Here is a 286,732-nt window from a genome sequence, read left to right as displayed (position 1 = left end):
CTCCCACCCCTAGCTGGAATTCCAGAAAAGACACTGTTTCTCTCTCCCCGTGAAAATGGGCCAAACTCCGAAGGGCTTACCATTTTGGTCTGTAAGCAGAAGGAAAGTAGAGTGGAGAGGCGAAAATACAACTGGCCAAAGCAAAACAGGGACTTAGAAGAATCAAAGGCAAAGGAGAAAATCATTAAGATACTGTGAGGGAGCAGGAAGCAAAGAGCAAGAAGCAAGTTGAGAGGAGTGATGAAGCTGCCCTCCACCCAGCACACTTAGTGGTGGGGAAGAAGCCCACAGACCCCCTTCTGTCTCTTCTTCTGGGCTGTGTGAACCAGGGAAAGGCAACCACCAGGGCTAACTTAGATGACAGAAGCATCTGGACTGGGGGGCAACTTAGATGGAGCTATTCCCTCATGGGACTCTCGTCCACCTTGATTGGCTTTCATCTCCTTTGTATTGGCTTTAGCTGGATTAATCAGGTTCGTATTGACATCAACTGGTTTGAACTGGCTTGAACTGGTCTGTACTAGTCAAATTGGTTGTGCCAGTACCAGTAGCTGCTCTAGGCCCTTCAGTACAGCAATCAAACACTAATCCCTAGAAAGCATCTAGTCCAACGCCTCCAGGAGGTAGCCAAGGCCCCGACAATGAAAGTAACTTGCCTGGGACACAGTCAGGAAGTGCCAGAGAGGGCTGCAAAGCTCAGCCTCTTCTACCACACGCCTTGCTGGCTCCTTCCTCCTCAACTTTGCCTCAGAAACTCTCCTTCCCTCTCCCTCTCTATTGGCTCAGTCTTTTTTTATGTGTGGAAGCTACGCCATGAAGCCTTTCCTGTGCAGCCCGCTGACCTTTTGCTCCCCTTATTTCAACTCCAGATGCTTCTTGTCAGGACAACTCATCCATTCCTTCTTACTGGGCTGCACGGATTTAACACATATTTATTGAATGCCCACTATGTGTATCACACAATGGGATACATCACAGAGAAAAACAAGCAAATTCTCTGCTCACATAAACCCTGTGTTCTAGAGGGATGAGATATGTAGTAACAGATACATGGTTCGTGTGTGTCATGTACTTATACAAAGAAAATATGGTTGTGAGAATGTGACAGTGCTTTGGAGAAAAATCAGAGACAGGGTTAGGACATGGGAGAGGGTTGCAAATTTAAGTAAGATGGCCAGGGCAGGCCTTGCAGTGATCATGCTCTGCAGAACATGAAGGGAACCAGCAGATAACTCAGGAAAGAAGATTTTTGGCAGAGGGAACAGCAAGTGCAATGCTCTGGGGGCAGGAGTTAAGGAAAAGCAAGGCTTTCACTCACTATTCAAGAAAGTAGAACATGTGTGGTCTCTATTTTCTGGATGGAAAAAAAAAAAAAGAATTCGTCAGGCCTGACAGCTAGTCAGTGTGAGATAACCACAAGAAAGGAACTTGACTAAGAACCTAATGTCTTACTAAGTTAAATTATAGGAGAGACAACCACACAACAAGAATAAAAATGAATACTCTTTGTTGAGAAAGAAAACAGTACCTTACAGCAGGAATGCAGAGACTAGGGTGTGAAATACACTCAGGAAATAAGATATTAAGGGGGAAAAGTGTATGTTGTATGACCCCATGTTTGTATAAACACGTGTGTGTGCACACATATATACAAGGCACAGAAAAATGTTGCTAGTGGTTATGTTCAAGTAGGAGAATTATAGATTGTTTTTCTTTTTTTATTTTAACTATCTACATTTTGCATAGCGAACTCAATAGAAAAGTACCATAAATATGCATGTGTAGTCCACTGTCCAGAATTAACAACTAATATGTTGTCATATTTTCTTGTGAAAATTTTCTTTTTAAAGAAATAAAACTAGACTCCAGATGAATGAAACATAAATGGAAAGAAACACTAATGTCACAGAAAAAATAAAGGGGACTCTCTTTGCTTCCTAGTGGTGGGGACGGACTTCTTAAAACCTCAAAAGTGCAAACCATATGTTGAAACACTGATGGGTCTGATTATATTGAAAGGAAAGACGTCTGTTCCATAAAGGTCACCAGGAACAAGTCAATAGATGATAGATCAGGAGAAATATCTGCAATATTTAAAACTGACAAGGGACTGCTGTTTAAAATATACAAGAAGCTCCTGCAAATGAGCAAGGAAAATACAGGAACACAATAGGAAAATGGGCAAAGGATATGAACAGGCAATGCATTGAAACAGAAGCCTAAATGCACAGTAAGCATATAAAGAGATGGTCAAACTCATTAGTAACTGGAGAAATGCAAATTAAGGTGACTAGATACCAATTTTTACCCATCAGATTGGCAAAAATTAGAAAATGGATAATGCCATGTACTGGCAGGCATGCAGAGGGTACAGGAGCCCCCATGCACTGGTGGTGGGAGTGTTGGCTGGGCAGCCATACTGGAGAATGACCTGCAGGGCTTAATAAGCTGAAACGTACATCAAACCACCAAAACCAAACCCACTGCCATCAAGGTGATTCCGATTCATAGTTACCCTATAGGACAGTAGAACTACCCCTAGAGTTTTCAAGGCTGTAAATCTTTAAGGAAGCAGAATGCCATACCTTTCTCCCATGGAGTGGGTGGTGGGTTCGAACTGCTAACCTTTAACCACTGCACCACCAGGGCTTCTCACCCTGTGTAGTGGGTTGAACTGTGTCCTCTGAAAAGATGCTGAAGTCCTAATGTCAGAATCTGTGAATGTGAGGTTGTTTGGAAATAGGGTCCTTGCAGATCAATCAAATTAACATGAGGTCGTACTTGGTTAGGATGGGCCCTAAATCCAATGACTGGTGTCCTTAGAGGGAGATTCAGACACACACATAGAAGATGGCCATGTGAAGATGGAGGCAGAGATTGAAGTGATGTTATCTACAAGCCAAGGAATGTCAAGGATTGCCATCAATACCCAAAACTAAGAGACAGGCATGGAACACATTCTCCCCTAGAACATTCAGAAAGAGCACTGCCCTGCGACATCTTGATTTCAGACTTCTAGCCTCCAGAACAGTGAGAGAATAAACTTCTGTTGTTGTAGGCCACCCAGTTAGTGGTAATTTGTTACAGAAGCCTCAGGAAATTTATACGTCCTGTGACTTCACAATCCTACTCCTAGATGTATGTCCCAAAGTCCATTCACACACGTCTGAAGAGGACATGAACAGGACCTTCCTCCCAACATTGCCAGGGCTAGTGGCAATTGGAGGCAATGGAGGTGACCACCATCAGGGGCAAACTGGAATAGCTGCACACTGTGGAACCCACTGCAGTGGTCACAAACAGTGGACTAGACACATCCAGCAACAGGATAGAAACAAAAGGTCACATAAGTTATCATGCAAGCCGCATACTCCGAGAGGCAAAAGGGGCCCTGTTAATAATTATGTGGGACAACAGGTGTAAGCTGGATTGACCCAGACAAACCACAATATATGTTTCCATAATATCATTTAGGTCAATGAAAAAACACACCCAAACAATACTACATGGTTTATAAGGAGACTTAAACTAGAAAGATCACACCAAACATACAATATGGTTGCCTATGGTGGGGGGAGGGGGAGGATCATAGGCTGTCTATGTAGATAGACCTAAAGATCCCCAGGATCCTTCTCAGCCCTCTACCCTAACCCTAACCACTGCCAGGAGGTTAGTGTAGTTTCCCAGCCCATTTCACATATGAGCAGGTATCCATCCATAGACAATGTACAGTCCTGTTTTTGTGTTTTAAATATCCCTAGAGAGTATCACAGTGTATATACCACTCTGTACCATGTTCTTTTCACTCCACATCATGTTTTCAGATCCAGCCCCTTGATATTTTTGGATTTAATCCATTCCTTTTATCAGGTGTAGTATACTCCAGAATAAGGACAGACTAAATTTTATTTACTCCTTCTCTTCCTGATGAACTTTTAGATTGTTTTCCTGTTCTTCACTATTATAAACAATACTGCAGTGAACGTCTGCATGTCTTCTTGGGCACTGTGCAATAATTTCTCAAGGGCGTTACCCAGAAGTAGAAATTCAGTCACAGAGATGACACATTATCAATTGTAGATAACAAAAGTATTTTTATAATAAATGTTTAATATATTAATAATTGCATTATGTTTTAATATTTCTTATTAAAACATAAAAGTATACTGTATGTACAAACAACATACTTATATATCATATGGATATCTTCATATAGCATATAAATAAATCGAGGCCAATTTATTTGTGTATCATTTAAATAAATACGACGGCAGTTTACTTATAACTCCGTAAATTCAAAATAGTTAGTGAAGAATAAAACACCAGATTTAAATCAAGGCGGAGGAGCAACACTCTCAAACTTTACTACTTTCCCATTGTTTTGGAACTAAAAATAATTTCTCAAAATTAATAACTTCTTGTCACTTGAAAAAAAAAAGTGATTCTATTTTACAATGCCTTAGCCCATGGGTGTGGAGTAAAATGATGATAGGGGTTAAGGATGGAACATTACAAATTGAGTTACTTCCCCAAAGGGGACCATATGTGGCTAAGGGAGGAAACAAAGGTGAGAGGGTGAGACAGACCTGGCCTCAAATCCTGCTCAGCAGCTAGAGCTGAGCAAATTCCATAGCTTTCTCCTTAAACCAAATTCCTCAGCTTCTCTAAGCCTCCATGTTGCCTGCTATGAGATAGGAGTAACAATAACCACCTGGCAGGGCCATTGTGAGAACTGGAGATGGTGTATTTGCAGCTCCCGGCACTTGCGGAGGCAGGCACTTGTGGAGGCAGTCGGGAAATAAAGCCTATTGTTTCTAGTAGCGATGGTGATGTGAAATCCTGCTTCAATTACCCCCAAGGAATTTATGAGATTAGTGAGGGCTGTGGGGAGGTAGCTCTAGGAGTAGAGACCAGAGTCTAGGGCAGTGCTGGTCAGGCCTGTACAAGCGCTGGGGCTGGGTAGGGTGGGTCCATCCCTGTCCCTCGCCACTGAGACCTTACAATGCTCCAGGCCCCAATCACAACACACTTGCCAGGTAGCTCAGTCTCACTGCACCTGCACACCAGACCCTGTGATACTCCCAGTGAAGACCAGGGCTCTAGGTTTTACACATCCACCCCAGAGTGGGGCTCATGTGGGCCCACCCCTGAGAGATGGGCCAATTTCCCTGGCAAGGCTGAAGGCCACAACCCAGGCCCTGGACATTGGCCGTAGGTTCAGAATGTCCACCTTACGCAGCTTCTGGAGTTTAGCAGTGGGCCCTCCAGGCCTCACCTGGCTGGCCAATAGCCCCCAAGCAGCAGGAGGGATTGCCTACCTGTCGGCTCCCTCTCTGTCCTGCAGAAAGTCTCTTCTGAGGCAGCTCTGCTGGCCTCATTTGCTGAGTCAGGGAGATCTGTTGAGAGGAGAAACATGGCCTCTTTAAATTCCCTTTTCCGCTGCTGCAGACTGCACTGTGCATTGAAAATGCTGCTTAGGTTCCTTGGAGTTTTTAATTGAACTATAACTTACATACAATAATAGTTAAAGTGCACGGTTCAATGTGTTCTGATCGATACATACGGTCGTATAACTGCCACCACAACCAAACTGAAGAACTTTATGTCACCCCACTAATCTCCCCTGTGCCCTTTTCTCTACCCCCAAGCCCAAGTTTGTTTTCAGTCTCTATAGTTTTACCTTTTCCAGGATGCCATATAAATGGAATCATACACCTTGTTGAGACTGGCTTCTTGCACTCAGCACAAGGCTTTTGAGGGTCCTCCATGTCGGTGCACGTAATTGTTCCTTTTTATTGCTGAGTGGGATTCCACTGCAGGCATCTTCCCCAATTTATCAATTCACTAGCTCAAGGGTCAGCAAACTTTTTCTATAAAGAGCCAGTATTATAGGTTGAATTGAGTTAAAAAAAAAAAAAAAAAAAAGATGTGTTGAAGTCCTCCCCTGTACCTGTGAATGTGATCTTATTTGGGAACCAGGTCTTCGAAGATGTTATCAGTTAACACGAGGTCATACTGGAGTGGGGTGGGTCCTAATCCAATCTGACAGATACCCTTATAAAAGAGAAAAGATACAAGGAAAACACAGAGGGAAGATAGCCATGTAACCATGGAGGCAGAGGCTGTAGTGATGAGGCCATAAGACAAGGAATGCCAAGAGCCTCTAAAAGCTAGGAGAGACAGGGAAGGGTCCTCCTTGTCTCAGTTCTCTAGAGGAACAAAACCAGGGAAGCGTATATACGTAGAGAGAGAGATAGACACTTCAAGGAAATGACTCATGCATTTGTAGGGGTTGGCAAGTCCCAAATCTGCAGGTCATGTGGCAGGCTGGAGACCTCCGCAGGCTTATATCCCAAGCACCAGAGGTCAGGCGAGGAGAAGAGTGCGGGATCGAGAGTGCAAGCTTTGCCAGAACATCCATTTATATACTGGAGGCAGGCTACGCCTCTGAGGAAACTCTCCTTTCACCTGATTGGCTGATCACATCAGACTGTATGATGGAAAGTGATTACTTATATTACATTATGGAACAGCACCCAGTCTGGTGTCTGCCAAACCACTGAGGATCATAGCCTAGCCAAGCTGATACACAACATTAACCATGACACTCTTCTAGAAGATTCAGAGAGAGCATGATCCTGCTGACACCTTAATTTCACACTTCCAGCCGCCAGAACCGTGAAACAATACATTTTTATTGTTTTACACCACGGAGTTTGTGGTATTTATTACGGCAGCCCCAGAAACTAATACAGCCAGATAGTAAGTGTTTTAGGCTTTGTGAGCCATATTCTCTTTGTCACAAATGCTCAACTCTACTGTTGTGGCTTGAAAGCAGCCAAAAACAATACATAACAGAATGAGCATGGCTGTGTTCCAATACAACTTTATCTACAAAAATGGGCAGCTGGCTGGACCAGCCTGTGGGCCATAGTGTGCTGACTCCGCATTAGTTGATGGACATTTGGGTTATTTCCAGTTAGGGGCTATTATGACTAAAACCTCCATAAACTGTCCCGTACAGGCCCTTGTGTGGCCACTTCTCTTAGGTGTAGTTCTCTGGTTTTATTATTTATTCTCCACTTTTCTCTGAAGAACCGTTTGATACATAAACTTGGTTTTTCATTTCATCTTTTTTTTAAGTAGAGCATTAACTTTGATGCTGTTAAAACCTTGAATTAGATCTGCCGTTTAAACATCCAGAACTGTTTTGGAGGAAGATTCTGACAGGCGCCTGGGGTAACTCTGTACCAGGGCCCTGCCTGGCTTTCTGAGAGGAGGGACACTCGGGAACTAAGCCCTGCCCCTCAGGAAGTACTGGACTCGATCCCTTCTCTGTCACAGAGACAGTACAGCCGTGCTTCAGGCCTCAGTCTGTGGAGGGACAAGAAGAAGAAGCAGGTGGGAGGGCCTGGGGGCTCCCCCGGGAAGCCCCACCCTGAAAACAGAGCCTGAGCTTGTGATCCCTGGGCAGGGGAATCTGACAACTCAAACAGTCTGGGGTCTCCTCACTTCCAAGGAGGGTGCTGGTAACTACATACTCCCAAAGTGTCTGTCCTGGAGGTACTTCCTCATCTCCCAATGCTCCTGGGCAGTCTGGAGCAGCTGTGGTCATTGTTGTTTCAGTGCTAGGGAAACTGAGGCAGAAGCCACACCAGCAGCCAGGCTGGCAACCCCACAGGCTGATGCAGCAGGCTGTGGCCAGCTCACTGCAGGATCCAGGGCAGCAGACACTTGCTTTACGGAGGTTCCAGGAGGCAGTGGTAGTTTCTCTCCGTGAACTCATACCTCTGATTTGGCAAGCAGAGTCAACCGTTGGGTTGTAAACAGAACCTGACTCCTGAGTGAGGCGTAAAAAAGCCTAAGTAAGAAACCCAAACCGAAGGCTCTGCACATCTAGATTAGGATAGCCATGTGAAGACCAAATGTCAGGGCCAGCAGAACCAGGTGAAGGAAAATTACCCAGACAGAGCACCACCTCCGGGACTCAAGAAATCCATTTCTCTTGAGGACAGAGTTTGGCTTCTCTAAGGACTGGTTCTCCTTCCTGTTTGCTTCCGGTTCCTCCTTTGGGCAGGGGCACCTACAGCGGAAACCCTGGTGCTGCTTCAGCCATTGTATCTGCGGCTGCAAGGGCAGGTCCTGTGTGGTCCCACGGCACGTGAATCCACGTGTGTGGAGCACTATGACAATTCTGCCTGTGGCCAGCTTTCCATGCTTTCGGACCAGATTCCAAGTAATGATCACAATGTCTACCACTTACATGGCGCTTATAGGTGCTAAGTGCTTTCCATGCATTCCCTCATTCAATCCTCACAACTCTGAGAAATCAGTGCTATTCGTGTTCCCATTTTACAGAGGAGGAAACAGAGACATAAAGGGCTGAAATGAACTGTTCAAGGTCTCATGGTAATAAACAGCAGGCCGAACTGGCTCTAGAACCGCGTCTGTAACCGTATATCAGATCCCGTCTTTAAGACTTGGAAGCAACCCTCTGCCATGAGACCAGAAGAGCTGGAGGGTGCCCAGAAGAATCCTGATCAAAAGTGGGGAAATGCTGAACAAAATTTTAAATCCTCATGGAATCCAGGTCTTCTGGAGCCATGGAGGTTGATGAACCCCCAAAACTATTGCCCTGAGATAATCTGTAAACCTTACACCTTAAACCAAAAATATCCCCTGAAGTCTTCTTTAAACCAAATAGTTTAGCTAAACTAGTAAAGAATGTCTGCCTTGAGCATTACTCTCTTTTAAAATTTATCTATATCGGATCTAACTGACAACAGCAACTCAAAAGGCCAGACAGGAAACTTAGGGGGCAGTGGGTTTATGTTAAGGGGGAGAAACAATTGGAAAAAAGGAGGATGAGAATGGTTGCACGACTCGAAGAATGTAATCAATGTCACTGAATTGTACATATAGAATTGTTGGACTGGTGTATGTTCTGCTGTGTATAGTCTCCACAACAACAAAAATAAAACACGTTAATAAAAAAAAAGGCTTGGAGGCAAACTAGTCACCTGATGTCTCTAGACAGTTGCACATTAGTCCACGCTGATTCTGGAGAATCCAGAAATCCACAGGTAAATGCAGCCACTACCGGCAAGGGCTTCTGTCCGGTTTGCTCCCTCCCTGAAGAGCAGTCAGGCGAGCTGCTGGCAGACACTCTGGAGCACAGACCAGTTCTCACTGTTACGAGGCACGTGAGAACCTGGACTGGCAGCTGCAGAGGCAGAGGCTGCCAGCTACTGTGGAGTTATTTCACCCTCTATGGGTTGAGTTGTGTCCCCCAATAAGATATGTTGAAGTCCTAACCCCGGTACCTGTGAATCTGACCTTGTTTGGAAATAGGGTCTTTGAAGGTGTTATCAGTTAGGTTAACATGAGGTCACACTGGAGTAGTTGTTGTCATTGGGTGCTGTCGAGTTGATTTCCACTCACAACAGAATGAAACACTGCCCAGTCCTGTACCAGGGTGGGTCCTAATTCCATCCTGAGTGGTGTCCTCATAAGAGAGAAGAAGACACAGAGACACGCAGGGAAGATGGCCACGTAAAGACAGAGGCAGAGACTGGAGTAATCTACAAGCCAAGGAACCCAAAGGAATACCTGGAGCTACCAGAAGCTGGGAGAGAAGCCCTTAACAGATTCTCCCTCAAGGCCTCAGAAGGGATCCACACAGTTGACACCTTGATTTCGGACTCTGAGCCACTAGAGTGGTGAGAGAATAATTTCCATTCTTAGAAGTTACCTGGAGCCTTTGTGTCACAGTGGTTAAGAGCTACAGCTGCTAACCAAAAGGTCAGCAGTTTGAATCCACCAGCCACTCTTTGGAAACTCTGCGGGGCAGTTCTACTCTGTCCTATAGGGTCACTATGAGTCAGAATCAACTCAATGGCAACAGGTTTTTTTGGTTTTATAAGTCCCCCAGGTTGTAGTGCTTTGTTACCCCTAAAAACCAATACAAACACTTTCTCTTTTCTCCTCAAACATCCAGCATCTCTCCCACCCTCACCTATTGACCATGCTTCCTTATTTCACTGAAAAAAAAAAGAAGCATTGGAAAGGGAACTACCACAGACTCCCAGTGCCTCATGTGCCCATTCCAGCATGCGAGCCTGAGACCCTGGCTTCTCTCCCTCACTCTGGACAAACTATCCTACTTCTGAGGCCGCTCTCCGCCACGCTCTAGGCCCACCTCCTCTTACCTACCCACAGGCACACCTCCAGCAAGTCTACCCTTTTGTTCCTGCATCATCCTCTCCGTGGGTTCATTCCCACTGGCATAAAGGCATGGTGCTATGTCTCCCAAGGAGCCCTGGTGGCACAATGCTTAAGCACTTGGCTGCTAACCAAAAGGTTGGGAGTTGGAACCCACCCAGCAGCTCCATGGGAGAAAGACCTGGTAAGCTGCTCCTGTGAAGATTACAACCTAAAAACCCTACGGGACAGTTCTGTTCTGTTGCATGGGGTTGCTGTGAGTTGGAATTGACTTGATAATACCTAACAACACGTCTCCCAACTTAAAATACTAAAACCAAAAACCCACTGCTGTTGAGTCGATTCCAATTCATAGCTAAAATACATATACCCAAAAAACCCACTGCCGTCGAGTAAATTCCAACTCATAGCGACCACCAAAAGCCCTCCTTGATGATGTCTGCCACACAGGCAGACACTCCTGTATTTAGAAATTTCTATTTCAGTTCTCTCAACACTGCAAGACCAATCTGTATCATGTACGAAACTGTTTACTGGGGAAAAACAAACCCTCCTTGATTGCATATAGGGTGATGAAAAAGTTCTGGAACTAGATAGAGGTGATGGGTGCACAACATGGTGAACATACCTAATGCCACTGAATCGTACACCTAAATATGGCTAAAATGGCAAATTTTTAAAAAATAATTTTTATTGTGCTTTAAGTGAAAGTTTACAAATCAAGTCAGTCTGTCACATGTAAGCTTATATACACCTTACTACATACTCCCATTTACTCTCCCCCTAATGAGTCAGCCTGCTCCCTTCTTCCAGTCTCTCCTTTCGTGACCGTTTTGCCAGTTTCTAACCCTCTCTACCCTCCTATCTCCCCTCCAGACAGGAGATGCCAATACAGTCTCAAACGTCCACCTGATACAAGTAGCTCACTCTTTATCAGCATCTCTCTCCAACCCATTGTCCAGTCCCTTCCATGTCTGATGAATTGTCTTCGGGAATGGTTCCTGTCCTGGGCCAACAGAAGGTTTGGGGACCATGGCCACCGGGATTCTTCTAGTCTCAGTCAGACCATTAAGTTTGGTCTTTTTATAAGTAAAACGGCAAATTTTGCTATGTGGATTTTACCACAATAAAAAGTGCAAACAACACAGAAAAATATAATGAAGATGAAACGTATCGCGTGATCCCAGCTCCAGTGACGAAGAACGTTAGCAGTGTGGTGAGAGCTGCTTCCCCTACCATCACCCACATAATAAACCAAAACCAAATCTGTTGCTGTGAGTTGGACTCGTGGTGACTCCATGTGTTACACAGTAGGACTTACTCATAGGGTTTTCTTGGCTGTGATCTTTATGGAAGCAGATCGCCAAGCCTTACTTCCGTAGTGTCACTGGCTAGGTTTGAACCACCAACCTTCCGACGGGTAGTCGAGCGCAAACTATTTGCAACACCTAGAGACCTCCCTATATTAACAGGATTACACTTTCAACTGGCTCTTTGCATTTAACGTTATACATGAAACTTCCACCTGTGGCAGTACATACAGATTGCTTCATCCTTTTTAATGGATTGTGTAGCATTTCGTTATATGGTTACACTGTAGGTTGTTTGGCAACCTTGCTGATAGACACCTTGGTCCCCCCAACACTTCAAAAAACAAAAAAACCTCCTTGACCCCAAATCTTCCTCTACATCCTTCCTCACTTGCCTGCTCCTCATGTCAGCAAAACTCTGTGAAAGAAGTCTATACTCCATCTCTACCTAGTCTCCTCTTGTTCTCTTGAACCTACCCTTACCACATCACCAAGATAACCCTGCCAAGGCCCCCCAGCACTCAGTTCTCAGGCCCCTCTTACTTGATCCACCATTGGCTTCTGGCCCACTGAACACACTCCCCCCGACACCCTTTCCATTCACCTCCTGGGGCACCATCTCTCGAAGTTCTCAGTCCTGTCCTGAGGCTCCTTCTCAGTCTTCCTTCCTGGCTCCTCCCCACCCCTCAACCTTGAGACCTTGAAGAGCCTCATCCTTGGACATCTTCTCTCTGCTGCATGGTCATCACTTCCAATACTATCCACAAGCTGATGACTCCCAAATTCACTTTGCTGATGGGAGCCAACCCTGAACCCCAGACCCAATGTCCCACTGCCACGCACCCTCTCTTCTTGGCAATCTAGTGGACATCTCCAGTTTAACATACCAGAAACAGAATTCCTGGTCTTAGCCCAAGCCTGCTCCTCCCCTAGTTGGCCTTGGGTCAGCAAAAGGCTGCCTGTTCCTTCTAGTTCCTCAGGCCAAACACCTCAGAGAGATTCCTGGCTCCTCCCTCTGTCTCACGCCCACCAGGTATCACTGTGGCTCTGTCTTTAAAATGGATCCAGAATCAGAGTGCTTCTTACCACCTCGTCTGCTGCTGCCCTGCTCCACGCCACCACCAGTTCTTGCTGGGTTTCTATAACTGCCCCAGCTGGCCTCCCTGCCTCCTCCGTGGCCTGGGGCTCTTCTCACCAGGGAACGGGGTGAGCCTTTTACTGTCCAAGGCAGATCACATCAGGCCTTTGCTCAAACCTGTTCAGAGGGCATAGAGCAGGTTTGAACATAGTGGCTGGGAGGGCGAGAATGACCATGTGTTTGGGGCAGGAGCAATGTGGTGCCAGGGAGGCTCTGGGCCCAAGTCCTGGAAGAACTGGGTGAAATTCGTGGTGGGCAGCCTGGGAGCGTGCTGCAGGAACAGCCTCAGACAAGGCTGCGGGGTCCAGGGAGGCCGCATCTCTGGGGCAAAGCTGCTGAGGGCAGGTCATGAGCAGAGCTTTAAACGAAAGAGAGCTGCCCACTGAGGGAATCAAGGGGCTGGAGAGGAAAGAGATGCCACTGTAGCAACGGCTCGGAAGCTTTTCTGATTTGTCCATTTCACAGGAAATATATATTTATTGTAGAAAAAAATGGGGGGAAAAACCTCAGCATAAAGGGAAAAGCCTAACCAAACTTTAAAACACCACTATAAAAAAAATAGCGACCCATAAAAAAGAATCACTGTGCATATTTTGAAGTATTATCTAACAGATGTCTTTAAAAAAGACAAAAAAATGGAAACACAGTGTATATTTTGTTTTGTGACCTGTCTTTTTCATTGTCTGAATAAATGTGCCTCATGACTTCTCATCATGTCTACAAAGGTACCTTAGTGAACGCCCTGAAGTTATCTGTAGTCCATCTCTGTTAAAAACAGTGCTGGAGAAACATTCTTGAACACTCACCTTTGCCCTCTTGTCCTATTATTTCCTTAGGACAAATTCCCGGAAGTGGAATTGCTGGCTCACAGTGAAGGCGTACTTTTATGGCTTTTGATGCAGGCTGCCCGTATGTCCTCTAGAAAGGCTATTGAGGGGGGAGGAAACCCAAGTCTTCTTGAAAACAAACACTGAACAAGGGCAGAGTTTCTCAAGCTGCCTGAGGGCCTCCCCTGAGGCTGCAAGCTCTCTGTTGGTTGGGACCTTGTTTGTTTTTCGGTGGGACCCTGGTGATGCGATGATTAAAACGTTTGTCTGCTAACCAGAGGAAGGTCGGCAGTTCAAATCCACCAGCCACTTCAGCCGCTCCATGGAAGCAGCTGTTCCTATAGGGTCGCTATGAGTCAGAATTGACTTGATGGGAGTGGGTTTTTTTGGGGTCTATTTTTGATACCACAGAAGTGACTCGTATGTGAGCATGACTTGGTGGTTTCAGGGACTGAGCATTGGCCCAAAATTGGGAATGGTGTGGGAGAACCAAGCCTGTCACAGGAGCCAGCCCCAGGCTCAAGTCATCAGCAGCCCTTCAGTGCCAACAGGGCAATGGTGTCAGTCTCACCCAAGCAAGAGTGTAGATTTGAATAGTATTTGCTTGCCAGTTTGGTAATATTTATTTTGTAGATGTGACTGGGTTTTATAGCTGCATGTGAGCCAAAAGCACAAGGACTTTATACTTAGTTTTATGATTGTATGTATTTAAGTAGCTTTATAATTATGCTGGGTCCAACACCACAGGTGTCTGTGAAGGTGATCTGTCATATGAAGGTGGTCCCTATATTATTGGAACATGAGAAAGATGGGACCAGGGGAATCCTGGCGAGGTCTACGGGACTTTGACGAGAAATCCTGGAGAGGCATGGATCCCAGTTTTCCATGAGGCTTGCTGCTCTTAGCTTTGTATTTTCAACAGGATCTTTCAGATTCTAACATTCCAGGCCCCTCTGAGGCTGGGCTGGGTCACTCCATTTTACAGTTCAGATGTTCATCAGGGTTGTATCCTTTCACAATACTTATTCAATCTGTATGCTGAGCAAATAATCCGAGAAGCTGGACTATATGAAGAGAACAGGGCATCAGAATTGGAGGAAGACTCAGTAACAACCTGTGATGTGCAGATGACACAACCTGGCTTGCTGAAAGTGGAGAGGACTTGAAGTGCTTACTGATAAAGATCAAAGACTACAGCCTTTAGTATGGATTACACTTCAACATAAAAAAAATAAAAGTCCTCACAACTGGACCAATAAGCAACATCATGATAAACAGAAAAAATACGGAAGTTGTCAAGGATTTCATCTTACTTGGATTGACAATCAACGCCCATAGAAGCAGCAGTCAAAAAAATCAAACGACACATATCTCATTGGGCAAATCTCCTGCAAAAGACCTCTTAAAAGTGTTAAAAAGCAAAGATGTCACTTTAAGGACTAAGGTGTGCCTGACCTAAGCCAGGGCATTTTCAATCACCTCACATGCATGCGAAAGCTGAACAATGAATAAGGAACACCTATGGACATCTTTGAATTACCGTGTTTTCGAAGAATATTGAATATACCACGGACTGCCAGACAAACAAACAAATCTGTCTTAGAAGGAGTACAGCCAGAATGCTCCTTTGAAGCGAGGATGGCAAGACTTCCTCTCACATACTTTGGACACGTTATCAGGAGGGACCAGTCCCTGGAGTAGCACATCATGTTTGGTACAGTCTGGTTATCAAAACAGAGGAAGACCTTCAATGAGATGGATTGACACAATGGCTGCAATAATGGGCTCAAACATAGCAATGATGGGGGGATGGCACAGCAGTGTTTCATCCTGTTGTACATAGGGTCACTCTGAGTTAAAACTAACTCAGCGGCACCTAACAACAATCTATTTATGTGTGTGCCTCTAACTGTTGTTAAAATGAGTTATTTTTGGTGATAACTGGACCCTGTTGGCCTTAGTATTGTAATTGTTCTCATTTTCATTATGTGAACTCTTAGAAATCACGGTCACAATACTCACAGTGTTAAAAATCAAACTAGCACTATCTCAACAGAAAGCACAAGAGTGAACCCACAGGCAAAAATCAAAGATGGCTGTTAATGTTCACCATTACAACACACTTGAATTGCAACGCAAGTGATGCAACAATAAATGATCCATTGCCATGAATCCCAAGTCATGGTTACAACATTAGAGATCAGGGAAAAAATCAGCAACAGTGACCACAGGAGGCAGATGATCTATGCCATAGGCACTGGATACTGAAAACTGTGTTGCTTTCAGTCCCTAGTTTTTGAGCCACGACATGGGTTTTGTATTTTTTCTCTAAGCTTCCTCACCCATCGTTGAAAACCAGGACTTTTTGCATCCTGGGATGGTGCAGTGCAATAGGTTTCTCTTTTTATATGGCCTTTCTGGCGATGGCCTTGTAACTCCCACAAAATAATTGGGTGGGACTATGCAAATAAGGTGCCTGTAGCCCACCAAGGGGATGGGTCAGTTTTGACATCCCGTTAGGCTTAAAAAGAGCCAATCCCAAAAGTTGAAGGGGGACCTCAATACCATCAAGAAGAAAAGCCAGGAGTGGAACATGTCCTTTGGACACTAGGTCCCTGCACTAAGGGTCTCCCTCCTAGACCCAGGAGACAGGGAGCTGTAACACAGGAGATGGCACTAGATGGCAGCAGCATGGGACCAGCAGATAGCTGTGAGTTCGCTGACCCAAAGAGCGAAGGAGACAGCTGAGCACCTTCAGGCAGGAGGCTTCCTGGCCTAGTGGGCTGCCTCCAGGCACTTATCTGGGCACTTATCTGTGAGACAAAGAGCTGTAACACTTCCCCAAGCAGGACAGAGGGAGGCCTGGTGGTAGAGACCTACCTTGGGGCATGGCCGAGAGGAAGCTGTCCTGATCAAAGAATCTTATCCTAAGTTATTCCTGTTACTTACAAGTTGGTTCTGATCCTGAATTGTAACCTGTTACTTCCCTAATAAACTGCGTAATTGTGATTTGTGGGTTCTGTGTGGCCACTGCAATGAATTGTCGAGCCCAGCAGAGAGTGCCGTGGGAGTGATGGCTTGGGTTAGAATTGGTAAACAGGTTGGAGAGAGGAGGTGTGTAGGATCTTCACCTCATAGGAATCAGTTCTGGGCTGATGTTGACGGTGATTCTACTCCCCCTCCCTGAAGTTAGAGGACCTCTGATGCCGCCATTTTACAGACGGGTTCCCTGGGAAGCAGGATTTTCAGCCCTGAAGCTGACGTGGTCCCAGGTTGATAGCCCCGCCACACGTGTAAAATGCATACCTGATTTCGAAGACTTAGTGTGAAGGAAAGAATGTAAGATATCACATTACTTTTTATACTGATTACACAGTGCAATTATTTTTTGATATACTGGATTAAATAAAACACATTCTTAAAATTAATTCACCTGTTTTGCTATAGCCATTAGAAAATTTCAGTTACCTAGGTGGCTCATATTATATCTCTAGTGGACAGTGCTGCACTCGACTCTAAGTTCCCCAAGGGCAGGGACGGGTCGGTTTAGTCATCACTGTCCTCCCATTGCCCACCACAGAGCCTGGTCCACAGTAGGTATTTCATATACTTTGTAGAAGGAGCGGACTTTAGGCCTATTAGTTTGCAGGGGCACCCAGCCCTCTGAAAATGTTAGGAAAAAAATAAGCTAATAAGAAGTTTTACGTCAGTGTTTGTTAGTTTTTCATTCCACTCTGATGTGAACAGCAAGGGGGCTGCAAGCACAGCTGCTCCACTTTGAGCCGTGTTACGCTCTCTCATCAGTCTTTCATGTCATCTACTGACATTTCTGATAGGACAAGCGTTATGCTATCCAGACAAAACCTGCATTTTAACCCTCTGCAAGAATTGCGACGGACAGGAATTGGCTCCTGACAGATCAGGTACAGATCTCTGGCTGGGTGGAACACGGTTGTGTTGAGCTCTTCTACTCACATTTTAAGTACCTGAATGATTATATGGGGGCAGTGGTGATTTATGGGTAGAATTCTCACCTTCCATGCAGGAGACCTGGGTTTGATTCCCAGCCAATGCGCCTCACGTGCGGCTACCAATCGTCTATCAGAGGAGGCTTGCATGTGGCTGATACCAAACAGGTTTCAGTGGAGCTTCCAGACTACGATGGACTAGGAGGAAAAGCCTGGTGATCTACTTCCAAAAATCGGCCAATGAAAACTCTATGGATCATAACTGTCCAGTCTGCAGACAATCATGGGGAAGCCGTGTGACTGGGCAGCATTTTATTTTGTTGTGCATGGGGTTGCCATGAGTCGGGCCCACTCAAAGGCAGCTAAGAAGAGTGATTATATGAACTACCTGAGACACACTGGGTATATGTCCCTAGCATAGAGAACTGATGGGTCATTCTGGAACAGCCTCAATAGGCAATTGGCCCAGGTAGCCAAGCAATGTCAGAATGAAACACTTAATGCTCACAGTTCTCAAATCGAAATCATTATCTTTGGCAGACATTCTCTAGAGCCCGAATGACTCCTCTCACTTTTCTGACAGCAACCTTTTGCAGTTAATTCACCCCGGCAGGTGCCCAGGAAAGTTACTTGCTCCAAGCTTGATGATCTAGAGTGTTTACTGTTTGCTTTTTTTATTTTTAAAAGTAATAGATCAATAGTAGCCAACACTAATCTAGTACTTCCTGTTGTCTGCCTGGCACTCTGCTACGTTTTTGGCGCGTGCAATCTTATTTAATCCTCGCAACAGCTTTTACAGATGAGGGCATCGAAGCTTACAGAGATGACATGCCCCAGTTCACTCTGCTAATAAGTGGCAGGTGTAACACTCAAAAATCCAGAGCTGTCTCCAGAGCCTGGGCTGTGACCCCTACACAATACTGCCACGTTCTTAACACGAGTTTTTAGAAAACACACGAAACTATTTTTAAAATTAAAAAAATATAGATCACTTTAATCCCATCATCCAGAGATAATGTCTATAGACATTTTTTGTCTATTCTGTCATTCTATGTACATGGGCATATATATGTGTGTATATATATATTTTATTTGCTCGTGGCTAATTTTTTTATTCTTTTAAAATATGGATAACACATGCATACATTTTTCAAAAAGTGGATACTATATATACTGTTCTATAAGATGCTTTTTCTACTTAACGACACATGTGGGCTCCTTCCATGTCCAAAGATCAAAATCAAGATCTCAGTTCAGGAGCAAGAACTGAGCACAGGCAATTTCTATTCTCACTTCCTTAAGCCCTTATTGAAATGACTAGTGGAGAAGAATACAAAAGAAGCTAGGTGGAGAGGGGGAGGAAAAGGGATCAGTAGATGAGAGATGTCAACAAGTCCCAGGAAGTCGGAAAGCAGGAGCATGTGTGTGGGTGGATGGAGTGGAGGAAGTACATCCCAGAATAGGCACTCCAGGGGGCTGAGTGGAGGTGGGAGCTTATGTTTCCAGTGGTCTTTTTTTGAGGCTCAGAGTGGCAGGTCTGGGGGTGGAGATGGCAACAAGGGGATTAACTAAAGCTCTAAGCATGGAACACTGCCCCAGGTGGCACCCTGCTCCCTCCCATACCCAAGCCAAGGAGCAGCTGGCAGATTGCACCCCTTTTTAGTCAAAAAGCCAGACATCCTTTCTCCAAAGGAACTAGGCAAAAACCTCTTTGCAGTTCTTTCAGAGTGGGTATTGGCTTCCCAAGTAATTCCTTCCTCAGCCTGGTACCTGGTAGTGAGCTTCTCCAACAGCTCCTTCCTGTCCGTACCCACAAAACGGAACAGACACCTGGTAAATCTGCCCTTGGACAGGAAGTTCCCCACCAACTCTTCTATTTAGGAGAGAGGCCTATCAAGGAAACTGAGTTACCTGGAATAATCACACAAGTTCTCTGTTCTTCAAAGGCAGAGCCCAGAAAAACCAGTAATGCCAAAGAGGAAGACCAGGACAAATGGGATGACCACTTGCAGAGAAGCGATTAGGAAACAAAGGAGAACTTTCACAACATTCTAATTAGAATCCTCAGAGAGATTTGAGAAATGTTCTAGGGTAAAATCACCACAAAGTTATAGTAAAGCAAAAAGAAAGGTTTTAGTTGGCATACGTTCAAAGAGGCAAAAGGAGGAAATGGGCAAGCGTGCTGCCAAAGCCATGTCTGCCTGAGTCCAAGGAATTTACAGAATGATCAGTATAAATGTTACAAATGGGAAAAAATCATTGAAAGCTTCACCTTTTCACAGATTGGATAAAAACTGCTAAATCATCATGATTCTACTTTTTAAGTCATCTTTCTTAATAATCATTGGTACAGGTTTCAGGAAGACAGGAGGGTCTTCACTGGTCCAACAAACCTTACTATTTACTAAATGTAATAGAAAAAGATAAGCGCTCTGTTCGTGATTTGTTTATGTGAAAGTATCCCTAAAAGATGTTTTCCAAGATTGTTGTAGCTATTGTTTTTGTATCTTGGGGTCCAGTTGCTGTGTCTTTGTGAGTCCTTGTGAGTCTAGCTCCAGCTGGGTCACATTCTAGGACTGGGGATAATGGCTCCCATATTATCTCCTAAACCAGAAAATATGATAGCATAAAACAAAAAAAGAAAGCTGTGAAAAAGGAACGATCAGATGTTAAGAAAGAACTTTTGAAATACAAAACTTTAATAGGCACGGACCATGAAAGAAAAAAATTGATAAACTTGACTTCACCAAAATAAAAAAAACTGATTAAGAAAACAAATAGGCAAGAGCACAGCTTGACCAAAGTAAATGATGCCACTGAGAAGCGCACAAGAGAAAAGGATATTTGTGCTAAAGAATATGACATACATAATTAGGCAACAACACCAACCATAACCAAGAGTGTGTGGTCACATACACATATGTCTAGGCATGTAAGTATACAGGTAGGTATAAATGTGTACATATGTGTGCACAGATCAAAGTATCTATATGTACATGTACGTACAGGTATGCATGTACAGGTGACACCGTTACAGATATTTCTCAGACATAACCAAACACCTTGAGAGACTGGTTTTCTGAGTTTGTAGGTTTAGGACCTAGGTCTCGTGGGACAATTCAGTCAATTGGTATAACATAGTTCACAAAGTTCATGTTCTGCATCCTAGTGAGGTGTATAGCATCTGGGGTCTTAAAAGCTTGCAAGCAGCCAGCTGAGATACAACTACTGGTCTCTCCTTGGCAGGAAGAAAAAACAAAGGAAAGAAACTAGTCAACAGGGCTAACAGCCTACACGATTCATAGCCTCATCTGCCCTGAGACCAGAAGAACTAGATGATGCCTGGCTACCACTACTGACCGTCTGATCAGGGCCACAAGATGGGCCCTGACAGAGTGAGAGAAAAATGCAGAACAGAGCTCAAATTCTTAAAAAGTCCAGACTTACTACACCAGTAGAGACTAAAGGACTCCCTGAGACTATCGCCCTAAGATACTCTTTAAGCCTTGAACTAATACTATCCCAAGGTCAACTTTTAGTTAACAGATCGGCACACACAAAAGAGGATATTTCCTGTGAGTACAGTGCTCCATTAAAAAACCATCAATATGAGACCAAAAGGTCAACAATTACTCTAAAGCAAAAATGAGAAGATAAGGGGACAGGAAAACTACAGCACTGGAAACAGGACAACCAAAACGCAATTAAACAGAATGTTGACTCACTGTGAAAAAATGTAACTAACGTCACTGAACAATTGTATAGAGATTGTCAAATGGGAAACCTAATTTGTTGTGTGAACTTTCACTTAAAACACTGCTTAAAGAAAATGAATAGGCAAGTCAAAGACTGGTAGGATATATTCTCAATACATGTATCTCAAATAACTTGTATCCAGAATAAATACAGAACTCTTACAATAATAAGACAACACAATTTAAAAATAGGTAAAAGATCTGAATAGACTTTCACCAAAAATATATGAATAACTAATAAACACAGAACAGATACTAAACATCATCAGTGAGGAGAGAAATACAAATTAAAGGCATGACGACGTCCCACTGTACACACATTAGAATCCTGAAAAAGTGAAAAAGATTGACCATGCTGTGTTGAAGTGGGGGATGTTTTGTTGTACATATTTTTTACACCAAAAAAAGAAAGAACACCATCAAAAAAAAAAAGACTGAACATATCAAGTTTGAGGAAAGATCCAGGGCGACTGGAACTGGGGCTCTCACAGGTTTCTGGTAAGAACGTCAAATGGCAGTTTATGACGTAGTTAATCATACACTTACCACGTGTAGGGGGTTGCACAGTGTCCCCCCCCCAAATTCATGTCCACCTGGAACCTCAGAACGTGACGTTATTTGGCAACAGGGTCTTTGCAGGTAGAATTAGTTAAGATGAGGCCATAGGGGATTAAGATAGACCCTAATCCAATGATTGCTGTCTTTATAAAGGAGAGGACTCACTGAGACACACACAGGGAAAAAAGGCAGGTGAAGATACAGGCAGAAATTGGAGTGAAGCGGCTAGAAATCAAGGAATGCCAAGGATTGCTGGGAGCCAAATGAAGCTAGGAAGAGGCAAGGAAGAATTCTTCCCCAGAGCCTTCAGAGGGAGTACGGCCCTGCAGAACCTTGATTTTGGACTTCTGGCCTCCAGGGCGGTGACAGAGTAAGTTTCTATTGTTCCAAGTCACCAAGTTTGTGGTAATTTATCAACAGCAGCCCTAGGAAACCAATATTCACGCAATCCAGAAATTCCATTCCTACGTATTTGTTCAAGAGAAATGAAAACATATGTCCCCACAAAGATTAGTACAAGAATGTTCATAAAGCTTTATTCATAATTGACCTGGAAAAGCCCAAATGTCTATCAACTGATGAATGGATGAAAAATTGGGGTATATCCATATAATGGATACTACTCGGCCATAAGTGGAATGCATTACTGACATAAACAATTCTGGATTTTGGATAAATCTCAAAAACTGTGTTGAACAAAAGAAGTAAGATACAAAAGGTCACACTGTATGATTCCACTTATATGACACTCTAGGGGAAAAAAATCTCATCTGCAGAGACAAAAAGCAGATTAGTGGTTGCCTGGGGCTAGGGTAGGGAGGTGGTGTTTGATTGGAAAGGGGCCCAGGAAACCTTTTGGGTGTAATGGAAATGTCCTATATCTTGATTGTGTTGGTGATTCCACAACTGTATATTTTGTTAAAACTCATCAAAATGTAAGTTAAATCTCAATAAGGTGGATTTAAAGGAAAAGAGACTTTAAAAAGGTAAATGGCATAAATAATAAAGGTCAATAGAAGGGCTGGAAACTAAAGCCAAATAACCCTCTCAGGACATACAAAAAATGAGAAGGATGAAGGAAAGACGTGAAGAGAGGGATGCGAAGGAGGGAGACAAGGAGGAGGAGGAGAAAAACTGTATATTAATGCTATACAGGTACCCAAGAAGAACCCAGAATAATAAAATGAGAGAGGGAAAAGGAGAAGAGAAGAGGATCAATCCATGACGTTCAACATCAGACACACAGAAGTTCCAGAGAGACCAGAGAAAAACAATAGAAATTCTAGGAAACAAAACAAAAACTACAGGTTGTTACGGATTGAATTATGTTCTCCAAAAATATGTGTTGCAAATCCTAACCTCTATGCCTGTGGTTATAATTCCATTTGGGAATAGGTTGTCTTTGTTATGTTAGTGGGGCAGGACAAGTGTAGGGCATATCTTGAGTCAATCTATTTGAGATATAAAGGGGATTAAACAAGTGAGCAGAGGACAGATGGGGTAAGATAGATGCCAAGACACATGGAGATCTCCAAGGAACCAGAAGCCGAAGAGTAAAGGACCTTCCCCCAGAGCCAACAGAAAAAGCAAGACTTCTCCTCAAACCAGTGCTCTGAGCTTGGACTTCCAGCCTCCTAAACTGAGAAAATAAATTTGTTAAAGCCATCCACTTACGGTATTTCTGTTATAGCAGCACTAGATAACTAAGACAAAGGTGAACGGTCCCATGAAGCACAGGGCAGGGTGAATGGTGAAAGATCCCCATCTAGACTCATTCTTGTGAAATTTCAAAACATCAAGGGTAAGGGAATCTTAAATCAAATGATGTATTTCATTGGGCAAATCTGCCCCAAAAGACCTCTTTAAAGTGTTAAAAAGTAAAGATGTCACTTTAAGGACCAAGGTGCACTTGACCGAAGCCATGGTGTTTTCATTCGCGTGCGAAAGCTGGACGATGAATAGGGAAGACTGAAGACTTGACACCTGTGAATTACGGTGTTGGCAAAGGATACTGAATATACCACGGACTGCCAGAAGAATGAAAAAATCTGTCTTGGAAGAAGTACAGCTAGAATGCTCCTTAGAATCAAGGATGGTGAGAGTTCGTCTCACACACTTTAGACGTATTATCAGGAGGGACCCGTCCCTGGAGAAGGACATCATGTTTGGTAATGCAGAGGGTCAGTAAAAGGAGGAAGACCCTCAATGAGATGGATTGATACAGTGGCTGCAACGACGGGCTCAAGCATAACAATGATTAAGAGGATGGCACTGGACCAGGCGGCGTTTCATTCTGTTGTACATGGTGGGGTCGGTATGAGTAGGAACTAACTCGACATCACCTAACACCAACAAAGGTATCTGGAGATAAAACTCGTGACTCCTACAAAGGAATGACCATCAAACTGCCAACAGCAAGACAACAGAACAGATCTGTGCCTTCAAAATTCTGAGGAAAAATTTTGAATCTAGAAATCTATGCCCAGTTATGAGGGTATGCCTGGGTAATCGTCCCCAACTGACTGTTGTCACATGAAGTGCACCCCCATTTCCTGTAAGGCCGGGAACTAGGTTTCTTGGAATCCCCTTCCCTTAGGGTCTAGGTTAGAGTCTGCAGATGAGAGGAAGGAACTCACTTAAGATTTCGAAGGTGGAAGTGAAGTGGAAGCCTAGTTCTTGAGGTCCTGCTGGTCAGAGGCTGTGGTCTCACAGACCCACCCCTGAGGTCGCCCTGATGGCTATGACAAAGGCAGGGTGGCTTTGCGGATTTACCTGAGGGCTTCTCCTCCACCTATTCCAGGCTTTTGAATAAAGGCATTGGTGTGCTTTCCCCTGCAGCCCCTCCCTCCATCCCTCCATTAGCCCCTTGCCATCTTGCTAACTTCGCGTTTTAGTATGTTCTCCTGATAGAACGCAGCTTGGTCATGGAGGTAGAAAGGGCACTTAGCAAAGGGGCTCGTAGATCGAGGGGCCCCCAGATGCCGAGGCCCCATGGCTAGGAGCATTTCCCAGGCACTCAGAGCGACCATCGCTGCGTGCCATCCATGCCCTCTGGGCCACAGCAGCCTCTTTAGGGCCCGGACATGGTGGCGTCACCACCCGTCACCTGCCAGAACGGAACGGGCAGCTACGCTTGCGCAGCATGGGCGGAGTCACTGAGGATGGTGTGCTCATTGACCGAGTCTGGGTCACGTCCCCTTGCCGTGCTGCAAGGGAGGCTGGGAAAGCGGCTCCTGGACCTTCTATGTTCCCCGACTCCGGATGCCAGGCTCTGGGTGTCAGTGGCCACGTTTGCGTCTGTCCATGGAGGCACCATCCTTCCCGGCACCCAAGAGCATGGTGAGCATGGCCTGTTGCTGCCAGCCAGATTGGACCTGGGCCTCTGAGAGCCCCGAGTTTGTACCCTGGGCTGGAGCAGTGAAGAATGTTCTGGAATGTGGGCACCTGATGAGAGGTGCCTGGCAGGCCAGCCAGCAGCAGGCAGGTGCTCGCCTTCCCCCCACTTGAGGACAATCTCGGGCAAACCCACGTCACAGACCCCTAACAGCTGATCTGTGGCTTTTAAAAGCAGGTGGGTGCCAGTACTGGCAACAGATGGCAGAACCATACCAGCAGGCAGAGGGCTCATGAAGGTCACCAAGTCAATAGCCTGCACTGATACTCAAACTCTTTTGACTTTTGCGGTTGCACTTTTTACTTTTTAATGTGACAGAAGTAGAGCATCTGTTGAACATACACAAAGAAGCCAAACACTGGGAAGACTGGGCAAGAAGGGCAGTAGCTGTCTGTCTGGTGTCTACTTGGCAGGGACCAGTGGCCGTGCCCTATGGAGGGCACAGAAATCCCTCAGCTGCCCAGAAACAAACATCACCAAGAGTCTTGTGTGCCTCATTTCATGAGACCAAGTTGCTAAATGATAAGGGAAGGGCCCCTGGGGCATCTGTACTGGGGGAGAGAAGTCCCGTCACCAAGTTATAAGAAGATATCGTATTATCCTGATACTAATACCATATCTTCCTACAACTCAGTGACTTGGAATGACTAGGAATCTTAGTGAGTAGGAATTTTATACACCAAAATAGTGACTCCTAATCTTGGTTTTGTCATTAAATGTTATCAAGTGTTTTAAGCTGTATGTGAAACATGCAGAGTGCCTTCCAGAACAAATTAATTTTGCTTCATTAATTAGGGAAAGAAGCACATACGAAAGGACTTTGATGAGAAGTGTTAGTTGCTAAAGCCGTCACCCTAAGACAAAGGCCAAGGCCACTTCTCAAAGGCAAGTGAAGTCCCAGAACAACCATTTCCAATAGGTTGTAGGCATTGTTTACACAGCCTTTGTCACCCACAGTTGCAGGGTCAGCAGGACTCGTGTATTTATATTAAAACTGAAATACCCTGGCATAGACATAGCACTCGAAAGAATTGGACTCAAGGAGGAAAACCTCACTTCTAAAGCCTATCATTTGGAGTATCCAAAAAAGTGCCAACCTTTTGCACAAGGCCTAGTTCCTCTACACTAATTTAAAAGGCCATTGTCCTGTCCCGCATTTTACATTTTGTCGTCATTATCACCTCTTTACCTTCTATCTTAGCTGAAACTGTCAACTCACTTTCTGAAGAACAGAAATACAAGGAAACTAACACATGGCCCTAAAGGATAAAAGTGCCTGCAATTAGGCCAGGAGGAGAACACCCAGAATTCTAAACAGATTCTTCTGTCTAAAGTTACCATTTGTTTTCAGCCAAGAACCAGCAACTGCCTTGTCTCTTCAAATTACACTTTCTAAGTCATTAAGAAAACCCTTGAGTGGAAGCCTGAGAACAAATGAACAAGTGCGTTTGCCCTGGCCTTCGCGTCCAAGCTGGCTCCTGGCACCATCATTTTCTTACAGGAAAAGTCACAGGAAAGAGTCAGACTCTGGGAGTGCAAGGGCCAAGGACATGCTTAAGTCAAAGGAGACTGACAGGGTACCCTCTGTGGTAACAAGAGCTATCCACAACAGCACTGCCCATGGCCTCTTAAGATGTTTTTAAAATGATCAATGATTCAAAGTCTGGAGGACAACAATGGAAAGCCCGTCACCCTACGTAACATCCAGTGATGTCCTTCTCTTATGTCTGATATCCCACGGGCAGTGCCTCTAAGTCTGGACAACACTAGCTCTTTAGAGAATCCTGGAAAATGGAAAAAGTGAAAAAGAGAAGCTCCCAGGCTGGTTGGGAGGTTAGTGGAAAGACAAGCCTTTGATCAAGGGTACGCCATGCTTCCTGCTCCTATCTGGAGGAGCCAGCCTCCCCGAGTGCTCAATTTTAGCCTCTGCATTCCAAGGTCAGCCAGATGGTGTTTTTTGAACGTTTTTAATACTTCTCATTATGAAACATTTCGCACACACACACACAAAGAGAAAAGCATAATAAGCTTCTATATACCCATCGTTGATTCCATAAGAGAGATGTAGAACGGCTTTGCCTGTTACAGAATACCATTTGAACCATACAGCACGCACTCTCGTCTGTCTGTCTTGATTCAGCATAATGTCTGAGAGCCATCCACGTTGCCGCGTGTATCAGTCAGTTGTTCTTTTTTATTGCAATGTAGTGTTCCGTTGTATGGGTATACTACAGTCTACCCATTTGCAACTTGATAAGCATTTGGATCGCTTCCAGTTTGGGACTAGAATAAGGCTGCTGTGAACACTTGCATACAGATCTCTGTGTTTTCATTTCTCAACAAGACAAACTTTTAAAAAAAATTTTTATTGTGCTTTAAGTGAAAGTTTACAAATCAAGTCAGTCTCTCACATAAAAACTTATACACACCTTGCTACATACTCCCAATTACTCTCCCCCTAATGAGACAGCCCACTGTCTCTCCACTCTTTTCGTGTCCATTTCTACAGCTTCTAACCCCCTCCACCCTCTCATCTCCCCTCCAGGCAGGAGATGCCAACATAGTCTCAAGTGTCCACCTGATCCAAGAAGCTCACTCCTCACCAGCATTCCTCTCCAACCCATTGTCCAGTCCAATCCATGTCTGAAGAGTTGGCTTTGGGAATGGTTCCTGTCCCGGGTCAATAGAAGGTCTGGGGGCCATGACCACCAGGGTCCTCCCAGTCTCAGTCAGACCATTAAGTCTGGAGCAAGACAAACTTTTGACAAACCTTTTGCTTTGACATCCTGAACAGGCTTCTCTATGCAGGAGAAACAGGTGTGCTGGCCTTTGAGCCAAGAATATCACCCCGTGTCAATTCGGTTTCTGATTTACAAATCAGAACTCTTTGGGTTGAAGGAAGTGTTCTAAAACTGGATCGCGGTAGTGGTTGCACAACTCTGTAAATTTACTAAAACTCACCCTTAGAACAAGTCAGTTTTGTGGTATGTACATTATACCTCAGGAAAGCAGTAAGCTTCAGGGGCTGCATTTTATTTGTCCTGCTTCCCCACCACCTGCCATGGGATTGCCAGGGGCTCCGTAAATATTTGCTGCCTGAGTTGAATGAGAAGTTGACAAGAATCTCAAAGCATTTAGTGAAGTGGAGAGGGATGGACATGGTGCTTCTCAGTTTAGATTAACCCTCTGTAGACTGAAATTGTGTTTTTCTCTGAACATGTGTAACCTGTTAACATTGTGCGAAGTCACACGGATTCACCGTACTGCTGTCTCCGAGTATTTCTCTTTAAAAATGTACAATGCACTGCTAATACGTCTTTACACATTTTGCCACTCGCAGACTATGTCAGCCAGCCTGGTGGCCAGGCTGGACAGCCACACCGTTGGCATACCAACTCACCCCTGTTCTCACAAGGCAGGCCCACTGCTGACCAGGAGTTGAGTGTGTACTTCAGCTCGTGTTGTCCTCTCAGCCAAGCTCTCTGCCATTTAGTTTTGGTTCTTGTGACACCTAATGGCTGACTAAAGACAGAAGAGAGAGCTGGATAGTCCAATGCTTGGTGCTCAGGCAGAGACTCTCACACACCAGAATCACCTGGAGGGCTGAGTGCTGGGGCCTGCCCTAGAGGGACAAGGTAGTCTGGGCTGAGGGCCACAGACTCCAGCTCTTAAGGAACCTTCAAGAAAATGGCAGAGAAAGAAGGCAAAGGGAAACTTAGGAATTGGTGGAAGAGCGTATTTAACGGGCATTCTAAACCCCTGTGGCCATCAATTATGGAAACTGGGCTCAGAAACCAGTTTTGAAGAGGACAACTTCAGAGACTTTGATGGGAACAGAAGGGTGATGCCAACATGCAGCGCAAGGGATGTAGCTCCACGAGGCCTGGGCTGCAAGGACCTGAGTCCATGGTGTAGATTCAGATCCCCTCCTCTCCCCTGGCCTTATTCCCCCCTAGTCCCACTCAAGGTAAGACCTGAGGGCAGCCTTAGGATGCCCTAGTGGAGTCCTGACTGCTTTGGCACTCCTGCCACCTGGTGTCCAGAGAGGACACTACACCGAGTAGAGACTCCGCAGCTCTCCCAGCCCAGGAGCTCAGAACTCTTCAGACTGGATCATGTTGAGGTTACTCTAGGGAAAAAATTAGCTGTTTCTAAAAATGCTGATTAATTACCAAGCCCACAAAAAAAGTATAAATAGTTTTAATTAAAATTTCAAACACCAAAACATAAATGTTAATATTCGATTGTTGGAAAATACACAGCATTTTTTGCCCTTATGTTAAGGTAAATACTGGCTTATAGAAAAAATACTCACTTGAAACTAATCTTTTAGGCACTTGGGTGTAGAAAGTGCTAGAGTTAGATGCAATTTTACTTTACTGCTAGTTAAAAGAGAGCAACCAAAATGATATCTGATTCTATTTTCAACACTATAAGCCAGTATGAGCATTACTGGCTACACCAAAAATATTGTATCCAGGTAACACTTGAAATTCCAGTATATTTAAAATGAGAAATTTCATGGATGACAGTTCTTAAGATTTCGAATTCCTTTTGGTCTGCTCACCTAGATAATAAGTTTCAGGAGATAGAACCCAAAGAAAAATGAAAAATCTTTGTATTTCTTTGGCTTTTTAAAAATGGTCAAGAATATTCTTACTGGGCATTTCAGCAGGCAGAACCAGGACCCCAGCAGTGCACTTGCGCCTAAAAAAGGAAGTAACAGTAGAGCTGATCTAGCTGCCAGGATGGCTAGTTGCCATTTAGCTCTAACTTCAAATTATCGTAGGTCATCGGCAGACCTCTCAATGAACAGTATGAATAGACAGAAAAATAGAGACCCCACTGGTGAGCACTGTTTCGGGAAGGGGCGGGCTAGAACACTTGTCCCAGGAGACACATTGCGTGGGGACTACATTCTTCTTGCTGTCATAGTCTCACTTGTGAGAGCCCTCGCTGTTGACGAAGAGATGCCCTGTTTCAGATGTTTGAAGGCTCAAATTCCAGTCCAGATAAGGACGAAGGCTGGCACTGGCTCCCAACGCTGGACTGAGGTGCTCTGAGAACCCGTTAGCACGCGGCTGCCAGGGCCTGCACGTGCTGCAGGAGCTGCTGGCAGAGGGCGGGGGAGCGGTGCTTGTGAAGGACGGCCTCTGTTTCCTGCACCAGGATCTCGGGGAATAGGATGCTACCCTCTTTGAGCACCTCTGGGAAACAGCAAAATACTGTGAGAATGCCAGAAATAAATATCAAACCAGTCTTAACTCTTTGTTTGTGGTTCCCAAATACAATATGCTGATATGCTTCATATTAAAGCTAAAATATCTATAAGAGCGTTTTACAATAGTCACAATGTGGGCAAAAAGAACTTAAAAACAACCAGAGTCCAACTTCTTGGCATTGTTGGCAGATTATGAAATAGAGGCACCTCTCAAATACCCTCTAGGACGTTTGGATGGCATTTTTTTGCCTAAGAAGTAGGTTTTGCTTCATTGAAGGGGGCAGTTCCCAGAGTGTGCTGAAACAGGGTCCCAAGACCGTCCAAGGGTCTGTGAGTCCAAATGTTTCCATTACAGCACAAGGGCCTCATGTGCCTTGCACTGGGCTGGTGTTCAAACTGCTGGCGCAAAAGCAACGGTGGGTAAAACCGCTGTCAGCGTGAGCCGTGTGGGGTACCCAGGGGTACAGCAGCCTCACATTCCTCATCACCACAGACTCACTGTTAAAAATTTTAAGTTTCCCCCAAGAGTATGGCCCCTGGGCTCCCTTTTACCTCAGTGTCGAAGTCACTCCCGAGGTTCACCCTTCAGCCAAAGATTAGACAGGCCCACAAAACAAAACGAGACTAAAGGGGCAAATCGGCACAGGGGCAAGGATGAGCAGGCAGGAAGGGACAGGAAAGCTGGTAACGGGGAACCCACGGTTGAGAAGGGGAGAGTGTTGACGTGTCGTGGGGTTGGCAACTAGTGCCACAAAACAGTAGGTGTATTTAATAAGGAACTAATTTGCTCTGTAAACCTTCATCTAAAGGACAATAAAAAGAAAAAAAAAAAAAAGTTTCACTTAAGAACGCCCTCAGTAAAACAGGGGAAGTTAATTCCCTGAAATCTCAGTCCTTGCATGCAGACCTCTGGGACACCCCGTGCGACGGGTATGATACTACGACAGCTCCCAGCACGAGACAAGCACCAGCTCCGGTAGCAGGGCTCAGAGTCCGTGATGCAACAAGCCCTTAGGGAGCCCTCTTGGGTGCGGTTCTGGGGCAGTGGCAAAGGGGAACGCCCACAATTATCTGAGGAGGCCATTGAAAACTCCTCTCTTTTCCAGCCACATACCTGCTTGAGGCCAGATTTTTTCCATTAAAATAAACAAACAAACACTTGCTGTCCAGTCAACTGTGACTCAGGACAACCCCATGTGTGTCAGAGCAGAACTATACTCCACAGGGTGTTCAGGGGCTGATTTTTCAGACCGGTTTGCTAGGCCTTTCTTCCGAGGCACCTCTGGTGGATTCAAACCTCCAGCCTTTCAGTTGGCAGCCAAGCCCTTAACCATTTGCACCACCAGGGACCCCTTTGCCACATACTCTGGTCAGAACAACATTCGCAACCAACTCAGTGGAGAGTAGATAAGAAAATCCAGTTGTCTTCTACTAAGTCAGACGTTAGAAATTTGCAAAACTGTAAAATCACGCCACTCTTCTTGCTAATGATTTTGTTTTGGAAAGTACATTTTTCAAAAACGTATGACATTTATGTTAATACATAATGGGCTTATTGTTATTTTAAAGACATGAATTTTCTCAATTTCAATTTTTAATATGGCAAATATCAGTAGACATGACCCACACATGCAAATGCTCTCTGGGATCTCCAATAACAAGAGCAGCAAGGGGTCCCAAGCCAGCTGACTCGGGGTGTCCGCTGTGTCCCAGGGCCGCTGCCCTGAGGTGTGGTTCTAATGCTCTCAGAGACAGCAGAGGGCCAAGAACATCGTTATGAGCTCACCTAAGACTGCGTCCTGGACGGCTGGCTCTGCGTCGTCAAGGTACACGAGCAGCTCCTTGTACAGATACTGGATGTTACTCTGATAGTAGGACTTGCCATCGTCATTGGGGATACACTTCAGCCAGGTGATTAAGGTGGTGGCAGCCGCTATCCTCACTTCATTGGAAACATCGTTGAGGCGTTTTAAGAGTTCTGGAAGGAGTGGCCAGGACAGATGGTATGAGGTAGAGACGTGTTCTGTCAGAGGTAATTCACACAGTGGAGCCCTCACCCTCGGGGCCACAGGGAACCCCAGCCTGTGGGGAGAGTTCTGTGCCTGGAGCCCACACACAGGAACTGAGGGGGTGGCTCCCACTGTCCTGTGTGGCCAGAGGGAGGGTGTGGACACCCGGCTCTGGCGTGGCTCCTCTAAGGACTCACTGTGTAGGCCTGGCAGAGCTGGACCTGTCTCACCTGTGAAATGCCACCTCCCCACCTTTGGCCCCTGAGAAGACCCAAAGCCCGTTACCCACAGGCAGTACAACCTGGCCGCCCCACTCCCAAGACCACAGTGCCAGAGAGGCAGGCTGTGGGATGAAGCCTCCACCCGTCCCTGTACAGGACGGAGCCAAGGGCCCAGTGGGACAGCTACCACGAGCTGGGGTGTCTTGTTCCTGACGAACCCCATGACCAGACCTCCCTGCTGTTAAAAACAGAATAGTGACGATCTTTCCATTGGGCAGAAACTCTTAAAATGAATAGATACAGTTTAATCAAGTTTATACTTTTCTTATACATTTTTGGTAAGATTTTGGCACATGCTACTAGGTAATTTTTGGAGACTCAGCAGACAATCAAACAGAACATGTATAGTAAGTAGGTTGGGGGCGGGAGATGGCAGCTAAGGAGGAGCTCTCGGCTCAGCAGGAAGGTGTCTCCCCAGCGCTCGAGCTCACAGCTGTGTGTGGACCCCTGGACCCCGCACCAGGGGCAGGTTCCATGGCAACACTGTCTTGGTTTACTCAAATAAACAGAAGCACCCATGTTCTAGGAGGCCAACATGGGGCAGATTTCCAGGTGAGGGGGCCAGCGTTGGGCCCTGGCAGGTGGAGGGGAGTTGGTGAAGCTCCCAAGCTTCCAAGTCGTGGACCGAGCAGAGGACAGACAGCCCGCCACACGGCATTCCCTTCTTTATGCTGGAACAACTGACGAGGCAGCGTTGTTCTTGGCGACACCTTCAGGATGAGGGCACTGAGCCAGGTACACAATGTGACTTGTCCACGGTTTGTGGATGACAATGTGTGAGGGACATGGCACTTCTGCTGGCTCAGGCCAACGCTGGATAATTCCCGTATTCTCACATACTTGATGGCGACTCCTCACTCCAGAGGAGTACCCAGTTACTGTAAGGTTGCCTGTACGTTCACTTCTGTGATGGCTTCAGGCCACCTTCACGCACGCCCACTAACTCACGCAGGCAGGACGCATTAGCTTGCGCTCAGTGAGTTTGCACGTATGAACGCTTGCCACGGGAAGGCCTTAGAGGCCTCTACGCATGGCTCAGGAGTCCCGCCCTTTCCAGCCAAGTGGGTGATAGTTCTTCAAGCATACCGCCCAATAAGCACAGAACTGGGACTGCAATAAAAGGGCCCAGGAGGAATCCTTTTATAACAAAAGCAACCAAACGCTAACGTACCGTAAACTGTAAGACAAACGCCCAGATACATACAGTCTCTTCACCAGTTCAAAGTCTCCAATTTCCTTTGTTTTAAAAAGTGAGCGAAACCCCACCCAATCCTGGTAGTCAAAAAATCACCCTGGTTGAATCTGTTCAGCAACAGCGTCACGAAGACTGCCGGCAGGAAAGCAATGCCTGCTGCTACCTAAACAACAAACTTGAAAGTGTAGGGAGGCCCTGCTCTCAGTACCGGTTACTAGTTCTCTGATTGGCACTCAGTGTGCACTTCCAGTCTGAAAATTCAGGTCCGTCTTCACTTCTGGAAACTTCCGAGTCATTACCGTTTCCAATATTATAACCCTCCACCATTCCTCTGTTTTCTTCTGGAACTCAGAAAAATGCTGGATCTTCTCAGCTTATACTCCATGGCTCAACTTCCCTATTTTCTTTCTCTCTACTATGTTCTGAGTAAATCCCAGATTAACAAAAAAAACCAAACCCAGTGCTGTCGAGTCGGTTCTGACTCATAGCAACCCTACAGGACAGAGTAGAACTGCCCTATAGAGTTTCCAAGGAGCGCCTGGCGGATTTGAACTGCCGACCCTTTGGTTAGCAGCCGTAGCACTTAACCACTACACCACCAGGGTTTCCAATTCCAGATTACTATCTTTGAATTCACCAGTTCTGTCTTCAGTAATGTTCGATCTAGAGTTTATCTAATATAGAGAGTTTTAAATTTCAATGACTGTATTTTTCAATTTCCAAGAATTCTTAAAACTCACCTTTTAAATACTACCAAATATTTCTGACATATAACAACGAAAACCTCCACAGTCACTACACAGCTCAAGAAATAAAATGTAACGAATACACGTGAAGGCTTGGGGTATCCTGCCTCACCTGGCCTTTCCTGAAACCAGGGTGCACCACTCCCATGCATTTTCTAGAATTTCGGGCTGACTGTTCTTCATACCCATCTGTTCTTTATTCCTGTCTGCCTATTTGTTTCTCAACTTATTTTTTAATGGCTGTTATTCTTTTAGTTTTTTGAGGATCCTAAACACACTCTGAAAAGCTAACTCTGAGACGGTTCTATTACGATTTCTTCCCTACCGTTGGGTCTGTTGGCGTCCTCCTTAACCTTTTCTGTGTGTCTTTAGGCACCTTTCTGTGCAGGCTCACCTCGGGTGATGGGACTATTCCTCTGCTCTTTCCATTGTTCTTTGTTTTGGTGACTTCTATCTGACTACCCTGCCCTCACCCATTCCCCAAACCCAACCCCAGTCCAGGGGTCTGCCTGGCAGCTGGGGCTCCCAACAGGAAGAGGCCCTGGGACGGCAATGTGTCTGGGCCAGGCTACAGTGGCACAGCATGGGCCCCTCTCCATGGCTGTCTCTGCCCATCCTGGGATCCTCAGCTTAGCGGTGGTCCATTCTGCAGCCCACCTTCCACAGGTAGGACCTCACCCCATACCTAGTTTTCCTGTGGCCCCCGTGGCCCTGCCCTCCTGGCAGGCTAAGCCCCAGCCCTGCCTCTACAGTGCCCCCACTTCTGACCCACAAGACACTCACTCATCCTTCTTTCTGCATGGCTGTGTCACTCACTCAGTGACATTTTATCTGTCACTGCCATGGTGGACTCAGAAAACCAACCTGAGCAGCAGTCAGAAGGTAGAAAGAGCTGTCAGACTTAAAGACACATACATGCTCTGAGACACAGAGATGCCTACCCGGGTAGGTCTTGAGGAGCTTCTCTGGCTCACGTGTGTCACCAGAGGTCTGTAAAAACAGATTTATGATGCGGCAGGAGATCAGCCGGGTCATCTGGGAGTCCTCCTCCAGGGTGGTCACCATCTGCGGCATCAGCACCCCCTGTACCTCCAGGATCTGCAATGGAAAGCAGAGAGAGGCGGCGCTCACCTGCGGAGTCACGGTTAGACGACCCCCAGGACGGAGACCACCCTCACTCACTGCATGTGCGCTCCTGCCTGCAAAGAAGATGTGGCTTTGGGGGTGGATACAATGGAATTTGGAATGCCATTTTGGAATTTCTACCCAAGAAGTAAACGTGATTTTGACTTAAAGTTTAGATAATTTGAACAATTGCTGTTTAACTTGACCGGCTGATTAAAAAAAATCATTTACAAATCCTTAATGAGGCACAGATCTTACGCGACATACTACTTGTAAGCGCAATTGCGTACCGGGTCCACTTAAATCTCTGGAAGATTTTAACTGAAATAACAATCCTCCAGCATACCAGGAGGTGGTGCTCATACCACGTAAGCAGCTTGCAAGGCGGCTGCTGACACACACATCCATGTGATGCCTCAGCCCAAGGCAACGCATGCACGGCAGTGTCTCGGCAACACTGCTGTCCTGTTCTGATTTCGTGTTAACTGGAGAGGTCAGTGAAAATAAGGCAGAGGGCCCAGGCACGCGCCCTCTTCACTGTGAAGCCCAGTGGATAAATTCTTGGTCTTGCGAACAGCAACCTTCAGTGTTGCTGACCAGCCAAGCAGACCAAACCCCTGCCAAATCCCTGACTGTTGCAGGGTAGGAAATACATTGAAAGCAAATCTGGGAGACCACTGCTCTGCCCATTGCTGCATCCCCGCTCCCCTCCCCATTCACTGAGTACCCTCAGCTCCCTTCTCTGCCCACTGATGCCCCCAGCTCCCTTCCCTGCCCATTGCTGTGTTCCTCTTCCTGTCCACCATCTGCCTTAGAAAGCATTCTGCCTCGTGAACTGAGTTGTGGGACGAACAGTGAACTGGTCTAGAGCTCAGGACTCAAAGGCTGCAGGTGAGAAGCCAGTGCCCGGTCTGCCCACCGCCCCCCACCAAGCCCCCTGTGAGGAGAATGAACCATGCAGACGTATCAGCTGCCTGAGCCTTCTGAGCAAATCTCCGTGTTCCCACATTTCCACACTGCAGAGACTTGCTGGGATATCTGTGGAGCCCCTTAGGAGTCACGCTGGCCTGTGGGTAACTGGACACCCCTCCCAGTCCAGCCCCCACTGTGCATGGCCTGGGCACCCCTGTACTGACCTGGCCCCACTGTGCATGGCCTGGGTGCCCCCTCCCAGCCCCACCTCACACAGCATGGGCGCCCCATACCTGGTCGGTGGATGGGGTCCCGGAGCTGATGAGCGCCCAGAGGCAAGACACAGCAGCTGTGCGGACGGCTGCAGCAGTCCTTCCAGCATGCCACTGCAGGTTGGGGACCAGGATGTCTGTCACCAGTGTCTTGAAATGGCTGTGGAACTGCCTGCAGCCAGAGCACAGGGAGCAGTGAGAAGGCTGCAGCCTCTGACAGAACCTCATCCGGGGTGATCTGTGTGCTGGGATGGTCAGACAAAGAACAAGTGGAAGTAAAGCTGGACACTAGCACCAGAGCCAGAGCCCTCTGCTCCCTGGACGGAGGGCTGTGGATGGAGACCCTGCGCTCCCAGTGAAGGTAAGAGAGCACACTGAGTCAGGGCGATGCACGTGGATCCAGTTGAGTTTCCCAGCGTGCTTTTCTCTTTAAGCAAGGAGCTGTCATTGCCTGCACAGAGATTTAAAAGAAGGATGTCTGGAATGGCCTAAACCCTGCGTCTCTGTCTCCAGGGTGGTCCACTGAAGTGCCCAGAGAGCCCATGGGCTGGCAGCCCCCTGCCTGGGGTACTGGCCAGGAGGGGCCGTCCGAAGGGGCCAGATTAAGCACCTAGTGAACCAGAACCTGCTGACCTGAACCCCTAAAATGTGGGGGGCATAAGAGAAGCATGCTACTTTCAAACACTCGGTTCCCTGTGTGCACCGGTGTACCCCTGTCCAGAGGACCCTGGTTCAAGGAGACCCAAACCAGCTCCTATAAAACTTCCCTTGGCGGGGGGTGGACCCTGCTCCGTCAAAGAGACCAGACCAAACTGGTGAGCTGTTTATTAAAACTGCTCATATCACCTTTACTGAAGAGTGATTTTTAAATAAAAATTGTTTTGATTTCCCAGTCCTCGAACCAATGCCAACTGCAGATGACTCTGGCACTCCAGGTCTTCCCAGCCCCTCCAAGGGGGTCTGGCAACAGCAGATGGCTGGTAAGGAGAAAGGCGGGCATGTGGAGGCACCCCTCACTGCATGACCACAGAAAACAGGGCAGCCTTGGCGGGGAGGGAAGCCCACCACTGACGTGGCAGCTTGGCTGGCAGGGCCTGGGAAGGAGGCCCAGCAGAGGGACCGGATGCAGGGGGTGGCACGCAAGGCTTCTTACTTATAAAGGGTATAATTACCCACTTAAGGGGGCTCAGGACTCCCTGGGGGGCACAAACAGTTAACACACCTGGCTGCTTACTGAAAGGCTGTCGGTTCAAGCCTACCCGGAGGTGCCTCAGAACAAAGACCTGGTGATCTACTTCTGAAAAATCTGCCATTGCAAACCCAACGGAGCACAGTTCTACTGTGACACATGTGGGGTTGCCACGAGTCAGGCTGACTCAGCGACAACTGGACCGGGGAGGGCTTAACAGGGCATCGCCTTACGGTGGATACGCCTCAAACTAAGGAGCCCCCACTCTCACGAGCTGTTCCTTGGGAACCTTTCTGACTATCTGTGCATCCAAAATGGTAACCCAGCTCCAAAAGCTGGCCGCTCTGGTACTCCCGTTCTCCCTCCTGCCTCCCATAATGTGGCTCCCAAATGCAGCTAAGTGCTCAATAATTGCCCGTTGACAGATGAAAGAATATATTCTGGACAGATGGTGCCAGCAATGGGGCTCTTCCAGTCATTTCTATCTCAACAGAGTCAATGATCCATTTTATGATTCTACCATTTTGGAATCCTAAAATTCAATACCACATAGATCTTTTTTTTTTTTTAATTGTGCTTTAAGTGAAAGTTTACAAATCAAGTCAGTCTCTCAGAAAAACTTATACACATACCTTGCTGTGTACTCCTAGCTGCTCTCCCCCTACGGAGAGAGCACACTCCTCCTCTCCACCCTGTATTCCCTGTGACCATTCAACCAGCTCCTGTCTCCCTCTGCCTTCTTGTCTCCCCTCCAGACAGGAGCCACCCACAGTCTCGTGTGTCTACTTGAGCCAAGAAGCTCACTCCTCACCAGTATCACTTTCTGTCTTATAGTCCAGTCCAATCCCTGTTTGAAGAGTTGGCTTTGGGAATGGTTCCAATACATGGATCCTTTTTTCACCATCTTTCTTGTCTGTGAACGTAGCTAAAAATTTTACTAAAACAGTAGTAATTTGAGCAACTCACTTCTCCTGATACCAATTCCTTTCTATGAGAAACCTTTAGTGCCATTTTCTTTGGAACTTACCCCTAACCTGAAATTGGAATTTCACGGGGCTAACTCTGTTCTCAGGTAGGAGTTCTAATGTTTTACCGTTCCCAGCAGAAGTGCGGCTGAGCGCGGGATAAGGGGCCAGAGAACATGGGTGCTGTCAGCACAGTCTCGGTCCTGAGGACCCTCCTGGCACCAAGGGTGCGTCGCTGACATAAACGCCTGCTTCTGAGAGGTGGCTGCCCAGGTGCCATGCTCGTCTTTCTATGGTTTCTCCTAAGCCCCAAAGCTTTTGCCAACAATCACATTACAGTCAGAGTGAACGTTTGAGTGACCAGACTGTTTCTATTTGAAGCCTTTCAACATGTCACTCACAAAGAAGCGCTCCTTTCTTGATGGGTTGGCTTTCTTGGAGCCCACTCAGCTCACAGCATGCCCTTCTGCTGGGCCACAGAAGAGACTGATGGTTGTGATGGGACCCAGGGGCTGGGGGGATGGAGGTCAGGCTGGGACCCAGGGGGTAGGAGGTCAGGCTGGGACCCACGAGCTGGGGGGTTGGAGGTCAGGCTGGGACCCACAGGCTGGGGGAATGGAGGTCAGGCTGGGACCCACGGGCTGAGGGGATGGAGGTCAGGATGGGACCCACGGGCTGGGGGGATGGAGGTCAGGATGTGACCCATGGGCTCGGGGGATGGAGGTCAGGATGGGACCCACTGGTGAAGAGAGGTCAGGACAAGGCCAGGGGATAAAGATCAGGAAGGGACCTGAAGGCCAGGGGATGGAGACTTACTCTAAGTGCTTTGCTGATTTAACAGAAAAATACCAGGTCCCTAGAGTGGCCGTGCAGTCAGGACCACCCAGGGCACTGTCTCCACAGTGGCTCCAGATCCTTCTAACATCCTGTTGTGGGATCTGCTCATGTGTCCTGGAGCTGCTGTTGGGGGACTCCCCAGGATGCACAGCCTTGGGGGGCACAGGGCTGCACCCCAGGTCCCTAGACTCGTCAGCACACACACCAGAACTGTTGGCCCCTTCCCCTGGTTCGGTCACTTCAAAGCTATGACGTGGAGGCCCTCAGTGTTCTGTTCTTATGCTACCTACAAACTCTTCTAGACAACAGAAGGGTATTTTTAACACCCCAGCCATTAGTAGCGATTCAATCAATTCTTTGTTAGCTTTGAAAGGTACCAACAGGCTTTGAAAATGGAGCCCAGCTAATATATAAACCATTCATAGTTAATGTCCCCTGAAACTTTTTCACTCAGTGGAATTTTAATGACCCACCAAGATGACTTTGATTTAGTGCCTCTCTGGCCATCTTAATTGCAGTGCAATCACCACAGGGGACAGCACTCACTGTTGGGGCGACTGTTTGCCCAGCTGGCCTCTGAGAAGACCACCAACCATCCCTCACAGCCCCACCTCGGCCCTGGAGGACTGGGTGGGGGCTCTCCAGTTGAGTTCGCTGAGTGGTCAAACGAGGCAGAGGCCACACCTACCCTTTCGAGTCCACCGTCTCCCTGGCTCTCAGCAGTACTTTCGACAGGAGGGAGAAAAGCTTCAGGCGCATCTGGGGGTCCCTGGTGGGCTGCAGGCAGCTCCTGAGGGTAGGGATCAGGTACTGAAGGGCCTCTCCCACGGCGGGGCCTGGAAAACAAACACGGGTGATGGGGGTCCCCTGGGCCGAGTCACAGTGGCTCCTCGCAGGATGTCTACACCTGAAGGGTCTCGGGTGAACGTGTCACCTACAGACAGACCTACAGAGGCAGGAGAGGTATGTTTCCACCACCAACACGTGAGGAGCAATCAGGCCCTGGGAGAGGGGGCCCCGGCAGAGCGTGCACTATCTGTGGCCAGCCTTTCACATCATGATCCCCCTTTCTGGATCACTGAGGAGGCGGTCAAAGAAAAGCAACTGAGAAAACTTGAACCCACCTCCAGGCACTCTTACTGTTCACCACGTGAACGTTCTACTTGCCCACATTCTTAGGAAAATCAAAGTAGAAAAAAAAAGTCAAGCCACATTTCAAATATCGATCAAAACCAATTATTCAAAATATGTAAGTTGTTTAAGCTTTGCCCCTGACCTTTGAAGCCACCATCCTTTCTCAAGCTTAATGTTAGTCAAAAAATGGATGCGATTTCTCCATGCTGTAACGAGGCTGTAAACGCAGGCGATGGTGGGTCCTCTCTGAAAACTCACTGGAATGAAGTGAGTCTCTGGTGTAAGACCTGAACGTGGTCCACAGGACACTGGCCGCCCAACACCTCCCACTTGCTCCTGGGCAGCAAGCAAGACTTTATATTGTAGAACCAAGGTGGGCCACACAAACCAGCTTAGTTTGGTGACATGTTTGCCTAATTCTGTATAAGCTAGGGAATAGGCAAAGTGACTTAGACCTTTCCTCCTTAAGACACAGGGTCTCGAGGCACCAGAGTCAGATTCCTGCAGAGAAAAGTGAGGCCCAGGGAGGGAAAGAAAAAACAACAAAAAACAAGAAGAGCCGCACCACAGTAGTGCAACCAGGAGCCACCAGAGCTGACGAGCATGTGAGTGCGAGTGTTGGCTCAGGCCCTTCGTGATGTGTTTTCTTTCAACGTTGCACAAAAGATAAATGTCTATAAACTTCTCAATCGGGGGAAGAGGGTGAGGGCGTTCCAGAAAACCAGCCTCCCAGGACTGTTTGAGGAGTTTCATTCACAAAGGAAAACAGAGAAAACACAGGAACAGGCGGAAGGCGCGAGGGTCAGCGGCAGCCAGGGCGCCCTGCCGCAAGGACCTGGCTCCACCTGAACGCCTCACCAGCCGTTCTTCACAGACTTGGCGCCAAAAGTCACTGTTCATATTTAAAGTCTGTGTCAATCGAACAGTCCCTAGAAAAATAAAGAGAATAAAGAATAAAGGATGTAGGGTGTTTATCATTATCTTACGGCATAAAAACGAGTTCCTGTCAAGTCAACTGACTCGTGGCGACCCCACGTATGTCGCGGTAGAACTGTGCCCCACGGGGTTTTCAGTGGCTGGGATTCTGGAATTAGATCACCAGGCCTTTCTTCTGAGGCACTTGGGGGTGGACTTGAACCTCCAACCTTTCTGTAAGGAACCCAAAGCTTAAACCTTTGCACCTCCTCAGAGGGAAGGCAGCCAGCGGAAGACCAGTGACTGCAGGTAAAGGGCTTAAACACTCAGCATCTAAACTGGAGGAAGTAAAAGCCTCTCAGGAAATTAGAGGATACATGCAAGGCTGTGCACCGATACTTCCCAGGGCTGCTTCCTCCCTCACGCGTGGGCTCCCCTCACAGGGCGTGGGGTGAGGGAGGGGGCGGGGACATTACCGACACAACTAGGTTTTGAAGGAAGACCAAAGAAGGGGCTGTTGCCAATATAGTCAGTCTTTTTTTCTTTCTTAATTAATCACTTGAAATATGTTAAACGACACCAAATACCAAGCTGGTTTGGAGCTAACAGAGCACTGGGAAGCAGTCTTTGGCTACCACTGTCTAAGTTGGGTAGAAACCTGACATTCTGAGAATCATGTTTTTGTCTTTCTAGGATCATCTTTCAAACTGAAACATGTACAGTGAAACATTTTCCACAGACAAGTTCAAGTTTAGAATTTTTTGAAGATAAGGGTGAAGACCAGGGGTGGTTAGGTATGCCATGGCCGTGCCCTGCTATGGGATGGACACACAACTGATTCCTGGAGTCCCTGCCGTGAGGACGTGGAGACATCAGCTTGCGTGCTACTCCTGAGCCCACGGAGCCATGCTGCCATCTCAGCTCATGAAAGGGACTGGCCTGGGGGTCAAGAGGAACTGGGCCCCTGCTGCTGAGAGCCTGGGCAGTTCCTTCCATCAGAGACTCAACCAACAGGGTCATCTGTGAAGCTCAGAGAAGCACAAAGACAAAAGACAAGAGGACCAGGAATGGTTTCCACAAATGGTAACACGAGCTCCCCATGGCTCACAAAGCCCTAGGAGGGGGCCTCCCTGTTTATGGGAGGCAGGCATCGTGCGGGGAGCGCTGGTATTGAAGCAAGTGTGGACAGAGAAGTCGGAGTCTTCCCACCACCCAAAGGCTCCTTCCTGGCTTGCCTTCCCCACGCTGACACAAACCATGTCTCCCTCACAGACACGTCCTGGCGTCTGAGCTTTCTGGAGGCCCGGCATCTTGGGCCCCATCCTGCTAAATGCACCCCACTGAACCCATAGGGCTGAATCCCCCTCCCTGCCACCACTGTCAGTGTTGCCAGCTCAGGCGCTCAATGCTGTGGCTTCTGAAGTGGCTACTGGGTGTGAAGGATGTAAAACCCCCCAACCCAAAACTCAACCCCAGGATCCCCACCTTTGTCCCTCCCCAGTACTATCTTTCATACTTGTAACATATGTACAATTCTGCCTTCAGTTTTCTTTTTTCGTTTCGCATTACACCGCGCATTTTCTAGGTTGCTATCAAGGATTAAGATCATTGTTTTTAGTGGTTGCTGGGGCATTACTTGTATGGGAATGTCATTATGTATCTAACTTCCTGTTTGATATTTGGACCACTTCCAAGTTCTGCTACTAAATAATGCCCTGTTGAACAGTTCTGGGCATACAGCTTGCTCCATAATTAGGATTATTTCCTTAGGATACATTCCCATAAATTTAATTGCTGGGTAAAAGGGTAGGAATGCATTAATAATTCCAGAAACATAATGTCAAATTGCTTTCCAAAAGAACTGTGCTCACTTAAAGTGCTGCCAGCAATGTCCAGCTTCTAGCTTGATCACACTGATGACAGACTTATTTTTTGGCTTAATTTGGAGATGAAAAAATCGTACCCACGGTTTTAAATTCTACTTTTTTATTATTAGAAAGGCTGGATATTTCCTATTCTGTTTATTTACTAGTTGTATTTACTCCTGTTTCTACAGGTGAGATTTTTTGTCTATTTGTTGAGGCGCTAAAGCTTTCATCTTCATACGACGAAGATCTCAGCACTGCTGTATTTACTTTGAATTTTCCTAAGTCTCCTTCCCTTTGGTTTCTAACATCTACAAAGCCGAATCTACTTCCTGCCTTTGTAGTTTTCCCCTCCGTCTTTCCAAAGTTTAGGAAGTCATTCCTTTCCGTATGTTGGAAATATTTTATAATCAAATTTAAAAGGTTATCTTGCTGCAGAAATTTTGTAAATAAGGAATTAAAAATTACCTAGTTAAGAAATTATTTTAATACTTTCGTTTTCTCTGCTTATTATAGTACAGCTCATTATAGAAAACTTGGAAAATACAGAAAACCAGAGAATAAATTGGAAGGCAAAAGCCATGCATGCTCCCAGGACACTGTACTGGAAATATCGTGTGTACCTCCCCTTTGAGGTTTTTACACACATGCACCCACATACACACACATGGAAGCGGCTGTGGGAACACACGGCCAGGATCATGAATCAGTTTTATAACCAGCTCTCAAGGCTCAGCATCATGTTGCCAACACCTTCCTGCTTTGTTGAGTGATATGAGACGTAGGCCCAAATAAAGGTGTTTCCCAAGTTGCCCATCAAGTTATGCCAACACCACACGAACTACCTTTAACAACTGCAAGTAGGAATCCCGAGTCTTAGGGGAGCTACCTCAGCTGCCGCTCGTCTGTGTGAGGCTGGTCTCGAGGGCCTGCTTGCCCAGCTTCCTGGTCTACAGGGTAGAGCTAGGGTCACGTGGCTTGTGAAACTCTTATGAATATGATGGGCCTTCCTGAGGGGACAAGGGGCAGCTCTGAAGTGGCTGCCTGCTCAGGCTTCAGTCTACCACCTGTGTGACCTGGATGAGTCACTGAATCTCTCTGTGCCCTCAGTTTTCTCATCTACAAAATGAGGCTGCTGGTTCCTGCCAGATGGGATAGCTACGAGGCTGTGATGCGCTGCTGTTCGTGCCACAGCTCGAACAGTGTCTGGCACCAGATACTTAATAAGCTGGCAATCATTAGTGCTATTCTAATTTGGAAACACAGTTTTGCACACAACTGACAAAGAACAGTTATGGAGTTTTCCCTGGGTTGCCAAGGTGAACCACTCCACAGTCCTCGGTATTGTCCAACGAGGACTGCTCATGTGATACACAGAAAGGACGCAGCAGTGTCCTTCAAACCAAGAGCACAGTGACAGCACTTGGTGCAGCCAGGGAGGGGTAAGCAGGCAGGAGGAAGAAGTCCTGTGAAGTCTGAAGCTTAGAGGACACAGAATTTTTTAAATTCAAATGAAGAAAGAATTAAGGAATGACTTGTCTCAAGTTCCCCAAGTGGCTAGTGGAAAACTTCAAAATAAGAGTTATATTTTTGAAAGTCCCACCTGGGGACTCTTTGTACTTAACAGTTATTGTCCTCCTTGAATAAATAAGTTTAACATTCTCAGCAAGGACTTTTTTTTTTTTCCATTGTGCTTTAAGTGAAAGTTTACAATTCAAGTCAGCTTCTCATACAAAAACTTATACACACATCGTTATGTGACCCTAGTTGCTCTCCCTACAATGTGACAGCACACTCCTTCTCTCTACCCTATATTCCTCGTGTCCATTCAACCAGTTCCTGTCCCCCTCTGCCTTCTCATCTCGCTTCCAGACAGGGACTGTCCACATAGTCTCATGTGTCTACTTGAGCTAAGAAGCACACTCCTTGCCAGTATCATTTTATGTCTTACAGTCCAGTCTAATCTTTGTCTGAAGAGCTGGCTTCAGGAACGGTTTCAGTTTTGGGTTAACATAGATTCTGGGGGCCATGACCTCTGGGCTTCCTCCGGTCTCAGACCATTAAGCCTGGTCTTTTTACTAGAATTTGAGGTCTGCATCCCACTTTTCTCCTGCTCCATCAGGGGTTCTCTGTTGTGTTCCCTGTCAGGGCAGTGATTGGTGGTAGCTGGGCACCATCTAGTTCTTCTAGTCTCAGGCTGATGGAGTCTCTGGTTTATGTGGTCCTTTCTTTCTCTTGGGCTCATATTTTCCTTCTGTCTTTGGTGTTCTTCATTTTCCTTTGCTCCAGGGGGGTTGAGACCAATTGATGCATCTTAGATGGCCGCTCATCAGCTTTTTAGACCCCAGACACCACTCACCAAAGTGGGATGCAGAACATTTTCATAATAAACTTTGTTATGCCAATTGACCAAGAAGTTCCCCTGAAACCATGGTCTCCAGGCCCCCGCCCCTCAGCAAGGATTTTTAATGTTCTCTAGCAACCTTGATTTCTAAGTAGATAAAGTATCTTCATTTATTTATCGAGTTGCTGTATTAACAAGTTGTCTGCCAATGACAAAACTGAAAAAATATTTGAAGGACATGTAGATGTAAGGATGGAGCATGTTCCTTGCGGTGGTGGAGCTGTGTGCACCCCTCATCCAGCTTCACTGTTCTCTATGTCCCAGTCCTCATCTGACAGTGTATTTTCATGTATCTTCTGTCTCCAGGACCTCTGCACAGCAAACTCTGTGAGAGGAGTGACTTTGCTGTGTCTTCTTCGACTCTGTAACCGGGGGTACTGTGGGATTTATGTTTGAAGAGGATTTAAAGAGACTTGGGATGGAAAGAACAATATATGCCAAGTATCCAAATAACCTGTTACCGGGGTTCAGGCCTCCTTTATTATACCAGAAATATTCTGTATTTCTTTAATTTACATAACTGGCACTGTGGGTCACATAGCGTTCTATATGTAATTTTTTTTCGACATTATTTTTTTGGGATGTGTCCTTTAAGCAAATATATATATATATATATATATATATATATAGTTTTAATTCAGGTTCTCAGCCAGGTTGATTTTGTCCACGAAGGGACATTCCATAATGTCTGGAGTTATTCTGAGTCAACACCTGGGGGTGGGAGGATACTGGCCATCTAGCAGTCAGAGTCCAGGGATGCTGCTGCAGCGCCATGAATTGTTTAATATGGCCCTTCTAGCCCCGGTCTTTGTGACTCACCCATAATGACTGGGTGGAACCATGCAAATAAGTATATGGAACCCTGGCAAAGGGATTGGTCACTTTTCCCATCTTGCTGGGCTTAAAATGAGCCACCCCAGAGACAGGAGGAGAGGGTCTCACCACCACCAAGAAAGAAGAGTCAGGAATGGTGCATGTCTTTTGGACCTGGGATCCCTGCACTGAGAAGCTCCTGGAACCAGGAGACCGAGAGAAAGACAGAGAGAGAGAGAGCTTTAATACTGAAGGCGGTGAGATGCAGTGGCAGAGTAATGGTGGCAGCAGAACCAGGAGACCGTTAGAAGACTGCCTGGCCCGCAGAGCAAGAAAGCTGAGCACCTTCAGGCTGAGGCTTACTGGTGGAGTGGGGTGCCTCTGGGCACTTATCAGCAGAGCTAAAAGAGCTTTGTAACACTTGCCAGAGCAGGGCAGAGGCCGAGGGGCCAGAGAGAGGTCTGCCTGCGGGTATCGCTGAAAAGAGGCTGTCCAAATCAAAGAACTGTATCCTGAGTGTACGTGAACTTGAATTGTAACCTGTAACTTCCCTAATAAACCCCATAATCGTGATTATTGTCTGTGAGTTCTGTGTGGCCATTTCAATGAGTTATAGAACCCAGCAGGGAAGCAGAGAGCGCCGTGGGAGGGACGGTTGGTGTCAGAATTGGTAAAGATGGTGGAGAGAGGAGGCATGTCTGACCTCAGCCTCATAGGTTATCAGCCTTGGGCTGGTGATCTTGATTCTCCTCCCCTTTGTGAAGTTAGAGGAGGTCAGTCACCTCTGCTGCACCATTTTTACAGTTACTAAAATCCTACAAGGCACGAGACAGCCTCGAAAAATAAACAATTATCTGGCCCAACACATAAATAACGTCAAGGTTGAGAAAACCTTCTGTAAAAAATATGATGTGTCTCTGAAAGAAATTGACAATCTCTATGATAATAAAGCTGCCTCTTTAAAGCAACAAAAAAGAATTAACCTGCTTGACAAATTTATAGCACGCCCTAGAAAGCACAGGGCATATGTAACCGATCACGGTAATTTCTTTCATGAAAACCTCACTAAAGTTTTGAAGCAGGTGCTCTACAGCTGAAGGCAAAGCGTTATAAAGCAGCACATGCACTTCAGGGCCATGCGTGGGTTTGGAGGCTGGTGGAAGATGGGTAAATGCAGCGAAGAGCCAGAGGGCCCGGGTCATAAGAGCACTCCACAGTCACACCTAGCATGGCTGGACACGCTACGTTCCGTAGCAACGTTTAGATGTGTTTGGAGAGTACAGACTACAGAAAAGGCCATGAAAAATCACATCTTCAAGGTTTAATATGAGGATGTGCGCTTGGCCAGACTTCAGAGAGCTGCTTTATATGACGTCATCAATGTGATGGTTCTGACACTTTCTGTTCCTTAAATGCTTGTCACTGCTTTGGCATAGCAAGAGTTACAGTAACTTTTGCTTTTTAAACACACCTCAGTTACGGAGTGTCTGAGTGGTGCAAATGGTTACGTGCTTGGCTGCTAACTGAAACGCTGGAAGTTTGAGTCCACCCAGAGGCACCTCAGGAGAAAGGCCTGGCAATCTACTTCCAAAAGATCAGCCCATGAAAACCCTACGGAGCACATTTATTCTCTGACACACCTAGGGTCTCCATGAGTCAAAGCTGACTCGGCGGCAACTGTTTTTTTTGTTTGTCTCAGGTAGTGACAGCTCAGTATTCCCTATCGATGCCTGTGATGAAGATGCCATGTCCTCCCACACACCAGTACCTGGAGCGCCTGGCCAGCAGGGACAGCACATGCTGGTGACCTGTGGCCGTTGCCAGCCTACCTGCCTGAGTGATGAGCACACCAAACTGCGCGAGCTCCGCGGAGTACACGGTCCAGTCACCATGCGAGGCCGTCACCCACTCCATCAGTGCACCCATGTGCTTCTGGTAGACGTCCTGGGGCCCATGAGAGCCCTCTGCCACGGCCAGCGAGCCCACTGTCTCCTGCACCTTGGGGGAAAGTGGAGGGCTCAGAGTCCCTGACTGCAGACCCATGCATGTCAGTAGGGGCTCAGGACCACCCACTCAATGTGGATGTTAGAGAGGGCACTGCTGTGGGCAGGGGGCACCACTGGGGGCACTCTGAGCACTGACTGCAGAGCCGAAACTCTAATTCACATGTGCCCACGCCCCTCATACAACAAACGACAAAGCAGAAAGACAAGTGTGTGTCCACTTAAAAACTCAGCTGCCAGTCCTCTGGTTTTATGTGAATCCAGACTGCAGTACCTTGTGGAAGAGCACCAAAACTCCTACCAAGGAGCTGCCCCTGAAGCTGCTTCTGTACCCCACTATGCAGACAGAAGAGAACCAGGGTGCTAGCAGGGTCATCCAGGGAAGCAAGAGAGTGACCAGTGCTCTGGAGAGTCAGACTGCACAGTTTAACCCCGTTCACAGGCACCCGGAGTCCCCTTGCCTCCCACTGACCTCCAGGGGAAGCCACAAGGAGGCTGTGTGTGAACGGGGAACAAAGGGTCGGATGACTCAGTGCTACAGCGGCCCTTCACTTTCTGCTAGAGGCATCTGTGCCCTTCCCCTCAGGGTTTGACAATATTCAGAAGCACTTGAGAGGCCCTGCGGTGACTTTCCCGGTGGCTGGGGTCAGCCCTGCAGAGTGGTCTGTCATCTGCCGGCCGCTCAGCTTCCTTCTCCACAGCCCCAGGCTCCACATGTTTCCAGCACTGGCTGTATTTATGGCCCTACCAGTAACGAGCTGTCTCCCAAGACAGATGCCCTTTGGAATGGATATTCTTAAAGAGAGAAGTAAAAAAAAGTTTAAACAGGCTCTGAGAAGGGAGGGAGAAGTGAGATTCCTTCAGGGAAAGTCCCATGGGGGGCACGGCAGACTTCAGACATCTCACAGAAATGCCTCCCCCGTCCCTCTTGACACGGATGGTCAGGTTACAGAGAGGGCTGGTGGGGACTTGACAAGAAAGAGAACCAGAAAGAAGGCCCTGCTCTGAGTTCCAGAAAACAGGTGAGGAAGCCCCAGCTCTGGATGGTCCTAGGAGCCCAGAGGGAACCTCAGGTTAGAAGATGTTGAAGCATAAACAGAGCACCAACGGGACAGAAATAATCTTGTAAAACCAGGCTACAACAGTAAAGACAGGGAAATTACGGTAAGATTTCCCCCCAGACTGTCAGCCCCAAGCGCTAGCTCCTGGTAAATTACACTTAAAGGCACAGACTTAAGGCTTACGCTGGTCTTGTTTCTTTGTTTGCTTCTTTTGCAGTAGACTCCAGGATTAAATAGTTGTCTCAACTCTGTGATATAAAACGAATCAGCAGCTGGACGGAGTCTAAGAGTTTGTGCACCCCCCCAGGCCACATCAGATTGACTCATCAAACATCTAAACTCTTTCATCCCCCCCCGTGAGCTTCAGCAGGCGTGCCAGAGGTTGGGAAACCAAGAGTGATGATTTACAGGGATAGGCACGCTACACTCAGAGGCTCAACCGCCTCGCCGTCAGGCCAAGCAGCCAAGGAGACGCACTGCCAACCCGTCTCACCTTCTCATCCAGGTCTGCGGCGCCGGAGGCAGCCAGGATGGCCACCAGCACTTGCATGAGCTGCAGGCTGCATGCAGAGCAGTCCTCCCGACACGCGGTGATCAGGGTTTGCACGCAGAGCAGCAGGTGCTCCAGGTAACGCTTCTGCAGAGGGGACAAGAGGCAGAGTCAGCGCTCTCTGTGGGCCCCCACTTCTGCACGCACAAGGGGTCAGACCACAGACCCCATGATGCTGTATTTCCACTGCCCACACTGCAGACTAGAAACATAAAGCAGCTGAACGCAGGGAGTGCCTGGATGCTGACTCGGACCATCAACCATGAACAGGGAGGCAACAGGGGGAAACTGAGCAGGGATCGGGTGTTAAGGAATTAATGTCACCTTTGTTAAATGCTTACTGGTATTTCAGTTATGTTAAAAAAAAAAAAAAAAGTCCTACCTTTTAAAGATGGAGACTTCAGTATTTATAAGAGAAATGACATCACTTGGATTTGCTTTAAAGCACCCCAGCTCCCCACCCTGCACACACACGAAGTCAAAAACATGCATAAAAAAAAAGTGGAGCTTAAAAAACCATCTATATGAAACCAAAAGGTCACCAATTACTCTAAAGCAAAGATGAGAAGATAAGGAGGCTGGGAAACTAGAGTACTGGAAATGAAACCACCAGAATGAAAATAACAAAAATGTCGTGAAAAATGTAACTAATGTCACCGAAGAATCTGTATAGAAATTGTCAAATGGGGACCTAATTCACTGTGTAAACCTTCACCAAAAACATAATAAAATGTTATTACCAAAAAAAGAAAAAGTGGAGCAAGATAGATAAAACAAGAGCTCAAAAGCGTTGATCTGAGTTGAAGCTCGTGATGGGTACCCGGGGGTTCACTCTGCTATTCTCTCTACTCTTGTGAATTTTTGAATATTTCTGTGACATTAAGTTTTAACAAAAATAAATAAAATTCTGCAGTTTAAAACGTGCTTCCTAATTGGTGGGGGGAGGGCAACAATGGGTGCCTCAGCTCTGCCACCAAAATGGTTCTGTTTGTCCAACTGTTGGGAGTGCCTGGGTGGTACAAACAGTGAACATGCTTGGCTGCTGACCAAAAGGCTGGGGGTTTGAGTTCACAGAGGGGTGCCTTAGAAGAAAGACCTGGCAATCTATTTCCAAAAATTCTGCCACTGAAAACCCTATGGAACGCAGTTCTACTCTGCCACACACGGTGGCGTCATGAGCTGGAGCTGAGCAGGGGGCGGCTGGCAGTGGTGGTGTGGTCCGACTGCTCAGCCTTATCAACTACAAAATGGGGCTGACAGCGGGGGCTGCGTGTAGGGCATGGAAGAAAAATTTACTAGAACATTTACTTAAATTTACTTCCTATCACGTCCTCTAACTCACCGATTTTATATGTGCGTTTCCTAAGGTGTAGAACAAGGCGGGAGAGTGGTCATGTATGTGATTTACAAATATGGTAAGTAAACAGACACATTGGAGGCACATGTTTAAATGTCTTTAGTAATGGGGAGGTGAGTTCACAGGACTTTGGCGATTCTTTGGCGAGACAACGAACGGTTCTAAAGCTACAACAAGGAGCCCAGATGATGCAATGGTTAAGCGCTCAGCAGCAACCAAAAAGTCAGTAGTTTGGACCCACCCAGTGGCTCTGTAGGAGAAAGACCTGGTGATCTGCTCCTGTAAAGACTACAGCCTAGGAAACCCTATGGGACAGCTCTACTCTGTCACATGGGGTCACTGTTAGTTGGAATTGACGCACAACAACAACAACAACGAGAAAGTGGCATCAGTCCCAAAATCCCACACCTCATCCACAGAGACGGAAACTACGGAAGTCTGAACTAAACATTCATACTGGGTCACGGAGGAGAAGGCCCCACATTCCCCGACAGGGACCCCAAACCACAAGGACCCTCCCTGGCAGAGCCAGCTGTGAGGACTTGGTGTTCCAACTCCTGGGAGAAGTCATGGGTTTGCGTTTTTATCCAACCCTTAGTTTTCCCGCAGCCCATTTCTTTTAGATCTGGGTTGATTGATTTTTGAGGACATGATCTCAGCTAATTTCTAGAAAGACCTATAATATATACTGAAGGAGCCATCATTTTTCCAAATTACAATAAAAATAAATTTACTTTTAAAAGGTGCAAGCCACTATGAGCCTCTCCTGTGTTATGTCATTGCACGCCCAAGCACTGGGACTGATGGAGTGGGTGTCCCTTCCAAGTGAGCATCACCCTGTCACTATGCATATGCCAATGTTTCTTTGAGGAAATAACAAGACCTTAACATTTCTAGATTCCTCTACAGGCAAAGAGAAGCTCAATCAGAAATTTTTCAATATCTACCCCTCTTCCCCCGACACACAAAGAAAAAAAGACCCAGCAGGAAATGATACTCAAGACTTTTTGCTTCTGAAACAAACAATCTGTTATCTGAAATTGCAAAAACTTTAATTCACTAGATCAAGTGCTAGAGACTTTTACATTTTAGAAATGGCAAAGACACCCCTGAACCACTGTTTTCCTTTAGTTATACATGAATAGCTGAGTTCGCCTTATGTTATCAAACAATTTCTATATTCCAGTTACCTGTCACTAAGCAAACACATTTCAAAGAAGAGGATCAGGTTCCCCTCGGCTTAGCGCCAGGTGCAACACTCAGCTCAGGACACCTGGGAAAGTAACTTTCATGGACAACAAAGAAGCGTTTCAGTTCGGAGCCTCAGCTGAAGGCACGTCTGCACGAGTTTCCGTGTCTTGCCTAACATCTGATTTTCTCAAATCTCAGTTCGTCCTTGGAAGACATTCTTCACCTTTTCTTACAGCTTAATGAGTTAACAATTGCAGGAATCATAAACTACTTCCTAAATGGCATTACACAAACACACGTGTGTCACCCTAGACAAGAAGACAGGGGCACGTTCACTTCGGAAACAGAAATGCCTTTGACAAAGATCTTAATGTGCCCACCTCTTCTTGCTCAACAAAGGAGTACAAGAGTGTGTTGGGCTTTTACTCTGATGGCTTCTTGGCCTGGTCAGGGGTTAGAAGGCGTGTACACTGGAATGGTGAAGCGCTGGCTTCAAGGAGAGAAGCCCGCGGGGATCTGACGTTGTTGGAAAGGTATTCCTATGTTTAAAAAATCATCGAGTGAATTTATAGCTGATAAAACTGGAAGATGAGGAGCCAGACACAGAACCTGAGCTTGATGGATTAGGTAATTAAATCTATCTATGACCAACATTAAGATATCAAAATATCAAAATTCTGGTTTCCTGGCTCTAAGGTTCGTAAGCTAACTATTAAACACCTCTCCAAAGTTTCAGCTTATACCGCACTAGGAAAAAAAAAAATGCATTTGACTTGCAAATTTGCATGGTAGAATCAAAATCAGTGTCAAAGCCACTTGTGAGTAAAAATGCAGAACTTCTGTAGACGCGATGATGAAGTTAAAAGTCAGTTTTGAACAAGTTGAAATGGGGTTGAAAACACCAAGGTCGACGGCCTTTCCCCACGCCCTTCTTGAGAGCTCAGTCTAGGTCTCTCTGTCTGTGTTTGAAACAGGCTCCCTAAAACTTGTTACAAACACAATTGCTCGCTGCACCCCATGCTCACAAAGTCAGAGACTGGACAAAGCACCACAAATACACAGGAAAGTGGACTTCCCAGCACCCAGTCTGGGGCCTGCATTCACAGAAAATCCCTTCACTCTTGTCCAGTCTTACAGCCACAATATGGGCCTTAACATATCAGGCTGGTGTTAAAAAGCTGACCACAGAACTACCAGAACCAAAACCAAATCCAACCCACCTGCTGTGGAGCCAGTTTTGACTCCCCTAGGTGGTGCGAATGATTCACGCTCAACTACTAACTAAAGCTTGGTGCTTGAACCTACTCTGTAGTGCCACGGAAAAAAGGCCTGGCGATCTGCTTCCGTAAAGACTATAACAAAGAAAACCCCTATGGAGCTTAGTTCTACTCTGTAACACACGGAGTCGCCATGAGAGCTACCATGTGACTCAGCAATTCCACCCCTGGGTATGTACTCAAAAGACTTGAAAGCAGGGATGCAAACACATACTGGACACCAATGTTCACTGCAGCACTTTTCACAACTCCCAAAAGGTAGAAACAACCCAAGTGTCCGTCAACGGATGATGGATAAACACAATGTGAAATACACATACAATGGAGTATTAACCATAAAGAGAAACGGAGTCCTGATATATGGCACAACATGGATGAACCCTGAAGACATTACACTGACTGAAATAAGTCAGACATAAAAGGACACATACTGTAGGATCTAATATGAAACGTGGAGAACAGGTGAAAATCACAGAGGCAGGCAGTAGATTAGTGGTTGCCAGGGGCTTGGGGGGAGATGGGGGAACGGGAAGTTATTGTTTAATGGACGCAGAGTTTCTGTTTGGGGGGATGAATAACTTTTGGAAATAGACTGTGGTGACGGTTGGAAACCCTAGTGGCATAATGGTTAAGGACTACCGCTGCTAACCAAAGGGTGGGCAGTTCGAATCCACCAGGCGCTCCTTGGAAACTCTACGGGACAGTTCTACTCTGTCCTACAGGGTTGCTATGAGTCGGAATTGACTCAACGGCAACTGGTTTGGTTTTGGCTTTGGATGGCTGTACAACATGGTGAAAGTAATTAATGTCACTGAATTACATACTTTAAAATGGTTAAAATGGCAGAACTTTCGTTATATATATTTCATCACAATAAAATTAAAAACAAACAAAAATATCAGGCTAGTGCAACAGCAGCGTCTCCTGGCACACTGAGGGCCCACAGTCCATCGAATAAACTTACAGGCTTTAAGCTTATCAAGACCAAAGAAAAACAAAGCAATTATTTTTTTCTTCAACAGAAAACAATTATAAATTATTCCAAGTAGTTAAGTCTCACCACCTAGGCTGTTTCAGCTTTGGGTGTGACGGATTTATGGCTCAATTTAAAATGAAACAGAGTTTTAATCGCTAACACAGACTGCGACGCTGGTGCCGCATCAGCAGGCTGCTTCTCCGAAGCACACCGTGAGAATGCCAAGTGAAGCAGACAAGGCATGATCTCGTAGCAATGATGTCAAAGGTGCTTTCCGCACTGGAACGCTGAGGGCTGATGTGGGCAATGGCCAGCCTCACCCGTGGGAGGAGACGGGCCTCCACCACGACCCTGCTGCTGACCTGTGACCCTGCGGACAATGCTGAACTGTTAGGCCTGATCTCGCCTGTAGGGTGCGGCTCGAAAGGCTTCTACAGTGAAGGAATGTTCTAGACCTGCACTCTCATGTGGCTACTGAATAACTGAAATGTGGTTAGTATGATCGCAGAGCTAAATTTTAATTAATTTGAACTTAAATGGCAAACTGGGGCAGGTGGCTCCTACACTGGACAGGACAGAAGGAAGCAGGATACACGTGGCCTCACAGCAGATGGGTGCACCCGGCCCCACCACCATCACTATCTCGTGACAGCTGGCCTAGCAGGGGTGGGTTCTTGTGCCGAGATTCATCGAGAATTATCAATCACTCTACAGCAGGGAGAACCCTGTCTCTATCACATCACTGTTTAACTTCATAGCATTTTTTTTGATCCCCCTCCCCAGTCTTACGTTCTCGGACGCCTGGCAGATGTGGGCCTGGGCCAGCTCTGTGGCAATGGCCTTCAGGTGGGGCTGCAGGGCTTCTCGAGGGCAGCCCCGGAGGACCGAGGCCAGGACCAGCAGGCTGGAGGCAGAGGGTGACTTCTTCAATGGCGACAAGATTAACTTCAGAAACACTTCCGGGTTGACAAAGGTTCCGATGAACTCTGCCGACTTAGTGGACTGTGAAAGGAAAGCGGAGATGGCTGAGGTGCTGTTCTCAGCACTCCGGCGGTCCCCCACGGCCCCCGCCCTGTGGCCCAGTTATGCTTCTTCCTCTCCCCTGTCTACACCCTGCTGCCTACCACCTTCCAGGCCTTTCCACCTGCCAGGAACAGTCTGCACTAAAGGTTTTCTGGTGTGTGCTCAAAACACTTATGAAAAACATACAAGTCCTCACGCTCTCTCAGAACTTCCCTGAGAAGAACGTTAACAAGTTGCTGATGTGTACGGCCAAGCAGGTCGAGCTCAAGTGAGGCTGTCCCAGTGGGTTTCTCACCTTGCCCCCTTGTCTGATACCAGAGATCTAACCGTCTATTAATAAATGGTTAGACACTCTGTAGTACTGCCACACCATGGAGAGCTGCTCAGCAATAAAAAGGAGCAAGCTACTGATGCACACAATCTGGATGGATCTCCAGGGCATTGTGCTGAGTGAAAAGACATGATTTTATTGATATGGCATTCTCGCAACGACAGAAGTACAGACATGGAGAAGAGGTTAGTGGTCGCCAGGGTTAGGGATGCTGGCGTAAGGCGCCGGGGGAAGCGCTTACTCAGATCACAGCTGCAGTGGCCGTTGGGAATTACGCTTAGAACCACTGGTGACTGTGAAGTCTCCTGGCATGAAGGTTTTTGTCATTTTTTTAGTGAAATGCTCCGAAAAATCTAACTGAAACTATGGGTTGTTTCCACAAAAAAACTCAAACGCCCACAGTTTGTACATAATTTCAGGAGGTTCAGATCTGCCCTAACACCCAGCTACGGACCCCAGCAAAGCCCTGTGCTCAGGGACCCTGTGTTAGGAATTGTGGTGTTGTCCACAGTGGAGCGAATGTCTTGGGCATTAGAAAGTATCCTCTCTCCAAAAATTAGCCCACGTGGCTAAAAGCTTTTTACATTTCCATTAAACCCAGTCAATTTAACGGAACATTTGTTTGATGCTTATTACCACTTCATCGTCTCATCCTTCGTAAAATCAGACTGGGACCTATCAAATTAAATCACTGTGTAACATGAACTTTTTCAGCGGGGAAAACAGAAGTTCAAAAGTTCCATATGAGATGATAATGACTTATTAAAAAAAAAAAAAACCTCATAGAAAGAGTAGCTAATTCAGTTAATGCTGCATTTCCTAAAAAAAAGGGTCGTCCACAACAGTTTTAAGTTGGTGGTGGTTTTCGAAAAGCAGCAGCTCATCACCACTGTAAATAACGGGTTTAAAGTGACTTGTTTTTGAGATATGGACCTGAACCATTTACTTTAAATCAGTAACGATGACTTAGAAGAGTAAAAAAAATCAATCAATCAATCAATCAATTAGCAAAGTTTCAGTTAAGATTCTGATTAAAGAGTATTCTAGCTTCAAATCCCGGTGCTCACTGCCAAGTAAGAGTTTTACAGTCACTTTCCAACCTGGCACCCAGGACGTGTTCCAGGTTGGGTGAGTGTGAGTATCACCATTTTTTGTGCATTATCATAATGACTGTGAGGGTGCCCCCTGCGCCGTCGTGGTGGGTGAGCGTGCCGCCTGCGCCATCGTGGTGGGTGAGCGTGCCCCCCGAGCTCTCGTGCTGGGTGAGTGTGCCCCCCTGAGCTGTCGTGGTGGGTGAGCACGCCCCCATGCTGTCGTGGTGGGTGAGCGTGCCCCCGATCTGTCGTGGTGGGTGAGCGTGCCCCCGAGCTGTCGTGGTGGGTGAGCGTGCCCCCCTGAGCCGTCGTGGTGGGTTAGCGTGCCCCCCCGTGCTGTCGGGGTGGGTGAGCGTGCCCCCGAGCTGTCGTGGTGGGTTAGCGTGCCTTCCTGAGCTGTCGTGGTGGGTGAGCGTGCCCCCCTGAGCTGTCGTGGTGGGTGAGCGTGCCCCCCTGAGCTGTCGTGGTGGGTGAGCGTGCTCCCTGTGCTATCATGGTGAGTATGAGTGTGCCCCTCTGCACTATCATGGTGGGTGAGCGTGCCCTATGCACTATCATGGTGGGTGAGTGTGCCCCCTGTGCTATCATGGTGGGTGAGCGTGCCCCCTGTGCTATCATGGCAGGGTGAGTGTGAGCACGCCTCTCTACACTATCATTGTGAGAAGGAGCAGGACACGGTACCTCAGGTCTATGGGGTGGCCATGCCCTGACTCCTGTGGGCCCCCTCACTCTCCTGCAGCCCACTGTGTCCTGCAGGGAATGATGGCGACCGCCATCCAGATGCAGCATGAGTCTGCACAGCAGGGACCGCCTGCCAGCTCGGGGTCTAACTGTTCTAGCTCAGATCAGCTGCTGACCAAAGGAAAGGAACCAGATAAGATGTTCCCCCGCTTCATACATGTGTGTGTGACGGGGGTAGGAAAGGGCATGGAGACAGGGCCAGTCAGGGCCTGGACACTCGGATCTGGGCAGGTGATGCTGTACAAGCACCCTGGGCCACCTCCAGGCCCCTCGTGTGTGGGATAAGCAAAAGAGTGTCTGGTTCCCCTGCTGAATCTGGGGAGCTGCTGTCACTCTAAGGAGTGTGGCCCTAGCGACAAGTCACCGCAACAGCACTGTCTACATAAAAAAGTGACACGTGGATGTGACTAGGACTCCCCAGAGAGGAACCTTGAAAATGCTATCACTATTTATGGGTACAGATAACAGATCAGTGGTTGCCGAGGGTTGAATACAAAAAGACCCAAGGGAAATTTTGGGGGTGAGAAATATTCCTGGTCTTAATGGTGGTGCCGATGACATGACTGCATGTGTGTAGCAATTCACTGCACACCTGAACAGGGTGAATTTATGTGTGAGTCACACCTTAGCAAACATGACTTAAAGCGCAACTCACGCTGCTGACCACGGCGGTCTCCTCGTCAGCACAGGCGTGCTGCAGGGCCCGGAGGACAGGCTCTAGGTGCTGTGTGGCATGGTCCTCTGCATGCAGGAGCAACACAGCCAGCAGCTGTGCGGCCTTGACCCTGGTGCCCACCACCCAGTCAGCCAGGTCCCGGCAGAGGCCTGGCAGGATCTTGGAGAGGTTCCTGAAGACGAGCTCCCGGCAGCCCAGGCCTGGGCGGCTCTCTGCAAGTCAAAAAAAAATAAGTAAAAAGAAAAAAACCTTAAAATCCGGAAATAAAACTTGATGATTTGTATAGAAAGTAGTTTGTTATGTACGCCTTATCCAAGATACACCTACTGTTTCGATACCTTAAAAATTCAAACCAGCTCTAAAGATAGAAATGAAACCATGAAATATCCGATTTTTTTACAGCTATGCTGAGGTGTAAGGGGCACGCGACAAGCTGCATGTGTTGAAAACTGGATGAGCTCTGACATGTGGACGCACCTGCAAACCCACCCCCACAACCAAGCCCATGAGCACATGTCTGTCACTCCCAGAGGGTTCATGGTGCCCCTTTGTAATGCCACCTCCCTCCTGCCCTTTCCCGCCCTCACCCCCAGGCAACCACTGAGCTGCTTTCTGCCACCAGAGATCACTCTGCATTACCTGGAATTTAGTATGAACGGGGTTGTATAGTTTTTACTCGTCTTTTCGTCTGGCTTCTTTCATGCAGCGTAATTATTCTGAGATTCATCTGTGTTGCATGAATACTTCTTTCCTTTTTATTGCTGAATAATACTCCATTGTACAGAGGCACCAGGGTTTGTTTATCCATTCACCTATTGACGGGTACTTGGGTGGTTTCGTTTTTGGCTGCTATAAATAAAGCTGCGAAGAACTTTTGTGTGTAAGTCTTTGTATGGACACGTGCTTGCTTTTCTCTTGGGTAAAAACGTTACAAGTGGGATGGCTGGGTCACATGGTAGGTGTATGTTTAACTTTTAAGACACTGCCAAACCATTTTCCAAAGTGGTTGCATCATTTTATATTTCAGTTCCTCCACGTTCTTGCCAACGCTTGGTGAGGTCAGTCGTTTAAACTGTTCTTAATAGGGTGAAGTGGCATCTCCCTAATGACTCGGGACACTGAACATCTTTTCACGTGCTTGTCTGCAAACCTTCTTTTTTTAATTTTTTAAATTAATTTTTATTGTGCTTTAAGTGAATGTTTACAGATCAGGTCAGTCTCTCATACAAAAATTTACATACACCTTGCCATACACTCCTAATTGCTCTCGCTCCAATGGAACAGCACAGTCCTTCCCTCCGCTCTCTCTCCTCGTGTCCACTCGGGTAGCTCCTGGCCCCCTCTGCCCTCCCATCCCCCCTCCAGACAGGAGATGCCAACACAGTCTCATGTGTCCACTTGATCCAAGAAGCTCGTTCTTCACCAGTATCATTTTCCATCCCCTAATTCCAGTCCAATCTGTCTGAAGAGTTAGCTTTGGAAATGGTTCCTGTCTTGGGCTAACACAAGGTCTAGGGACCATGAGCTCCTGGGTCCCTCCAGTCCCAGTCTGCCCATTAGGTCTGGTCTTTTTACGAGAATTTGGCATCTGCATCCCACTGCTCTCCTGCTCCCTCGGAGTTTCTCTGTTGAGTTCCCTGTCAGGGCAGCCATCGGTTGTGACCAGGCACCATCTAGCTCTTCTGGTCTCAGGCTGATGTAGTCTCTGGTTTATGTGGTCCTTTCTGTCTCTCAGGCTCATGATTACCTTGTGTCTTTGGTGCCCTTCATTCTTCCTTGCTTCAGGTGGGTTGAGGCCAATTGATGCATCTTAGACAGCTGCTTGCTAGCATTTAAGACCCCAGACGCCACTCTCCAAAGTGGGATGGAGAACATTTTCTTAATAGATTTTATTATGCCAATTGACTTAGATGTTCCCTGAAACCATGGTCTTCAAACCCTCGCCCCTGCTACTCTGGCCTTTGAAGCATTCAGTTTATTTCAGGAAACTTCTTTGCTTTTGTGCAAACCTTCTTTAGTGAGGTGTTTTTTTCAAATCTTTTTTTGCCTGTTTTAAAATACTGGATTGTTTGTTTCCTTAGTATGAGTTTTGAGAGTTCTTTATCCACTTGTTCCAGCACCTTTGCTGAAAATCACTCTCCATACACGAGTGTGTCAGTTCTCTATTCAGGGGAGCTTCCAGACTAAGGCGGCCTGGGAAGAAAGGCCTGGTGATCTAATTCCAAGAATCAGCCAGTGAAAACCCCACAGATCACGACGGCCTGATCCTCAGCTGATCGTGGGGATGGCTCAGGATCAAGCAGCATTTTGTTCCGTGGTGCATGGGGTCACCGTGAGTCAGGGCCAACTCCACAGCAGCTAACCATTCTGCTCCACGGCCTGGGTGTCCACATTTACACCATACCATGCTGTCTTTATTACTGTTGTTTTATAAGTTTTGAAACCAGGTAGTATTGGTCCTTCAACTCTGTTCTTCATTTTCAAAATTTTGGCTATTCTAGGTCCTATGTGTTGCCATATGGATTTTAGAATAAGCTTGCTGATTTCTACTTAAAAAAAAAAAAAAAAAACTTCTAGGATTTTGATTAAAAGATTTCAGTCTTAAATTTTGAAAACAATTTTAAAGACAGAAATGAAGCTGCGAAGTATCAGAATTTCAAGGGTCTGTTTCAGTTGAAAGAACAGCTTGTACCGTGAAACGCCATTTCTAACTTTCCACTCCTGTCACTTCTCTATTTTTATGCTGTATTACAGAATTAGTTCCAAATGATTGACATTCTGTTGACTGTTCACATAAGCGTGTCGTAATTTTGTAAAAATACCAAATAAACAAACAAAAAAATCAAAACAGTACATTCTGATGAAACTTCCACTGTAGGAAGTGTGTAAAATGAGAGAAACAGATGAAAATAACAGTCACGGAGAGTCTGCTGATGGCTGGCACAGAACATTTGTGGGCATGTGGGGCTGTTGCTGTTGGTGGGTGCTGTCTTGTCGATTCTGACTCATGGCAACCCCATGTGACACGGCAGCATTTTCTTGGCTGTAGTCTTTATGGAGGCAGATCGCCAGGTCTTTCTCCCGTGGAGCCACCTTTTGGTTAGCTGCTGAGTGCTTAACCACTGGGCAACCAGGGCTCCTTATGTGGGCTCACAAAGGTCTTTTTAAGAACTGTTGGACCTCACTACTGTATGGCTCTGAACCCTGTGTTTCTGCACTTGGTGTAGCAGCTACTTACTGCCCTTGATGATATTCTTCTAGACCAGGGTCAACCATTCACAGCTCAAAGCCAAATCTGACCCACTGCCGAGAAGTTCCCACAGAAGTTGTTGAAGGAATGAAATCTTGTCTGAGTGTGCGTATCTCAAAGGGGTTACCACAGGAACATACAAACACAGTAAACAGAAGCTGAGGTGTGAACACATGGAATCTTTAAACAAGAGTCATCCTGAATCCAGCGTGGGCATCTGCAAAGGACTCCTGACAACGACAAAGATGTTGGTGGTTGGGGAGAAAATGAGGTGGAAAGGCAGCCCACAGCAGCAGTGTAACAAAGACAGGTCCCCGAGAAATAGCCTTAGGCCTGACAGACCCCCTCAGACACCTCCTAGCAAGGGCACTTTCCCTTCCTAGTCTGCACTCTGAGGCAGTGGCTGCTGGGTGGCCCGTGGGCTGGTGCAGTGTCCCCAGGTCTGGTTGTCCTGCCACATGGCAGCATCATGGGGGAGGGGGGACCAAAAGCCAGGGGAAAGCACACTCAAGTCTATGAGCAGAAAAGGGGCCCGTTCTTCAAAGGACTGAAATATTTACTGAAAGCATAAGCAGACTGTTAGAATCGATCCCGGCCTCTGTGGGATTTAAAAAAACAGCTTTACGAGGCATAATGTACACATCATAAAACTCACCCATTTTAAGTATGAGTTGATGAGTCTTAGTAAGTTTATTCAGCTGTATGGTCACCACCCACCATAAACCAGCCGTAGAACACTCCCATTCCCTAAGACATTCTCTCACGTCCGTTTGTGGTCGTTCCCCACTCCCATGTCTAACCTCAGACAACCACTGCTCTGCCTCCAGTCCCTACAGCTTTGTGCTTCCTGGACATTTCAAGCACACGGGCTTCCTGCACTTAGCACGACGGAGCAGAATGTCATCCCTTTTTCTCGCTGAGTGGTATTCCATGGTATGGATACATCACAGGCTGCTCCTCCGTCCACCTGCTGACGCACACCCGGGCTGTTTCCACCTGTTGGTTATCACGAATAGCACTGCTGTGATCGTCCACGTACAAGTTCTCCCGTGGACACGTTTTCATTTCTTTTGGGTGTACGCCTAGGAAACTGCTGGGTCACGGGGTAACTCTATGTTTACCTTTTTTAAGAAGCTGCCAGTCTGTTTTTCAGAGCGACTGTACTCTTCCATCTTCCCATCAGCAAGGGCTCTGATTTCTCGACATCTAAATTCCTTCCCAGATCTGACTATTTATTTTTCAATTTACGACACAGAACACTAGGTTAGTGTGCTTTGTCTGTTTACCTGCAGTAGTTAAAACAGAAAGGAAATGGATGCAGTTGGCAGCAAAGGTAAAAAGGAAGACATGGCCGAGGTCTACAGCAATTACAACGTCTGAAGGCCAGAGTCCAAAACTGCCAGGCCAGTTGCCCAGGAAGCTCAGCAAGGATCTATTAATCTTTTCTTTGAAAACATAACTGCAGCACTTTGGCAAGCAAAGGACACGAGAAGACAATTTAAGTGGACAGAGGTGGTGAGAGCAGAAAAGAACGGAATTGGCTCAGCTTTTGGGCGGCATGGCAGAGGACCACAGTTAAAAAAGGCTTACTCGATCACAAGCAAAACAGATGCCATGAAATACAAGGCCCGTTTGTTTCCATAACTGAGGCAAAACTAAATATGATAGCAATGGATGGCAGATTGTCCAACTTTGTTAAAAACCAGCAGTGAAGGAGAGGATGACCGGTGTCATGTGAAGAAGGGGGGAGTGGTGTCAAAGTTCACAGACTCTACAAGGCACATGCAGAGAAGAGAGGACTGCTCTCAGAAGCACTGAGAATGGTAACCTCTCACTTCTGAAGGTCGAGGTTCAAGCTCTTGCTCACAGCAGAGGTGAACCCTTGTTTTCTCCTCCATGGTGGCTTGTTCCCGCATAAAGCCCCACGCCAGCTGCATCCGGGGTCTTGGGAAGAACTGTGGGCCTCTCCAGGGATGGTCTCAGCATCAGAATGGAGAGCAGGAGACTCCTCCTCACATTTCCACTGGCTGTGGGAACCACAGGCCTGCCCTCTGCTCTGGACGTTAGGAAACCACATCTTTCCTTTCACCATTGACAACCTTGTCTCTTCTCCAGGAGCAAAGACCAGGATATGTCTGTTTTAAAAATAATTAAGATAAAAACCTGGCGTGCAGTTCAGCTCGATGCAGCCCCTGCAGGGAAGCAACCACTCCGGAGGAGTCCTCTCTCGGAACAGGAGTGTAACTTCGGAGACTGGTGACACTTCTGTGTTGTGGGACCATCTTCATCACGAACTCAAAGCACTTGCTGAACCGACCTGCACCATGCATGGCCAACTTGGGGCCGATCAATCAAGGGCTCTGTGGCCAAGGGCTCCTGGGCACCCAAGCTCCTCACTACACACACAGCAGCATGACAGGGCCTGAGACACGCACTCGAAGGCACCATCGGGTTGGCAGTACACGGGACCTCTGCCTCTATCTCCTGAGTGCAGGGACCCAAAGACCCTGCTGATGTTTGGCCACACAATCGCCTGCACTTCCCCCTTGTTTCTTCTGCCACCAAACAATCTCCTTCTAATCCTGACGTGCCTTTCCCAAGGCAGCACTGCACCATCGTTGCAGGTGGTGCAGCACGTGGTCAGCTGTCCCCAAGTGTTGCAAACACGCCCCTCAATCTCCGCATGGTTGTGGTCAAGAGCGCAGCTTCAACCTGGGGCTCTCCTGAGGCTCTGGCAGAGCTGGCGTGAGCAGCAGGCAGCCTCGGTGAGTGAGTGTGGAGAGGGCCAACTTCTGCAGGGTGAGGCTGGGCCTTGGAGCACAGGTGAATGGACTTCCTGCCCATGGTGCTGTTTTTTCGAACACAACTCTCCCTCTGCCTCCAACGTCCAGGAGAAGCCAGTGGTAACAGACGCCGTCAGTTCGGAAGCATGGGAACATCAAGGCACCTTACTTTTGCACAATTAGACTAAGTTCAACTCAACTGCAGGCAGAAAAACAGTCCATCCATTTCTTCATCTGTTTGTCAAACCCAATAGTGGTCTCCCCCTCTCTGTGCATTTACAGACCGTTAAAGGGGGCAGAGGAGAGACCTCAGGAATTCAAGACAGGGTCACAAGGACCCTGTACATGATCAGAACATGAGCCCTGGGTTCACGGAGCTGATACGGACTCCTGACTGTGGATAAGGCAGCTGCCTTTTTAGCCTCATCTGTAAAGAACAGGCAAGGTACGGCTGGCACCCCTAAATGATGGGGGCCCTTGCTCCTTTCCTGGTCCCATGACAAGGAGTCACTACTCTGTAACAGGCACATCTATCACAGAGTGGGTCATGCTCCAAGCAGTCTATACAATGCACATCTTCCTCCAGCCGGTCTGACCCCCCCTCCCCTTTCCTCTGCACATGCGGCACTTCTGACAGCCTCTGTTCAGGCCCGGTCTTCTTGGGTATCCGATGGAGACACCACTGAGCCGAGCTCTCAGGTGGGGAGCAGCGCTGGGAGGGCGTCGCATAGAGAGCAGCTTGAACAGTGATGCCATTTACTTACGGGGAGCTCGGCTCATCCCCAAAACAGGTGAAAGAACAAAACAGAAAAGCTGGCCTGTTCTCCTGTGCAAAGATCTGGCATGTCACAGCCACTCACTACCATGAAGAAGGACCACCTGTCTCACTCAGGCGACATCAAGAAAACTATGTTAATAGAGACACGATTTCACAGCAGAAGGGACCCCAGAGCCTGCTGTCACCAGGTGGGCCTGTGCAGGGGTGCGGGGGACCCATGGGGCGATCATTAGGCCCACATCAAGCATAAACCTGTACTTGTACTTGAGACGTGAACACTGTCCAGCGAGTAACTGACTCAAAGATGCTCCAGGAGACCCCTTCTGGCACGCAGCTGGGTTTGTGGCAGAGTCGTTGTCCAGGGCTAGGGCAGGAAATGCACGTGGTGTCTTTAGAGCCGATGACAAACCATGTATCTGGAGTATGTGTCTGTGCTCTGACACCCTGTTTTCTCTGGAAGGGGGAAACTGGACTCTGCTCTGGTATGGCGTCCACGGTTCCTTCCTTGGCAGGTCATAGAATCTGGGCACAGTGGACGTCAGCAGTGAGTTCTGCTCACTCTCAGATCCCAGGCCTGGATCCTGCCTTCACGTTCAGCAGGAGAAACACACCATCCACTGGTCTGACGCCTGACAGCCAGCTCTGCACCTGGCAGCACCTGTCCCAGGTGGTGTGGCCTGTCTCAGGTGGGGGGACAGAGCAGTAGAGACAACATAATCAGCCCCAACATGAGCTCAGGGTGAGGAGTTACAGGCGGAGGCAGAGCAAGCAGAGGGAGGGAGGTAGCCCTTGAAGGCAGGGAGGAGCCGGCAGGAAGACCTGGGGGGAGCGTTCCTGGCAGAGGAAGGATGGCGTGCGCCAGACCTTCTGATGGGAACGAGCTTGGGGAGTTGAAAGGCAACCTGGCCAGAGAAAATATTTGCAGAGCACATAATCTGACCCTGGATTTGTATCCAAAACATACGAAGAATCCTCAAAACTCCTTAACAAGAAAATAACCAAATTTAAAACGTGGGCAAAAGACCTCAGTAGACACGTAACCTAAGAAGACACATGGACAAACATAAGAAATAAGCCCAAGAAAAGACGCTCAACATCATTAGTCATGAGGGACTTGCAAATTAAAACCCACACACCTGTTAGAATGGCTGAAAACACAGGCCAAACAAAGAACTCCAACACCACCAAGTGCTGACGAGGACGTGGAGCAACAGGAGCCCTCATCCATCGCTGGTGAGAGTGCAGGATGGTGCAGCCACTGCGGAATGGAAGGCAGCCTGGTGGCTTCTTAAGTCAGTTAAATACACGACTACTACGTGACCCAGCACTCCCATTCCTGGGTATTATCCAAACGAATGAAAACATATATTCATGTAAAAACCTGCATGCAAGTGTTTATATCGGCTTTCTGTGTAATCATCAAAAAACCAGAAATGACCCAAATGCTCTCCGATTGGTGAACAGATAAACAGACGGGTGCGATGGAATTTTGTCGTTGTTATGTGCCGTTGAGTTGATTCTGACTCATGGCACCCCCACGTGACACAGTAGAGCTGCCCCACAGGATTTTCTTGTCTGTAATCTCTACAGAAGCAGACCATCAGGCCCTTCTTCCACGGCGCTGCCGGGTGGACCTGAACAGCCAACCTTCTGGTTTGCAGCCGACTGCAAACTGTGTGCGTCACCTAGGGGCCTTAATGGAGTATCACTCATGAGTAAAAACGAGACAACTACTGATGACACACAGCAACATGGGTGTATCTCCAAGGCCTGGTGCTGGGTGAGGAGCCAGGCTGAAAGGCTACCCACTGTATGGACCCGTTCCCATAGCCCTCTAGAAAAGGCAGATCTACAGGGAGAGGGAACAGATCAGTGATAGATGGGGGGGTGGGGGGGAGGGGCTGCCAGCAGAGAGCAGGGGGGAGTTTTGGGGGGATGGGAACCCCCCTGCCCTGACTGTGGTGGAGTCTCAGGTCTATGCGTCTGTCAAAACTTAAAGCGCTGTAACCACACAGGGCAGATTCCGCTGGCGTGAACTATATCACAATCAAAGTAGGCAGCCTGCGCTGAGGGACCGGGTGCTATGAATCAGGGGGAGGCGGGGTGTCACAGACCCCAGATGAAGGAAGAGGCACAGGGAGCCGGGGGCAGGATGGCAGATGAGGAGGTTTTGTGGAGCAGACTGGCATACTCTGACGATTGAAATATGTTAAAAAAAAAACAAACTGAAGATTAGTTTTAAAATTCAAATCTACAGCCTAAAAAAATAATTTTAGGGGAATATGCCAAAAATCTAAGATATACATCTAATGCTTATGACACTAACTTTGATTGTAATTCAATTCCAAATTTATTCCGCTCAAGTTGAAACAAACATTCTGAGCCTAACTGTATCCTCCAAGTCTTGGAATGCATAACTAATTAGCTTTTCATAACTATTGGTTAGAAGAATCCCCTCACCCTTTAACTATTTCTAAATCAGGCTGTACCTGGAAGAAATTTTATTTCCCCAGACCATGAGAAGGCCTTGAAATGGAGCCCCTCAAGCGGCCCCTGCACACAGTAGGCTCTCAGAAAAGGGCAACTCGCACATTAGGTCCTTGGAAAAGGCCGGTCAGCATGCGCAGGGCTCTTTGGGTCCCTTGGTGTTTGCCACATTCCAAGAGGCACATCTTTCTAATAAGTTAGCGGGCTCCCACGCCCTGTTTTCACTTCCCATGTGTGGATGGTGCAGGATGGCCTCAGGCCTGTTCACATCCGAAGGATGGTCCTGTGTGCTCATAAATACTTTTCGGTGAACTATGCGTGGGCAGACTGTGGCAAGCACACAAAGAGCTGTATCGGTCTGTAAATCCCCATGCCTGGGGTTTGACCTGGGGGCATTTGTAACCACCTCATCCTTGTCAGTGTGTCTCTATTATATTAATTCTAAGAAAATGCGCTGCAGACAGATTAGAGTGAAGGAAGACACCTCAAACCCTGAGAGCCAACAGTTTCTAAGAAGACCTACAGTGAGCGGCCGGGGCCAGAGGCCGGGGGTGGAGGGTGAGAGGCTCGCAGCCTGGTTTGGGCGCAGTGCTGGGCTGGGTGGCATGCCGTGATATCACGTTCTGCCTACGGTTCAAGGAAAAGTGAACCAGCAGACACATGAACACGTGCTCAGTTTGGCAGGGGCCAGATAACTGGGGAGGACGGGAGGCATCCAACAGGAGACCCTGCCCACGCGTGGACATGACGCTAAAGCTCAAGAATCTTATGTCGTCTGTGACCTATATGTTCAGCTCTCTCTACATGACGAGCACCCTCTTGCTCTCTGGAGTACCCTCACGTGCACACACACAAGCTCAGGAAACCCCACAGCCACAGAGCCCAGGGATTTCAAGGTGAGCGTGGATTTCTCCGAGAGCCCCTGCCACTCCAATGGGAACCAACTGGGAGGGAAGCATGGCCCTCAGGCAATGGCAGGAGGACGGAGGTGCCCCAAGAAGGCATGTTGGGCTACCCGTGGCGCTCCCAACTCCTCAGCTTGTGTGGGTTGCCACACAGCGTGGCTGGACAGGAGATGCCTCATCTGTCCCCTGAGGCCAGGGCACTATGCCCCTCTGGTCCAGGCAGAACCAGGAACCAAAGGCCTTCCTTGCAGCTCAATGGTTTGCTCACTGTCCTGTCCCCTGGGAAAGCAGCACCAATTCGCAGCACCCACCTTGCAGCGGGTAGTGGGGGGGTGGTGGGGTGGCGAAGTCCAGCTTGTCCTTCAGGTCCTCCTCGTTCTCCTTCTGCCACTGCAAGCCAACCTTCTCCCAGAGGCTGGCGGCCAACTCCCTGCAGCACAACAAGGACAGACACCACGCAGGGTTAGTGCACATCCAAGGAGGCAGTGGAGGGTTGGTCGTGGTTCCTACAGCCTTAGGTGACCCCATGTGACCGCTCACTACTGAGCTGGGATGTGGCTTTAGGTAAACACACTCCATCGGTGAGTGAGCGGGACGGTCCAGCACCCCAGTTCTGTGAAGCATTTGAGGACTTCACTGATAGTACTGGAAGAAGCTGACATGCGACCAATCACAACACAGAAAAGATACAGAAATGTGTCTTCACAGTCAGAGACCCTCCTTACACCACAGTCTTGTAACAGAACAAGGGACTGGGTGTGTTTCCAGAAGATTCTGGAGCAAAGAGACACAGCCATTCCTGTGACTGACAACTTGGGAAAGCAGGTTCCCTGGTGCACAGAAGACAAGAAACCTACTGTCTGCAACATTTTGGGGGAATGGGATTCAGCGAGCCCTGCCCCAGCTGCCCTCCACGCCCACGTACTCACCTGCCCCCCGCCCCCTATGCCTTCACCTATGCCTGCCCCACCTGCACCCCGCACCCCCAGGCGTTCCCAACCTGCCCCCGGCTGTTCCCCACATCCTCCCCCATGTCCTGTCCCCCGCGCCCTCACCTGATCTCGGGGAGCTCGTCGTCCAGGCTGCTCAGCAACAGTGGGATGAGCTTGTGGAAGAAGGAGTACCGGTCCCGCAGCTCCAGCAGCCAGCCTCCCACCACGGAGGTCACCGCCTGCCGCACCTGCATCGGGGAAGTGAGAAGGGCTCACGTGTGAAGAATCACCAGGGCCACGCTGAACTCCCCTACGGGCTCACAACTGAGGGAAACGTGCACCGGGCCCCAGGCTCTACGCTCAGCTCCCAGGCCAGGTTCCAGGGCCTCCTGGCTGCCCTGCTGGTCCCTGGGAACGCAGTGTCTCCAGCGCGAGCCATGCCCTGTCTCTGGGCTGACCCTGGTGTCCAGAGCAGGAATCCACAGTTGTTGTCCCGCGTGATACAAAGTCTTCCCTGTGACAACTCCTGGTCAGGCATGGACTGTTCCCCGTGCGCACTGAGACAAGCTGTGGCTGCCCAGTAGGAAGTGCCCACATCTAGGCCCACGGTGCAAAGGCTGCTGGTGCTAGAGCAATAGGCCCTTCCAGGGGAACCGAAGGGCACCAGCGGGTGCTGCTGCTGCTTGAGGAGGGGGCTCCACCTGCCCCCCACAGGACGGAAGTCTGAAAAGGAAGGCCACTACCTGCCCCACTACCAGGAGAGTAATAAGCAGCTTAAAAACACACCCGGGTCTTGGGTTGAGCCCCCCAAGGGCAGAGCCTGAGATGAGACTCAGGTACTGCCCCAGCCCCCAGCCCCTCCTCTGTCCTGGCTGCCCAGCCACACCTGCCCTCAGCTGACTGGGAGCACGTGGTCCCACCTCGGCCCGAGGACAGCACTCGGCCAGGCTCTCTTGGCCATGCTCCCTAGAGCTTCCACAGCCACGTGAGCCAGATACCGAGATGCTCAGCCACGGGGCCTTGGCAGAGAAACTCGACGATCTCTCCATCTGTGACACAGGCACCATGCCTCCCAGCCCTTCCTGTCTAATGTTCCCTGAAGGTTTCTCCTGACAAAAACAGATTAGCACCGATGTGCACAACGAGGTGCCTGAAGAGCAGGATACAGCAAGCAGGAGGGTGCTCCTGTCTGATCAGGTGCTTGATGACAGTGACGCTCTCGTGAGTGGTGGCAAGTCGGCAGCCTGGGCAGCACAGGCAGCATGTCTAGCTCCTGCTTCAAACCAGACTCCACCTCCCTTGCTGTCCCTCATGAGAGACTGCCAGCGGGGCCTGAACTCGGGGCTGAGCTGCATCAGCCCCGCAGCACCTGTCTATTCAACAGCCACAGACGCTGGGACACCTAAGACACCACAACCGCTCTCTGGTCCTGGCCACTACTGCACCCAAAGGACACAGCATCTCGCCCCTGTGCCCCATCCCACAGAACCCCCGGTGCTGGCCCACTCCCCACTCATCTCGCCCCTTTATCCTATCCCATGGATCCCCTGGTGCAGGACCGCCCCCATCCCAGCCTGCACTGAAGCCATCTCTGCACTCTGCCTCCTTCACCTTTCTCGGGTGGAGCAGGGAGGGGCGGCTTCGCCATTTCCCAGGCCCTCTCCCCTCCACCTTCTGTGTGACTGCAACCAGCCTCTAGCCTTTCTAGTCTGTGTGCACACGGTAACAGAGCCAGACCGTGTGTGAGTCATGTAGGCTCAATGTCAGGGCGTGCAAACTCCAGGAACAGCACTGTGCAGGAGAGAACATTCTAGCAGTTAGCCAGCCCTGTGGCACAGTCACTGGTGTGTGAAGTTTTGGGGAGGAATCAAGGCGATCATGCCAGGAAAGGAAATGAGAGAGAAGTTGGCACCCAAGAGTGGAAGTTCTCTGACTATGCCAATGTAGTGGCCAAGATGCTGGGGCAAGGGCGCCTAGTAACCACTCTGGATGACCACTGTGGCCCCTCAGCTGATTGGGGGCATTTGGCCCCACCTTTCTGTCCTGTTTTTTCCCCATGGGAAGAGCGTGCCCCTGGAAGCTTCCCCCTGCTCCTCTGTAATCCCAGTTTTATGACGTTTCAGTAAGCAAGCCAATCTTGGCCTCACATCTAAGACACACCTCCCAGCCATCATTTGCCAGTAAGAAAGCCAGTATTCTGGACTCAATCTGTCTGTCTCTTTATCTCAAACTCCAACAAAACACGTTATCCCCAACAAGCCACCCTGGCCCTGCTCTTCTCCTCCCCAGTCTGGACCACCATCCACGGTGGCTTTTAAATAACATCTGCCTTGGTGGTTGGCATGTTAGAGAGGCTTCTGCAGATAACTGGAGTACAGACATTTCAGAGTTTTCTTCCCTCTAAGATGCAACCATTACAACAACAACCCTTTCCCACAGTCCTCGGAATTAGGCAAACAAACAGGTGGGAATGATTCAGCACCCCAGCCCGATCCCCCAGTTTCTCTAAGATGCCAAACAGAAACATCTTCTGAGGGAGTGGGACGGGAGGATGCTGAGTGCAGCGTGTGACACCCTACAATGACAGGGCCTGTGTTACAGACACGTGCGCTGCCTGAGAGACGGACTGACTGTCCGAGAGCGGGTTACAGACGCTCATAGCTGCCTGGTGGCGGGGAACAGATTATCCGTTACCTGTGGGACATCATCAAACAGCCGCTGAGCCAGATGAGAGAGCACGTCGTCTACGGACTTCCCGTTGCCAAACTGGATGACTGTGCCAGTGGCCTCAATGACAGCCACACGGACCTTCCAGTGCTGGTGGGCGACGGTCTGCATCAGTGGGCCCACCAGGGACTCAGACTGCATGTGGAAATGCTCTGCGGGGGAGGGCAGGGGGGCTGGTTTCAGGGCTTCTCCCAGCACCCAGCCCCAGCCCCAGCCTTCAGCACCCAGGCCCGACTCCCACTACACGTGGAAGTGGTTGAGGGTGGGCGAGCGGCTAGGGGTGGGGGGCAGTTTCAGGGCTTCTTCCTATGCCTGGCCCTGGCCCTATTCCTTGGCACCCAGGCTGGGCAGGCGCCGCAGCTCCAGGCTGTGCACGGCAGGGCCCCAAACTCCTTCCCCTCCCCCACCCAAGGCCCAGGCTGCAGGAATGGGCACGTAACTGAGGCCTGCCAACTAGAGCTTCGCATCCCAACCAGGGAGAGGCTCATGCATGGGCATGCAACCCCGATGGCACCTGGACCACCCAGAGACTTCTGGGGACCACTGGGGAAAGCTGGGAGCTCCACTCCACTTAACCTGAAAACGGAGGTGTGAGGGAGAGCATGCAGGGGCTGACAGCTTGTGTGGGGCACCCGACTGGGGCAGTGACAAAAGGAAGGACACTGAGAGCCCAGAGGACACCGTGCAAGTGCCCAAATCCAGCTGTTCCTGAAGCTGATCAACCCAGAACGCCTTCGGGGAGCTGAACCAGCCCCACTTTAGACAAAGTCACACCACTTCACATTTATGAGGTCCTAACAGAAAGTCAGAAATTCACGCTGGTTTCAGAAGAGGGCGTGGAACCAGGGATATCATTGCTGATGTCAGATGGATCCTGGCTGAAAGCAGAGAATACCAGAAGGATGTTTACCTGTGTTTTTTTGACTATACAAAGGCATTCGACTGCGTGGATCATAACAAACTATGGATAACACTGCCATGAATGGGAATTCCAGAACACTTGATTGTGCTCATGAGGAACCTTTACATAGACTAAGAAGCAGTTGTTTGGACAGAACAAGGCGATACTGATTGGTTTAAAGTCAGGAAAAGGGTGCATCAGGATTGTATTTTTTCACCATACCTATTTAATCTGTATGCTGACCAAATAATCCGAGAAGCTGGACTATATGAAGACGAACAGGGTATCAGGATTGGAGAAAGACTCATTAACAACCTGCGTTATGCAGATAACACAACCTTGCTTGCTCAAAGTGAAGAGGACTTGAAGCACTTACTAATGAGGATCAAAGACCACAGCCTTCAGTATGGATTACACCTCAACATAAAGAAAACAAAAATCCTCACAACTGGACCAATGAGCAACATCGTGATAAACAGAGAAAAGACTGAAGTTGTCAAGGATTTCATTTTACTTGGATCCACATTCAACAGCCACGGAAGCAGCAGTCAAGAAATCAAAAGACACATTGCATTGGGCAAATCTGCTGCAAAGGACCTCTTCAAAGTGTTGAAGAGCAAAGGTGTCACCCTGAAAACTAAGGTGCGCCTGACCCAAGCCATGGTATTTTCAATCACATCATATGCATGTGAAAGCTGGACAATGAATAAGGAAGACCGAAGAAGAGTTGACACCTTTGAATTGTGGTGTTGGCAAAGAATATTGAATAAACCATGGACTGCCAAAAGAACGAACAAATCTGTCTTAGGAGAAGTACAACCAGAATGCTCCTTAGAAGCAAGGATGGCGAGACTGCATCTTACATACTTTGGACATGTTGTCAGGAAGAATCAGTCCCTGGAGAAGGACATCATGCTTGGCAGAATACAGAGTAAGTGGAAAAGAGGAAGACCCTCAACAAGGTGGATTGACACACTGGCTGCAACAACAAGCTCAAGCATAACGATTGTAAGGATGGCACAGGACCAGGCAGTGTTTCATTCTGTTGTGCACAGGGTCGCTATGAGTCAGAACCAACTCAACGGCACCTAACAACAACAGAAAGTCGGCGCCAGAAGAGACTTGAGGATAGCCAGGCTAAGCCTCCTGTTTTGATTCTCACCCTCAGTTCTGCCACTGACTGGGACTGTCAGTAATGTGGCTATTTCAAAAATTCTTCGGGCAAGTTATTTGAGCTCTCGGACCCTCAGATAGTAAGTAGTTACTACCCAGTGTGACAAGAACTGTGATGGGAATCCACTTCAAAAGGAAGGGAAGGGCGGAAGAGATGTGCTGGAAATGCTTCAGGCAGAGGTAAAGCCCTTCACACAGGAAGTATTAGTGTGGACAGTCTGAGCACCTGCCGGGTGGCAGGAATGGCCTCGCCCTCCTGGAGCTCACAACCTAGAGGGAACGATTCAGGCTCACACTCACCCAAAGGCTGGGAGGCCCTGGAAGATGGAGAAGCAGCTGATGCACAGACAGCAGGGACTGGTGGCTGAGCGTCGATGAGAAAAGCATTAAATGTTTATCATTTCCAGTGGTGGCTGCCAGCTCAAACCTTTCCCCCAGGCACTACTAGAATTTAGACTGTAAATTTGAAAATTCAAACTTTACGTGACCAAACTGGAAGCCCTGACATTCCCCTAAATCCAGCTCATTCTCTGTACACCCACCCAAAACCTCCTTCTTCTTCCTCATCCTTCATTCAACTCAACAGGAAATCCTGTCAGTTCTGCCTTCACAATATTCCTAACCTGTCCACCTTCCTTCATTTCTATTAGCAGGCAGACCTCCCACTCCAAAAGCCCACGACAACATCATCTAAAACACTGACTGATAATGGATTCCAAATGGCTTCACCATTTCCTCTTTGTCATCCCTATAATCTACTCATCACACAACTGCTAGTGATCTTTTAAAAACACAGTCCAAGTCTCTTGGAACCCTTCCATGGGTCCCCACTGAACTAGACATTAATCCAAATCCTTACCACACCCTCTGTGTACCATCCGGCCCCAGCCCACCTGTCCCTCGTGCCTTCCACTCTAGGTACCTGGACCTCCTTTTTCTTCCTCAAACCTGCCAAACGTTTTTATCAAGGCTAGTTCCCTCCCATCCACCAATTTTCAGCTTGAAAGTTACCTCCTTGGGGAAACTTTCCCCAGACACCACTAAATGGGATCCTCCTATCACTTCACATCCTGGCCTGAGACAGCCCAGGGAGGGAGTAAGATCCTGCAAGACCTTTCCAATCACTCCAGGGACTTCACCGTGGGGAAATGGACACTTAGGAAAAGGGAGTGTCTTGATCACAGTTGACGACTCTAGCTATCACTTGAGAATGGATTAAAGCAAACCCCAACTAGAACAGTGGTGCAAGCAAGAAAAGAAGACAGGTAGGCTCCAGCAGAAAAGAGAATGAAAAGAGAAACAACTGTGTTTACTAAAGGAGGTTCCCGTAACCACCTGCATTAAAATCGCCCGGGGAGGGGGGCAACTATTAGAAAGCACCCATCCCAGACCCTCTTAGAAAAACTTTCTGGGACGAATCTCAGAAATTTGCGTTTTAAACACGCACTCCATGGGATTTTTATTTTTTAGAAGAGCAGGATGAAAAGAGCGGAGGCTGCGGCGATCCTGGAGTGGACCACCCGTTCAGGGCCACAGCTGAGGCCTTCGCAGGCAGGTGTGCAGGAAGGTGTTAAGCCCCCAAGCACCGCGCACCCCCCTCACCCCAGGCTGCCCTGGACGATCTGCAAGCGCATTACCTGGCGTGGCGCGCGCCAGCTCGGCGGCGCACGCGCAGCTCTCGCGGCGCACGGCGGCGAAGGGGTCGAGCAGCGTGCAGCGTAGCACGCGCACCGCGTCGTCGAGGTAGGGAGCGAGCGCGGCGCCTCCCAGGCTCACAGCCAGGCCGAGCAGCTGCACGAGCGCCAGGCGCAGCTCCTCGCACGGCTCGGGCGGCGCCCGGCGCGTGGCCTCGGGGCCGACCAGGCGAGCCGCGAGCGCAGGCAGTAGGCGCGGCAGGGCGTCCTGGGGCCGTGCTGCTCGCCGCAGGCCCAGGTCCAACAGGTGCGCGGCCAGCGCGCGGCAGCCCTCGGCCGGGTCGGCCAGGCAGCGCAGCAGGCGCGGCAGCAGCAGGCGCGCCCAGGGGCCCTGGAAGGCGGCGGCGTCGTCCGCGGTGTCGGGCGACCCGGGCCGCGCCGCCTCCAGCTCGCGCTGCAGGGCCTCCAGCGCGCGCCGCCGCCCCAGCTTGCTCTCTGCCTCCAGCCCCGGCAGCAGGCGGCTCAGGGCGCGGCTCAGTTCCGCTGCCTCCGCCGTCTCGGCCGGGCCCGGGGGCGCCGGGGCATCCGCTGCCACCGGCGCCGCCATCTTCCCCGCGTTGCCTGTAACTAAGGGAAACCGGCGCTTTTACGACTGTTGCGGTGTGGATTGCGGTGCTGCTTCCGGCCTGGCTCCAAATAGAACTTTATTGGTAGCTTTTGACACGGACAGCAAATGGCCTTTGACAGTGGAGCGGCGATCTTTAGCGGCATCACTGCAGGGCACCTTAGTCAGCTTTGCTTTTCTATATTAAACCGGAATAATATCGATATTATGTAGCGTTTACCGTGTGCCAGGCACTGTCCAGTTGAGGCAGTTGCTAGCATTCAGTTTACCAAACCCACTGCTGCAGAGTCCATTCCGATTCATAGCGACCGTATAGGACAGAGTAGAACTGCTCCATGGGGTTCCCAAGGCTGTAATCTTTACGGAAGCTGACTGCCATATCTTTCTCCCGCAGACTGGTGCGTTCCAATCATCCCTTCGGTTAACAGCTGAGCGCTTTAACCACTGCACCACCAGAGCTGCTACTCACACTTTACAGATGGGAAAACCATTTGTATGGAGAAGTAGCTGGCCCAACATCAAAAAAAATAAAGAAACAACAACAAACCAAACCTGTTGCTGTGGAACGTGGATTCCGACTCATGGCGATTCTATGTATTACAGAGTAGAACTGAGCTCCAGAGAGTTTTTTTGGCTGTAATTTTTTTTTTAATTAACTTTTATTGAGCTTCAAGTAAACATTTACATATCAAGTCAGACTGTCATATATATAAGTTTATATACACCTTACTCCGTTCTCCCACTTGCTCTCCGCCTAATGAGTCAGCCCTTCCAGTCTCTTCTTTCATGACAATTTTGCCAGCTTCCAACTCTCTCTATCCTCCCATCCCCCCTCCAGACAGGAGATGCCAACACAGTCTCAAGTGTCCACCTGATATCATTAGCTCACTCTTCATCAGCATCTCTCTCCTACCCACTGTCCAGTGCCTTTCATGTCTACTGAGTTGTCTTTGGGAATGGTTCCTGTCCTGGGCCAACAGAAGGTTTGGGGACCATGACCACCGGGATTCCTCTAGTCTCAGTCAGACCATTAAGTATGGTCTTTTTATGAGAATTTGGGGTCTGCATCCCACTGATCTCCTGCTCCCTCAGGGGTTCTCTGTGGGGCTCCCTGCCAGGGCAGTCATCGGTTGTAACTGGGCACCATCTAGTTCTTCTGGTCTCAGGATGATGTAAGTCTCTAGTTCATGTGGCCCTTTCTGTCTGGCTGTAATTTTTAAAAATTTTTATTGTGCTTTAAGTGAAAGTTTACAAATCAAATCAGTCTCTCATGCAAAGACTTAAATGCACCTTACTATATACTATTTGCTCTCCCCCTAACGAGACAGCACACTCCTTCCCTCTACTCTCTCTTTTAATGTCCATTATGCCAGCTTCTGAACCCCTCGGCCCTCTTATCTCCCCTCCAGACAGGAGCTGCCCACATAGTCTCATTTGTCTACTTGATCCAAGAAACTCACTCTACACCAGTATTTTCTATCCCATAGTCCAGACCAATCCCTGTCTGAAGAGTTGGCTTTGGGAATGGTTCCTGTCTTGGGCTAACAGAAGGTCTGGGGACCATGACCCCCAGGGTCCTTCTGGTCTCAGTCAGACCATTAAGTGTGGTCTTTTTACCAAAATTTGAAGTCTGCGTCCCACTGCTCTTCTGCTCCCTCAGGGGTTTTGGCAGTAATCTTTATGGAAGCAGTTTGCCAGGTCTTCTGCAGCATTGCTGGGTGGATTCCAACCACTAACTTTCAGTTAGCAGTTGATCTCAAACCACTTGAGCCACCCAGGGGTCCTTGGGCTCAAAGTCACACCCCTCAAAAGTGGAAGATCCTGGATTCAGAGGAGTTGGGTAGAGCACCAGTGCCTGGGGCTTTCCTCCTAATGAAATCCTGCCTCACACAACTGAAAGAACATTGAAAAATGAGTCAGTCATCACTCTAGGATACCCAGTGAACCCCTCTCCTGTACTGCTTAAAACTCCCCAAGCTTTGGGAAATACCATCCCGTAGTCATTGGATCCAGTTGTGTGGCTTAAGTTCCTGTGCTGTCTCCTGTGCATACAATGGTCTCTGAAGGCTGTCTGCTTAGGATATGGCAGGATTAATAATACCAGCTCTCAGGCACCTGATGCTGTTATCTTGAGGGGAGCTCAGGTGTTGGCAGAGGTATATAAACAGTGTGGAAGAAGTCATATACTAGTAAGTTGGGTAGATAGGAGCAGGATTGAGCCTGACAGAGCCCACTGTAACCAAGTTTCCCAAAAGTCAATCAGCCAAGCAGCTCCTGCCTGTAACAATGCACTTAATGAGTTTTCAAGAAGAAAAATGTCCTTAATTTTATGGACTGGCCTCTATTTTGAATCTGATCTTTTTTTTTTTTTTTTGCTGTTAACATTGGTTTTATAAACTGGCGGTGGTATTAGATGGTCCAGTTAAAATCATCCAAATGTCCTTTATCAGCTGAATGGTTAAACAACTGTGGTACATCCATACCATGGACTATTAAACCTGATGCCATTAAGTAGATTGTGACTTGTAGCAACCCTACAGGGCAGAGTAGAACCACCCCAGAGGGTTTCCAAGGAGTGGCTGGTGGATTCGAACTGCCAACCTTTTGGTTAGCAGCAGAGCTCTTAACTACTGCACCACCAGGGCCCCATTTAATCAGAGAAGCTAGACAAATGGTTATTCATGTGTAAAAGATGAAATTGGATCCCTCCCTCACACCATATATAAAATATCAACCTCAGAAGAATTAAGTAGTTAATTTGGATTTCTTCACACAAGATGGTCTCAGGGTAGTCTGTCTTATTAACTGGTGGCTGGCTGCCAAAAGAGTAAGCAAAAGCTGCCTTTCCTTTTAAAGTCTGGCCTAGAACTGGCACAGAGTCACTTCTGCCACATTTTCATGGCCAAAACAAGTCCCAAGACCAGGCTAGATTCAAGGGGAGGGGGAATAGATCCCACCTCTTAATGTGGGGAGAGACACGCATGGACAGGGAGGGAGGAATTGATGGTGGCCATCTTTGAAGACTATGTATCCCAGAAGCTGAGAGAGACTGTGGTAGCCAGCCTCCAAGATGGCCCTAATGATCCCTGCCTGTTGAGGCTCATATCTTTTTGCAGCTCGCTCCTGCATTAGATGGGGTTGACCTGTGTAATCAATAGGATATTGCAGGAATGATACAGTGTGACTTCTTTGGCTAGATTTTTTTTAAGCTAGGTTTTTCAAGTGGTTTCTCTCTTGCATTCTGGCTAACGCCTGCTGCCATGTTGTTAGGGCACTCAAACAACCCTATGGAGAGCTCCACCTGGTGAGGAATTGAGGCCCCTGCCAACCGCCACGGGAGGAAGCCATCTTGAAAAATGATTGTCCAGCCCTAGCCAAGCCTGAATCATCCAAGCACAGGCTGATGTCGTGACTGCAACATCATGAAGACCCTGAGCCAGACCACCACCCAGCTAAACTGCTCTCAAATTCTTAACACCCAGAAACCAGGAGATAATAACTCAGGATAATTTGTTACAAAGCAAAAGATATTTAATATATGGACACGAAGAGGGCATTTACAGGGAGGGTATTTTTTGGGAAAACTGTGTTACTCTCTGTTCTTTCCCACCCCCAGGAATGGAAGGTGCTTTTCCTCCTTACCTCCAGGAGTGGATGCTTTCTCCTTCCCCTAAAGCCAAAAGCAAGGGGCTCCATTTGGACCACTTAGACCCTGTTGGACCCTGACGTGGATTGATACAGTAGCCTAGGGTTTGACTCTCTTCTGGAAATTCTAGTTGCCAGAGGCTGCTCCAATGGTGGGATGGGTGAAGCCCTGGCTAGCAACTTTGGAGAGAGTGGATATAAGAAAAGGGAAAAGCAAAAAGGATCTCTCTATCTCTCTTTTCCCAGGTTGCCCCCAGCAGAAGGGCCTAGTCAGAAGAGGGAAAATGTTTTAACTCTCTAAATCAAGTTTGGAGTTTTAATTATTTGGTAGTACTAGACACTAAGAATTACTGAATTAATATTGGGTTTATGTCTCATTGTAGCTGTAGATCTTTTTAATTATCCAAGTTCAGGCCAAAATGTCATGGTTGTTATCATGTGCCTTGAGTCGATTCCAACTCATAGTGACACTATAGGACAGAGTAGAACTGCCTCATAGTGTTTCCAACACTATAACCTTTACGGAAGCAACTGCCACATCTTTCTTCCACGGAGCGGCTGGTGGGTTCGAACTGCGGACCTTTGGGTTAGCAGTCAAACGTTTGTGCCACCGGGATTTGGAGCTGACCAAGTTTACACCCAGGGGCAGAGAAAGAACTTCCTCCACTGAATATATTTTTCAAAGCCAGTGAGAGGTAATGAAACATTGATTTCTGAGTCTATTTCAGATGTCTTGCTTATTCAGCATCCTGGTTACATATATAAAGAGCCCTCATGGCACAATGACATAAACGCTCTGCTGCTTACCAAAAGGTTGATAATTCGAACCTACCAGTGGTTCCATAGGAGAAAAGACCTGGCAATCTGCTCCCATAAAGATTACAGCTTGGGAAACCCTATGGGATAGTTCTACTCTGTCCTATAGGGTCAGTGGGAGTCAGAATCAACTCGATGGCAAACGTCAACAACAAGGAGCCCTGGTGGGACAATGGTTAAGTGCTTGACTGCTAACCAAAAGGTTGGTGGTTCAAACCCACAGCCGCTCGGGGGGGAAAGATGTGGCAATCAGCCAGCGTCCATAGAGATGATAGCTTAGGAAACCCTATGGGGCAGTTCTGCTCTGTTCTTATGGTCACTGAGTCAGAATCGACTCAACAGCAATGGGTTTGGTTTCATGTGGTTACGTGTATATTAAAGTGTATCATTTGAGCAAATATAATAAATTGATTTTAGCAAATTGCACTCGGTTGGTTCACTCATTGTTTCATTCATCAAATATTTATCGGGTGCGTGATACTCCCGGGCATTTTGTTAGATGCGGAATCCAGTGGTGAGTAAAAGCCAGTGCAGTTCCTCTTTCCCTTGGAATTTATAGTCACATGAGGAGATAGTGGCGCAGTGGTTAAGAGCTTGGCTGCTAACCAAAAGGTTGGCAGTTCGAATCCACCAGCCACTCCTTGGAAACCCTATAGGGCAGTTCTACTCTGTCCTATAGGGTCGCTATGAGTCGGAATCAACTCGACAGCAATGGGCTTGGTTTTTGGTTTGGGGAGATAGTACATCAGATGAAAATGCAATAAATGCAGGTGTGTGTGAGCAATGCCATCAGGTGTGGAGTGCTCCAAGGGTCTGTAAGGAATTGGACTGGGTTTCTCCAGAAAGCAGCACTTTGGGTGGGAATTGTGTCCAACTAAAAAGACATTTTGAAGTCCTAACCCCAGTACCTGTGAACATGGCCTTGTTTGGAAATAGGGTCTTTGAAGAGGTTATCAGTTAACATAAGGTCATGCTGGAGCAAAGGAGCCCTGCTGGTGCAGTGGGTAAGTGCTCGACTGCCAACTGAAAGGGTTGGAGGTTCAAACTCCCCTCGTGGCTCTAAGGGAGAAAGACCTGGTGATCTGCTCCCATAAAGATTACAGCCAAGAAAACCCTGTGGAGCAGTTCTACTCTGTCACATGGGGTCCCTATGAGTCGGAGTCGGCTCAATGGCACCTAACAACAACGTAGTGGAGTATCCCATTGCTATGAAGTCAATTCCAACTCATAGCAACCCTACAGGACAGTAGAATTGCACCATAGGGTTTCCAAGGCCATAGATCTTTATAGAAGCAGACTGCCACATCTTTTTCCCATGGAGTGGCTGGTGGCTTTGAACCGATAACCTTTTGGTTACTCAGTGATGTCCTTATAAAACAGGAGAAGAGACACACAGGGGGACAATGGCTGTGTGAAGATGAGGCAGAGATTGACGTGATTGCCAGCCATCACCAGAGACTAGGAGAGAGGCATGAAAAAGATTCTCCCTCAGAACCCTCAGAAGGATTTAGCATGACTGACACTTTGATTTTGGACTCCCAGCCTCCAGAACTGTGAGATAATAAATTTCTGTCATGTAAAGCCACCCAGCTTGTACTTTGCTCTGGCGGGCTCAGGACACTCACACAGGTGGTCTGGGCAGCTGTGTGGAAAAGAAGGGAATGTGGACAGATTGGAGAGTCATTTTCTAGGTAACATTGACAGAACTTGGCAGTGGATTAGGGCTGAGGGAGAAGGAGATGTTGAGGCGAACTCCCAGGTTTCTGGCTTGAAAAACCGGACAGATGGTGGTATCTTTCACAGAGTGAGAAAACACTGGAAGATGACCAGGTTTGCAGGGGGACAGCATGTGTTGTATTTTGGACATGTTGATCTTGAGATATGTTCCAGTTGTCTAATGCTGCCTAACAAATCACCCCAAAACATAATGGCTTGAACAAGGGCATCTATTAAACTCATAGTTTCTGTGGGTCAGCATGTGCACAGAGCACAGTGGAGACAGGTTGTCCCTGCTCTATGATATCTGGGCCCTCAACCTGAAGGCTGGGAGCTGGAAACATCTGACGGCTTCTCACTCACTTGTCTGGCTATCGGCTAGAAGCCTCAGCTCCTTTCCAAGCGGGCTAATTGGGCTTTCTCACAACATGGCTGCTGGGTTCTCAAGGTGACTGTCCCAAGAGTAAGAGAGCCAGGTGAAAGTTGTATTCCAGCAGGCGGGGATCATGTGTCCCACCCTAGAGTCTGTCCCCAGGCCCCTCAAGACCATACCAGGGAGTAGTGTATGGGGGCAGACTTCGTCTAGATTCCGTGGTGATGGGGAATTTGCCTCCCAGACCCGCACAGTGAACAAATTGAACATTCGAGTATGCTGTTCTTATAAAGAAAACCCTGGTGGCTTAGTGGTTAAGTGCTATGGCTGCTAAGCAAAAGGTCGGCAGTTCGAATCCACCAGATACTCCTTGGAAACTCTAGGGGGGTAGTTCTACTCTGTCCTATAGGGTCACTATGAGTCACAATCCACTCAAGGGCAACAGGTTATGGGTTCTTATAAAGTCCTCCTGCTTCCTCCACCAGGGGGAGTTTCTCACGGTTGAAGTTTCTTCAAGAGTCCCCTGCCTGCCGCCATGTTGTCAGGAACATCTTTCCCTCCAGCCCCCTTCCATCGCCTCTAACCTCCATCCTCAGCTTCCTCCTCTCCTGTGGTCTCATCACTTGCACCCCTGTGGAGCCCGAGAAGGTGCCTTCTCTGGAGAGAAATTATCTAACTCTCTGGGGAGTGGACTCGGCTGTAAAAATCATAATTATTTTTGCCCCAGCTCTGGATTCTCGCTTGGCGTTGGCCTCTTAGCCTCAGTCTTGGCCTTGCTTCACCTCAGTTCCTCACCTGCAATCTCAGCTCAAGAGTCTACTTTGATTTTAGGGTTTAATGACCATGCCCAGATAAAGTTCTTAGTCCTGTCACTGTCCCCCAGTGAGCCTGTCATGGATTGAATTGTGTCCCCCCCCAAATATGTGTCAACTTGGTTAGACCATAATTCCCAGTATTGTGTGGTTGTCCTCCATTTTGTGATTCTAATTTTATGTTAAAAAGGATTAAGGTGGGATTGTAACACCCTTACTAAGGTCACATCCCTGATCCAATGTAAAGGGAGTTTCCCTGGAGTGTGGCCTGCACCACCTTTTTACCTTACAAGAGATATAAGGGAAGCAAGCAGAGAGTAGGGACCTCATGCCACCAGGAAGCAGCCCTGGGAGCAGAGCTCATCCTTAGGACCTGAGGTTCCTGTGCTGAGATGCTCCCAGACTAAGGGAAGACTGATGACAAGGACCTTCCTCCAGAGCTGACAGAGAGAGAGAGAGCCCTCCCCTGGAGCCAGGGCCCTGAATTTGGACTTATAGCCTAAAACCCTATGCGGCAGTTATACTCTGTCATATAGGGTCACTGTGAGTCAGAACCGTCTAGAAGAATACCCACATTTAATCTAAAAAGACTACTTAAATATTCCTGCCTTTTCCAACTATTATGTGTGAAGCTGAGTTTTCTTCACGTTAGCCAAAACAACATATTCCAACAGATTGAATGCAGAAGCAAATTTTGAGAGACTGTGAGAAAATAAATTTCTCTATGTTAAAGCCATCCACTTGTGGTATTTCTGTTATAGCAGCACTAGATGACTAAGACAGAGCCCTTGGTAAATACCACTGTTTTCATGTGCTTTATCTCGTCCATCCTCAGGTTGAGAAAGCTTATATAAACTGTCCAAGGAACTACAGGTTGTTAGTGGTAGCAGGACCCAGCCTCAGGAAATCTACCTAGAAAGCCTCTATGAGTGTCCTGGGGCTGCTGTAACAAAATACTACAAACTGTGGGCTTATAAGAACAAAAACTTACTGTCTCACAGCTCTGGAGGCTGGGAGTCTGAGATCAAGGTGTTGGCAGTGTTGATTCCTTCGGAGGCTCAGAGAAGCGCTGTTCTATGCCTCCCTTCCATCTTCTGGTGACTCCAGGCATTCCTTGATGTTCCTTGGCTTGCAGCTATGTCGGCTGTCATCACATGATGTCCATCTCTCTCCCTGTCTCTTCTTTAATAAGGACACCACTCAGATTGGGCCCACCCTACTCCATATTAACTGAACCCTGGTGGCATAGTTCTTAAGTGCTACAGCTGCTAACTAAGGGTCGGCAGTTCGAGCCCACCAGGTGCTCCTTGGAAACTCTGTGGGACAGTTCTACTCTGTTCGGTAAGATTGCTATGAGTTGAAATCGACTCAAGGGCAATGGGTTTGGTTTTTGATAATATCTTCAAAGACCCTATTTCCAAACAAGTCTCATTCACAGGTAGTGGAGTTAGGACTTCATCACATCTTTTTTTAGGGAACAAAATTCAACCCACCACACAGCTCATCTCAACCACAGTGCTCTGCAGCCTCTCCACTGTGGCTTAATGAATGCTCCTGGGTTTGTTTGTTTTTTTTTTTTTTTGTACCCCAGAAAATATGGATTAAATTTGTCTCCTTGCCACACGCAGTGGGTAAAGAACCAGGCAGCCACCCGCTCTGCCTGCTTGGTGCCTTCAGCATAGCAGGGAGATGGAAATGAAACAACCAACCTTTTGCAGTTATTATGTGATGAGTACTATGAAGGAAAGGCACAGGAACCTTGGGTGAGGACTTCAGAGAAGCTGAACCATGTCGAGGTGAGAAGAATTTCCTGCAGAAGTAACACTTAACTTGAACCTTGAAGGGAGGAAAGAATTTGGGGGTGGGTTGCGTTTATGGAAGGAGCCCTGGTGGTGCAATGGTTAAAGCGATCGACTGCTAACCAAAAGGTCTGTGGTTGGAAACCACCAGCGGGCTCCATGGGAGAAAGATGTGGCAGTCTGCTTCTGTAGAGATTTATAGCCTTGGAAATCCTATGGGGTCGCTCTGAGTCAGAATTGACTCCACAGCGGTGGGTTTTTGGGTGGGGATTGTAGGTAGGGTTGGCTCTTTGCAAGCCTCGGTCACTGTGAGCTTGGTCACTTGATGAACTCTAGAATCAGGTTCTGGGGTGAAGGAAGGATCCTCAGAGCTGGGGAATGTGAATGCCTTTGGCTAAAGGTCCCTGGGTGGTGCAGAGCAGCTTGTGTTGGGCTGATAACTGGAAGGGTGGCACCCAGAGGCACCGTGGAAGAAAAGGCCTGGCGCTCTGTTTCTGTGAAGATTACAGCCAAGAAAACCCTATGGAGCAGTCCTACATTGTGGACAGTCAGAATAGGCCGCACGGCACAAGACAACACTAACAGGCAAGATAACAGATGAGCTGAGGAGAACTTACTGCGATTTACTGGGACATTTGAATTGACAACCCATCACAAAAGCCAGAATGGGTCAAGGTGCAGCAGGTGCCCACCTACCTGTTGACACCAGCGTTGTGGTCCACTGGGTTTGCTCTCCCAGCTCATGGGGGACCTTCTGGCTTTCCTCATGTTGGCCCCTGAGATCCTCCAGTTAGGTTCCCTGGCTGACCTGTGCTCACACACCACCCCCTCTCCATTATCATGGGCCGTTCAGTGGTGTTGGGTGGGGACCCTGGCAGTGGGGGCAAAACAGGAGGTTGAGTCATAGGGACAGTGGTGTTTCCTGAGGCCTGGGCTGTAGGTTAGGTTCCCACTGCCAGTATGTCCCCGAGGGGCTCCTCCCAGGCCCCAGAGATGGCCTGGACTCCGTGGATGGCGGGGAGAAAATCTGAGGACTACCCTGCCTTGCCCACTGGGGCATCTGGGTGAAACGGGCACCCTTAACCAAGAAAGGAAATCAGCTCACTTCACCCGGGGGCGTCCTCGGCACTGGCCACCCCCCTGGCCCCCAGTGACAGACCCTGGAGGGTGGGCACACTGGCCTGCACCTATAGACAACGCCAGGGGAGCCGCTGTCGGAATGCCGGGAGCGCAGAGGGTGGGGTGGCGATCGCAAGGTTCTGGGAGGTGGCGGGAAAGCGGCAGGAGGAGTTGTAGTAAAGGTGGTGGGCTGCTCGTGAGTGGCGCCTCAGTGAGTCTGTCTGTTCAGTGAGAGGCCTGTCCAGGCTGTGCGTCCGCGAGCCCCGGGGGCCAGGTCCCCAGCGGAGCACCTCAGCGGCGCACGGACGGTGGAGGGCGACCAGGGGCAGGGAGAGGAGGCCGGGGTGGAGGGTATGGAGACAAGGGGGAGAGAAGCGGGGGAGGGGAGAGAGGGGACGGGAGGCCCACCGGGGAGGGGGGCTCGGCGGGGGCGGGGCAGGGGGTCCGCAGGACGGGGGAGGCCGGGCCGGGGTGGGGGGAGGCCCGCGGGGCGGGAAAGCGGGAGTGGAGGGAGGTCCGCGGGGACGCGAGGCAGAGGGGGGTCCGGGGCCCCGAGGCCAGAGCAGGGGGATGTCCGCGGGGGCGGTGCCGGCGCGGAGGGGGCGGCCCCTGGCGGCGCGGGACCAATCGCAGCCGCCCGGCCTCCACCCACTCGGCTCCAGCCGGCCGCCCCGCCCGCCGTCCCCGCGCCGCAGCCGCCTCCGGCCTCCGTGCATCCAGGTACGCCCGGGGCTGGGGGGCCGGGGTCTGCGGCGGGACCCCTGGCCTCGGTGGGAGGCTGGACCCCTGGGCCAGGCCCCAGGGAGGCCCCCCGCAAGACGCGGAGGAAATGACAGAAAAACGTCTCCCGCCCCCTGTGGGGACGCGGGGTCTGAGGTGGAAGCCAGCCCGGGGAGGGACCGGCGGCTGCGGCCCCATCGAGCCCCAGCGGGGGCGTCCCGGCCCCGGTGCCCCCTTCCTGGTCCTTGGGGGGCGACCTGACTCTGGTGTCACCCCTGCTGGTAGCCCCGGGGAGGGCCCAGCGCCCCATCCTGGTCCTTGGGGGGGCGTCCGACCCTGGCGCCACCCCTGGGAGGGCCAGGAGCCCCCATCCTGATCCCTGGGGGTGTGCTGGACCAGTGGCCCCCACCCCCGCCGCGTCGCCTCCTCTCCCGGTCCCTCCGGCTTGAGCCCCCTCCCGGTGCAGAGGCCAGGGGCGAAGCGTCATGTCCCTGAGTGAGTGAGTGAGTGAGTGAGTGAGTGAGTGGGTGGGGGGTAGGTGGGTGGGGCGGGCCGCGGTCGCGGGAACTCGCGGAGTCGCCCTTCCTGGAGCCTCGGCGGTCGGGGTGGGGGTGGGGGGCTCGGTCCTGCCCCGGCGGGGGCACATTCTGTGACCCGGCTCATTGTGATTTAACGCCTGCGTTGGGGACGCAGACAGCGTCGCTGAGAGCTCGGCCCAGCTCCTGCCATTGTTCTCAGTTTTCCACCCTTCAAGAAGGCCCCTCAGCTGGTTTTTAGTTTTTGTCCCATTTTCTTTTTGCCTGTACAACAGGTCAGCACGAACCTGTGACAGCATCTCTCTGACCTCCTCCCCCCGCTGATATCTCCTGGAGAATTCCTACGGGTGGGTCCGCGGGTCGTGCCTGTATTCCTCTTCAGCATTGTCCTGGGCTCCCCATTCCTTGCACTCCCTAATTTCTCTCCTCCTTCTCAGAGAAACAGAAGGGGTTTTCTAAATCACCTGCAAATACTGTTTGAACCGCTTACATTTCTACACAGATAAGGCTTTCGTAGTGATTGTTATATATTAGGAGTACCTAACCAAAGGGTTGGCAGTTCAAACCCACCCAGAGGCCCTCAACCATTGAAAACCCCATGGAGCACAGTTCTATTCTGACACAGGTGGAGTTGCCATGAGTCAGAATTGACTCCGCAGCAGCTGGTTTGGTTTTTGATTTCATACTTAACTAGTCCAGGGCTTTGAACTGGTTCATTCCAGTTCCAACCCCTGCTGAGAATTTGCATTTCTACCCAAGATATACTGAATCAGAATCTACATTTTAACAAGATCCCCAGGTGATTCTTAGGTGTAATAAATTTTGAGAACCACTGCTCTACCAGTGGTTCTCAAAAATGTCCTTTACAAGCAGTATTAGCATCTTCTGGAAACTTGTTCGAAATGCAAATTCTCAGCAAGGGCTGGAACTGAAATGAACCGGTTCGAAGGCCTGTTAACCACTCATTTAGGCCTACGAAATGTAAGATTTTTGACAGGTACAAAACAGAATATTTTCTTCCATGTCACACCGTTCCTTTGACAGGACCACGAACAATAACCTTTGCAATATATACATTTATAAAACCTGGGAGTGCTGCCCAGGCCTCCCCTGGGTTAGCTCATTCTCAGGCCTTACCATCTGTGTTTTCCTCTCCTGCTGTTTTCTTAAACAGGAAGAAAGAAACTTTTCTGATGATGGCTTCTCCGTCCCCTTGGCTCTCCGAGGAGGATGAGAGTCTCAAAGGCTGTGAACTGTATGTTCATAAGCACAGCATCCAGCAGGTGCTCAAAGAATGTATCGTGCACCTCTGCGTCGCCAAGCCGGACCGTCCCATGAAATTCCTGCGGGAATACTTTGAAAAGTTGGAGAAGGTCAGTGGCTTCGACCACCTGGTTTTTCTGTTTGCAGGTGACCTGGATGGGGGGCACATAGTAAAACCCGGTTCCCATCTGTCATTCCATAAGCCAATGTCAAATGCCTCCTTCCCCCTCCAAATGTAGTCCTTGTGAAACTCCCCAGGAGCACGGGGAGAGAAGTCATTTTGGGGCTGACCCTGCCTTGTTTGGTCTCATGGGGTTCATTCTGGGGTGAGGTCTTCCCAGCCACAGAAATTCCACCTTCTTTTTCTAGATGGCTCAGGGTTTCCAGCCATCTTCAGAGGTCTCATTGGAGGCAGCACAGGGTTTTAGGTCCAGCTGACTGTTACGGAACTCACTCAGGGGGTGGAGGTGGAGATCAGGTCTAGTTATAGATGCCATTGACTTTTGGGATAAAGCAAAATAGCTCTAATTGCTAAGATTGAAGGTTGGCGTCCACGTCAAGCTGTGTCTGAAACTTTGCAGACACTAGGAGAAGAAATTCTGCCCCTCTGAAATTTTTTACGTGTGTGTATGTGGGGACAAGCACATGCCTATTCTATCCCTTCTCTTCTAAGGAGAGAGAGCCCTCCTCCCCCCTGCACAATTCATTTCTCTGTGAATGAGATCTGTCACTCTCCTTCCTGGCCTCCTGCTTCCGGGTTCTTCTTGTGGCTGGAAAACCGATTTTGGAACATCAGCTCTGCTGAGGACCTTGTCAGGGTCCCCACTCTTGCTCCCTACCCCTGACTCTCCTTGGGTATCATCTAAGGTTCATTCCTTCTCTTGGTCCTTTTACCACAACTTATTTTTTACGTATCCCTTGTCCCTGTCTCATGGGGACGGAATGGGAATCTGGTAAACCAATTCATGCTAAGGTCTGCTTTTAAGCACCTATGAGATCCAAGGTCTCCAGACAGTGATGTTTATTATACTTTTGGCAGGGGCCTTCCATAGTCATATAGCCCTAATCTAAAGAACTGAATTTTTTTCTTCCATTAAAAAACATTTTAAGGTAATGCATGCTTAGTAAAGAAAATTTGAAAAGTTCAGAAGTAGAAAGAAGAAATAAAAATCATCTGTTGTCCTTTTTGCCTATTTTCCTCCTCGTGCATCGTGTGTGTGTTTTAAAACATGTTGTAATCATGTTGTAGATGCAGTTTTACGTTTTGTACTTTTCATTTACTATATACTCTTAATAGATCTCGCTTTAAGCAGCTGCATAATGTTTCAATGAGACAATATACTAAGGTTTTCTCAACCTTTTCCTCATCGATTAGACCGTTGAGTTGTTTCCACTTTAATATTAAAAATGATGTCATACTAACATATTTGTATGTAGATTTTTTTTTTTTCTGTATGTGGTATTGCTTGTTTAGGAGAGTCTTTCAGAAGTGAAATTACTGGGTCAAATCTACAGACATTTTTATAAATCTTGTTGGCATTGCCAGAGAGCTTTCCAAAATGGCGGCATCAATTTACGTCCCCACCAGCAGAGTGTGATTGTTGGTTTACCCAGCCTAGCCAGCTCTGGCTGTTTCATTTAAAAAAATTTTTTTCAGTAGGTAGGTGAAAATGGTCATGTGGCCTTGATTCATCTTTCTTTGGTTAATTATGAGGTCAGTTATTTAGGAGGAATGTTCCATTGGGGGAATTCCAGTTACCAAGAACATGTGCTTCTGTTTTCTGCACCTTTGAAAGAGGAGAATCAGGCTGGTGACAATGCATCCTTTTCCATATCAAAGCATAACTTCATTAAAACTGGAGTTACTTAAATTGGTTTGTTAACAAATGAGTTCTAGCCAGGTAATGAATGAGCAGAAATTGACTTGATGTCACCTAACAACAGCAATGACACTGAGTCTCACAGGATGTGAGCTGTAGGCACGACTGGAGTCAGGGGACCTTTTAGGGGGACTGAGGCCAGGTGAAGGCAAGACCAATGAGAACACAGCAATGGTTCTCAACTGGGTACATTTTGCCTCCTGGGGACATTTGGCAATAGCTGGAGACATTTTTGATTGTTACAATTGGGAGAGGGTACTATTATCATTTGGTGGGTGCAGGCCAGGGACGCTGCTAAAGACACTGCAAAGTACAAGGCAGTCCCCCACAACCAAGAATTGTCTGGTCCCCAAATCTCTATCGTGCCAAGGTTGAGAAATCCTACGACAGAGAGAAGGCAATGAGCCTAAGATCACCAGGGCATAGAATGGGCAGGATGTAGTAACAGCAAGGATTTGAAGAGACAGGGGTTGGAAGTTGGGGTGATGCCTGGGAGATAAGGAGGACCCAGGAGGAAGCAGTTTGGATGGCCTGACGCATATGAGCTCTGGGCTTTCTGGGCCACCTAGGTAGAGACACACAGTAGGAGGTTGCTGGAGACCAGGCGCAGAGGTGTCCCAGCCAGAGAACAGAAGAGGGAGACAGATGAAGGCTGTACAGGTGTCCAAGCCAGAGATGATGGGGCTGTTCCAGGATGGAGCGTGGAGATGGGGCAACGTGGTCAGGCTGGGCCAGCGGGGCCATTTGTCTTGTGACCACAAATGGTGGAGCCGTTTGTCTTGGACATGGGGTGAGAACAGCAGGGTGGAGTGTGACTCCTGGGGCCTGAGGCTCTGAGTGAGTGGAGGGGCCACTTACCCAGAAGGGAGCGGTGGGGAGGGGCAAGGCTGGGTGGGAAATGAAGACTTCTATTTGGACTTGACAGGTTCGAGTTGTCAGGGGGACAGCCCGATATGAGCTTGGAGTGGAGGAGAGGCTGGGCAAGGATATGGGTCTGAGAAGATGAATGGTTCGTGCATTTCCTGGGAGGTGGTTTATTACCTGCCCTTTACAGGTGAGGACTGAAGCTCAAAGAGGTAGGGCGACCTGCCCACACTCCGGTAGTGAGGGAGGCCTCAATTTCAGTCTCAGTTCTAAGTCAAGACTTTTTCTATTATTTTGCAAGAAGAGCACTGCATGGGCCCGTATGTCCTCAGTCACCATCCGCCTTGGCTGCCTTCTCAGGCTGGGGCAGGACGGTCTCACCTATACCCACACTGAAGGAGCAAGCATTGTTAAGTGAAAATAGCCTGGTGCCATTGAGTTGACCCTGATGCATGACAACCCCATGTATTATAGAGTAAAACTGTGCTCCAGAGGCTATAATCTTTATGGAAGCAGATTGCCAGGCCTTTCTTCTGTGGCACCACTGTGTGGGTTTGAACCACTAAACATAGGTTAGCAATCCAGTGCAAACTGTTTGCACCAACCAGGGACCTTAAACTGAAACTAAAAAAAAAAAAAACCACTGCTGTCGAGTCGATTCCAACTCATAGTGCCCCTATAGGACAGTAGAACTGCCCGATAGAGTTTCCGAGGAGCACCTGGTAGATTTGAACCACTGATCTTTTGATTAGCACCCATAGCTCTTAACCGCTACACCACCAGGGTTTTCTAAGTGAAACTAGCAGGTTACAGAATACTGTCTTTGGTACAATCCTGTTTTTGTCAAAGGTCACGCCAACAATAATGTATCTGTGTGCAAAGAAAGAAATCTGAGGGAGACCCACAAAGTGTCAGCAGTGGTAGTGTCTCGGGAACAAGGCTACAGGTTGTTTCTGCTCCTCTTTTTTTGGGTAATAGTTGATATGTACAGGCCTGTGGGGAATTTTGTGAAGTCTCTGTAATTGTATGTGTATTTTTAAAAATTCCTTGTGGTGAAATATATATTAAAAAAAGTTTGCCGCTTTTAAATGTATGACTCAGTGGCATTAATTACATTCACCACGTTGTATAACCATCGCCACTATCTGTTTCCATAAGTCATAAAAAACCAGGTGCTGTTGAGTGGACTCCAACTCATGGCGACCCCCTCTGTGTCAGAGTTGACCGGTGCTCCGTAGGGTTTTCAATGGCTGATGTTTTTGGAAGCAGGTTGCCAGGTCATCCTTCCTTGTCTGTCTTAGTCTGGAAGTGCCTCTGAAGCCTGCTCAGCATTATAGCAGCATGCAAGCCACCAGTGACAGACAGGTGGTGGCTACGCATGAGGTGCGTTGGCTAAGAATTGAACCCAGGTCTCCTGAATGGAAGATGGGAATCCTACCGCTGCCGCCACACCAGTTGCCCTGGGGTTGAGTCTGATTCATGGCGACCCCATGTGTGCCAGAGTAGAAACGTGCTCCGTGGGGTTTTCAGTGGCCGATGTTTTGGAAGTAGATCACCAGACCTTTCTTGTAGCTCGCCTCCTTTCATTTAGCAGCGAGTACATTAGCTTGTCACACCACCCAGGGATTCTTCCAAAAGTCTTACATCACTTCAAACAGAAGCTCCGTGTCCCTTCAGAAATACCCCCCATTCCCTCTCCTCCCAGCCCCTGGTAACCTCTAATCTACTTTTTGTTTCTATGCATTTTCCTGTTATAGATATTTCATATGACTGAGATCATACAGGAAACCCTGGTGGCGTAGTGGTTATGTGCCATGGTTGCTAAACAAAAGGTCGGCAGTTTGAATCCACCAGGCGCTCCTTGCAAACTCTATGGGGCAGTTCTACTCTGTCTTACAGGGTCACTATGAGTCAGAGTTGACTCGATGGCAACAGGTATGGGGATCATACAGTATTTGTCCTTTTGTGTTTGGCTTATTTCACTCACCATCAAGTCTTCAAGGTTCATCCATGTCCTAGCATGGATCAAAACTTCATTTTTCTTTAAGGCTGAGTAATACTCTGTCTTAGTTAAGTAGCAGTCCCTGAACAGAAATACCACAAGCGAGTGGCTTTAATGAACAGAAATTTATTTTCTCACAGTTTAGGAGGCTGGGAGTCCAAATTCAGGGCACTGGCGCTTGGGGAAGGTTCTTTTTTTGCTCTGGGGGAAGGTCCTTATCTCTTTTCAGCTTCAGTTCCTGGGTTCCTTGGTGATCATGTGGCATGTATCTTCCCCTCTGTGCTTGCTTGCTTAATCTGCTCTTTTATATCTCAAAAGGGTTGATTTAAGACACACCCTATACTAATACTGTCCATTAATATAACAAAGAAAATCCATTCCTAAATGGGATTATAACCAGAGGTTTAGGGGTTAGGAGTTACAATACAAATTTGGGGCGGAGGGGCACAATTCAATCCATAACGTACTCCATTGTATGGATGGACCACATGGTACTTATCCAGACATCTGTTGATGGACACGTGGGTTGTTTTCACCTTTTGGCTGTTGTGAATGGTGCTGCTATGAACATTTTGTCCTGCATGCATAATTTTTTATGTGGGTGCATTTTTCTGGGGAGAGTGTCCCTCAGCTTGCATGGGATTCTCAGATGATTCTGAGATCCTCAAATATAAAGTACGTAAGAGAGTCCGAGGACCCCCGGTGGCACAGTGGTTAAGAGCTTGGTTGCTAATCAAAAGGGCAGTAGTTTGAATCCACCAGCTGCTCCTTAGAAACCCTACGCGGGGCAGTTCTACTATGTCCTATAGGGTCACTATGAGTTGGAATCTACTCAAAGGCCACAGGTTTTTTTTTTTTAAGAGAGTCAGAAAATCCCTTGAGGGTCTCATTTCCTGCTGTGTTCTTTTGACCCAGGTGATGTCATAAGGGGTGTGTGGAATCAGGAGACACTGTTGAGTGCATTGGGGCACTGGGTCTTCTGGGACCCAGGCGGGCTGCTTGCCAGGGGAGGGGAGCAGTGGTTGAGGCAGCCCCTTCTCCTCATGGGGCCCGGTCAGGGCGGGGCCAGCCTGGGAAGGAGGGCTTTCCTCAGCCTGGTCACAGCAGGGTGTATATTTGTGAAGCCTTGATAAAGCGCCCTCTGCCTTCCTTACTGGCCAGCAGGAATGTTCCAGTCCTCAGCACCCAGTGGACAGGCCCCGGTGAGTGAGTTCTTTGCCTTGGGCCATTTAAAAGGGTTGGGTTACTCTACGGTGGAGACTCAGGGCAAAAAATTTCCTCATCCACTAGGCAAACACAGCACTGGAGCTTCCCCACCAAGACGTGATCTTTCAAAAGATTGTGTAATTACAGTATCATCAATCCTGTCAATAATGAGCTTTGTTATTGAAAAAGATCACCCTACAAAAAATACACCCATTACACTTCGCCTATGTGATAAACTTCCATTTTTCTGAGAACTTTTCTTGCTTTACAGTACACGTACACACAGGTACTTGTAGCATATATGCAGTTTTTGTTTGTTTTTTCTTCCTAGTAACATTTTTATGGCATCTCATGACCATGAAATATTCCATCCCATGGGTGGTGTAATTATTAACTTCTTTCCATTTTGTATATTTAATGGCTTTCTGTTTTTTTTTTTCCTTCATAAAATACTTTCATGATAATTGTTTTCGCTGTTAAACAAGTTGGCTTTGACTCATGGTGACCTTGTGTAGAACAGAATGAAACGTTGCCAGGTCCTGTGCTATCTTCATGATCATTAATGAAATGATTTAAAAGAGAAAAGTACATATGCAAATATCTCAGGAAATGAGTTGGAGTATCTGAGTATTTTTATGGTTCTTGAATCATATTATTATTTTGTCCCCTAAAGGGTCTAATGAACTTATGGTTCCCTTAATGTGGGTGACTAAGGAACCCTGGTAGTGCAGTCTTTAAGTGCTTGGCTGCTGACCGAAAGGTGGGCAGTTGGAACCCACTAGCCGCTCTGTGGGAGAAAGATGTGGCAGTCTGCTCCGTATCGATTACAGCCTCGGAAACCCTGTGGGGCAGTTCTGCTCAGTTATACGGGGTTGCTATGCGTTGGAGTCATCTCGACAGCAACAGGTAATCTGGGTGATTATTGCTGCTTTCCCAGGTCCCTGCCAGCACTGGCTCTTATGGTGGTGGTTTATTGTGCTTGTTTGATGGGCGTGTGGTTGTTGAAGCTGGCCTTGCTCGTCTTCCTGGTGGCATGGTGCTGTGTTTGCTTTCCTGTAGTCCGTTGGTCAAACAAGATGAGGATCCAGGCTAACACTTGGGCTGTTCATAAACAAGTTTCATGGAAGAAAAAGACCTTGCATTTCACTTTGCAATGGGCACACACTTAGCTATGAAATGGGGAAAACCTAGGCCGACTCTTCCAGGAGACATTTATGGAAGCAAATACTGGGCCATTCAGATAACCAGGCAGGCCATTCCTGAGGGCTGTGGTTGAAACTGGGCTAGCAGATTAGTGTGGTCACTATGTTTTGAGGTTTGGCATGAATTTCCTGGTGACCAGCACTGTATATACCGTTATGTTAGCAGACAGAGGCATACTTATTTATTTATTTTTGTTAGGTGTGTATTCTTTTAGTTTTCGTTTTTGTTCTAAGTATACGTAATAACATTTGAAAAATAAAAATAATCGTCAAAAAGTATCTCTAAAACCACAAAGTAATACATCTGATGTTCCTTTTGGAGCGTTTAGAATATAAATCATTTAAAAATATATATCCTTACTAAGAAAGCCTTCCATAAACTCTGTCTAGGTCAGGCCAATCCAAACAGTGAGAACAAAGGGTTAAAGAGGAACAATTTTAGTTATGTTAATATTTTTTTTTAATAGTATTGTGCTTTTGGTGAAAGTTTACACAGTAGATTAGGTTCCCACTCAGCAATTTCTACACAGATTGTTCAGAGACATAGATTACCTTCTTCACAATGTGTGAACATTCTCATTATTTCCTTTCTGGTTGTTCCGTTTCCAGTAATCTAGTTTCCCTGCCCCCTTACTGTCTCATTTTTTGTTTTAAAGTAATTGTTGACCACTTGGTGTCATATAGATGATTTTTTAAAAGGAGCACAATATTCATGGTTGATGTCCATTATTTTGTAAGCCAGTCTGTTATTTACCTAAAAAGTGGCTTCAGGTGCTAGCTTTGGTTCAAGGTTTAAAGAACATCTAAGGACAGTAGTCTTGGGAAGTCCTCTGGCCTCAACCAGTTGAGTAAGTCTGGATTTTTTAAGAAGTTGAAGTTCTTTTCCACATTATTCTCCCTTCCTATCAGGATCCATCTATTGTAGCCCTGATAAGAACAATCAGTAATAGTAGCCGGGCACCATCTAGTTCTCCTGGTCTCAGGGTGAATGAGGCTGTGGCTCGTGTATGCCCTGTAGACTAGTTTATTCTCTGAGTCTTTGGCTTCCTTCTTTCTCTTTTGCTCCAGATGAGACCGATAGTTGTATCTTAGATGGCTGCCCAGAAATTGCTCACTAAACTAGAATGTAGAGCGTAACTTTATGAACTGTATTATGTCAATTGACCAAGTTGTTCCACAAGACTATGGTCCTAAGTCTTCAAACCCAGAAAACGAATCCTGCAACGTGTTTAACTTTGTCTAAAAAGTATCCATAACTGTGCTTCCTATGTGTTTTATTGTGTACATGAGTATACATGTATGCACACATATTCATGCATATACATATACATATACCTGTTACCTGTTGCTGTCGAGTCAATTCTGACTCCTAGTGACTGTATAAGATAGAGTAGAGCTGCCCCATAGAGTTTCCAAGGAGTGGCTGGTGGACTTGAACTGCTGATCTTTTGGTTATCAGCTGAGCTCTTAACCACTGCACCACCAGGGTTCTGTATACATATACATACACCTATATATACTCCTATATATATTCTCAAGAATAGGTTTGACTCACTGAACACTAATGACCAAAGACCAGATGAGTGGTGGGAGGACATCATACATGAACAAAGTAAAAGGTCATTAAAGAGACAGGAAAGAAAGAAGACCAAAAGGGATGTCAGAAGAGACTCTGAAACTTGCTCTTGAATGTAGAGTAACTAAAGTGAGTGGAAGAAATGATGAAGTAAAAACTGAACAGAAGATTTCAAAGGGGGCCTTGAAAAGACAGTGTAAAGCATTGTAATGAAACGTGCAAAGACCTGGAGTTAGAAAACCAAAAGGGAAGAACATGCTCGACATTTCTCAAATTGAAAGAATTGAAGAAAAAATTCAAGCCTCAGGTAGTAATATTGAAGGATTCTATGGGCAAAATATTGAACAATGCAGGAAACATCAAAAGAAGATGGAAGGGGTACACCGAGCCATGGTACCAAAAAGAATTGGTTGACATTCAGCCATTTCAGGAGGTGGCATATGATCAAGAACTGATGGTATTGAAGGAAGAAGTCCAAGCTGCACTGAAGGCATTGGAGAAAAACAAGGCTCCAGGAACTGATGAATACCAATTGAGATGTTTCAGCAAATGGATGCAGCACTGGAAGTGCTCACTTGTCTATGCCAATAAATTTGGAAGACAGCTACCTGACCAACTGACTGAAAGAGATGCATATTTATGTCTATTTCAAAGAAAGGTGATCCAACTGAATGTGGAAATTATCGAACAACATCATATGCAAGTAGAATTTTGCTGAAGATAATTCAAAAACGGTTGAACCAGCACATTGACAGGAAACTGCCAGAAATTCAAACTGGACTCAGAATAGGAAATGGAATGAAGAATATCATTGCTGACATCAGGTGGATCTTGGCTGAAAGCAGAGAATGCCAGAAAGATGTTTACCTGTCTTCTATTGACTATGCAAAGGCATTCGACTGTGTGAATCATACCAAATTATGGATAACATTGCAAAGAATGGAAATTGCAGGACACTTACTTGTGCTCATGCAGAACCTGTACAGAGACCAAGAAGCATTCATTTGAACAGAACAAGGGAATGCTGGGTGGTTTAAAATCTGGAAAGGCATGTGTCTGGGTTGTATCCTTTCACCATACTTATTTAATCTGTAGGATGAGCAATTAATCTGAGAAGCTGGACTGTGTGAAGAAGAACATGGCATCAGAACTGAAGGAAGACTTATTAACCTGCAGAATGCAGATGACAAAATTGCTTGCTCAAAGTGAAGAGGACTTGAAGCACTTACTGATGAAGATCAAAGACCACAGCCTTCAGTGTGGCTTACACCTCAACATAAAGAAAACAAAAAGCCTCACGACCAGACCAGTAAACAACATCATGATAAATGGAGAAAATATTAAAGTTGTCAGAGATTTCATTTTTCTTGGAAGCAGCAGTCAAGAAGTTAAATGACATATTGTTTTGGGCAAATCTACAGCAAAAGACCTCTTTAAAGTATTAAAAGCAAAGATGTCACCTTGAGGACTAAGGTGTGCCTGATCCAAGCCATGGTGTTTTCAATCGCCTCATATGCATGTGAAAGGTGAACAGTGAATAAGGAAGACCAAAGAAGAATTGATGCATTTGAATTATGGTGTTGGTGAAGTATATTGAGTATACCATGGACTACCGGAAGAACAAACAAATCTGTCTTGGAAGAAGTATAGCCAGAATGCTCCTTAGAAGCAAGGATGGCAAAACTTCGTCCCAGGTACTTTGGACATGTTATCAGGAGGGACCAGTCCATGGAGAAGGACATCATGCTTGGTAAAGTAGAGGGTCAGAGAAAAAGGGGAAGACCCTCAATGAGATAGATTGACACAATGGCTGCAACAACGTGCCTAAACAAAGCAGTGATTGTTAGGATGGTACAGGATTGGACAGTGTTTCGTTCTGTTGTACATAGGGCCATACATAGGGCTACTATCAGTTGGAACCAATTCTGCGGCACCACCAACAACATATACACACCTATACGCATGTATATAAGGTTGCTATGAGTTGGAATCCACTCAGTGGTGATGGGTTTGGTTGGTTGGTATACACCTTCATATATATCTGCACATATATATTTTCGTTGTTGTTGCTGTTAATTGCAAAATCATATATGCCATAACCAAAATCAAGCCAAACCCATTGCCGTCGAGTCATTTCCTATTTGTAATGACTCTATCAAAAACCAAAAAAACCAAACCCAGTGCCGTTGAGTCGATTCCGACTCATATAGGACACAGTAAAACTGCCCCATAGGGTTTCCAAGGAGTGGCTGATGGATTCCAACTGCCAACCTTTTGGTTAGCACCCTGAGCTCTTAACCACTTCGCTACCATGGCTCCATATTGTTGTTGTTGTTAGGTGCCGTCGAGTTGGCTCCGAGTCATAGCGACCCTATGCACAACAGAATAAAACACTGCCCGGTCCTGCGCCATCCTTACAATCATTGTTACGCTTGAGCTCATTGTTGTAGCCACTGTGTCAGTCCACCTCGTTGAGGGTCTTCCTCTTTTCCGCTGACCCTGTACTCTGCCAAGCATGACATCCTTCTCCAGGGACTGATTCCTCCTGACATGTCCATATATGCCATAGCAATTACAAGAAGGTCCTTTTCTTGTGTACGTCTTAGTGACATCATTTACCCTGGTCAAGCTATTCATACTTCCCCTGCATTCGGTGTTAGATTTGGAATTGGCTCATCCTACCACCATTTACAAAATGCCCGTCTCCCAAGATGAAAATGATGTAGTCCCAGCATTTGAGGGGCTCATCAGCCAATACACGGACAGATTTGTTGTTAGCTCATGGCAACTCCATGCATGCTGGGACAAAACGCTTCCTGGTCCCGTACCATCCCCGTGATTGGTTGTGGATCTGGCCATTGTGATCCACAGGGTTTTCACTGGCTGATTTCCAGAAGTAGACCACCAAGCCTTTTTCCCTCATCCATCTTAGTAGGGAAGCTATATGGAAACCTGTTCGGCATCGTAGCAACATGCCAGCCTCCCCTGACAGACGGGTGGTGGCTGCACATGAGGTGCATTGGCCGGGAATCGAACCTGGGTCTCCTGCATGTAGGTGAGAATTCCACCACTGAACCACCACTGCCTCACGTGGACAGAGAGTAGGCTGTTATTGTACATGATGATGAAAGCAACCCTAAAAATACACATATGGTAAATCGTCGAGGGGGGGGGGCATGATTAGGTTTGCCTTGGGAATGATGGGGGAGCGGCAGGGAATTTCACAGAGGAAGAGGGGGCCTGAGTGAACATGGAAGACTACTTAGATGTTGGCCAGGCAGACATGGGGTTGGAGAAGAGGGCAAAGTCTCTGGACTCTACCGTCAGGTTGTTGTAGGAGGTAGGCGGGGCACGGAGGACTTTGTACTCTGAGCCAAGCAGTTTGGCTTTCATCCTGGAGCAGTGGGAGCCATTAAGGATTTCAGAGTTCGACAACCCTGCAGTGACAAGCACTGGGGAGCGGATAGGAGGGGGCTATTCTGGAAACTGGGTGCCTGATATTTTAGGCCCTAATTACCTCCTTGCTGGTCTATTGCAGTGTGGCAGTGGGGGAAGAGCGGGGAGAGAGACAGACTCAAGAGGCCTTTAGAAGGTTAAGTAAGGCCTGTCAGAAGCAAGGGAGAAGGAAAGGTCTGGGAGTTTCCAAGTATCTGAGTGGGAGCTGGATGCATCTTGGGTGATGTCAGCAGCAGAAAGGAGTTCACGAGGAGGAGCAAGCTTGGGCGGAGGGTGGTGGAGACAGGAGGGAAATATTGTAGGGGCAGTTGAGTGTGAGTCGGCAGCTTTGGGAAGAGGCTGAGGCTGGAGATAAAGGGGTGGTTAAAACCACAGTTGGTGGTTAAAAACTCAGGAGTGGATGGTACCCCCAGACTGAGGTCGGGCTCTGCAGTGCATCAGCCTTATAGGTGGCCAGCGGGGGGACACCCAACCAGGTCTGAGACTAGAGGGCTCAGAGAAGCCAGCACGGAGTCGGCAGCAGTGCTAACAACCAGAATCCAGCAACCTGTGGGCTCAGCGAGGAAGGAGCTGCATTTCTTTTTCTTATTTTTGAATGGAAAAAAAGAAACAAATAGAACACTAGGTTTTTATTTTTATTTTTTTAACTGAAAAAGTGATACGTGCATAGGGCAAAAAAAAAAAAAAAAACTTAAAGGGCCCTCCAGCCAACCACCAGAGTGAAAATTAAGCCTCCTTTTTTACCCACCCTTCCGTCCTCTTCCTCAGAGGCAACCTTTGTGGCTTTTGTCCTTTGATGATTTGCAGAGGAATTTTATGCGTATAAAATAGGGGCGATGTGTCGATCACACACTATTTGCCCTGGTCTGCATCTTGCTATTTCTTTTTCCTCTGACTAAATTGGAAACCATCAGGGAGGTATAGCTTCATGTCAGCATATGTAAAACCACACCCCCCTTTTAAAAAAATTATATTTTAATTTAAATGCAGTAAAATTCACTCTTTTTGGTGTACAACTCTAAGAATTTTGACAAATGTGTAGAGCCGTGTAACTATCACCACAATATAGACAGAAGATAGAGAACAGTTCCAACTCCCCTCTTCCTCTGGTCCCCCCAAATTCCCTCCTGCCCTTTCTGGTCAAACCTTTCCTCCACCTTCAACCCCTGGCAACCATTGATGTATTTTCTATCACTATAGTTTTGCATTTTCTAGAATGTTCCATAAATGGAGTTATATGCCTTTTGAGTCTGGCTTCTTTCTCTTAAAATGATGCCTTTGAATTTTTGTGTGCATCAAGTTCCTAAATTTGTATTGCTGGGTGGTATTCCGTTGTCTAGATATATCACAGTTTACCATTTCACCTGTCGAGGGGCATTTGGATTGTTTCCAGTTTTTTGGCAATTACAAATAAAGCTGCTATAAATATTCATCTCTGTGTGAACGTAGGTTTTTATTTCACTCATGTAAATACCTAGGAGTGGGATTGCTGGGTTGTATGATCAGTGTATGTTTAACTTCATGAAAAACTGCCAAATTCTTTTCCAAAGTGTCTATACCATCCTGCCTTCCAACCAACAATGGTTTCTGTTGCTCCTTAATCTTGCCAGCACTGAAAAACTTGTCAGGTTTTAAAAATTTTAGCCATTCGGATTGGTATATGGTGGTACCTCAATGCGATTTTATTTTGCATTTCCCTAATGACTAATGATGTTGAGGTTTATTTACCACTCATATTTCTTCTTTGGCAAAGTGTCGTGTTCATTTTTCTTATTTGGCCATTTGTTTTCTTACTATTGAGTTTGAAAATTATGTATTCTGGATACAAGTTGTTTGTCGGATATGTGATTTGCAAATATTTCCTTCTAGTCTGTAGCTTGTCTTTTTATACTGCTAGTATTTTTCATGGAGCAAAAGTTTATAATTTTGATGAAGCCCAATTTATCACTTTTCGTGTGGATTGTGCTTTTGGTGTTGTGCCTCAGAAGCCCCCACTGTGTCACCTTTACACCTTTATCATAAATTGATTAATGTGGGTCTATTTTTGGACTTGGAGTCCTAAAGTGGGGCAAGTGGTTACATGCTTGACTACTAACTGAAGAGTTGGCAGTTCAAGACCACCCAGAGGTGCCTCAGAAGAAAGGCCTGCCATTTACTTCTGAAAAATCAGCCACTGAAAACACTGTGGGGCACAGTTCTAGTCTGACACATATGGGGTCACCATAAATTGGAGATGACTCAACAGCAGCTGGAAAAAAAATTTACTCGACTCGCTATTGTGTTTCATTCATCTATGTATTTGTCCTTTTGACAATACCACACTGCCTTGATTACTGTGCTAGTCTATGGAATAATTGATTTTGATATATTGACTTGTTATCCGGCAACCTTGTTAAACTCACTTAGTAATTATAGGAGCTTTTTCATAGGTTTTTGGGATTTTCTACATAGACAACATGTCTGTGAATAGAGAGTTTTGTTTTTTCCATTCTAATTCATATGCCTTTATCTATCTATCCATCTATCATCTGTCTATCCTGGTCTTGTTACACTGAGTAGCTCACCCAGCACAGTGTTGGGTAGGATTGGTGTAAGATGTCCTTGTCTTATACCTGATCTTAAGGGGAATGCATTGTCTTTCTGTATTAAGTATGATGCTAGTTTTTGTAGATGCCTTATATCAGGTTAAGTAAGTTTTCTTCTATTCCTTGTTGACCGAGGGTGTTTTTTTTAAACATGAATGGATGTTGAATTTTTTCAAACGCTTATTTTTTGCTTGTGTTGAGAATAGGGAGAATTACGTTGATAGCTTTTTTTTTTAAGTAATATTTTATTGTTTTTGGTGAACATTTACACAGCAAATTAGGTTCCCATTTAATAATTACTACACCATTGTTCAGTGACGTTGGTTACGTTCTTCACAATATGTTAGCATGCTCATTAATTTCCTTCTGGATATTTCACTTCCAGTAATCTGGTTTCCTGGCCCCCTTACCCTGTCATCTCTGCTTTAGAGTAATTGTTGACCATTTGGTCTCATATAGATGATTTTTTTTTTTAAAGGTTTGCAGTACTCACTGGTAATATTCTTTATTTTATGAGCCAGTCTGTTACCTAGCTAAACAGTGACCCCAGGGGTAGTTTCGGTTCAAGGTTTATGGAGTATGTCTGGGTGATAGTCTCGGGGGGTCCTCTAGTCTCAAACAGTCCAGTAAGTCTGGACTTTTTAAGAATTTGAATTCTGTTCAACATTTTTCTCCCATTCTAGCAGGATCCAGCTATTGTGTCCCTGATCAGAATGGTTGTTAGTGGTAGCCAGGCATCATCTAGTTTTGGTCTCGTGGTGGGTGAGGGTGTGGTTCGTGTAGACTCTTAGTCCTGTAGTTTCTTCTCTGAGTCTTTGGTTTCCTTCTTTCTTTTCTTCTCGGAATGAGAAGAGACTGATAATTGTACCTTAGATGGCTGCTCACAGCTTTTAAGATCACAGGTGCTACTCACCAGCCTAGGGTGTGGAACATCAACTTTGTGAACCATATTATGCCAGTTGACCAAAATGTCCCATGCGACGATGGCCCTAAGGCTTCAAACCTAGAAAACCAATCCCACGAGGTGTTTGGTTATGTCCAAGAAGTGTCTGAACTGTACTCCCTATGTATTATATTATGTATATGAATATACATACATGCGTACACACACATGCATATACATATACACATGTCATTGTTAGGTGCTGTCGAGTTGGTTTCGACTCATAGCGACCCTGTGTACAACAGAACAAAACACTGCCCCGTCCTTAACTGTGTTTATGTGGGTCTATTTCTGAACTTGGAGTCCTAAAATGGCACAAGTGGTCACATGCTTGACTAGTAACTGAAAGGTTGGCAGTTCAAGTCCACTCAGAGATGCCTCAGAAGATAAGGCCTGTGATTTACTTCCAAAAATCAGCTACTGAAAACTCTGTGGAGCACAGTTCTACTCTGACACATATGGGGTCACCGTGAGTCAGAGCTGACTCAACAGCAGCTGGAAAAAAAAAATTTGCCATCCTCACAATGGATGCTTTGTTTAAGCCCATTGTTGCAGCCACTGTGTCAATCCATCTCATTGAAGGTCTTCCTCTTTTAATCTGACCCTCTACTTTACTAAGTATGATGTCCTTTTCCAGGGACTGGTCCCTTCTGTCTTCCTTATTCATTGTCCAGCTTTCCCATGAATATAAGGCAATTGAAAATACCATGGCTTGGGTCAGGCATATCTTAGTCCTCAAAGTGACATCTTTGCTTTTAACACTTTAAAGAGGTCTTTTGCAGCAGGTTCGCTCAATGCAATACATCGTTTGATTTCTTGACTGCTGCTTCCAAGGGCGTTGATTGTGAATTCAAGTAAAATGAAATCTTTGACAACTTCAATATTTTCTCTGTTCATCGTGATGTTGCTTGTTGGTCCAGTTGTGAGGCTTTTTGTTTTCTTCATGTTGAGGTGTAATTCATACTGAAGGCTGTAGTCTCTGATTTTCGTCAGTAAATGCTTGAAGTCCTCTTCACTTTCAGCAAGCACGGTTGTGTCTTCTGCATATTGCAGGTTGGTAATGAGTCTTTCTCCAAACCCGATGCCACATTCTCCTTCATATAGTCCAGCTTCTTGGATTATTTGCTCAGCAAACAGATTGAGTAGGTATGGTGAAAGGATACAACCTTGACACACACCTTTCCTGACTTGAAACCACCCAGTATTTCCTTCTTCTGTTTGAATGACTGCCTCTTGGTCTATGTACAGGCTCTGCATGAGCACAATGAAGTGTTCTGGAATTCCCGTTCTTCACAATGTTATCCATAGTCAATAAAACACAGGTAAACATCCTTCTGGTATTCTCTGCTTTTAGCCAGAATCTATCTGACATCTGACATCAGCAATGATATCCTTCATTCCACATCCTCTTCTGAGTCTAGCTTGAATTCCTGGCTGTTCCCTGTCAATATACTGCTGCAACTGTTTTTGAATTATTTTCAGCAAAATTTTACTTGTGTGTGATATTAATGATATTGGCCGATGATTTCCACATTCTATTGGATCACCTTTCTTTTTAACGGGCACAAATATGGATCTCTTCCAGTCAGTTGGTCAGGTAGCTGTCTTCCAAATTTCTGGGCATAGGTGAGTGAGCACTTCTAGTGTTACTCCATTTATTGAAACATCTCAATTGGTATTCCACCAATTCCTGGAGCCTTGTTTTTCACCCATGCCTTCAGCGCAGCTTGGACTTCTTCCTTCAATATCGTTGGTTGTCGATTATATAAAAAAACAAAGAAAAAGAAACTCACTGCCATCGAGTTGATTTTGACTCATAGTAACCCTACAGGACAGAGAAGACTGCCCCATAAAGTTTCCAAGGAGCATCTGGTAGATTCGAATTGCCAACCTTTTGGTTAGCAGCCTTTTTCTGACTGATGATGTTGAGCTTCTCCATCATCTCTTTACATAGATATAGTCGATTTGATTCCCGTGTATACCATCTGGTTAGGTCCACGTGTATAGTCACCATTTATGTCGTTGGTCTTGCAAAATTCTATCATGCGATCTCCGGTGTTGTTTCTATCACCAAGGCTGTATTTTCCAACTACTGATCCTTCTTTGTTTCCAACTTTTGCATCCTAATTACCAGTGATTATCAATCATCTTGATTGCATGTTTGATCACTTTCAGACATATACACATAGCTACATGTATATTTGTGCACATATATACACACGTACGTGCCTATGCACATGTATGCATACATACATACGTATGTAGCTATACATATTTTTGTCGCTGTTTACAGTGATTGCTTTTTCAATGTTGAACCAGCCTTTCATTCCTGGGGCAAAGTCTATTTGCTGCAGTTAGATTATCCTTTTTATATGTTGCTGGATTTTATTTGCTAGTATTTTGTTGAGGATTTTTAACTACCTGCTCATAAGGAATATTGGTCTGCAGTTTACTTTTTAATGTCTTTATATTGTGTTGGTATCAGGATAATACTAGTCTCATAAAATGAGTTGGGAATTATTACCTCCTCCTCTGTTTCCTGGAACACATGTAGAATTGGCATTATTTCTTCTGGGCCTAGAGTTTTCTTTGAAGATTTTAAACTACAAATTAAATTTCTTAAATAGATATAGAAATGTTCAGGTTATCTGTTTCTTCTTAGGCGAGTTTTGGTAGTTTGTGTTTTTCAAGGAACTGCTCCAATTCATCTAAGTTGTTTTATTTATGAATATGGAGTCTTTTTGTTGTATTCCCTTATTATCTTTTTAATGTCTGTGGTGTCTGTACTGATGTCCCCTGTTTCATTCCTGATGTTGGTAATTTACGTCTTCTTTCTCTTTTGCTTGATCAGTGGCTAGAGGTTTATCAATTTTATTGATCTTTTCAAAGAACCAGATTTTGCTTTCATTGATTTTCTGGTATTATTTTTTGTTTTTAATTATGTTGATTTCTGCTTTTATTTTTCTTTTACTCTTTCTGCTCTCTTTGATTTTTATTTGCGCCTTTCTAACTTAAGGTAAAATTTTAGATTATTGATTTGATACTGTTCTTTTCTTATAGAAGCATTTAATGCTATAAATTTTCCTCTAAGAACTGCTTTAGCTGCATTCCACAATTTTTTTTTAAATTTTATTTTTGATGAAAATATATACAGCAAAGTCTACTCTCACTCCACAGTTTCTAGACATAATGATCAGTGACACTGGTTACATTCTTCGCATTGTGCCAACATTCTCATTATTTGTTTTAGCTGTTTCACTTCCATTTACTTAAACTCCCTGCCCCCCAACCTTCTCATCTATACTTTACTATAGCTGTTAACCCTTTGGTCTTATATAGATTTTTGTTTTTTAAAAGTAGTACGAAAGTCAAGGGTGACAATCTTTACTCTTTGCTCTTTGGACTAAACTGTTGCATAGTTTAAAGGTGACTTCAGAGGACAGTTTCAATTCAAGGTTTGAAGAGCAACTCAGGGCCATAGTACTGGGGACTCCTCTAGACTCAACAGATCTCGTAAATCTTGCATCTCACAAATTTTTATATGCTACATTTTTATTTGGTTCAAATTATTTTCTAATTTTCCTGAAACTTCCTCTTTGTGTCGTTAGTTATTTAAAAGTGTGTTGTTTAATTTCCAAATAGTTGGGGATTTTCCAGATATTTTCCTGGGTTTTTAAATTTCTAGTTTAATTTCATTATAATCAGAGAACATACTTTGTGTGATTTCAGTTCTTTTAAATTTGTTAAGGTGTGTATTATGGCTAATGATATGATTTATCTTGGTAAGTGTTCCAATTGCACTCGAAAAGAATGTAGATTCTTCTCTTGTTGGGTAGAGGGTTCTATAAATGTCAGTTAGATCTAGTTGCTTTGTAGTATTATTTAGGTAATAGTCATTTTGTGTCCTTACTGATTTTCTGTACCCTGTTCTATCTATTACTGAGAGAGGAGTGTTGAAATCTCTAATTAAAATTGCGTATGTGTCTATTTCTCTTTTCAGTTCTATCAGCTTTTGCTTTGTGTGTTTTGGAATTCTGTTATTAGTCGCATATATATTTAGGGTTGTTATGTCTTCTTGGTGACTAGATCCTTTTATCATTATTCAGTTTCCTTCTTTATCCCTAGTAATTTTCCTGTACTGAAGTCTAATTTGTTTGATATTAATATAGCCACATCAGCTTTCTTTTGATTAGGGTTTGGGTGAAATGAGTTCCTTTATGTGGCCTTTTGCCTTGGTTCTTTGGAAAAACAGTTTGAGAGATTTTCCCCTAAGCCCTGAGGCATTACCTTCGCCCTAGTTTTCTACCTGAGAGGGTTTGTTACATTCCTTGGGTAAGCTGTAAACAATTCGATTTGATACTTTTTGTCTGGCGCTAGGCTGCAGCCTGCCCTGTGATCGGTAGGCACCTTGCAGGGACTGGTCAATGGACTATGCAAATGAAGTGTCTGTAGCCTACTGAGAGGGGATTGCTCAGTTCGTGGCCCTGGTGGGAGGGCTATGCCTTGAAATTGATGAGGATTTTGTGTATTTAAGCAGCCAGCCCACAGAGGTTTTTCAGACAGAAAGAAGCAGGAAGAAGCAGAAGGAAGAGAGAAAAGAGAAGCAGAGAGAGAGAAGAGGCAAGGAACCTCCTAAAAGAGCTGTAACACAGGTCAAGGGCTGTAACGCCGAAGACAGTGGGAGGCCCAGAGGGGCCCAGCAGCAGAGCCGGCGGTGACAGGCCCAGAAGGAGATCCAGCGGCAGAGCCCGCAGTGATAGGCCTGAAGGGGGCCCTCTGGCAGTCAGATTGCAAGGCCAAAAGGAGCCTCTCCTGAGGGAGTTGAGGAGTGTGCCCTCAGGGGCCAAGCGAATCCTGACCTGTGGGGGCCAAGAGGAGGCCTGCATGGTTGAGAGGGGCTGAGAGAGCTGTCCTGCACTGAAGAAGTGAGTCTTTGCCTACATGCTCCCTGATCCTAATTCTGAGTTATAGCCTGTTGATCCCGATCCTGAGTTGTACTGTTACTTCCTTAATAAACCACTTAACTGTAAGTATGGTCTGTGAGTTCTGTGTGGCCATTGCAATGGATTATCGAACCCGGAAGAGAAGTAGAGAGTGCCATGGGAGGGACGGCTGGTGTCAGAATTGGTAAAAAGGTTGGAGGGTAGAGGTATATTTGACCTCTACCTCCTGAGAATCAGCTTTGGGCTGAGCCTGGTCATTACCCCTCCATGAAGTTAGACAGGTTCTGACACTACTACTACCTCCATCTTACAGGTTTGTATGGTATATAATTTTCCATTCTTTTACTTTATATCATAATATTTAAAGTAGGATTCTTAAAGACAGCATACAGTTTGGGTTTCTTTTTTTTATTTAATCTGACAATCTTTGTCTTTTAATTGGTATGTTTAGATCATTTGCATTAAAAAAAAATACTGAATATCTAATATGCCAGTCAATTTTGCATGTATAACTTCACTTATGGACCATTTACATTTGATGTAATTATTAATATATTTGGATTTAGGCCTACCATTTTATTGCTTTTCTATTTGCCTCCTCTGGTTTTTGTTCCTTTGTTCCTCCTTTCCTGCTTTCTTTTAGTTTACTTATTTTTTAATATTTCATTTTGATTGATTAATTAAGAGCTACAGCTGCTAACCAAAAGGGTGGCAGTTCAAATCTACCAGCTGCTCCTTGGAAACCCTACGGTGCAGTTCTACACTGTCCTATAGGGTTGCTATGAGTCAGAATTGACTTGAAGGCAGTGGGTTTGGTTTTGGTATTTTCTTTTTGACCATGCCTTTTTAAAAGTATTCTAGGTTTTACACTGTACATACATAACTTTAGTCTTTTTAGAGTCAATATTTTACCATTTCAGGTGAAACATACAAGCTTTGCATCATATAGACTCATTTACCTTTACCTTTTTATTTATAGTTGAGGTAAATATACATCTATATACATTGAAACCTTCCCCTTGACAATTATAATTTTTACCTTTAACACTCCCAATATTTTAAATAACTTACTAGGGGAAATAGTCTAGCATCTGTACCTAGATATTTATCATTTCTGTTGTTCTTCCTTCATTCCCTAAGTTCTCCATTTTCCTTTGGGATCATTTTTCTTTGGCCTGAAGAACTCCCTTTAGCTTTTCTTTCAGACTATTTCTACACATGACAAATTCTTATTTTTCCTTCATCTGAGAATCTCTCTCTTTTGCTTTCATTCCTGAAGGAAATTTTTGCTCACATACACATACCCACTCACACACTGTCATATACATACAATCACATTTGCACATACTCTCTTACTCGCACACATGTAAAAAGTGTAAAGCCTACTATATAAATGTATGTGTGTACAAATATATGTGTATATACAATATACATGTGTATACATGTATGTGTGTATCTATGTATATATAAATAATTTTAAATCCTTTTTATTTTTTTAAACCAAACTTTACACAATCATTTCTTCATGTCACTCAATGTTATTAAAACCATACTTTAATGATGCAGGTTACTCCTTCAAAATTGATTTAAGCAATTTCTTATTGTTGCTATTTGGCTTTTCTTGTTATTGCTTGAAATGCTGCAAAAAACATACTGGTGCAGATATCCTTGTGACATCTTTCATTGTTTCCTTAGGATATGTTGTAGGAAATAGAGTTCCAGGGCTGAGAAATTTCTATTGGTATGTGCCAATTGCTCTCCAAAAAGGTCTTATTTATTCATTCATGCATTAATTCATATAAGCTTTTATTGACCACCTACTATGTGCTGGGCTCTGTTCTAGGGTCTGGGGACAAGTGACGAACACCTTCAGAAGCATGGGGTTTCCAGTTGCACCACCAGGGTGAGACGACACCCACACATCCACATTGGAGGGCCTGGGTCTGTGCACACAGCTGGGAGGGGCTATTTCATGCTGGGAAGTCTGCATTTCTTCCCCTTGTGTGGGATGAACCGGTCGGAAGAAGATTGTGGACATCCTTTCTGGTTATCCGGCCCCAGGGGCAGGACTGGGACACCCCCTTGGGGCTATCTTCCAGTTTCAGGGTAAATTCTGCCTGCTGAGTCTCCTGGAAGCCCATTCCCACACAGAGGTTATGAAGATTCCCTTGGCCCAGAAGGCCTGTCATGATCCATGACCTTTCCCATCCTGCCACTTCAGACAATGCATCAGCATGCAAACAGGGTGGAGAAGGGGCTTCTGAGAATGAGAGGCTTTCCTGGAACTCCACAGGGGAGGGAAGGGAATGCTATCCAGAAATAAAGGTCCAGGAGGTCAGCCCAGCACAGGAGGGGGCCTGGCTCTCCTCGGAGAGCTTTTCCTCTGAGGCCTCCCGAGGTGGAGCTTCATTGTTTGGACACCTGTATCCTGCCAGACTAGATCCCCTGCCAGCCAGAGAGGGAAAACCCTTCTTGCCTCAGGGCGGGCAGTTCTGTTTGTCTAAGAAAGCAAGGCTCCTTCTCCAGTGTCCACAGCAGCGTTATTGCTGAAGGTTGGAAATGGCCCAAGTCCCCATCAAGAGATGATGGATAAACACAATGTGGACCATCCACACAATGGAATATTACTCAGCCACAAAGAGAGATGCAGCTCTGGTACATGCTAACACATGGATGAGTCTTGAAAACATCATGCTGAGTGAAATAAGTCAGAAACAAAAGGACGAATATTGTGTGATCCCACTTATATGAAATGTCTAGAATAGGCAAATGCATAGAGACTAAGTAGATGAGTGGTTAGAGAGGGAGGGGGCTTGGAATGAGGAGTGACTGGCAGTGGGCACAGGGTCTTCTCTGGCAGGTGATGAAAACACTCTGAAACTTGATAAAGGTGGTGTACTACACTGTAGTTGTACTAAATGCCACTGAATTTTGTACTTTAAAATGGTTAACAATTAATTTCATATTCTGTGAATTTTATCTTAAAAAAAAAGAGAACAACAAACCCAACTCATTTGCTCAAGTGAGCTCCTCTTCCCAGTTTCTTCATTTTTATAGGAATCTGGGATTATGTGTGAGATATTCCTCCTGTCAGATCAAGAAACTAACTTCAGCCTCCAATTCTCTTCCTTGTTGCCATTATTGTAACCAGGCCCTCAACACCTCCCTGTACCAGCCTCTGGCTATAGTTCCTGCCCCTAAACACTCCATGATGAAATACAGACTTCCTAAAAACTATCCACCAGCTGCCTATCCGTATCCTCTACTATGGTGGCTTGTGTGTTGCTGTGATGCTGGAAGCTATGCCACTGGTATTTCAAATACCAGCAAGGTCACCCATGGTGGACAGGTTTCAGCAAAGCTTCCAACTAAGACAAAGGCCTGGAGATCTACTTTGGAAAATTAGCCAACGAAAACCTTATGGAACCCAACAGAATATTGTCTGATACAGTGCTGGAAGATGAGCCCCTAGGTTGGAAGGGACTCAAAATATACAGTGGCCACAACAATGGACAGACATACTGACGATTATAAAGATAACACAGGACCAGGTAGTGTATCATTCTGTTGTACATGGGTTTGCCATGAGTTGGAGCCAACTCAACAGCAGCTAACAACGACAACAACGACTATAGGTTCCAAAAGCAACTTTGCCTACTGTTTTTAATACTTGAGGTGCTTAAGTATTAGTATAAATAACTTATACAACAGTTTGAGGGCTGTTCTCCCTCAACTTATTTCTTGCAAATCCCAAGTTTCAAGTTCCCACTGACTCATTTATATCTATATTATTATTATTATTTATAATTTCTAAATCCAAAGGCCCAGGGTCTCTCACATGAGGCACATCTGACATTTCTAGTCAGAATTCCTGTTTTGTATAGAAACAGTCTACGTGTATATGTGAGAATTTCCGCAGAAGTGGTCTCTTATCGACAGATCCTAATGCTGAATAAAATAACATATCAGTGTACGATAACATATTTCCATCATGTCATCATTTATCTCTCTTTCCCAGCAATTTGAAATGCGTAGGAATACAAAAAGGTGACTCCTGGTGCAAGGGAAATGTTTGCCGTTTCTCAGAGATTATGAGATGGCTGGTTGTCATGGCAACAAGAGAGTGGTGAGGTGTTTACTTGGAAATGGATTCTGTAGGAGCACTCTTAGCACGGGAGGCTGGGAATCGCTGGTGTTTGCAGAGCTGATCTTCAGAGAGACCCCCTCTGCCCGTCCATGTGGCACCTGAGAAGTCCCACCTTGGGCTTTATTGATGACACAGGGACCCTGGTTGATGGATGCATTGAGTTTCTGATAGCCCGTCCAGGGCCCACATGAAAAGCATATGTCTTTTAGCCTGGGATGAAGCTTCTCTTCTACTTTTATCTGTTCATCAAGATCACATGCAGGTTGAAGAACTTGTTTTAGAAATGAATTAACTGGTAATGCTCGGTTTAAACCTTCATTTAATTTTCCTGGACAGGTGGGGGTGAACAGGGTATCAGCTGAGGTTGGGCCTTGTCGTGGGGTTGGGCAGCCCTGGCCTTGAGTCTTCATCCCAGCCACCCACATGGGTAAAGTAGGGGATTGGGAATCTAAGTATTTTCTAGAGGAAGAATGTCTATTGCTGAGAGTTCTTGGTCTTTGCCTGAATATGTTTTGCCTTCATTTGCATTTGCATTTCACCAGTTGAAATCCACTTGGGTTTATCAATTTAGGATGGGACCAAAGACTCCTTATGTTGGATTTCCAATGGAGATGGTCAGATCCTGGGAAACAGTCCCCAAAGTAAAGCTTGCAGGAAGCTTGCTATGGCTGGACACTGGCTCAAACGCCCATAGTGATAAAGTAAAGATGTGCCATCCTGTGAGTGGTGCTCTCGGTTTAACATGGCTTGAAGACAACTCTTTCGGACATTGTATTGGGGTAAGTTTTGAGCATGTGCATCCTACCATTGGAGTTCTTGATAAATGGTAGTCTTTTCCCAAGGAGCCCACAGGTACAGTAAGGGGAAGGTCATCACTTTTGGGGTTCGCTATTTATGTAGATGGTTTTTGGTAGAATTCTCATCTTCCCTGTGGGAAACCTGGGTTTGATTCCAGGCTAACGCAGCCACCACCCATCTGTCACTGGCGGCTTGTGTGTTGCTAGGATGCTGAACAGGTTTCAGTGGAGCTTCCAGAGTAAGATAGACCAGGAAGAAAGGCCTGGTTGATTGACTTCCAAAAATCAACCCATGAAAACCATAGGGACTTCTCTTAATCAGTAGACCCAGCAGAAGTTAACTATGAGGGGAATGCTTTCAACTCTTTTTAAGGAAGGGATGAGTCCCTGGGTGGTGCAAATGGTCAAGAGCTTGGCTGCTAACCAAAAGCTTGGCAGTTTGAACCCATCCAGAGGTACCTTGGAAGAAAGTCCTGGCAACCTGTTTCCAAAAAATCAGCCTTTGAAAACTGCATGGAGCACAGTTCTACTCTGCAGCACATGGAGTCACCAGGAGTCAGAATCAGCTCCATGACAACTGGTTTTAGGAAATGGGAATGCTATTTCTCCAGCCCATTGAACTGTGAGTCAGAGGTAGAATTTTGAGAGCATTTGGAATGAGGAGACTTGGTGGGAAGATGGTCCAGGCGATTTGTGGACAGAAGGCACAGTGCATGGTAGAGGGAGCACGGAAGGAGGAGGCTGGGGTGTCCTGGGAACTAGAAAGCAACCTGTGGGTGGAGGAAGGGGCAAGTTGGGGGTCTTGGAGGTCAGGCTAGGTCCACTCCTGGATTTGGTGTGGTGTCTGCTCCGGGATGGGTTGCCGCCTCCCACCGACCTGACTCAATGCCTCCCTCTGCTCAGGTCAAGGGTCAGAATGAGCCAGCTCCTTTCTCTCAGCCCTTCCTGGTGATGAGGGGGAGGGCTGGTTTCATGTAACACAATTGGGTAGAAATTGCTGTGTGGTCTTGGGCAAGGAACTCAGCCCCTCTGGGCTGCACTGCCCTCATCTGGAGAAGGGAGAACTTTCCTCCCAGGGGGCAGTGGTGCCAACTTCAGACACGGCTGCTCAGTGGCTATTCCTGACCCTGACCCACTGACTGAGTGTCCTGGGGCCGCTGTAACAAACGACCACATGCTGGGGGGCTTATAAGAACAGAAATTTACTCTCAGTTCTGGAGGCTGAGAGTTTGAGATCAAGGTGTTAGCAGAGCTGTATTTCTTCCGAAGGCTCTAGGAAAGAATCTTTCCTTCTGGTGGCCCCCAAACTTCCCTGGCTTGTGGCTGCATCCCTCTCATCTCTGCCTCCATCTTCACATGGCCTTCTTTCCTGTGTCTGTCTTCTCTTCTGTCTCTCATGAGGACACTTGCCATTGGATTTAGGGCCCACCTAAATCTAGGTGAGGCTCTAGGGAAGAACCCTTCCTTGTCTCTCTCAGCTTTGGTGGCCCCAGGCATTCCTTGGCTTGTGGCTGCATCGCTCCAATCTTTGTCTCCTCTTTCTGCATCTTCTCTTCTTGCCATTGGATTTAGGGACCACCTGAATCTAGGCAAGGCTCTTGGGAAGAATCCTTCCTTGTCTCTTCCAGCTTCTGGTGACTCCTGGTGATCCTTGGCATTCCCTGGCTTGTGGCCGCATCCCTCCCATCTCTGCCTCTGTCTCCACATGGCCATCTTCTCTGTGTCTTATAATGACACTCTCATTGGATTTAGGGCCCACCCTAATCCAGGATGATCTCATCTTGATCCTGACCTTGATTGCATCTGCAAGGACCCTGTTTCCAAATAAGGTCACATTCTAAGGTCCCAGGTGGACATGGGTTTTGGGAGGAGACACTATTCAACCATTATAGTGGGGCACTGCAGTCTTAAGTAGGTGGTTGAAGGCATCATTGAGAAGGTGACGTCTGAGCAGAGACTTAAAGGAGGTGAGTGGGGAGCCATGTGGATTTCTCGGGAAAGGGCAGAGGGGACAACCAGTGCAAAGGCCCTGAGGCAGGGGACAACCAGTGCAAAGGCCCTGAGGCAGGATCCTACTCATTGGAGGGCCAGCAAAGAGGCTGGGTGGCTGGAGGGGAAGGGAGCAAGAATAGAGGTTGAGAGGCCCATGGAGGAGCTGATTGGGTAGGGCCTTGTAGACCACTGGGGGAGTCCCTGGGTGGTATGAACCATTAACATACTCGCTGTTAACTGAAAGGTTGGTGGTTCGAGTCCATCTGTAGGCACCTTGGAAGAAAGTTCTGGTAATCTAATTCTAGAAATCAGCCAATGAAAGCCCTGTGGAGTGCAGTTCTACTCTGGCACACACGAGCTTGTCAGGAATCGGAGTCAACTTGACGACATCTATTTGTTTTTTAGACCACTGACAGGATTGGGCTTTGTTCCGTTAACGCCCTTTTCCCTTCCCTTGCCTCCGAGTTCAGTTTCTGTATGATGGGAATAATGCCCACCCCCTTCATGGGCTTTGTGAGGAGCCGGTGGCCTGTGCGATGCTCACGGACGGAGCCAGTACCAGCTCTGTGTAGCACTTAGTGTTTGTGTCCACAGTTTGAAATTGCTTCCTACCACACTCCCAGGAGGCAGGCGTCTCCATTCCTGTTTGCAGATGATGAATGAGGCCGAGAAAGGTGAAGTAGTTTACTCAGGGTCACGCAGGACATCGGGAAGGTGCGTGCTTGAAGCTCATGGCCCTTACTGCACCTCAGCAGCCCGCTTCGCTGGAGGACTAGGCTGGAGGACCATCACCACTCCTGGGCTCCTCAGACTGCCCGGCATTCTGCCACCTCCTCCTCTCTCTTTTTCCCCCTCCTCCCCTCCTTCTCTCTCTTTTTTTTTCCCTTCTCTTCCTCCTCACCTCTTCTCTCCCTCTTTTTCTTCACCCCTTTCCCAAAGGGGGAGGATTACACCTTGGGAAAGGAGCTTCAGCCCAGGGCGGATGTGGCCCCAGAGTGCTTCCCAGTTTAGTCTCACGACCTGCATTCAGGATTGAGGTCAGAAGTGTGGGCTACAGGATGTGCAAACCAAAGTCTTCAGGCAGATGTGTGAGAAACAGCCCAGCCTCGGACAGGAGGGAGCTGTAGGGCCCTCAGGAACTGAAATTCCTGCCTGCCTAAAGCCTTTTAAATTCACTCAAAGAAAAAGAATCTCCTTTGTGGACCAAACTAAATAAAAAGGATTAGAGCAGCCGAAGAGCTGTGAACAGTGGTCTGTCAGCTCAGTAGGTAGGCAAAGACAGTGGTTAGAAGGCAGGGTGCATTCTGCAGACACAGCTCAGGGCAGGATGGGGCCTCTGTCTGACTTTACCCACCGCCCCCCAGGATAAAACCAGGGTAGTGGTGTGGGATATAGAGTTCCTCAGATGGAGAACAAGCTTTGGGTCCTCTTCCCTCACCGGACCTCTGAAGACTTGCAGCCTCGGCCTTTATAAACCCCATACCTGCAGTCTCTCACCCACATTTTTTTAAATTAAGCTTTTAGAGACAACTGTTGATTCACATGCAGTTGTAAGAAATTACACAGTCTTACCCATTTGTTTAATGTCTCACAGATTTGACATAGAGTGTTAGACTCTCAGTTAGCTTTACATTCCTTGGTCTTTTTGTTTTAAATCTTAGAAATATATTTTTTATGAGAAAACGTAAAATGTCAACAACAGGGCCTCAAACATGATTGTTGTTAGGTGCTGTGGAATCAGCCCTGACTCATGGCGACCCCATGCACAATGGACCAAAACACTGCCTGGTCCCGTGCCATCCCCATGATCAGTTGCAGATCATACCATTGTGATCTATATATAGGGTTGTCAGTGGCTGATTTTTGGACGTTGATTGCCAAGCCTCTCTTCCTAGTCTGTTTTAGTCTGTAAGCTCCACTGAGACCTGCCCAGCCACATAGCAACATGCAAACTTCCTCCACTGACAGATGGGTGGTTGGCTGTGCATGAGGTACATTGGCTGGGAATCGAACCCAGGTCTCCTGCATGGAAGGTGAGAATTCTACCACCGAGCCACAACACTCTCTTATTCCTCTCCCAGGAGACCCCGAAAGTCCTCCCCTCCGAGCCCAAGTGACAACCCCTTTCTCACCCACTTCCCCGGTCCTCTCTCCTTGCAGGAGGAGAACAAACAGATCCTGGCTTGGCAGAAGTCCAGCTCCCAGTCGGACTCACATGAGGAGGAGATCTCCCCGATGCCCCCGAACCCCGTGGTGAAGGCCCGCCGCCGCCGCGGGGGCGTGAGCGCCGAGGTGTACACAGAGGAGGATGCTGTTTCCTACGTCCGAAAGGTGAGGGCCACGCCAGGCTCCCCTGGGCTCCTTGCAGGGCACGCTCAGGCTCTGGGGGGTTCAGTCTCCCTTCTGATTTGAGGTACTTGGGTGGTGCAGGAGGGACCCGGGATGGGAGAGACAAAACCGTGCTCAGGCTGGCACTATATGGGAAGGAGAGGCTAAGGAATGGAATTAATTTTTTTGGGTGATAGTAGCTCCCTCTGTTTTCTTTTTCCTATAGGTATTTTGGGGGAAAATGCCCCAGTCCCCACTAGAATCGCAAAGCCCCCTCTGGACCATTCTTTAAATTCTTCCTTATCAAGTAGAAGCCCTTATGGGCAGTACTGAGTGAAGTCAGGGGACCAAGGGTGGCCTGTGAGTCTCCCATGTGTTATCACCATGGTGGGCCCTGGGAGGGAAGGGTCTGGCCAGCCACAGGGTGTTGGTGCAGGAGCCAGGCTGGCCGCACTGTGGCTCTGTTTCTCCTTGGCTTCATACCCCTCAAGGCCAGAGCCCTTTAATGGCTGCCCTCAACTCCATTACCCCTCTCTGTCCTCCGGGGACAGTTACTTTGCACTGCCGCCTGCCCCACCCACATGGGACATGGCCTTCCTGACCTGCACAGGCACAGCTAGCTATCAGTGTGTGGGCAGCCCACCCGCACCCATCCCAATCTCAGCCTCAGAAATGGGCCTTTCCACCTTAGGCATTCCTACAAGTTTCTTGATGTTTTTGAGAATATACACAGCAAAACATACGCCAATTCAACAGTTTCTACATGTCCCATTTAGTGACGTTGATTACATTCTTCAAGTTGTGCAACTATTCTCACCCTCCTCCCCCATTAACATAAATTCACTACCCCCTAAGGTTCCTATCTAATCTTTCAAGTTGCTGTTGTCACTTTGATCTCATAGAGATAATTCTTAAAAAAGCACAATACTCAAGGCAGACCTTTTTTTGTACTAGTTAAGCTAAATTATTGTTGGGTTTTAAGAAGACTTCAGGGGATATTTTTGGTTTACGTTTTAAAGATGATCTCAGGGCAGTAGTTTCAGGTATTTATCTAGCCCTCTTGTCTCCAGAAAGTCTGGCATCCTTGAGAATTTGAAATTCTGTGTGGCGTTTTCCCCTATTTGATCAAGATTTTGCTATAGAATCTTTGGTCAAAATGTTCAGTAATGGTAGCCAGACACCATCCAGTTTTTCTGGTCTTACGGCAAAGGAGGCAGTTGTTCATGGAGGCAGTTAGCCACACATTCCATACCCTCCTCCTATTCCTGACTCTCCTTCTTCCTCTGTTGCTCCTGGCAAATACAGACCAATTGTCCTGCCTTGGGTGGCCGCTTGCAAGCTTTTAAGCCTCCAGTCATTATGCAAGGAACTACGAGGTAGAACAGAAGCACTAAACATGTTATTAGGCAAATTAACTAGGATGTCCCATGAAACCATGACCCTAAACCTCCAAAGCAAGGGACCAAATCCCATGAGGTTTTCGTTTGTACATAAGCAGCCTCAGGAGCTACCTTTTTTTTTTTTGTCATTGTAAATATATCTATCGTGCAGCTTTCGCTAGTTCAACTTTTCACAGGTGTACAACTTATTGACAACAATTATAGTAATTGGCTGTGCAACTCTACCCTTAATAGTGAGATTTTCCCATTACCATTAAGCCTGCTTTTTCCCCTCCTTCGCCCCCCTGGTAACCACTAATAAACCTTGGTCTCTACAGATTTGCCTTTTCTTGTCTTTTTATGTAAGTGAGGTCATACTATATTTGTCCTTTTGTGATTGACTTATTTCACTCAGCATAATGTCTTCCAGCTCCATCCATACTGTAGCATGTATCAAGACTTTGTTTCTTCTACTGGCTGAGTAGTATTCCATTGATGTATGTACCACATTTTGTTTATCCATTCATTTGCTGTTGGGCATTTAGGTTGTTTCCACCTTTTGACTGTTGTGAATAATGCTTCAATGAACGTTGGTGTATAAGTCTCTGTTCGACTTTCTGCTTTTGAGTCTTCTGGATGTATACCTAGGAATGGAATTGCTGGGTCATAGGACAGCTCTGTTTGTAGCTTTTTGAGGAGCCGCCACACACTGTTTTCCACAGCAGCTCTACCATCTTGCATTCCCACCAGCAATGGATAAGGGTTCCAATTTCCCCATATCCTCGCCAACATTTGTTATTTTATTTATTATTAATATTTTTTAATCTTAGTCATTCTAGTGGGAGTGAAAGGGTATCTCACTGTAGTTTTGGTTTGCATCTCTCTGATGGCTAATGACATGAAGCATCTTTTCATGTGTTTGGTGGCTGTTTAAATGTTCTCTGTGGTGAAATGTCTATTTAAGTCTTTTGCCCATTTTATGGTTGGGTTGTCTTTTTGTTGTTAAGTTGTTGAGGTTTTATATATATTTTGGTTATTAGATTCTTATTGAAAAAATGTTTTCTGAACCTATTCTCCCAGTCGGTAGCTTATTTTTTTACTTTTTGGTACAGTCTTTTGAAGAACAAATGTTTTAAATTTTTATGAGGTCCCATTTATTTACGTTGTCTTTTGCTTTTTGTGCTTTTATCTTACATTGTTAAAAGCTAGGACTGACAGCATTTCCCTTGCATTTTCTTCTAAGAATTTTATGGTTTTAGTTTGCACGTTTAGGTCATTTATCCATTTTGAATTTGTTTTTGTTTATGGTATGAGGCATGGACCCTGTTTCATTTTTTTGCATGTGGAAATCCAGTTCTCCCAACACCATTTATTGAAGAGACTCTTCTTTTCCCATCGAATGAACTTACCACATTGTCAAAAATTAGTGTACCATAGATGTGTGGGTTTATTTTTGGATTCTGAATTCTTTTCCCTTGGTAAAAAAAAAAAAAAAAAAAAATTTTATATGTCTATTGTTATACCACTACCAGGCTGTTTTGATTATGGTAGCTGTATAATATGTTTTAAAATCAGGAAGTGTGAGTTCTCCTACTTTGTTCTTCTATTTCAACATTGCTTTTGCCATTTGGGCCTCTTGCCATTCCACATAAAGTTGAGGATTGGTTTTTCCATTTCTGTAAAGAAGGCTGTTGGAATTTTGGTTGGGATTGCATTGAATCTATAGATCGCTTTGGGTAGATTGACATCTTAACAATATTAAGTCTTCCACTCCATGAACACGGAACATCTTTCCATTTATTTAAGTATCTTTAATCTCTTTCAGTGGTGTTTTATAATTTTCACTGAGTAAGTCCTTCATGTTCCTGGTTAAATGTATTCTTAGGTATTTTATTTTCTTAGATACTATCGTAAATAGAATTGTTTTCCTAATTTCCCTTTCACATTTCTCATTGTTGGTGTATAGAAACCCAACAGATTTTTGTTTGTTGACTTTGTATGTTGTAAGTTTGCTAAATTCCTCTATTAGCTCTAAAAGTTTTTTTTTTTTTTGTAGAGTCTGTGAGATTTTCTATATATAAGGTCATATATTATAGAGATAATTTTACTTCTTACTTTCCAAACTGGATACCTTTTATTTCTTTTTCTTGCCTATGGCAAGTTGTAAATGTGTGTTATTGTGTGCCATTGAGCCAATTCCAACTCATAGTGATCACTCATGTGGCAGCATACAACTGCCCCATAGGGTTTCCTAGGCTGTAATCTTTATGGGAGCAGCTTGCCAGGTCTTTCTCCTGTGGAGCCTCTGGGTGGACTTGAACTTCTAACCTTTCAGTGAGCAGCCAAGCGCGTTAATTGTTTGTACCACTCATGGACTCCAGTTTAGTGGACCAAAAAAAAAGCAAACCAAACCCATTGCTGTTGACTCAATTCTGACTCATAGCAACCCTATAGGATTGAGTAGAACTGCCCCATAAAGTTTCCAAGGCTGTAATCCCTATGGAAGGAGACTTCCAGGTCTTTTTTCCTGCGGAGTGGCTGGTTCAAACCACCAGCCTTTTGGTAGCGCTTAACCACTGTGCCACCAGGGCTCCTTATTTGGTGGATAGAGGAGTCCAAATCCCTATCCCAGCTCCCACTCCGTCTCTTCCCTGGCCCCTTGTCCACCCATACCCTAAAGAGAAGGTCAGCCTAGCTGTCTGTTCTCACCTGACATTACCTGACAACAAGAAGGATGATGATGATAAGAATGAGTTGGAAGCTGAATGGTTTAACTTTTAGCCACATCAAGCCATCTCAAGGTCAAGCCTGAACTTTCTGCCCCTGCACCAGGCTCCCGCCCACCCTCCACAGGGCTCCAGAAGTCTGATTTTCATTGCCTCCCTCTAGGTGATCCCCAAGGACTACAAGACAATGACAGCCTTGGCCAAGGCCATCTCCAAGAACGTGCTGTTCGCTCACCTCGATGACAACGAGAGAAGGTAGGTAATATGGGAGCTGCGTGTGCCCTTTGCCCAGCCCTACCCACTGATAGCCCCCCAGGCTCCCCTCTGGAAGGTTGGTGCTGCTTCACTGAGTCACCTAGTCATGGCCATGATTCATGGTGACACTCGGCTCTGGGCTGCATTCCTCAGGTACTGGCTTTGCATCCAAGACTCCCACACTACACTTTGTCCTAGAAAGACACATGTGGGGCCCCTCTGCCCAGGTCACTGTGGGCTTAATTCTTCTGGCATCTTCTACACTCAAGGACTTGCACTGGTTGAAATCACTGCCTGGTGGAGGGTGGCAGGTGGGGGGCAGGGGGTAATATGCTACTCTGACCACTTCTACCTGCCCCTGGGAGCTTGGGGTCCTGAGTGGGGGATGGGTGAGTCAGAGGGGCATTCCACATGCTCTGAAAGATTTCAAAGCACGGATATAAGGAGATGAAGATTATTCCAGGGAGGAGGAGCAGCTTGCCAAAGCTGGGGCGTGCGGCAGTTTGTGGCACCCCCAGGGGACCAGCGAGCTGTGAAGGTGTCTGAACTCCATCCTATCAATCTTTAGAAAAATGGGAATGTTTTAATACAATAAAAAGCAAAAATGTTCCTGCAATCTGACTCCCAGAGATCATCACTGGTAATGTTTCAGGGCAACCCGTAAGGATATATTTTGTGCATACGTAATAACTCTGTGACTGTGTTCACAGAGCAGACTATACCGTGCGTATTGCTTTATGATATCTGAGCCATGCAGAGCATCCTCCTTTGTCAGTAAAAATTTTTAGTGGTTCATGGTATCAATTTGCGCAGACTTGCTGTAACTTAACAACTTTCCTACTGTGGTTATTGGAATTATTTCCCTTTTATTTTATTGCGGTAAAAAATATACAACATAAGATTTGCCATTGTAAACATTTTCAAGTGTACAATCCAGTGGCATTAATCACACGTACCGTGTTGTACAACGATCGCCCCTATTTGTTCCCAGAACTTTATTACCCCAAGCAGAAGCTCTGTACCCAGGAAGTAATGACTCCCCCATTCCCCTCTTCCCCCAGCTCCTGGCAACCATGAATCTACTTTCTGTCTCTATGCAATTACCTATTCTAGCTATTTCATGTAAGTGGGATCATACACTATTTGTCTTTTTGTGTCTGGCTAATTTCACTCAGCATCATGTCTTCAAGGTTCACCCATGTCATAGCATGGATCAGGATTTCATTTCTCTTTATGGCTGAGTAACAGTCCATTGTATGGATGGACCACATTGTGGTTATTCATCATCTGTTGATGGACACTTGGGTTGTGTCCACCTTTTGGCCATTGTGAACAATGCTGCAATGAACTTTGGTGCACCACTTAGGTGCTGAATTCCTGCTTTCTCGTCTCTCGGGCATATACCTAGCAGTGGCATTGCTGAGTCATATGGTAGTTCTATGTTTAAGCTTTTGATATATTTGGATTTTTATATCATAAACAACATTTTGATGACTGTGACTGTCATAGTATATTTGTCTTTGAGTACTCATTTGTTTCTTTTTTTAAGATAAATTCCTTAATGTGGAGCAAAGAGTAATAATATTAAAAAAAATTATTCTTTCTCTTTTTAAAAAACTTTTGACAAATTCTAAATTTTATTAGGTAGCTCAATACACCTTGATGACAGTCCTGTATTAAATCCAAATGATATAAAATAAAAGAGACAGCCTCCTTTCACCCCTCTCCCCAATCCTACTCTCCTCCCCAGAGACAGCTGCCAGCATGGTTTGGTATGATCCTTCCAGGACATTCTGTAGGTGGTTATGTACATGTCTGTACATAACCACATGTAGAGACTTTTTAAACGTACGTGGAGTTGCTGGGTCAGAGAGATTGCACGGAGGGATCATGATAGATGTGGTGTGCACATTTTAAAAAGGCTTTGGATCAGTGGTGTCTCTAGGGCTGGCGTCACCCAGTGCACTAACTCATGGTGTCACCCTCCGCATGGATGTCCTCCCATACCAGACAATACAGAATCTTTACTAACGTTTTTTGTGCTAATGTTACTTGTAAATCGTTAATTCCTGTATGTCAGCCCTTCTTTTCTTTTAATTACTACTTCCTTCTCAAAAAAGTTATAGATGTAGGTTCACAAATACTAATCACCACAGCATTGTAGCTAAAACACTAGAAAATTTGACAAAACCTGAGCAAAACAAAAAACCAAATCCGTTCCTGTCAAGTTGATCCCAACTCACAGCTACCCTATAGGACAGGGTAGAACTGCCCTGTAGGGTTGCCAAGGAGCGCCTGGTGGATTTGAACTGCCAACCTTTTCCTTAGCAGCCCTAGCTCTTATCCACTAGGGGTTTCCTTGACGAAATCAGCAGCTATAAAAACAGTGGCAGCAACGAAAACAACAGCGCATGCTTCTAGTGCATGCGGACGAAACCACGGGATGGGAAGCAGCATTGTAATTGGGTAATAATGACAGCTCTGAGTGGAGCACATTAAAAGGTTCAGGAAGTAAATTAGCATAGACTTTTAGCCTTCTAGATATACTGATACATGTAAGCTGGGCTTATAAAAAATGTTTTTGTTGTTATAACTAACTACAGGGAATTTTTTGTAAAAAATAATACATCTCTGCTGAAACCCTGTGTGAAAATTTTATAGACATTTTGGTGTCACCTCCTCTGACAGTGCGGCCTACACCTCCTGCACCTCCCTAGTGACACCACTGCTTTTGATACGTTTTGCTGAGCTGTCCCCAGAAAGGCTGGCAGGAGGGTGGAGAGAATCTGTGTATAGGTGGGGTGTGTTCCTGCCACCTCTGTCATTCCTGCTGAACTCCTGCTCTGCCACGCGAACCATCTTCTGCTGACCGTCCATCTGAGTCCAGGATGATGATGACTGTTGTTCTGTGGCTGAGCGCATGCTGAAGTAGGTGTGTTCTGGAGCTCGGCTTTGGAAAGACTCCTCGGTGCTTCTGTGCATTCCAGAATCACACTGTTGTGGGTGAATTGTGTCCCCCCATTTATGTTGATACCCCAACCCCAGTACCTGCGAATGTGACTTTGATTGGAAACGGGGCCTTTAAAGATGTCATCAGGTAACATGAGGTCATACTGGAGTAGGGTGGGTTCTAATCCCATCTGAGTGGTGTCCTCGTAACAGAGAAGAGACACAGAGACAGGGAGACGAAGGACACCAGAGATTGGAGTGATGCATCTACAAGCCAGGGGACATCAAGGAACACCTGGAGCCACCTGAAGCTGGGAGAGAGGCGAGGAACAGATTCTTCCTCAAAGCCTCCAGAAGGAATCAACACCACCGACACCCTGATCTCGGACTTCTAACCTCCAGAACTGTGAGAGAAAAAGTTTCGGTTGTCATTTAAGTCATCCCAGTTTGTGGTATTTGTAATGACCAAAAAAACCTAAACATGTTGCCATTGATTCCAACCCCTAGTGACCCTATAGGACAGAGTAGAACTGCCCCATGGGGTTTCCAAGGAGCAGCTGGGGGATTCGAACTGCTGACCTTTTGGTTAGCAGCTGAGCTCTTAACCACTGCACCACCTTTGTTATGACAGCCTCCCCCAAAAATAGAAAAACCCAAACCCTTGCTGTCAAGTCGATTTTGACTCAAGGCAACCCCAAGTGTTGCAGAGTAGAACCACCCCATAGGGTTTTCTTGGCTGGCACCTTTACAGAAGCAGATTGCCAGGCCTTTATTTTGTGGAGCCTCTGGGTGGGTTCAAACCACCAACCTTTAGGTTAGCAGCTGATTACAAACTGCTTGCACTACCCAGGCTCCTACAGCAGCCACAGGACACTCATACACAAGGTCACGTTGTTGTTGTTGGGTGCCATCGAGTAATTCCGACTCATAGCGACTCCATGTGACAGAGTAGAACTGCCCCATAGGGTTCCTAGGCTGTAATCTCTGTGGGAGCAGGTCACTAGAACTTTTCTCCCACTGAGCAGCTGATGGGTTTGAACCACCGATCTTTTGGTTGGTAGCCAAGCGTTTAACCTTTGTGCCACTGGTGCTTCTTTAGCAGTGTTATAAAAACCTGTTTCTGTTGAGTTGATTCCAACTCATAGCAACCCTATAGAACAGAAAGACAGAGTAGAAATGCCCCATAGGGTTTCTGTAAAAATGGTGTGTTAGGCATTCTCTGACCCTCTCTTCACAAGGGGAAAGGAGAATCAAGATCAATAGTGCAAGGCTGATTCCTATGAGGCAGTGGTCAGACATGCCTCCTCTCTCCACCATCTGTACCAATTCTGACACCAACGGTCCCTCCCACAGCACTCTCTCCTGGGTTCGATAATTCATTGCAGTGGCCACACAGAACTCACGGGCGATACAGTTATGGGGTTCATTAGGGAAGTAACAGGTTACAGCTCAGGTTTAGGAATGCTCAGGATACAGTTCTCCAATCAGGATGGCCTCTTCTCAGCTGTGCCCACAGGCATGCCTTTCTCTGGCCCCTCCGTCTCTACGCTGCTTGGGAAAGTTTTACAAAGCTCTTTTAGCTCTGCCAGTAAGTGCCCAGAGGCACCCTACTCTGCCAGCAAGCCTTCTGCCCAAAGGCACTCAGCTTTCTTGCCCTGTGGCCTGGGAAGCCCACTGCGCCATCTCCTGCCAGTCTCTACTGCTGCCATGTCTCTGCCACGACTTCTCACCATCTTCATTCAGTGTTACAGCTCGCTCTCTTCCTCCCTTTCTCTCTCTGTCTTTCTCTGTCTCTCGGTCTCCTGGTTCTAGGAGCGTCTCAGTGCAGGGATCCTGGGTCCAAAAGGCACACTCCTGGCTCTTCTTTTTGGTGGTGGTGACATCCTCCCTTTCCGCCTCTGGACTGGCTCATTGTAAGCCTAGAAGAATGGCAAAACCAGTCAATCCCTTCGTTAGGGTTCCATATATCTTATTTGCAGAGTATCACTCAGTCACTGTGTGTGAGTCATAAAGACCACGGCTAGAAGGGCTATATTAAGCAATTCATTGCGCCACAGTTTCCAAGGCTGTAAATCTTTATGGAAGCAGATTTCTACATCTCTCTCTTGTGGAGCAACTGGTGGGTTTAAACCACCAACCGTTCGGTTAGTAGCCAAGCACTTATCCACTGTGCCACCGGTGCCGATAGCAGTGGCGCAGTGGCCATCCTAGTGAGGGCAATTATCAACCACCAGGTGGAACTAGATGACTTAAATGTTGTTTAACTTAAATTTAAACATTAATTAAAAGTATAATTTAGATTTAAATTACACTTAAGTTTTTTAAAAGTTCCATTCATGTGGTTCAAAATTCAAAAGGTACAAAAGGGGTCCAGAGTGAAGAGCGAGCCATCTGGAGAGCTGCCCCAGGACCTTTGCTTGTCCCTGGCTGTGCCTCCCTGCGGGCCCCCTGGCTCCATTCCTACAGACAAACTCTCTCTGCCTTCCGGGCTTGAGGTCAGCTGTTTCGCAGTAGGTAGCCACACAGACTGGCTGTCCCTTTTTTCTTTATTGTGGTAAAGTACTCATAACATTTACCATTTTAACCATTTTGCAGTGCACAGTTTAGTGGCATTTAGTACACTCACAATGTTGTACAACCGTCACCTCTGTCTAGTTCTAGAACATTTACATCACCCCAAAAGGAGACCCTGTACCCATTAGCCATAACTCTGCATTCCCCAGCCCCTAGCAACCACTAATCTACTTTCTGTCTCTATGCATTTGCCTGTTCTGGGCATTTCCTATAAGAGGGGTCATACCATGTTTGGCCTTTTGTGCCTGGCTTCTTTGACTCAGCATCATGTCTTCAAGGTTCATCTATGTTGACTGTCCATTGTTAAACCCAATCTCAAATCCTCAGGGAAGGAGTGATAACTGACCAGGCTTATGTCCAGTTGGTCCTCTGCCAACTCATACTTTTATTTGTTTTTGTTGTGAGCTGTCGTCGAGTTGGCCCCAACTCATGGTGATCCCATGTACCACGGAACAAAGAGCTGCCTGGTCCTGCACCATCCCCATCATCAGTTGTGTCTGATTTTTGGAAGTAGATTGCCAGGCCTTTCTTCCTAGCCTGTCTTAGTCTAGAAGCACTGCTGAAACCTGTTATGTAACCTAGAAAATGGCGCCCTCTGGGGGACAAGGCCCTGTAGGCACATGGTCGGCCAGGCGGCTCAGGGTGTGCTCCTCAGCTGGTCCTGGCCACCTTATTTCTTACCAAGATGGGGCATCCATCAATGACAGGCCCAGGCCTGGACTGTGGGGAGTGAGTTCCTGAGGCAGAAGGGTATCGTGGTTTGGGCAGTCACCTCGAAATTCATCTACTTTACTTGGGAGATGTCCTTCTGTTTTCTGGGCCTCAGTTTCCTTATCTGTACCAGAAGGTGATCAGTCTACATTAAGCCCTTGCAGGAGTGGGTGGCAGGACCAGAATTCTGTGTACAAGTGTGTGTTTGAATCCCTGCTTTAAATTCTTTTGGGTATATACCTAGGAGTGGAATTGCTAGTTCATATGATAGTTATACGTTTAACTCCTGGAGTTACTGCCAAACTGTTTTCCATGGTGGCTGCTCCATTTTTCAATCCCACCAGCAGTGGATGAGGGATCCAATTTCTCCACACCTTCACCCACCGAACCTTCCTTTTTCGTTGTTGCATTCCTTCCAGGTATCCCATCTGTGGCAGCTGTGTGTAAGTTAAACCTCTCAGACCCTCTCTGCCCCAGCCCGGTTCCTGGGCGTGGGCTGGGTCAATGGCGCTCATAGTAGGGTCTTATTCGGCCCTGAGTGTAGGTTGTAGGCAGAGGTTGTGGTCAAGGTGGTATTTCTGGGCCCTCTTGGCTGTGTGTGCTCAGGAAGCGCCAGTGCTGTGCTCTTGTGCCCTTGGCCCTGAGTTTCCAGAACCACGTTGGCTGCCTTGGACTTGTCTGCATCCAAGAGCCAGGTGGAAGAGAAGCAGAGGAAGCAGATGGTTGGATTAAAAATTCCTCTTTGAGAGGCTGGCTTGAAAAGAAAGCTTTCACGTGGGGCATGTGTGTCTGTGTTTCGGGTCTTTTGTTTTGCACGCAGGAAAACTCACTTTCCATATTGAAACCCCGTAAGCTCCTCTTTCTGGCCAGGGTCCGAGAGAAGCAGGCGATGGTGAGGGGAACAATTGCAGAGGGAGTGGGCAGGGAAGCCCTGCCCCTTGACCTTTCACGTGATATCTCCCCTGTGCAGCATCCAAAATATTTTGCTTTTTCCAGTTTACTAGAAGCTGGGCTTAGTAGCTTTGCCTCAGCTCGGCTGTGGTTTGGCGAGGTCTGGGAAATTCCTTCCAAGTTTGCAGGGCGTCTGGCAACCCTTGACTCCGAGGCTGCCGGCTGCTCCCTCCGTTCCTTCCCCACGTGGGCAGAATAAAACAGTATTCCTTTGCAAACAGGTCGTTTGTGGGCTGAGCACACCCTCATGCTCAGTGACTTCTTCTAGATGCAGGTTTATGATACATGAGCCAGCTGTCGTGGGCTGGGTGAGTTTGCTCTTGTGCTTTTGTGACAGTGTCTTTCTGTCAGAGCCTTTGTAGCTTGTGTTGGAGATACTCAAGCTTGGAAAGGAGGTACAGATTTGGTGTAAGCCCTTTTAGTTAAAAAATGATAATACAAAGTAGTTCTGAGAGGAGGCTGCTAACTCCCCAAAGCTGTGTGCCTTCTTCTCTGGGAGAATAGTTGTTCTCACTGGCATCTATTGGAGCTTCCCCAGTACCTTCTCACAGCACCCTGTGGGGTGTGTAGCACTAACCTCTCAGAGCCTCAGGTTTTCCCCGCCCCCCCATAAATGGGGTTGTCTCTTGCCCAAGGCCAGGTGATGTCTAAGTGGCACAGCCTGGTTCCAGCCCAGGTCTTTTGGGCCCCTCAGCCTGTGTTCTTCCCCACAGGACCACAGGTCAGTGGTTAGCTAGGTACCTGCCGGTAAGAGGGGTGGTCCTGGCGGTTTTGGTGCACACAGGCACAGGATTCAAGGTGTGTTAAAACATCCTTTGGAAGGAGAGAGTTGTGTGAATAATTTATAAGCTGTGTAATGACATTCTCTAGGCCTTGGTTTCCTCAAGTGTCAAAAGAGAATTATAAACCCACTTTGTGGGTTGCTGTGAGGATGTAATGAGGTAATGCCCGTGATCCTTATCACCATCATTACCGTCGTCACCGCCATTGTCATCACCATCATCGCCACCATCATCTCCACCCTCATCACCACCATCATCATCATCACCATCATGGTCACCATCATCATCCTCACCATCATCCCCCCATCATCATCACTATCACCATCATCATCATCACCACCACCGTCATCATCACTATCATCACCACCATCACCACCATCATCACCATCACCACCGTCATAGTCATCCTCACCATCTTCCCAGGGGGCCTTTGGCTGTATGGACAATGGTATTGGCTAGGACCTCCTCTGTGGGTGCTGTTCTGCCTCTGGGATGCTGACCTAGTCATCCTGACAGACCCTGCAGCCAGGCTCTGATACCCTCCTGACTTCTCCACTTACACCAACACTCAGTCTGAAGAGGGGCTGGTATGACCTGAGATCACTCCTCCAGACATCATTCCCTGGTCCACCTGGGCCTGAGGCAGGTGGGCGGGCTCCTGTGGGCCTCAGGGCACCACTGTCTTGTCCCCCTGCCTAGTGTCCAGAAGAAGGTCCAGGTCTAGAGAGGCAAGGACCCTTGTTTCTTGAACTAGGCCAAGCAACAAGTGTCCGGGCTGGGGCTGGAGTGGGGTCTCCACAACCCCTAGGCTGGAGCCTTGTACCTCCTTTGCTGCAGGTGAGCCGAGGCGGTGGCAGTGGGTGGGCTTTCCTTCCCCTTTGGTGTCAGCAAAAGGCAACATCCTGAGTCCTTCAAGGCTTGACAATTTGGAAGGCTCCGAGCCCTGGGGTGTGCTGGGACAATTAGGGCCTGGCCATAGAGGCCATCCCAGGTCGTGGGGGAGGTGGAAGCCCGGAGGTTCACTCTGGTCCCTTCCTGGAGGGCCATGAGCAAGCAGTGCCTGGAGACAGAGCTTGAAGTGCTCCGGAACTGAGGACGCAGTAATTAGGAGGCACCATATGTGTGCAAGGTGCAGGCAGGGCGGGGGCCTCGCTGGGGCTTCATTACGGAGCTGCCAGACGGGCGGGCGAGGGCACCTCACCCCGGAGCAGCCTGGGCTGGCAGCAGCCTCGCTTTCTGCAGCTCTAGTTAAAGTGGGCTCTGGCCGATGAACCGCCGCTGGCCCCTGCAGCTGTCTCTTGCTATCTGTTGCTGGCTCTCCTCCTCCCACCCGCGTATCTTTGCAGTCTGTTTTTCCACAGATTGGCTCGGGGCCTCAGGTGATGGGAAAAACACGCCAGTCTGTAATCGGCAGGGAGCCCTGGAGGGAGCTTGCCTCCCGTTCTCTGAGCCTTTCCGCCCTCTCTCCTCCCTGGCTCAGGCTCTTAGTCGTTCGGCTTCTCTTTCAGGCAAAATTAAAAAACAAAATTAGCATTTTGGAAAATGCAGGGCCTCATCGGAGTAGATGCTTAATAGCTTGGACGTGCAGGGAATGTGATTTCCATTTTGCACAAAGCCAGACTCGTCTGGGCAGGGTAAACCTTAAACTTAAAAAAAAAAAAAACTTAGGAGCTGGCAAATGACCATTCCCAGGGGCTCAGCAGGGTTTGGAAACCTATGTTCAGTGGGAGGCTGGAATCTGGGTGCTGTGGATTGAACTGTGTCCTCCAAGAGTATATGCTGAAGTCCTAACAACCCCAGTGCCTGTGAACATAACCTTGTTTGGAAATAAAGTCTTTGAAGATGTTATCAGTTAACATGAGATCATACTAGAGTAGGGTGGGTCCTAACCCCATCTGAGCTGTGTCCTTGTGAAAGAGGAGAAGAAACTCAAACAGACAAATATAAGGGAAGATAGCCATATGAAGATGAGTCTACAGGCCAAGGAGCTACAGAAACTGAAGGAGCCCTGGTGGCGCAATGGTTAAGTGCTCGGTGGTGAAAGGTTGGCAGTTTGAACCCACCAGCATCTCCACGGGAAAAAAGACCTGAAGATCTGCTCACGTAAAGGTTACAACCTAGGAAACCTTCTGGGGCAGTTCTACTCTGTCCTATAGGGTCACTGTGAGTTGGACCCAATTTGATGGTACACAATAACCAGAAGCTGAGAGAGACAAGGAAGGATTCTTCCCTAGAGCCTTCGGAGTGAGCGTGGCCCTGCTGACCTTGATTTCAGATCTCTGGTTTTCAGAACTGTGAAACTCATGGGGGCAGTTTTGGCTCAGTGGTAGAATTCTCACCTTCCATGTGGGAGACCCAGGTTCGATTCTCTGCCAGTGTATTTCATATGTAGCCACTACCTGTCTGTCAGTGGAGGCTTGCCTGTTGCCGTGATGCTGAACAGGTTTCAAAGGAGCTTCCAGATTAAGACGGACTAGGAAGAAGGGCCTGGTGATTGACTTCTGAAAATCAGCCAATGGAAACCCTGTAGTTCACAATGGTCTAATCCCCACTCATGGGGATGGTGCGGGACTGGGCAATGTCTCGTCCCATGGTGTGTAGGGTCACCGTGAGTAGGAGCTGACTTGATAGCAGCTGACAGCAACAACAACAGTAGGACTTTCATACCCAGGGACTCTGAAGTTTGCATAAGTAATAAGCGTTGTGTACTGACTTTTATAATTGCCAGGCCCTGGACCACAGGCCTGAGTGCCTCATCTCTGTATGTGGTTGGATCCTGACAGCCCCTGGGGCTAGTGCTGTTATCAGCTCCCTTTGTTAGATCAGGTGCTCAGGCACAGAGAGGTTAGTAAACTGCCCAAAGGCACACAGGAATGGGAGACGCTGGGATTTGAACCTGGCCTGGGACATGGCTGCGTGAGGCCTCCCCACCATGAACCCACCTTGAAGCTCATTAACCTTCAAGGGAAAGGTGATAGCCTCTTTACTAAACAATCATTCCTTACACACCCAGAATTTTCCAGTTATCAAGACATCCTGTCATTCTGGAGGGAGAACTGTGGTGTGATTTTGTATCTCCAGGGAGCCTTTGTTTGGACAGGTAGCCAGGGCTGGCTGTGTATCTAGGAGCACAGAAAATGATTACAACATGGCCTCATGTGGCATCAGATTCATGGGGCTTTGGAGGAGAAGAGAACGTGGCGGGGGTGGGGGGGAAGCTGTTATCCAGGTGTGACCACCTGGTGGCCTGCAGCAAATTTGTGTTTGGTCTCAGTTTTTTGATGCATTAATGGTTTGAAATTTCTAGACTTTGATGGCTACGGTCTCCACTAAAGGAGCCCTGGTGGTGCAGTAGTTAAGTGCTCACTGCTAACCGAAAGGTTGGAGGTTGAAGTCCACCCAGAGGCACCTTGGAAGAAAGGCCTGGTGATCTACTTTTGAAATCTCAGCCATCGAAAACCCCGTGGAGCACAGTTCTACTCTGACACACATGAGGTCTCCACGAGTTGGAGTCGACTCGATGGTAGCTGGTAACCCAGTCCACATGTTTGTTATCTGCCAAGCCCTGTAGACATGTGAGTTTGGGTGCCTGAAGGCTTTGTACTTCCAGCACCCATTTTATAGATGGGGACACTGAGGGCCACAGAAGGTGTGGGGCTGCCTATTTCTTCAGAAGGGCAGAGGCTCAGTCTGGGCAGGGGAGCAGAGTCCCAGAGGACACTGTGTGGGTGCCCCCTGGTGATGGACTGCCTGCAGCCTTCCCAGGTCACAGGGGTGACATGGCCCTGGACAGAGAGATGTGTTGGCTTTCAGACCCCAGCAGGCCCAGAGGTGCCTAGCTTGGCTCCATTCTGGAGTCCCAAGTCACTAAAGACAGCCTGGTTGCCAGTCAGCTGGGGTATAAGGAATTCACCAGCTGTTGGGGGCTGTAGAAAGAGGTCAGGGCTGCGGGGGGGCTCTGGGGAGCCCAAGGATCAGGATGGGTGACAGGCCCTGTGGTCATCTGAACTTGTCCCCATCTCCATAGGAACTCCAGGTATCCAGCGCAGCTCATTCAGGCCCATCAGAACCCCCAACACTCCTGGGAAGGGAGTAGCCCCATTTCCATTTGTCAAATGGGGAGACAGGCCCAGAGAAAGGAAGTGAATTGCCCAAGGTCACTGGTGTTCTTGGGGCAGAGATGGGTGCTCCTGCGCTCCTCACTGCTCATCACAGAGTGAGGAATCCAGTGACACCAGAGATATGAGCTCCACTTAGGAGCCGGGCCCTCAGCCAAGAGTTATATGTGTGTAATCTCACCTATGGGCATATCACCCCATTTACCAGATGGGGTCTGGAGTCCCACAGCTGAGACCGGACCAGGATGTGACCCCTGGCACAATCATGGTGTTATTTGTGCTTGTTTAGCACTTGGTCCTGGGGTGGTTGAGGACCCAGGGACCCAGACGTTCCCTCCGCTCCTGACTGAGAGCCTTTCAGCAGGGACCAAGGATTAACAGGTCAGTCATCCTACCTGGGACATGGGTGTCCAAAATCACAACCCAAGCCCCTTGCTGTCTGGCTCATGGTGACCCCATGTGTATCAGGGTAGAACTGTGTTCTGTAGGGTTTTCAGTGGCTGATTTTTCAGAAGCAGACTGCCAGATCTTTCTTCCGAGGTGCCTCTGGGTGGGTTCGAACCACCATTTGTACCACGTAGGGACTTTCCATGGGGTGTCACACGGATGGATAGCTGATGCTGTGGGACCACAGGGAAGAAATGACAGTCTTACCCGGGGAGCCCACCGCCCATCTGTCAGTCTGTCATACTGTGGTGACTGGCATGTTGCTGCGATGCTGGAAGCATTTCAGATACCTGTGGAGGTACCCCTGGTGGACAGGTTTCAGAGAAGCTTCTAAACTAAGGTGGACTAGGAATAAAAGCCTGGTGATCTACTTCTGAAGGTCAGTCATTGAAAACCCCATGGAACACAACAGAACATTGTCCAAGATAGTGCTGAAGCTGAGCCCTTAGGTTGGAAGGCACTCAAAATACACAGTAGCCTCAACGATGGACTCAAGCATACCAACGATTGTGAAGATGACACAGGACCAAGCAGTGCATTGTTTTGTTGTACATGGGGTTGCCGTGAGTCACAGCCAACTTGACAGCAACTAACAACAACTTTGGGGGTGGTAGGTGTGATACTGGTTTACCAGGATAAGCGAGCTTTGAGCCAGGTCTTGGAGGACGGGTAGTTTTCCAGGCAAAGAAGGGAAGAGCTTTCTACGCAGAGGAAACAGCCGGCATCAAGGACAGAGGTCTTCAAAAGAATGTTGAAGTCTGTGGACAGACAGAGAAGTTCAGGGGACTTGAAGAGTTAAAAATCCTTGAACAGGGAACCCCGCATTGTCATTTCCTACCAGCCCCCCACACCCTGCTCAAGGTTGTTTCAAGGGCTTTTCTTAGTGCAAATGAGATTGACCTTCTTGCCAAATATTATTTGGCCTTTTGCATTTCTTCAGTGAATTGCCAGATTTATCCTTTGCCCATTTTCTTTTTTTCAATTGGCTTTCCGTCTTCTTTCTTATCGATTTGCAGAAGTTCTTCGTAAATTAACAAAACCAGGCCACTGATGAGTGAATGTATAGCACACACGTTTTCCCAATCCGTCACTGGTCTTTTCGGCTTTGTCATGGGATTTTTTGTGATAGGGATGGGATGTTTCGATCAGTCTTTTCCTTTATGGCTTCCAGTGCCCTTCTTAGGAAAGGCTTCTACACTCCAAGACGATAAATGAATGCAACAAATAATTTTTTTTTCCTTTTAAAGAAGTTTATTAGGGTCAAACATATATAACATCAAACAAATTGGCCATTTAACCATTTTTAAGTGTACAATTCAGCAGCATTCATTACATTCACCATGTCATGCAACCATGACCACTATCCATTTCCAAAATTTTCATCACCCCAAACAGAAACTTTGTGCCTCTTAGGCAATAACTCCCCATGGTTCCCTGCCCCCAGCCCCTGGTAGCCACAGATAAACTTCTGTCTCTGTGCATTTGCCTAGTTTTTTCTCTTTTCAAATGATTAAATCCCTTTGCAATGGGAGAGAAAAATGAACCATGACGAGGGAGTTGCTTGGGCACGTTCATCCAGCACCGAATCCTCCCCCACCCCACCCCGGGCAGCCAGCAGCTCAGGACTGGGGGCTCACAGCTCAGAGCCTCTCTCGTTCCCAAGGGGAGGGGGTCGTTTGCTCAGGGGCCCCTCATGATCTCAAGAGGCTGAAACCTTCCCAGACTGCCCTGCTCATCTGTGAGATCTGTGTGATTTGGGGCACTGATTGTTCTCCTTCTTTCTCCTTCTCTGGCTTTTTCCTTCTCTTCCTCCTCCTCCTTTTCTTCCTCCTTCCTTCTCCATTCTTCTGCCCCTCCTCCTTTCTTCTTCCTCCTTTTTTCCTCTTCTTCCTTTCTTCCCCTCCTTCTCCTCTTCCTCCATCCTCCTTCCCCTCCTTCTCTGCCTCCATCTCTATTTTTTTTTTTACTACAGTAAAAATGCGTGAATTAGAAGGTGCAGATAAGTAGAGGGAATTGAAATCTCCCATAGTCCAGCAAGTCCAGCTTGAGTCTTGGTGGTCCCTCTCTATCTCTCCATGTGGACTTCTGTGACACTGCTGCCATACTACAGTACTAACATCGCTGACCTCCCATGGCATGTGTGACTGCCATGCTGGCTCCTTGGCCATTCCCTCATGACCACACGTTTATTTCAGCACCAATGACCTCCTGGGAAGACCACCCCTGTTATTTATTATTATTTGAGTAATAATTATTAGAATGATCATTCCAATAATTTTTGAATAATTGTATAAAGATTCCCTGGAGTAATTGTGGGATGTGTGTGTGTTTCTTACTACCAGGGAACTTTTCAATATCCTGGCATCATGAAAAGCATTCTGGTGATTTCCTGTTAGGTTAGAAATAACTGCAAGATACTATGATTTTTACAAAATATGTTTTTCATGGAAAATTTTAAAAGTGGAGAGACTAGTGGTGATGAACCCCCAGCGTCAACAGTTTCCAACCGACCTGGTTTTATCTTCATTCCCATCCATGTGACCACTGCCCTAAACTATTTCGAAGCCATCCCCAGCCATCAGAAAATCTCGTTTGTGCATATTTCAGTATCAGATGCTAATTTTTAGTCCAGCCTCTTGACCTTATAATCACACCACGTGGGCTATGTAAGTCCGGAGAAGAGCATGTGGGAGGGCATTTCTCACTTGCACAGATCCACGTGGAGCTGGTGCCCACGGTTTTATATTACCAAAATGGGCCCCACTGATCAGGTTTGCATTCCTTTCTGCTTTTACTGAGAAGCTGTTTTAGAATTCGGGGTCCCCCTTCTGCTGAGCTCGCTCTGCTGCTTTGGGCCCCGTGGGAGTTACTCTGTAATTTCTTGGAGTATGAGGATGCAGAAATTGTAAAAAGAAATAAAAGACCCTCCCAATCTAGACAACGGCTTTCTTTTTGTTTTACAAGTTGGTTACCAAAGATTCACCGTGCTTTGCGTTACATCTTGTGAGGTAACAGCTGGTCCATCCTTGTCCTTCAAAAAAAGCAACAGTTGCTAAGAGCCAGGAAACAAAGACTTGCTTTGACTCCCGGGAACAGCTGTAAGGGAGGGACACTGTGTACTGTCAGCTGCTAACTCCGACCTTCAGACGCCTGAAATGCATGTCTTTAACCCTTTGGCGCCACTGGATTCTTTCTCCCCTCCCTGCCCACCCCGACCCCGTTACTTTTTATTTTCTAACAGAAAGAAAATGCTCTCTTGCTTTTTGACTACAGACACAAAATTTTCGGATTTAATTGAGGCCAGGTCTGGTTATTGAAGGATAAGAGGTCTGCTTGAGTCATTCATTCACCCTTCCATTCCCATTCATCCACCCGCCCATCCATCTACCCATCCATCTCCATCCATCCATCCGTCTATCCATCTATCCATCATCCATTTATACATCCCTCTATTCATCCAGCCACTCATCTGTACTCTTCCATCTATCCATCTACTCATCCATTCATCCACCCACCCACCCACCTGTGCATCCATCCATCCATCCATCCATCCATCCATCCATCCATCCATCCATCCATCCATCCATCCAACCATCCGTCCATCCGTCCATCCACCCACCCACCCACTCATCCATCCATGCATCCAACCATCCACCTACAATTCACCTACATCGTCCATCTGTCAGTCCGTCCATCCATCCATCCATCCAGCCATCTAGCCATCCAGCCAGCCACCCAGCTAGCCAGCCACCACTCACCTATGTCATCCTTCCATCCATCCATTCATTCATCCACCCACTCATCCATCCTCATCCATCCACTCATATACCCACCCATGCACCCATCCATCCACCTACCCATTCATCCATCCACTCATTCATCCATTCACCCACCCAGCCACCCATCCTTCTATCCATCCACCATTTACCTATGTCACTTTTTCGTTCCTCCATCCACCCACCTACCACCCATCCATCCATCTGCCATTCATCCATCCATCCATCCACCCACCCTCCCATCCATCCACCCCATCCATCCGTCCATCATCCATCTACCCACCTGTCTTTCTATCCATCCACCCACCATCCACCTATATCACCCTTACATTCATCCATCTGCCCACTCATCCATTCATTCACTCATCATTCATCCACTCACCCTTCCATCCATGCATACACCCACTCATCCATCCTTCCATCCAGTAAATACTGGGGCAAGTCTTCTATGTTCTAGGCACTAGTGAAATGGATGCATAGATGTCAGCATGAGTGGCAGAGGATCATGTGGACTGTTGCACTTTTTTCCAAGGAGAAAATGATGGGTGGTTGCTGCCTTTGGTGAGGCTTTGGAGGTGGGTTCAGAAAGTGTTGCCTGGATTGAATTGGATTCTTGCCTTTTGAAGGCATATAAACCAATGTCCTGAGTCAGCAAGCATTCCCAGCCACTCACGTGGCATAGAGCTTTCATCCCAGCCAGGATCTCTATGTGCTGTTTTTCATTTAATACACTGTATGGATTGAATGTGTTCCTCAGGCAAGAAGGCGATCATCCCTGAGTCAGGAGCTCACTCATTCATTCATTCACTCATTCATTCAGCACATGCGACAGCACCAGGGCAGTCAACAGGACCCTTGTAAGAGGTGGAAGAAGCTGTGATGGATATGCACCAGAGGAAGGGCAGAGAACATAGGTGAGGGTCTCTGTTAAATGAAGGAGCTAGAGAAAGCCCCTCCAAGAGGGGGTTCAACCTGAGACCCTGGAAGGGTGAGGGGCAGGGGGAGATATGTCTTTGGCGTGGGGACCAATGAGTCCAAAGGCCCAAAAAGGGCTTGATGTGGTTGGAATTGACCAGGCGGGGAGGCCAGGGAGTGAGGGAGTATGGCTGAGGTGGCGGGGAGGAGGGTCCAGTGGGCGCACAGACCCCTGTGTGCACATAGACTCTCCCAAGGTGCTCCAGCCAGCAAGTTTGAAGCAATCAGGGTCCCAGTTCTCACCGTCCACATATGTGCCGTCTCGGTCTGATCCATCTGAGCTGAGGCCAGCTTTCCCTAGCTCTTTCCAAAATCACCCTTCTCCCACTCCAGAAAAGGAAGGCACACCTCTAACCCACCTGAAGCTTGCAGGTGAATTACCTGAAGGTGTAAAACCTCCAAGTCTCCAAACCAAGGGACAACCATGCAGTTCTTTTAAACTAAGGTATTGTGGATCAATATACCAGTTTTTTAGCAGCTGCTGTCGAGTCAACTCCTACTCATGGTGACCCCACGTGTGTCAGCATAGAACTGTGCTCTATAAGGTTTTCAGTGGCTGATTTTTTTTGACAGTGGATTGCCAGGCCTTTTTTCCGAGGTGCCTCTGAGTGGACTTGGATCACCAACCTTTCAGTTGCAGCAGAGCTATTAACTGTTTGTACTACCTGGGGAAAATACAAATATCCTCCCTTCCCATTTCACTCATTAAAAGGTAAATTCCCAAAACAATTTTACTTTTTCAATTTAGTTAATGATTTATCAAAAAGGCTAATCAATTGATGCTTTGACCAATTATGTACTAGTAATAAAAAAAAAAAAACTTGATCTCAAAAGAAAAACTTCAGAGTCATATGTTCACAGGAAAAAGTTTTAAAAATTTAATATACCTTACACAGAAGCTAGGTAGGGTGATCAATAAAAACTTCCAAGCATAAACATTTTTACGTTAGAATAAATTCTATAGGAAAATGGTGTAGAAATACCAGTTCAAGGAGAAAAGGAACAATGTAAAATTTCCAACTGTTAACTCAGAGATCCTTATCCACCTTCCCCACCACCCCAATAATATCTTGTTTTAAGTAGCTGGTAGGTATCCAGTCACAGATTTCTGTTTCTGTGGCTATATTTGAAAGAGTGATAGAGCGGTTAAAATGGCAACATTTACAATGTGCCAAAAATTACTCCCTTTGCAACTATATAAACTCATAATGGAGCATTTTAGATGTTAACTTAAATCATGAAGGGGGGTGTGCTACATAGTTAAAAAAAAAAAACTTTTAGGTACTGGTGGTGTTGTCCTCAAGTGGGCTCAGATTCATGGCAACCTTATGTACAACAGAACAAAACGTTTTGGGGTCCTGTGCCATCTGCATGATCATTGGTAATCAGATAATGTTCTGTTATGATCCTTAAGGTTTTCTTTGGCTAATTTTTGAATGTAGATTGCCAGGCCTTTCTTCCTAGTCTGTCTTAGTCTGGAAGCTCTGCTGAAACCAATCCAGCATGGGTGACCCTGCTGATATTTGAAATACCGGTGGCATAGCTTCCAGCATCGTAGCAACACGCAAACCACCACGGTAGGACAAACTGACAGATGGGTGATGACTTTTAGCTACTACACAGGCAGTGTTGGTAGACCGTGATATTCGATCACAGATTCAAATCTGAGGATTGTAGACTCACTGTAAGTACAATGGGAAGAGCCATTGGGGGTTTTCAGATCATCGCCAATGGTAGAGGGCAGAGGGGAGAGAGCAGATGAGGCCAGGGCAGTAGTCCTGGCTGGGAGTCCACATTCAGGGTGTTGACAGGGCCATGCTCTCTCCAAAGGCTCTGGGGGAGGAGATTTCCCTGCCTTTCCTGGCTTCCGTAGCCCCAGGTGTTCTTTGGCTTATAGGTGCTTCTTTGCATGGCGTCCTTCCTTGGTCCCCCATCTCTGTGTCTCTCCTTCTCTGTTATAAGGACACCACTCAGATTGGATTAGGACCCAGCCTACTCCAGTATGACCTCATGTTAACTAATAGCATCTTCAAAGACCCTATTTCCAACCAAGGTCACGTGCACAGGTACAGGGGTGTAGGACTTCAACACGTCAAACCACACGGGCTTGTTTGTTTTTTATTGTCGTAAAAATATTTGTAAGAAACTGTTTGCTTTTTCAGCATTCAGGGGAGGTGCCAGGTGTGTGCCTATGGAAGGGTCACTTCACCTCTGGACTCCGTCTTTTCCCCTCGTCCTGGGCCTCTTTGATTGTTCACCCTCGGCGAGACCCAGCAGCCCAGCCCTGGCCTCTACCGGCCACCCTGCTCCCCTCCCAGGAGTGCCGGTCGCCCTGCTGCCTCACTCAGCCCTGGACTTCCCTCCCTTGGCTCCTGTGTGGCAGTTGAGCTCAGTTAATGGGCTTTTTGGATTTGAACCCTCTTCCTGTGATGATTGGGATGATGGCCAATTAAAGCGTTTAAATCTTGTTTTTAATTTAGTTTGCTTAACATGGCTTATTCTTAATTACCTATGCCTTAATGGCCCCACACTCTGAAGCCAGAATCTCTCGGAGCAATTTCCCAGTAATGCACTTTTATATGGAGCGTTGAGAGTTCAGGAGGTCCGGCCACGAGCAGTGAAGCCGTTTCCAAGCGATGCTTCCATGCAAACAAGGTTTAATTGCGTGGAAATAACGATGATGCTGTAAGCAGCTCTCTTAGGGAAAGTGTTTTTTCTCTTCTTTTCAGTAATTTTATAGCCATCCTTCGTGAGAGCCCAAGAAAGAGGAAGACATCAAGTTTTTTCGTGTGCTGCTCCCCCCACCCCCCGCATCCTGCCAGGGTTGGCACTTGGAGTTGCAGAGCTGGAAAAGTTCATGAACTTGGACTTTCCCAGCATTGGGATTTAGGCCCCATCAGCCCCGAAGTAAGGAGCCCTGGTGGCAAAAAGCTTGGCTGCTAACCGGAAGGTTGGAGGTTTGAACCCACTGGTGGCTCAGTGAGAGAAAAGACCTGGCAATCTGCTCCTTACAATTGCAGCCAAGGAAATCCTATTGGGGAGTTGTACTTTGTCATATAGGGTTACTGTGAGTTGGAGTCGACTCAACAGCCTGTAACAACAATAGTCCAGAAATGCTGAGATGGTTCTCTTAAAAAAAGAACCTGAGGTTGAGATGGCAAGGGCTGTTTATACTTGGTAGTCAGGCTCTTGAGCTGTTTTTCTTGTTGTGTCTTGTCAGAGTGTAGGCGCTGCCGTCCTGCTCTGCCCTGTCCCAGGTGGGTGACTTGGAGCAGATCACCTCCCTGAACCTCTCTCTGTCTCCTCATCTGCCACAAGAGGGCCCTAAAAGTGACCTCATAGGGATCTCATTCATTGCGTAAATGAGGCCACGCATGTAAAAGCACATAGCTCAGTGTTTGTTCGTTAGCTCACTTATTCACACCAGTGGTATCATTAATTCGTAGATGGGTAGCTCCCATTGTCTTGGCTCTAATTCATGTGACCCTGTATACAACAGAACGAAATGTTGCCCAGTTGTGTGCCATCTTCATGATCGTTGGTCTGCTAGAGTCCATTGTTACCAACACTGTGTATTTTGAGTGCCTCCCAACCTCAGGGACTCATCTTCCAGCACTGTATTGGACAGGGCTGTCATTGGCTAATTTTCAGAAGTAGATGGCCAGGCCTTTCTTCCTGATCTTAGTCTGGAACCTCTGCTGGAACCTGTACAGCATGGGTGAACCTGCTGGTATTTGAAATATTGGTGGCATAGCTTCTAGCATCATAGCAACACACAAGCCACCACAGTAGGACATACTGACAGATGGTGACAGATGTGTGATGCCCAGGGGGTGGTCATTAATATGTTTTCATTAATATAAATATTCTATTAAAATAATTATAAATATGACCAGCTCTTCCAGTTGTTAATTTGTTTATGCTTCTGATGTGGCCTCTCCTCACGCATTTCTGTGTTTAGTTATCAATCTGCTGCCCACATTCCATGTCTGGGGAGGCAGACACAAAAGGGTTGGTCCTCACCTTCCTCCTTTAGCCTAATGGAACCCCAATTGGAAATAATACCACTGCATTTCGTAAGGTGGATTAGAGAATTTTAACATAAGAGGAAATTAGATTGATTTTTCTCCCAAGAAACTTGCTATTATAGATTGAATTGTTGTTGGGTGCCATCTAGTTGATTCTGACTCATAGCAACCCCATGTGACAGAGTAGAACTGCCCCTTATGGTTTTCTAGGCTATAACCTTTATGGGGTCGTAGCCCTGGAGGCACAGTGGTTAAGAACTTGGCTGCTAATCAAAAGGTTGGCAGTTCGAATCCACCAGCCTGACCTTGGACACCCTATGAGGAAGTTCTACTCTCTTATAGGGTCACTGTGAATTGGAATTGACTCGACAGCAGTGGGTTTGGTTTTGGTTTTTTGCGGATACCTGTGGGTGTGATGCCATTTTGGAATAGAGCTTTTTCATTTTTATGTTAATGAGGCCATGTCAGTGTAGGGTGTGTCTTAAACCAATCACTTTTAAGATAGAAAAGAGCAGATTAGGTGCAGAAGAGGGGAAGCTACACACCACATGGAGATCGCCAAGGAACCAGGGAACAGGAGCTGAAAAGAGACAAGATCTTTCCCCAGAGGTGACAGAGAGAGAGCCTTTCCCTAAAGTCAGTGCCCTGAATTTGGACTTCCAGCCTCCTAACTGTGAGAAAATAAATTTCTGTTCGTTAAAGCCACCCACTTGTGGTATTTCTGTTACAGCAGCTCTAGGTAACTAAGTGAGACCCTGAACTGGTAAGTGGGTTACAGTCTGCTTTAAAAACAACCACCTGGACGTCACCTGCAGTTTCCTTCCGCAGCCCCTTTACCTGACCCTCTCCTGTGAGGGTTGCTGTTTTTCTGTGTTCTCCCTGGGGCAGGGGAGAGACGTAGGGTTGGGAGTCTGCAGGCCTGGGTTTCCTGCCAGTTTCCCCCTTTTTTTGTGGTGTGATGTTGGGTAAGCCCTGCTCCTTCTCTGGGCCTCCAGCAAGGATATGGGGTGTTATGGATTGAATGGTGTCCCCCCAAAAGATGTGTTGAGGTCCTAGCCCTCCCCATACCTGTGAGTGTGACCCTGGTTGGAAATTAGGTTTCTCTTATGTTAATGTTAATGAGGCCATACCAAGCAGGGTGTGTCCTAAACATAATCCCTTCTAAGTGGCGTCTTCTAAGAAGGAAAAGCAGACAGGGACACATACAGCGGGAAGAGACCATGTGAAGAAGTGGTTTATAAGCCAAGGAACGCCCGGGGCTGATGCCCTGAGTCAGATTTCTAGCCTCCAAAACTGTAAGACGGTAAATACCTGTCCTTTAAAGCCACGCACTTGTGGGGCTTTTGTTACCGCAGTCCCAGGTCACTAAGACACAGGGAAAGGGTGAAGGAAGAGTCTCCCTTTTTTGGGTGAGGTTCCCTGCTGGGTTTCTCATCTGCATTTCTAGGTTAAGTGATTCATCTTCCGTGAATGATTACTCACAGGACCTTTAGCGTCTGTAGTCCAAACTCTGCTGCTTGTAGAGGCTGAATCGAGGGCCCCAGGAAGGAGGGACACTGTCCTCAGTCACCCCTACAGCCCCAGCTCCTGTACGTCTGAGAGAGAGTGCCTGGGACCCCCACGCAGGCTCAGGCCTCAGCTCTGCAGCACATCGCTCCTGCCATCCTGGCCTCTTGGGTCAGCGCCCACGAAAAGCGGCTGGACGGTCTGGGAGAGTGGCCTGTCCTAGAGGCTGGTTCGGTCCTGAACAAGGCTGGGAGTGGGCCCCCAGCTGGGTTCCTGAGCTGCTGCACTGCCCCAGGGGATGAAGATCTACCCCCCCGCCCCCCCCCCCCCCCCCACCGCGAGTGAGCCTGGGAGCAGCCCCAGCTCCTGAGGCTGAGAATAGAGCTCTGAACTCCTCACCTCTGATGGTCCCATGTAGGGGGGACCTCCCTGGCCACAGAAGTGGTGGGCTTCCAGGGGAGAGACCTGGGCCCAAGTGGTGCAAATGGGGCTTCCCCGTGCCAAAATTATAAAAGTGGAGCAAATGGTTAAAAAACACTTAGCTGCTCACCAAAAGGTTGGAGGTTCGAGTCCTCCCAAAGGTGCCTCAGAAGAAATCAGCTGTTGACAGCTCTGTGAAGGACAGCTCATCTCTGACACATGTGGGGTCGCCCTGAGTCGAGTCAACTCGACAGCAACTGGTTTAGTTCTGGTTTTTGCCAACAGAGAAGGCCTCCTGTGTAGACCCGCTTGGCAGGAGGGAGGAGGGGTGTGCGTGCCAGAGGGGGTCAAACCCCACTTTGGATTTGTGCACGTCGATTTCAACCACCCTCTGTGTGCTCCACCATCTCACAGGAGCTGGGCTGGGGGTGACTGAAGCAGAATTTTAATAGCCTCATTGGCACCCAGGGGTGCTCTCAACAGTGGAGTTGTTTTGTGAGCTGAGGGGCCCCTCTCAGTCCAGGTTAGAAATCTGTCTGTATATCAGTCACTTTTCTGCCCAAGCAAGCAAAGGGAGTGCTAGCAGCTGTGTGTTAACCCCTCACCTGTCCACAGGTGAACCACTGGCCTATGGCTTGCTTGTATTTTCATTTTGTGACAGAAATACCGCAGGTGGGTGGCTTTAACAAATAAAAATGTATTTTCTCACAGTTTAGGAGGCCAGAAGTCCGAATTCAGGGCGCTGGCTCTAGGGGAAGACTCTCTCTGTCAGCTCTCTGGGGAATCCTCATCTCCGCTTCCCTAGCCAGCCATCATCCATGGAGTTTCTGGCCTTGTAGACTGGTGGACCTCCATAGTCTTCACATAGTATTGGTCTTCCCCTTGTGTCTGTTTTCTCTTGTACCTAATCTACTCTTATATCTCAAAAGTGAATGATTTAACATACACCGTACACTGATACGGCCTCATTAACATAACAAAAAAACTCTATTCCTGAATGGGATTACATCCACAGGTATACCAAAAACAAAACCTGTTGCCATCGAGTCGATTCTGACTCAGCGACCCTATAGCACAGAGTAGAACTGCCCCACAGGGTTAGGTTGGCAGCTGAGCCCTTAACCACTGCACCACCAGGGTTCCTCCACAGGTACAGGGGTTAGGATTTACAACCCATATTTTAGGGGGACACAATTCAATCCGTAACAAGTTTTAAATTTTTAAGAAGTCTATCAGTTTTTTTTTCTTCTATGGTTCATGCTCTTGGTGTTCTATCTTATTACTGACCCAGGGTCATGAAAATGTTCTCCTGTTTTCTTCTAGAAAGTTTATAGCTTTAGCTCTATAGTTAGGTCTATGATCTATTTTGAGTTCACTTTTTTTTCAGTGTGATGTGAGGTAGGGATCTAAGTTCCTTTTTTTTTTTTTTTAATGTTGATGTTCATTTGTCCCAGTACCATTTGTTGCAAAGGTCATCCTTCCCCCATTGAACTGAAAATCACTTGACCGTAAGTATAAGGGTTCGTTTCTAGATTCTCAGTTCTCTTCCATTGCTCTATATGCCTGTCCTTGCACCAGTACCTCCCCATCTTGATTACTGTGGCTTTGTAGTAAGTTTTGAAATCAGGTAGTATAAGTACTCTCACTTTGTTCTACTTTTTCAAGATTATTTTGGCTCTTCTAGCTTCTTTGTATTACCGTGTAAATTTTATGATTAGCTTGTCGATTTCCATAGGAAAAAAAAGAAAAGCCTACCTTGAATCTATAGATCAGCTTGGGAGAACTGCCATCTTGACCATACACTGTCTTTTAAATCATAAACACGAAATATCTCTGCATTTATTTATCACTTTAGTTTCTCACAGCAATATTTTGTAGCTTTCAATGGCAAGTCTTCAACATCTTTTGTTTAACTTCTTCACTGGCATTGTATTCTTTTCCGCACAGTTGTGAAGAAGGCAGCTTTCTTAACAGGAATGGGGCTGGCTTTGACTTTGAGGTGGGCGTGGTTGAGGGGGCCACACAGTTCTTTAGGGGGCAAGGGTGTAGCCCGTTGCCGTGGCTGTGGGAGTGGTTGGGCTGTTGATGGACACTTGGGTTGTGTCTACCTTTTGGCTATTGTAAATAATCCTGCGGTGAACATTGGCATGTACAAGTACTGAGTCCTTGCTTTCAAATCTTCAATTCTCTTGGACACATAATTCGGCAAGGAGGAGCCGGCAGCCTGGATTTGGAGGGGGCCTGTCCCCACGTGCTGGAGACTCCACGTTGGGGAGGTGGATGGGCCGTGTGCACAGTGGGATCTGGGCTTTTGTTGTGGGCTCCACCTGTCCTGAGCCCCTCTTGAGGACAATCCTTCAGTCACAACTAAGGGTGTTATCTTCAGCTGGGGAGCTGGGCGCAATCTGCTTTAATGATGTGAGGTGTGTTAACTGGCTTCAGCAAGACGCCTCTGGGCCCGGTGTGTGGTAAAGCTGTTCTGCTGAACATCAGCCACCCTACTCATCTGGGGCTGAAATTGAAATTAAAATGTTCCAAGCTGAGGGACTCATAGGGGTTTCCAAAGCTATTTTGGGCTTTCGTTCGCAGGTTCATTCCAAGGCGTTTACTAAGTGCCCACTGTGTGCCCTGGATGGCCAGGCCCCTCAGCACATGGACACACTGCCGGGGTTGGCGAGCTTGGTGGTTGTGGCATCCCCTACCCCAGCCCTTTTTGAGAAGATGAACCATATGGAGCAGGGGACCTTGATATAAAACAGGGTGGACTCTTCTTTTTCTTGAGCTCAAGGGATTTTGCAAAAGACAAGTCCCAGGTGTCCGAGTTAAACTCTCACCGCTTGGTTTTGCATCATCGAGTGTAACGTTTGTGTTTCCTGGTTAGGATTTCCCTGCCCGACCACTTGTTCTTTATCCTTCTAAAGGGACATTTCAGACTTGTCAACAGCAGGAAGAATGAGCTTTTTTTTTTTTTGCCTTATTTTTGGAGAGAGTGTAAAGCATCTTAATAAAATAATAATTGTAATGAAGTGAACTGAGAAACCATCGCCAAGTTACGAGCCAGAGCTTTGGTAACACTTGGTAACAACAGTGCTGTCAGTGGGCTTTGGTTAATTACTGTTTGCAAGGCGCTGATGTGGGCTCTGTGGTCACTGACTCTGCAGATACTCACTTGGGCTTGCTGCGTGCTGGTGCAGGGCTGGGGTTACAGCGACAGACAGAGCAACTATGGCCCTGCCCCGTGGAGCTCTAGCTCCTGGGGGGCAGCTGCACCCAGGAGGGATTGGGCCACCCTGCCTGACCTGCCCCCCGGGGTTGCTCTTTTGAAAGCCCCTTTGAGGCGGAGGCATCAGGAGACAACCATGGGTCCCCATCCACAGCCAGGGAAAGGAAGTCTTTGTCTCTTGCTCAGCAGCTGGCCCAGGGCTGGGGGTCCTTGTGGCCCCTGCAGTGGTAGGCTGGGGAGGTCAGGATCTCCCAACAAGGGTTGGGGCTGGAGCAGAAGGCTGGAGCAGGGCTGGGGAGGCACCGCCACCTGGGGTCACTGTGCTCACACTGCTGAGTTGAGCCTGGAGGGAGGTGGCCTGAAGGAGGGACCAGTCTGGGTGGGGCCTGATGCAGGCTAGAGGGACAGGAATCTGCCTCCTCTGCCTGGGCTGGGAGCAGATCCCACCTGAGGAGGGGCCTGTGTATGGGTGGGGAGGGTAAATGGGGAGTGTACCCCTGTTGCAGGGAACATCTTCACCCTCGTGACATGTGCTGGGCAGAGCTCAGTACTTTGTGGAACCCTTACATCCCTCTGCACCTTTGCACTTGCTTCTGTCAACAGCCCATCTCACAGATGAGTAAAGTGAGGCCTGGAGGTTAAGTCACTCGGCATGCAGGTGAAAGAGCTGGGATTTGGGCTTGGCTTTCTGTCTCCAAAGCCCGTGAACCACCAGGCCCTGCTGCATCACCCTGCAGAAGACTCAGGACCTCTGGTCTCTGTCCCTGTCCCTTCTCTCTGCCTGCTCAAAAGCCCTGTCTTCTGCCCACTGTGAAGGAGAGGGCGTTTCCTGAAGCCGTCCATGGGATAAAATCCCACTGGGTCTTGGAGGACAGACATGTCCCAAGTCTTCCTGGCACTGGGCCTGTGTCCAGTGCCTGGGGACCTTGGCCTGGGGCTTCCCAAGAGCCCGGGGCTCCCACGTGCGTCTACCAGCAGGGGACTGGGGGTCAGTGTGGGGGCATGGTGGTGTCCACTCCTGGTTAATTCCTTGCTGAGACTCTGTGACCCAGCCCCTGTCTTATGGCGAAGCAAGGGCTGGCCTGGGCGTTAACTTGACATTAGCCTAGATTCTGGAACGCTCCGGGGCCTGCTGGGGCCAGGCGGCCCTGAGATGGGGGAGCTGGCTAGGTGAGGGCTGGGCCTTCCCATGAGCAGTGACCACAGCTCTGCCACTTGCGTCATGGAAAGTGTGGGCCCAGTGTGGCCAGATCTCTGGAACTTTCCAGAGGTGCTAAAAACCCAGGCTTTATATAAAATGTCCAGATTTTTTTTAGTTTTTAAAAACTTTTTATTCTAGAAAGATTTCACACAGAAAAGTTGCAGGAAGAGCGCAGTGAAGCCCCTATCCCCTTCACCTAGAGTCACCAATAAGCTTTTGGGGATGTCATTTTGCTACATTTGCTGAATCACTCCTGTCTTGGCCTACACACGTATATTATCGTCACACTTAGTATTATTTGAATCATTCAAGAGTAAGCTTTCCTCTTAAATCCTTCAGCGCATATCTAAGAACAAGGACCTCATGGTACAATTATCACACCCACTGGGATGACGATTATCAGAAAAACAGAAAACAAGTGTTTAAGACATGGATAAATCAGCACCCTTGTGCGTTGCTGGTGGGAATGTAAAATGGTGTGGCTGCTGTGGAAAACAGTTTGGCAGTTTCTCAATAAGATGAACATAGAATTACCTTGTCTTTGTTGAGTGCCGTTGAATTGATTTCGACTTATGGAGACTCCAAGTGACATAGTAGAACTGCCCCATAGGGTTTTCTAGGCTGTAATCTTTACAGGAGCAGATTGCCAGGTCTTTCTCCCCTGGAGCCATTGGGTGGGTTCAAACCACCAACCCTTCAGGTAGCAGCGAAGCACTTAACTGTTGCACCACCAGGGCTTCAAGAATTACCTTAAGACCCAGGAATTCCACATCTCGGTATATACCCCAAAGATGGAAAGGAGGAATTCAGACAGGTGCGTGTATACCAGTGTTCATTGCAACATTATTCACAATGGCCAAAAGCTGAATACAACCCCAGTACCCATCAACTGAGGAATGAATAAATGCAACGTGCTCCATCCGTACGGTGGAATATTACTCAGCCATGAAGAGAAATGAAGTTCTGGAACACGCTACAACACAGCTGAACCTTGAACACATTATGTCGAGTGAAAGGAGCAGACACAAAAGGACAAATATGGTCCCACTTATGTTGTTGTCGTTGTTAGGTGCCGTCGAGTCAGTTCCGACTCATAGCGACCCTATGCACAACGGAACGAAACACTGCCCGGTCCTGAGCCATCCTTACAGTCGTTGTTATGCTTGAGCTCATTGTTGCAGTCACTGTGTCAATCCACCTCGTTGAGGGTCTTCCTCTTTTCTGCTGACCCTGTACTCTGCCAAGCATGATGTCCTTGTCCAGGGACTGATCCCTCCTGACAACATGTCCAAAGTATGTAAGATCCCAACTTATAGGAAATGGAAACCCTGGTGGTGTAGTGGTTAAGTGCTATAGCTGCTAACCAAAAGGTTGGCTGTTCAAATCGATCAGGTGCCCCTTGGAAACTCTATAGGCTGGTTCTACTCTGTCCTGTAGGGTCGCTGTTAGTTGGAATTGACTCGATGGCAACAGGTTTTTTTTTTCCTAAATACAAAATGTCTAAAAAAAAAAATACAAAATGTCTAGAAGGAGGGAAATTGAGGTGGGACTGCAACCCACATACTCAGTATCATTGTGGATTCATAAATTTAAATGTAGTTAATGTGTTTCTGGAGCCCTGGTGGCACAGTGGTTAAGAGCTATGGCTGCTAACCAAAGGTCAGTAGTTCGAATCCACCAGCTGCTCCTTGGAAACCCTGTGGGGCAGTTCTACTCTGTCCTATAGCGTCACGATGAGTCAGGATTGACTCGACGGCGACGGGTTTTTTATTTTTTTTAATGTGCTTCCATCCATTGCAGTCATAGTCCTGAACGATGGTCCAGCGATGCCATCCCTGGTGCTGGCTGCCTCCTCAGGTTGACGGGGTGGCTCCTGAGTCCTTTGACATGAGCCTCATCATCCTTGTCATCCTCGCTTTCTGCTGCATCAAGATGTTGCAGGCACATCTTGTGTTTTTTCTGCCCCATACCTGGAATCAGTTTTTTTTTTTCCTCCAAAGAGCCTAGTTCCTCTTACAGGGAAATTGTATGTAGAGACCACAGTCTTGGTGCTCATTGCTACTGGGTTTGTCATTGTGTTTAGACTTTTTCTGTGAATAGAAGTAGAATTTTTTTTTCTTTATATATCCTGAGTTCGTATTCATGCCTTCAGTTCAAATTCAGAGCTGCAGAGTTTTTACACAGCTTTTACTCCCAGGCTAAAAATCCCAATTCTAAATGACATGGACAAAAGAACTCATTTGCTTTGTCTCACAATACGCACATGCCCCATCTCAGAATAATAATGCCAGTACTACCAGCAGCAATATGATCACCGAAAACAGAAGCAGCCTGGGATCTTGGTCCTGAGTTTACCTTGGCCTTAGGTATCACTGTGCTTTAAAGGCACTTGGCTGAGTTCTCTCTGTGTGGTTGGCAACTGGACACACGTTTAAATTCCTTCATTGCTTTCTGCTTTTGATTTGTGTTACTTCTTAAATCTTGTTTTTGTAATCACGTAAAATATAAACGTGGTTCCAAAACCGCGAATATATAAAACAAGGCATGTTCAAAGGGGTCTTGCTTTGTCCTTGTATCCCCTGCACCCCCCTACACACCCTATTCCTTCCTTTCACCTCTAAACCAAAAAAGCAAACCCGCTGCCGTGGAGTCAACCCCAATGCATGGCGACCCCATGTGCGTCAGGGTAGAACTGAGCTGCGCAGGATTCTCAATGACCAATTTTTCGAAAGCAGACCCACAGCCCTTTCTTCTGCGGCACCTCTGGGTAGACTCGAACCTCGAGCCTTTCGGTTAGCAGCCGTGTGTGTTCACCATCTGCGCCACCCAGGGACTCCCCTTTCGCCTCTCGGTAACCATTGTTTTGTTTTATGATTTGCCGGTCTGTAGATTTAAAGCAGCAGCTGTGCGTATAGACTGCATAGCTTCTTGCTCTTTTCATTTAACGTGATGTCCTGGAGAACACTCCTTAGCAGGATGCAGGAAAGATGGTTGGAGGAGGACTCTTGACAGCATGATAGTTTTAAACATATTCCAGGGTGGGGAGTGGTTGGAAAGGCGGTGGCAGGATTAAATGATAAATCTGCTCCCTTTGATGCAACATGACTTGATCTAGTTGATGCCCCCCACAGCTTGGCAAGCAGGGCTACCTGATGCCCATTTTACAGAGGAGGAAACTGAGGCCCAGGAAGGCAAATGTCAGAGCTAGGACTGGAGCCCAGGTGTCGGCTCCCCAGTGGGGGGCTGCACCCACCACTCCTGCCTCAGGTGGACCTGTCCATGCCCTCCACACATGACCAGTGGGTGCAGGGCCATGGGGGACTTCCATTGGCTCCTGCCTGTGGCTGGACTCCGAGGCAGGAGACCCCGTAAAACGCTAGACCTGTTGCAGGTGTGGCGCAGAATCTGCCTAATTACCTTATTGTTGGCGGCAGATGTGTTTCAAGTGTATCAGAGCGTGTCTGGCTGTGCTCGGGTGTCCGTGGAAACCAGGTAAGGAATTTACCCCGGCATTTTTGTGTGCAAGTGAGGAGGTGTGAACCCAACTGTGCCTTGGCCTTGCCTCAAAAGGTGGCATCACGCAGCTCTGACCACAGAGGCCTCGGACGTGGCCCTGAGCATGGAGTCATCCGCATACGAGGCAGCTGTATTCCACATGCTCTGTGCACTAGGGGGTCCCCCAGCCCTGCAGAAAAGGCTCCCTCCTCGAGAGCCAGCACCACAGTGGAGTGAAGTGAGGGCTGGTGGCTCCAGTCGCGACACAGATACAGGTATCCGTGCTGGGAGATGAGCCTGGGCCATGACAACACTTCCCCCCAGGTGGAGCCTGGGGCCATTCCGTATAGCTGTGTGGGGAAGGGGGGCAACTCAGGGGCCCCATGGCTCGGAGAAGGGTTTGTCCCAAAGTTGGGGCCTTGGCATGAAGTTGGTGGTGCTCGCCACAGTTACATGGGTGGTCCTCCAAACAGCCCCTTGAAGTTAAGAAGAGAAATGCCTTCTTCCAAATATAGTGTTACACGGGTGCCTGGCAGAACTTAAAATTGTTTAAAAAAGAATGGTTTTTAATTAGGTAATAAATATACATGGTGTATGTTGAAATGATATAAAAGGATAAACAAATGCCTGCCCCCACACCTGTTTCCCTCCCCAGTGGCCCTCACCGTTAACTGTGTGTGTGCAAGCCTGTGAGTGTGTGTGCACATGTGCACCTGTGGGTGTATATGTGTATGCATGTGTGTGTGTATATGTGTGTGAGAGCATGTGTGTGTGAGTGTGATTGTATGCATGTGTATATGTGTGTACAAGTGAGTGTGCAAGTGTGCACACAGATCATTCCAGAGATAGTCCATTATACGAACAGATGCATATTCCTGGTTGACTGCAACATCTGTCCCACAAACTGCTTTACTTCATGACTTATCTTGGAGATCGTTCTGAGTCACTATGTAAAGAGCTGCCTCATTTTTTTTTTTTAATTCATTTTAAAAACTTGTAGTATGGTAAAGTATGTATAACAAAAAATTGCCATTTTAACCGTTTGTACATGTACAATTCAGTGACATTGATACTTTCAACATACTGTGCGACCATCACCACTATTCGTTTACAAAAGGTTTGTATCCCCCTAAACAGAACTCGGTGCCCCGTCAGTAGTAACACCCTCTCCCCCAGCCCCTGATGACCTCTAACCTCTAACCTGTCTCTAATTCTCACTCTTTAACGACCCCACAGGACCCCTAGCATGCGACATCACCCTTTGCTCAGCCGGCCCCACCCATAGGTCTGGCATCTCCAGTGTTCACACTTAGGGCTGTGGTGGGTCCCAGGGCTGCCTTTTTCTGGCCGAGCTTCCTTCTTCTTCAGGGGCTTCAAGTAGGGCTGGGGGTGTGAACACCTCCCGGTGTCCCAGGCCGGCTTCAGTTCAAGCTCCTGATGACCCTGGAACCAGCCTGCCCAGAGCGATGGGATCAGCACATCTTCCTTCTCAGAGCCTGTATGGGTGCCTGCTCTGCCCTGGGCTGGGCGGTGGGGGCCTGGGGCTCCTGACCTTAAAGAAGTACCTGCCCTGGGCACCTAGCCATGATCGTGCTTTGTCCTACCAAGTGCTATTTTTAGATAATATTTTATTGTGTTTTTGGTAAAAGTTTACAGTTTCTACACAGGTTGTTCAGTGACATTGGTTACATCCTTCATAAAGTGTGAACGCTTTCATTTCTGCTCTGGTTGTTCCATTTCCATTACTAATCTAGTTTCTCTGCTTCCTTATCGTCTCATCTTTGTTTTAAAGTAATTGTTGACCGTTTGGAACAAGTGCTTTTCAAACTTGGAATTACCCATTTATTACCAGCATTGGAAAACCAGGAGACAGCACAGAAACTTGTGGAATTCCATCTTATTTTGAAAAACGGAATGTTATGCTGTTGCGCATGGGTCCTCCCACCACCCTGGCATTGCTGCGCTCTAGAGTCTGAGGTGTCCTAGGCCCCCCGACCCACCTGGTCCCAGGGGCAGCTGAGTTTTCCAGTTTGCAAGCCTGTTCTCCATGATCCCTGCGGCCCCTGGGGTGGCTGCCTGTGCTCAGTGTTGAGCTCGTACAGGGTGAGTGTGTGGCAAGTCGTCGCCCAGACCCTTAGATAAGGTCATGGTCGTGGAAGGTCACAGAGCAACACCTCTGACCCCCAGGGCCAGCCTCACACAGCCTGCCTTTTAAAAAACTATGTGTGTTCCCTTGGGATGAAGGGCCAGACCAAATTTAACAGTCATAATAATAATGAGGGCAACGGTGGTTCAGTGGTAGAATTCTCTCCTTCCATGTGGGAGACCCAGGTTTGATTCCCGGCCAGTGTACCTCATGTCTGTTGGTGGAGGCTTTCATGTTGCTGTGATGCTGAACAGGTTTCCCTGGAGCTTCCAGACTATGATAAGACTAGGAAGAAAGGCCTGGTGATCGACTTAAGAAAATGAGCCAGTGGAAACCTCATGAATCACAACGGCCCAGTCCAAAACTGATCTTGGGGAAGGTGCAGGACTGGGTTTTGTTTCGTTGTTTGTGGGGTTGCTATGAGTGGAGGCTGACTCAATGGCAGCTAACAAAAACAACAACAACAATAAAATCAACTGGAGTCTGCCTGTTTCCCCCACAGGGAGCCACAGGCCCCCCCCTCCCCAGGGCAGTACGGGGACCTCCTACACAGACTGAGGGTCTCCTCCTGGCGCCTCATTCAGCCCAGCCCCTCCCCAGCCAGGCTCTCTGTAGGAGGTCCCTCAGGCCAGGTTTCTTCTGACTGGGCTCCCGAGCCTGCCCGCCTGCTCAGCGTCTGCCCTGTTGAGTGCCGTGACCACCCTCACCTACCCCCCTTGGAGGGGCTCTGGACGGAGCAGGGGCCTCTGCTGGCTCTGGCCACCCCCCACCCCTCCCCGCCCCCCCCACCCAGGCGGGAATCCGGCCCTTTGAAGCTGTGCTGAGAGCTGCTGATGGGTTTTGCAGTCCTGGAAAGAGGACACTCTCCCACCGCGCAAGGAGCCCAAGATGAGACATTCCAGGGATCCCACAGGCAGACCTGCTTGTGGCTGCATTCTCCTGCCCACACGTTTGGAGTAGCTGCCGACGGCTGTAACAGCACCAGCGTTCAGAACTTGGTGATGGCACCGAGACTCCATTGGGTTTGGAATTAGGAAGGTGCCTGAGATCCCAGAGAGCATTTTCTTCCCCGGGGGAATGGCTAAAGAGAAGGAAGGCAGAGAGGACTGGGGGCTTCCTAGTCTCTGGGTCCCCCCTTGGAGGTGGCGGCACTGAGATGGGGAGGGCAGGGTCTTCTCCGTGGTTTGTGGCATCCTGTGTTTGCAGACCAGGTTGGCCTTTTCAGCGCATTCCTTCATCCTTCAATTAGCAAGGATTGGCCTCCCGTGTGGTGGTTGCTGGGGTATAGAGAGGAGCCTGAGATTCTGCCCCGAGGGCTTTGAAATTGAGGGGCTGGGGGAGCACCCCCCATTATACAAACTACCAGACCAGTTGCCATCAGTCAGTTCCGACTCATGGCAACCCCACGTGCGTCAGAGTTGAACTGAGGTCCATACAGTTTTCAATGGCTGATTTTTCTGTAGTAGATCACCAGGCCTTTTTTCCATGGTGCCTCTGGGTAGACTCAAACTTCCAACCTTTCATAGCCAATCGTGTTACCTATTTGTACCACCTGGGGACTCCTATCCAAAGTAGTGTGGAACCCAAAGAGCAGGAGCCCTTGAGCCTGATTGGGGAGTGAGGAATCCTGGAGGACTTCCTGAAGGAGGTGAGGTCGGTAGGGCTCGGATGAACATTTGTCGGTGATGCAGTGGACATGGATCTCTAACTCTCACCCAGGCCTTTTGGTGAGAATGGGCCAGAACCTCCCATTGCCCAGCTGTCTCGGACCCAGCGGAGAGCAGGGTTTCTGACCTGTACCCAACCTGCGCTCGCCTCCCTCCAGCCCTGGCTTCCAGATGCCCCAGTGCCTGTGTAACAGTAGACAGTGGGGCCTCGTTCTTCCTCCAGAAATGAAACCCTTGACAAAAGACCCAAAACCCGAGTCTCGGGACGTCAGCCTCTGGAGAATAGTCCTGGGACCTTGGCCTCTGCCACTCTGGCCCTGCACAGAAGTCTGGTTGCCTGGCCTCAACCCCCCGGCTCCACACCTGCTGGTGTCAAGGACTCTGATGAGGTTCCCAGCTCAGAGTTTGGTTACGGCATGTGGGATATAAGGTCTCAATTAACTGATCTTACCATATATAATACAATAATAATAAATAAAAAATTATGAAACCTCAGTACTTGCTAATTATAAGAAAAACTGGGCAGTACACTATGTATTCAGTCTACCTCATTGTCCACATGGAACACGGATACCCCATCTCTTGCATCTGTTTAGAAGAATCTGATGATACCACGTATACGGGCTTACTATGGACATGTCATCAGGAAAGACCGGTCTGTAGAGAAGGACACCCTGTTTGGTAAGGTGGAGGGTCAGTGAAAGCGAGGGAGACCCTCAATGAAATGGATTGACACGATAGCCACAGCAGTAGACTCACACGTGCTGCTGATGATGAGAACGGTGCAGGACCCGGCGACATCTCGCTGTTTTACGTGGGATTGCCATGAGTTGGAGCCAACCTGATGACAGCTAGTAACGACAACAACTGCTTTGGAACCCATTTCTTCCTTGCTAGTCATAGAACGACCACCACCCATCTCTACCAGTGCCTTTCTGCGGCACATTGAGCGTTACCGCCATGTGCTCCGTTCTGTAATTTAATCCACTGGGCCCCAGCTGTTGGACAGTCTCCGGTGACTGCAGACAGCACGTGATAAACAGGCTTGTGGCCAGATTTCAGGTATGTTTACTTCTGTTTCCGTAGTGAAAATGCACGGGAACTAAAAGCTCCTCCCAAATATGTCACCCACCCAAACCTACAAGCACCAATGTCCTCACAGGTGGATTCTGATTCTGCAGGTCTGGCTTGGCTCCGGTATCTGGGGACCCTGGGGACCGTGGCCAGTGGTTGGAAGTTTCCAGTCCTACACCTAGATGTACAGGGTTGGGTGGAGACTCAGCGTGGACCTCCCTCAGATCTGCTGTCCACCTTGAACCCTGGGCGTTCGTGTGCTTTTCTTGGTGATGCTGGTATCCACAGACAAGGGTGACACTGGGCCCTGTGGGGTGAGGCTTCCCAGGGAGGGGGTCTCTTAGTAAATCTCGAGGTGTTGTCTCTAGCCAGCGGTGAACAGCCAGTGCTGAGTTACTGCTGTTTGGAGGGAATTATTTGGAAACTCAGAGTAGACAGAGGAGTGTTGTGAGCGTTTCTCCAAACAGCAGAGGAGCCTAAACACAAGCTGGGGTGCCATGTCTGGGCGCCGGGCGAGCGGCAGATGGAAGCCCCTCTGTCACATGGGCTCGGAGAGCAGATAAACCAGACAGCTTTCAGAGCGCCTGGCGCACAGGAGGTTTGTCCCAGAGTCCAGGCCTTGCCTTCTCTCGACAGCGCCAACCCAGACGTCCAAACCAGCCATGGAGGAAAATTTCATCGGGACAAGGGTGGCAGGCAAGTTCTTTGAAAACAATTTTTGAAGGAGACTTGAGACTCTGTGCTAGTTGCACCCCTGCCTCCCCCCCTCCACCCTGTATGGCATCATTTGAGGTCAGAAAAACACACGAGTGTGCACTTGGGCAGTTCTCTGCCCCCAGCGGGGTCTTTTTCTAACCTTCTCTTTGCATCATCTACCGTCAAACCTGCTTCTTGTCCATGTGCACACATGCGAACCGTGGTCGGTGCCTCTGTGCTGTGTCGTGCTCGGAGGTTTGGTGACACCAGCCAGAGTGTCAGCACACTCCTAAGCATTTACAGTTTTTCAAAATACTTGTTATTAGCTGCCGTTGAGTCCATCCCATCCACAACAAACGAAACTCTGATCCTGTACCACTTTTATGGTCGTCGGTATGCCGGGGTCCATTGTTGTGGCCACTGGGTATTTTGAGTGCCTTCCAACCTAGGGGGCTCATCTTCCAGCAGTATGTCGGACAATATCCTGTTGTGATCCACAGGGTTTTCATTGGCTGATTCTCAGAAGTAGGTTGCCAGGCCTTTCTTTCTAGTGCTTCTTAGTCTGGAAGCTGTTCACCATCACCAAAAAAAAAAAACAAAAACCCTGTTGCCATCGAGTTGATTCCGACTCATAGCGACCCTATAGGACAGAGTAGAACTGCCCCATAGAGTTTCCAAGGAGAGCCTGGCAGATTCGAATTGTCGACCCTTTGGTTAGCAGCTGTAGCACTTAACCACTATGCCACCAGGGTTTCCAACCATCACAGCAACACAAAACCCTCCACTGACTGACAGACGAGTGATGGCTGCCTGTGAGGTGAATTGGCCGGAATCAAACCCAGGTCTCCTGCATGGAAGGTGAGAATTCTACCACCAAATCACCACTGATCCCTTTCAAATATATAGTTTAAAAATATAAAAAATATATAGTTTAAAAATATATATGTGTATATATGGAAACTCTGGTGGCATAGTGGTTAAGTGCTACAGCTGCCAGCCAAAAAGTTAGCAGTTCCGATCCGCCAGGCTCTCCTTGAAAACTCTCTGGAGCAGCTCTACTCTGTCCTATAGGGTTGCTATGAGTCGGAATCAACTCGATGGCAACGGGTTTGGTTTTTATATATATATATATATATGCATATTTATGTATATATATGTTTTATATATGTATTTTAAAATATAATATAAAAATACATAAATTTTTCAAAATATGAAGTTAAAAAGAATAAAGATATGTTGAAAGAGCAATGTGATTTGTTTTATTGCTGGAGAAGTCCTGGCTTACTATTTTTCGCTGCTGTAACAGTCATGGTGTTTTTGCTTAAAATTCTTTTATTTTTTGGCCCCAAGGAGTTATTCTAAAGTGCAGAGATGTGGATTATTGGAGGGAGGGAGGGGGGGTTATATATGGTGGAAGGGTCTAACTCCCCACCTTGCATCTCTGGTCCCAGGAGGGGTTGGGTGGACTTGGGAGGGGCTGATGGCTTCAGGAGGGATTAGGTGGCCTTGGGAGGGGCTGGGTGGACTTGGGAGGGGCTGGGTGGACTTGGGAGGGATTGGGTGGCCTAGGGAGGGGCTGACGGCCTCAGGATGGGTTAGGTGGACTTGGGAGGGGCTGGGTGGATTTGGGAGGGATCAGGTGGCCTCAGGAGGGGTTGAGTGCTCGGTGGGCTGCAGATGCAGCTTTCATTGGCTGCTGGGGGCCCTCTCTCTGTGTCCTCTGCCCCCACCCAGGTGGCCAGGGCTCGCTCCGAGAACTGGCCCAACCTGTTTGCTTCAGCAGGTTTCTTTGGGGTGTTTACCTGGCAGGCCACCTATGGGCTGCAGTTCCACAATATACTAGAAATGTAAACCAATAAAAAAAAGAACGGACAGCCATAGCCTTGTTTGAGGCTGGCTGAGATTTGGGCATGGAGTGTACCTATGGCATCCCTCCCAAGGGCCCCTGAGGTGTTTGTGAGCATTTTAGGAGGCTGGGGAAGGGGCTCTGAGCTGCCCTGCCAGTGGGGTTTGGAAGCAGCAGGAACAATTCCAAGTGCTCGTTGCTTCCTAAGCACTTCACAAGTCTCGCTGGGTTTAATCTTTCCAGCAGTGCCGTGGGGTGGGCACATTGTCATGCCCCTTTACAGATGGGCAAACCCCTTTGAGACTCAGTCCCCTGGGCTCCCCCAGGCAACACATTGGGGTGCTGTCATTTGTCACAGAGCTGACCTCATGCCCTTGTGTTGAAATCCCTACCTTTCACTCCCACTGGGCACCGAGCCGCTCAGGCAAACTCAGAAGCTGTGGGGACCAGGAATTCCATTAGTGAGGTGGGGTCAGTGGGGGGAGCATGGTGAACCTGTGCCACCACCAGGTGGAGAGTGGGCAGTGAAGATGGACTTCCTTCTTTGAGAGAGTGTAGGTCCCATGTTGCCAGATCTTCTTCTTCTCCTCCTCCTCCTCCTCCTCATCCTCCTTACTGTTCCTCCTCCTCCCCCACCCCCTCCTCTTCTTCTTTTTAAAGAAAAGCTAGAGATTTGGATTTTTAGGAACCTCTCAATTTTTAAATGTTGGGCACTGACTTCAAAATGGTGCAAGTGTTGGCACATGAAGACATAGAGATCTTCAAGAGATTAGTAAGTGTTAAGTCAATTGAAATGGTAACCTTCCCTTTCAAGGGGCCCCAGGCCCCAACAGGTTTACAGGTGAGTTCTGCCAAACTTCGACCAATGGTCCATTCTTACGTTTACAAGTTGCTGTAGAAAATAGAAAACAGGAGGAAGCTGCCCAGCTTGTTATATTCTGCCAGTGTAATCTTGATTATAAAACTTAATAAGGACAATACAAGAAAAGGAAACTGTAGGCACACTCCATTATAACTGTAGATGCCTAAGTTCTAAATAGCCAAACAGAGCCAAAAGAGTATTTAAAAAACTGTACAATATAACCAAGTAGGGCTTACCTAGAATGCAGGGATGTTTCAGCAGCAGAGAGCTCTGTACCCTATTAGTAAATCACAGGAGGAAGTATTATGGTATGTCTCATAGGCGATATAGTAGTTTCCCACAATGGCTATCACATACTACCACAAACAGGGCTTATAAGAACAGAAAGGTATTCTCTCACAGTTCTGGAGGCTGGGAGTCCAAGATCATGGTGTCAGCAGGGTGCTGCTCTCTCTGAAGGCTTTAGGGGAAGATCCTTTCTTGTCTGTTCCAGCTTCTTGTAGCCCTGGGCGATCCTTGGCTTGTAGATGCATCTTTACACGATTGTCCTCCTCCTGTGTGTCTCTCTTCCACTTTGATAAGGACACCACTAAGATTGGATTGTGGTGGGCAGTGTCGCCTTCCATGTGGGAGACCCAGGTTCAATCCCTGGCCAATGTCCCTCATGCATAGCCCTCACCCATCTGTCAGTGGAGGCTTGCATGTTGTTAGAGTGCTGAACAGGTTTCAGTGGAGCTTCCAGACTAGGAAGAAAGGCCTGGCCACCTACTTCTGAAAATCAGCCAATGAAAACCCTATGGATCACGACAAGCCCTATGCAACCCCCAACCTATTATGGGGATGGCACAGGACCAGGCAGCATTTTATTCCATTGTGCATAGGGGTATCCATGAGTTTGGGCTGAGTTGACATCAGCAACAACAATAACAACAACAAAATTTTCATAGAGGTGAGAAGCCATTCAGTGCAGTGGTTAGGGGCAAAAACTGCAGCTAGATTACCTGGTCTCGAATCCCAGCTCTGCCACTTACCAGCTGTGTGACTTTGGGCAAGTTACTTAACCTCTCTGTGCCTCAGTCCCCTCTCCCCTTCCCCCATAAGTGAGGATAATGGGAATATGATAATAAATATTACAAGGTTGTTTTGAGAATTAAATCAGCTAATATATGTTAAAAAAAAAAAAAAAAACCACTGAGCGCAGTGGCTAAGCACTCAGCGGCTAAGTGAAAGCTTGGCAGTTCAAACTCACCAGCAGCTCTGCAGGAGAAAGAAGTGGCAGTCTGCTTCCATAAAGATTTACAGCCTTGGAAGCCCTATGGGGCACTTCTCTGTTTTAATAGGGTTGTTATAAGTTGGAATCGACTCAACAGCAGTAGGCTTTTTAATACTTGTAAAACACCTAGAACACTAAAAAAAAAAAAAAATTTTTTTTTTTTTATTTTACTGGTACATCCAAAATCAAACCCACTGCGATTGAGTCAATTCCGACCGATTGCGACCCTATAAGACAGAGTAGAACTGCCCCCACAGGGCTTCCGAGGCTGTTATCTTTACAGAAGCAGACTGCCACATCTTTCTCCAGCAGAGCAGCTGGTGGGTTCGAACCACCAACCTTCTGGTTAGCAGCCAAGCACTTAACCTCTGTGCCAGCAGGGCTCCTTTACTGGCACATTGTACGTGCTATATATGTCTAACATATGGATGGACTGATTAGTTGATGCTGTTGGGAAAATTGACTGACTATATGGGAAAACCACTAGCTGTCTGTTGATTTGTTGTACTTTGGTGGCTTGCATGTTGCTGTGATGCTGGAAGCTATGCCACTGGTATTTTAAATATAGCAGGGTCAGTGGAACGTCCATACTAAGACTAGGAAGAAAGGCCTGGTGATCTACATCTGAAAATCAGCCAGCGAAAACCCTACAGTTCACAACAGGACATTGCCCAACTCACTTGCTTTGAACACATCATCAATCGCTGGAGGAGGACATCATGTTTGGTGAAGTAGAGGGCCAGCAAGGGAGAGGGAGACTTCAGTGAGATGAACTGGCAAAATAGCCGCAATGATGAACTTAAACGTGTTAGCAATTGTGAGGATGACACAGGACCGGGTAACGTTTCATTCTATTGTACACGGGGGTTGTCGGGAGTCAGAGCTGAGTCAACGGCAGCTATCTATGTGGGGACCCCCTACCTGGTGGACAAAAGACCTAAATATGAAAGTTAAAATGACGTATTTAGTAGATAGTAATGTAGGAGACTAGTTTTTGTTACCTGGGTTTGGCGCCGGGTTGGAGCGAGGCAGTGTAAGGTGGAGGCAGCAGGCTTTGGAAACATTCTCAGGCCTCCTTCCTCCAGAGGAATCCAGTACCAGTCGAAGCCTGTGCGCGTTGGGGCCCCGGGGCCGGGCCGTCAGGGTGTAGAGGAAATGTGGGTATTTCCTCCGAAGACAGATGGCATTTTCCAGATGGACTTGATAGGGCTGTTTTACCCTTCACGTGCCACACCCGCACCCAGAAAAAGATAACATCTAGGCTTTAAAAAGCTAAAACATTTTAGCGCAGTGAAACTATTCTGCAGGGCGCTGTAATGGTAGATGCCTGACATGGTGCATTTGTCAAAACCCAGAGGACTGTACACCACCAAGGGTGAACCTCAGTGTAATCACGTGCCAGTATTGGTTCATCAATTTTAAGAAATGCGGGAAGGCTGCTAATAATAGGGGCAACGTGCGCAGCAGGAGAGGGCATATGGAAACTCCTGTACTTTCTGAGCCAGGTGAGGCTGGGCGGCATCTGAACACCTTCTGAAATGTATTTAACCTTCTAAAGGTGGAAACGTTGTGCCAAATTGTTACCTTTGATTCTTTTGATAACAGGTAACAATGTCTGGCAGATGTAACTTTTGGAGGTGCGGTTTGGCTCTCCTGGTTTACTTGCCCTTTTGCAAGTGGGTTTGGCTCTGAAAAATGTTGCTTTATCTCTCAGGCATGTTTCTTGTTCTGTACTAGCCCAGGAGAAGCAGGATTTAACCTTTATCTTCCTTTGTAATATAGGCTTTATTTTTTAGACCAGTTTTAGATTTACAGAAAACAGAGAGCTCTCATATACCCCCCTTCTTATATCCCCCCTCCTCCTGCACACCGTTTCTCCTATTTTCTATTATAATTAACTTTAATATCTAGGTATTAGGAGCCCTGGCGGCGCGGTGGTTAAAGCAATTGACTGCTAACCAAAAGGCTGGCGGTTCAAAACCACGAGAGGCTCCGCAGGAGAAAGATGAGGCAGTCTGCTTCCATAGAGATTTACAGCCTTGGAAATCCTATGGAGTCGCTATGAGTTGGAATTGACTGGACGGCAATGGGAAGATCTGGATATTTAAAAAAAAAAAAAAAGCAAAGCTGTGTATCAGTGCCTTGAGAGAAGGCCACACCTACTTTTTTTTAATTGTAAAAATATACAGTTCAACAATTTCTACATGTAAAATTCAGTGACATTGATTACAGTCTTCATATTGTACAATCATTATCACTATCTTTTTCTGAGTTATTCCACCACCATTAACATAAACTGAGTGCTTCCTATGCAAAAACTCCTCCTCTCCCCTTCTGTCCTACCCCTGGTAACCACTCGTAATCTTTGTTTCCTACATATTTGCTTATCTCGTATAAGTGAGGCCATACGGTATTTGTACTTCGCGACTGGCTTATTTCACTCAATGTTACTTGTACAAATAAGTACAAGTAATCAGGAAAAGAAACAAAAATCACTTTAAAACGACTTAACCCCCATGCCCTCTCCACCCCAAGATAATCACTGTTAGCACTGTGGTATAGCACCTCTAGAGTGTTTACTTTGTTACATTTTCCTAAGTATACTGCTTTGTAAACTACCTTTTTTCTTTTTACTGGCAGCGTTGTGAACATCTTCCTTCCTTTACGCTTATAGCACTGTTTTTAATGGCCACACAACGTTACATTATATAGAAGTACCGTGATTTACTTAAAAATCCTCTGCTCTTGCCCATTTTGGGTTTTTGGTCCAATGTAAGTTAAACGATGCTTCAGCGAGTATCACTACACTTACGTGTGTTGAATTTGTCTAGTTATTTCCTGAGGGTAAATTCCTAGATGTGGAACTGATAGTTCTAGGGTAGGCTCCCCAAAGCCTTTTGTTACTTGCTGTAAATTACTCCATAAAAAGATTATACTAGTCCCTCCTCCCAGAGAAAGGAGGTCTGCTGCTGGGCCCTGCCCTAGCCAACACTGGGTGTCGCCATTATTTCTGACTTCACCACCCCATGGATGAAAATAGAATCTGGTTGTGGTTTGCATTTCTTTGCATGCCAGTGAGGGCTGAAGGCTTTTATATGATAATCTGACATTTGTGGTTTTCATTTTTTAAATTGCCCCTTGGTGTCCTTTGCCCATTTTTCTATCAGAATGTTTGCCTTTTTTGTACTTGTTGTTGAAAGAATTCCTTACAGTTTAAATCTATTTCTCAGTTTTATATGTTGCAGATTTTTAAAAATGTGTTTTAATTTTATTGTAGTAAAATATATCATAGCGCCCTGGTGGCGCAGTGGTTAAGAGCTCAGCTGCTAACAAAAATTTGCCATTTTCACAATTTTTAAGTGTGCAGTTCAGTGGCAGGCATTAATCACACTCACGATGTTGTGTAACCGTCATCACTATCCATTTCCAAAACTCTCATCGCCCCAAACAGAAACTCTGTATTCATCAGCAATGACTCCCATTCCCCCTTCCCACCCTCCCCTGATAACCACTAATAAACTTTGGTCTGTATGCATTTGCCTGTTCTAGAGATTTCATATAAGTAGGATCATACAGTATGTGCAGTTTTGTGAATGGCTTATGTCACTCAGCATGGTGTTTTCCAAGTTCATCCACGTCGTAGCATGTATCAGGACTTCCTTTCTCTTTATGGCTGTATAGTATTCCATTGTACGGGTGGACCACATTTTGTTTATCCATTCACCCGTCGATGGACATTTAGGCTGTTTATGTCTTTGGTGACTGAATAGTGCTGCCGTAAACACTGATGCCTATGTATCTGTTTGAGTCCCTGTGTTCAGTTCTTGTGGGTTTATACCTGGGAGTAGAATTGCTGGATCATATAGGAATTCTATGTTTTAGAGAAACTTCCAAGTATGCTTGCTTTTTATTACTGATCTAGCAAACTTTTAAAATTTTCAGGTAGTCAAGTCTCTGACACTTTTACCTTATTTCTGCCTTTACTCTTGTGCTTAGAAAAAAACTTCCCTACACTGGTATTTACTTGCTATATTTTCTTCTATTGTTCTGTGATTCCATGGAGGAGGGGCAGGGGCAGAGTGTTGGGGGGTTCTAGATGGTGGGGGTAGGGACCCAGTAGACAGAGAGTTGTCACAGGGATGACCCATGCCTGTGTGTTAGTAGTGGCTGAAGACTATCTGCTCATCAGAGGGGAAGCGCATTAGTAAATGTGCTTAAGTAGTAAGCCCCTTAATAGGTTAAACAGGCTAAGTGGTATATTTCATGGTTCCCGCAACCCAATATTTATGGAGTATCTACTGTGTTAATTGTGTATTATTTCAATAAACAAATTAGTATTTGTTTTAGTTAAAAAATTGGTGAGTGTACAATATACTCAGTCATTGGTTTACTCCAGCTATTTATCCACCCAAGCCCAGGTGGCACAGTGGTTAAAGCGCTAAGCTGCTAACCAAAAGGTCATTGGTTCAAACCCACCAGCCGCTCTGTGGAAGGAAGATGTGGTAGTCTGCTTCTGTAAAGGTTACAGCCTTGGAAACCCTATGAGCAGTTCTGCTCTGTTGTATAGGGTCACTATGGGTTGGAATCAACTTGATGGCAATGGACTCAGTTCGATTTTTCCACCCGTCTGCTGATCCCCCCTCTTCCATCCATTCTTCTATCCCCATCCTTCCATCCATCCATCCACCCACCCATCCATCTATCCACCCATCCTTCTTTCCACTCATCCTTACATTCATCCACCCACCCACCCATCCACTCACTCACCCATCCACTCAGCCCCATCCTTCCATTCACCCATCCACCCATCCACCCATCCCCATCCTTCCATCCATCCATTCATCCACCCACCCATCTATCCACCCATCACCATTTTTCCGTCCATCATCTACCCATCCGCCCATCCATCCAACCACCCATCCAGCGAGCCACCCATCCATCCATCCGTCTGTCCATCCATCCATCCATCTTCCCATCCCCATCCTTCTGTCATCCACTCATCCATCCATCTATTTACCATCCTTACATCCATGCATCCATCCATCCATCCATCCAGTCAGCTGGGTGAGGCAGGCAAGTCAGGGAACAGTCACCTGCAGGGTGAGGGGCATAAGAACCAAGGTGCCACTGGAGGGAGCAGCACCAGTGTGATTTGAATGGTGACTCCCAAGGGGCCTGTGATCCCTAAGCCACAAGCCAGGGCTAGCTGAGACCCAGCATAGGCTCTCCATGTGCCTTTGAGACTCCCCAGGTCCTGAGCATCACATGACTCCGTTGGGCACAGTGCAGGGAGTGCCTGGGGACAGTTTGGAAAGCCTGGGCCAGCGATTGTCAGTTCACTGGTCACCATCCTGAGCCCCATCATCACCCACTGGAGAGAGCTGTGTGATGAGCAAAAGTGAAATTTCAAGATCTCAGAAACAACTAAGACATCGGGTACCCAACCCCAAGGTAAGAGACTGGCCTAGGGCACAGAGAGAGGGGAGGGAGATAGAGAGACAGAGGAGAGACAGACAAGAGGGTAAGCAGAAAAAGAGAGAGACAGAGACGGGAGAGAGAGAGAGAGAGAGAAATGGAGAGACAGGTGAAGAGAGAGAGAGAGTGAAGGGAAGAGAGACAGAGACAGACAGACAGATAAGCTATACTCTGTTCAGAGGAGATATAACTTTCAGGCTCAACACAGTCCGGGGACAGAATTCAGGGAGACCATGAACTGGGATGGGAAAAACTTGCCATCCTTATCTGTGAGAGCCTCTTGGTAAAATTGGCATTTCCTTCCCTCAGAACATGGACAGTAGACCTCAGCAGTATCAGCAGCACCTGTAACTGTGCCCCTAGGAGGAAGCACAGATATTTTCATAACCCATTTTGGTTGTTGCCAAGATCTCGAAATATCACTTTTGCGCATCAGTTTTTTTAAACTAGAAGTTGTTGGGCCTGCCTGTGAACCCACCGTGTAATCCAATAATAAAGAAGCAAATTAATTTTTTTTTTTTTTTTTTAATATTTTGGTGGTAGGTGTCTTAGGCTGGGTTCTCTAGAGAAGCAAAACTAGTACAGTGTGTAAATATATAGAGAGATTTATATCAAGGAAATGGCTCACATGGTTGTAGAGGCTGGAACGTCCCAAGCCTGTGGGTTGGGTTGAAGGTTTCTCCTGATTCACGTAGCTGCAGGGGCTGGCAAACCCAAGATTGGAAGATCAGACAGCAGGTCTCTGTCTGACCAGTGGGAAGACGTCAGGTAAGCTGCTAGCTCAAGTCCCAAGAACCAGAGGTCCGATGAACGGAGCCAGCTGCAGGATCCAGAGCGAGCAAAAGCCAGAAAGCTTTGCCAGGAAGTACACCTATATTGGATGCAGGCCACACTCCCAAGGAAAATCCCTTTCAACAGATTGGCTGCTCATAACAGATCTCATCATGGAGGTGATTACATTATATCAGATTTCATTATGGAGGTGATTACATCATTACATAGCTGCTAAATTACATCATAACTGCCAAACCACTGAGAATCATGGCCAAGCCAAGTCGACACACAACCGTTCCATCACAGAAGAGCTTCAATATAGTTGATTTTCATGAACAAATGCCTCCTTTGCCATGAGAACAGAAGAACTGGATGGTGCCTGGGTACCATCCCTGAACATTTTAATCAAAGATGCTGTAGAAGAATCCTTATCAGAATGGGGAAAATGTGAAACAGAATTCCAAATTCTCATGGAATCCAGACTTTCCGGAGCCATTGATGCAGGATGAACTACTGAAACTGTTGCCTTGAGATAATCTTTAAACCTTAAACCAAAAGTATCCCCTGAAGTCTTCTTAAAACCAAACAGTATACCCGTTGCCATTGAGTCTATTCCAACTCATAGCAACCCTATAGGACAGAGTAGAGCTGCCCCATATGGTTCCCGAGGAGTGGCTGTCGGATTTGAATGGCCAGCCTTTTGGTTAGCAGCGCAATACTTAACCACTGTGCCACCAGGGCTCCAAATAGTAGTTAAGCTTAATTGGTAAAGAATGTCTGCCTTGAGTATTATGCTCTTTTAAGAACTGTCTGTGTGGGATTAAATTGACAACAGCAACTCAAAAGGTTAGATAGGAAGCTTAGGGGGACAGTGAATTTATGTTAATGGGGGAGGAACAATTCGGAAAAGGGAGGTGAGAATGATTGCACAACTTGAAGAATGTAATTAATGTCACTGAATCGTACATGTAGAAATTGTTGAATTGGTGTATTTTTTGCTGCGTGTATTTCTGATAAGAATAAAAAATATATAAAAACACACATATTTCATCTTATACATTATCAAGATAATATCCAGTGAGAGGGAGGTGAAAGGGAGTTTTCGCTTATGGGGCATTGAGTTCATGTTAATGGTGGTTGGATCATTTGGAAAAGGATAGCGAGAATGGTTACAAAACTTTAAAGAATGTAATCAATGTCACTGAATCGTAGGCGTAGAAATTGTTGAGATGGTGTATGCTTTGTTATGTATATTTTCATCACAATAAAATAAAATATAAAAATAGAAATAAAAAGATAATATCCGTGTTGGGAAGAAGGATGACTGCTCAATGGGTACAGGGTATCCTTTTGGGGGTGATGGAAATGCCTTGAAACTAGTTAGAGGTGGTGGTTGCACAGCATCGTGGATGTACTAAACACCACTGAACTGTACCCTTTAAAATGGTTAACTTTGTGTTATGTGACTCACACTCACCAAAAAGAAAAAAGATGGCATCCAGTTTGATTGGACTGACTGTAGGGGAGTCCTTGTGAGATGTGCTCACAGGGGTCCCACGGAGACACTGGGATGGGGCACGGCACCCCCTCATCATCAGGGATCTCGGACCATGCAGGGGACTGAAAACCTGCCTTCAAGCCCAGATCTGAAGACAGGGTTGATGACATCAGGCCCTTGTCTGGATGTTGTTATTTGTTAAAGACCGAAGGGCCTGGCAAGGAGCCATGGTGGCACAATGGTTAAGTGCTTGGCTGCCAACCAAAAGGCTGGCGGTTTGAACCCCCCACCAGCTCTGCAGGAGAAAGACCTGGCAACCTGCTCCCGTAAAGATCACAGCCTAGAAACCCTGTGGGGCAGTTCTACTCTGTCACATGAGGTCTCTATGAGTCAGAATTGACAACACACAACAACAAAGGACCCAGGAACCCTTGGACTGGCCTGCCTCTTGGGCCTTGGAAGTTTCTGCTGCATGATGATGGAAAGAATCTGAGTTAAGTCTGGCCAGGGGTGGGGGCGTCCCCAAGTTTGGCATCCAGACCCTCCACGACCTATTCCTGAGATCCCTCCCTGGGGCCTCCCGCCTGTACCATATGCCTCCCGCTATTAACCCCCAAGCCTTTGCTGAGCTGTGCCCTGCCCAGAATGCCTGTCCTCACTCAGGGAGACCCCCTCCTCTTCTGCCCCTCCACGCTCCATTGAGCCTCTTGAACCCAGAGAGTGAGGGGGAGGCCGGCTTTAGGGCTGACAGCTGATAGGGGTTCTGCAGCCTGGCCACCCCTCACAGCTGCCTGGCCTTGGGCACAGCTACGTTGTGTCTCCAGTTTCCTTATCTGGGCAGTGGGGTGACTGCAGTCCTGACCTCACGGTGCTGGGTAAGGACAGAGTGAGATAAGAAGTGTGAGGTCCTCAGAGCTGTGTGGCCCTGGCCACCTGCTGTGAGTGGCATCTGCACTCTCTTCATGCTTTTGTGTCTCTCCCAGACTTGAGCTCTGGGGAATGTTGTATGTCCCCAGAGGCACCGTGGCCCCCTACCCGTAAGTGCTAAGCCAGTGTCCCTTGAATAGGAAGGCACCCAAATGTAAGACCCCCAAGATCCATGCCGGCAGCATCGGTCAAGCCTTCCAGAGGTGATTTCAGGATTGGGACAGAAAAATGTTTTTCTTTTTACAGGATGGGGGAGGCTGATGCCTTGAAATGCCATTAGACACCAGGAGAGAGGATGGCGTTGAGTTCGTGTAAAAGGACAGAGAGCAGGGGGAGGGCTGGCCGAAGCATGGCCTCACTGCCTCGTGACCGGCTGTGCACAAGCCTTCCTGGCACTTTTCCTCATGGTTATGAGCTGGAGGCATCTAGGGCATTCAAGTGTCTCCTGCAGGAAGATGGGGCTGCTAGACCTCGCAGTAACCCCGGCAAGGGTCCCCAGGTATAGCTGAGGCTGGGGTCTCTGGGCATAACCAAGGTCAGGGTCCCCATAGCTCAGGCGAGCAGAAGCAGCACGCACATGGAATGTGACCCAAATCGTGTGTGTGTGTGGGTGGGTGAAATGTGACCCCCAGATTCACTGTTCACAGAGAGCGGGGGATTCTTTGTTGTTTCTCCACCTCCCCTGCCACGTCTCTGCAGGTACCTGGAAAGCTGAAGAAGCACCTGTGTGGTCAGTGTTGAAGTCTGCTCTTGTTATTTGCCAGTCGACTCCGACTCATGGCAATCTTACGTAAAACAGAACGAAACGCTGCCTGGTCCTGTGTCGGCCTCACGATTGCCAACATCGTTGCAGCCACTGTGCCAACCCATCTCACAGAGGGTCTCCCGCACCCTCACTAGGCCCTCTCTTTCACCAAACACGATGTCCTCCTCCAGCAATTGATCCCTCCTGATGACGAGTCCAAAGCAAGGGAGTCGGACAATGTTGTTTCCATTGACTAATTTTTGCAAGTAGAGCCATAGGGTTTTCATTGGCTAATTTTTGGATGTAGATCGCCAGGCCTTCTTCCTAGTCTCTCTCAGTATGGAAGCTTCGCTGATATCTGTCTACCATGGGTGACCCTGGTGGTATTTGAAATACTGGTGGCAAAGCTTCCAGCATGACAGCAACACACAAGCCACCACAGCATGACATACTGACAGACGGAGGATGGGAAGCCTGCGGAGGGCCATTAAAGGTGTTCCACAGAGCGCCAGGGCCCTGGCTGGCAGACACCCCTAGGCAAGTGGAGGCCGCTGTGCTTGATGCTAAGGCTAAGCCACCATGCTTGGAGTCTTCAGTCTTCCAGGCAGAGGTTTCCGCCACGTGGTCACCATAGCTCAAGCGAGCAGAAGCAGCACGTGCGTGGAATGTGACCCAGATCGTGTGTGTGGGGGGAGGCGGGGGGTGAAACGTGACCCCCAGATTATGGCAGAGAGGAAGCACTCGTATTTATCCTCCTCCCTCGTCTTGGGGAGCTCTGGGTTGCTTGTTGAGGCCCAGTTTGTGACCTATCTCAGTGTCCTCCAGAAGAGGATGAGGGGAGGAACTCAGGTCTGTTCATGCAGAGAACACCAGTCAGCAGCGGAAGGAACGCCCCTGATTTGAGCGTATTCACGTAGACGCACTTCAGGGAACAGACTTTAGAAAACAGACATTGAAAGGGAAAGAAAAAATGACAGAAGGACTTACTCAAGAAAATAATTTTTTGCAACTTTTTTTTTTTTCACATAACCCTTTTTATTCTGACTCATGGTGACCCATGCAATACAGAGTAGAACTGCTCCATAGAGTTTTCTAGGCTAGAATCTTTACGGAAGCAGACTGCCAGGCCTTTCTTCTGTGGCACTGCTGGGTGGATTCCAACTGCCAACCTTTAGGTTAGTAGTTCAGTACAAACTGTTTGTACCACCCAGGGACCTTATTTATGTAAAAGGATTTTTTTAATGATTTATCTATGCCAAAAGCACAGGACAATAATGGATGCTTTTCATGGACTTCTTCCCATGAAGTGAAAATACAGAGCTACTTCCCATGACACCTCCCTGGGGCTGGGGAGGAGCTGGGCCCTGTCTCAGATGCTGAGTGCCTTCCAGAAGAGAGCTATTGGAAGCAAATATGGTAAAATGTTAACACCTGTCAATTCGGGGCGGTGGAGGGCACATGGGAGCCTGTTTAATCGTTTTCGGCATTTTGGGGGAAATATTTTACCATTATAAGCTAAAAAAAAATTTTTTTAATGGGGGAGGAATGGTTAAATCATTTCTTAAAGATCTGTTCATTTTAAGAGCCCTTATTTTGTGGTTTTGAAGAAATCCAGTTTAAAAAACAGTGACTGGACTGTGCCTGCAGATGTTTGACCTGGGACACTTTGCCAAGAAATACATCCTGGAGCCCGAGAGACCAGGTGCCCCGGGGCAGCTGGTCCGGGCCCCTTGCTGTCCAGGTGAGGACAGCAGGGGATGGGGGCTCCTGCCAACCTGCCCAGAGCCCCTGCCACCGCTGCCCCCCAGCCTCCAAGAGAGAATGCCGGAAACAGGAAACCAAATTGTCAGCGAAGTTGGGAATTGGAACAGAAAAGAAACATTTCTTAAATAGAGAGAAAACAGCTACTATTTTAAGAATTCTTTATTTATATTTTCCAGACCCTGGAAATGGGAGGGTGCAGGGCTGTTTGTTGGATCTTTGCTTTTGCTTACCAGGTGCCCTGCCTTCCCGGCATCAGCACCCTTGAGCTCCTCTGAGGCTCCCCTTAACTTCACAGTGCACAAATGTGCACAGGAATCTACCTTTTAAATGGATGGGGCTATTAACCGTAGAACTCACAGCATGTAGTTCCTTCCTGCATCAGGGTTGCTAACACCTCCGTAATTTACTTGAACTCTGCGTCAGCTCCGCTGCTTCACTTTTTGGGGAGCCAAGCGCCCACGGTGTGGGTAAAGGGTTCAAAGGTAGCTGCTGCGTTTCAGAAGTGAGACGCCGACACCTTCGACTCCAGGTTCTGTTTGTTGTCCTGGCAGATAAAGGTTCCAGGGAGAGGTGAACTTTGCTTCCGTGGTTCAGCACCTATTTTCCCTTTTTCCCGTGCCCTCTGCCAGCTCGGGGACACATGTGATCCTCTCCACACTACCATCTGCATCCCATGAGTGTATCCCTTTCACAGACAAATGTAGAAGATTAAATGGCCTGGCTTCCCAGCTGGCGTGTGTTTCCATTGGCACTGCCTGGGTGTCAGCTGCACCTGCATCCGTGGTTTGTCTGGTCAGCATGTTGAAGAGTCTGTTTTTAAACTTTTCATCTTTGTACCAGGGGTACTGAACTCTCCCGAGCTCTCTTCTCATTACTGCTTCAGGAGTCCCTTTGACTGAAAGTGGTTTCCCTGAAGAAGAAAAAAAAAGTGCAGAAACAAACGTTAAGATCAATTAGCATGTTTTGTTGTTGTTAAATGTATATGGTGACCTTATATACAGAAGAACAAAACATTGCCCTGTCTTGCACCATCCTCACAATTGTTGGTATGTTTGAGCCCATTGTTGCACCTATTGTGTCAGGCCATCTCATGGGTTTCCCTTGTTTTTTGCTGACTCACCATGTTCTAGTAGAATATTTACTGGTGTGGAGAAATGTTCACTATCTATTGTTACTTTTTTTTTTTTCTGTATAGTAATTCTGTGTTTAATAATTTGAGGAACTGCCAAAATGTTTTCCACAGTGGGGGCAACATTTTACATTCCCACCAGCAATGGCTGAGAGTTCCAGTTTCTCTACATCCTTGTCAACACTTGGTATTGTCTGTTTTTTTTTTTTTTTTTCATTGTAGCTGTCCTAGTAGGTGTGAAGTGATATCTCATATGGTTCTCTTGAGGTTTGACACAGGACTCTTCAGACTATATTTCTTCTCACATGAGTGCTGATAGTTTGTGTACCTCAAAGAATTGTTTAATTTCATCTAAGTTGATGTCCTGTTTAATGGATACTGAGTTTCTGTTTGGGGTGATGAAAAACTTTTAGAATTAGATAGTGGCAATGGTTGCACAACATGCTGAATGTAATTAATGTGACTGAACTGTACACTTAAAAATGGTATATGAGTATGAACTTGTTTAGAATGTTTCCTTATTATCCATTGATATCTTTAGGGTCTGTAGTGATGCCTCCTCTTTCATTCCTGGTATTGTCTTTTTTGTTTTTTCCTTAGTCAGTGTGGCTAGAGAGTTACCAATCTTATTGAACATTTTAATGAAATTGATTTCTGGATTGTTTTTCTTTTTCAATCTAACTAATTCCTGCTCTTATTTTTATTTCCTTCCTTCTGCTTGCTTTGGGTTTAATTTATCTTTTTTAAATTTCTTGAGGTGGTAAATTAAATCATTGATTTGAGATCTTTCTCCTTTTTATAGTTTTATGGTGGTAAAATATATATAACAAAAAAGTTGCCATTTTAACCATTTTTAAGTATGCAATTCAGTGACATCATTTATATTTACCATGTTGTGCAACCGTCACCACTATCCATTTCCAAAAGTTTTTTATCATCCCAGACAGAAGCTCTGTACCCCTTAAGTAGGACATTAAGATTGATTACCATTCTGTCTGACAGTTTGTCCTACTATGGTGGCTCACATGTTACTATCATGCTGGAAGGCACACCACCAATATTTCAAATAACAGCAGGGTCACCCATGGTGGACAGGTTTCAGCAGATTATCCAGACTGAGACAGACTAGGAATAAAGGCCTGGTGACCTACTTCCGAAAATCAGCCCATGAAAACCCTTTGTATCACAACAGAATATTGTCCAATATAGTGCTGGACGATGGGCCCCCTAGGTTGGAAGGCACTCAGAATACAAAGTGGCCTCAACAGTGGGCTGGAGCATATCAATGATTGTGAAGATGGTGCAGGATTGGGCAATGTTTTGCTGTGTTGTACGTGGGGTTGCCATGAGTTAGAGCTGATTCAATGACAACTAAAGAGCAACAATGAGTAGAATGATATTTACTAACATGGAAAAATGTTCATGATCGATCTTTGGTTCCTTTTTTTAAGTGAAATACAAACGACATCTATAGTGTGGTACTATTGCTGTAGAAACCCGATCAGCACATCGTCTACGTGCACAGATGGGGGGCTCACAGCGGTTATCTCTGGGCAGTGGGATTAGGAAGGATTTTTATTTTCTTCCTTTAATTCTTGTGGATTTTCTCATTTTCCTGAATGAACGTGAATTACTTTTAAAAAGAGTATGAGTCAACGAGCTGTACTGCTCGACTTTTTAAATGTAAAGTTATGGGAGGAGGGAGTGTTTAAACTGCCCTGTGTCCCCGGCACCTCCCACATGCTGTGTTTTGTTTTTCAGTGACATTTTTGATGCCATGTTCCCTGTCACCCACATTGCTGGGGAGATCGTCATCCAGCAAGGTATGTCTGCTTTCTTCGCGCCAAAGCTGATGGGGGCGGGGGGAGGTGAACCTTTTTTTATTCACTTAAAGTATTTATTAATATAATGCCCTCATTATCTATCCTTGAGAAAATTCATTAATGAAACTTAAAAACTGTCCGTTTAACACATTAATCCAATATGTTTCAGTAGTCTTCTCCTTCTCCTTCTTGTCATTAAAAAGAATTGATGAAACCCAAAGTGCTGCTTGACAATGGCTGTAGAGCAATGTCGTGAACGTTGTTCACAAGAAAAACAAAAATGCTAGAGCTTATTTAAATGTCTTGATATTTTCTTCATTGTGTATGTGTGTTTCTTTTTGTTGTTACAGGGGATGAAGGAGATAATTTCTATGTCATTGATCAAGGAGAAGTAGATGTAAGTAGCTTTTACCTGTTTTTGGTGAATAGCACCTCTTTCTACACACAGTTTTATCGGACTTTGTACCACACCAGGTCACCAACAGCCTCAGGTTTAGGAAAACCTTCTCTCTGGGTGATATCTTCGTAATGTTTTAATCCAGAACAGCAATAAACAAATCTCTTAAAAAGGACGATATAAAAGTAGCAGAGCACAGCCTGAATTAAGAGCTTTTGCCAGCAGATACTGGCAGCGCTTTATTTCTGTTCATCATCTTCCATGCATACCGACTTCTCTGGGATTCAAGTGCACACACATTTTTGTTGCTGCTCTATTTTACTTACACTGTCCTCACATCAGCGGCACATGACTATGCCCCTCTTACTCAACCACATGGATGTTAACTTTTTAAGAAAATTTTATTTATTTTGTTGTTGCGTGGAGACTGTACACAGCAGAACATATACCAATTCAACACTTTCTATATGTACGGTTCAGTGCCATTGATTACATTCTTCGAGTTGGGCAACTGTTCTCACCCTCCTTTTCTGAGTTGTTCCTCCCCATTAACAGAAATTCACTGCCCCCCAAGGTTCCTATTTAATCTTTTGAGTTGCCGTTGTCAATTTGATCCCATATAGATAGTTCTTAAAAGAGCATAATGGTCAAGGCAGACATTTTTTCCTAGCTAGGATGTTAATGTTTTTTTTTTTTTTTTAAATGGGCGGAAGGAACTAAATGTTCATAGACCCCAAAGCCCTGATTTTATCGTCAAACCGACAGTGGATTTCCATGCTCAGCTTTCTGCTCCGTTCTCACAACTCCCCCTAAGCTGTTGAACTCCCGTCTTGTGGACTATCATTTTCTTTTCTTCCTCTTTTTTTTTTTTTAGTCTTACTCTATTTGGTTTTCTCCTCCCACCCCATCTCAAAAGCTGGGGGATGGGCCACCGTTTTATCACATTTTTCTAGATCACACGAGCCCCTGGGCGGTGCAAACTGCTAACGTGCTCAGTTGCTAACCAAAAGGTTGGAGGTTTGAGTTCTCCCAGAGGTGCCTCAGAAGAAAGGCCTGGTGATCTGCTTTCAAAAAATCAGCCACTGAAAACCCTGTGGAGCACAGATCTACTCTCACACACATGAGGTCACCACGAGTCGAGGCTGACTCGACAGCAAACAACCATGACAAGTAGATTTCGCAGCATGCACTGTTTCAGAAGGAGAGGCAACTCCATCAGCCACCTTCTCAGGGACTCCGCCTCGGGTCACATGGCCAGGTGGAAACCAGGGTGGGATCCCTGCCCCCTCCCCTTAGCTGGATCACTACTGATCCTTGTAGTCCCTCAAGTGTGTGCAGCTCCGTCCGCCTCGTTGGCCAGCTGGCCGGGCCCCCGGCTTCCGGGGTCAGTGGCTCAGAGCCTCCCTGGACTCCTGGTTCTGCTCCTGTTCGCACAGCCTGCTCTCCACCCAGCAGCTGGATTCTAGGCAGAACAGATCTGAACGTGCCAGTCTCTCGCCTCAGACCCTCCTCCAGGATTCTTTTCGAGCCAGACCCAAGCCCCCTGACCTCCAAGGCAACATGATCGTCTTTCAGTTCCTAGAACCCAGCAGGTGCTCAGCTGCCCCAGGAGCTTTGCCTGTGCTGTCGCCGCTGCCTGGAACACCTTCATCCCCCTCCCACCCACTTCCCTCAGCATCTTCACTCTGCCAGCTCTTCCTTCTCCTTTGGGCTCAGCTTACACATCACCCCTCAGATTGGGGGTGTCACCCCTTTGAATCGGGGGTTCAGCAAATGCATCTCATCTCTCGCTGTTTTCTCTCATAGCGCTGCGCAGTTTTCCTCCACAGGATTTAGTTCTGTTGCTGATGATGCATTTAGGGTGCCACCATTTGTTGAAGGCTGGCCTCCACGACAGGCTGAACACTCAGAGGGAGGGACCTAGCTCGTCCTGGGCACTGGTGCTCCATGGGCCTGGCACATGGGCCGAGCACATCAGGGAGGCCCAGTGGGAGGGTTCCAGGGCTGCCGTAACCAAGTGCCACACACCAAACCAAAAACCAAACCAGTTGCCATGGAGTAGATGCCAACTCATAGCAACCCCATGTATGTCAGAGTAGAAGTGTGCTCCACAGGGTTTTCAATGACTGATTGTTCAGAAGTAGATCACCAGGCCTTTCTTCCGAGGTGCCTCTGGGTGGGTCCAAACCTCTAACCTTTCAGTTAGCAGCTGAGTGCATTAACTGTTTATATAACCCCAGGAGTACAGGTGGCTTGTAAGAACAGAAATTTACTGTCTCACAGTTCTGGGGGCCAGAAGTCCAAAATCAAGGTGTCAGCAGAGCCCTTCAAAGGCTGTACGTAGGGCTCTTCACTTGTCTTTCTCAGCTTCTGTAGCCCCAGATGCCTCATCACATGGCTATCCTACCTCTGTGTGTCTCTATGTCTCTTCACCTCTTTCATAACAACACCACTCAGATGGGATTAGAGCCTCCCCTACTCCAGTGTAACCTCGTGTTAATGTAACCGATAACATCTTCAAAGACCCTATTTCCAAACAAGGTCATGTTCAAGGGTACCAAGGTTAGAACTTCCACATGTCATTTTTGGGGACACAATTCACCCCACAACAGGCCCTCAACACCATGTCCTCAGCTGACCTCCTGTGCCCCCTCTGGGCCTCTACACACCAGCACCCAGGATGGCTCATTTGTGGCCACCAAGTCTCCCTCCTTCACCCCAAATCTTGCCCACACCTGCTCTGTAAGGGGCCTCCCACCACCTTGGCCCACAGCTACAGGGTGACACCCCTCTGGCTGCCTGGGCTCGGCTATTTCGAGGCTTGGCCTCCGTCCCTTGTGTCTCTGTATGTGCCTCCGAGCTATTTTGGGGAGGGCACTTATTTATTTATTTATTTCTCTGGCAGCTGGCCTGTGTCAACTCGCCGTTGCTGCTGTGTTTCTGGGAACTGGAGTGGGCTCAGGCCCGGCTTCCGGAGCTGGTGGCACAGGAAGTCGCTGACTCACGCCGTGTCACCGGCAAGGGCCACATGGGGTCCGCTCAGACTAGGAAGGGCTGGGCCTCCTGGTTGCCGAGGCACTCTAATCCTGGCCCAGGGACATGCCGCTAGGGCACGGCCTTGTATCTGGGGCTTCCTGTCCCCACCAAAGAAGGAAACTGAGGCAGGGGCTAGCAGCTCCCTGGGATGCCTAGAGTCAAAGAGGATGTCTGTGGAGGAGGGAGGGCTTGAAGGCAGGGCCAGTGGTTTCCAGCCCCAGGCTTAGATTGCTAGCCCAGTGTCATCTGCCAATGGCTTCGATTTGGATTTAAAAAAACACAAAAAGCCACCCAACCAGTTGCTGTGAAGTACATTCCGATTCATGGTGACCTCACATGTGTCAGAACAGAACTGTGCCCCACAGGGTTTTCAGTGGCTGATTTTTGGAAGTGTATTTTTTATCACCAGACCTTTCTTCCAAGGCACCTCTGAGTGGACTCGAACCACCAACCTTTTTGTTAGCAGCTGAGTATTTAACTGTTTGCACCACTCGGGGACTCCTCCTATTCTTTAAAGTCACCCATTTGTGGTATTTCTGTGACAGCCATGCTAGGACGCTAATTCCCACCACTGCAAAGTGATCAGTGTTCTTGAACCTCCTCCACTTTCCTCCCCTCCCTTTCTTTTTCTTGCTCAAGTGTTTATTGAGCACTTGCTAGTTACTGGCACTTGCTAGGCCCTGAGTGTATACTTGTGAGTAGAAAAACGTGGCCATGTCCAGGGAGAAGGTTGTGTTGTGGGGAGATGCCCACCCGCAGGAAATAGCAAATATAGGCTTGTCCTGAATCTTTGAGCCTCCTGCCCCTCTGTCCTTATTCCTGCTCAGCCTTGCAAACTCCTACTTATCCTTCAAGGCCCAGCCTGAGCCAGCTCCTCCCTTTCCAGGCGGACATCTCCCAGCTGGCCTCTCCTGCTGCTGCTTTTTATAAGTACTGGATGGTGGGCTGACCCGAGTCCTTCCCCCTGGAATGTTCTTCCCTCTTCTATGCCTACATTGATCTTCCAGTTCAGTGCACAGACATTTTCGCAGAGACGATTGTCATCACTGGAGTGGGAAGCAGAGATGGGGAGTTGAAGTGACCCCAGGGAGTCCCAAAGCCTACATTCCTCAGTTCTCCTAGATGGACAGACGTGGGAAACGGCAAACCCTTTGCCCTGAATTCTTCGCCTCTCCTTTCACGAAGCCAGCAAGGCTCAACAGTGTAGTCCCACAGGACTTGCCTTCTTAACAAACGCGTCATCCAAAGACAGCAGAAGGGTCAAAATACCGCAGGCTTTGGGGGCAGGGTGCATGAGAAAGCAGGAGGGTAAAAATGGGAGACAGAAGAAGAATAGATGCATTCCACTTGTGGCATTGCCGAAGAATATTGACTACACCATGGATTGCCAGAAGAATAAATAGATCAGTCTTAGAAGAAACACAACCAGAATATTCCTTAGAAGGTAGGATGGTGATATTTTGGCGTGCTTACCTTGGACAGGTCATCAGGAAAGACCAATTGCTAGAAAAGGACATCATGTACGGTAAAGTAGAGGGTCAGTGAAAACGAAGGAAACCCTCAATGAGATGGATTGACATAATAGTTGCAACAATGGACTCAGACATGGCTATGAGCATGAAGAAGATGCAGGACTGGGCGACGTTTCGTTCTGTTGTACATAAGGTCGCCGTGAGCCAGAGTCAACTCAATGGCAGCTAACAACAATGGGGGCAGAGAAATCCAGACTTAAGTCATTCACTAGCTGGGCCACCCTGGCCAAGGTACTTATGTTTGTCAGCCACATGATTTACTTATCACTCATGGGAAATCTCTGGTGAGCTCACAGACTGCCCGAAGGCTAAATGAGGGGACCCTATGATGCACTGCATCAGTTCCAGGTGTCAAGGAGGTGGAAACAATGTCTTCTCTCTCCCTTCCTCCCTTGCTAAGTCTGCGCATATAGTGTGTCTCTCACATGACGATGCCTGCCTCCAGCGCCCTGGGGGAAGCCCTCTGTCCATTCCCTGACCTGTCATCATTCTAGGATGCTTCAGCCACCATCCCCTCCTCGGCTATCCACCAGGTGCCTGTATCCTCCTGACAGCAGCTCGGAGGGGCTAGAGGAGGCAGTGGGAGGCAACACCATCCTTACTGCTCTTGGCCTCCAGTGACAGCATCTCAGGGGACTGTTTCCACAAGTGGGCCCTGAGCACGTGCACGCAGAGGCTCCAGGCAGCCCTGCTTGTCCAGAGGTGCACAGAAGAGGGGTGGTATAGGCCAAGCTGGTGCTCTGGGGCTGCTCCTCTGAAGTCACGCCCTTCCCTGACATGGCCCCACTCAAGTGACCTGTACCCCATCCTTGCAGGCTTCAAGACCACTCACACCCCTCCTCCCATCAGTCCAACAGAGTGATGGTCAAGGCCCAGGTCACTCTGCAATGTGCCACCTCACCTTGCTGTCCCTCACCCCAGGCCCTCTGCCTGGACCCCCTGCACCAGTAGCAGGAGGTGGAGCAGGACTCTCTGACCTACATGAGCCCCTGAGAGCAGGGGCTGGCCTCCCGGAGCACCCCTGCCCCTACCAGACCCAGCTCATCCAGCCAGGACGCCCTCCACCTCCCTCACCCCCAGGGCAGCCCACCACCCAGGCGCCTCTGCCTTCCACCCCCAGGAGGCCCAGGCCCAAGCTCTGGGACATGTCTCTACAGTCCAACCAATCTGGAGTTGAGGAGCTGCTTCCCGGCCAGCCTCTCAGCCAAAACCCGTCTCCATGGCCTTGGATGCGTGCAGAGCAGTGCCTGGCCTCCCTCCAGGCCTGGGGACATGTGAAGGCAATTTTGTGAAGGGAAAGAGTGAGGTCACCTTCTCATAACTGGAGTTCCCCAAATACATTGTCTTGGCCAACCCAGATGCCCCTTGCCTCCTCCCCAGCCTCAGCTTGGCAGGTACAAGAGCTCCTTAAGGCCCTGCCTGACGCCAGCTCGCCAGGCTGGGATGCCTGGGCACCATGGGCAGGCAGGCGAGTAACACCTCCTGGCTACAGTTTCAGGTCTGGGATAGCCAGACCACCCCCCTCCCAGGGGTCAGCCTGTGACTTATGGCCCGCAGTCAGCCTCACCGGGACCAGCCCCGATCCCATCCCCAATCCCTGGCGGTGCCAGGCCCCTCCATCAATCTAATCAGATTTTCCACGGCGGCAAGGAGTGCCCAGCTGCGGATGTGGCTGCTGAAGGAGCTGTATTCAGGGAGGCCTCCCTTGATGTGGGGGACTTGGCCGGCAGGGGTGCGGAGCGGAGGGGACATGTGGCCAAGGCCACATTTAAAGGCACCAAAAGATGCTCGGTGAGGGGCCTGGGGTGAAAAAGGGCATATTGAGCAGTGGGTGAGTTATGGGATGTAGGTTATAACTGTCATTACTGCTCCCGGCGCGATCGGATGGCTGCAGCCTGGCAGCTGACCCTGATCCTCTTCTCAGCCTGAGAGGCCTTTCCGGAATGCACTCACCCAGCAGCACAGGGGCCAGCAAGGACCCGTCAGGACTAGAACTTTCTGCCACTCTGTATGGGGTTTCTAGAGCTGAACTGGATTTATTGGGGGTGAGTGGGAATGGAGAGGGGAGGGGCTCATTACCATCCGCATACTTACACCCAATAAAACGTCCCGCCCAGCAGGGGTGTCTCCACTCCCCAGGACCCCAGCCCAGCCTCCTAAGTGGGTGGGGGCACCCCTGCATCTCCTCTGCTGCTGGCCAGAGCCACCCTCGGGGTACAGCCAGGTGACTCGTCGCCAAAAGCACCAGGTTTGGTCTAAATTACGGTTTTCCAGAGAGACGCTGGAAGTGCGGCTGCCCTGTGCGTGTTGCCAAGAGCTGTAATCCACTTTGCTAAGTATAAAAATATCTCCTGACTTATTTTATCCGTGGAACATAGCATTTCTACTTAAAAGGACAGCCGACTGCCGATTTTACCGCTAGGGAGCATCAGCCCAGTTTCTCCCCTAGTTGTCCTCAGGCCTTTGTTATGTTAGAACGGGCTCTTCTGTGGCCTGTGGCTGACACCCCCCTCCTGCAGCTCCCCCTGGAGGGGTGTGAGCTGCAGCCTCTGAGGCCTTTGGTTTGCCCTGTCCCCTGCTCGGGGACTCCTGGGCTTCCCTCCTGTTTCACATGAGATTTCTGGGGGGAGAAGAGGCATTTCCAGCTTCAGAGGTGCCTGTGAAGCCCCCATTCTCTGGGCAGCTCGGTGTCCACCCAAGAATGGGTGCCTTGGGCACCAGTTGTCTGGCTTTTTAAGTTGACTGTTATTTAGCGTTTGCCTGTTCTTCTGTGTCTTTCTCTTAATTTTATTGGACTCCCCGGGCTGTGCAAATGGTTAAGCGCGTGACTACTAGCCAAAAGGTTGGGGATCAGAACCCATCCAGATCTACCTCAGAAGGCCTAGCAATCTGCTTCCTAAAAACCAACCATAGAAAACCCTATAGAGTGCAGTTCTATGGTGCATATATGGGATTATTTTGAATCACGATCGACCCAACAGCAACTAACAACAACAAAATATAACGTGAAATTTGCCATATTAATCATTTTTAAGGATACAACTCAGTGACATTAATTACATTCTCCATGTCGTGTGACCGTCACCACTATCCATTTCCAAAACTTTTTCATCACCCCAGACAGAAACTCTGTACCCATTAAGCAACAAACCCCCCATTCCTCCCGCCCTGGGCCCAGGTAACCCGTAATCTACTTTCTGTCTCTATGCATTTGTCTATTCCAGAGATTTCGTAAGGAGCCCTGGTGGCGCAATGGTTAAGCATTTGGCTGCTAACCAAAGGGTTGGCAGTTCAAACCCACCCAGCAGCTCTGCAGGAGAAAAAAACCTGGCAACCTGCTCCTGTAAAGATAACAGCTTAGAAAACACTATGGGGCAGTTCTGCTCTGTCTCGTTGGGTTGTATGAGTTGGAATTGACTCGACAGCACCTAACAACAACATTTTTGTCCTTTTGTGACTAACTTCTTTCAGCATGAGGTTTGTAAGGTTCATCCATGCGGTAGCATGTATCAGAAGTTCATTTCTCTTAGAGTTGAGTAATAGTCCATGATGTGGGTAGATCACATCTCGTTTATCTGTTCATGGACACTTCAGTTGTTTCCACCTTTTGGCCACTGTGAGTAGTGCTGCATTTGTCTATTCTAGACATTTCTTACAAGTGGTTTGCTTTTTTTTTTTTTTTGCTCCTTGTGCAGTCCCTAAAAAATAAACAAATCAAACCTCCTCAGGGTCTTTGCACATCTGTCCCTCTGCCTCCAGGCCTTTGTGTGGCTGGTTCCTTGGCATTCAGGGCTCAGCTCATGCTCCCCTCTGAGTCCCTCCTCCAGTGTAGCCCTTTCTCCTGAATGGTCTATTCCTTCATGGCTGTTATACATTCTATAATGAGGACATGTCTGCACGACTGCCTGTCTTTTGAAGTCGGTGAGTTCCATGTATTCAGGAGTCTGTCTGTCTTGCCCACTACTTAGTCTCCAGTAGCTAGAACCATGCAGGAAACTGGGTATATGAAAGACCAAATGAATTAATGAGCGAACTAATGAAGAGTGGGTCATGGGGGTTCTGTGGCTCCCAGAGAAGCCACACTAATGGCGGAGGCATAAATGTAGCTCAGTGAGACCTCCCACCATCTTTCTTTAAAAAAAGAAGAAGAAAAACAAGACGAAACAAGACAAAAAGTAGCCCCTTTGCTTATCAGCTGGGGTGGAGCCAGCGCTGGGCTGGGGAGAGAGAGAGGCCAGTGTCCGCAGAAGGATGGCCCTTTGTCCTCGGGGCGACCCAGTGCTGTGTGGCCCTGGGCCCCGTCACACAATGGGGTTCTCTGACTCCACACAGGGAGCTCGTGGAGTCCCTGAGCTTCTTCCCGGGCAGAGGGTTCCGGCCCCTCCTGGAGACTGCTCTGTCCCAGGTCCTCTCAGTCTCACCTGCAGCAGGAGCCCCTGCCCTGCTTTGGGGTGTGTCCCGGGCAAGATGGGGGGGATACTCCCTCCTCTACATCCTGGCCTGTGGTGCTCCCTGGTGGGTGAAGTGGGATGTCTTGGGTAGCCATGTGAGGGGTGGTTTCCTCGCCCCTCTAAGGGGCAAAGGGGAGAAGACCCGGACACACAGGAGAAGCCATCGCCCCAGTTGGGGCTCAAAGGCCACTTGCCTCCCTACACAAACTCGTCCCAAACCTCAGGTTCACTCTTTTCTGAGCCCACAGGGCACCCACAACTCAGCAGGGGGCCTCTACTCCAAGTATGTGCAGTGGGTGCAGGAGGAGGTAATTCAGTACAATTATCGGAAAGCTGTGTTTGAAAGAAGGAGCCCTGGTAGCACAGTGGTTAAGTGCTCAGTGGCTGCTAACCAAAAGGTTGCAGTTTGAATGCACCAGCTGCTCTGCGGAAGAAAGAGGTAGCAGTCTGCTTCTATAAAGACTGCAGCCTGGGAAACCTATGGGGCCGCTCTACTCTGTCCTATAGGGTTGCTATGAGTCGGTACTGACTTGATGACAGGTTTTTACTGGTAATGACAAGAACTACCAAAGGCAAGCTGGTAAGTATACCCCATGACCCAGCACACACCATCCAGGTAGACACCAAGAGAAATGAGGGCATCTGGCCCCTCTCGGGAAACCCTGGTGGCGTAGTGGTTAAGTGCTGCGGCTGCTAACCAAAGGGTCGACAGTTCAAATCCGCCAGACGCTCCTTGGAAACTCTGTGGGGCAGTTCTACTCTGTCCTATAGGGTCTCCATGAGTCGGAATCGACTCGACAGCACTGGGTTTGGTTTTTGGTTTTTTGGCTCCTCTCAGTGTCCCAGGCTGCTGTAACAAAATACCACAACATGGTAGCTTTAAAGAACAGAAATGTATTGTCTCAGTTCTGGGGGCTAGAAGTCCAAATGCAGGGCTTTGGCCATTCTTCCTTCTGAGGGCTTTAAGAGAAGAGCTGTCCCATGCCTCTCCTCTAGCTTTTGGTGGCTCCTGGCAATCCTCATGTTCCTTTGCCACTAGTATATGCATCTTCCCTCTGTGGGAAGTGACCCTGTCTTTGTCTGTTCTCCCATTTTATAAGACACCACTCTGAAGGGATTAGGACTCACTCTATTCTGGTATGACCTTGTTTAACTTAACCGATAAGACTTTCAAAGATCTTAATTCCAAACAAGGTCACATTCACATGTACCAGGATTAGGGCTTCAGTGTATCTTTTTGGGAGACATCATTCAATCCATAACAGCCACCGAAGTCGTACACAAGAATGTTCATAGCGGCATTACATGTTACAGCCTAGAACTAGAAACCATGGCAAATGCCAGTCAACCTCAGAAGGATTAACACTTTGTAGCCATGAAAATGCGTGAAATCAACCACAGATAAATCTCACAGACATGATGTTGAGGGGAAGGAGCCCGGCACAAAATAGCAAGAGCAGTGGTACCTTTGGGGTGGCGTCACCTGGGAGGGGACATGAGGAGTTTTTAGGGGGAGAGAAATGTTCAGTATCTTGGTGGGAGTGTATACTCCATTGAGCAGTACACTTAAGATTCGTGCACTGTAATGTTTGTAAGTTATAGCTCAATAAAAAGTGTTTTTGTTTTTGTTTTTTAATGTAAGCATCATGGGAGGAGGAGTAGCTGCAAGACAGGAAATGGGGTGCCAACATTACCTTTGCACCAGGTAACTGTGTGACTGTTGATAAGTCAGCACCACCACCTCCGCAAGAGGCAGAGGTGCCAGAGAACGTTTTCTGAGTTCCTTTAAAAAAAAAAATACATCCCCAAAATTCTGTGATCGCTGTCACTCCTCCATCAGTGCACTCACCAGGTGGCGCACTCCCTTGGTTGGAGGGTAATTGTTTTCTGGTTGCTTTAGTAGCTTGTTTAGTGGAAGCTGGTGTTTCTTCTCCCACCTGAGCCTCGCTGCTCCAAGTCCCCTTTAGGAATGTGTTGAGTGCCATTTGGCAGCTGAGGCTGTGAGGCTCCCTGTTCAGCTTGAGAGGTGGAACTCTTCGGTCTCACTAGGTAGATGGAAGACTTTCAAGAATAGACATGCAGACTCCTCCAGGTAGGTCTTTGTCCTTAGACAATCATCATCTTTCTTTTGCTTGAAACTTTACAGTTGACCAGTTCCCCCACCCTCCCCCTTGCCTGCACTTAATTGTGGAGTTATCACCTGCGTGGCATTTTCTTTCAAAGAGGCAATTCTGTGCATCCGTTATTATCAAGATAATGAGTCATTGATTTCAATAATAATTGCTTCCATGATTCATCACAATCCATTCTTTCCCGATGTGCACCCATTTTGCCAATGGGAACTATTCTTCAAGCTCATTGACACGCTGCAGGCATGAAGAGTAGGTATTGTGTCAATTTATAGTAACTGGATCTGCATAATCACTACATAATACACAATCTGTACTATTCTTGCAGGATGCAGGGTGTGCACAGTCAATGCATAGTAGGACACTGTGCTGTAGCCCACGCCGGTGAAAGGGAATCTTGTCCCGGCCCCTTCCAGCCATAGGGCCCCCATTCACACTCCAGGCCCAGGGAGCTTGGGTGCTACCCATAAAGAGAAAAGGCAGGCCCCTGGGAGTGTGTTTTCCAAGTAGGACATGGTCGACATGGCTCCTTCTGGGGTTGGGAGTGAAGTTGGCTGATAAAGGTGGGTGGGAAGGTGGACTTCCTGGGAGGAGGAAGCATTGTGTGGCAGGGAAGGGCAGGGGAATTTATGAATGAAAAGACAAGAGGGAGAGGTGTCCTCCACAGCCACGCCCATCTTTCAGCGGATGCTTGTGTGTTGCTATGATGCTGAACAGGTTTCAGCAGAGTTCCCAGACTAAGAAAGGCCTAGTGATCTACTTTGGAAAATCAGCCAGTGAAAACCCTATGGGTCATAGCAGCCCTATCTATAACAGATCTTGGAGGTGGTGAAGGACCAAGCAGTATTTCATTCCATTGTGCATGGGGCCGCCATGAGTTGGGGCAACTCGATAGCAACTAACAACAGCAGAGCATCAGAGTGGGATGGTCCGTGGGAGACACTAGGTTTAACTCTTTTGTGTGCAGTTGGGGAAACCAAGGCCCAGAGACGCCGAGCCTGAAGTTGATGAGGAGTTGTGTAGAAAGCCTCTCCTTGGAGGCAGCTGAATATGCTTTGCTGGAGACTAGGGGCCGCAGGGGGTGCCTGCTTCAGCGTCAGCCCAGGGTAGGCTCACCAGCATTAACACCTGAGGGCCTCCTGCCTTTGGGGTCTGACGCCAGGACTCAAAAGCCACAGGGTGGCCATCAGCTGTGGCTTCGGAGGTCCGGGGTTGATGCTAGTCTGGTGTCACCCATCCACACTTGGGCAGGGGTGTGGAGTCTGCCCAGACCGGGTAGCTGCAGTGGGCTCTGTGCCCTCCCTTTAGAGGCCCCTCCTGGTGCAAACAAGGACAGCCCCAATGCAGGGTGCAGCCCACTGGACTCCCACATGTGCCCCACTGTGTCCTCTTTTTGTGTCCCTGCAGGTGTATGTGAATGGTGAGTGGGTGACCAGCATCAGCGAGGGTGGCAGCTTTGGGGAGCTTGCACTCATCTATGGCACCCCCAGGGCAGCCACAGTGAAGGCCAAGACAGACCTCAAGCTCTGGGGCATTGACCGTGACAGCTACCGTCGCATCCTCATGGTGAGTGGTGCTGTGGGCTCGGGGGCTTCTCTGGGGCTGGGAGAGCAGGTGACCAAGCTGAACACCCACCCATGGCCAAGCATTAAAACCCTGGTTTTATTCAAGGCAGAGATGTACCGGGACAAAAAGCCATTTCTGCTCTCTGACAGATATGGTTGGTGAAGTAGGTGCAAACTGTTGGGAGGGACGCTGGCAAGATTCTTAAAAGTCTGGCAGACAACTGAGAAGGCCCTCTTTGCTTTCCTCCCCGTCTCCTTTCAACTGTCTGGAATGTGGTCATGATAGCTGGTGCTCCAGCTGCCCCCTTGGGCCTTAAGGTGACTTTGAGGCTGAAACCCATTCACCAAAATGGTGGAGCAAAGAGATGAAGGAGCCTGGGTCCCTGATGATGCCGTGGGGCCACTCTGTCTGCTGCACAGTTAGCCTCCAGACTTCCATTAATACGGGGTAGGCCCTTATGTTTTTAAGCCGCTGTCGTTTTAGGTTTTCTCTTCTATGGAGCCAACTGATAGAGTGTGAGTGTGTGTGCTCACACATGTGTGCATTGTACTGGCCCACCATGGGGCCTCTCGAGGGCAATGGAGCTTATTTGGCCACCTGGGCAGGTGTTCACAGGAGCTTCTGGAGATGAGCTTGTGAACCAAGAAGACCCTTCTGGGCAGAGGAGGCAGGCTCTTTTTTTTTTTTCACTTAACTTTTTTTTTTTAATTGTGCTTTAAGTGAAAGTTTACAGCTCAAGTTAGTTTCTCACGCAAAAATTTATATACACATTGTTATGTGACCTTAGTTGCTATCCCTATAGTACGTCAGCACACTCCTCCTTTCCACCCTGGATTTCCCGTGTCCATTCATCCAGCTCCTGTCCCTTTCAGGAGGCAGGTTCTTCCTGCACCTATTCAGCATTCACTTCACACACATCCTGCTCGCCAGGCACCGTCCTCAGCACTGGAGTACAGCAGTGCATGACAGGCACAGTCCCTGCCCTTGCGAAGCTGACCTTCTTGTGGAGGAAACAGACCATGAACAAACACATACCTCATCTGGTGATGGTTTCTGTGGGTGAAAATAGAGCAGGGGAGGGAGTGAAGGTGGATCAAGAGATGAGAGGGGGCTGCTCTTTTATAAAAAGGCATCCAAGAGAGTCTCCCTTTGATCAGGTGATGTTTGAGCAGTGGCCTTGCCCTGCAATCCAAAAGGCTATCTAGGAGGAGAGCATTGGGCAGAGAAAACAGCAAGTGCAAAGGTCCTGGGGTAGGAGCTCACTGGGCGTGTTCATGGGACACTCGTGGATGGGAGAATGGTGGGGGCCACTCCAGAGAGGGAGGGGGGCCACATCTCGGGGGCCTTGTAGCCTCTACAGCAGCCTTCATTCTGACCCTGAGTGCAGTCGAGAGCCACAGCAGGAGCTTAAGCAGAGGAGGGACTGAGCTGACTTGAACCCAGTTGTTTCTTGGCCAGTTCAGGGGCCATCGGTGAGGGTGGAGAGCATTCCGCAAGATGGATCACTCTGGGAGATAGATGGATGGAGCCCGGAAGGCTCCGGGCGTGAGCATGCTGGTCTGGGAGGATTCCATTTTGACTGCAGGGCTTGTTTCCAACTGTTGGGCAGAGGCCGCTAGGCGCCAAGTCCCCCATTCTTCGGGATCTCATGCTCCTTGACCATCTGTGTTTGTCCCCATGGTGACCAGTGGACTGGGGACTCTCAGAATTAGTTAGTGAGCTGGCTGGAGGTGGTCCAGGAGAACCTGGACAGCGTGGCCTCTGGGATTCTGCTGGCGCATCCCTCAGCGTGCTCCGGGTATGGCTGTGCTCAGAGCTTGCATCTGCAGGGCCTTTGGTCTGGGGGCGTGTCTCAGCAGAGACAGGAGGTGACCAAGGTGAGCTCGTTGCTGGGGAATCCGTGGCTGCTCCTGAACCCCCCCTAACTAGAGACCATCCCTGTCATAGCGCCTGCCCTCAGCTTCATGCCCAGGACCAGCCGGAGCCACCATAGGGATAGAGCTGAGGTCCGGGGAGATGCTAGAGGAAGGTGGAAAATCCCTATAGGGTGATTTGGGAGAGGGTCTGGTAAGCTCGGTCATGGCAAGGGTGTGGAGGATGCATCTGACCCAGGAGTTGCCCCTCTTGCAGTTTTGTACCCAAGTGAGAACCAAGGGTTTGATGGGTGGAGGGCAGAAGGGGGAAGGTTTCCGCTGGACAGCAGGTCTGCCCTGGTACTGCTGAAATGACCAGCTCTTTCATAACTCCAGGTAGGATCAATACAATCTTCTGAACAATTCTTTCGTTAGACTTCATGCTTGATGAACTCCTTGTTCATGCACTTAACAGATATTGATTGAGTGCTCATTACAAACATTGACTGGATGCCCACCACACACCTACCGAACATTGACTGGATGCCCACCACCATGTGCCTAACAGACATTCACTGGATGCCCACCATGATGCACCTAACAGAAATTGGCAGAGGGCCGACAAGACACATAACACATGTTGACTGACGCCCACCGTGATGCACCCAACAGACATTGAAGGTCCACCATGAGGCACCTAACAGACATTGACTGAGTGCCCACCATGCACCTAACAGACATTGACTGGGCACCCACCAAGCACTTAACATGCATTGACTGGGCTCCCACCACTTGCGTAACACATGTTGATTGAGCACCCACCAGGTGCCTAATAGACATTGATTGGGCACCCACCATGCACTTAACACACATTGACTTAGTGCCCATAACACGTACACATGGGGTGTCCACCACGTGCCTAAGAGACATTGACTGGGCACCAACCATGCACCTAACACACATTGACTGAGCACCTACCGGGCACCTGACACACGTTGACTGGGCAGCCACCATGCGCCTAGTAGACATTAATGAGTGCCCACCACATGCCAGAGGCTCTTCGAGTGCTGTGGACAGACCAGGGAATGAAATAGACCAGCAGCCCAGCCTCTTGGAAAATGACTTCTAGGGAATGCATGTTCTTTCTCTTTGTCTCCTTTCCTTGCTGGGTAACCTGCCCCGTGGGAGGGTGCTCGAGACATCCGTACTCAGTTTTGGGAGTGGGAAGAGGATACACCACTTCCTCTTCTCTTGGTGCACCTGGCCCAGATGTTGCATAAGCTGCCATTCCTCTGCTGTCTCCAGCTCCGTGCCTTTCTTGGCTATGGGACTTTTGTGGCTGGAACCTTCTATTCAGTGAAGCTCCCAAACCACTGAGGCAGCCAACACTTCCTCTGTTTTAATTTTGGAACCCTGTATACTAAGAATAGCCATGGCTGTGTTGGACAGGCCACAGGACTCTGTGTGTCTTGGGAGAGGGTGTGACAATGCCTTGTGGGATAGTGTCATGGTTCCATCAGTCCTTGATCTGGGGGCACTTGGACACACCTGTCACATGATACATGTGCACGCTGTGGGGGACACAAGAGTCGGGCAAAACCCTGGGTTCTCCAGGAAGAGGGCTGCCTCTTGAAACCTTAGCTCAGGACTCTGCAATTCCAGAGTGTCTGATCCAGAATGTTCCCTAGAGTGGCCAGTCTCTTCCCTCCCTTCTTTGTACATGTTCTAGAGGAAGAAGGGAGTTCAGCAAGATCTGGCCACGGACAGCCCCTTGGCAGAACGGGCCTCTACCTCATCTCCAGCTTCACAGGCCATGGCCTAGCACTGGGCCCATGGTCTCCAAATTCTTTTTTTTTTTTTCTTCCTTTTAAACTTCAGGGCCCTTTGTTCATCTTGAATCTTAGCGGAACCCCAGTGTATAACTCCCTTCCCTTCACCTTTTCCTTGGGACCATGCCTGAGTCAGCAGTTATAACCTCGGACCCACAGCCATGAGCATTCCCACTGGGAGCCACAGCCCCTGTCCCTGGGGTCACCCTGCTGCTGGCCCCTGGACAGAGTGTCAGGCCTCCTTTACCCTTGGTCCTGGTATGGGGACCCTCTCCACTCTCCTTTTAGGAGTGGGTGAGGAGCATCTTATGGGGGAGTGGCTAGAGAGGGGAGAGAAGAGCAGCAGAAGCTCTGAGGACAGCAAGGAGGAGGGTATGTGTGGCCTAGGCTGGAGGCCTGCCAGTCCATTACAGAGATGTGGAAACTGAGGCTCGTACTGGTGCCCGGGGAGGCAGGCCGAGCTGAGGCTGGGACCAGGTCTCCCCTGTGGCCTTGGGCAAGCCCACACCTGTACCTGTGAAACAGGAGTTCTTGCACCTGCTTCACGTGGCACAGAGCCACCCCAGGAGGCACTGCAGACAGGCCACAAAGCTCCCAAAGCAGGGTCCCCAGCAACCACTCTGTGGTGCGAGGACAGATACCGAATTTGCAGGCCCGACTCACCCATGTCTCGGCTGCAGAGGAGGGCAGCACTTCCAGCCTCAGAGCCACGTCCCCTTCTGAGGATCTCCCCAGCCACTCCAGCCCCACTCTGCAGCAACAGATGACTGGCCCGCCACACCAGCTTTCAAGTCTCAGGCTCCTGGGGCAGCTCACACTTGCATCCACCCCAGGCATCATTGCGGAGGTCACTGTGGATTGTAAATTATTCTTCAGGAGAGATTCCCTTTACAGTGGCGAGCCGCTGTGCAGTCTCCCCGGCCAGACCTGAGGCCTTCAGAATGGCTGCAGCAATGACCAGCAGCCACTTTCTGCCACCAGGGGCCTGGACACTGCATTCAAATAGCCCCTTGTTGTCGTCGTGAAAACTGGTCTGTTGAGTCTGGCGGCGGTGGGTGCAGATGCACTTCTGCGTGGTCTCGGGGAGATGAGCTCAGGCCGCGCTGACGGTGTCTCCCTGATGCCCTGGGCTGGCATCTCCAGCGCTGCTGGGTTCTGTGCTGGAAGGAGGGGCCTGGAGGGGTCTCCGGGTTCTGTGTGGGAGATGGGATACCTCTATAATTCTAGAACTGGGACTTGCAGCCTGTAAGATGCTGGTCTGTCCCTGAGCCACAGAGAACTGGTGGGGAGGCTGAGGCCTGGGGCCTGGGGAGGGCTGGGGTCCCATCACCATAAGAGCAGCCATGCATCCTGTGCCGGGCACTTAACCAGTGTTGGCTCACACAGCCTTTATGGGATCCCTCGGGGCAGGTATTAAGAGATTCCCATTGTCCAGATAAGGAAACTGAGGCTCAGAGAGGCAAAGTGCTAGCACAGGGCCACGTACACCATGAGTGGTGGAGTGAGATTTGAACACAGGGCTGTCAGACAAAAAGTTCGTGCTCCAAATGACTCTGCAGCCTTCTACACTGGTCACAGTCTAGGCAGTCTGGGAATCCAGGCCTCCTGGCTCCCAGGTCCCGTGTGCCTCAGCATGTGCCCCTAAATTGAATGTGGACCATTGATTACTAGTCCCAAGTGCCTCTAAGCTTTGGGAAACCTGTGTGCACTTGGCTTTGGTTTGCTCCTCCCACATCTCCATTGTGGGGCTGGGGCTGGGGGCCGCCCTGCTCTCTAAGCCCTGCCCTCCACCCACTATCCCAGCCACCTCTGTTCAGCCTGGCTGGGCCAGGCTCACAGCCTTCCCCCACTTCCTCCTCCCTGTACTTCCTGCTTCTGTGCTGACTTGCTACAGAAGGGGCGTTTTCCCTCCAGAGACCTGGCTGCTTGACTCTGAGTGCCTGTTTCTTGGCGGCACCCCTAGAAGGCCACTTCTTCCCACCGCCGTCTCTGTGGTTCCCGGGATTCGGCACCAGTGGGATCGTCACATCAAAGTGCTGGCCGGTGCCACCAGCAGGGATCAAAGCGGCCACACAGGGCCAGCCGTGGCTGACCAGTGGCAGAGCCACAGCAACCCAGAAATGCTTTTAAGTTCGCGTCTTTAACCCTCAGCTCTCCCCACGCGAGCTTTGGTAATAGACACAGTCCTGTAAAGCTTTAGGGATATGTGTTTTGGGGGTGAGTCAAGCCCCATTTCCAGTGCCCCTAGTCAGTTCATTGTTTTCTAACTGGGCTGTGGTACCCGCATTCCGGGTCTGGGGGCATGGGAACTCCATCACTCAGAGGGTTCTAATCGATGCCCTGAGCAGGCTCTGCCTCTGGCTGCCAGGAGTCTAAGAAGACAGGGTCTGGGGTAGCCGGGCCCCAGAACTTCCCAGCTCTCTGTGCATGGCACTCAGCCCCCTCGGCCTGCCTCAAAGGGATCCTATGCATTTCACAGTCCCCGAGCTGCAGGGTGGTGTGGTGGAGAAAGCATGGACTTGGTGCCTGAAGGACATGGGCTCTGACCCCAGCTCCACTCCACACCAGCTGGGCAAACCAAAAAATAAAAAGGACAGTTGTCACACAGTCGACTTTGACTCTCGATGACCCCACTGTGCTCCACAGGGTTTTCAGTGGCTGATTTTTCAGAAGTAGATCTCCAGGGCTTTCTTCCAAGGTGCCTCTGGGTGGACTTGAACCGCCAGCCTTCTGGTTAGCAGCCAAGTGTGTTCACCATTTGCACCACCCAGGGACTCTAGCCTTGGGCAAATGGTGTAGACTCTTGGGGCCTCCCAGTGTGACGGGAAGTACAGTGACAACTGGCACAGGGCTTAACACACAGCAGGTGCTCAGTGGAGTCCGTTGCTCTTCTCTCCAAGGTTAGAGACATGGAGAATGTGGTTCCCAACTCTGTCACTCTTCTGATGGGGGAACTGAGGCCCAGAGGGGCAAGACTGACCTAAGAGTGTGCTGACTCTCCCCATTCAGGCCTCTTCTGTTGTACTCAGTAAGGACCACCACCATTACCGTCATCATCACCATCATCGCCGTTACCACCTCCATCTCCATCTCCATCACCGTGATTATCACCACTACCATCACCACCGGCACCATAATTATCACCACCATTATTACCACCACAATCACCACCATCACCATAATTATCACCACCTCCGTCATCGCCACCATCACCACTATCATCACCACCACCATTACCATCATCATCACCATCATCACCGTTACCACCTCCATCTCCATCACCATGATTATCACCACTACCATCACCACCATTACCACCACAATCACCACCATCATCATAATTATCACCACCCTCTCATCACCACCTCCATGATCACCATCACCACTACCATTATCTCCATCACCACCATCACCACCTCCGTCATCACCACCATCACCACTATCATCACCACCATCATTACCATCATCGTCACCATCACCACCTCCGTCATCACCACCAGCACCAACACCACCACCACCATCATCATCATCCCCATCACCACCTCTATCTCCATCTCCACCTCCATCACCGCCATCACCACAGCCATTCACCATCATCGTCACCACCACCACCACCCCACCATCAATACCACCACCACTATCATCACCACCTCCATCACCACCATCATCACCGCCCCTATCATCATCATCATCATCGTCATCATCATCATCATCACCACCTTCACCAAAAGCAGCAGCAGCATAACTAGCTCTCGTTGAGACTCAGTCCTCACAACGGAAAGCCCCAGTGAGGAAGGTGTTCTTATTATCTCCATTTTCCTGAGGCTCAGAAAGTGGTGGCAGACTTGCCCTGAGCCCACACATGTTGACTACACGTGGGACGTCCTTTTCCGTCTTCAGGCATTCAGCCAAATTGGGTCTCCTCTGTGTATGAGGTCCCGGGATGAGAAGCGTGCAGAGGCGTCCTCATGGCCTTCACTTCAGCATGGGGTGTGGGGGTGAATGGCATCCTGGCTGGGCTCAGCCATCCCTTATGGGGATGAGGACTCAGCTCTGCTTCAGGAGCCTGTGTCCTGGACTTCAATGGTGACACGATGACCAGCTCTTGGGAGATGAGCCGAGAGGGATATGGTACCGGAAACAGCATGTGCCCGGGCGGGTATGATGCGTGGGAAAGGTCAGCCCCGCCACTCAGAATTCCAGAACAAACAACTGTGGAAAAACCCTTGCTTTGGCCCCGTGGCAGCCGCCGCTGCTTCCGGGACTTCAGAGCCATTCCTTCCCCCTCTCCATCACCATGCACATTTTTGTCATAGTTTTCTGGGGACAGGCATGTGGCGCCACTCGCTTTTTGCCCAGCCCTTCCTCCTCGAGCCCTTTCTCCTTTCCCAGAAGATCTCTCTCTCTTCCTTCCCGTCCCCAAGCAAGGGTCTCCCACCTCAGGAAACAGTCTGTCTCCTCCACTCCGGCACTAAGCGGGCAGGAAGGGCAGTGGGTCTGTGCCTGCACACAGCTCCCCAGCTATATGTGCTGTTTCCATGGGCTGCTTCCCTCCCACTTGGGGGTCCTCCCACCCCCCTACACTGCAGGAGGGTCTCCTGTTGTGGCCCCTCATTGCTCCACACGATAAAGCCACCTTGTCATCGTTAGCTGCCACCAAGTCAGTGCCAACTCATGGTGACCCCGTGCACAACAGAACAAAACGCTGCCTGGTCCTCCACCATTCCCATGATCAGTTGGGGATTGGACTGTTCTGATCCACAGGGTTTTCACTGGCTGATTTTTGGAAGTAGATTGCCAGGCCTTTCTTCTTAGTCCATCTTAGTCTGGAAGCTCTGCTGAAACCTGCTCAGCATCACAGCAACACACAAGCCTCCAAGGGCGGACGGGCGGTGACTGTGCATGAGGTGCATTGGCCAGAAATCTCGAATCCAGGTCTCCCACAGGGAGGCGAGCATTCTTCCTTTGAACCATCACTGTCCTCAGACATGCCGAAAGGGACCCTTTTTAGAGAAGACACAGCAGGCTCTGACCAGATGTGTCAGCTTCCGGAGTTTAGAGCTAGGAAGATCTGATTGAAGTATCTGACTGTGGGTGACGTCAAGAGGTGGAGCCAAGCGCTAGCTGAGTGGTGGGTGGATTGGGGCTTGGGCCAGTTGACCCAGACAGACCTGATTCAGATCCCACTTTACCCCTCCGAGGGGAGAACGCCAGACAAGCTCCCCAGAAGCTCTCCCTTCTCCATTTTCTCGACACCTGCTTTTTGGGGTCATTGTGGGGACAGGGATGGCATCCACATGCACCAAGTGCAGGGCCAGCCGCCCGGGGTGCTGGTCTGGTTTCTCCCCTCTCTGGCAATGCTATTGATTGGAGTGAAGGGGGAGACGCTTTGAACAGCTTCCCTCAAGAGAGGAAATGTCCAGGTGGATCCCAGCAGCGTCAGCATCAACTGGTTCTTTCATGTGTGTAGGGAGTCCCTGGGTGGTGTACAAAGTGAGTGCACTTGGCTGTTAACCAAGAGTTGGAGGTTTGAGTCCACCCAGAGGCACCTCAGAAGAAAGGCCGGGTGATCTGCTTCCGAAAAGTCACAGCTTTGAAAACCCTACGGAGCACAGTTCTACACTGACGCGCGTGGGGTTGCTGTGGGTTGGAGCCAACGCAGTGGCAAAGGCCTGTATGTAAGGAATCTTGCTTCTCGTGACTCATTCGTCTCTCTTTTCCTGACATCTCCTGCACCCGTCGCTCAGGAAACCCACAGTCCTCCAGGGGCTCTTAGTGCCTGAAATCTGGTTTTGCTCACAGACCTGGGACAGTGCTTGACCTTCATGAGGGCAGAGGCCAAGGAGGAGCCATGGGGCCCTCCATGCTGTCATGCTTATTGCCTGGGCGGGATTCATGGCTCTCCTTCACCCCTGCAGTAGGGAGGGCAACTGTTCTGCCAACCTGCCTCCAAGCCTTCGCGGAGTTCCTCATTCCCTTGGCTGGAATTAGGTTCCGCTGGGTATATGAGTCAGCTTTTGCTGATTAACAAGTTCCCCCAAAGCTTAGTGGCTGGTCCCAACGATGACATTTATTAGACAGCTTCTGCGGTCAGGCATGAACCACGTAGCTGGGTAGTCCTGGCTGAGGGCCTCTCCTGAGGTTGCAGCCACAGGACTGCAATCCTCAGACAATCTCTCAGGGGCTGAGAGTCCATTTCTGTGAGGCTCACTCACGTGGTGCTGGCTGGTGGCAGGAGGCTTCCTCCAAAGACCCCCCTGGCTGAGCCATCTGAGAAGGCGTGGAGAAAGACACAGTGTCTTTTATAGTCTAGTTTTGGAAGCTACAGACTGTCACTTCCTTGACATCCTCTTGGTGCCATGAGTCAGCTCTATTCCATGTGGAAGGGACAGTATCGGGATGGGAATAGCAGGAGGTGGGGGTCATTGGGGGCTGTTCTGGGGGGCTGGTTACCACACTAGGTGTAACAGAAATCCTCAAAACAACAGTGGCTTTAACCAGGTGGTTATCTTCCATCTTCAGGAACTCTGGAAGTAGTCAGTGCAGGGGGAGTATGTTCTTTGTTCTATGCACCAGGGAACCAGAATCCTTCATATCTTTTTGCTGCTCCATGTCTCCCTTCCATCCACAAGGGCCCAAGATGGCTCCTGGAGCTCTAGCCATTACCTCCATATCTCAGCCAGCAGGAAGAAAAGAGGGGGGGCGGGGGAGCTGAAATCTAGACTGCTTTCCCCTTCCCAGGCTGTTGCTGAGTGCTCCACTTTGAGGAGGTGTCTCTTTCCAACTCACTCGAGGCCCCATCAACTTGCTGAGATGTGTGCCTTATTCTAATTTACATAAAGGCTGACAGGATCCTGTATTGGTATTGTATTATTCAGCACTCTTTGGGTTGAGAAAGAAAAAAAAAAGTAATTTATGGCTGTTTTACCTGGGAATGATGTAGGAGGATCCAGCTTCAGGCACAGTTGGATCCAGGTGCTTAACCTGTGTCTGTTGAACACTCTGTTCTGTATTACACACTTGATTTTGTATGTTGGCCTCAATTTCTTTCCAAATGTGTGTGTGTGTGTGTGTGTGGCGGAGGGTGGTGGCTATGGGACATTGGGGAGGTGAACTTGGCTGCAGACAGCTCCCAGCTTTCCTTGTCCCTGCTTGCCAACACCCCCTCCCCTTCCAGGAAGCCCCTTCAGAGACCCCTGAGAGAGAAGTTTCCATGAGGCAAAGGGGAAGAGGTAGTCACCAGACAGAGGGAAGGGGTGTGGGGGGCACAAAATGCAGCAGTAGCTCACACGGCGTGTTCGTCATTTGAGGGGTTTTGGGACTTGGAATGTTTAAACGATCTCCATTTGAGTGTTTGGAGATTTGGGAAAATCACTGAAAATGCATACAAGATACCAGCACGAAGACCCGCCTTCTCCTCTGTGTTTTTCTTCCTCCTGAACAGGGCAGCACCCTCAGGAAGCGCAAGATGTATGACGAGTTCCTCAGCAAGGTCTCCATCCTCGGTCAGTGGTTCCTCCACCTGCGTGGGGTCTGTCTGTATGCGTGGCTTCTTCCCGGTCCCCACCAGCCAGCCCCAGCTGCCCCCACCCTCTGCCTGGCTCGTGAGGGGAGCGCTCTTGGTAGTCTACAGCTTGGGGGACACACACAGCACACACATATACACATACGCACACACTCACTGTGCATACACACACCACATGCACACACCACGCCACACACACACACCACACATCCATATAACGTATTGCACACACACCCCAAACACACACACACGATACATGCCACACGTATACACACATGGATACAACACCACACAGAGACACCCCCACACATATCCCATACACATATACACATACATCACACACACACTCACCACACAAACATACACATGCCCCATGCACATACACACACACCACACACACCACACATCACACACACACCCCATCTCACACACACAGATACACACACTCACTGTACACACACGTGCCACAAACACCACACACATGCACGTACACACTATACACACCACACACAGACACACATGCACACACTACCACACATAGACGCCCCCACATACCTCATACACATGTCCACATACATCACACACACTCAGCCCATACACACTACACACATACATACACACGTACTCACCACACACACATGCACACAACATACCACACACAGACAGCTGCACACACCCCATATATACACACACCTCACACAGACACACATCCCTACACATATACACATAAACACAAACACATGCACACAACGGAACACAGACACACACCCCCACACATCCCGTACACATACGCATTCATCACACACACACTCGCCATACACACCACAGGCACACATATGTACATATACCCCATACGTGTACACATGCCACACACAGACACGTACACACACACCCGATGCACATACATGCTCCACACATGCATACAACACCACACACACAGACACACAAACCCACGCACATATACACATGCTTCACACACACACCACACACACAATAGGCACACATACCACACACATATGCATACCACGCACACACATACATACAGACACATACATCCACACATCACATACACACACACCCCACATGTGACACATGCACACACAGCACACGTACACACACATACACACACCACACATATCACATCTACATACACTTGCACACAACATGCCACACACAGATACACAGCTCACACACACCCCGTGCACACATACATCCACACACACACCCATACACACCCCATATGTGTATACCACACACAAACACACACACTCACCACACATGCATACATACACACAGCACACAGGCACATGCATGAACACACACTCACACACACTTGTTTGTTGGCCAAACCAAAGAGCCCTTGCGTCCTCTTCTCTAGCACTGCGATTATCCTCACATTAGGGTGTTTGCCTCCATCTCCTTTCATAGTCAGCCTGTCCACCTGCCCTCACCTTCCTTCTCTCCTACATTTCTTCTATGTCAGCGTTGAGCCAAAAGTCAATTTTGCTTTCCAATGAATGTGGCAAGCGATTTTGAGCTTCCCTGAACCTGTTTAGGTTTTATCCCAAGCATGATTTCTCCTGGCAACCATCCCTGCCCTTTCAGTTGTCTTCTAGTCCTTGGGTCTGGTAAACACAGTAGCTGCCTTTCCATTCATTCCCAGGAGTGTCAACAAAGTTCTGTCCCACACAATTTTGCAAATGTTTTCATGTTACTTTCACTGAAATGACAAGTAGATACTGTTCTAGGCAGCCTTGGCTAGTGGAACTTTCTGCAGGGATGGAAATGCTTTATGTCCATGTTCTTGAACACTTGTAGTGTGGCTAGCTGGGCTAAGAAACTGAATTTTCACTTGATTTTAGTTAATTTAAACATGAAGAGCTACGTGTGACTAGTGGCTACTGTTTTGGACAGCACAATTCTGGACAGACTTAGTCGAGAGAGTGTTGACAATTGAGTGTCAAGGCCCTGGGCATGATTTGAAATAACCATTCAGCAGGAATTCTTACAGTCATGTCCACAGCATTAAAATACCTAAGCCAGACTTCTGGGCAGAGATGGTGCAGTAAGCATATTCTCCTTTTCTGAGAGCCTAATGGAGTGAAAAGGAAAAGAAAAACAAAAACTAACAAAAATTTATTGAGGTATGAGGAGTGTCAGCAGCTGAGACGCTCCCCGGGATTGGGACGTTTGTCCAACTCCAAGTCATCTCCCCATGGAAACAGGGCAGACCTCCTCACTCAGTGGAGGGAACTGTAGTATGGGACAATTGCCTAAACTCAGAACTAGAACAGACCCTGGTTTCCAGCTAAACTCTCTCTCTACCACCCCCTACACCCTCAGGCTGTAGCAAAATGGAAAGAATGCACTGATGCCCTTCAACCTAAAGATTAGATTAGGGAAGACAAAGTAGTTGCCTCAAGGGAATCCAGAAGGAAACTTCCCCACAAATTGGCCCCTGTCAAGCTTGAACAAGCTGGAGAGAAATGGCATGGCAGCTATACAAACCAGCTACATGTGCAAGAACAATAGAGAGAAAGACTCAGAGCAAGTGATAAACGGAAAGAACTCAGCCAGGAAGAAAACATACCCAAAGAAACAGAAAACAAGTTCCCCTTGAAAAGCTTTGGGTAGAGAATTTAATAAAAACACAAATTCAAGAAAACAAAGGCCAGAAGATAAAACAGCAGAATGAAATTAAAATGGAAATGGAAGAGCTAAGGAAACAAATGAGGACCCAAATTGAACTATTACAAAACTTGGAAATAAATCAGGAATCATAAGAACAGAATAAACATGGCTGATGCTGCAAACCTGCTTCTAGATCTACACTTTTGAAAATATTTCTCACAAGAACATAGGAAGACATGGAAAAGGATGTTCATTTTAGTAATTTTTATACTAACAAAAAATTGGAAACGATCTAAAGATCTGTTACTAGAGGAAGGGATAAATACCCATGTATATTTTTATGATAGAATTTTATATAGCAGTTCAAATGAATGAACTAAATTTCCATGTATCGATACAGACAGATCTCAAAAACATAAAACAGCACCTATGTTTGCTTGCTCATCTATGTCAAAAAATTTGGAAGACAGCTCCTGGCCAGCTGACTGGAGGAGATACATATTTGTGCCTATTCCAAAGAAAAGCAATCAAATGGAATGCAGAGATTATCAAACGATATCATTAATATCACGTTAGCAAAAATTTGCTGGAGATAATTAAAAAACAACAGCAACCGTACATCAGCAGGGAACTGCCCGAAGTTCCAGCCAGATTCAGAAGAGGATGTGAAATGAGGGATATCATTGCTGATGTCAGATGGATCTTGGCCAAAGGAGAATACCAGAAGGATGTTTACCTATGTTTTATTGACTAAGCATTTGACTGTGTGAATCATAACAAACGCGGGTAACATTGCAAAGAATTGGAATTCCAGAACATGTAATTTTACTCATGAGGAACCTGTACATAGACCAAGAGGCAGTTGTTCAAGCAGAGCAAGGAGATAATGTATGGTTTAAAACCAGGAAAGGTGTGTATCAGGGTTGTATCCTTTCACCATACTGTGAAGGATCTGTGTGCTGAGCAAATAATCAGAGAAGCTGAACTATGTGAAGAAGAACGCGGCATCAGGATTGGAGGAAGGCTCATTAACAACCTGCCATATGCAGCTGACACAACCTTGCTTGCTGAAAGTGAAGACAGCTTGAAGTACTTGATGAAAGTTAAAGACCGTGGGCTTCATTATGGATTACACCTGAATGTGAAGAAAATGAAAATCCTTACAACTGGACTGGTAAACAACATCACGAGAAATGATGAAGAAATCAAAGTTGTCAAGGAGTTCGTTCTGTTTGAATCAACAGTCAAAGTCCATGGAAGCAACAGTCAAGAAATCAAGCTATGTATTCCCTTGGGCAAATCTGCTGCAAAATCTCTCTTTTAAAAATCCTAAAAAGCAAAGATTTCATTTTGAGGACTACAGTACAGCTGCCCCAACCCATGGTCTTTTCAGTCACCTCATATGCACGTGAAAGCTGGACAATGAAAAAAGAAGACAGAAGAAGAATTGATGCATTCGAACTGTGATGTTGGAGAAGAATATTGAATATACCATGGACTGCCAGAAGAACGGAGCCCTAGTGGTGCAGTGGTTAAGAGCTTGGCTGCTAAACAAAAGGTCGGCAGTTCGAGTCCATCAGCTGCTTGCTGGAAATCCTATGGGACAGTTCTACTCTGTCCTATAGAGTCACTATGAGTCAAAATCGACTCGATGGCAATGGGTTTTTGTTTGCCAGAAGAACAGACAAATCAGTCTTAGAAGAAATAAAATAGGAGCATTCCTTAGAATGGAGAATGGAGAGACTTTGACTTGCTTACTTTGGGCATGTCGTCAGGAAAGATCAACCACTAGAGAAGGACATCATGTTTGGTAAAGTAGAGGGTCAATGAAGAAAAGGAAACCCTCCACCAGACGGATTGACACAACGGCCACAGCTGTGGACGTGACCATACCAACGGTCATGACAGCGGGGCAGGACTGGGCAACGTTTCATTCTGTTGTACATAAGGTCACCATGAGTCAGAGCCATCTTGACAGCAGCCAACAACAACAAAACAGCTTCTCCCCCAGTGAAAGGTGGCACCCTTCCTTGGCACTCAGGAGGCGACAGCTTGTGAGGAGATCAACCATCGCACACTTCACCTCGGAACAGGCGGGGTGCTGGCTGGGAGGTTTTTTTCCCCTTATCTTTAATGATTTAGGAGGAATCCCTGGGTGGTGTAAATGGTTAAATGCTCCAGTACTAACTGCAAGGTTAGTGATTCGAACCCACCCAGAGGTGCCTAAGAAGACAGGCCTGGCGATCTGCTTCCAAAAGATCGCAGCCTTGAAAACCCTATGGAGCAGTTCTACTCTGCACACCTGGGGTCACTATGACTTGGAATCAACTCTGTGGCAACTAGCAACATTAACAGTGTCTGGGAATTTTACAGGCCTGTCTGACACTGAAAACATCTGTTTGGCCTCGAGTCTTTGCTTTTTGTTTTCCTTCAATTAATGTGGTCGCCACCGAGCATGTCTGCCTTCTCTGTGGCCGTGTGAGGAAGCACAGCAGGCCTCTAACCCCTGTGCCCATCCACATCAGCTGCACAAAGTCCACAAAGAGGGGCTGAGGTGGACAAGGCTGCCTGCCTTCCCAGCAGAGGCTGCAGCGAGAGACTGGGATATCTTTTCCCCTGCACTTGGAACTTGGAAATTGTAATTGTGCCATTCGATGCCCATGAGGTCCACTTTCTTCTCATAAATATATGAGAACCACTCTCATTACTGCAGAGAGAGTGTTGGGGACATCACTGAGCTTGGCACAGCCCCTGGCGACATTGATAATACCCCCCAGTAGGAATGTGCAGAATTCCATCTCCTGGTCTTAATCTCCACAGCCTCTCCTCCCAGGCAGGTGCACCCCATCCTCCCTTGGTTCGTTCCCACTCTCTCTCCGCCCCATCCTGCCTCTGCAGCTGCCTCTTGGGAGGGGCTTTCTGGGACACTGACCTGCATTTATGACGAAATATTGAAATCACCTTTAAACAGAAAAGCGGATATTAAGAGAGGGATTCCCTGCAGCCCCGGGTTTCAGGGGTGGTTCTGTTCCCTGCACGGGGCAGACTGTTAGCTCCGGTACCCTGTAGTCGCAGGGATTCTGAGTTTCAACAAAAAATGCCCCCAAATACTTTTGCGCTTCATGAATTGATTGCCTCAGGGTACATGTAAAATGTTGGGGCAAAATAATTGCCCTTCCCCTCACAGCGTCTTTTAAGAGTTCTCACCAAAGATGTATGTGATCGAGGAGTAAAGCTGTTGTTAACCTTGATTTGCAGAATAACAGGTTTCCCATATAATAGACCATGACCCATCAGTTTGTTTGTCATACTATGGTGGCCTATGTGTTGCCGTGATGCAGAAGCCATGGCTCTGGTATTTCAAATACCAGCAGGGTCACCCATGTGGACAGGTTTCAGCGGAGCTTCCAGACTAAGACAGACTAGGAAGAAAGGCTTGGCGATCCACTTCCAAGAATCAGCTGATGAAAACCCTATGGATCACAGCAGAACATTGTCCAGCTTGTTTGCTTTGGACACGTCATCAGGAGGAATCAATCGCTGGAGGAAGACATCTCGTTCAGTGAAGCAGAGGGCCAGTGAGGGCGAGGGAGACCTTCAGTGAGATGGAAGGGCGCAGTAGCTGCAACAATGGACTTGAACATGCCAGCTATTGTGAGAATGATGCAGGAACGGGGAATGTTTCATTCTGTTGTACATGGGGTCACCATGAGTCAAAGCCAACTCGCCTGCAACTAACAATAACATAATAGAAAAAAAATCCGCTAATCAAATATGTGGGAATAAGCGTCCTAACTACAACACGGCTTCTAAAATCAGGCAGCTCTTACTGTCCTTGTAAGGACACCCCGAGAAACAGCCCAAGTTCACAGATCTGTCTGCTACATACGGATTTCCTTTCAGCAGAAACCACGATTTCACTCAAAAGTTATTCAAATCACCGTGGCCGGCCCTGCCTGGGAACATCGCTGGCTCCTAGTGACCCACCAGCTTCTGTCTAGAACAGACCTTATTTTTAGAAGCTGTTCACACCAGCATCACAGGAGCTGCTGTACTCCCTTTCCCGACACCCACACCAGCAACACAGGAGCTGCTGTACTCCCTTTCACGACACCCACAGACTCTCCCAGTCCTGGGGTTGGCCAAAAGCATTGTTCTTTGCAATGCGTCGTAACACGCTCAGGAGTTTCCCAGAAGAGAAGCCCCCTCCTAACCTAGATCTCAGATGCCTTGCTTTTTATTTTTAGCACCTGGCCTATATAAGCAGCATCTGATAAGTGTAGGCCAGAGAAGACAGGGTTAATCAAGGCAACCATTACTTTCTTCTAAAAGGATCCGTTATTGTTTTTTTCCTTCCCCAGGGTCAGGGAAGGGAAGGCATGAAAAGGGGTGGGGAAAGATACATTGGATTTGCAAGCTTTTAAAGATAAACTTGGCACTGGAATTAAGTATTCTGACCTGAAATAATGGGAGGTGTACCGTGTCTCAGTATTGTACCATCGATGCCATTCCGTGTTCTTTGAAGAGCGTTCTGGTGCATGGTGCTTTTTCCGGGGCCGGGTAATTGCTTCAACCACTCTGAATTATTTTAAACCCCTTAGTAGTCAGGGCACTGGGCTGTGACTCCCTTGTTTGCAAAAATATGTGCAGCTGTATTCTTTTCAAGATAACAAAAGTGTTTTCATACTAAGTTAACTTAGACTCCGTTTTCAGTACCTATTTTTTTTTATTATTTAAGCCAATTTGAATTGTTAGAATAGCTCCCAGTCTTAATGCCTTGAAGATGGAGTGAGGATGAAGTGTGAGCTGTGAGCATCGTGGGTCCAACTTAGTTTAAAAAGCATCCAGACCCTCCCAGCACAGAGATGTGTTTGGGAAGTGGACTTTTCCGACCTTCGCAGCTTTACGTTTTATTCGTTCTTCCATCTTAGCAAAGGTCGTCTTTGGGTGTTTTCTGTGGGAGCACCTGGCTCTGTCCCTGATTGTTGCAGGTAAAGTTTTCACCCTGGGTGATGTTCTCCTTGTCCTGCCCACCTTAGAGTCCCTGGAGAAGTGGGAGCGGTTGACAGTGGCCGACGCCCTAGAGCCCGTGCAGTTTGAAGATGGAGAAAAGATTGTGGTCCAGGGGGCGCCTGGGGACGACTTCTACATCATCACAGAGGTGAGTCCTGCCCACAGTGCATGCCTACAAGGCTGCTTTGTGCAAGAGCGATTTGTGATGGTGAATTTTATGTGTCCACTTGGTGAGGCTACGGTGCCCGGTTGTTTGGTCCAACACTAATCCAGATGCTGTTACGAAGTAGTTGTTGTTGTTAGCTGCCATCCATTCGGCCTCCAACTCATGGCATCCCCATGCACAATGGAACAAAAATGCTGCCCAGTCCTACACCATCCCCATGATCGCTTGCGAATTAAACTGTTGTGATCCGTAGGGTTTGCATTGGCTGATTTTTGGAAGTAGAGCATCAGGCCTTTCTTCCCAGTCCATCCTAGTCTGGAAGCTTTGCTGAAACCTGTTCAGCATCATAGCAACATACAAGCTTCCACTGACAGATGGGTGGTGGCTGCACATAAGGTGTATTGGCCGGGAATCGAACCCAGGTCTCCTGCATGGAAGGTAAGAATTCTACCACTGAACACCACTGCCTCATTATAAAGTTATTATATCAGTTGACTTTAAGTAAAGCAGATCACCCTCCACAATGTCGGTGGGTCTCATCCTATCAGTTGAATGCCTGAAGAGCAACCAAAAGATTGGAGTTTGGAATCTACGCAAGGACAACTTGGAAGAAAGGCCTGGCAATCTACTTCCAAGAAATCAGCCACTGAAAACCCTATGGAGTACAGTTCTACTCTGAAACACATAGGGCCGCCATGAGTCAGAGTCAACTTCATGGCAGTTGGTACTGGTAGCAGACACAGGCACGCCTGGGCGTAAGTACAAGTAAAACTGGGGTGATACGCTTAAGATCGGTGGACTGTATTGATGGTGATATCCTGGTTGTGATGTTGACTATAGTTTCGCAAGCTGTTACCATAAGGGAAACTGGGTGAAGGGTACTTGGGATCTCTCTGTGTTATTCCTCTCAACTGCTTGGGAATCTACCATGATCTCTAGATAAGAAGTTTAAAAAAGCTGGTGGGTCTCAACTTTAGCCGAGCAAGTCCTTCTGCTCTCCTCTCTCACCCCCTCCGTGAGGGCAGGGTGGCACTTGGCTCTGTGACACCCTGGAACCTGCAGGGACCATACACCCCTTGGTGACCACAGATGAGAGCATCCTAGGTCTTAGGGCGCAGCTGTCATGAGATGGGGGACAGGGAAGAAATCTGGGAGTGATGGTTGAGGGATCCACGGTCTGTACTGGGAGGTGTCTTTCCCTTTGTGGGTGGGTACACCCTATTCCTACTGGTTAGTGTGGGTGTGAGCATGGGCCTGGAACCTCAGAGCTGTCAACATGTCACCTCAGAGACCTCGGCCATGAGCCCCACTTTGGGATAAAACGAGCCCTACGCCCCAGTCCAGGAACGAATTCTCTGTGTGGACACCTTCTCTGATTCCATAGAGCCAAAAATATGTGCCTACGTGTTTGGCTTATGTCCTGCTTTTCTTGTCCTTAAGGGTGAGAAGAGTCCTCTGTCTGTGTGCCCTTTCTAGAATGTTCTCTCACTTTGTATTTTGCCACTGAAGAGAGGGGACACTTGAGTGTCGCAGAGTTTGCCTGGCCAAGCAAACTGTCACCCCAGATGAAACTCACGTCCTGGCCCATGCTGTCTGCAGCCTAGATGGCAGCGGTCTCCAGCCTGAACTTACCAGCAGCTGCACACATGTTTCTAAAGGAACCCCTAGTCAGGGAAGAATTCTCAGGCAGTGTTACTTGTTGTTAGGGTAGGAGGCTCATTCAACAACAATTTATCAAAAAAAAAGGGAAGAAAAAACAAACCCATAGGCAGAGCAAACTATGATTCTGGTCAGAGTTGCCTGAGCTTTCCAGGTGATGAACCCAAGAGGAGGGTCCATCCAGCACTTTGAGCTCCTCTCAGCCCCCAGCTGTGATCTCTGAGACACCTCCCAAAGACCATGCACACCTTGTCCGGGTCCAGAGGCAGAGGCAAAGCCTTTGTAATTGGTACTTGAGGCCAAAGTGCTGGTTTAACTGAGGAGGCTTCTGAGGTTTGTATTTCAGAACGTCAAGGGGTTGGCTGTACCACAAGACTCGCATTTTTATCTCCTTAAGTTCTCCAGTGACTCTGGAAAGGGAGCCCTGAAACTTACATGGTTATCAGAAGGACATTTCAGCAGGAAGTTATTTGCACTCCACGCATCCAGCCAAAGCTGTCACTGGAAGGTGGGCAGAGCTGTCCACCCTTGGAAGAGGGCTATGGGGAGGCTCTACTGAAAATAATCCTGCATGAGCTGATCCAGGACCTTCAGCACAAAGGGTTTCTACTTTCTCTGCTGGCTACTCCCTCGTGCCCAGCAATTATGCCCTCTTGTCGTGGTTAGCTGCCATTGAGTCGGTCCTCACTCCTGGCGACCCCACGCACAATGGAACAAAACATTGCCTTGTCCTACACCAGCCCCATGACCGGTTTCAGGTCAGACCGTTGTGATCCACAGGGTTTTCACTGGCAGATTTTCAAAAGCAGTCCACCAGGCCTTTCTTCCCAGTCCGCCTCAGTCTAGAAGCTCCCCTGAAACCTGTCACCATCAGGCCATCACACAAGCCTCCACTGACGGATGGGTGGTGCCTGTGCATCAGGTACGTCGGCCAGGAACTGAACCCTGGTCTCCTGCATGGAAGAGGAGAATTCTACCACCAAACCACCAATGTCTGCGTGACTGACAGAAAAAAACAGTTGCTACTGAGTGGACTCTGACTCATGGGAACCCCGTGTGTGTCAGCGTAGAACTGTGTTCCGCGGTATTTTCAATGGCTGATGTTTGGAAGTAGATCACCAGGCCCATCTTCCTAGTCCATCTTAAGCTGGAAGCTCTGCTGAAACCTGTTCAGTATCTTAGCAACACACTGACAGATGGGTGGTGGCTGCACGTGAGGTGCATTGGCCGGGAATTGAACCCGGGTCTCCTGCATGGGAGGCGAGAATCCTACCACTGAATCACCAGTGTCCTCTTATGCTCTCCTATGGCCCGTAAAGATCTCCGTTTTCACTTAAGCTCCTGTTCTCTGACATTTCCCTCCTCTGGGCCTCTACCTGGGCCTGACATTTCCCAGTTACAAAAATGAAGACGTAGAACTAATGTAACCTCACCTTGCTCGTGTGGAGAAAGATTCCTTCAGCCATCAATTTGTTAGGCCCCGATGTGGTATATTAAAGATGGCGGTAAATTCTTTGCTGCATTCCCCAAGGAGCAGTGGTATCTAACTCCTGTCCCCTGGGATTTCCCTCCCCTAGTCCCTAAGTAAGATCCCTGGTGGTGCAGTGGTTAAGCTCTTGACTGTTAACCAGAAGGTTGTCAGTGTGAACCCAGCAACTGCTCTGCAGGAGAAAGACATGGCATCTGCTTCCGTAAAGATTACAGCCTCGGAAATCCAGTAGGGGAGTTCAACTCTGTCCTACGGGGTTGCTATGAGTTGGAATCAGCTAAACTATTTGGGTTTGGTTTGGGTTTTAGTCCTTGAGTGTTGCAAACAGTTAAGCATTTGAGTGCTAACCAAAAGTCTGGAGGTTCAAATCTACCCAGAGATGCCTCAGAAGAAAGACCTGGCAATCTACTTCAGAAAAATCAGCCGTTGAAAACCCCCATAGAGCACAGTTTTACCCTGACACACATTGGGGTTACCACAAGTCAGGGTCAACTTGACAGCAGCTTTTTTGGGGGGTGGTGGAGCTGGCCTTAGAGACTTGCCTGGCTGAGAGAATGTGACAGAAATGGCATTGTGGGACTCCCAAGGCTAGGTCACAAGGAGTCTCGCAGCTGTTACCATTCCCTCTTGGAACCTGGTTGTTGGGAGGCTCCTTCTTGTAACCCACGTGACCTGGCAGAGTGTTCAGCTAACAACAACAGTGAGGTCCCAGCGTTACCCGCTGGCCATGTGAGTGTGCCATCTTGGATATCCAGCCCAGCTGAGTCTTCAGATGACAGCAGCTCCAGCTGCCATCTGTCTGTAACTGCATGAGAGATCCTAAGTGAGAACCGCCCAGCTGAGCCCAGCCAATTCCCAGAGCAGCAAACCACCCAGCTGAGTCTCCAGCCAACCCCCAGAGCTGTGAGATAATGGCACATTGTTGTTTGAACTCACTAATGTTTGGAGTGGGACACCCCTGTCATCAGTTATCACCACCAGTGGATGATTAAATATCGCCTCCTCGTGGCCTAGAAAAGAAAACAGTTAAAGGTAGCTCTGCTAACTGCTCTACCACCCGTATGAATAGTGTAATGCAGGTGGTCACCGACTTACGACAGGGTTCCTTTCCGACAACTCCATCGTAAGTCAGTTCTGATGTAAGTTGAATGCCTCATTATTTTTTTTTTTTTTTAGTTTTCATTATTATTGCCTTTTATTATCAGTATCTTTATAAAGGAGCCCTGGTGACACAGTGGTTAAGAACTTGGCTGCTAACCAAAAGGTCAGCAGTTCGAATCCACCAGCCACTCCTTGGAAACCCTATGGGGCAGTTCTGCTCTGTGGTATAGGGTCGCTATGAGTCGGAATCGACTCGACGGCAACTAGTTTGGTTTTTGGTTTTTATCTTTATGAATCCAATCTTTATTTGTCTTTGGGGCTGGCAGGAGATGATAACATCAGCAAATAACATGCTGCAACATTGTATGTAGTACATGTTACTAACGATAAGATGTACAAAAAACCCAGATGGTTGCAAGTGCAGTTTGTAAGCATAGGAATGGAAATATCTTTTGTTGCTATGGATTTTACATTCAGTCTGGGAAACTGGTGTTTTGGGGGAAATTCAGTTCGGAGAAGAGTTTGTATTAGCCTGTGTAGTGTCTTTTAAACACTTGAATTTGTTGTCAACATTTAAAAATCAGATCTCACATGAAAAATCTAGATCTTTTCCTTCTCTGTGAAAGTCTCATCAGCTGGCCACAGTGACCCAGCCTTCCTGCCTGGCCACAACCAGCTGGAGCTAAGAGGCAGCTGCCCCTTGGGGTATGAGAGTACTCCCCAGTTAGCCACAGACCCCACCCAGCCCTCTTACTTGGTATGGTCTCTGCAGGCACTTATAGGCATTAAGTTTGCAGCCTGAGTTTCCATGATCTTGAAGCTGAGGAAATGAGTAACTCTGGCTAATGCAGACAATTGTCTATTATTCCCTAGGGACCAAGGTCCCCTCCCAGATGGGCTCGAGGCCATTTGTAGAAAAACCATAAAAACGCACATGAAAACATAGGTTAGTGCACAGAAAAAGGCAGCTCACCCGTCACGGTTGCTCCCAGGAGTAGGGGGGAGAGCGTCACAGGGATCATCTGCCTAGTTAATCGTGATAACAGGAGTGAGAGCTTGTCTTGTGGCATGTGCTGTGGGGGCCCCTACTCCCGATCTTGGCTTATCTGGCCACACGCCTGCGAGGGAGGCTCTGTTCTCATTCCTCTCGACAGCGGGAGTGGATGCAGAGAAGCCTGGCCATCTGCCCAAGGACACGCACAGCTGGGGGCGGGTGAGGAGCTGCCCTCCACGCCCCGCTCCCTGCTGGCAGCAGTCCAGTGGGCATTCTGTGTGTGTGTGTGCATGGAACTCGGGGCCTCTCAGACTTCACACGCAGAGCAGCGTCGGGAATGTAAGCATTGCTTCTTACATTTTAAACCTTTCACCTCTCTGTTCCTCTCCCTCTGGGTGACCGTGGAGATTTGACCCCATTGTGGTTTTGTTGGTCATGGGGACCTGGACATTTCTGTGGCTCAGCTGTTAAAGGTCATATAAACAGTTCAGCATGATCATCTTTGAGAGCTTACCTAGTGTAACCACAAAACGTTCTCGTTCTCCCCCCACGGAAGGGTCACCTAGAGGCAGTATGCAGGGCTCCAGTCCCACCCCCAACCCCAGTGTTCCCAACGCCCCCTGCCCCAAGAGATGACCAAGGAAGGCTCTTCAGAGAGCAGTCCCATCATGGTCAGCATCACCAGCTTGTTGGGAGATTTCAGCCCTGTTGTAGGAACGTCCTCTCACCATTGACGACGTGTATGTGGGGGCGGGGGTCAGGGTGGAGGTGACAGATGAGAGAGAGGGTCTGGGCAAACTCACATAGACAGCTATTGTGTATGCCTCTGGGGTGTAACCGAACCCTCCGGGAAAGTATAGTTTTCACAATGTTGTAAAATGCATTTGAAGTGGTCTCCCTGGCAACTTGGGTTATTTCTCTTTTCCTCTGTGATCAGTCAAATTTGTAAGTCACAGTGGGACCCCTGGTTCACGAGACTCAGAGCCTCAGAATGAAATCCGACTAAGAGACTTTTGCAGTTTGGAGCTGGTTTTCCAGCACGGCCAGAGCAACTGCTGACCACAGCTACAGCAGACACGTAGTGTCCAGCCAGTCTGTCGGCCAGTGAGTCTCTCATGGCCAGCAAGTCCTGGCAGGTGCCGAGCTGGAACTCCCGCACAATACACACTCAGGTTCGTGGGACTAGCTACGTTTGAAGTTGCTGATGTCTCCCAGGCTCTTCCCTTTGGCTCGGGAATCTGACTGATGGTGGATGGTGGGCCTGGCTTCTGGGGAGAGCATCCAAGCAGAGAAGCCAGGCCTGCAGTTAACCTGGAGTCACATGTCAGCTGGAGAAGTCAGCCCAGAGTGCCTAGACTCCACTGGAGAGTCAGAGCTGGCTCTGCTCTTTCTAAGGCCAGTGGTCCTCCCCTTGCCCAGGGACACATGGTCGGTTAAATGCTGTAGAGGGGACATCCCAGAGACACTTTGGGTGGTTTGTGTTTTCATAAGAGAGGACCAGAGCAGTGTCTCTGTGGCAGGGGACTGAAGTGCAGCAATGGCCTTAAAAAAAAAAAAAAAAAAGGACTTTGCAAAACCTATTGGAACAGCAGACGCAACGGACAGACACTGTATGATCCCATTTACTTGCGATACCTAGAACAGGCAAACGTAGAGACAGACAGCAGATTAGAGGTTACCAGGGGCTGGGGAGAGGGGAGAGAAGGGGAGGTTAGTGCTTAAGGGGCACTGAGTTTCTGTTTGAGCTGATGGAAAAGTTTTGGAAATGGACAGTAGTGATGGTCGTACCCCGCGGTGAACGTAATTAATGCCACTGAGTTGTACACTTAAAACTGGTTATAATGGAAAAATTTTTGTTATATATTTTGCCACAGTAAAAAATTATATATATATATACAATATATATACACATGCACGTGTGTGTGTGTACATATATGTGTCCCTGGGTGGTGCAAATGGTTATTGTGTTCAGGTGCTGATGGAAAAGTTGGAGGTTCAGGTCCACCCAAAGGAGCCTCAGAAGAAAGGCCTGGCGATCTGCTTTAGAAAAATCAGCCGTTGAAAACGCTGTGGAGTGCAGTCCTGCTCAGGCACACGTGGGGGCGCTGTGACTCAGAGTCAGCTGGAGGACAACTGGTTTACATATACATATTTAGAAAACACTGGGGCCTGATGACAACTCAAGCAATTGCTGTTCATATTTCTCAAGGCCTTCTTTACTCCAAATGGCTTCTACTGGGAAGTCAAGTGCCTTTGCTCTCTCCTGGAGGCGACGCGAAGCTCCTCCACCCCATTAAAAAAGAAAAAAAAACTGTTGCCGTCAAGTCGATTCTGACTTATAGCAACCCTATAGGACAGGGTAGAACTGCCTGCATAGAGTTTCCAAGGAGCAGCTGGTGGATTTGAACTGCTGACCTTTTGGTTAGCAGTTCTTAACCACTACGCCACCAGGGCTCCATAGTTGCCAGCTTTCTGGCTTTCCCCAAACGGGCAGGCCCTGTGCAGGTGGACTGTTGGGCGCACACCTCTTGGGACCAGGCCGTTGGGCACGTCTCAGCCGGCTTGCTGTCAGGTCTGAGGCAGGGGTCTGGGGATCAGGCAGGGGGTGGCTGCACAGTCCTCACTGTTCTCTGGCCTGCATGATACATGGGACAGGGACAGCCCTTCATGCCTAGTGGATTCTCAGCCTTCACGTGGCTGCCATTTTTTATTTGCCCTTAAGTAAAGGTGGAGGGGATGTGCCTGGCCTCCTGTATCAAGCCCCTGTCCTTTCCCCTGTCCACTCCTGCCCTTGGTACAGCCGGTGCCGCTTGGTGCAGCTGCGCTGATCATGTTTACTTAGTTGTAACCGTGCTTCCTCAGGGTGATTTATAAGCCAAATCCTTTGGGAAGCTGCACCCAGGCTGGTCACAGACATGCTCCCCCTTGAGACCCCATTCCCTGGGAGCCAGAAGCAGAGTCCCCCACCCCTCCCATCAACCCATCCCCCGCCCCCACCATCCTGGGTAGATACCACCTTTCGGCTCAGATAACACTCTGCAAGCCTGGTTCAGACCTTGCTCCTCCCTGTGGGGCTGGCTTGGTCTCCTCAGGTGTGAAGCCTGGCAGGGCCCCCACACAGGTGTGGGGAACAGGCCTGAGGACACTCAGTGAGTCATTCGCACCTGCTGGCCTCTGGAGGCCAAACTCCACTGCTCCACTAGCCGTCCTTGAAGGCAGAGCCAGGCTCCAGGACCCCCGCCAACCTCAGTGGAGGCGCTTTTCCTCGTCTCTCCAGCTCTGGGTGCTCATGCCAGCCATCCCTGGAATTGCTGTGAGCTGCCAACGCCTAGTCCCGAGAGCTCTTGGGAAATCCCTTCCACAGACCAGAGCAGACAGCTCTTCTTGCCAGCGTGCTGATTTGTAAAGTTGGGTTCTGGCAGAAGACGGATGACATTAGTGGTTGATGGGATCTGGGTACCTGCATGGCCTGAGCTGCTGCTTCTGGGGGCTTCCACCTATCCCACAGCCTGGGGGTCTTGCTCTTGGGGCTGCTACAAAAGGCCTGGGCTCCAGCCCTCTGACTGAGTAGCTCTTGAGTTGGAACACAATCCTAGGGAGCCAGGAAGAAGATGGGCAGGAGTTGGCAGCCACAGCTGGCAGAACAGATGCTGGGCTTCCCACTTGTGGGGCGAGGCAGGATTTGGGGCCTGGCAAAGCAAGGACAGAATGTCCAAGGACCCACCAGTCCACGAGGCACAGGCTGCCCAGCTGTTATACAACCTCATCAGCATAGACCTCTGCAGGAAAACCCACAGAGGGGGATTTGGGCAGTGACTGGGGTCCCAGCGGCAGCTCGGGTTCCTCTGGCTGCATTCCTCCATGAGGGCCTCCTGGAGGGCCCCCCCCCGACCCCGCCTAGCCCCTGCCTTCCAGGCCACTTGAATTTCCTCCTCCCTGGGAACCTCCACCACGGGCTGGGGGCAGCTGGAGCCCTGAGAGCTAGCTACCCATAAAATTGAGGCAGGTTCCCATAATCCAGAGGGTAAAATTCCCCAGCCTGTTCCCACACTGCTGCCTCTCACAAGGCCGGACTGTGTTGCCTTGGAAACGCTGGATCAGGTTTATCTCCTCTCTTCGCAAATTAGTGTCGTGAAAGTCCACAACGTTGAAGTAACTGCAAAACAACGTGTTTCTGAGCCGCTGTTTTGCCTGGGAACTGTTCCCTGCCCACGATGGTGCCTGCTGCTCCTCAACCTGCCCCGAGGCTTGTTAACTGGGGGGGTGGTAGGATGTTCAAAAGTTACATGTCACTTTCGGAAACTTCTAGGAAGGATAAGAGTGAAGAACAAGGCTGAGAAGACACCAGTGCATACACCTACTGTGGGCCTGGCACTGTGCTGGACACTGGGGCTGGGTATAAAAATACTGCTGGGGTGGGAATAGAATTTCAAATTCTCATGGAAACCAGACTTTCTGGAGCCATTAGGCTGAGTGAACGGCCAAAACTATTGCCCTGAGATAAACTTTAAACCTTAAATTAAAAATACCCCCTGAAGTGTTCTTTCAACCAAACAACAGTTTAGCTTCATTACTAAAGAACGTTTGCCTTGAGCTTTGTGCTCGTTTAAAGAACCATCCATTTGGGATCAACCTGACAATAGCAATTTGAAAGGTTAGCTAGGAAACATAGAGGGCAGTGAGCTTATGTTAATGGAAGAGAAACAAGTCATAGAAGGAAGGTGAGAATGGTTGCACAACTTGAAGAATATAATCAATGTCACTGAACTGTGCATGTAGGGTTTGATGAGTTGGTGTATATTCTGCTGTGTATATTCTCAACAACAACAAAAAATAAAATTAAAAGAACATACTGCTGGGGTGGAAGGGGTTCCTCATGTTATATTTATGTCTTTGAAATATTTTTTATTTCTTTCTTCTGCTCCTTTTTCTACTTTTATTGTCACTCTTTTCCTACGTTTCATTCTTTTTGGGTCACAGCTCCTCCTTCCTGGAGGTTCAGTTGTGTTTCCTTCTGTCCTGGGACACTTTGGCTCCCATTAGTCTTCCTAGACCTGAAGTGGGAGAGCCCTGCAGGGTGCCCAGTGCTAGGCTGCACAGTACCTGTTGGGAAGCACTGTGGTTGGTCAGTGTGTTTGAATAGAGCCAGGAAGTCACACCAAGTCAAGGTCTTCATCCCCACTGCAATATTTATTGTAATTTCTCCATAGCTGGTGCAAATACCTACTCATGACTAAGGGTAAGTCTAAGTCCAGTACTGACTGATAGAGGAGTAGTATCTGGAAGAGAGCAGTGTTGGTCTAGTGGTCCTAGCAGATCCCGAAGCCTAACCCTAACTGTGCTTTTACCATGACCCTAACCAAACACTAAGAGTAAGACTAATCTTAACCCTAAGAATAAGCCTAAAACTAAGCCTAACACTACCCTTACCATGACCCGAAATGTAACCTAACCCTAAGCCTAACAATAAGCCTAACCCTAACCCTAACGCAACACTAACCCTACCCTAACCCTATTCTAATTTGACTCTAACACTATCTCTAATCCTAATCCTACCCTAACCATAGCTCTAACCCTAATCCAAGCCCCAGCCCCAGCCTCAACCCTACCCTGACCCCAGCCCCAAACCCAACCTCAACTTTACCCTAATCCCAGTTCCAATCCCAGCCCCAACCCTACCCTAACTCCAGCCCCAGTTCCAGTCCCAACCCTACTCTAATCCTAATCCTAATCCCAGCCCCAACCCTATGCTGACCCTAGCCACAATTCCAGTCCCAACCCTACCCTAACCCTAAACCTAACCCCAGCACCAGTCCCAGCCCCAACCCTATCCTAACCATAACCCTAACCCCAGCCCCAGCCCTCCCCAACCCTAACCTCAACCCCAACCCCAGCTCTAATCCCAGCCCCAACCCTACTCTAACCCTAACCCCAGCCCCAGCCCCAGCCCCAGCCCCAGCCCCAGCCCTACTCCCAGCCCTTCTGGACTAAACTGGAATCACTGTGCTAGGAGCAGCACTCTGCATTCAGCCGTCAGCACTCAGACCTCTCCAAGGGTGATTTTTACAGGCTGGGGACCTCCCCCGGTCTCCTCTCTGGGCTGGGCTGTGGTTTTGGTGGGTGTCCTCAGTGTGCAGCACCGTGGCTGATCCACGTTGGCGAGGGTTTACTGGCTTGTTGGCCTGAGTTTCTCTTGAAGAGCCATGTCAGGGTTCCTGGAACCTTTGAGTTTACCCAAGTCCATCCGCCCACTTGGTGCTTGAATGCCTCCTCAACACTTTGCTAGTGGGTCCCCTTCTCCCACCTGGGGCTCCCCCCAGGGTGGGCACTCATGTCCAGACCTTCCCAGCCTGGACCTGGTGACTTGGATGGATTCGATCCACTGAGACTGACTCAGATTGGCCTGGCTCTCTGTGTCCGCCCTAAGCCCACCTCCTTCCCCAGCAGGTGGAACTTGGCCAGCCTCAGAGATAACTCTGGGAGCAGCAGGCAGGTTTGGGAGCAGGAGGGAGTCTCCCAGCACCTCCCAGCCAAGCTTGGCATCTGATCACCCAAAAGAGAGACACTTTTTTTTTTTTAAGCCAATTTCCCAAGTGAGCACGGTGCCTCCTGCTTTGCCTTTAAATGAAGCACACTTCCGTACGAGTCAGGTTATGCTCACAAGTGTCCTGAAGTAGCTCTTGAGAACATCGGCTGCAGAAGTCAGCTTGCTGGGGACCTGAGCAGGCCTGGACGCCAGGGCCTCTGCATTTCAAGACAAGGCCTTTAAAAAAAAAATTATAAATTAAAAACAACTATACGATTAAACAGGAGCCCTGGTGGCGCAGTGGTTAAAGCGATCGACTGCTAACCAAAAGGTTGGCGGTTTGAAACCAACAGCAGCAACTCGGGGGAAAGATGTGGCAGTCTGCTTCCGTAGAGTTTTACAGCCTTGGAAACCCTATGGGGTCGCTGTGAGTCGGAATCAACTCGACAGCAGTGGGCTTGGTTTGGTTTATACTATTAAAACCTTGCTGGTTGTTGCCGAGACTGGTGGCACAGAGATGTCTCAAGAGAAGGTGAATAATACTCCCCACTCGTGAAGATTACAGCCTAGGAAACTCTATGGGCACGTCTACCCTGTCACACGGAGTCACCATGAGTCGGAACCAACTGAACAGCACCTAACGATAGTTTGCGTGTGTTCCTTTGACAAGTGCCTTTGCCTTGATATTTTCTTTATGATTTTCTCTTTTGTTAATGTAAGAAGCATTATAAAAAATTACCTTGCCCCCCAAAAAGTGTTAGAAAGCATTGTCTCTTCAACCCCCCTGAGCTCCCCCTCCCCAAAGAAGCCAAACAAAACAGCCTTGCTGTGCGTCTTGTCTCCAGACGTTCCTGGATCTTGTTTCCCCCTCAGACCTTCTCACAGCCCATGGGCAGGCGTTCCCAGACGGACAGATGTGGAATGTGGCCGTAGACTCCAAGGCCGTGGATTATCCCAATTGAGAGTCCTGGCACCGGCATGAGCAGCGTTAAGCACTGCGCGGAGACGGTGGCCCTTGGGACGGATGTTTTGGCCCCGAAAATCCTGACAGATGCGCCAGTCTGAACAAATCAATCTTTGGTGGTGCCAAACCACCCCACTGGCCATCCACCAACCAGGACTGGGCTGTCCCAAGGAAGGCAGGAGGGCTTGGTAACCAGTGGTGACAGATGGCTTGTGTATTTCCCGTGGCTTGGGGAGGAGAGCCCCTCCTTTCTCCCCTCCCCTCCCAGGCGTGTGATGCGAGTATGATGGGTCCTGGGCTCTCTGGAAAAGCCTCCTTCTGGAAGGCGTACCCCCTGTCAGCTGGGCTCCAGGTATTAAACAATGGGCCCAGGCAGGAAGTTGACCTCCTGCGTTCTAAATTTGGCGGCATGTGGCTCTCTGATTCAGTCTCACAGCTGTGGCTGCCCCTCTCTGGCTTGACGGATTGACTCCCGATATGGAAGGCTTCCCGAGGAGTCACTATCCTTGCGAGTGGGGCATGAGGTCACCAGAACCTTGAGTCCCCTGGTCCTTAGCTGGGTGATTCAGCCACACTACCCAGGACAAGGGCAGGAGAGAGCTGAGCACAAGGAGGCCTGGCTGAGGGACACTGGAAAACTCAGGGGGTCTGTGGCCCTCTTATGAGGGTCCTGGGCAGAGACTGTTTGGATCTAAGGATCATGTGGGGGGCCCAGCAGGGTACCTCCTGATGAGTACCTGCTTTGTAAGACACGCAGAGCATTGGGAGGCAAGGCAGAGGGCTGCCGTTTGGGATTTCAGGTGGTCAAGCTTTTGTCTTATTCTGCTAATGAATGTGGTGGTTATGATGATGATGATGGTGGTGATAGTGGTGAGAGTGATGGTGATGGTGATGATGACAATGGTGGTGATGGTGATAATGAGGATTGTGGTGATGATGATGGTGGTAACGGAAACGATGCTAATGATGGGAATGATGGTGATGATGGTAATGGTGACGTTGATGGTGATGATGGCTATGGTGGTGATGATGCTGGTAATGGTGGTGATGATGGTGATAATGGTTACGATGCTAATGATGAGAATGATGGTGATGATGGTAATGATGACGGATGATGATAATGGTGGTGACAGATGATGATGTTGGGGACAGTAATGATGATGATAGTGATGGTGGTAATGGTGGTGATGGCGGTGATGATGATGATGGTAATGATGGTGCTGATGGTGATGGTGGTGATGTGTGCTGCAGAGTCAGTTCCGACTCACAGTGACCCTATGGGCCAGAGTAGAACTGCCCCATAGGGTTTCCAAGGCTGTAATCTTCACAGAAGCAGATCGCCGTATCTCTCTCCCTCGGAGCCACTGGTGAATTCGAACCACCAACCTTTTGGTTAGCAGCCCAGCACTTAACCACTGCGCCACCAGGGCTCCCGATGATGGTGATAGCTCAGTTACTGAGGTCTGCCTATGTGCCTAGCATTTACATCTTTAACTCATTTAGTCTTTCCAAGTCTCTGAGGTACTGACTGTTACTATCCCAGTTTTACAGATGAGCAAACAGGCACTGAGAGGGAAATACCAGGAGTCCAGACCATGCCACCCCTGTAATAATCACAAGTGTTATGTAGTTTTAGAGCCCTCGCCAGTGAGTCTCCATAGGGCATGATGAAACCAGGATAATTATTTTACTTTACAGTGGGGAAACAGACTCAGAAAGGTAACTCATCCAGGACCACAGTGGAGCCAGGGTTAAATCCCAGCCTCCCAACTCAGGTAGAAACTCCAGGTCCTGCGGTGGCCTCACTGCCCAAATGAACGTGGGGATTATTCCACAGGCTCCCAGGGAATGGCCCATTCACCTTATTGCCCTGCTCAAGTCCTTCAGAAACTCCCCACGACGACTAGACTACTTGTAAATAGCGATCCAGGTGAAATAAAAAGCAATTAATTTGCTGGCCACGAGAGGCTCCTGTAACCTCTGTTTGGCCTCTCTGGCCAGAGGCGGCTGCTCGTGGCCGTCTTCAATGTATTTATGTTCTTCTCCAGACACAGGCAGAAGGAGGGTAACATCAGAGAAGCTGAATGGCCCAACATGGCCTCGGGGACCTGGGGGCTGGGAATAGCATACCCCAACCCTGAAGGGGAATGGGGGCAATATACCCCAACTCTGAAGGAGGATGGGGATGTGTACCCCAAATCTGAAGGGGAGGCGGGTAGTGAACCTCAACTCTGAAGGGGAATAGGGGCAGTATACCCCAACTCTGAAGGGAAACAAGCACAGTGTACCCCAACTTAAAGGGGAATGGGGCAGTGTACCCCAAATCTGGAGGGAAATGGGAGGAGTTCACCCCAACTCTCAAGAGCACGGGTGCAGTGGTTTTTTGGTGGAACCATTACTTCTGTTTCCAAAAAGTTCTTGTTACCCCAAACAGAAGCCGTTAAGCAACAACTCCCCATTCCCCGTCCCCAGCCCGGGGTAACCTCTGATAGACTTTCTGTCTCTATGCATCCGCCTGGTCTAGAGATTGCATATAAGTGGCAGCAGACAGCATCTGCCCTTTTGTGTCTGGCGTCTTTCACTCAGCATGATGTTTTCAAGGTTCATCCATGTTGTAGCATGGATCAAGACTTCATTTCTCTTTATAGCTAAGGGACGTTCCGTTGCGTGGGTGGACCACATTGTGTGGATCCATCACCTGCTGATGGACGCTTGGGTTGTGTCCACCTTTTGGCTGTTGTCAATAATGGGCAGCAGCATTTTGAACCAGGCCACGTTGCCTTGGGTTGCTTTGTGGGAGGCTCTGTTTGACTTTTATTTTTAGTTTTGTAACAGCTGTATTGAGGTAGAGTTGATATATGATAATCTGCACATATTTAAAATGTATAACTGTATACGTTTCAACAAATGTGTACACCTGTGAAAATAGTACCATAACGAATCTCTATTTGTAACTAAGCACGTTTATGGCGGTGGGACCATTATGAAGTAATAGACGCTCATTGTGAAACGTGCAGAAATGCACAAAGAATAAACAGAGGGCACCGTCATTCCACCATCCAGAGAGCCGCTGGTTCCTGCAGGCACTTCTGAGGGCAGATGGCAGCAGGAGCGGGCCTACCTGACACCCCTCTTCCGAGACTCGGCTGTGCCCGCTTGCCCCTGTGTTTGGTAGGTCATCCATTTCCCGTCCACTTTCATGTCGAGTGACAGACATTTCCTGGCTTCAGAGAACACGGAGATAATAACTAGGTTTGCAGAAAGGAAGAATTCTGAAAATGCAGGCTTTTTGTTAGTTTTTTTTTTTTTTTTCCTTCCTGATTTTTATTGCCCTGTGCTGGTGTGCAGGCAGGAGGGGCCATCCCGGCGCTGACCCTTGCCCCAGGCTGGTGCAGACAGGCCCACCTGAAGCTGGGCACCGGACCCACGTTAGCGCTGCTGTTTTCCCACAGAAGCTACGGAGTCGTGCCTCAGCCGAGGCCCCAGCTGGGTGGATGATTCACTAGAAGTTGGCACGAAAACCAGCCTGTGCCCGGTCACCGACCGAGTGTGTTTTTGCAGTTGTTACAGGACAGTTTGTAGCCTGGGAGTGTGTGACTTTTACGTGCACACTACTCCCGGCTGCTGTGAGCAGGGAGGCAGAGCGGAGAAATGTTTCCGGATAAATGGCTCGGATACCTTAAAACAAACAAGCGAAAATGCACCGGTCCCCGAAGCATTGGCACACATGCTTAGCTGAGGAGCTCACAGATAAATCACCTGTGGTAGGGAGTGGAACATCAACTTGGACGGAGGGAAGTTCAGTGAAGGTCTTGAAATTGTTTCCACTGGGAGAAAGCAGTTTTTATGGCAATGATGGCTTTCATAAAATTTTTTTTTATTGTGGTAAAACATCCATAACACGAGATATGGCATTTTGTCCACTTTTAAGCACACAGTTCTTCACCATGTCACGCAACCATCGCCACTGTTTCCAGTTTTTTCATGACCCCAAACAGAAAGTCTGTACCCCCTAAGCAGTACTTCCCCTTTCCCCCTCCCTCCCCCAGCCCCTGGTAACCTCTAATAAACTTTCTGTCTGTATGCATTGGCCTATTCTAGATGTTTCCTATAAGTGGGATCATACAATGTTTGTCCTTTTGGGTCTGTTTCACTCAGCATGTTGTTTCCAAGGTTCATCTGTGTCATAGCATACATCAGAATTTCATTGCTCTTTATGGCTGAATAGAACTCTCTTGAGCAGTTGAACCACACTGTGTTTATCCATTATCTGTTGATGGACGCTTGGGTTGTGTCCACCTTTTGGCTATTGTGAATAGTGCTGCTCTGAACACTGGTGAACACGAATCTGTTTGAGCCTCTGCTTTCAGTTCTTTTGAGCGTATGCCTAGGAGTGGAATTGCTGGGGCAATGACTTTTGTTTAGTTTTGTTTTGTTTTAACTTTTCAAAATGTATCCATGAGGCTCAATTTTTCAAAAGGGATCAACTTTTCAATTTTTTATTTGATTTTGTAGAAACTAAAAAAAAAAAATTATGTAAGGAAATCAGGTCATTTTTAACCCTACCTTGCTAGAGACAGCTTCTGCTCACATCTTGTTTTGTGTCCTTCCAGGCTGTCATCTATGGTCTGTGACCTGATTTATTTTTAGAGATGAGTTGGAAATCAATAAGTGAGAAATTTGGGGGATATGATCTAGAGTTTTGGAAACTGTTTTTCAGCCTGAAACTCCAGACTCATAAACTTCCTGAGAATGTCTGCGCAGCTGCCAGGGTAGTCTGGGAGCTCTATGTGCATGAGAGAATGATTTCCAGGCCATGTCAGTGGTCAGAGGGATGTTGGTGGACTTGGAGTTGGCATGGCCCTGGGAAGCCAAGAGTACATGGTGGTCATGCCCGTTGTCCATATGGCATGGACACTTTGCTCTGCTAGTGTGGAGTCTGTCTGTCCCTCTGTTGTTGCTCTTTTCTCCCACTGCCCTCTTGTTCCCATCTGCAGACGGACAATTTGTGGATGTATGAGAGACAGAGCTGCCACTGCACAGGGACTGTCACTGCCCTGCCTTGCTGTCCACTCTGGGTAGTACGTTAGTTGGGTTAAGAGATCAAGCTGCTGTAACAAGCATCCCCCAGCCCTGAGGCCTAGAGAACAAAGAATTTTCCTCTAGAAATGATGTCAGAGGGGCGTCTTAGTGTCCTGGCATTGCTGTAACAAAATACCACAAAGTGGTGGCTTTAAAGAACAGAAATTTATGGTCTCACAGTTTTGGAGGGTGGGAGTCCAAGTCAGGGTGTCAGTTGTGTTGATTCCTTCTGAGACTCTGGGGGAGAATCTGCTCCATGCCTCTCTCCCAGCTTCTTGTGGCTTCCGGCAATCCTTGGCATTCCTCTGTTGCTTGTCAATGCATCTTCACACGGCGTCTTCCCCCTGTGTAACCCTGTTTGCCTGTCTGGTCTCCCCTTTTATAAGGCACCACTCAGAAGGGATTATGACCCACCTTGCTCTGTTATGACCTTGTTAAATTGAAAGAAAAACCCTATTTCCAAACAAGTTCATGTTCACAGGTACAGAGGTTAGGATTTCAACATTATCTTTTTAGGGACACAATTCGGCCCCCAAGAGTGAGTATTCTGGGTTGGTGGGTGGCTCTGTTCCACGTGACCCTTTCATCTTGTGGCTCTACCATACCTCAGGGTCTTGTAGACTGTCAAGTGGCTGGGCTGGGCTGGCACCACTTGGGTGGGGTGGGGAAGGGAGCAGGGCCCATTGGGGAAGGCTTGGTCACATGACCACACCTGTCCACAAGGGAGGCCTGGGTATGTGTCACACGTTGAATAATGAAAAAAGAGGACAGAAGAAGTATTGATGTGTTTGAACTGTGGTGTTAAAGAATGTTGGCTGTACTGTGGAGTGCCAGAAGAACAGACAAACCAGTCTTAGAAGAAATACAGCTAGACTGCTCCTTAGAAGAGAGGATGATGGGACTTCAGCTTGTTTACTTTGGACACATCATCAGGAAAGACCGATCACTAAAAAAAACAGCATTGTGGTTGGTAAAATGGAAGGTCAGCAAAAATGAGGGAAACCCTCAATGAGATGAATTGACACAGTAGCCACAACAGTGGATTTAAACATACCAAAGATCATGAAGATGGTGCAGGACCGGGCAACATTTTGTTCTGTGCAATTCCATCTCACCAAGCATCTCCTTGCCCCCGATGGCCCTCTACTTCACCAAACATGTTGTACTCCTCCAGCAATTGATCCCTCCTGATGACGTGTCCAAAGTAAGCAAGTTGGACAATGTTCTGTTTTGATCCATAGGGTTTTCATTGGCTAATTTTCAGAACTACATCACCAGGCCTTTCTTCCTAGTCTCAGTCTGGAAGCTCTGCTGAAACCTGTCCACCATGGGTGACTCTGCTGGTATTTGAAATACTGGTGGCCAAGCTTCCAGCATCACAGCAACACTAAACCACCACAGTATGAGAAACTGATAGGTGGGGGCTGGGACTGTGAAGAAGAGACTTTTAGTTTCCTGCCTGGGGTGATAAAAGGGTAGACTGACCGGATTGGAAAAGGGAAGTCGTTACATGTGGGAATGAAAGGCATGCATGTTATATACTTGACAAGTAAGAAGGTGCAAGTGTAAGGGCCATTAGGTCCATGCAGTCGGGCCTCAAAACAAATCATAACCCCGTAGGAGCACTTGTGTACCGAAGGCTGGCTCGGCTCCTGACCCCGTGGTGAACCCCCGGGGACTTTTTTGTTTAGATTCTCATAACAGCAGCAATTTAAAGGAGAGGAAAGTATCCCTAGGCTCAGTGGCTTTGGGGCCTGAGGCTGCAGGCTCCTGGCAGGCTAAGGCTCCTTGTCCTACCCCTGTGCAGCGGTGGTGGCACTTGGATCGGAGAGACAGCTTCTGCTGCACGGCCAAGCCATCCATCAGCGCAGGTTCATAAACACGTACAGGCCCAGAGCCAGCGGCCCAGCGGGGCCAGGACAGGTCCAGTTCCCCAGGGCTGCCTGGGGGACCCAGTGCAGTGGGCACGGAGAGTCTTCTGATAGTCGGGGGAGTTACATATTAACCCAGTGCTGGCTAGTCGGGTGAGCTGGGCGAACCAAGCCCACCCTGGAATTAAGTGTTGGTGTGCCCTGTGAGTGGCTCTGAAGGGGAGTGGGGGTGTGTGTGCAGGGGGAGGCTCGGCGGCTGTCCTGGCACGGCTGTCTCAGGGGCAGCCCTGGGCACAGGGTACCAGGCCCCCATTCGTAGATGGGGGTTCAGAGCATGGCACCCCACAGCCCCCCACCCCACTCTCCATGACATCCCATGGCCCTCTGACACCTGTGACCCCCCACTCTCTCCATGACACCCCACAGCCCCCGACACCCAGGGCCCCCTTGTGGGACAAGTAGAGTATGGGGGACATTTCTACCGCCCCAACAGGAGAGAGGATGTGTCCCTGGCTGACTCTTTAATGTGTAATGTATTCCACAGGCAGCGGGGGCTCCCAGCCTTGGTGTTAGTGTGTTAATCATTGAGCCAGGCTGTCCGCTTCTGCCCCTTCCCAGGGTCCCTGTTTGGAGGGGGGAGCTGTGACTCTGAGTACATGTCCTCGAAGCCCTGAGCCCCTGGGTGGCTGGGCGCCGTCCAGTCCTTGAGAGGGAATTCAAGGTCAGCACGAAGCTGTACCACCCAGGGGTACATGCAGACCCCAGGGAGGGGCACGTCCAGGGCACCTGGGAAAGGGGTGCAGGTAAATGCCCCGAGTGGGCATGCATGTGGACCCTGGGAAGGGGCGTAGGTGAACCCCTAGGAAAGGGCATAGGTGAACCACTGGGAAGGGGCATAGGTGAACCCCAGGGAAGGGGTATAGGTGAACCCCAGGAAAGGGGTGTGGGGGACCCCTGGGAAGGCATGCATCCAGGGCACCCCAGGCATCTCCCTGCCCTGGGGCTGCACACTGGGTTCCTCCGCACCTCTCGTGACCAGCATCCACATCTCTGCAACGATGGGGACAGGGCCACCTCTACCCCAGGACCCCACAGGTGTGTCCGAGGAGAATTCGATCCGGTGGCGTGGTGGGTAGAGTTACTGCAGATGAAGGGCCAGCTGGTGGAGGAGCCGTGTGACCCCTTGAGGGTCCCTCCACTCTGCCTGGTGGATTCTCACCTTCCCCTCTCATCTCCACAGGGCACAGCGTCCGTTCTCCAGCGCCGGTCCCCCAACGAGGAGTATGTGGAGGTGGGGCGGCTTGGGCCCTCTGACTACTTTGGTGAGTGGGCGTATTTCTGGAAGACGCACCTGAATCTTAGATCTGATTCTGTGCACCCCTTCCCCATGCACTTCTTGGCCCCGGGGGCTGTCCTGAGATGGAAGCCCCAGGGACAAGGCCTCCAGGGTCCAGGGCCATGCAGAAGGAGAGGCCAAGCCCTAATGAGGCTGCCACAGAGGCCTCAGCCACTTGGAGATTTCGCCCCTCCACATGTTTAGATTGCTGCGATGCACCTGGCCTGGGCACCCCACAATGACCGGTCACCAGAGACAGGGTGTAATCTGGAGTGCAGCAGCTTCCTGCTGCGGAGGGCAGGTCCCTGGGGGAGAAACGCCACCACCCCATTCTCATGGCATGAGGATCAGGGTAGAACCCCGAAGTGTCCACTGCAGTCAGGGTACTGGACAGAGCCCAGGACCCCAGTCAAATCTAAATGTCAGATAAACAATGAAGTTTAAGTATATCCCAAATAGTGCATGGGCTATACTTACACTAAAAAAAAGGATCTATTGTTTATCTGGATTCGAATTTGACTGGGCATCATTCTGGGGTTGTCTTTTCTCCTTCCATAAATCTGGCCACCCCACCTACATGGACCCTTGAAGGGGAATAACATCCAGAGCACCCACGTTATGTATTTGCCTGGCCCTGTGCTTGGCCAGGCCGCTGACCGCCGCTTCTCCCCTCAGGCGAGATCGCGCTGCTGCTGAACCGGCCACGTGCGGCCACCGTGGTGGCCCGGGGGCCCCTCAAGTGCGTGAAGCTGGACCGGCCACGCTTCGAGCGCGTGCTGGGGCCCTGCTCCGAGATCCTCAAGAGGAACATCCAGCGTTACAACAGCTTCATCTCCCTCACTGTCTGAGCCCGACGTGGCCAGCCCGCTCCCCAGCTGTCGTGTGGTGGCCGTGACGTGTCTGCTGTGTCCGCGAGGGAGGGCGTGGTGGGCCGGGGGCATGGTGGGCCGGGGGACTGGCCTCCTGGTGGCAGGGGTTGTGCCCTCCCCCGGACTCACCTTTTGGAATAAAGTAATCTGCCTTGTGCAATTCAGAGACGCAAGGTGGGCAGACCAGGTTTGCCCAGGGCCCCAGCAAGTGGTGGCCTTTCTTCCCCACCCACCCTGCTCCTCATCATCATTGCTTCTCTGTCTCATCTCAGAGATCCCCAGTCCCCTCGGTCTCCTAGTGGGGCCCTCTCAGAGGAGGAGGATGGCCGAATTGGCACTGACCCTTGTCTGATTGGGTTTGCCAGCCCCCTGGCTGTCTCGAGGAAGATGAGGGTGGCCACGGCTGCTCTTGGAGTTCCTCTCTCCAGAGCTGGTTAGCACAGTGTCCCTCTGCCCCTGGCCTGCTTCTAAGGCTCCGTGATGCCCATATATCCCAAGCCACATGTCCAACATGGCACAGAGTATGTCCGGGGGAGGGGGTGCTGTCTGCAATGAGAAGCTCAGGCTCAGAGCAAAGAATTGAGGTTGAAGGCAGGGGGTTCAAGGATCCCCTCCCAAATACACACCCTGCTCCTTGATCCTACCCGTCAAAGGGAGACCCTCTGGGTTGTTTAGTTCAATGTCCTCTCTGACTGGCTAGGGAGGGGGTGAGCCTCCAGAATCAGGGTGCTGATGGAGGGGCCTGGCTGTTCCCGTTGCAGCAATACCCCCACAGATAGCTCGCCTGCACAGAGCATTGAAAGGTGTTCGCACGATTTCGAGGGGCTTGCCCTCACCTTTCACCTATCTTAAGGCAGGTTGGGACCACTGACCAGCTGGCCCATGGCCCCCTCACTGGGTCGAGATGCTTCAAGGGTGATGGAAGCGTGTCTGAGCTTGGGACTCTCCAAGCCCAGTAGACCCTGTTCTAGATCGGCCTTCCCTTGGAGTCAGAGGGAGGTTTGGGTCCACTTATCCCCAAAGGAGCTTCTTGGGGGATCTTGCGAGGGTGAGGAGGGGTTTCCAAAGTAGATCCTGGGTTAGGTTGTAAGAACCAGAGCCCCCTCTCCCGCATTCCCTGCAGATACGCCCACGCTGGGGTATCAGCCCTGCTCCTTAGGGGCCACATGCAGCCGTTACACAAGCTCCCATCCTCATTGTCAAACCAGCCTGGACCCCAGACATGAAACTGTTGACCAAGTGAATTCTCTCAATCTATCTACAATCCAATAATAGTGCAAGGTAGATGGGCCTGGAGGGGCTCAGGCAAGTGCAGGGAGCTTCATAGAAGCTTCAGGAAGCCCAAAATCCAAACAAGATTATGCGATTGGCCCAATTTCACTGCTGCCTCTTCAGAGGTGGCTGTCTTCGTCTGAGGGTTTGTCCTTGTCCGAGGGAGGGCTGTCTTCATCTGAGGGGGCTGTCCTCACCAGAGAGGGGTGTGCCTTTGTCCGAGGATCTGTCTTCGTCCAGGGGGTGTGTTGCAAACACCTTCACTGGCCGTCACAAATCACATGTCACTCTGGCCCGTGCCCTGGACCTGTCGCCCTCCCCAGCCCTGGCACCGTAGGTGGCCTGCCTCTGTGGGTGTTGCCGTGCAGTGTAAGTGCCGCCCTGTCCCGTGTGCTCCCCGGATGCTGCATGTCCCATTAAATGTGCAATGAACAAGCGTCTCCGACTGGGCAGCTTTTGTCTGAACTCTGATCCGAGAGAGTGGTGTGTTCTTGTTTACACTTGGCCTCCCCAGCCCCCACAACCCCATCATTGTGTCGTTGCCAAGTGCACTGAGGGTCCCAGGTCCTGGGTGGCTTTGGGTCTGTGAAGCGTTGGGGCCGCCTGGAAGGGAAATAACACTCTTGCCCACTCAGTGACCAGGCCTCGATGGCACTGGGGGGCGGGAAGGGGGAGGTAAAGGTGGGAATGCACATGGGTTTCCTAGCTTTTGTTGGTGTTCCTGGGGAAGGGCCTCTACCTGATGTCCAGGCCCCTCCATGCATCTCCCAGGAGGCTGCCTTCCCCAAGTCGAGGCCTATGGGCTGATGTGACCAGCCAACGGTGGCCTCCGAGTCATCTAGAGGAGACTCTGTGCCTGATATCCGGGATCCCAAAACAGAGGATGTCCCTGACCCTGGCCTCCAGGGCAGGCAGTAGGTCTCAGACAAACGCCCCAGCCAGCGTGGCCGCCGGGGCTGGGCCTTGCAGTGGGGCTGGGAGAGACCCCAGAGACAGAGGCAGCCGACCAGCCCATCCCAGGCAGAGCCAGGCTTCTTCAGAATGCTGAGGCTACCCCAGGAGATGGGAATACCAACTCCTGGGAGGACAGTCTGCCCCTACTCCGGCCCAGGTGGAGCCACAGACAGGTTTCAGCAGAGCTTCCAGACTAAGATGGAAGAAAGGCCTAGCAATTGACTTCCAAAAATCAGCCAATGAAAACCGTGCGGGTCACGATGGTCAGATCCGCAAACCGTCATGGGGACCGAGCGGGACTAGGCAGCGTTTCGTTCTCTTGTGCTTGGGGTCACCACGAGTTGGGGGCGATTCCACAGTAAGCAACACCACAGAGAGGGTGTAGAGGCAGGGAGACCAGTAAGGAAGCTCCTACAGTCTCCCCAGCATGAGATGGCGCCTCAGTCAAGGGTGGGGCAGAGAGTGGGGTGGGGTAGAGGGTGGGGATGGGATCCCTGGCCTTAAGGATCTTCGTTCCCACCTGGGCCTAAGCACTGCCCCTTCCCTGCCCAGGCCCCTCCTCTCCAGGCCCTGTGGGCACCCTTCAGCCCTGCTCCCCCTCACACACACACACACCCAGAGAGGAGTCCTGAATGCCGGGTTCAAGTTTCCTCACCGCTTGCTGTGTGGACTCAGGCAAACTCTTTGATGTCTCTGGGCCCCCCTCCCTCTCTACAATACCCGTCCAGAAATATATCTGGAGGGTACAAAGCCCCCTCTCTTACCTGGGGTGGGGTCGGGTGGGGCTGATGAGGACAGGCTGGGGGAGGTGCAGGGGAGCACATTGCAGCTCCTCCTAACCCTGGACACACCTGAATGCAGCTGCCCTCTGACCAGGTATGGGGGCACATTGCAGCCCCACACAGCAGCAGGTGAGGAAACTGAGGCTCGAGGGTGATGAGGTTGGCCCAGGGCCACCAGACAGTGGGTTCAACGTGCCTGGGCCCAGGCTCCCATGCTGGGCTGAGACTACTGGGTCACCTGCACCCTTGAGCAGAACTTCTGACCAGCACAGCAGATGCTGGGTTCTGGGTGGGTTACAGGACTTAGCCAGGGGTCCTGGGCCATCCAGGTGGTGGGGCCTGAATCTCCCTGGGGCCTCGGGGACCATTGGTCTCTATGGGCAGCTTGCTTGCCTGGCGGGGCAAAGAGCGGTGAGGATACTGGGACCAGAGTCACTCTCGCACACACCCACCCCTTTGTACCTGGCAAAGCATTTGCTCATGCATTCATTCATTCATTCTTGTATTTGTTCATTAGTTTGTTAATTTGTTCATTCATTTACTCATTCATTCATTTGCTCCTTTATTCATTTCTTCATTCATTTGCTCATTCATCACTAGCTTTCATTCATTCCTTTATTCATTTGTTCGTTTATTTACTCATTCATTCATTCACTCCTTTGTTCATTAACTTGCTCATTTGTTCACTCATTCATTCAGTTGTTCATTCTTTTGTACTCATTCATTCATTCACTCATTCATTCCTTTTTCCAGTTACTGAGCTCCTTTCCTAGTTGGGAGGTGGCTCAGATCCCCCAGAGAGAAGTTTCCTTCAGGTTGGAACTCTGGCCAAGGGACTCAGAGGAGGACAGACCCTCTGTTGGGTCCCCTCTTGCTGTTGGCCATCCTAGGCACAGTGGTGTTGCCTGGTGCTGCCCTGTTTCCATATCTGGCTCTGCCCAACATAGGGCCTCTCTGAGTCTCAACTTCCCCATCTGCACAGTGGGCTAATAACCAACAGAACTGTGTGGGTGAAATGAAGTCATTATTAGTAGGAAGAAGATCAGCCAGGCCCTGGGCCACACACCCTGCTGGGATGAGCCAGGCAGACTCTGGGCCATTGACCTTGGCCTGGCCCCTCAGGGCCGTGGCCAGTCCTGGTGGCTGAATCAGAAAGCCATGGTGACTCACTTCCCTCCCCGACTCCCACCTCATGCTGCCACGCAGGGGAGACAAGGCAGGCCCAAGGCGTGGCCTGTGGGGCTGGTTTCATGTCTGGGGGCGAGGAGGCTTTGGGTGTAGGGTCAGTCCAGGCTGACCTCGGTGATCCTGGGCCCCGCTGTTTGAAACCATTTCATGGTTGCTGCAGTGGGAGCTCTGGTCTCTGGGCTCTAGGTGCAGGCAGGACCCCTGGTGAGAGGGGGCTGCACAGTGCCTTCTCAGAGTATAACTCACCCTCCTTCCAGGAAGCTTCTGATGTCACCAACCACACTGACCTCTCTCCCCTTTCAGGCCTCTCCTGCCTCTTGGGATGTGACCGAATTCAGAAAGAGGGGACCAACTCTTTTGTCCTGGCTCCACTTCCACTTGGACAAAGCCATTTCCCCTCTTCAGGGGGTCATCTAATCTAACTTTTGCCCACAAGGGCAAAGATGCTTTCAGGGCCTAGAGACCTGGAATGCTTGTGGGCCACTAAGGCCACAGAACCTTCTCATGTGAACTCCTTGACCAAGTCCGTTCTTGCATGAACACAGTGTAGGACTCTTATTTAGGCCAATAGAAGACCATTCGGTTGGTTTCTGATCATTTCATGCTGTGGCTTGGCTGTTGCTGCTGTACCCAACAGTGGGCTGGTTCTAGCTAGATACTAAGTCTTCCTCCAAGTCCAGATAAAGATGGTGGCCAGGACAGAGCCCAGTGCCCTTCCACCAGGGGCCACTCACCAGTCTCCCTGGTCAGACATTCTTCATGCCTTTGCCATGGGGGAAATCAGGAATGCACTCACCCATTAGCCTGACAACCCCTGATCTACAAACCCCATGACCCTACCGGTGCCCTAGCATGTGACATTCTAATTAATCTCATTAACAAATCCATCTACTGGCCTTCATGTCCTGGCTCTGTTTCTTATTAGCTGTGTGGCATCACACAAGTTCCCTAACTTCTCTGGGCCAGAATTTTCTCATCTCTAAAGTGGGGATAATACTTCCTTCTGAGGATTAGCTATGCCCACAATATGAGATTATATACATAAAGCATTGAGTCTGGTGCAGATGAAACACTCAAAACCTTGTAACTATTAGTATGTATAATACCTAAGGATATCCCACCCCTGCCCCATCTGTCTGTCGTGCTGTGGTGGCTTAAGATACTGGAAACTATGCCACCAGTACTGCAAACACCATCAAGGGTCACCTGTGATGGACAGGTTTTAGCAGAGATTCCAGACTAAGACAGACTAGGAAGAAAGGCCTGCTGGCTTACTTCAGAAAACTAAAAAAACCAAACCCATTGCCACCGAGTCAATTCTGACTCATAGCAATCCTATAGGACAGAGTAGAACTATCCCATAGGGTTTCCAAGGAGTGGCTGGTAGATTTGAACTGCCGACCTTTTGGTTAGCAGCCAAGCTCTTAACCACTGTGCCATTAGGCCTCACAACAGAACACTGCCCAACTTGCTTGCTTTGGACATATCGACAGGAGGGATCAATTGCTGGAGGAGGACATCATGTTTGGTGAATCCGAGGGCCAGCGAGGGCGAGAGGGATTGGCACAATAGCTGCAAGGTTGGCCTTGAACATGCCGGTGATCATGAGAATGATGCAGAGCCAGGCAATGTTTTGTTCTGTCGAATATGGGGTTGCTGTGAGTCACAGCTGACTCAATCACAGCTATCTGTCTGTCTGTCTGTCTATCTATCTCTCTATCTACCTACCTACCTATCTAATCTACCTATCTCTCTTAGTTATCTCTTATCTCTCTCTCTCTATCTATCAGTCATCTCTAATCTGTCTGGGGTTGGGGGCCCTTTAGCCACAGCAGCCAGGGAAGGCCAGGGTCTGAGGCAGGATGGCTGAGAGGACCCCTCAGCAGAGTGTCTGGGGAGGGGCCCAGCAGAGGGATGGAGGATCCAGGCCAGCCATCGTGTTACCAGTGATAGGAGGCTCCTGGGCAGGTGAGCTGTAAAGGGATCTCCTCTGGAAGGCTCCCTCCTTCTGACTCGCAGCTGTCCATCCAGCCCAGCCTAGCCCCTCCCACGTTTGCCCTGCTGAGGCCAACAGTGCAGGCTCCAAAGAAGGCCCCCCAGGAGTGGCCCTCCATCCCATCTGACTGTGAACCCTCCCCAAGTCTGGCCTTCCTGGGCCTCGGAGCTGCCCCAGACTCCTTCCTCAGAACCTGGGGTTGGCTGAGGTGGGATGGGAGGGCTTTCCTTGCCTCTGTGGGCTGGGGTGGGCGGAGGGTCTCCAGGAAATGCCCTCTGGTTAAGAAGGGACCTCTTCTAGGCCGGGTGAGTCAGGAAGTGATGGGCCAGCATCCAAAGCAGAGGAGGAGGAGGGAGAGGAGGAAGAGGAGGGGGAGGGGAGAAGGGAAAGAGGGAGAGGAGGAGGAGGAGAAGGGGAGAGAGGAGAGGGGCAGGAGGGGGAGGGGAGAAGAGGAGGAGGAGGAGAGAGGGAAGGACAGAAGTGGAAGGAGGAGGAGGAAGATGAGAAGGAGAGGAAGGAGGAGAAGGGGGAGGGAAGGAAAGGGAGGGGGAGAAAAATAGGAGAGAGGGAGGAGGGAAGAACAGAGGGAAAGAGAAGAGAGGAGGAGGAGAAGGGGGAGGAGAGGAGAAGGGAGGGGGGAGGGGAAAGAGGAGAGGGAGGGGAGGAGGGGAATTGCAAGTGCATTCCAGACTGATGACACAGCCTGCAGGGCAGAGGAGGACCAGCCCTTCTCCGGAAGCTTCCTGGGACCCAGCTCCCCTGAGAGTAAGAGAAGGTGGGTGGGGCTGGGTAGAAGGGGAGAGAAAATTCCAGCCTGACAAGAACTATCCCTCCATCCTCCCTAGCTCAGCTCAGAGGTCACCCCCTCCTGAAAGCTGCCTCCCACTCCTTGGTATCCAGTACGGAGGGGCTGGGGCATGGGGCTCATCCAGGGAGGCCTGGCTTGGTCCCACCTCCTGTAGGTTGTGGTTTGGACACCCCAAGGCAGCAGGGCTATCTCTGGCCCTGGTCCGTCCAGCTCAGTATGCACCTGCTGGATTGTCCACACTTGCTAACTGGCCTTTGGGAGGCCCTCAGGCTGCCTGGACAGTGAGTCCCTTTGACCTGGGCTGGGGGAGTGGCAGAGGTGGGGAAGCTCCCAGCACCCACCAGGGGCTGTCTGGAGTGGAGGGAGACAGCCACCTTGGGCCTGGGGTCTCGCAGGGCTTTGCTACACCTAGCAAGCCCTTTTTTTCTGGCACAAATGGTTTGCACTCGACTGCTAACCTAAAGCTTGGCCACTCAAGTTCACCCAGCTGTGCCACAGAAGAAAGGCCTGGCAATCTGTTCCAGTACTACCCTGTAACACATGGGGTTTGCCATGAGTCGGAATCAATTTGACGGCAATGGGCTTGGGTTCCTTTTTTTTTTTTTTTGGTGCTGCGTGCCTTCCATGAATTAACTCATTTAGTCCTAAGAATCCCTCTCTGAAGTAAGAACTTGCATCCTCATTCTACAGCTGTGGAAACTGAGGCTCAGGGGAGTGAAGGACCTCGCCCAAGGTCATGTATATAACATGGTAAGTCAGGACCCAAAGCCAGCCCCAAAATCCTTTGTGGTAGACTCAGAGCTCCCACCCTACTCCCCCATGGGCTGGGCTGGGGGGTGTGTGACACATAAGTGCTCCCTTCTCAACACCTGGAAGAGGCTTCAGAGAGTCTGGAGGGGATTCTGGGAACACAGTCGGTGGGTGCTTGTTGGGGAAACACTTGTTAGTTGCCGTCAAGTCAACCCTGACTTCTGGAGACCCCATGCACAACAGAAGGAAACAAACACTGCCCAGTCTTGCGCCATCCCCATGACTGGTTACAGATAGAACCGTTATGATCCATAGGGTTTTCATTGGTTGATTTTTGGAAGTTGGTTGCCAGGCCTTTCTTCCTAGTCCATCTTAGTCTGGAAGCTCTGCTGAAACTTGTTCAGCATCCTAGCAACAAGCAAGCCTCCATTGACAGATGGGTGGCAGTTCTGCATGAGGTGCATTGGCCAGGAATTGAACCCAGGTCTCCAGCATAGAAAGGGAAAATTCTACCACTGAGCCACCACTTAGGAGAGTGATCATCCAGGCCCACCTCTCGGGCTCCCTGCACCTTCCCTGTGAGGCACCCTCCCTGGGGTGCTCCCACCACTCAGAAGGATCAACCCCTTTGCCCGACAAAGCCCCTCGCCTCCTGCCTGCCACGCCCATGCCCCTTAGTCACCGCTTCCCCATCCTGGGAGACTCAGTGGAGTCCACTTCTTGGAAACCACAACTGGTTTCGGAAAATTCTTCTGGGGAGTGGAAAAGGCTGCAGGGTGCCTGGTAGTCAAGGTCCCACGTGTCAGCACTGGGGGGACCTTCTATGTACCAGCTCATTTAATTCTCACAACGACACTTCCAGCCACGCGAGGCAACTAGCCTCCAAGATAGCCCCCTGCTTCCAGTTCTTCATGCTGTCTATCTCCCTCCCACATTGAATAGGGCTGGTCAGAGCAACCAATAAGAGGCTATTATGGAAATGATGGGGAGGGACTTCTGAGGTAAGGTCATAAAAGGCATGGTAGCTCCTGCCTTGCTCACCAGCCCTGGGAAAAACGGCCGCCATGCTGTAAGAACTGAGGCCACCAGCCAAAAGCCACATAAGGGAGTCACCTCAGAATGGATCCTCCAGTTCCAGTCAAGGCTGCAGCAGCCTCAGTAGTCAGAACCGTCCAGCTAAGCTGAATTCCTGCCCTACAGCCACTGTGAATTAAAAACAAAACAAAACACTGCCATTGAGTCAATTGCGACTCATAACGACCCCATGGGACAGAGTAGAACTGGCCTGTAGAGTTTCCAAGAAGCAACTGGTGGGTTCAAATTGCCAACCTTTTGGTTAGCAGCCAAGCTCTTAACCACTGCACCACCAGGGCTCCAAGAAGATATACAAATGACAAATTAGCACATGAAATGATGCTCAATATCATTAGTGAGGGAATAATACATCTTTATTGTAGTTTAGAAGAAGCCCTAGTGGCAAAGTGGTTAAGTGTTCGGCTGGTAACCGAAATACTAGGGGTTCCAGCCCACCCAGCGGCTCCTCAAGAGAAAGATGTGGCAGTCTGCTTCCATAAACATTACAGCCTTAAAAACCCTATGGGGAAGTTCTGCTCTGTCACATGGGGTCACCATGAGTTGGAACAGACTCAGCGGCAACAAGTTTATTATAATTTAAGCCTCTACATTCTGGGGTAGTTTGTTACGCCGCAATAGTGAATGTAATCGTTCCTGGTAAACCGAGGTCTACGGTGGTTAACTGACTTATCCGTAAGGCATGCTAGGAGACTGAGCCAGATCTGGGCCCAGGTGTCTGGGTGCTGAGCTGCCCTCAGCCCAGGACCCTAGTGCCTTTCTGGAATCTGGGGTCTTTGTTGGACATTCATCCTGGCCCAGATGAGGCCTGAACAGCCTAGTTTCCTACACCCGATGAGGCTGCTCTTCTCCCTGAAGGCTCAGCAGGAGCCATCCCTACAAAGAGCCAAAAGAGCTTGATGGTTTTGAGGAGCTGGAGCCGGCAACCCTGCCTCCCAGGAACTCCTGGGCCTGGGCCAGGGCTGGACTGAAGTCTGCTAATGGAAAGCATCCTCCGGGCTCTGATGATACTCCTTGCTTGGGAGCGCACAGGCTTTTCTGCCCACATCAGCTCTGCCAGCCAGCGCCTGGGTGGGGAGGACAGAATTATTTATAAACCATTTGTTGTCTGCAGTTGCAGGAGGGCCCAGGCCTTGGGGAGGGAGGGTGCCATCAGGAGCTGGGCCCATCACCTTCCCACCCAACTGCAGCACTGTGGGCCCCTTAGGTAGGGTCACCCCAGAACTCGGCCACACTGTTCATCTTCAAAGTAAGAGATCCTGAAGACGAGGAGTGGCCAGCAGGAGGATACCAAGAGGGGGCCCTGGGCTCAGGTGAGAAAGCAGGTCTGAAGGACGGAGTGATTGCCAGCATCCCGTGTCACTGATAATGCCTGAGGATGGCCTGTGGTGTCAGTATCACCAGGCTCTCAGGACCTTGACAATGGCACTCTGGGTGGGGAGAAGGGCTGGATGCAGCTCAGCTCGGAGATGGACATTGAGTCCTCTGTGGCTGGGGAGAGGGCCTTAGGGAGCCTCCCTCAAGGAGAAAGCAATGGGGGAGCATTCCCTCTCTGTCTTATTAAATGTGGACAAGGGCGCCCCAGCCTGAGCTGGCAGCCCTCTTGTGACCATGAGGGAGCCGGAGGAGAGGAGGAGCCTAGGTATTACAATGAGATGAGCACTTCACAGTGCTAACTTGGGCAGGAAGAGCTGTCCCAACTCTGCACCTCTCAGGGTGGCCGCAGGGGAGAGAAAAACATGCAGCACCCGAGGGGGCAAGGCTGGGCAGGGGGCTGGAGGCTGCTTTGTTTTTTGATGCCCCCATCTTTCTCTGCTTCTTTCCATCATCACTTTCTCCCTCCTTTCATCTGCCTCCCTCCCCACCTTCCAGTCTCACTTTTCCTCCCATCCTTTTTTCTTTCTCTCAGATGCTTTCTCTCTCCTGTGTATCTCTTCTCCTTCCTTTCCTCCCCCTGCCCACTTCCTGGCCTTGATACAAAGATTCTCTTGGACCTCCCCTCCCTCCCCACCCTAAGCCATGGCTTCCTGGCCCTAGGTAAGCTGTGCTCCATTGCTCCATCACAGGAACCACGTACACCCTCCCCAGGCGTGGCCCCTGAAGACAGAGGTGGGCTGACCCAACTGCTCCCAGGCAGGAGGGCACACCTGCCTACCAGGAGAGTCCCCAAGACACGCATATTAGCCCAGACTACCTGGTCACCTCCCAAAGGCCGGACCCCCAGGCTTGACTGCTGTGTCTTACCCAGCTTGGCTCCAGGCGATGGCCAGGCTGCTCCAGGCTGCGGCACAGTGCCCATGCGCTCTGTGCATCCTTTTGTCTTCCTTTATGATGACCCTGGGATGCAGGTGTCACCATTCCTGTGTCCTCACATGGGGAAACTGAGGCTTGGAGCAGCACTGTGAGCTACCCAAGGTCACGGAGTCACAAAAGTCTGTGTTGGAGGCTGAGCTTGTCCACCTGGAGATGGCCGCGGGCTGGTGACCCCGGCTTTTGCAAGTCATGCAAGGATGCCCCTCAGAGCCAGGGAGGGTGAGTGGGGCTGCACTGCTGGCCTCACCCCAGGAGCGGATAGGGGGAGCTGATCATGGAGAGCTTTGGGACCCAGCATCCACATTATGGGACATCTGGACACAGTGATAAAAGGACCAGACAGCAGCCAAGGGGAGCGCTGCGGTGCTGCAGACGCCTAAAAACGGGAGCACTCTTAGCAGCTGGGGGGACAGCCGGATGTGAAAGTGGGTGCCACCATGGGAACTTCCACAGGTTGTTAGACCCTCTTTGTGGCCACCCCTTGGGTGGAGGCAGCAGTTCCCAGCAATGGGAGAAGGGTCAGAAAAATGCTCACATCACACCTGGGGGTTTAGGTGACTTTCAATTTTTTCCATTTTGGATTGTGGTGCTGTAAACCCTTGGGTGGCTGCTGCTGTTCCAAGGTCATTTTCTCAGTGACTAGGAGCGGGGGTCCAGGGTCGGGGCAGAGACCAATTTCACGGCCAAATCGCTGGCAGCGAAACCCACTGATAAAGGCTCTGGGAAGCTACGGCATGCGTCTCTAGAAACTTCCTCTCCTCAGAGCTCATGGGGGTGCTTTCCCCTCCACAGAACATTGTACCACCCTCCCACTCTTTGAATTTGCAGTTGACTGGGAGCCATGTGCCTGTCCCTGGCTGTGATTCTCCTGTCGTGAATGGATGTCAGTGGTTTTCTGATGGGACAGCACAAGCAACGATCCCAGTAGATAAAATGCATCTTACTGATTTGCCTAATGAGTTTTCAAGACAGTCTGATAGCTTCTCACAAAGCTCAACATAGGCTTCCCATTAGATCGCACTCCTAGGTATTTATCCATGTGACATGAAAACAGATGTCCACGTAAAACCTGCATGTGGATGTTTCCAGCAGCTTTATTCATCATTGTCACAAACTCGAAGCAACCAAGACGTCCTTCAAAATGTGAATAAGTAAACACACAGGTGGTACGTCCATACGATGGAGTACTATTTAGGAATACAAAAGAAATGAGCTGACAAGCCGTGGACAGACTTGGAGAGACCTTAAAAGCATGTTGCTAAGTGAAAGAAGCGAATTTGAAAAGGTTAGATGCAGTATGATTGTAACTATATGACATTCTACAAAAGGCAAAACCATAGAGACAGTGAAAGGGTGAGGGGTTCAGGGGTTGGGGAGGGATGAATAAGTGGAGCCCAGGATATTTTTTAGGGCAGTGAAGCTATTCTGCGTGACGCTGTAATGGTGGACAAAACCCACGGGACTGCACTACACAAAGAGTGAACCCTCAGGTGTACTAAGGGCTTTGGTTAATAATAATGTATCCATATAGACTCATTGGAAACCCTGGTGGAGTAGCAGTTAAGAGCTATGGCTGCTAACCAAAAGGTCAGCAGTTCAAATCCACCAGGCACTCCTTGGAAACCCTATGGGGGCAGTTCCACTCTGTCCTATAGGGTCACTAAGAGTTGGAATTGACTCAATGGCCATGGGTTTGGTTTGGTTTTATAGACTCATCAATTGTAACAAATGTATCCCACCAGTACAAGATGTTAATAGGAGAAACCATGTGTGTCGGAGGCGGGGAGGGGGTATATGGGAACTCCACTTTCTGAACAATTTTTCTGTAAACTTACACTGCTCTGAAAAAAAAAATCTAAAAATAAAATCTATTTTAAAAACCTAGCTAATATGCAAAGAGTGCAGGTGGATACCGGCAACATAATTACAACACATAACTGAAAGATTCCATTTGTTAAGGTTTTTCAAATTCTACTCTATGTTTCAGATTTTTATGAGAGGCTGTGTGGTGCAATGGTTAAACACCCGGCTGCGAACCGAAAGGTCAGCAGTTCGAACCCACCAACTGCTCCTCAGGAGAAAGATGTGGCAGTCTGCTTCTGTAAGGGTTTCAGCCTGGGAAACCCTATGGGGCAGTTCTACTCTGTCCTATGGCGTCATTAGGAGTCAGAATCGACTTGACAGCAGTGGACTTGGTTTTTGGTCTTTAGATTTATATACTCTCAAGTCTGACATATTCATGTAGTTGCCTTGTTGCCTGCTCAGCCCTGGTCTGAACAGAACACTTTCCTATTCCTTTCTCTACCCACTTTTGTTTTGACACCACAAAACTCAGGCTGATTTGTGCTCAAGATAGGTGCTGCCTCTTAGATGTATGAGGCCGTCTCATCCAGGTGGAAACTGCTTCTCTGGAGTACAGCCTGTAGGATACAGTCTCTCTTTCCCTAGCCTGGTGTGTCCTCACCCATCCCCATGAGCCCAGAGGGCCGATCGGGGCTCCCTCTCCTCTCCCTGTCCTCTGATGTGCCCCTTTTCCTGTGAGAGAAGCCCTGGCAGATCCTAATGGCTACAAACATAAAGTTACCCTGTGACCCACCAATTCCATGCCTAGGTATATACCCCAGAAACTTGAAAGCAGGGACTCAGCTACTTGAATACCAATGTTCATTGCAGCACTATTCACAATAGCCAAACGGTGGACACAATCCAAGTGTCCATCAGCAGATGATGCATAAACACAGTGTGGTCCATCCATACAATGGAATATTGCTTCAGCCATAAAGAGAAATGAAGTCCTGATGCATGCTAGGACGTGGATGGACATTGAAAACATCAAGCTGAGTGAAATGAGCCAGACACAAAAGGACAAATATTGTATGACCTCACTTAAAGGCGATATCTGGAATAGACAAATGCATACAGCCAGAAAGTTTGGCTTAGATTAGAGGTTACCAGGGGCTGGGGGAGGGAGAATCGGGAGTTAGAGCTTAAGAAACACTGAGTTTGGGATGAGAAAAACATTTGCAAATAAATGGATCTTGGTGGTGGTCATACAACCTGGTGGCTGTAATCGATGTCACTGAGTTGTGCATTTTAAAATGGCAAACGTTTTGTTACATATGTATTTTACCACGGTAAAGTTAAAAAAAATCATATTCTCTAAAACTTCTACTCGCAAGGGGGAAAAAAAACCCTGATGGAGATAAAGGGACTGCACCGCCCCACACAGTGTCCCAGATGAGGGCAGGAGAGGTGGGGCAGCGCCCAAGGGTGGGGGTGGGTGGGCTTGGCTTTGGGTTGCATGGGAGAAAAGACCTGATGACCTGCTCCCCTAAAGATTGTTGTTATTAAGTGCCATTGAACCAATTTTTGCCTTATATTGACCCTCAGGTGACAGAGCAGAACCGCCCCATGCAGTTGTACCACAAGGGTTCCTCCCCTAAAGATTCCTAAACCAAAACCAAACCTGTTGGAACCCACCAGCTGCTCTGCAGGAGACCCACGCAGATATGCCAGAGGGTTTTGATAAAGGTGCAAACATAGTTCAAAGGGGAAAGGACTGTCTTTTCGACCAACGGTGCTGAAGCAATTAGACATCCGTGGGCAAAAAATGAAATTGGACCCAAACTCACACCTTATACAAAAATCAACCCAATAGAAATGGCCCAGGGACGACTCACAACCAGGCCAGCCTGTGGAGGGACCAGCAGACAGATGTGGATGGGCCCCTGCCCCTTCCCTGCGCGAAGAAGAACTGGAAACCAGTTGGGCTGGGCTCCCATCCTGGTCCTGCCCCTTATCACTAAGAGCCACCTTCTCCCTCATATTCCTGCCTATAAACAAAACCTAAGTACTACTTCTGAGTGTCCTGGGGCTGCTGAAACCAAAGACCACAAACTGGGGGGTTTATAAGAACAGAAATTCGTTGTCTCACAGCTCTGGAGGCTGGCAGTCCAAGATCGGGGTGTCCGCTGTGCGGATTCCTTCTGAGGCTTTTAGGGAAAATCTGTTCCATGCCCTTCTCCTAGTTTCTGGTGGTCCCAGGAATTCTTCGGCTTGCAGCGGCAGCGTCACAGAGCATCCTTCCTCTTGTGTCTCCTCTCTCTTTTATAAACCCTCTCAGATGAGATTAGGACCCACCCTGCTTTCCATGACCATGTTAACCTAACTGGTAACATCTCGAAGACCTTATTTCCAAACAGGGTTAGGACTTCAGCATGCCTTTTTTTTTTTTTTTTCCATCCATAACAACCATCCTGAGTAATTCAATGTTAATGTATTTATCGAGACTGCACAGAGAAGCCCAAGAAATCAGGAGCCTGACAACATAGGGCTCTGGCACTCTGGCCAATGGACAAATCACTTAACTTTCAGACCATCTAATGTCCTCATCTGTAAGGTGGGAGATAGAAGTCCCTACCCTCTTAGGGTTGTTGCCAGAGTATGAGATGAAATTTTGTGGGGAAAGCGTTTAGCACTGCACCTGGCATAATTTAAAAATTGAAAACCAACAACAACGAAAAACGAAAAACCAGAACCAAACCCTTTGGCATCAAGTCAATTACAACTCACAATGACCCTATAGGATAGGGTAGAACTTCCCCATAGTGTGTCCAAGGCTGTAATCCTCACAGAAGCAGACTGCCACATCTTTCTCCCATGGAGCAGCTGGCGGGTTGGAACGGTAGGTACCACCAGGGCTCCCAGTACAACTTAGGTGCCGGGTAAAATGTTACTCATTCCTACTATCAATGAATAATAATGACGACAGCAATTATTGAGCCCCTACTGGTGGTTCCAGGCCCCTGTCTGGCTCTGTCGCAGCCAACTCAGTGCGGGGGTGGGTTTTAAGGTGCAATGCTGGCAGCACACAACTCTGAGCAGGTGAGGATACCACAATAAAGGTTGGTCTCTTTTTTTTTTTTTCTCCTTCCTGCCCTTTACCTGGCCCTGAGGATCAGCCAGGGCTCTCCCCACCCCCGTGCCAAGAAGGGACAGACGCCTGGCCAGTCATCCGGCCTCCACTCGGCCTATTTCGAGCACCTGACTCACCTTAATTATGGGCCCATGGACACTTTAGGACACGCAGGGGGCGCCCGAGATGTCCGAGGCGCTCCCAAGATATCCGGAAGCCCCAGCTCCGGGGGCGGCCGGACATCCCAGAACCGCCAGGTGCACAGTCTTCTCCCCGCCCACCCCATCCCCTTGGCTCCCCGCAGCGTCCACTTTCCCGCCTGGAGCCCCCGGCTGGTGTCCAAGCATCCGCTTCCTCCTCTGCTTGAGTTGGAATTGTCACCCGCCACCCCGCCCCCCCCCCGCCCCACGGCCGCGCCTTGGTTTCCAGGTCTGGGCGGGGATGCCCCAGCGGGGTCTGGAACGCCGCGCCCACGCACTGGCTGGTGCGGGATCCCGGCCTGCCCACGCCTCCTCCGACTCGAATGTATATTTAGCCTTATTATCAAGTGTTTGCAGTGAACCGTATGAACTGCCTAATAGCGGCTGGAAGTGAAACTCGACTCGGTGCAGGAAAAAGCACGTGACCGCGCCTATTACCGGGGATTACCCGACGGGGAGGGCTGGGCCGGCGCTGTGCCCCCACCTGCAGTCCCGCGCAAAATCGCGCCGCCTGGCCTTGCATCGCACCGTCCCCTCTCTGTGCGCAGCAGGACGCATGACACCTTGCGCACCCGAAACCCATCTCCTCCCTCAGCCACCCCAGCCTGCCTTCTCTAGAGGGGCGCTGACATCCCATGGTTGGAGTTGGAAGGGCTGGGGGTTGAGGAGAGGACCCCAGGGTCCAGAGAGGGGACTGGGTGGGGCCGACTCGAGCGTGCGTCCTCATCCAAATTGGTGATCTCGGGGTCAAGCTAGTTCTATGTCTCGAATTCCAATTCTGGGAAAAGGGGCTTCTAGGGATCCTTCCTTCAGAGGTTCAGGCGGACAGTGGGGCGTGGCCGGGCGAGGGTCCTTGCCTCGCACTAGAGCGGCCCCAGGGGCTCGAACGCGCGTAGTGCCCGAATTGTCCCTGGACCCAGTCGTCGCACGGCTGCAGAAGTTTTTGCCACCCTCGCGCGGCCGCTGTTGTCGTGGTCGCCATGGCGACAGACCGCGGTTTTATTTTTAATAGCGGCCGGCGAATCTAGAGCTGCCGGCGCCGCTTTCCCCAGCAGCCCTCGCGTCTCGGGGTGATGCGCCCCTGCTACTCATCCTCAACCTGGCCAGATCTGTCCAGACTCCCGGGGAAGGCTTTCCCCCTCTGAGTCCCCAGGTCGCCTTCTTGTCCCCAAAGTCAAGCCGGACATCCCCGAAGCGCCAGGCCGGGAGGGGGCCCAGAGCCAAGCACTCACCTGGGCTCTCTAGGAGGCCGCGGGAACCCCCAGGACTCCGCAAGCCTCTGTGCCGAGGTTAGGACTCGGAGGACTCCCTGCCCTGCTCCGCAATCCACCTTTCTCCACACCCACTGCCAGGGACGGGTTACCCAACAAGCAAGGTACACAAGGGGTTACCTGTGCTTATTTCCTAATCTGTAGTGCACACTTTCACATAGGCTTCACCACATCTTTGATGTAGTGAAAAACAGGTGGAATTGTGCACTACAGGTTAGTAAGTAAGCACGATTAAACCCAGGCGTACCGAGCTTACTGTAAGACCGTGCGTATCTTGCTTACTGGCTAATCCGCCCCTGCCGTTGTCACACCCCAAAGAGGTGTCCTTGGGCCAAGAGAAACCCGAGGCTCTGCAGGATGTGAGTGCTTAACTTCGGGGATTCATCAGCTGATATGGGGCCATCGCGGCCCTCCACAAACCGTCCAGGGGGCCTTCCTCTCCAACGCAGGTTTCACCTGGATAGACTAGGCCAGGCTTCAAGTGCTTTTATAACGTCTCCACGTTTTCCGGAGCTCTCCTCCTTCCCACCCCCCACCCCCGCACTCCTTTTCCTGACCTCTAGGAGCGCGTATTTGACCGCAGGAGCCCAGCGGGGGGCTGCGACCTGGCAAGGCAGACGGGTTGGGGGCCGCAGGTTTGTGGACGTGAAGACTTGGGCCCTACTCGGAGCAGCATGCGAGGCCCCGCCCCGCAGGTATGGGGGCCAGGCGAGCGCCCCCGAGCGCTCTCCAGACCCGGCCTTTGAAATGCCAGAGCCTGCCGAGCCAGGGATGAAAGACCGCCCGCGGGGCTGCGCCTTTACTGCCTTTGTCTGGCAGGAGGGCGGCCGCGGCGGGGCGCGGGCCTATTCCACAGGATGGGGGCAGGGAGGGCTAGGGGGTGGAATTCTTCTGGAACGCCCACCCACCCATCGGTAAGTCGCCTAGTCTCTAGAGGCCTCGGTCGTCTAGCTTTGGGCTCCGACGGTCGGCCAACCCCCGAGTCCTGGTACCAGGGATCGTCTGCCCCCTCGAGGGATGGACAGAGTGAGGGCTTCCGGGGCCGCCACCAGGCTCGCTCCCAACTGGTTTAGGCAGGCGTAACCCGTCCCGTCCAGGCGCCCCAGCCAGTTTGCGCCCAGCGGTCGGTCAGCATTCGGACCTCGGCCTCCGAGCGCATCGCGTTCTCGCAGAGCGCTCGGTGCTGCGCCCTGGCCTGAGGTGGCGCTCTGCGCGCCCCATGGTTCCCCAGGCTGGAGACCCAGACTCCGGGGCTTTTTTTTGGAGCATTCTCTTTCCTCCCTTCCCTTCCACCCCCTCGGTTCCGCTCAGGGCGCGGCCCGGCTTTCCGCGCGGGAGTGGGGGCATAGGGGCGTGGGGTCCCAGGGTGGGCCTGAGGCACCCTGCAGCCCCCTCCCCCGGCCTGGGCGCGCTCCCATCTGGAATGTGGGTGGAGGCTCCTTATTCCGGGGCCCCAGGCGTCGGCTACTGGGCGGGGGCGCGTGGCAGCCGCCAGGTGAGTGCCCTAGACGCGCCCCCAGGCCCACCCCACCTAGCCCCAGCTACTCGGCGCCCTCCTTTTATGGAGAGGGGAGGCAGGGGCTCCTGGGTCCTAACCGCGGTCAGAGAACGAGGGCCCAGGGGGAGGGGGCTGTTCCTCTTCTGCCCTTTTTGGCGCAGCAGCTCTGGGCGCTGTCCTTTCGCCGCCGCTGGGGCCAGGAGAACGAGACAGCGCCGGAGTCTTTTCTGCGGCGGCCTCCTCCCTTCCCCGCTGCCGCCGGGTGCCGCAGGATCGCAGCTGACACCGGCGGGTGGGAAGCCCGAGGGCGCGTGGGGAGCCCGGCCGGGCAGCGGGCTCGGAGCTGGGCGCGCAGTCTCGCTGGATGATGAGCCCGGGGGAGCAAGACTGTGTGGGCACTGCAGCTGCGGCGGCCCCCACGCGCTTCCGAGGTGCGGGTCCGGCCGGGATCCGGGGGCGGGGCGGGGGAGGGGCAGCGGCGCTATAACCCCCTCCCCGCCGCCGCCTGCCCCACACGCCCGCCGCGCGGAGCCCGCACAACTCCCGGAGCGCCGAGAGCGGCTCCTCCTCCTGCCCGGCTCCTGGCTTCTCGGCTCCGGGCGGCGGCGGCGGCGGAGGCGAGGCCCGAAAGGAGCCGCGACCAGGCGGCGGAGCGCGGCACCGGGACTGGGCCGAGGGTGCGCCGTGCTGGGCCGCGCCGGGCCCGGGCGACGGCGGGAGCGGCGCACAGGGCCGCCCGCAGCCGCAGGGAGAGCGCGGCGGCGGCCCGGGCCGGTCAGGCGCCCGGGCAGGTGACGGGCGGGGCGGCAGCGGCGGCTCCAGCCTGGCCCCAGGCCCTGGTGGCGCTGATGCCCGCGAGGCCGCGGACGCCCCGGCCGGCCGGCTCCTGAGCCCGCGCGGGGGAGCGAGCGCGGCGGCGGCGGCGGCCCCGGGGACGCTCCAAGGAGCAGGCCCGGCCCCGCCCCCGCCCTTCCGTCCCCACCCCCTCCCGGCGGCTCGCGGCTCCCGGCGGCGGCGGCGGCAGCGGCGGGCGCGCACTCCGCCTCCCCGCGCGGGCGCGCCGGCCTCTCAGCCCGCCGGCCCGGCCCGGCCCCGCCCGCCCGTGCCCTGAGGGATGGTCCTGCCTCTCGCCGCCACAGGAGCCCGGCTGCAGCGCCCGCCCCGCGGCCTCGCCTCCCCGCCGAGCCCCCCGCGCCTCGGGCCGCGATGAGGACCTGGGCTTGCCTACTGCTGCTCGGCTGCGGATACCTCGCCCATGCCCTGGCCGAGGTGGGTGCCACCCGCGCCGCGTCCCCGCGCGGCGCCCCCGGCGCACGCCCCCCGCCGGTCGGGCGCTCGGAGCTCTGCAGCGCGCATTTTGCTCGCTGCTGGGGAGGTCGATTTTTTAATTTTCCCAACTGGGTTCTATTTCTGCCATGCCTAAGTGTGTCTGGTGAGTTCCGAACGCGTTGCGTCGCTCGTCCGTGCAGGGACGGGGGGCGCGCGGGGCGGAGGAGCAAGGAGAAACTTCGGGGGGCGCGGGCTTCTTTCCGGGAGGGGTGACTGGGGCGCGGAGGCCGTGAGGCCCCGGGCTGCGGTGACCCGGGAAGGGGGTGTGAGCCCGCGGAGCCCAGGAGGGGTGGCGGCGGCCGGCGAACAGGTAGGGGCGTCGGCGGCGGCAGGAGCCCCCGGCGGGGCAGGGTGTGGGCACTGCGGAGCTGCAGCCCAGGCTCGGGCGGGCCGGCGCTGTCTCCCGCCCCGGGCCTGCTTACAGGTGGCTGAGCGAGGCTAACCGGGCTGGGCCAGGCGCCCGCGCCCTCCCACCTCCCGCGTCCCCACCCCCCTGAATCCGACTCCCCTGGAGCTCGGGCGTGATGAATGGCTTTCTCCAGCTCCCGTGGTGGGACCTTGGTGCTCCAGCCCCCGCGACCCCCGGCTCCTTTTAAGAATAGGGAAGGAATGAGGAGGGCCAGGTGGTGGGGGCCGTCTGGGCAGGGACCCGGGAGCTGCAAGAGGTAGACATTTAACCCCCAAGTTCCCGGGCAGCGTTGCCCAGCGCCAGCTGGATTTGGGGAGTCTCAGTCGGCACTAGGGCCGCTGCCGGGTTGGAGCCGGGGTGGGGCTAATGGGATGTGAGAGAGGAGACCCTCTCCTCCGCGCTCGGCCGGGATTCCGGGGCGTGAAATTTAAGCCCCCGGCTAGATTAAAGTGTTAGGGCTGCCTTGACTTTCGTTGCCGATCCGTGACGCATTTCAACTTGATCTTTCTAGATGCTGATTTTGCTATTAAATCAGAAACTCCCGGGGCCTCTTGCTGCCCCCAGACCTCCTGTAACTGACACCAAGGGCAGAGGGACTGGAGAGCGGGGGCTTTTGTTTGAAAATCTAAGGAGGGAACTTCCCCCTCCCCAAAGAGCAGACCTGGGAGGGGAGAACCCGGGGTCGTGCCCGGCCCCACCCTCATCCTCCTTCTCCAATGCTTGGGCAGGGGGTCCGAAGACCTGGCCGCGGGGTGCCGGCTTGGGCGACCGCCGCTGGGTTTAGGCTGGGTCGCGCGGGAGCTGTGGCCGGCTCTCTCCCGGGCCCAGGACCCACGCCGACTCTCGGCCCGGGCGCGCAACGCTGACCGTGTCGTCTCCGCTTGCAGGAAGCGGAGATCCCCCGCGAGGTGATCGAGCGACTGGCGCACAGTCAGATCCACAGCATCCGGGACCTGCAGCGACTCCTGGAGATAGACTCCGTAGGTAAATCGCGCTCCCTGCCCCGGGCACCCGGGAGGGCTGGGCGGGCGCGGGCCGCGCCAGGGCCAGGGCCGGGGGTGAATACGGCCTCCCCGCGCTTCGGGCCGGGCCCGGAGCCGCGCGCAGGAGCGGACCGAAAGGTCAGAATCCAATCCCTGGCCATAAAATCCTGAGCGCATGAGTCAGGAGTTTCTCTTCCAATCACCACTTTCTCTCCCGGCGTCGGCCGAGGGCTGCCTGCTTGCCCAGGGATTGTTTTTGCGTTTAAGGAAAATACAGTGTGTGTCACGGAAAGTTCAGCGCATAGAGGGCGCCGGAGCCGAGGCCCGCGGGCGGCGCCCCCGCCAGGTGTGCCGACCCGCGCGGGGCAGGCCGCAGGAGCGGGCAGAGCCGAGCCGGGCCTGGGCCAGAGCCCGAAGCGCGCAGGGAGTCCGCGTGGTCGAGGCCTGAGGAGGGGAAGCACCTAGTCCGAGGCCAGAGCAGCCAGGACCCGTTAGGGGCCCTTTGTGATCGCCACGAGCTGGTGCCTAGCCATGCCCGAGGGTTGGGCCTTTGTGGTTTGTGGAGGCCAGTGTCTGTCTTTTCATGACCCAATAAAAAAGGCCCGCCTTCTACACATCTGCTGTTTGGGGGCTATTTTTGGGTTCACCCTCAGGGCCTGGAGCCCAGCCACTTTAGAAAACAGTTTATTTGTAAAGCGGAGTTTTGAAGCTCTGGAGTGTTGCTTCAAGAGTTGAGCTAGACCCCGGGTGGCTGAGGTTAAAGGGGTCCCTTACCACTTTCTCCAGGTTAATAATCGTGGAGGGGTGGACTGGGCTGTCGCATTAGGTGGCTCACCTTTTGTGAGGACAGGGCAAGGTCTGTCCCTCTACCATCTTTGGGACATCCTTTTAAAATTCACTTTAGGCATGGGAATTCAAACCAGGGCAATACTCATATCCAAAAAAATGAATTGATTGGCTTAAAAAAAAAAATGCCCATCAGGAGTTTGTCAACAGGAGTCTGTAAAAGCTGCTGATGTTGGTTGGAGGAATTTTAGTGAGTTGAAGATTATTCTCCCTGCTAACTGCTGAGGGGGGGGGGGAGGAGGAATTAAGTAAAATCACATGGCCTAGTCATTTGGAAATTTGTACCTAATTATGGTGGTGGAGAGGCCTGAACTATTTTCGTTTCATGCCAAAACTATTTTCTAGCGAGGCACACGGTTTCTGTAGTTTCTTGACCCAGGAAATCCTCGGCTGATCCTTATCGCGAAGGGTTAGAATTTCACTTGGAGATCAGAGTTGGGCCAAGGAGGTGGTTTTGAGCTGGGTCCTTGATGTTTAACCCTGGGGAGAAGAGGATTTGGCTCTGGTTGGCTGGGGAAAACACTCGCCTGCACTTTGCTGGTCCCTGAAGGATTTGGATAAGTGAGGAGACGCATCCCAGAGAAGGTTCTTGGCTTTTTTTCTGGCCTGCAGAAGGGAGGCCCAGGGAGGGCCAGGGACACAGCAGGGAAATGGGCCATTGACTTTCTGCCTGCACCTTTCTTATTCTGGTCTCCGCCGCTCCACCTCCCCCACCCGTTAAAGCTTTTAGCATTTTGGCTCTGCAGGTTTATGCTGATGGCATTCCTGACCTGGGCCCCCGCCCCCCTCCCCGTGCCCAGGGCCTCTTTTGGAAGGGCTAGAAGGAAAGGCCTGGTGCACCAGCCAGGCCCAGGCCAGTGGGTTTCCAATGAACCTTCACACAGACGTTCCGGAGACATCTCCCCCACTTCCCCCCGCCCCCCGCCCCCCCCCCCCGCCCCGGGAGTGGAGCTGTGTGTCTGCTGTCAGACTTTCTGGGGTCTGCATACTATTCTTGGGGTGGGGCTTTGAGTGTGACAACAAGGGGGCCTCTAGGACCTTCCTTACCCACCTGTCCTATTCCAGTGGGAAATCTTGTGACACACCCCACTGTAAGTCTCCATCCTCCTGGTCCAGCACAGATTGGAACCCAGGCCCATAGGAGCTGCAGTCTCTTGAGAATAAGAGTTGAGCTAGTTGCTTCTAGAACTTATAATGGGGGAGGGGTCTTCCGCCAACTCCTGTCCCCACCCATGCAAAGTCCTAAGCAGCTGTGGGGGTAATTCTTTCATCCTTTGAACCCCCTTTATGGCCAGTCACTGGCTACTCTGCTGGGGGTACCCAGCTCTTCTGGGAGACTTTGAGGGTACAGGGGGTCAGTGAGAAAGGGGCTGGAGTGTGGAGGGAGACCCAGCTCACGGCGCCCACCTGCTTTCCTTAACCCACCTTGGTAACTCTCGGGCCCGCATTCTTAGCGTTGAGTCCCCTTAAGTAACAGATTCACACATGAGTGGGAAGTGGCGAAGGAGGGGGTCTTACACACTGACCTGGGGGACTCCCGACCCCCAAGGGGTGGAGCGTGATTTGCAGGCATGAGCCTGGACTCCCCGCAATGGGCCCTGATGCTGCGGAGTCCCCATTTTATCAGTACCAGTCGCTGTGTACGGCGACTGCAACTCATGGCGACCGCAACTCGTGGCGACCTAGTGTGTGTCAGAGTAGAACTGTGCTCCACAGGGCTTTCACTGATTTTCCAGAAGTAGATTGTGAGACCTTTCTTCCTAGTCCAACTTAGCGTGGAAGCTCCGCTGACACCTGTTCAGCATCCTAGCAACTTGGAAGCATCCGCTTACAGATACTTGCCGGCCGTGCATGAGGTGCGTTGGCCAGGAATCGAACCTGGGTCTCCTGCATAGATGAGGAATGTACCAGCGCCTCAGAAACCAGTCTCTGTTGAGTTGACTCCGACTCATGGAGACCCCATGTGTGTCAGAGGAGGACTGCGTTCCGTAGTGTTTTCACGGCTAATTTTTGGGAAGTAGATCACGAGACCTTTCTTCCGAGACACCTCCAGGTGGACTTGAATGCCAACCTTTTGGTTAGCAGCCGAGCCTGTTAACAGTTTGCAGCTCCTTGGTGTGGAATGTGGAGGCCCGAGGCGGTGGAACTCCATCCTGCACCAGTGTGTCCCACCGAGCAGTCAGCAGGTGTGTGCAGGAGGGATGAACGTGGGTTTGATTTCTCCCGTATGGCTCATAGGTCCAGAGATCTGCTTGTGGCCTTTTAATTATCAGTAGCCACGGGGCTTGGGGCCTATTTGTCGTGTGTGATGAGAACAGACCATTCAGCGCTGGGGCCCGCGGGAGAGCTTTGTTCTGGCAGGCGCCTGGCCGGGTGCCTGTGGGTCATTGAGTAACTGATCATAAATATCTCCATCCCGGGCCATTAACGCTCCAACCAGCGCTGATGGCGACCCATCCTCCGAGTTGTCATCGGACATCTGTGCATGAAAGACAAAAGGCAAGAGCCCTTGATTAACTGTCCTGAGAGTAGTTTTAGGGCATGATTCATGCTACGACTGCCTAGGCCTGGGCTGACTTGTAAGTTGCTGCTAGGGCGAGTTCCTTCCTTCTCGGCTCGCATAAATCAGAAATGGTGGCTTCTCCCCTTAGTGCGCTCAGCTCTTGGCTCTTGACCACCCATCTTGCATTTGGGGGCAAGGACTGGGCTTGTTTCTGCACTGTCTCTTGTCTCCGTTTCAGGTTTCAACCAGGTTGGTGCAATGGGAAGGCTATTGTCTTCTCTGTTTATTAAGCTGGGGGCAGGAGATCTGGGGTGGGAGGGGCTCCCTGAGCTAGGTGGACACAGCTAGTTCTGGAGGCTTAAATATGGGTCCCTGCCACCAGCAGATGGGCCTCACTTTCCCCATATGTAAAAAGGTGATAACACCTGCTGTATACATATGTAAGGACTACTAAGTCAATTCACACAAGCCTGGCTTGAGTAAAGCCTAGAAAAAAGACAGCCAGCAAAGTTATTGTTCAGTTTTCTCTTGCAAGTGGGAGTGGGCCAGTCAGTCCCCAGTTTGGAGATGGCAAGATGGCTGCCCCCAGAGGTGACTCATAAATATTGCCTTTTTCTCAAAAAATCCTTCTTCAAACAGTTGGCTGATGGGAAATTCTTAATGCATGAGTAGTTCTGTTCTGATCTTATTTTGGGTCAAAAAAAAAATTAGTGGCATTGGAATATTGAGTCATTTTAAGTAAAAAGTTGGGCTCACAATCCGGTCTTTTAAAAGATGGCATCTTTTGCTATGTACACCTTCTGCATGGTTTGGGCCTTCGTTTTGAAGGAGCGTGGGTTTCAGGCTCGACAGGGTTGGGAGGAAGCTAGGTTTTTCCTGTTGGTTTGTGGACTGTTATTGATGCTCATGTGGTCTGGGCAGCAAGGGAATCCATCTGCTTGTCCTGCACCAACGAGGAGACGGCCTCTGGTATGGAGCAGTAGCCGTGACGTCACACGGACCTCTCAGGGAGAGGAGGCCCCAAGATGGGGTCATTACGTGGGCAAAAAAGTCTTTGGATAGCAGCGGGAGGTACTGGCTACTGGGGTGCATTATTGGGGGACAGTAGTGGTTCACTGGTGGAATTCTTACCTTCCCTTCAGGAGACCTGGGTTCGATTCTTGGCCAGTGCACTTCATGTGCGGCCCCCACCCATCTTGTCATTGGAGGCTTGTGTACTACTTTGACACTGAGCAGGTTTCAGCAGACTAAGATGAACTAGAAAGAAAGGCCTGGTAATCTACGTCCAAATATCAGCCAAGGAAAACTCTACAGTCCAATCTGCAACCGATCATGAGAATGGTGAAGGAAGGGGCAGCCTTTTCTTCCGTTGTGCATGGGTTCGCCATGAGTCAGGCCAATGCCACGGTGGCTAACTACAAACTCTCGGCCTAGTTGCCCTCTGGGTATATACTAGGGAGACAGGATGGAAGGAGGTGGGAAGGGACAGGACCCCCAACTGGGTCCAGAGGGCTCAGGGAGCTGAGGCCAGGTGCTACCCCCCACATCAAGGTGGGTGGCCAACTGTATGTTCCTCTAAACCCCCCCCCCCCGCCCAATTTTCTCTGCTGGAATCTGAAACCAGAGACTCTTGAGCCTGTCTAAGGGGACAGGGAGGGGGAGAGGATGAGAAGGCAGCACTAGAAGGGGGGGTGGTACTGGGCCGCAGTTGGCCTCCGGGGCTGGGGTTCTAGGTACGGATCTTAGCTCTGGGGCCAGTTGCTCCGGAGTCTGAGAAGCGTCCCTTCTCTGCACCTAGCCTCCCTTGGCAACACCAGGCTCTCTAACCCAGGGGCTTACCACTTTCCTGTTTGCAAGCTGTCTCCCCTCCTGCCTGCTGAGTATAGGACCTGTTTCCCTGGGACTCCTGTCTCCATCAGCAGAGGCTGGCTGGTTTTGCGTTCGGCGAAAGGCCAGGCTCACCCTCGTGCTCTTTCTCATGGCCTCTCGCCCTCATAGTAGACTTATTTCAGGAACAAGTGGGATCTGGCCGAGGGCCCAGAGTCTGGCGTTGCTTCCGATGCCCCTCAAAGGTTAGGATGCTTCAAGGAAGGTTTGTTTAGTGAGGGGGGGGGAAGGGAGCCACAAACACACACACACAAACACACACACACACACACACTCACAGATTCAACCCGAGAAATCCCAGCAAGATTATTCCTGGATTTCAGCCTTCTGAGTTGGGAGCTTTGGGTCCTTGGAGGGTGGGATGGGTGGCCCCAGGGCCTCCTTTGAGGAGGTACAATGGGGGACCAACCGCAGCTCTTTCCATCTGAGTCCTCAGCATTGCTGAGTGGTCCAGCAGGGGCCGCTACATTTTGGGGGCCTCAGCATAGCCTTTGCTGAGGTTGATGGGGACATTTTGGGGAGTTGCAAACCATTCTCACTCAGGGGACCCCAACCACCTTGTGGGGGGCCAGGCCTGCTCTTTGTACCCAGCTGGCCTTCAAAGTTGACTTAGAAGGAGAGCTGCTGAGCAGACGGTGGCATCTGGGTGTGTGTGAGCTGGTCCCCCATCCAGGTGTGTGCAAGCTTGTCCCTGCTCAGGTGCATGTGACTGGTTCCCCCCATCCAGGTGTGTGCGAGCTGGTCTCTATCCAGCTGTGTATGAGCTGGTCCCCTCACTCAGGTGGGCAAGTGGGTCCCCACTTAGGTGTGTGCAAACTGGTCCCCATTTCACTTTTTACCTGCAGGGACTGAGGATGCTTTGGAGCCAAGCCTGAGAGCCCGGGGGGCCCACGCCTCCAGGCATGCCCCCGAGAGGCGGCCAGTGCCTGTTCGGAGGAAGAGGAGTATTGGTAAGAGGGTGCTGGGGGAGATGGGCTGAGGCCGAGGGTGCTACAGGGGCTGGGCAGCACTCCCTGACTCTGGCCCCTGGGGAGCTGCTTGGTGTTCGCCTCTGGGTCTGCCGGCCTCTGCATTTGTGGCCATCGGCTGGTCACTTGGCCCTGTTAGCTCAACAGCTCTGAAGGGCTGCCTGTCTGTGGGGTCTCATTGCCCCACCAGTCCCACCCCGCTATGGTCTTGGCCTCGTGCGGACACTTTCAGGGGGAAGAGACTGTGTGAATTCCTGAAGTGCCCGTTCCTGTTGCAGCACGCTTGCCGGAGCCCTGAGCTGGAAAATGTGGCTGCGTTTAATTTCCAATTCATAAGCAGGAGCTCAGTGCTCCCGGCTATCAGCTTAAAAACAGACAGTGGGGGCTGGGGGACTGGGAGAGGCATGGGGTGGGGGGCTGGGAGAGGTGGGAATGGAGTGAATGAGACATGCTTGCTCCCCCCAACACATGGCTCTCAGGATAACTGGTTTAGGGGTCATCTTGCAGACTGTACCTCACGTCTGTCTGGTCGCTTGGAGAGAGGACTGGCTGATTCAGAAAGTTGGTGGGGCCTCATGGGCCCTCTGGTGCTCAGCTGGGACGGGGAGCCCTTCTCAGCCAGGACAGGGTAGGGGGAGGCCCCACAACCCTGTTCTGGCTGCCTGGGTTGGACCTCACCCCTCGCTGTGTGACCTTGGGCAAGCCCCCATACCGTTGAGCCTTAGTTTCCTTCAAGCAGATCGTTTTTTATTTTCTACCTCTAGTGGGGAATGGGGGTGAGTAATCATACCTTATGCCCGCAGGCCCCCCATAACGTTCGCACCACTACTGAACCTTTTATACTACCCCACCCCTACCCCAAACCCATCTCAAAGGCCAGGACCCTCCCCCAGTACCACAGAGCCCCTCTCTCCAGGCCTGTCCTGATAGGTTAGGGAAACTGAGTTCTAATGGGAGGGCATAGCTATAGGAAATAAGGGATCGCATTGAGGGGCTTGGCCATGTTGACCCCCATGCTTTCCTGGCAGGCCTGGGGCTGGCAGGTGGCCTGGCCCTTCCTACAGCCCAGAGCAGTGCACTGTGGGGCCCTGGGTGCTTGGCTTGTTCTGGGGGGACCCAATGCCCTCTTCCTGACACTGTCCACTGGTACACCTCCTGGCGTTCCAAGAAGAGGGACCCCAGGGAAGTGTGGCAGGCCTGCCTTGTGCTTCTTGCGCTGGGCTGAGTGTTCGGGGTGGCTGTGTGTGGACCTTAGAAAGGGTGGGGCCATCTTCTGCCAGGCCATCCCGGATCTCCCCCAACTCTGGGGCTGGGACTTCGTGACTGCCTCTGTAGGCTGGCTGGGGCCCGGTGTGTGGCGTCCCGTTGGCCCACGTAGATGTCACCAGCAGCTGTGATGGGTCGAACAGCTGGGTGTTGCGGCCTTACCTAGTAAGGCAGTGGGGCGGCATCAGCCCCAGCGAGGCTCCCTCGGCTCGCTGATCACGCCTGGTGTCCAGACAAGGTTGTGGGCTGTACAGAGCGGCCTGTGCCCTGAGTGAGTGTTCACAGAGAGCAAAGCAGAAAATAGAGCCATCACTATCCCTGGTGAGGGGCCCGGAATCAGGGCATTTGTGTCCTCATGTTTCCACCCTCTCCGGACTCCCGTCCTGCAGGAATGTATTTTTACTTTAAAATTTCATTAAGGTGAAATATAAATAGCAAAATGTTTACCACTTTAACCATTTTTAAGTGGCATTTGTCACATTTGCTATGTCGTGCAACTGTCACCCCTATCTGTTTTATCTGTTTCCGAAGGTTTTCCATCACCCCCAACAGAAACTCAGCACCCCTTCAGCAACAGCTCTTTCTTGCCCCCTCCCAGCCCCTGGAAACCTCTAATCTACTTTCTGTCTCTCTGCATTTGCCTGTTCTGGATATTTTGCTTAAGTGGAATTATGCAGTATTTGCTCTTTTGTGGCCAGCCTGCTTTGGACATGATGGTCTCAGAGCCCCACCACATACCCTTCCCAGGACCCTCTGGGTCATCTGGTCACTGTTTTTTACGGCTGAGCCACAGTTGACCTTCCCCGATGCCCCACCCGGGTGTGGCCATGGGAACCTTGGTGCATGTGGGGTCTAGAGCCCTGGAAGGGAGTGACTGTCTGTGTGGGCTTCGTCCCTTCCAGGACCAGGGTTTGGCTGGGGGCTACCATCGGCTCTGGGCTGGCCCCTTTCTCGTGGAATAGGGCCCTGGCTTCCGTTTCATTGGCACTGCACCCTGCACCCAGGAGGAGCTTCCTAGCACTCAGAATTGAAGGGGTAAATGGGCTGCCTGAGGCTTCGAGGTCACAGCCTCCCAGCCCTGCCATTACCAGACCGACCAGGCTCCCCGAGCTCTACACCCTGCCCCACAGTCATGTGGCCTCTAGTATCATTGCCCCTAGTGTCATGGGCTCCTTTTTGCCTGGACCACCGCTCCTTCATACTCACCCTTGGCCAGCTCTGCAGCACCTCAGGGCACCTTGGGAGGGGGCTCTGTCTGCCTATGCGGGCCATTCTGCCACTCCCCCCCAGTGCTGTGGATACCCGCTGCCTGGGCTGGGACCCCTGCAGCCTGGGGGGAGAGGCTGACGGGGGACAGGGCCGGCATTCACCGCAGCCCTGCCTCTGCAGAGGAAGCCATCCCTGCTATCTGCAAGACCAGGACGGTCATCTATGAGATACCTCGGAGCCAGATCGACCCCACCTCCGCCAACTTCCTGATCTGGCCACAGTGCGTGGAGGTGAAGCGCTGCACTGGCTGCTGTAATACCAGCAGCATCAAGTGCCAGCCCTCGCGTGTGCACCACCGCAATGTGAAGGTGAGCCCGCCCCTGGGCCCTGGACCCAGGGACCCCACCCCATGGACCTCATGACCCCCAGACCCATCCCCATGTACCCTGTCTCCATGGACCCCATGACTCAAAGACCCTATGGACCCCAGAACCTGCCCCACGGCCCCCAGACCCGTGGACCCCATGGACCCCAGACTATGGTTCATGGACCTCACAACTCAAGGACCCCATGGACCCCAGAACCTGCCCTACAGATCCCATGATCCATGATCCACGAGCCCTGGACCCTATGATCCATGGATCCCATGACTCACAATCCACAGGCCCCACGGCCCCTGCCTGCTCCTGCCCCAAGGTCCCCTGCTCCACAACCTCCACTGAACTATGCCCTCCCAAGCCTTTACAATGTGCTGTCAGCCAGGCGATGTGGTGGGTGGACACATGTGTTCCCATTTCCATGGCAGGCACACTGAGACCCTGGGAGACAGTGAGCAGTGGTAGGGTCAGAACTTGAACTTCAGTTGTGGGTGTGGGGGCTGGCTTCTGAGAGGGTTGGAGGGCAAGGAGGCCTTACCGCTTTGGCCAGTTCTGAGCTGCTTTGGCCTCTTGGATGGGTCTTTTGAGGGCCTCACCTGACTTGGGAGCTGCCTGGCGTGTGGCAATCCCGTCTTATGGAAGGACTTGGGCGTGCTGGGCCGGGTTGCAGCACATGGGCCTGAGGACTCCCGCTGTCTAGCGTGACACCCAGACTCTGGTTTGTGGGAGGACCTGCTCCCTGAGCACAGGGAGGAAAGTTAGTTGCTGGGGGATCAGACAGAGCTGATTTCTCCTCCCACCAGCTTTGGGACCCTGGGCATGTCCCTTACTATGATGGGGCTCTGTCCCCTCACCTGTAATGGGGTAGTGCCCCTAACCCATGGGAACTCTCTGAGGTTGGGTGCTACCAGATATGCCGTTGACTGAGGTCTTTTGGAGTGGGGTTCCTCGGTCCAACCATCTCCTTCTTTCAGCTTCTGGTGTGATGGGAGGTACTCAGGAACGCAGTGGCTTAGGGGGGCCATCTCTGGGGTTACTGGGAGCTGCACACACCTGGCCACCTGCCACAAAGCCCCTCTCGGGGTAGGGCCTGGCTGTGTGACCTCCAAAGGTAGCACTGGGGGATTTAGGTAGGCTACCCTCAAGTTACATGTGGAGGTTCTTTGTTCTCCCTGCTTTATTCCCTGGGGACAATTCTACTTCTCCAGGCCCCTCTGGGCATCCATGTTTCTGAGGTACCTCCGGCTTTGGTGAGGCACAGCTGAGGCTGGGACCTCCCCTAGGCTTTCCTACTGGGGGAGGTAGCCCTTTCAGGGTTCCTCTTGCTGGGGACTGGATTTGGCTGGGCTAAGGCATGTCATGATATCCCATGTGACCCTCGGCAGTGGGGGTGAATCAGGGCAGTGGAGACAGGTGGGTCTTGCCCCATAGGTCTGGGGGCCACAGGGTGTGGTTTTGGATCCCCATCTGGTTGGAACCCACCTCATAAGGAGCAGGAGCAGGTGAACCCTCGATGGGGTCAGGGTTCATTGTCTTTGCAATGTGTTGCTGTTGAAGTTTTCTTTGAGAAAAACCAAACCCGTTGGCACTGGCGTTGATTCTAACTCATGATAACCCTATGTGTGTCAGAGTAGTACTGTGCTCCATGGGATTGTCAACGGCTGTCATCTTTGGGAAGCAGGTTGCCGGGCCTTTCTTCCAAGGTACCTCTGAATGGACTTGAATCTCCAAACTTTAGGTTAGTTATTATTATGATTAGCTACCATTGAGTCAGTTCCAACTCATGGCAACCCCACATGTGTGAGAGTAGAACTGTGCTCCTAGGGTTTTCAATAGCTGATTTTTTTGATCACCAGGCTTTTCTTCCGAGTGCCTCTGGGTGAGTTTGGCCTGTCACTCTTTTGGTTAGTAGTTGAGTGCAAACTGTTTGCACCAAGTCTATTCCTTGAATACAAATGATTTTAGCCCCTCACCCCACTCAAAACCTACTCTGGAATCAGCCTTGGTCGCTGAACAAGATGCCAGGAAAATTTTCATAATTAGGTTTTTTTGGGGCTCTTAATTGTCAGACAGCCCAGAACATTGGCCCCAAGGTGTCTATGGCAGTGCTCCTGACCTCAGGGACTGCCCCGGTGCTCTGGGCACTGAGCAAGCAGGTCCCACATCTTCCTGTCCTGGGATCTCTCCAGGGCTGATCACCCCCTTAAACACCCCTAAGTGCTTGTCTGGGGTCTCCTTCCTGCCTTCAGAGCCTGCTTTGTTTGGGTGGGAGAGAGCGGGCATTGCTCAGGCCCAAGTTGCTTAACTGGCATCTCCATACTTGACAAGTGGTGGGGATTCTCCTCGGCTGCACCCAGCATTGACCTCCCCACACACCTGCCCCATGTTCATTTGTTAAGGGGGGAAACTGAGGCCTGAGGGGGTTGGCCCTGTACCCCTCTTCAATACTGTTCTGCCCATGGGTCTCCCCTGCTGCCTCCCCACCCCACCACCACCACTGTGTGATCCAGCATCCTCTGTCTTCTGGCCCCCAGGGGGGTGGCAGTGGGAGGTGGGCATATGAGTGTCTTGGGGCTGCTGTACCAAGTACCACAAACCATGTCTCAAAACATCAGGAATTTACCATCTCACAGTTCTGGAGGCTGGGAGTCTGAGATCATGGTGTCAGCCATGTCGATTCCTTCTGAGGCTCTGAGGGAGGATCTATTCCATGCTTTTCTCCCAGCTTCTGGTAGCTCCAGGCATTCTTTAGCTTGTAGCTTCAAAGGCCCAATTTTCAAACAAGGTCAAGTTCATAGGTACTGGATCTAGGACTTCAGCATATCTTCTTGGGGGACACCATTCACCCCATACCTGGGTTCCATGAGCTCCAAGGGTCTGGGATAGCTGAGGTCTTTCTTGGTCACTGGAGAGCAGGATGTCTAAATCAGATCTCCCCATTATGGGTGCAGAGGGGCTGTCCTCAGGCATCCAGGCAGGAGTTTTGGGGTGCAGGGTATGGAAATGAAATGGGTCGACTCATTCGAGGAGCTTGGCCTGTGGGCTCTGGCTCTGGGGACCCTCATGCCCCCATCCTTGCTTCCCATAGAGGAAGAACAGGAGCCCTCATTCTGGGGTGGGGGGTTTCCAAAGCCCCATGTCTGGGGATCCAGCAGGGGATCCAGCAATTGCCTGTACAGCACAGTATGTGTGGGGGGTTCTTCCTAGGAAAGGCACCATCTCTACCCTGGGCCCAGGTCCAATGGCCGTGGCAGGTGGTGGGGCTGGGGTTCAAGGTACAGACCACCTACATCAGGCCGGCAGCACCCTTCGTACCAAGGCTGTGAGTGGCGCCTGCCCGAGGTCACAGAGGGCCTGGTTCAGGGCTGGGCCCTCAAACCCAGGCCCCTTCCTGTTCTCCCCCATTGGAACATTGGGAGGAAAACATCCGGGCTGGACACTGGGGGCCTGGAAGAGTGGATAGCACCAGGGGACAGAGAGGAACAGGAGGCCCATTGTAGAGACGGACTGGCCTGTTCCATATGGGGCCAGGGCGGACGTTGACCTGGGGGCTCGGGCATTGGCCCCGAGAAGCCCCAGATTTGGACTGAGCGCCTTTGTGGTGGGTGCTGGACATGGAGAGGACATGGAGGGTGGTGGGAGGCAGCCTTGCCTGTCTCCCTGGGTGGTGGGGGTGGGGGCTATATTTCCTGGTTTAAGTTTCTCTGCTCCTGGCCTTTGGCCTTTGATTCAAGTTTAAAATTCTCTTTATTAGAAGGTCAAGCTTGCTGAGGCCAGGGTCACCCCTGCTGTCCCAGTGGGGAGCTGTCCAGTGTAGGGTCTGCTAAAGGCCGCCCTGGGCCTTGTGGTCTGAGGAGTGTGACCTAGGCCCCTGTAAGCCCTGTGGAGGCAACTGAGGCCCCAGACTTCACCACCTACACCCTGCACAAGGCTGGGTCTCTGGTGGCTGCCCTGACTTCAAGGGCCTGTGCTGGGCTCTGCTCTTTTCTGGGACCAGCCTCCAAGGGCAGCAGCTGGACATAGAGCCTTTGGAGGAACCAGCCTCTTCTGGCCCACCCCCACCCAGGGATCACCAGGGCTAGGGGAAGGTGGTGGGGGTCCAGGCTGGCTCTGCTGCATGCTTGCCCCACTAACTGTTCCTGGGTGCTGAGCATGGCTCTGTAATTGGACATGTGGTCATCCTCTGTCCCCAGGGCTGGGGCTGACACTGGGTCCCTCCCTGATCCCCCCATGAGTCGGGTGCGTGGAGTGGAGGGACATGAGATGTGTGGCCTGCACAAAGCAGGGAGGACTGAGTTCTATGGTCACAGCCTGATGTCCGCTTGGCCCCTGCCCTGCCCAGACCTGGGTTGCTGCTGTAGTAGTCACAGTGAAGGAGCTGATGAGTCTAAATGGCCCACCTCTCACCATCTGGAGGGCTCATTCTATTTTACTCCTCAAGAACATGGACAGCTGGGAAGTCAAACGGTCGCCATTTTGAGTTGACATAGCCCTTGCGGGATGACCGGAGTTTTATCAGCAAATGGCCTCGACCCCCAGCTCTCTAGAACTGATGACAAGCCCCTCAGCTGCACAGAGCTGTTGTTGCGGCTCCTCCTTACCTGGACCCCGCCCTCTGGGAGGTGGAGGTTGGGGTGTGTCCATCTGTGGTGCCGACACAGGGCCTGGTGCTGAGCTGGGAAGGGTGTTTGGGAAGAGGTTGTTTGGGGCCTGGTCCAGGGTCTTTTAGAAACACAGTGGCTTTGGCAGCACTGAACTCATGTGGGGGTTTCAGAGTTCCTAGTGGTCCATGGGGTGAGGAAGGGTTTGGGGGTGGGGTACACCCTCTGTCAGCTGGGTGAGGGCCCCTAGTCAGGTTAGTGGGCCTCAGGTAGCCAGAACCTGGGGTCCTTTTGTTCTCAGGGGTGCTCTGGGCCCTCTGATTGGGGGAGGGACCCTACCACTTCAATGTATTTAGCCAGTTTGGTGAAGAATATTGAATATCCTGGGGACTGCCGGAAGAACAAATAGATCGGCCTTAAAAGAAATAGAATCAAAATGCACCTTAGAAGTGAGGATGGCGAGATTTCGGCGTGCTTACTTTGGATGCATTATCAGGAAAGAACGGTGGCTAGAAAAAAGGGTGTCATGTTGGGCAAAGTAGAGGGCCACCGAAAATGGCCGAAACCCTCAGTGAGATGGGTTGACACAATAGTCGTAACAACGGGTCCAAATGTATCAAAGATGATGGAGATGGCGCAGGACGGGGCAGCATGTCATTCTGTTGTGCAGATGGTCACCATGAGTTGGAGCCCACTAAACAGCAACTGACAAGTGAAGCCTCTGGAAATCCATCCCATTCGCAGTGGATGAGAAATTGAGAGGGGGAGGCTGTGGAGGCTCATGGGAATATCACATCTGAAGCAGAGGGGCTCAACTGCCAATCGTAACCCATCAGGAAGATTTCTCTGACTCAGAAAGGGCCTCTGAGGGCGTTAAGCCCAGTTCCTTCAGCTTGTAGAGCTAAGAGAGAGGGGCATATTCAAGGTCTCTTGAAGACTGGGGAGACAGTGAGAGAAGGGAGAAGGGGCCTGGTCTAGCATCGAGGGTTTAGAGCTGCCTCAGTTTCCTCATCTGTGAAATGGGCAGCATTGTGTCCCAATGTTAGCTGTGTGGGTTACGTGTGACTGGTAGGTGCGATTGGTAAATGGTTGTTTTTATTATTGATCGATTCTGCCTTGAGGCTCTAAAGATAGTCTGGAGTGCAGTGGGGTGTCCCTTGCAGGCTGGGGGCTAGGGACACGATGTCCAGCAGGAATTTGGGGCCTGTTGGCCTTGTGTGTCTTCCTAGAAGAGGGGCGGCCATCACAGAATGGATTGGCTCTGAGGAGCATACAGGTGTCATAATTGTGGTTCAGGTGTGCTTTATAGTGGGGAGACGAGTGTCTGGGCTGTTAAGGTGAGAGACACACCCAAGGGAGAAGAAAGGGAGGGGCGTGGGGACTCCCCACTTGGAAGGTTCCGGAATGGCGTCTAGGGGCCGAGGTGAAGCGAATGAGAGTCCTGAGGACGCTGTCACCTCAGCTCTCTGTGCATGGGTTGTGTGCAGGAGGCATTGGAGAATTTAATATTCTCTGTGCATTCTTGGGGAAAAATGTGGCCATTTCCTGGCCAGACAGAGGTGGCGGAACAGCCTGGAATCCTCACATACCCAGGGGCAGGTGCAATCATAAACCGCTGTTTGTTTTTTCTGATAAAATGGGCTGTCTGGGGAGAGAGTGGGTTCCTAGACCGGGAGGCCCTTGTGCACTCCCCTCCCTGTGGGGCCTGGGGAGGGGCCAGGAGGTGTCTGCTGTCTGTGTGGGGAGAGGGACCAGCCTGAACTCTGCTGCAAGGTGGGCGAGCAGCTTTCCTGAACCTCATATTTGCCCTGAAGAGGGATCTAGGCGAGGCTGCTTATTGAACAAAGGGGCCGGGTTGTCCCAGGGCCAGAGCAGGCAGCCGCCCTGCCCAGTTCAGCCCTGGACCGAGAACCCAGGCCAGCTGCCTGTGGCCCTGCCTTCTACCCTCCCAGCAGAGGCCAGGGTGGTGGGCAACTCAGGCCTTGGGAAGGATGTGAGATCAGGGCCCCTCTGTCCCACCTGCTGGGGGCTGGGTGGGCAAGGGTTGCGAGGTCCTGTATGGGTGGAACTGGTCCCGTTTGTACCCCCTGAGGCCCCAGTCTGGGCAGATTCCAGGTCTGGGCTGGTTGGCTGTGGTGCTGGGTAGTCAAGTCCAGGCCTGCCCACCCCAGTGTCTTTGAGGGAGGGGACCCCTCACCTGCCCACCGTGTGGCACAGAAACTTGAGCTATATGGGCAGAGCAGACCACCCTGTGGTCCCCAGGCTCACCCCAGCCACGTCCTCTGACCCAGGTTGGTGGTGCCAGGGCTGATCTCGGGAGGGCGGGTGCTGAGTTAAAACATCGCTGGCAGCAGCGGCTCCTCTGGGAAGGCAGCGCTGTCCCGCTTTCTGGGCCTCGATTCACCCTCACCACACCCCTAGAGGTGGGGTGGTCGCCATCCCCATTTTATAGATGGGAAGGTTGAGGCTCTGACAGGCCTGATGTGACTGCACCCACGTGCTCCTCTGGGCCTGATGTCCTGGTATGAGTCTAGGGGATCACAGGATGACCTGCCCTGCCCACATAGCTCAAGTTTCTACTCCCCCCCGGCAGGCAAGGGGTCCCAGGTATGAGCAGGGGAGACCCTGTCCCAAAAGTGAAGTGGGCTGGGATCGCAGCTCCCTCCCTGCACCCTGAATGCGAGTTTCTCCTGGAACTCCCTGACTGACGTAGTGAAACCTCTCGCCACAGCCCCTTTTCTGGCCGGGCTCCTGACCCTGCTGAGTTCGTGCCGCACCCCACATCTGTGAGCGCATGCCTGGTGCAGGGCGTTCACACCCGGGCAGCACATACCACTTCACACGTTGGACGGGCACCTTTGCACCCCGGGTTGATGATTAACACAGCCGCTTTTCGAGGCCACAGTGAGCCGTGCAACCCTGTCCATTGCCGAGAGCAGCTTATCTGGTGGGTAGGCTGGGCACAGGGTTGACTATACTGCCTGGGTCCTCACGACCCTCTGCATGGAGCCTGGACAGCCCCTTCCCAGACTGCCTGGGGTCGGGGGGAGGCAGAGGCCTCTGAGAGGGGGCATCCAGCCTGGATCTGGGGTCTCCTCACCCGTTCACTGCAGCTCTGCTCATGCCAGAACTAGGGTGGGCTCTGTCTCCTCCTGGCCCCCTTTTCCCCAGTGGATGTTGAGGGGCCGCTCTGGATATGGCTCAGTCGGCACCAAGCTCCACACCAGCCAGATACGGGCTGGAGGTGACAGAGCCTCTTATGGGCCTGGAGAAAGGGACTGCAGGAGAGTCTGAGGGCAGGCGGGCAGAGGTGCTATGCCAGTGCCCTGGGGAGGCCGTGACAAGGACCACAAGCTGAGAGGCTGATAAGAACAGAAATTTACACTGTCTTTCAGTTCTGGAGGCTAGGAGTCTGAATTCAGAGCATCAGAGCTATGCTCCCTCGGAGGGCTCTAGGGACTTCTGGTGGCCCCAGGGGTCCCTTGGTTTGTAAATGCTATGTCTCTCCTCTTTTATAAGACAGCACTCAAATGAAATTAGGGACGTTGGTGGTTCAGTGGTAGAATTTTTGCCTCTCATTCAGGAGACCTGGGTTCAATTCCTGGCCGACGTGACTCATGCGAAGCCACCATCCATCTGCCCGTGGAGGCTTACGTGTTGCCGTGATGCTGAACAGGTTTTAGCGAAGCTTCTAGACTAAGATGGACTAGTAAGAAAGGCCTGACAATCTACTTTTGAAAATCAGCTGATGAAAATTCTGTGGACCACAATGGTCTGATATGCAACCAATCATAGGGATGGCACAGGACTGGGCAGCGTTTTGTTCTGTTGTTTGTGCGGTCACCATGAGGTAGGTGATAGGATTACGATCCCTCCCACTCCAGTATGAACTCAAGTTAACGGACAACGCCTTCAAAGACACTGTTTCCAAACAAGGCCACGTTCACAGGTACAGGGGTCGGGACTTGAACGTATCTTTGGGGGACACTGTTCCACTCCCAGTAAATGGTCATTGTTCCCAATTATGGGCCTGGTAAATGAGCTGTCTGGGGCTCTGGGCAAGGGAAGTAAGTACGTTGTGGGGCGTGGAGAATGAATGGGGCAGGCTTTGTGGAAGAGGTGGCTGAGGAGTCGGGGCTTCCCAGCAGGGGCAGACAGGACCTGGTGGGCACTGGTTGGGGGATTTGTATGAGACTTGGACAGAAGCTGGGCGGGGGGGGAGCACTATGGTCTGACCATGGACAGTACTGTGAGGTGGTTTGGAACACCAGCTCCGGAGCTGGCCGCCCATGTCACATTCTAACGCTGCCACTTAGAGCCTGTGTGTCATCCCTGGAAAGGGGGCAGCCCTGTGCTTCAGTTTCCCTTCTATAATATGGAAGTTGTTAGGAAGGTAAATGAGTTAGAGAGCTGATGTTTGGATTGTCCCTCACAAGGAAGATGACGAAGAGAAAGCCTTCTCTGACTTGTCCGTAAGTGGGAGAAATGAGGGAGGGGCGGAAGTACTTCGGCGCAGTAGCAATGCTGAGTGCTCAATAGCCAGTTGTTGTCAAGTTGCCTGACACATGGTGACCCCAAGTTTGTCAGAGTGGAACTCTGCTCCATAGGATTGTCAATGGCTGTGACCTTTCAGAATTAGATTGCCAGGCCTTTCTTCCAAGGCACCTCTGGGTAGACACGACCCTCCAACCCTTTGGTTAGCAGTTGAGCATGTTACTGTTTGTACCATCCAGGGACTCCTTGAGTGCTCACTAGGATGGTTTATTGAATGCTGTGTGCACGCTACGTGTGCATGTGTGTGTGTTTGGGAGTGGAGTTGAGTTCCCATACCAGGATGCACTGGTCCCCAGGGCCCAATGTGGGGGCACAGGAAGGGCCAGGGTTCCTGCTCTGCGGGTTGAGGGGGAATTCCATCTCTCCCCCTCCACTCTTGAGCCCTGGGGACTGCACCTCTGGGACCTGTGCCCTGGACTGGTGAGTGGTGTGGAGATAGGCCTGCCTCGAGGTAACCCTGCACCCAGGGAGGTGAGGCCGGCTTGGCCCCTAGATGGTTGGCGATGCCCTTTGGCTGGCTCAGGTCTGGAGCAGGTGCCCCTGGCCACATTCCTACTTTCTGGTCCTCCCTGCTGCCCTTTGCCAGAAAGCCACAGCCTGCCCTTGGCTGCTCCTCCAGGAGTCTGCCTGGCTGGCTTCTGAGACTGTGCTGGGATTCCCAACCTGTGTTGCCCCGAAATGGCTGGGCTTCCATGGGGTAGGAGGAGACCCTCCGTGTGGGCAGTAGCTGGGCCAGCAGCACCCGGAGACTCCTGGCCTCTTGAGCACTGAGTCTAGCTCTGTGCGGGGTCACCCAGCAGCCACCTTCAGGGGCTTCATGAGCTGTGTTTGTCCTTGAGCTGGATGTGGAGGGCCAGGCAGGGGAGGGCTTCCTGAGTGAGGGTCTGCATTGAGCTAAGTTCGGCACGCTTCCTAGTCTGTGTTGTTGTTGGGTTTTTTATGTATGTCTTTGTTAATAAAAGTACGTTTGAAAGAATTTCCCACAGCCCAGCTGTATAGAAAATACTTGAACGAACTCCTCCCTCCCCCATTCCACTGAGGGACCCTACGTTTAGAGCTCATCCTTCAAGCCTCTTCTCAGGCACGTGGGAGCCTTTTGGATGGGTTTCTTTTAAACAGAAAGGAGATCAACTCACAAATACTGTGCTACAGCTTGTAGGCCCCCCTACTCCGCCTAGACCTGCCCTCCACACCATCAGGTAGGTGCCCTGCGGGCCTCCTGCTCCAGAGGGTCTCGACATTGCTGCTCATGGCGGCTCTGTTCTCTTGGCAGGTGGCCAAAGTGGAGTATGTCAGGAAGAAGCCAAAATTAAAAGAAGTCCAGGTGAGGCTGGAGGAGCACCTGGAGTGCACGTGTACGACCTCGAACCTGAACCCAGATTATCGGGAAGAGGAGACCGGTGAGTGGTGCTACCATTACTGTTGTTATTATGTTATTCTTTTTTTCATTTAAGGAAGGTTCCTCAAACCTTGCTGCAGGGGTTTTTGGGAGTGGTTTCTTTGAAGAGGAGCCTCCGGGTGGTGCAAACAATGAACACCCTTGGCTGCTAACCAAAAGGTTGGAGGTTCGAGCCCATCCAGAGGCACCTCAGAAGAAAGGCCTGGCGATCTATTTCCAAAAAAATCAGCCACTGAAAACTCTGTGGAGCACAGTTCCACTCTGACACACTTGGGGTTGCCATGAGTCCAGGGTTGGCTTGCTGGGCTGTAGGATTTGAGGTTGCGCTGTCTTCTTAACCTCGGGGAGTACACCCGTGGGGAACCTGCTACAGGCCCAAACGTCCTACCCGAGGGCCGTGCAGGGCAAAACCATGGGCGGAGCTGCGGTTCTGGGGAAGAGGCCGTCAGAACCATGTGAGCAACAGCTGGTGGCGAATTTTGAGTCCAGCACACTGGACCAGCCAACTGGGGTACGGTGTAGACATGGCTATGGTGTAGACGGAGGACATGTGGACAGGCTGCCCCAAGCCTTGACCTTCACCCTTCAGGGCGGACTTTGCCCAGAGGCAGCGGGGCGTGGGGACCCACTGCTGTGGCCGCCCTGAAGGGGGGGTGGGGGGACCAGGAAGTGCCGAGTTTTCTGCAGAAAGATAAACACCACAGGTATTTATTGCTTCAGTTTTCTACCCAACAGCCTTCCCCTAGGCCCTCTCACCCTCCCTGCCCTTTTGTTAACAGGAAGGCCTAGGGAATCAGGTAAAAAACGGAAGCGAAAAAGGTTAAAGCCCACCTAGAGCGGCTAACCAGGTAGGACCTGTCTGTTGGAACCCCACCGGGGAGGGAGACGCAATCAATTCTGATCACACTGGCCAATCACACTGCCATCTGGAGAGGAGAGGACGCTGATTGGCCTTGATCGCTCTGCCGCTTCCGGTGTTGCTGGCTGTGGGTCTCCTGTCTCCTGATCCCTGGCCGACGGCCCTTTCCCTGCTCTGGAGCCACCTCCTTAGCTTGGCCTTTCTTTTTTCTTGATTGGGGAGGCAGAAACAGTCACACATACGTGAATTTGCTGGCGGGTGATAAGAGTTGGCGTGTTTGGGTTTCCTGAGCAGCTGAGGGGCAACCCTGACATTGCCTAACTGGTATCACTTTGGGTAAGTCCCTCATCCCATTTGACACATGGAAGAACTGAGGCTTATAGAGTTGACAGACAAGGATTGTTGAAGGCTAGATTGATCCTGTCTGCAATTGCTTAATCACTGGTGTCCCGGGGTGGTACAAATGGTTAAGTACTTGGCTACTAACCGAAAGGTTGGTGATGCAAATTCACCCAGAGGCACCTCAGAAGAAAGGCCTGGTGACCTCCTTCCAAAAGATCACAGCCATTGAAAACCGTCTAGAACACCGTTCTACTCTGACATACAAGGGGTCACCATGAGTTAGAGTCGACTTGACAACAACTGGCTTTTATCAATGTACAGGGCTATTGGTTACTGTATTACAAATGGTAGTGGGCTGCTAATAAGATCCCAGAAGTAACAGGTTCAGATGAGGTAGAAGTTCTTGATGGGACCAGAGCAGATACTCAATCACAAGGTATCTGTTTTCTTTCTGTTGGTGGTGTTTCCATCCTCCGGGCTGCCTCATGCTCCAGAGTAGCTGCCAGAGCTCCAGAAATCACACCCATGTTCTAAGCTGGAAGAAAGAAGAAGACGAGGGGAAGAGCAAAGAACCTTGTAGAGAGCTTTCCCAGAACTCCTGCCTGGTGGCTTTGCTTTTATCTCAGTGGCCATCCCTCCATGCAAGGAACCAAGGAAATAGTCTTTTTAGGGAGATACCTTGGTCCTCAGGAGACAGTGGGGTTGGGGCAACCACAGGCATCCCAAAGAGGCTGTTTGAGGGCTTCTCGCTCCTTAATGTTGGCCTGTCTGGCCCGACCTTAGCCTCCTGACCCATGAAAATCCGTGGCATCTAAAACAAACAGTTATAAGAGGCAGCTCTTCAGAGGCAGTGTGTCTGAGAGCCTGGCTCTTCTGGGCAGCGTGGGCCTGGAGGGGTCTGTAGGGTCAGGGAGCATTTGAGGTCGGAGGGTCAGGTCCATTCATGGGGATCCACGTGGGAGGGAAGTGTCTACTTGGAAGGGCTCTGAAGCAGCGAAAACAATCCCCAGCCTTTGCTTTAGCTAGCCCGAAGGTGTGGCGTGGTGGGCGGTCTTGTGCCTGCCGGTGGATGCGGCCTCTGGAGCATTATGTTCAGGTCTCCACCATATGGCTGATGGCATGAATCCTGCAGTCAAAGACAAGTGGGTGTGCTCCGTGTACCTGGCTAACCTGCAGGCTCTGGCAGGTGGGTGGCACATGTGTAAGAATGAGACATAGAATGGGGAGAAGCCTTAAAGCTGCTCTTCGCTCAAAGTAGGTGCCCAACTTTGCCTGGCCACAGAGACCCCTTCCAGCTGGTGGCACCATCCTCAGGGCTGCCTCAAAGCCTAAAATGGCTGCTGGAGCTCCAGAAATCGCACCCATGCTCTAGACTCTAGGCTTCTAAGAGGAAGGTGGGAAAGAAAGGAAGAAAAGAATCTTTTGGGCCTCAGTTTCTTTCATCTGTACAATGGGAAGATGGGGCTTGCTTTCAACTTATGTTCTGTGAGATGCTATGAGCCTAGTCCCAACCCTGGCCAGGGTGTTGGCAGCAAAGGTAGCAAGGCAAATTGCATTTAAACAGTGTCCTGGAAACTTTATATCCTAAGGCTTGCTGCATTCGCCGTTGACGCTGTGCTGTGTCTGCACAGCGGCCCTACTCATTCTCAGTGTCTGTCTCTCCCTCTCCTTGCAGACGTGAGGTGAGGACCAGCCGGCAGCCCTTCCCCAGGACACGGATGTCCATGGCGTGTTACATTCCTGAACCTACTATGTACGGTGCTTTACTGCCAGCGTGCGATCTTTGTTCTCCTCCGTGAAAACTGTCTCCAAGAACACTCCGGAGAACAAAGAGACAGTGTACATTTGTCTAATGTGACATCAAAGCAAGTATTGTAGCACTCAGTGAAGAATAAGAGGCTTCCTTGTCAAAAAAAAAAAAAAAAAAAAGGAGCGAGAGAGAGAGAAATTAAAAACAGAACCACAAAACATGACGCAAACAAAAATGACCCACCAGAAAACATCCACACGGTTGGCTGAGAGGAGGACGCCCAGTGTGATGGGGGTGATGGACATCGCAGCAGCAGACTGGATTTCTGTCACAGGTGCTTTTGGCCAAGGATGTGGAGCTGGCTTTCTGGATGAGGGCCACGCAGGAGCCAGGAATGTTCTAGAAACCGCCACGCTGATGTTCGGAGCCACGCCTCCTCGCTCACACGTAGTGTTTAAGTCTATACAGAAACCTTGGGAGCCTTAAGTGGATTTTTTTTTTTTTTTTTTTTACACCATAAAGTGATTATTAAGCTTTCCTTTTTACTCTTCGCCTAGCTTTTTTTTTTTTTTTTTAATTATCTCTTGGATGACGACATTTACACCGATAACGCCCGAGGCTGCTGTGACTGTTGAAGAGTGGGACGGTATTTTTCCTAGCAGGATGCAGACTAATGAAATGAGATGTATTAAAATAAACATGGTATACCTACCTATGCATCATTTTCTAAATGTTTCCGGCTCTGTGTCCCCGCTCACCCTTGTTTTATCTTATTTGTTTAATTTCTGCTATTTCAAAAGAACTATGTGTAGACCAGTGGCAGTTCAGTGGTAGAATTCTTGCCTTCCATGTGGGAGACCCAGGTTCTATTTCCGGCCTGTGCACCTCACGTGGCAGCCACTGCCCCCTCCATCGGTGGAGGCTTGCATACTGCTATGATGCCGAACAGGTTTCAGCGGAGCTTCTAGGCTAAGATGGACTAGGAAGAAAGACTTGGCGATCTATTAAAAATCAGCCACTGAAAACCCTGTGGCTCACAAGGGTCCGAACTGCAACCTATCATGGGGACAGCGTAGGACCAGGCAGCGTTTTGCTCTATTGTGCGTGGCTTCGCTATGAGTTGGGGGTTGACTCAAGGGCAACTAAAAATAACATGTGGAGACCAGTTGTACGTGTCCTGTTTACGGAGTGATGCAGGGTTCCCCCCACAGACCATGTGGCAGAGGGTTGATGTCCTGCTTCCGGCTAGGGAAATGTGTTATTGCCTGTTCCCGGATTGTTTCTGGGGCAGGGTTGCAGGAGTCAGTCCCCTGCTGCCAGTGTTTGGACAGAACCTAAATTCTTTCCCTTTTTGTGAGATGCTGTGCTTTATGTGTACTTGACAGAAATGTGTGTGTGTGGTTTTTTTCTTTGTAAAGGTGCCGCTTGTATTTTTATCAAATATTAACACTTTTATGTACCTGAGAGCCTGCTATATATATTTTTTGGAACCAAAAGACAGGACATAATCCAGAAGTAAACTATTGCAATGAAAAGGGTTCTGCGATCGAGTTTTTCCAGCTGCATCGCCGAATCTAGACCCCCATCCCCTCCTCACGTGGGTGATTATTAGAAGACTCATGGGCGATAGCTGGGGGTTACTTTCTAGGCTGGGGCCTCTGGGCCTGCCCCCACAACTGAGGAATGCCGGGCCTGCCCGAGGGATTCAAGAACCTTCTGGGAGGAGGCCAGAGGACTCCTTCCCACAGGCTGCGTGTTGCCTTGTAGAGAGGAGACGCCCCCACCAAGCCAACGGGAAGATGGAGAGGTTTAGTCCAGAAGTGAGCTGGCTGGGTGGGAGTGGCCAGGCCAATGCCCACTTGTGGGGCCGGTCAGTGTAGGCCGCTGGGAGCCTTGCCTTGCAGCTTCTTTGGTACCCAGCTCCTCCTGGATCTTGGCATTGTTTTGCCTCCAGGGGGGTGGCTAACTTCTGTGCCGTCCACACGTTTCTGGGAGTTTTAAAAGGAATTTCTGCAGAGTGTGGCATCTTGGTCGTTTCCAACCAGGTTTATGTTATGGCACGCTGTCAGTGTGAACAACCTTGGTGTCAGGGGGTGCAGGGGGTGAGGGTGGCTGCGCCTGGTGCGGCACGGACAGACGGCCCAGCTCCCGCCTAAGGACCTCTGTCTGATGTCTCTGCCTTGTACCGTTCACACACTGTTCCTGCAGACCCAGGTCTGATCTTGGATGCATAGACGTGGTTTATGCGTGGAAGCTGTGCTCCCATGAGATGCCAGTAAGGCTGCTTGCTTAGTCTCTCCATGCAAAGTTCTCTGGAATGACATCTCCATGAGCAGTGGAGCCGGAAAGCCTGGTGTACTTTTGGGGACAGAGAAGCATCGCTGGGAAAGTTCCGGTGGGAACGTGGCCCATCGGTGCCCTCTCTTCCTTCCACCATTCCTTCACTCACTCATTGTCTTGCAGGTAAGAGCCTGCTCTGGGCCGGGCAGTGGTGGCCAACAGTGCTGACCAGCCCAGCACCCCCATCCCCTGCGTGGGCAGGAAGGACAGTGGCCGCGCCCGGCCGGGAAGGGGCTGTGGCTGGCGGAGGCTGTGGTCTGTGGCCGGCCCTGGCGGCGGTGCTCAGCCTTTGAGGTGGCTGCAGCGTTTTCAGCCGCGCCGCCTACGCGGGGCTGCAGCCTTTGCTGCGGCTCAGCCTGACATTCCAAGCATTTCTGCTCCTGCCCACCCCCCACCCTGCCGTAACCCCGGGCTGCACCCGGCGTGCCCCCAGGAACTGGCGTCTGCACGGACTCCGTGGCCACGGCGAGGGGCTTCCCCAGACCTCAGCGGACATAGCTGCAGAATGGATGGTGGCCAGGGGCTGGTGCGACAGTGTGTAATGTCGGGTCAGACCGAGGGCTGGGGCTGGGGTTGGGGGTACTGGTGTCATTGCTTCCTTAGCTGTGACCTTGAAGCCTGCCACATAGGCACCCTAGCACTGCTCCTCTTTCTAGTGCTTCTGGGCTCTGAGGTTCCAGGAGAGTGAAGCCTTTAGGGTCTGGGTCCTCTGAGCAGTGGCAGTGCCTCTGGCCGAGGTGAGATTTTTGTGCTGGCCCAAGACCTGCGGGACTTCTGCTCAGCTAAACCCATTGTTGTTGGCTTGACCCTGACTCATGGCAATCCCCTGTGTGCCAGAGTGGAACTGGGCTCTGCAGGGTTTCAGTGTGATTTTTTGGATGTAGATTTCCAGACGTTTCTTCCGTGGCACCTCTGAGTGGATTTGACTCACCAACCTTTTGGTTAGTAGCTGAGCTCTTAAATGGGGACTGGTGTTCCCCTCATCCCTGCCTTAATGTCCCTGTTTTCACGTCAGGGGTCACGAGACCCAGTCTCCAGGGCTCGCTGGGCTCTTCCTTTCACTGGGCCACTCTCAGGGACACTGGGCCACTCTTGGGGGACACTGGGCTGCTCTTGGGGGACACTGGGCTGCTCTCGTGGGCAGGGAGCTGACTGAATTGTGCTGGCAGGCCATTCTGCCTTCCTGGGCCTTCGTTTTCCCTAGAGTTGGGAGTCAGGCTGGGGGGACAGCCCTGCAATGGCCTGGCTTTGCTTCTCAATGGTGGGAGCCGGCAGGGCTGGGCCGTTCCTGTGGGTTTGGCTCTTAAGCTGGTGCCAGAAGCTGATCCCAGGCTGATGGGGCCCTTCTTCCCATGGACCACATACCCAACGGGTTCGGTTCAAAAAGAGACACTCATGCCCACAACCTCATCTCTGAAATGGGGCTGAGAACTGGGAGTGAGCCACCCCAGGTCACGGGAGGAGGAAGCAAGGTTGGAAATTTTTCGGTTTACAGAGTTTCCCCCCTCCCACCACCCATTCCCTGGAATGGAGAACTTGTCCCACACTCCTTCCCTGATGATCCTGGTCACAGTAGCAGTGTTCTTTGGATATTTGCATTATACCGGGCCCTGAGCCAGCGTGTTACGTGTTTTAACTCACATGGAGTCGCCATGAGCTGGAATTGACTCAATGGCAAGAGGTTTAGTTTGGTTTCATTATTGAGATGGAGCCCCTGGGTGGTAGAGTTAATGAACTCAGCTACTAACTGAAAGGCTCTCTGTTGGAGCCCACGGAAGAAAGACCTGGTGATCAATTTCTGACCTTTTACTGGCAGTGGGGCCCCACCTGGACAGGTGACTCTTCTGCAGTCTCGCCTCATGCCCCTCTCACTTGCCTCACTCCCCTAGCCGCACTGCTCCATTGCTTTCCAGAGAGCCCTCTTTCTGTGCACATGGAACTCGCCTGTGATGTTGGCTCGGCCCAGCTGCTTCACCTACTCAACTCTTTTCTGTCCCTACGGGGTCTGCACTCACAGCAACCCCTCCAACCGTGAGTGTGCGGAGGCCGAAGCTGGACCAGTCTTGCTGCCACTTACCCGGGTGCCTGACCTAGACCAGAGGGGCGTTGTGTGTGTGAATGGCGGAGGGACCTCAGTGTCCGTCGGCTCTGAATGGAAGGAGCTTTGTGCAGCAGCCTGGTGTGCTTTTTTGTCATGATCACATCTGCTATGGCCCTTGGCCGACTCCAAGGGGATCGGGGAGTGGGTGCCAAACCTTCTTGCACTTTGCTTCTCAATGTTGTGGAGATGGGTTGGGGGTCTGTGCCCTTAAATGGATCCCTTCACTCCTCGGAGCCCCAGAACCCTCCTGTGGACCCTCCTCATGCCCGTGGGGGGCCCCATGAGGTTGTATGTGAGAGCAGCTGGCACCGCGCTGGTGCAGAGTGGGGCCCTTGCCCGGCTGCCCCCCTTCCTTGGACCCCGCCTAGAACCAGTCCCCTACAGCGGGTGAGACCGGGATTTGGAAGGGTCAGCAGGCAGATGGGCCCAGGATCTCTGTGGCCTAGCTCAATGGTTCGGCATTGTCTGATGGGGCCTGTGGCCTGGAAAACACACCGCGTGCCCTGAACCTGCCCCGGCTGGCAGCTATTTATAAAGTCCCTAGTCTGCAGGCCTTCATGGCCACAAACAGTGGCTTGTTCTAGCTGCCCCACCTCCCAAGTCTCCTTCCGATGACATCGTGGGGGGGGGGGTGACATCGCGGGGCGTGCACGGCCTATGGATTCTGGCGGCCTGGTCAGGAACACGGGTGGGAGTTCCAGCCCCAGAGTCTTCATTGTGGTTAGGGATGCCAAGTGCACAGGAAACGCAGGGCCTCATCTCCCGGGATGCAGCCTTGGGGGACACAGCCAGAGGTGGGAGGAGGGGGGAGAGAAAATGCAGCCCAAGAGGACACGGGGAGGGTGCAGCCAGAGGGAACATAGCCCAGGGAGGATGTACTTGGGGGGAACTTGGGGAGGGCGTGGACGCAGCCTGGGGGCGATGCAGCCCGGAGGTTCTGGGAATGTGGGCTCTTCCGGGCTTGCCTCCCTGCTCTGCCCCTCATTGGGACCTGCCGCTGGTCAGTGGGGGTGTTTATGAGGACTTGGGAGTCACCCTGGAGGGCACACCCTGGGATTCTCACCTCAACTCGGAGGAGGAGTTAGGGAGTGAGCTGACCCAGCAGCCACGGCCTGTGGAGGTGATGTTTTCGGGATTGCAGCCTGGACCCCAGGTCTGTTGAACCCTACCTCACCCCATGAGCCCTTCATCACACATGCAAGGGGAAGGTCACCATTCAACTTTGATTTTTGCCCATTGCCTCACAGGGGTCTGTCTGCTGACTGCAGCTGGGACAAAGGGGTTGGAGCAGGTGGTCTCGAGACTTGGGGAACGAGAAGCTTCGCCGCCCTCCCCTCTCTGAGGAGCTAAGCCCCCTCCCCCCAGGACTGAATGTGCTGGGGTGCTGTCCTGGACCCTGTTTCCCTCTTTGCCCAATCTGGGGCCCCTTCAGTCTTTTTGGGGTCACCCGCATCACCCAGAAGCAGCAGGCCCAGGGTGGGCCCAGGACGGAGGCCTAAGACCACATGCCTGAGGGGTGAGCTCAGTGCTCAGGAGCCTGGGGGCTTCGAGACATCAGGGTTCCTTGCCCCCGGCCCAGGGCCCCCACCGCAGTGGCCTTGGCTGCACCAGTGGAGGAATCCCCGAGTTCTTCCTGGGCTGTGGGCCAGCACCCACTTGCCTCAAGGTGATGGCCCACCCGTGGGCCAGCCCCCCGCTGTCCCAGAGGGGACAGTAAGCCAGAATCCACCCCCGCTCCCTGTGAGCTCTCAGACACTGGCTGTGTGGTATCTGCAGAATAAAACGGCGACTGTTTCCAACCAGGCCCTTGAGCAGCCAAAAAATGTGGAGTATTCATCATCTGGCCCAGGGCCTGCCAATTAGTGGGCAGTCACTCATAGGGCTGCCCTGCCACGCACCAGTGTCTGGCCCTCCCGGGGTGGGGGCCCCAGGCCTAAGGTCCCTACCCAGCCCAACCAGGCATGGAAGCCACCCTGTGCCCCTTGCAGCCCCAGGGCTGGTCCCAGGTGACCCCAGCACTGGGCACCGGGCTGTTAGCTACCACGCTCCGGCTGGCATCGGGCCAGTCTCCACCAAGCCCTCTGTGGCTCTGTCATTCTGGTGTACAGGACAGACAGATGGAAGAACACTTCTATCCTCTCTGAGTCCCTCCTAGGCAGAGCGGGGGACCCATTCCAGGTTCCAGGCTCGGGCCTGGGGGAGCCACCTGCTGAGGTAAACCCCACCCCCGGGGGGACCAGCCTGGCCCTTGGCCCTCACTCTGGCCTGAGGGAACTCTGCCACCCACGAGACCACTCCCCAGACCCCATCTTGTGGCATCCTAACTCAGGAGACCCGGCACACAACAGGTGGGCCAGCCTTGGACCTGCCTGGGAACCAGCTTCTGTCACCACGCCTGGGGAGGAGGTGGGAGCATCTCGAAAGCTGGCCCAGCAATCCTGGGCTACAGCAAGTGTTTCTGAAGCCCTTGGGGGAGAGTTGGGGATCAATCCAGGAGACATGGGGCATACTGGCTAGGCTCAGGAGACATACCAGCTCTTTCTGCCACACCTCCAAGATGTTGGCTCTGGGTTGGTGTCCATCCCATGCAGGGAGGGGAAGTGGTGGGTCAGTGGGGCGTGGGGGGCATCTACTCCAGGTGCTAAGGGGCAAAGAGACTGAGGTGGACCTGGTTGGCTGTTGACATCTTCTCACTGGCAAGGCCTCTCGTGGGCAGACGCTGGGGACTCCAGTTTCCTGTTCCGATGCCCCAGGGGAGGCATTCTAGCCTTGGCTCAGCCCTCCAGGTCCCCGGAGGCTGCTGGAGGAGGGGCACAGCTCCCCTGGTGAGTAGGGGGCAAGGCCTCCCATGCCCAGCTCAGGTGCCCAGTTCTCCTTATCTGCCCCAGCCTCGCTGGGTCCCAAGGAAGGAAGCTTTCCCTAAAGCTTTGTTTCCTAAGAGAAAGAGGCCAATGTGGACTTGCTGAAACTTGTCCCCAGGAGGCAGGGAGGCAGCAGCCACCTGGGTGGAGAAGGCTTAGAGACACATCATTCAGCGCTGCAGGGGTCCGGGAGCCTACCTGACCCCTGAGCCATGTCTGTCCTCTGCCATCTTAGGGCCCTGTCCCCTGCCTCCTGTCCCCCAGGCCTGATGGACAGAAAAGCTGAACTCCAAGTTCTAGACTGCTGGAAGGGCTGGAGTCCCCAGTTGGCAGTCCCAAGATGTTCATTCATTCTTGGCTAAGTGCCAAGATTGCTGCATTAGGTCAGCCTGTGTCAGAGGGAGGGGCATGGGCTGGAGGTCCCAAAGGCCTCTCTGGGACTCAGTTTCCTCATCTGTAAGGAAAAAAGTTTGGCAGTTCAAACCCACCAGCTGCTCCTTGGGACAAAGACCTGGTGACTTGCTCCCGTAAGATTTACAGCCTAGAAAACCCCTCAGGGCCATTCTACTGTGTCACATGGGGTCGCTATGAGTTGGAATCAACTCAACAGCATCTAACATCAACGACAAGGTGATGAAACTGTTGGATTCAACCAGAGTTGGCCAAAATTTTGTGCAGGCGTGGGTCTCCCACTGATCTTGATGTCTGTCATTAGGCCAGCAGCCCTGTGTATTGATTACTAGCTTTGTACTAAGTCTTCAAATCGGGAAGAGTGAGCCCTCCAGCTTTGTTCTTCATAGTCAGGGATTGTTTGGGATATTTTGGGTCCCTTGTATTTCCATTTGTATTCTAGCAGCTTGTCAATGTTTGCAAGAATGGCAGCTGGGATTTTGATAGGGATTGCATTGAACTTGTAGATCAATTTGTGGAGCGATGCCATTTTAACAATATTACGTCTTCCAATCCATGATCGGGCTGTCTTCCCATTTACTTCAGTTTTTAAAAATTTATTTGGATAGTGTTTTGTAGTTTTCAATGTACAAGTCTTGCACTTCTTTTGTCAGATTTGTTCCTAAGTGTTTTACTTGTTTGATGCTATTGCAAATGGAATTACTTTCCTAACTGCATGTTTGGATTGTTCCTTGCGAGTGTATATTGATCTAGTGTATATTGATCAATATTCAATAGATTGTTGTATGTTGACTTTGTAGCCTGCAAGCTTGCTGAACTCATTTATTAGTGCTAATAGTTTGTGTGTGTGTAGATTGCTGGAGATTTTCTTTATGCAAGATCATGTCATCTGCATATAGGGGTATTTTTACTTCTCCCTTTCCAACCTGGATGCCATTTATCTCTTTTTCATGCCTAATTGCTTTGGCTAGAAGTTCTAGTATCATGTTGAATAAAAGTGGCAAGAACAAACACCTTTGTCTTGCTTCTGATCTTCAGGGAAAAGTATCCAGTCTTTCACCATGAGCTCTGAGTTTTATGTAGATGTTCTTTACGGGGTTGAGGAAGTTCCTTTCTATTCCTGTCTATTGAATGGTTTTTTTTTTATGAAAGGGTGTTGGATTTTGTCAAGTGCTTTTTCTGCAGCTATTGAAAAGATCATCTGTTGGGTTTTTT

The 286,732-nt window shown here is 49.5% G+C and overlaps 3 protein-coding genes, 1 long non-coding RNA gene and 1 other non-coding gene across 12 annotated transcripts; 2 read left to right on the top strand and 3 right to left on the bottom strand.

Annotated features, from left to right (window-relative positions):
- Window positions 1–27,458: 27,458 nt before the first annotated feature.
- Window positions 27,459–77,541, bottom strand: DNAAF5 (dynein axonemal assembly factor 5). 2 transcript variants are annotated; one of them, XM_049905110.1, is made up of 13 exons: window positions 76,908–77,541; window positions 73,164–73,348; window positions 70,593–70,717; window positions 69,849–69,967; window positions 59,314–59,546; window positions 56,259–56,471; window positions 50,612–50,755; window positions 48,884–49,046; window positions 40,612–40,759; window positions 36,954–37,104; window positions 35,565–35,721; window positions 32,179–32,370; window positions 27,459–30,378 (listed from the first exon to the last, which is right to left on the bottom strand). In XM_049905110.1, the coding sequence occupies exons 1-13, from the start codon at window positions 77,509–77,511 to the stop codon at window positions 30,242–30,244; spliced, it is 2,571 nt and encodes an 856-aa protein (XP_049761067.1). In that variant the 5' UTR covers window positions 77,512–77,541; the 3' UTR covers window positions 27,459–30,241. The 2 variants fall into 2 exon arrangements, with proteins under 2 accessions (XP_049761067.1, XP_049761066.1); XM_049905109.1 differs by having other exon boundaries at window positions 27,461–30,378; window positions 48,884–49,052.
- Window positions 77,542–88,476: 10,935 nt separating this feature from the next.
- Window positions 88,477–235,187, top strand: PRKAR1B (protein kinase cAMP-dependent type I regulatory subunit beta). Its single transcript, XM_049905119.1, has 11 exons — window positions 88,477–88,529; window positions 90,240–90,438; window positions 120,082–120,252; window positions 124,518–124,609; window positions 179,403–179,464; window positions 179,815–179,861; window positions 192,417–192,575; window positions 203,702–203,762; window positions 211,453–211,574; window positions 232,519–232,600; window positions 233,290–235,187. Exons 2-11 carry the CDS (start codon window positions 90,259–90,261, stop codon window positions 233,460–233,462), a joined length of 1,149 nt encoding a protein of 382 aa, XP_049761076.1. The 5' UTR covers window positions 88,477–88,529; window positions 90,240–90,258; the 3' UTR covers window positions 233,463–235,187.
- LOC126087571 (uncharacterized) lies at window positions 161,670–166,724 on the bottom strand. Its single transcript, XR_007519772.1, has 4 exons — window positions 166,331–166,724; window positions 164,457–164,645; window positions 164,293–164,333; window positions 161,670–161,917 (listed from the first exon to the last, which is right to left on the bottom strand). It is a non-coding gene; the product is annotated as an uncharacterized LOC126087571 (long non-coding RNA).
- Window positions 214,471–214,541, bottom strand: TRNAG-CCC (transfer RNA glycine (anticodon CCC)). Its single transcript has one exon. It is a non-coding gene; the product is annotated as a tRNA-Gly (tRNA).
- Window positions 235,188–252,128: 16,941 nt separating the features above from the next.
- On the top strand, window positions 252,129–278,315 carry PDGFA (platelet derived growth factor subunit A). 7 transcript variants are annotated; one of them, XR_007519770.1, is made up of 9 exons: window positions 252,137–252,953; window positions 253,662–253,791; window positions 255,148–255,244; window positions 261,325–261,429; window positions 264,103–264,290; window positions 274,728–274,854; window positions 275,633–275,701; window positions 276,549–277,240; window positions 277,730–278,315. XR_007519770.1 is itself a non-coding variant. In XM_049905114.1 (8 exons), the coding sequence occupies exons 1-7, from the start codon at window positions 252,244–252,246 to the stop codon at window positions 275,686–275,688; spliced, it is 1,413 nt and encodes a 470-aa protein (XP_049761071.1). In that variant the 5' UTR covers window positions 252,138–252,243; the 3' UTR covers window positions 275,689–275,701; window positions 277,730–278,315. The 7 variants fall into 7 exon arrangements, 5 of the variants coding, with proteins under 5 accessions (XP_049761073.1, XP_049761071.1, XP_049761072.1 ...); XM_049905114.1 differs by lacking the exon at window positions 276,549–277,240 and having other exon boundaries at window positions 252,138–252,953; XM_049905117.1 differs by lacking the exon at window positions 276,549–277,240 and having other exon boundaries at window positions 252,141–252,519; window positions 255,148–255,240.
- Window positions 278,316–286,732: the final 8,417 nt, after the last annotated feature.

The sequence above is a fragment of the Elephas maximus genome, chromosome 12, assembly GCF_024166365.1.
Source record: "Elephas maximus indicus isolate mEleMax1 chromosome 12, mEleMax1 primary haplotype, whole genome shotgun sequence".
Lineage (NCBI taxonomy): Eukaryota > Metazoa > Chordata > Mammalia > Proboscidea > Elephantidae > Elephas > Elephas maximus.
The sequence above is the reverse complement of the archived record's forward strand: the minus strand, read 5'-3'. Positions and strand labels throughout refer to the sequence as shown.

Bases quoted from the DNA above. Each gene is read 5' to 3' on its own strand.
- DNAAF5 (XM_049905109.1), bottom strand. From the start codon at position 77,511: ATGGCGGCGCCGGTGGCAGCGGATGCCCCGGCGCCCCCGGGCCCGGCC. The intron at 73,349-76,907 runs GTAATGCGCTTG...CCTCCCCCGCAG, and splicing joins GCTGGCGCGCGCCACGCCAG to AGCATTTCCACATGCAGTCT. The intron at 49,053-50,611 runs GTGAGACGGGTT...CTTTCCCCCAAG, and splicing joins CCGCAGACCTGGATGAGAAG to GTGCAGGAGACAGTGGGCTC.
- PRKAR1B (XM_049905119.1), top strand. From the start codon at position 90,259: ATGATGGCTTCTCCGTCCCCTTGGCTCTCCGAGGAGGATGAGAGTCTC. The intron at 120,253-124,517 runs GTGAGGGCCACG...GCCTCCCTCTAG, and splicing joins CTGTTTCCTACGTCCGAAAG to GTGATCCCCAAGGACTACAA. The intron at 192,576-203,701 runs GTGAGTGGTGCT...CCTCCTGAACAG, and splicing joins GCTACCGTCGCATCCTCATG to GGCAGCACCCTCAGGAAGCG.
- PDGFA (XM_049905114.1), top strand. From the start codon at position 252,244: ATGGTTCCCCAGGCTGGAGACCCAGACTCCGGGGCTTTTTTTTGGAGC. The intron at 253,792-255,147 runs GTGGGTGCCACC...CTCCGCTTGCAG, and splicing joins TCGCCCATGCCCTGGCCGAG to GAAGCGGAGATCCCCCGCGA. The intron at 264,291-274,727 runs GTGAGCCCGCCC...TTCTCTTGGCAG, and splicing joins TGCACCACCGCAATGTGAAG to GTGGCCAAAGTGGAGTATGT.